Source organism: Onychomys torridus, chromosome 4 (assembly GCF_903995425.1).
Source record: "Onychomys torridus chromosome 4, mOncTor1.1, whole genome shotgun sequence".
NCBI classification, from domain to species: Eukaryota; Metazoa; Chordata; class Mammalia; order Rodentia; family Cricetidae; genus Onychomys; species Onychomys torridus.
Genome location: NC_050446.1, coordinates 10,920,128 through 11,207,337, shown reverse-complemented (window position 1 = coordinate 11,207,337; position 287,210 = coordinate 10,920,128). Strand labels below are relative to the sequence as shown.

Here is a 287,210-nt window from a genome sequence, read left to right as displayed (position 1 = left end):
TCAGGTACTCCATGGAAGCCATGTCCACAGTAGAGGAAAACTTTAAGGGGATTTGGTCTCTGCTGCTATTGCCAAGGCTAGCCCTCCTCCAGGAAGCCCACCCAGGCTGTCCCTGTCAGGCCCAACTTCCTCCTTTGCAGTATTCTGCCGAATTCAGCACATGGGCCCCAGGGTCTGACATCTGTGTCCTGTTAACACAGGTTCTCTGTGTCTGGTACCACCCACTGGATGGAGTTCTGCCCCTCTGTGCACTGTGGGCCTTGAAGTTCTGACCATCACTTTGGGTCTCTGCCAGTGGTTTGGGGCTCACTACTCACCTCATTTTTGAGGACATCCTTCAGAAAGTGGGGCATAGATCAGAATCAAGTCTGAACCCAGAGCTGGAGCCTCATTTTGGCCCTCAGGAGCAAGGGGGCCAGATGTCTGTCCCTCTCTGGCCTCTCTGATCCTATTTGCCCTTCATAAAGGTCCCGAGCTCCATCTCAGAAGCATTAGCTATGCTCCCTGAAGTAGAAGAAGGTGCACACTGAACCTCCCAGGGTTCTGTCTGAGAGACCTGTTGAGTTACACATGAGGTGCAGAGGCCCATGGAAGGGGGGTGCCAGCTGAGGGCCACACAGCTGGTCGGTGGCAGAATCTTTTTTTTTTTTTTTTGAGACAGGGTTTTTCTGTGTAGCTTTGTACCTTTCCTGGATCTCGCTCTGTACCCCAGGCTGGCCTCGAACTCACAGAGATCCACCTGGCTCTGCCTCCCGAGTGCTGTGATTAAAGGCATGCACCACCACCACCCGGCCGGTGGCAGAATCTTGATTCTAACTCAGATGTCCCTCTGGATTCTTAGCCAGGTAGAATAAGTACAAACCATATTTGAGAGAGAGAGAGAGAGAGAGAGAGAGAGAGAGAGAGAGAGAGAGAGAGATTGATTTGTGGTGTGTGTGTGTGTGTGTGTGTAGAAGGAGCCTTCTGGAGCTGAGTCCTTAAAAGCCAGCCTTTTTTGCAGCTTTATGTTCAATATTTCCAGAATGTTCCAGCACTCATCCTATATATGACACCCACACAGTCAGAGTCCCAAAGAGTTCTGATGCTTTATCATATCCCTTTACAGCTGTCCCTATCATACCCTAGGTGTCAGGAGCAGTGTGGTTGGCAGGTGTGCCTGGTTTCGACTTTTCAGAAGGCTGCAGCCAGATGCCACTGCCAGGCCTGCATCATCTGAAGGTAACCAGGATACTTCCAAAATGGTCACTGTGTGGCTGGGAGTCACTTCCTCCTCACACAGATGCATAGAGCAGCTTATGTGTCCCCACAATATGGTGTTATCCTCTCTGGCTCAAGACCACCATTTATCCAAGGCAGATCTACCTGATATTGAGGAGTCAGCCTTGAAAGTCATATACTGTTGTTCCAAAGTGTTCTGATAGTCACCTGACCCCTCAGATTTCCTTCTTGAGCTCAACCAAGCCACAGTAGTGGCATTCTCCAAGGTGGCTTTTATGGATGTGGTCCATGTAATGAGTGCCTGGATTCCCTCTTTGGCAGGAAGAGCCAGGTGTGTTTGAGTTGGCTTGAAGCCCAGGCTTCCCATGTGCCTTCCATCCAGGGCCATACAGCGAGGTGGTCCTGAAGGTCCTTTGCAGGACATGTTGTGGCTGGAGGAGTACCCAAGAAGAGGGATGCATGTCCCAACTCTAGCTGAGTGTCCTCAGCCTCCTCATCTGTAAGCCGAGCAGGGTGATAGAAGCTGCCATGGATACCAGAGCTATGTGGCATCAGAAGGACATCTGGCCAAGAACATCAGCAGTGTGGTCCTTATAGTTCCAGCAGCCAGATGGTGGCACATCTGTGCTCTGGCCTCAGCCTTTGGAGAACCATGTCCTTGTATTGGAGAGAACCATAGGGGAGGGAGCGGGCAGAGGAGCTGATGGCCCCGCTGCCACTTCTGGTTTGTTACTCCTTATACAGTCAAGACACTTTCATGCTGCATCTTTTTTTTTTTTTTCTACCTAAGGAAAAAGAGCTGGGACATCAGTTTTGTTGGAGCAAGGTAATCATAAACCTTTATAACAACTTAGCCATTAAAAAAAACAACAACAACATAGTGTCTGTAGTCAGGAGGCTACAGAGATAGCATGATGAGACAAGGCAGGCTGTGGTCACCCAGGGCCACCTGGTGGCAGGCCACACCTTCCAGAAGGGTCTGTGTTTGTGTAGACTACAAGTCCCTGCTCCTGACCTCTCCATAGCGGGGACTCACACACCCTGTCATTCAAGGCTTCTTTTCAGTAAGATGAAAAGGAAAACAAAACCAAACCAAAAAACTTAAAGAAAGGCAAGAAGGCTCAGCTTGGACTTCAGGACAAAGCCTGTGACCTCTGACAGGGATGTGTGAGACTGCCTGAGACCTCTCATTCCTGTCTGTCCTAAAGATCGCCTCCCCCAAAGTCACTAGGAAGCAGCAGGTATCATGGGTCGCAGCAGTGTCCCTGTGTCCCTTCTGGCCACCCCACCCTTTGTTATCACCCTCCTTCCCAGGCTAGTCTACAGGGACAGGCCACTGCTTAGAGCCCTGAGTGAAGACAAGAATGGCCTCAGCCTGTCCTCAGATTGTGTCATTTCCTGCTCAGATGGGGCCTCCCTCCCTCTATACCAGGGGTTGGGGTTCCCTCCTCTGGCTGGTCAGCCTGACATATTCCTGCTCATCCAAGCCCTTCATCATCACTAACTCATTTTCAGAACATGCTACTGTTTGTGGCTGCCCTGTATTTTGGGTCCTGGACCAGAAAATGAAGTTAATGTTTGATATTCTCATTTATGTATTGGGCAGGTAAGGCTCCAGGGAATAAACCAAGTTGCCCATCAGGATTTGAGACCAGGCTGTCCATGCTTGTCTCGGGCCCCCATCCCCACAGGCTGAGGCTGTGCCTGCTTGCATCTGCCTGCCTGTCTGTTAGTTTCTCGGATTGCTTACAAGGTCCAGCTTGATTGGCCCTGACACCAATGCCATGGAATCCCAGCTCTACCTAGGACTCCCCAAGCCTCAGCTTCTAATCTGTGAAATGAGGTGACATTGCCTTCTCAGCATGGGGTTAACACAAGAGACAAAAGCAGACGTGAATGGGTTCTGGGTGCCAGGCTGCCCCAACCAAGTGTGACCTGCTTGCTGGAGTCGTCATGGTTAGGCTGCCTCCAGCTGGTCACTTCTTGACCCTGGAAAGTTCTCTATGGATTTAATTCTCCCCAGCACGATGAAAACTCTTTACCGACTACTGGACTGGGCCCTCTCCTGACTCACGACATCACTGGAGGATGAAGTCATCAACCTGGATATCTTGTCATGTTTGGGATGATATGATGGTGCTGAGTAGCTGTGGAGGCTCCTAAAGCCACTGGCAGGGGTGACTAGTCTCGCCTGTCTGTCTCTGTGTCCTGTGTCTGGGGGACAGTGAGTCTGGGAGGTAATGAGTGGGTGGCAGTTGGGGGAATGGGCTGGCTAGTAGGTGGGGTGAGGCCCTGGATGCTAGCCAGCCCGCAGGCTGGGGACCAAGACTCTGGGTCAGGCTTGTCTTGTGTCAGGACGGCTTGAGCCATGGAGCAGAGGCAGCCTTGCCAAAACAAGGTTGAAAACATCTCAGAGAATGTGTGGTGCTATTTTCCATGGGATTCAGTCCCAGTTCTGGTTTGTTGTGGGAGGTGAGGGTCTAGGAAGATGAGGAGGGGGAAGAAAAAGAAGAAGGGGCCCCTACCCCTTCTGTCTTCTGCTCCTCTTTACTGGGCCCTACCACCTTTCCAGGACTTGGGAGCACTGGTTTTGTCTCTTCCTAACCCCACCCCACCCCTAGTATCCTGGGAACAGGGCCCCATTCCACTTCCCAGATAGGCAGCTAAGGTTAGAGGCAGGGGAGTGGATAGTTCTCATCTCCAGGGTGGGAGCTGGACCCACTGAAGAATTTGGGGAACCCAGCAAAAAGTTAAGATGCAGGTCCCAAATCCAAGGAAAATTCACCAAGAACACTGAGAAGGCCACTCAGAGCATGGAGCCTGGGCTTCTTGGCACAGGTCTTCTAAACAGCACCTAAGGGTCAGTGAAGCTCCCAGGCTGAGGTTTCAGGCACCCCTGCACTTACTGAGCCCACTGTCCTGCCATGGCCTTGGATGCTGATGGGGCTGTCAGTGAGCCCCCAAGGCCATGACTGTGACCAGCTTTCAGCCTGGGTATATATGTGTGTATTGCATCCAGGGTTCTCTTTTGCCTGACCATCCCTGGGGAAGGAGCTAGGCTAGACCTGAGCCATGGTGAGTCCACTGAGTGTTGTGGAGTCGAGCCTAGAGCTTGTTTGGAGTGAGGGTAAGCCTATTCCAATGTTCCTATGGGTGTTCCATCCACGAACTGCTGCTGCTGCTGTTGAACAGTCATCCACAGCTCAGGGAGGTCCTGTGCCTATAGCTCAGGGACTCAACACAGAATAAAACCACATCCAGCATCTGCAGATGGAGTCTCAGCTGTGGGGACCTGGTCCTTCCCTGTGTGCCCCACATCTTTTTTGGCCTTTCTTATAAGCAGGGGTGGCTGTAGGTCCCTGGACCTCCCTGGTTGAGTGTGTGAACTGTGTCAGGGCCACAGCTGTGATTTTCCAGGTCCATTTCAACAGTGACTGATGCCCACCATGTACTCATAGGCCCCAAGTCTCATGTTTACTCCGTGTTTGTCTTTTATTCCCCTTGGCTGAGATATACCTAACCTCTCTGGGCATGGCCCCTGAAGTCAGGTCCTACCCCCAGTGGCATAAGAAGGGACCATTTGGGTATGGACTCTGGCTTTCATGTTCCTCTTGAGAGGTTGTCTGGGGAACAAGCCGACCATCCCAGCCAGGAGGGAAACAGATCATGGAGGGTCTAAATGGCCATGGTGGAGGGAGCATTAGACCCTCATGGCCTCAGGGTTCTGGCTCCCTGTGTGCCCTGAGTCTCCTCAGTGAACTAAGCTCCTATTGGCTGGTGCAGTCTCATGGACTGCTGCTGCTCATCAATCTCCCTGGTTAGGAGGTCCAACTTCATGTTAGATCTAGAACCGAGTGATGTTTTTACCTGGGAGTACTGTATGTCCTGAGTCCTGATGGCTCTGGTTGCATAACTGTCTCATCTTGGTACTGATTGGTGGGGTCTGTGGGTCTGTGGGAAGCCACTGTAAGTAAGGTGGGCAGCACATGTAAGCTGGCGGGGCAGTGAAGAGGCAGAGTGGACTGGGCAATGTGCCACAGATACACAGAGCAACCAATGTTCCTCCTCTTTATATCCATTTTTCTTTTTCAGCCAGAGGTGCACCTACACCTGTTCCAACAAGCCTGCTCTGGCAGTGGCCACACTGATGCCCTGGCCCCTGCCTACACACTCTGTCCTGTGGGAGATGTGGGTTATGGAGCTGGTGGCTGTGGGGTAGAGCCCCAGGATAGGCCCACTGTGGTCTTCCTCTTGGAGCCACAGGGGCCCATGTGGCTCACTCTGAGTGCAGGGCATAATGGAGGTGTGAGGGTCAGTCATGCTTACACTTGGATAGGAGGGATAGGTAGGGTCCTGAAGGTGAGTATCTATCTCTCTGGAGATGTGACTTTACACTCATAGGATGCTGGATACCTAAGCCTATCCCTCAAATGAAGCCACCATGTTTGTATTTATTTTGGGCAACAAGCAAGCAGGCCAGTGTGACCACTGAGCGTATGGGAGGAAAACCAGGGGCCGAGTGAGAGGCTGCTTTCTTTGCCGTGGCTTGTCCTGGGGTGGCCACAGGCAGAGGGCACCTCCTTTGCAGCTACTGACTCCATGGACTGCCATTGGACCCAGGTCTTTGTTACTTTCCTTGCTGCTGTAATAAAAACAGGAGGAAGGACCAATTCTGGCTCATGATTTTCGAGGGTACAGTAGTCCATCATGGCAGGGCAGACATGGCGGCAGGAGCGTGAGGCAGCTGGTCACATTGCATCTGCCTTCAGAAAGCAGAGAGTAGACAGGAAGTGCAGCCAGGTCATAAATCCTCAAAGCCCAGCTCCAGTGATCCACTTCCCCCAGGGAGAAGTCACAACCTTCCAAACAGAGCCCTCAGCTGAGGGCCAAGTATCCAAACTCACGGTCCTATAGGGAGCATTTCACATTCAAACTACAGCATCCTGCATGCCCAGTCCCCAACTGAGCCTAACCGCCAGCCTTGCATGGAGGCATCTGCAGATACCATGGGGTGGGAGACCCCAGGCAGAGACTTCCGTGTCCCTTGAGGCCTGCCTCCTGGTCTCTGTCGTGCGGCTTCCCACCTCACTCTAGCGTGCAAAAGCAAGAGTGTCAACTGCTGCAGGGGAGCCAGACAGGGCAGAGACACATTCTGTGACATGCAGAGCGGTTTATCGAAGGCCACATTGTCTCATTGATGAGACAAAATACTTGACAAGAGCAATTTAAGGAAAGAGGGGCTTATTTTGATTGACAGTTCGAAGGTACACGATCCATCATGACGGAGAAGTCTTTATGGCAGGGAATGCTTTGGTCGGGTGGCATTGGCCGTCAGGAAGAAAGGGAGACGGATGCTGGTGCTCAGCTCATGTTCTCCTTTTGATTCAGTCCGGGACCCCAGCCCATAGGACGGTACTGCCCATATTCAGTGTGGATCCTCTCTCTTCAGCCAAACTTCTCTGTCCTCTTAGACACATCTGAAGATGTATTTCTGGGGCGATTCTACATGCAACTAAGTTGATGATGAAGGTCAACCATTACATTTGTTATCTTTCACATTCCTGGCAACAAAACTGGGCTGCTGAAGATGTGGCTTTCCTGGGGAGGGCTCCTGAGTCTGCCCTGGAGAGTCTTCAGAAGGACACCTGGTGATCTCTCATCTCTCCCTGCTAGATGCCCTGGAGGAGGCTTTGGCAGGTTTCTTTGTCCCCACTGAGACTGTTAGTCTGCTGAGTCAAGCCTTCCCACTGGTGTACTCAGAGAACACACAACAAAAGGACATTCTACCCTGGCACTTGGCAGTCCTGTATGAGCTCTAGGCTCTCTTGGCCCTCACAGAATAGGAGGCAGGAGGGAGAGCCAGGGGGTCAGGGTCCTGGATGGAGCCTGTATTACTCTGACCTGGTCCCTTGTACTCAGGGAGACTCTCCATTGGAAGTGTACTCCAGACCTCCACCCTTTCCCTCAGGTTCACTTTGGGTAGGCCCTTCTCTGATGGTACCCCCAAAATACCCTTCATTATCATGCCACCAAGTGCCCATCCTCCCCCTTAAAACGTCATATGGGATGAGATGGAACTCACCCTGATTATAGAGATAAAACTGAGTGTGGACTCTCAGGCAGAAGCCTGGAACCCGCTCCATGTCCCAGGCTAGCTTCTAATTCATGATCCTCTTACCTTAGCCTTGAATGAGCTGCAAACCCAACCTAGAATAGGTAATGTCAGGATGATGGCTATCTTTAGGTATCTTTTCTTTATGGTTTTAATAACTTATGGACAAAGACTAGTGCTACATCCTATGGCAGACCAGTTAGTCCCAGGAGACCTCCTGGCCTTATGTTGTGCCTGCTGGGCTTGCCCCTTGTGGTCAGGTGAGGGAGTACAGCCAGACCCATCCATCATGGTTAACGGGGAGAGAGACTCTTGCCTATGAGGAGAAGAGATTTTTGTGGATCAAGCACCTGAGGAGCTGTCCCCTCTTGTCACGAGCACACCTTTTTCTATTTCAGGAGCAGGGTGAAGTCTAGAATGGCAGGAAGGAAAGGCGAGAGGGAGGTTAGATAAAGAAGGTCTTGCCTGGCTGGGTGGCGGTGGTGCACACCTTTAATCCCAGCACTCGAGAGGCAGGCGGATCTCTGTGAGTTCAAGGCCAGCCTGTTCTATAGAGCGAGGCACAAAGCTACACAGAGAAACCCTGTCTCAAAAAACCAAAAAAAAAAAAAAAAAAAAAAAAAACCCAAGAAGAAGAAGAAGAAGTAGAAGAAGAAGAAGAAGAAGATGATGATTTGCCCCTCTACTTAGGATCGCCACTGGGCAGAAGGTGAAGGGCTGTCTGGAAACCACCATATCTGGAAGGCGCCTTCTCCTTTTCCCTACGTGAGTTTCCCTCTTTCTGGGCAGCTGCTGGGGAGGCTGTACCTGTGCAAATAGCCAACACTGGTGGGGAGTCACTTGGCAGAAGGTCTTCCCTGTCTCATCTCCTCCCTGGTCTTCCACTGGACTCCAGCTTTGCCAGGCAGTTTTCTTACTCTGCTCTCCCCCAAACCAGACTGTGTGTGGGTTTGCCAAGGGTTGGAACTGGGGTGCTTTGGGGGAGCATCTGTGGTGCAGAGTACTTGGCCCACCCTGTGCAAGAGCAGGGCTGGGAGGGTGGGTGCTTTGATGGCCTGAATGTCTGTCTGTGGTGACCAAGATGGTCCTGAGATGGCTGACTGGAGGTGAAGGCAGGACACAGGCCTTGGTGGATGACACACAGAGGCCTGGCTCCCAGCCTCAGGCAAGTGACTCTTCACTTGGTGCTTTAGTTTCCCAGCATGAACAGAGGGAGTCTCATGCCTTCCTTGTGTTAGATGTTCAAGGGCTAGTGGCTACTGTCCTGTCCACCCTGGTCCTGTTTAATGTGTACTATCCCTACCCAATAGGCAGAGTATGGTGCCAGGCAGAGGACTTATGCTCATGGGCTCCTTGAAGGTTGGGGATGGATAAGGATGCCTCCTCAAATCCCACTGCCATCCATGCACCTTCTCGGGTGTTGCCCTGAGATAGGGTATGCTTGCTAGCCTGGCCACCAAAGGGCTAGCTGTGGCCTGGATGTCTCTGACTCAGCTGGGGGAAGATGGCTAGGCAGTTTTCTCTACTGGAGCCTGAAGAGCCACCGCACCCAACTCCTGGTGTTGTCTGGGTGTCCTGGAGCCCAGAATCTGGGGCAGGAGCAGCTGATGAAATAGTTTGCGCTTCAGGCTGGCCCCTCCTCTTGGAGGCAGACACATGTTCTTGTTCTGGGTCTCTCTTGTCCCCTCCACCCTCTGGCACTGTTTGACTCACTCCGCCCTGGTAAGTGTGCTCTGGAGCTTACTTAGGAATGGGAAAAAATTCTAGGTCTCTGGGAAGATTTATTTAGGAAACACATAAACCAGGCAGACAAAATTAGCTGCGTGTAGGTTTTATGATGGTTGCTACGTGCATTAAAAATGCTTTGAATGCAGTTCTGTGGGCTCCTTTCCAGGGAAGTGAAACATGGTCCTTGGCGATAGAGCTTAAGGAAAGTGGAAGGTAGGGCCCTAGGACAAGGTCTGGGAGAGTTCTGGGCTCTTCCCCAAGCTTCACTGAAACAAGTTGGGGGAGCAGATGGGACCTAGATCCTCCTCATCTGAAGCTCAGGGTCCAAGGGTTATTGACCACTTTTCTGCAGTGTCAATCAAGGCCTCTCCCATGTACACCCAGAGTGTACTGCTTGCTTTCAACTATGCCTGTAGACAAGCCCAACCACACAGTACCCAGCTTGGAGGGACCTTGTCCATCAGAGATTGGGCCCCCACTGAACCCAGGAGTGGGCTTTAGAAGCGCAGAGGGGTGAGCATCTTCTCATGCAGCTGCCTTGTCCTGTGTCTGTTCACCCGACCTCCATGCAGGAGCTAGGGGGTACCACACACTGTGAGGGATTGTGGTAAGGGTGTCTGACCCTGGCCTTGATGCCTGGAGTCCCTTAGCCAGGCTCTCATTCTGCAGAGCTACTTTGCTCAGCCTACAACCATTGCTGCAGGTGCATACCAGCAAGGCAAAGAGGCCTCATGTGGTTCTCCCAAGGGGCATGGATTCTTCTCTGGACAGGCGTAAGTTCCATGGCCTGAGAAAGTGGACATAAGTCATGCTCAGCCTGTACAATGTTAGGACCAGCCCCCTGGTTCCAGCACACTGCAGCTCCAACCCAGGTGGGCTCCCCATTGCCTACCATCCCTGTCATGTAGGTCCCCCAACTGCTTTGGGGTTCAGCTACCTCTTTCTCACCAGCCATGGTGTGACTTAGCCTTAGTCACAGGTGGGACATGGTAGCAGGTGTCTCTTAGCTAAGGGACTCTGCAGGGTCCCGGGATCTGATGATCTCTCTCAAGGATGGGCTACACTCGGCAGGTTGTGGTGGCACACACCGGTTGGATTTACTGAAGAAGGCAGAGGCAGGAGGATCCCGAGTTTGAGGCTGGCCTAGGAGGCTTACTAAGGAGAAGCTGCAGCCAGACCAGCCACAAACGTTTGCGGTGGGACCATGGAGGCAGCAGCTGCTGCTCCGAGTTGGCGGCTTCTTCTCATTGTGCTGGTGGCTTCTTTTCATTGTGTTGGTAACTGCAGTGATGCTGCTACCTGGGACGAAGTGTTTACTGCTGCTTGTTCAGAGAATTGCCTGGACCATTGTGTTATAAGAAGCCATCGGCAAAGGTCAGTTTGGAAAAGTTTGGCAAGACAAATGGTGGGGAGAAATTTCTGGGAAGATTTTCTCTTCTAGGGAAGAACGTTCAAGGTTCCGAGAGACAGATATTTATCAGAATGTGATTGCTCCAAACCACAGAGGAGGCACACACACAAAAAAAGTCTAAAGGGAACCATGACCACGACCATGCTTAACAGTGACTTTGAAATCTTCAAAAAGAAGACAGGATCCCACAACAATGATTCCACATGGACTATGGTAAAGCCATTAAGCTGATTAACACCACCAAAAGATTGACTTTGGACTACAAACTGCTCAGGACAATTTCGAGATGACTGGCTGAGATGATCCAGCCTGAGAGCCTACTTGAACAAGGATTTGAAAGAAGTCCTGCACTTTCTCATTATGCCGAGAATGGACAAATGATACAGGACTTGACAATTAACCCCAAAATAGAGTTTTTGTTTAAAAAAGAAAAAGGAGAAAAAGGAGATCACTGAATCTGCCCTGAGAAAAAAGATAAAGAAATAATAGGATAAATGGGTAGATCATTGAATCTACACTAAAAAGAAAAAGGGAAAAATAAAAAAATGACAAAAGGTAGATTATTGACACTTTTATGAAAAGAAAAAAGAGAGAATATGAATATGATAAGAAAAAAAGATCAACTTTTGAATCTACTTTTAAAAAGGAAACTACTTGTTTTAAATAGGATAGGTAATGAAAATTTTTTGTCTGAGTTTATCAAATATTACTGGACTGGACATTGTTATATATTACTGGAGTTTTTCACCCGAATCTGTCAAGTGTTAATGGACTAGACATCATTAATGTAATCTTGACTGTGTATATTGTATATACTTACTGGATATGATTTATCTTGTATTAGTTATAAGCTTTTTTTAATTTTAGGCAAAAACAGGGGAAATGTGGTGGTATTGTGTTCCCTGAAATATTGTGTGTTCCCCGAAATAAACTTATCTGGGGTCAGAGAACAGGGCAGCCACAATATTAAACAGGATAGGCAATGGTAGCACACACCTTTAATCCTAGCATTCCAGAGTCAGAAATCCCTGTGGATCTCTGAGTTCAAGGCCACTTTAGAAACAGCCAGGCATGGTGACACATGCCTTTAATCCCAGAAATCCAGCCTTTAATCCCAGGGAGTGACGGCAGAAAGTAGAAAGATATATAAGGCGTGAAGACCAGAAACTAGAAGCATTTGGCTGGTTAGATTGGCTGTTTTAGGCTTTGGAGTAGCACAGTTCAGCTGAGATCCATTCTGGATGAGGACTCAGAGGCATCCAGTCTGAGGAAACAAGATCAGCTGAGGAACTGGCAAGGCGAGGTAGCTGTGGCTTGTTCTGCTTCTCTGATCTTCCAGAGTTCACCCCAATAACTGGCTTCGGGTTTGATTTTATTAATAAGACTCTTTAAGATTCATGCTACATCTTAGGGCCCTGAAGAACAGTCCCTGCTGTGTGAGGGTCCAGGGGCTCCTGACTAGATCTGGATCCTAGATTGTCCCTGGATCTAGCCCATGTGACCTTTAAGTGCTGGGTTTGGTCGTGGAAGCCTCTACCTGCCAGCTCTTTGGTGTCCACTCCTCAAATAGATGCACTGAGGATCAAATAAATCATTTGGAGATTCCAGAGGCCCATTTTTCCTCTGTGGGAGGAAATACTGAGGCCCAGAGAGAGGATGAGGGCAGCAAAGGTCACTTGGCTTGCAGACCTTGGCTGGATGTCACTGGCAGAGTTGAGAAGAGCCTGTGGTTGATGCAGAAGGGGAGGAACAAGGACCATGCTCCTGTGTCCTGCCAGTGAAGGAGGTGGAACTACTGTTCCCACCTGCTTGTTGACCTGGGTGTTTGTTGTTCTTTGTGAGGCTGAGTGGAAAGTTAGACTCTGGGTGTTGGGAGATGTAGGGAAATCTTACAAGATCCTGCCACATTCCCCAGAGAAGCACGAGATTGTGCTGGTCTGGCTTGGTCTGGTGCAACTTCACTTTGGACTGATAGCTAACAGGCCAGATAGAGCTGCCTAGTCTTGTGTGTGTTGATATTGACTGCCAACTGGACTAGATCTACAATCACCTAGAAGACAGTTCCCCCCTACTCCTATGTGTCTGCAAAGAATTATCTAGTTTAGTTGAGATGGGAAGACCCTCCTTACATGTGGATGGCATCATTCAAATCATTCAGTACTGAGGTCCTGGATGGCATGAAAAAGGAGACGGTGAGCTGAGCACCAGTATTCATCCCTCTGCTTCTTGACTGTGAGAAACAAAGACTCGCTTTCTATCATGAGAGTCCTGGAGACTCAGGGCAGTGTAAGTGAGGTGGCTTGTTTCATGGATTTGTAGAGTCTGGTGTCACTCCAGGATGGAAGGCACTGGCTGAGTATAGAGAATAGTTTTGTAACCATGAACGCAGTTCCATCCTCCTCTTCCTCATTAGCTGAGTAATCAGGAGGGCACAACCTTACATATCATCTGGGTTCTCTCTTTCCCTATGTTGCTCATGTTTGTCTGTTTCTTAACAAAGAAAGACCATTTCAGGGTCTGGAGAGATGGCTCAGCAGTTAGGAGCACAGGCTGCTCTTCCAGGGGACCTGGGTTCAATTCCCAGCACTCATATGGCAGGTCACAAGCATCTGTAACTTCAGATTCAGGGGATCCAACACCCTCTTCTGGCCTTTTGGGCATCAAGATCGCAAGTGGTGCATAGACATACACACAGGCAAATCCCATGGACAGAAAGTAAAAATATTAAACAAAACAAAACAAAAACCAAAGACCATGCATGAGTTCCTCTACATCTACATTTTACATACTCGTTATTGTAAAGCTTGTCTGGTGTGTGACCTTGTCGTGTCTTTAGATCCTTAGGCAAGCTTGGTGTCAGTAATTTTATATCTGAACTTTTAGTTTGTGTGTGTGTGGGGAGTAGTCAGACAGCAGACGTTGGATGGAGTGATAGTTATTCTAGCAGGTATTGGCAGTGGTCTAGTGTTTTCTATATATTTGTAGCTGGATTTCAAGACACTTGAAAAATCGCCATTATTTTGTGTGTGTGTGTGTGTGTGTGTGTGTGTGTGTGTGTGTGTGTGTGTGAATGACATATGTGCAGATGTCTACAGAGGTCAGAAGAGGGTGTCAAAGTCTCTGGAACTGAACTCGTGTATAGTTGTGAACCCTCACCCAGTGCAGGTGCTGGGAACCGAACTTGGATCCCCTGGAAGAACAGCAGGTACTCTCAACCTCTGAGCCATTCTTCTATCCCCTGCTTTTTAAATTTCTTATACCATGGTGTGATGTGACTGGCTGTGTCAGGCTCCGACTGCCATGTCTTCCCATCATGATGGACTGTCCCCTCCAGTGGTGAGCCAGAACAAATCCTTCCTTCCTTAAGCTACTTTTATTAGGCATTGTGAGCTCTGGTGTCCCCCTTCCCCCTGTTCCCCCTGACACAAACTGAGTCATCTGGGAAAAGGGAACTTCAGTTGAAAAATGTTCCCATTAGTGTGGCATGTAGACAAGCCTATGAGACATTTTCTTGATTAATGATGGTGGGTCAGCCATGTAGGAGAACCTAGCTCACTGTGGGTGGGGCCGCCATTGGGCACGTGGTCCTGGGTGGAATAAGAAGGCAGACTAGCCTGCCACTGGGAGCAAGCCAAGAAGCAGCATTCCTCCAAGGTCGCTGCTTTAGCTCTTCTCCCCAGTTGGTTTGGTCCCAGCTAGGAAAGGATTTTCATCCCCGAACCTAGAAAAGTAACTAATATAAGTGGGATCCTGGGGTGATGAGCATCAGCTGGGGTGACACTCCAGCCTGCGAGGTGGGGAGAATGCGTACTGCAGTATAAATCAGCTTTGTGCTGACTCTGCGCAGGATGTGAGATGTAGGAGATCCATGGCACACCGAATGATGCTGTTCAGTGTTGGCTGTTGGGTCTGAGTGTGCCGCCTGCTGCCGTCTGGCAGTCTTTGCCCAGGGAAGCACAGTCATGCCATGGGCTGTGCACACATGTGTCCACAGGAGGGTATTCTGTGCACCCACAGGAAGACAGATGTGTTCACTGAGATCAAACAGCACCAAGAGGAGATCTTTATGGACAGACACACATGAATTTAACTAATGGGCAAAATCATGGAGGAACAAGGAAGGATGCTGTCGGTCACATGGACGTCAGATTGGCCACTGTAAGTCCTGAGTTCTCAGGGGAGCATACTCCAGGGCAACCTAGAGAAAGCTGATGCGACACAACCTGATTTCTGGTGAGAAGACAGAATGTCTGTCCTGCCCCTGTGGCCATCCTAGCAGAAATGAGAATGTTCTAAAGAGACACATGTGTGTCTCTCTCCCTTTGCCTATTAGACTATTGAAATAATGTTAAATTGACATTTCCTTGGAATATCATGCTTGGAGAGAAAAAAAAAAAGGTGGAAGCCTGGGCCAGCCAGGGCGATAGCTGTTCTGGAAAGAGATTTGCATCTCTTCAGACCACCATGCTGGAGAGCCTGGAGCTGAGACAAGGATGGGTCAGTGATGGGTGGGACCATACCTCGACTGGGAATATCTAGCTCTGCATAACTCTGGCCCTCTATTTTCACCTAAACTTCACACCAGGACCCTGAAGATGGACTTGGGGTATATGAGTATGTTCCCTGAATTACTTTGTCCCTTTTTCCACTGTGGCGACGCTGAATAAATATCCCTTTTCTGTTTTTCACTGTTAATTTGGCTCTTTTAATTGGTTTATTAAGAATAGGTGGTTGAGTCTGGCTGATCAAAGCTGCCAGAACAACTCAGCAAAAATCCTTGTAGAGGACGGAGGTGCCTGCTCATCAAGTCCCCACAGGGAACCAGCACTGACAGCCTTCCCCAAATTTCCACAGCCGCTGCATGACACAGGGCTCCTCACTCTTACATGGCCACTACCATCCTTTCCTCCCTCTTCCCCGCTGCCTGCTGAGTGGACAGTGATGCCTTGGTGACCTTAGAGGACCCACAGGGAAGACAGTAAGGCCCCAAGCTTGGCCTGGAATCCTGTACCATCCACCTCCAGGATCACTGGTTTTGTCGTGACCCAAGGTAGACTTCCTTTCTTAAGCCATCCAGAGTTTGGTGTATGGGGCAGGAGCAGTAATCTGTACGAGGACCCTATCTGGTCAGTGTCTGTGTGATGTGTGAAATGAAATTAGAATCTCTTTCATATTCTTTCTCTCCTTCTCTTTTCCCCCTTCCCCCTCTCCTGTGCCTTCTCTTTGCTTTTCTCCTTTCCTCTCCTCCTCCTTTTCTCCCCAACCCCTCTCCCATGGGGATCAAACCCAAGTCTTACACACTTCAGGCAAGCCCATCACTAGTGAGCGACATCACTAGCCCCCTTTTTACTTCTCCTCTTGAGACAGTATCTCACCAAGTTGACCAGGCTGGCCCTGAACTCGCTCTGCAGCTCAGACAGGTCTTGAGATGGTTCTTCTCCAGTCTCTCCAGTAGCTAGGGTCACAGGTCTGCGCCACCAGAAGCAGCTGGGGTTCATGGTTTCCAAGAAATGCACTTCTGGTAGCTCTGGGCATGCATTTCCCCCATATTTCTCTGACTGGTCAGGAAGAAGCCGGTAGCAGTGGTATGACCTAATATAGACTAGGTTCCCATCCAGAAGGCTCTGATGGAGTGAAGGCAAGCATGCATAGTTTGGGGGGACAGCTCAGTTATGGAAAGAGGATGGGAGACACCACAGGGCACATCTGGGGACATTATAATGGCAATTCAAATGCTCCCTAGGGTCCCATCCAAGGGCAGAGGAAGCTGGGATATTTACCCTCCATGAGTTTCCCTTGCTGGACCAAGGATGCTTCTGAAGTACTGGCTGCCTGATTCTTCTGGCCTTCTCTGTGGCAGGATCAGTCAAGTCCAGGAAAAAAAAAAATCCATCCTAGGCTTTGGGGACAGCGAGTGATAAGGGGAAAGGCTGCTAAGAACTGAATTCTCCAGGGCTGTTAGGAGGGACCGAGGGCTGCACAGGCGAGAGGCAGACACTGACTCCAGCCCTGTTCAGCTGCAGGTCCATGGTGCTCATCCCTCACACTCCGCTGCCTTGCAGAAGTCCTGCTGGTTCTGGGGTGGTGCAGTCACAAGGAGTGTCTGGTCTCCTAGTGATAGAGATCGCCTCATGGCTGGCCAAAGCTTTGCTCCTCTAAGTTGGGAGACTTATTATCACTTCAGGAACAAACTCCCTGGCTTTGGACTTCATTATACTCTGCCCAGACCCAGGGCCAGAGCCTAATACATCCCAGATGACCAGAGGAGGTATTCAGACGTGGATTTTCCATGTAAGGCCAGGCAGTTACAGCACCATGCCAGGCCTGGCTGGCTGGCGCTGTGGGTGTGTGCATCACGTCTCCATGGGGCTTCTTGGTTTTGGAACTCACTTCTTGGTCCACAGTGTTGGGAGCCACAGAGTTTATCCAGGGATAATGACCATGGCTCATGAAATAATAAGATTCCTGGGGCTGGGCGAGACCTCGGAGAGCTCTCCACTTTATCTTCTTATTGAACCAATATGGAGAGAGCCACAAGGAGGGAACGGCACACTGATAGCCACATCTTCTAGCCACTTCAGGTAGAACAGAGACTCATTCACCACAGTCAGATGCCTTGCCTGGCCTTTTCTGTGAGGCAGGATGGACAGGAAAGGGCTGGTGGCATCTGTGTGCTTGGGTGGCTGGGATGAGTATAAGGGAGAGATGCTGAATCTGAGTGTTCAATACAAAGACCACCTTGGAGGGCTCCCTGCTGGAGTAAGACCAGGTGGCTGGTATCTCTGCCAAATTTCTTCTGTTATCTTGTAGGTGACTCCTTCCATGGTTACCCGCTGCCAGCTCATTAGAATAGAAAGTTGTCTACAGAAGCAGGTGTACTCATTGTAGACAATCTATATAGCTGGAACAGGTTTGCAAAGGATGAAATGTGGCCGTAAATCATGGGCTATTGGTGTGCATGAGCTCTTGGGGTTCTGTGGCCCTGTCTGCCATCCAAGGTGGGGAGATCTCCACCCTATTTCTAGGTTCCCTTTCCAACTGGTTGGCATGATGGTGAGTGTTTTATTGGGGGGGGCAGGTGGTCACAAGTCAGAGTAGGTGAGGTCTCTGGCCCTCTCTCCCACTCTCTAGAGGGAAAGTTGGAAGCTGAACCTGATGTACTTTCCAGACTTGGCCATCTCCCTGTTCTCTGTACCTTGTTGCTCAAGCATGCCAATCAGGATTCTGCTTTATATTCCAGGAGTCCCCGGATGGTAGATCATCTCCAAGGCTAGGATTGGATGGATAAAACTATTACTAGTCAGTCATCTGGGGTCTTCTTGCTCCACCTGGGTAGATGTTTTGGGTAGGCAGGGTGAAGCTCTTCAAGGGTCAGTCTTTGGGAGCTTTCGTAGCTCTGTGTTTGACAGTAGTGAAAGGTGGCAGCTGGCAGGTGGGAGCAGAAGTGGGTGGTGCCCTCTAGTGTTACTGTAGCTCTCATGCAGACCTTGGGTATGCAAACTCTTAGCTTTACAAGCATTAACAGCTCTTATATAGGTCAAGGAAATAGGGATTCTCTAGCCCCAACTCCAGTCAGTGCTGTAGTTCTTGGCCTGGGTGTCAGAGATACTTGGCCCTAAAAACTTGACAGGTCCCTGAGGATCTTTGGAAGATCAGGCGATCTTCTAGGGTGTGAAATTTCTCTTCTCTGGGTCTTCACAGCCTTTTTCTCCTTCTCTTACAACCAACATCTCAACTTTGGCTTCTTTCTTCTTCCTGCCCAGATCTCTCTCAAGCTGTTTAGCTACTTCTTCAGCAGTCACGTAGCTGGCTGCGTTGCTGCTGTTGTGGCTAGGCTGATCTGCTCTCTGCTGCTTCCTTCATAGTACCAGCTCAGCCCCAACTACTAAAGGTAGGCAAGAAGAGACCACTTGAGAGAAGCCTTTTGTAGCATCTAATGTCATAACACAAGAAGAGCCGGCACTCTAAGTGTCTTCCACCTGTTGGAAAATAATGATCTCAGAATAATAATAAAAGAATAATATACACATAGGGAAAGTAACATGGCAGGGCAATTTTATTTTTCAAAAATGTTGTAGAATTCAAACTGGCCTGGCAAACAGAGCCAAAGTGATCTCTGCATTTTATCCCTAATGCAGGTGGAAACTGGGTCTTATCCCATTGGTGGGAGTTTGTCTTCACACTCCGTTGCAATTGGCTAATGATTGTGCAAGGGGAGGGGTGATAGATCTTGGGAATGTCTAGAGGTTGGGTAAACAGGCACATCACAAGATGGGGGAGGTTTAGGGAATATTGGCTTTTGTCTCGTTAGCCCACCTTTGGTAGAAAAAAAATTCTCACACTTCAGACTCACTAATCGAGCCCAAACAACTTGGTTATATAGCTAGAGTAGGGGTGTTTGGATTAGTTAAAGTATACCCACATAAAATTAAAGCCTGTTTGGACCAGTCATAGCAGTTATTTGGTTAGCTGTCGGGAAGTGTTTCCCCTCTGGCTTAGGTGAAAATGGTTGTCCGGCAGGCATGGTGGTGTGAGAGAGAATGTCCCCATAGGCTCAGCTTATTTGAACTCATGGTTTCCACTTGGTGGTGCAGTTTAAGGATGTGGTGTGGCTCATGTGGAGCGGCCTTTGAGAGTTCATAGCCTCACCTTATTTCCTGCTCACTCTCTCAGCTTTGCATTTGCTGAGGACATGAGTTCTCAGCTTTCTACCCCTGCGGCCATGTGAACTGCCCTTTGCCATGCCTCTGCACCAGGGCAGACTCATCCTACTGTAACCATTCGCTGAAATAAACACTCTCTCCCCTAAATTACCTTTGGTCAGGGTGTTTTTATCACAGCAACAGAAAAGTTTTAATACACAAGTCATGCAGAGTTTGCTGAGGTTTGTGTTAGCAAAAATGTCTTGGAAGAGTTGCTTGAAAAAGCCTTGGCTGAGGCTGCACCTTCAGGAACTGCACCCAGGACTGCAACTGCATATTTTTTTTCAAGACACCTGGAAAATTTTCTTCAAGCCAACCAAGGAAGTAAAGGAATCGAAGAGTTACCAACTGTGGAGTCCAGTCATCATAGCCCCCACACCGCTGCTTATCACAGGAGCAGAGGGTGTTTACAGCAAGAATGTAAAGAGTATAGCATCAAAACAAATAGTGATCTTAACAGTGCTATTGAATAGTGTTCAGCATCTTCCCAGTGCTCCCGGGAGATGTGGGGCTGTCCCATGTGCCTCAGAACCAAAGCCAGGCCAGAAATAGGCACACTGGTCCTTGCAGGCTCTTTTTCCCTTGGAGACCTCTTCCTCTGTGAAAAGCAGGACTGGACTTAGGGTAGCTATCTTCTTATTTATTAGTCTGTTTTCTGTTGCTATGATAAATACCCATGACCAGAAGCAGTTTAGAGAGGAAAGGGTTTGTTTGTCTTACACTTCCACATCACAGCCAGTCGTTGAGGTAGAAATGGAGGCAAGGGCATGAAGGATGCTGCTCAATGGCTCGCTCCCCATGGCTTGCTGGGTTTGCTTTTTTACATACTCAGGATTACTTACCCAGTGGTGGTACCATCCACAGTGGGCTAGACCCTCCAAAATCAATTATTAACCGAGAAAATACCCACAGACCTGCCTACAGGACAGTCTAATGGAGGCATTTTCCCAGTTGAGGTTCCCTCTTCTGAAACAACTCTATCCTCACACAGGGCTTTGGGCAGATATCCTTCATAGACAGTCCCCTTCCACCTATTACTTTAGACTGGGCTCCCTTTGTCTTCAGGCTCCACCCTCAGGGCTTCCCCCAAGTTGTTTATGAAAGGAGGGTACAAGGCACTCCTGCCTCACAGAAGCTCTTGGACCTGGAAATGTTCCACAACACTTCCTCTGTCTTCTATCCCCTTACTCCCAGCCACCTACAGGGTCCTGGGAAATCTCCCTGTTAGGATTTCCCTGTGCCCTACAATGGCTACACCATGGACTGAGTACCGCTGCCACAGCTCAGTCCTTGGAATCTCAGTGTGATAGCACTTACTCCAGGAGGTGTGAGCCACCTGCCTCATTTACGTTATGTTGGCTTCCTGGTCAGATGAGAACTCCCACTTCTTTTTTCTCATCCCAGTGCAGGATGAGAGGGGTGTGGGAAACTCTGGAGAGCTGACCTGTCTTCTTGCCTTGATGCTGTAAGTGAGTGGACATCCTACTTCTCCTCTTTAGGTGGCATACAGGACTATGCTCCCTCCAAGCCAAACAGCCACCACCTGTGAGTGTTCAGCTGTGCCCTCTTGAAAAAGATCATCCCAACAGAGCTTGTCGACTCTTTATATTCCCCCTCAGAGGGTCTGGAGGGTCACAGGATCCTCATCTGAGCAACCAGTCATTCCATACCACCTGCTGTATGCAATCCTATCCTAATTGTGCATGGCTCTGGGGAGGGGACAGTGTATATAGGCTGGGGAGGGAGGGAGTCTATCTATGTGGCTGTGGGAAAGCCCTCATCCCTGCTGGGTAAAGGCTCTCCTATAAAGCTTTTTTGGGAAGGAGTACCCACATTAAGTAACCCTTCACCTATGTTCTGTAACTCAGCTCAATAAAATTCACTGGTGCACCAGAGTAAAGTTCGGTGGAATCTATCTCAGTTGGTTGTTGCGACCTTAAAGGTGTTGGGTAGATGTTGCTTATATCTACTTAGGATAGGAATTTTAGTAGGTCATTGAAGGGTGTACCTTAAGGCTATATCTTAAATTTTTTTCATGTGTATATGGGGTATGAGAATGCATATTTGCATATGTGTGTGTGTGTGTGTGTGTGTGTGTGTGTGTGTGTGTGCATGTGGAGGACAGAGTTTGATATCAGTTATCTCCCTTGATTGCTCTCTAATTTATTTATCAAGACAAGCTTTCTCATTGAACTTGGAGCTCACCAATTTGGCTAATGTCTTAGTTTGGATTTCTATTGCTGTAAAGAGACACCATGATCATGGCAACTCTTATAAAGGAAAACATTTAATTGGGGCTGGCTTATAGTTCAAGGATTTAGTCCATTATCATCATAGCAGGAAACATGGCAGCATGTAGGCAGACATGGTGCTGGGGAAGGAGCTGAGAGTTCTACATCTGAATTCTCAAGCAACAGAAAGTAAACTATGTCCCACACTGGACATAGCTTGATCATAGGAGACCTCAAAACCCACCCACACAGTGACACACTCCAAAGGCCACACTCCCTAATAGTGCCATTCCCTATGGGGGCCGTTTTGTTTCAAACCACCAAAGCTAGTCTGGCTAGCCCACTTGCCTCAGGAATCCTTGTCTCTGCTTCCTGAGTCCTGAGATTACATGTGGGCTGAGGCACTGAATGGCTTTTCCCACAGGTTCTGGGAATCTGACATGATTGGGTGTGCGCAGGGTGGTATGGCTGTAGATGGTTCTGGGGATCTGAATCCAGGTCCTCAAGTTTGCGTAGCAAGACCTTTGCCTGTCCTGGGATGTGTCTTAGCCTTCTCTCTTCCTGTGTGCTCTTCTCTTGTTTCCTGTCTGCCAAGAAGTGAGTGTCCTATTCCTCCTCATGCCCCCATCAATATGAGGCTCTGCCCAAGCCCATGGGGCCAAGAAATCATGGACCAAAATCTTTGAAAGTAGGGGCCAAAATAAATTGTCATGGATTTTGGCCACAGTGTCACACACACACACACACACACACACACACACACACACACACACCAAGCACACCACTGCTGTGGGATGTTCTCTATGCTGTGAATGTGTTGCTCTGATTGACTGATAAATAAAACACTGATTGGCCAGTAGCCAGGCAGGAAGTATAGGATAGGTGGGACAAGGAGAGAGGAGAATTCTAGGAAGTAGAAGGCTGAGTCAGGAGACGCTGCCAGCTGCCGCCGCCATGAGAAACAGATGTTAAGATACAGGTAAGCCACAAGCCACATAGCAAGGTATAGATTTATAGAAATGGGTTAATTTAAGATATAAGAACTAGATAGCAAGAAGCTTGCCATGGCCATACAGTTTATAAATAATATAAGTCTCTGTGTGTTTACTTGGCTACAGGACTGGTGAGAGAGATTTGTCTTGACTGTGGACCAGGCAGGAAAACTTCAGCTACACACCACCTCTATGACAATAAAGTCACTTCCCCCACTAATGTGGCCCTCCAGGCTCTCCCACAGTGACTCAATAAGCACAGCAAGGCTGTGGAGGGCTCCAGTTGAGGAAAACTCATGATCAACTTGTATAAACTCTGGAGTTCTGAGTTAGGAGACAGGGCCAAGGCTAAGGATGTTGTAGAAGGTTCTGGCTCACATCTGAGCCGTTTCCTGGTATCCTTGCTGTGAGGGCTTGCTGATGAAGGGGGAAGTGACACCAAGGGAACCCCTGCTCAGTGAGAGGTGAAGGCCCTCAGCTGTGCCTGAGCAGCCAGTGTGCCCAGAGCTGCCTCTGGAGAATTTCCCTTAGCTTTAACTTGCTGTTGGCTGACCTCGGCCTGGCATTTGCCACTGGAGCAGAGTCAACCACAATCTCCCAGCATCCCCAGGGCTCAAGGGCTCTGAGTCAGGATGAAGGCACTTTCCAGGGGTCTGTACTTTCTCTTCTGATAAGTGGAGCACCTGGGATCTGGAGCAGAATCCCTTGTGTTGATGTGGTGTTCCAGAGGCACAAGCCAGAGCAGAGCCGCGCTTCATACTCGGGCTTGCTGCTCACCATACTTGGGCAGGAAGCTGTTGCAGGGACTAGATCAGCAAAGGCTGGATTCTGTTCATGCCTTCATTCATGCCTTCATACCCCAGGCCTTCAGGGATTCACTCTTACTCCCTGCTGGGCAAATCTGTTCTACAGCCAGGCAGTAGTGAGAAAAAAATCAAACAAAACCCAGGCGAAAGGGGCGATTCCTAGAAGGCAGCAGCCCAGGGACCCAGGACTCAACACACACATGCCCACTATGTGAAATGCTCACTGTGGGTGTTCAGGACTGTTTGGCCAGGTCGCAGGGCCAGAACTTACCTGGGTACAAGGAGGAAGGGTTTCTTACACACACACACACACACACACACACACACACACACACACACGCACGCACGCACATGAACACACGTGTGTGCATGCTACCCTGCAACAGTGGCTGTCAGAACTGCACTTGCACCCTTGTTTTCCAATATGCCATTGTGTAGACCAACCCTATCTTTTATAATCATCTTCAGATGCTGGATATTTGATCTCTTCTCACCTTGAGGCTTTGGCAAAGGTCTTAGGGAGCCTTTCAATCAGCCCCCTGGCCTGCAAGCTCTGGGTGATGAGGGCTGAGACAGGAGCTGGGTCATGCAGGCCCCTAGGTCATGGCAGCATTGTGCAGAGCCCTTTGTTTGTAAGTGGGGTACTCAGTGAGGCTTTCTGAATCAAGGGGAACAGATTTGTGACAGTCATGACAAACACAGACTGTAGTACCAACCATCCCCAGAGGTCCTAACTGCCTGCCGGCAGCAAGGATGTAACAGCCTCAACTTTCTAAAGATGTCCTTGGTCTTGTTGAGGGAAGAGACTTCCTGAGAGGCTGCAAATGGCTCTACTATACTGATGGGCTGGCACGGGGTGGGAAGAGCCCTGCGAGCCCTCCCCCTTGCTGTGGGCTTCAAGTTCAGGAAGGTGGGAGAGAGTCAGCTGCTCCTAACCTGCTGAGCACCCTGCTCCTGGACTGTGGTCATGTCAGTACCCAGCTGGAGTCCCTGGGCAAGGACCAGCACCCTGGACCCACCCTCTCAGGTCATTAGCATCTCTCTCCCAAACCTCCCATCTTGTGGCCCAGGTCACTGACCTTCCTTCTAAGCCACTTGACCATATCGATGGTCCATGCAGATCCAAATCTCTGACTTCTCCTCCCACCCAAAGCCATGGTTGACAAATGTTCCTCCAGAAGCTCTGTCTTCCAGGGCCTCTGGGAAGTGCAGCTGAGATGCAGTTGGTGCCATGGCCTTTGGTGCACATGGCATCAGTGGAAAGCTGGTGGTGCAGGGTCTGTGGGATTTATGTAACAGGAAAACACAGAATACATATGGAATTAACACAGAGAATATGTAGGATCGTCTCAGTTGTCTCAATTTCTACTGTGGGCTCTTCATTTGTTGACTAGTATAAACACATAAGTATGCGCTCCTTCAGTAGCATGCCTTTGATTTTGCAGTACAGTAGCAAGCCCATACAGTAGCAAGCAACAAAAAATGTCATGCTTAATAGCAATATGGAATTTCTATTTCTCTCTCTATGTGTTGTATGCATGTGTGTACACTGTATGTGTACAGGTGTATTCACCTGTGCATATGGGGTGTGTGTGTGTGTGTGTGTGTGTGTGTGTGTGTGTGTGTAGGTCAGCAGTCAGACTTTATCAGTCTACACCTTACTTGTCAACATTTATATTACTTTTCTTGATGTGTATATTTGTAATGTTTATGTGTGCATGTGAATGCTGATGCCTGTAGAGGCCAGAAGAGGACATCAAAGCCCCTGAGTCTGGAGTTAGAGCAGTTGTGAGCCACAGGATGAGGCTTCTGGGAACTGAACTCTGGTCCTCTTCAAGGAAAGCAGGGATCACTGCCCAGCCATCTCTCCAGCCTACCACCTCATTTTCTTTGAGACAAGCTCTCTCACTGAATGTGGACTTTGCTCATTTGGTTAGGCTGACTGGCCACCAAACCCTAGGGATCCCCTTGCCTCTGCCTCCCCAGTGCTGGGGTTGCAGAAGCACACCACTGTGCCTTTTCTTTGATATGGGTGCTGGATATCTGGGCCCAGCTCCTGACTCTTGTGTGGCAAACACTTTACTGTCTGAGCCAAGGTCCTTCTTTGTACTCAGAATCTGGAGGGACTGTGGAGGACTGAGCCTCGGGTTGGGGGTAGTCAAAGGGTCTAGTGAATCCAGTCCCTCTGGTCCAGCTGTGTGTCCCACCATGAATATGTGTCTACTCACTCTAGGGCAGACTTCTCTGAGTGGGTCTGAGTAGGCTAGCTGCAGCCTAGGAGATCTTCATGGGCTGCCTCAGAGTAAGACTGGCTCACCTATATAGCCAACTGTCAACTGTTCCATGTGGGTACATCTATGGATAAGCCCTTAGAGGGGATGGACAAAGTGCATGGACAGATGTGGCTGCATGCCCCGGGACTCAGCCTGCCTCTTTCTTGCCTCTCAGGTCCTGGCTTGGCCTCTCAGGAGCTTCCTTGGCTCCTGCTGCTGCTGAGTACTGGCCTCCATGGCGGAGGTCATCTTTGGATGGGGGTGGGGGTCCTCAGGCAGCCTCAGGCTGGAGATGAGGACGTGGCATGTGTACTTGCACTGGCCAGCCGTGGGAGGCCCAGCTGGCTGACTCATCACTAGCCGAGCTCAGAGCAGAGCAGAAGGGCACAGCTGTCTGCAGAGCTTCAGGGAGGTGCTGTGTTACAGTGGAGCGGGAGGGTGGGAGAGAGAGGGCCACAGGTCCCAGCGGCCCCTAGTCAGGCAACCTCTGTCCAGCCTGCACTGTCTATTCTATTCTAGGGTGACCACTGCCCTCTCCAGCCCAGGACTGGGGGGCTTCCCAAGACCGGGGCTTTTTAAATACACATAGAAGAGACTTGGGCAAACCATAACAACTGTTCCCCATGGGGGACCATCACCACCTCGCCTGCTGCGACAGTCTGGAGTGGGGAAACCGAGGATCACAGGAGCACTGGGGATGCCCCATAAGTGCTTCTTTTTGCCAGTAGGATGGAACCACCTCTGGAACATTCTGGTCTGGTCCTAGCAGTCATTTCTATGTGACAGTGACTGGAGGACATCATGATATGACAATTGGGCTAGTTGAGGGCATTCGTACCTTAGAGCTTTGAGACCCAACTGCTTCATGTGAAGGACAGCCTCTCAGCCTCATACCCCGAAAGCCCATTTCTAAATCCAAATCCACCTACCCACATTTCTCCCGCAGAGAGCTTTCCTCCTTCAGACAGGCAGTTCTCTGTTTGGCCAATCCACACCAAGGCATCTTCCACGGTCTTCCCTGCCTCATCTCCTCATCCCTGCGAGTGGCCCAGTCACCCCTGATGCTCTGAACTTGTTTGTCCCCACCTATAGGGAGGCGGTGGGCGGGCTCCCTCCCATACCAATCCATTCTCAGAGGGCCCTTCAGCCACAGTCCCACCTCTACTGGTCTCTCCCTGTTTAAGGCGGTCAACGTTTTCTCTGCTTTTCTTCTGGACAACGATGTTGGGCCTTTCTGTCCCCCCCTGTCAGGAGGAAAGGCTACAGCGTCAGATGGTCCCAGGTTTAAATTCTCACCCTGCTAGTTCCACATCAAATAGCAAGGATGTGGCGGCCCCTGCTGTTCACTTACCTGTGACACACTGAGCATGTCCTGTCTTTACGGAATCACCTGCAGATAGCCCTGCAGAGGCAAATTATTAGTCTTCCCATGTCCAGGAAACTGAGGACCAGAAAAGAGGGGAGAATGCCTGACATCCCCAGCTAGTGGGTCTTAGGACAAGCTCTTGTCTCCATAGCTAATCTATGGGCACACATGTGTCCCCCACCAGGCTCCTGGGCAGTGCCTCAGAACACCTGAGGCTGGCCTTGGGGATTTCTAAGTGTCCTCTCTGCAATGTGGGAAGCCATGCTGCCGGGCCAGCAGACCTAGGATCTACCCCACATCTGCTTTGGGCCAGCCTCTGTAGGGGAGGGCTTGCTAGCTGTAGGCTGGAGACAGTAGCAACCATTGTGGTCTCTGGAGTTCCAATGCTCATGTTTCTCCATTTCCTCAACCCTTATTACTTTTCTCCTTCAAGTAGTCTGGTATTGAACGTCTGGGATTTGAACCGTGAGGGTGAATATTGTTTCCTGCCAGACCCTGGCTGAGCCACTTCCAAATTTAAATCTCCCTGAACTCCTAAACTCCTGACCTGTGAGATAACCTCTCCATGTGTCCAACAGACGCCCCAAGAGCATGTCCCCCACAAATGCTGTGTCTGTCCCATTCTCAGTGGCCGAAGTTACCAAGCAGCTAATTAGCAGCCGAAGGTCTGAGTCACTTTTTACCCTTCCTGAGCTTGCGGGTGACTAGATGTTATTCGATTTCTTACTCACTTCCTGCATCAGTGGGTAGCCACCATCATGAGGGCCAGGCGGAGCAGAGAGCCAGGGATGTAGAGATGGACTCTATTCTGAGCTGTCTCAAATGGCCGATTGGATAGAAGAATTTGGTGAGTGCATGTGTGTGTGTGTGTGTGTGTGTGTGTGTGTGTGTGTTACATGTTCATGTGTGTGTACATCTGTGTTTGTGTTTGCTTGCCTGTGTGTGAGCATGTGTGTAGAAGGCAGAGGTTGATGCTGGGTGCGTTTCTCTATCTCATCTTTGCTCTTCTAGATTTATTTATTATTATTTATGTGTATGTATATATGCTTCTGTGAGTTTATGTATCACATGTGTGTATGTGCTCATAAGATCCCCTGGAGTCAGAGTTGCAGGCAGTGTGAGCTATCTGATGAGGTGCTGGGAACCGAACCTGGGTTTTTTGCAAGAGCAGTAGCATGCTTTACGGAAGAGTCAACTCTCTAGCCCCCTCCACCTTACTTTTTGAGGTAGGTTCTCTCACTGAAGCTGGAGTTCATCGGTTCTTCTAGCTCTAAGGATCTGCTTGTCTCTTCCAACCCCAGAGCTCACTTATAGACATGTGCAACCACTTCTGGCTTTAGGTAAGGGTTCTGGGGGTCCAAACTCAGGTTCATACAGCAAGAACTTCACCCCCTTAGCTGTCATCCCAGACCCAGCTCTCATCTTTTAGAAAAGACATTCAATGGTGACAAATAGATTCTAATTTCAATGCATGTCACCCTCAGTACAGACTGTCAAATACACGTAATTTAAAGTACAGATGACCCCCAACTCATGATGGCTTACCTTGTAGTCCTTCAACTATACTATGGCTCAAACCCCGCTTTCAGTTCCGTAGGAACCCTCCTTTGAAATGGTTTGCAGGGCAACCCCTCTGGCTGCAGCTCCAGGCCACCCCACCATTGCTAGAGGGAATGATCTGTAATCTACAGCACACTCCTCCTAAGCGACAAGGTGTGACAGACTGGGAGTAACAAGCACATTTTCTGCTTACAATACTCTGCACTCACCTGTGGCTCAGCAGTAACGCTTTTGTAAACTGAAGACCATCTGGGCTTGCAAAGAAAAATCACAGCAGTCGACAGACTGTGAAAGATGCTGTGAAAATGCTCTGCTTGTCCCAGAAGCGTACCTGCCTCTTCCAACACACAGTCTTGTCATTGCCCAGAGTGCCTGAAGGCTTGTCCTGAGTGAAGACCGCATTTGGTTCTTCTGTGGGTTTTTATTCACAAACAATTTTACATGACCAGTATTCAGGTACTGGATATACACAATAGGACTCTACAAACTCTTGGTGCATTATTGCTTCTTCTAGAAAATGTGTATAGCATGTGTGGGTACATATGTATGCGTATGTGTGCATGTGTGGTAGATGTGTGTGCACATGTATGTACAGGTCTAATCACCTGTGCATATGGAGCCAGAGTATGGCACTAGGTATCTTCTTCATCATGCTCCACCTTCTTCTTTGAGACAGGGTCTCTCACTGAACCTGGAGTTCATTGTTTGGGCTAAGATTGGCAAACCCCTGGGTCCATCTGTCTCCTCTGCCACAGTGCTAGGGATATAGACACCACAGGACCTGGCTCATGTATGGGTTCTGGGGATCGGAACTCAGGTTTTCATGCTTATGTGTGTGGCAAGAACTTTACTGAATGAGCCATCTTCTAGCTCTTACTGCTTCCTTTGTTTGACTTTTAATTAATTATGTGTGTATGTATGTGTATGTGTGTGTATGTATGTATGTATGTGTGTATATATGTGTGTGTGTGTGTGTGTGCGCGCGCGCGCGTGCGCGCACACGCGTGCATGTGCGCACACTCGCATGCAGAATGTGTGGAGGGAGGCCAGAAGATAACTTTCAGGAGCTGGGTCTCATCTCCTTCCATCATTATAAGTCCTGGAGACCAAACTCCAGTCATCACACTTGGCTGCAAGCTCCTTTATCCATTGAGGCATCTCACCTGAGGCCTTTTGCTGGCTGGGGTTGTCAGACAGTTTTTGGTGTGATTTGGCCATGCAGTCTCATGTTCTCTGGCATGTCACTTTTCTTTGCTGGGTAGAGTTCATTCTATGACTGTCCTTGGTTTCATCTGGCTTCTTTTCTTTTTCCTGTTTTTATCTATCTATCTATCTATCTATCTGTCTGTCTGTCTGTCTGTCTGTCTGTCTGTCTGTCTGTCTGTCTGCCTGTTTGCCTGTCTATCCATCTATCTGACCTTACAATCACCAGTTGTGACTGTAATGACAACTTTACAAAGCCTAAAATCACCTGGGAAGAAAGGCTTAATGAGGGATTGTTTTCATCGTGTTGGCCTTCAGGCATGTCTGTGGGGGAAAGTCTTGATCGCCTTAATTGATGTGGGAAGATCCAGTCCACTGTGGGTGGTACCATTCCCTAGGCAGAGTTTCCTGAACTACATAAGAGTGGCAGAATCCAGCTGAGCATACACAAGCAAGAAAGTGAGTATATACGATTCGTTTATCTGCTCTTAGCTGTGGGTGTGATGTGACTAGGCTGCTGATGTTCCCATCTTGACCTCTCACACTAACAATCATAACTGGAACTGCCAGCTGAAATAAATCCTTTCTGCCCTAAGTTGCTTTCTATCAGCATGTTTTATCACAGCAACAGAAATGAGACCAGTTCCACAGGTGACCATTCTCCCAAGCTATCCACCTCTTTGGGGACGATTTGCATGTTTGCAATATTGAGTCTTCCAAGCCACTCACATGTCTTATACTATATTTACATGTCCTGTGCTACAGCTCAAAGGCTTATCATATTTTTCAAGTTTCTTCCTAAACATGTCTTTGGTCAATGCATTCATGTACTTCATTTTTTGACACTCCTGTGATTTAGCATCTTTTTTTATTTCATTCATAGATATGTATTGCTATTATACAGAAAGTTCATTAAATCATGTTAAATTTGGCTCAGTTGACTACTCTGCTTACTTACTAAACTTCTTGTTTTCCTTTAACAGGCATGAGATCTGTGTGTCATGTTGTCTGTGTGTGGTGACAGTTTGATTTTTCCTTTTCAGGACTGTTTCAAAGTCACATTAGTAAGCAGGTTCTATTAGAAGAGGTTTGATAAGCACCCTATGTCTTGTTGAAGGGCTTTTCTTCTGGTCTTTGTTTTTTTTGAGACAGTGTTTCTCTGTGTTGCCCTGGCCATCCTGGAATTCACTCTGTAGACTAGGCTGGCCTTAAACTCACAGAGATCCACCTGCCTCTGCCTCCTGAGTGCTGGGATTAAAGGCATGTGCCACCACCACCCAGCCTCTTCTGTTTTTGTGTGTGTGTTATTGAAGAGACTTTTCATTTAGAAATATTTAACTTTTATTATAAGTGTGGGGGACGCTCATGTACCGTGGCATGTGTATGGCAGTCGGAGGACAGCTTCATGAAATTTCTTTCCTTCTACCTTTTTGTGGGTTCTGGGGATTGAACTCAAGTCAACTGCTAAGCTACCTCACTGGCTCCTAAAAAAAAAAAAAGATTAATCACATAAAATATATGTTAAATTCAAATAGTTCTCTTCACACAGAGAGAAGAGCACTCTCCTCTGCGTGTGTGAGGGGGTTATGTACAAGTGTGTATGCATGCTGCTGTGCATGCGTACTAGGGGGTCACAGAGGTCATCATCAAATGTTGTTATCACTCTCTATTGATTGATGGTTGATGAGTATGGGTTTCTCACTGAACCCGGTGGTCACCTAGTCAGCTCGTCAGAAGGTTTCTCTGAGGCTAGGCTAACATGTGCTGTCATCCCTGCTTTTTCAGGGGTGCTGGGGAACCCAACTTGGGCTCTCATGTTTGCACAGCAAGCACTTTCCCCAGGACTGGCCCGGGTTTTCATCTCTAGCTGTCAACATATCAGATAGCAGCCTGTCTTTTGGAAGTTAAATCAGCTAGTGTTGCATTCCTTAGTTAATCCCACCTCAGTCCTGGTGCCTTAACCTCATATGTGCTCGGTCTTGGTTGGTTAAATCCCATCTGCAGTTATGTTCCTCGGTAAATCAGATGTAGATGGCCATAGCCATGCTGCTCTTGCTGTGCTCGTTGGATGGTGGGCAGAGGTCTCTCTTTTCTGATTATTTGTGAAAGATGAGTGTGGACCGCGAATTCTTCTCATCTTGAGGTTTCAATTGTGGGAGGATTTTTGACTGATGATTCGTTTTCTCAAGCCATTATAGAACCATCTAGATCTTTCCTTCTTGAGTCAGTCGAGGAACGAGTCCATTTTGTTGAAAATTTAAATTATGAGCACACATTCCATGATGTCACCTCATTTATAATATCTCCTTATCATAATATGCACAGTGGTTTTCTCTGTTCCTATTCATGGTTTAAGTGATTTATAGCCACAATCATTTTTCTTCTCATTAGTCTTGTCAGATGTGTGGAATTTTGACACTTATATCTTCTAACTTTGGTTTTTATTCTCTTTTAAAATATATTTATTTAATTTGTGTGTGTGTGTGTGTGTGTGTGTGTGTGTGTGTGTGTGTGTGTGTGTGTTTACCCTTGAGTATGTAAGTGTGTGTACCATTTGCAGATGCCCTTGGAGGCCAGAAGTGTTGGATGCCTTGGATTATAAGTGACTGTGAACCACTTGATATGGGTACTGGGATGAACTCTGACCCTCTGCAAGAGCAGTACATGCTGCTCTTAACTGCTGAGCCATCTCTCTAGCCTCTGCCCGCCTCCTTTTTTTTTTTTTTTTTTTTTTTTTTTTTGAGACAGGGGCTAAAGTTGAGAAGCTCCTCCTCAGCCTTCTGAGTATCAGAAACACAGCACTGACCCCTTGTCCTGGCTTTTTTCACTTCTTGAGATCTGGGCTCAGCATAGTCACATCCAACCTCTCTCTTATCTGTTGCATTCCCCTGCAGCATTCAAATACTCAGCAGACTGCCTTGCTTGTGATTTGATGGGAAGTGTTTTACGTGCTGATTATCCCTGGTAAGACTTATCCTTGGTAAGACTGTGCCTGAACTTCCATTGTGGTTTCTTGAAAACAAGCTGTGTCACAGTGTTTGAACTCCAAATATAGGGACCTCCTCTCCACCTTGCTTTGTGGTCAGGAAGCACACCCTAGTTATTTCGGCTCTTTGAGATGTGTTGAGCTTGCTTCTGTTTTGGGGCAGAGTTACGCACAAGCTTCAGAAAGCCAAGCAGCCTGCAACCACTAAGGGCCACAACTACTGGAGGCCACAGCCACTGAGCCACAGAGCCACCAAAGTCTGGCTGTTCCCAATTTCCTGCAGATTTCTTGCCTGGAGTCTGCTCCAAGACCCCCCCTGGGAGTGCAGACATAGAAGGCTTGTGTTTTCACATTTGATTTCAAGGCTGCCTGGAGTTAACACAGATTGTATTTGTTTGCTTTTCTTGGTGAATCGGTCTTCTTAGCATGGAGGATGACGTATGTGTGCATTTTGTTTTAAGTGTATTTTGTTTGGTGTTCACATGGTGCTCTTTTCTGTTTGCTTTTAAAGCTAGGCTCTTACTAGCATCATCCCAGGCTGCCCTGAAACTCATCATCTTCCTGCCTCAGCCTCTGGGATGGCCAATCCCAATGTCAATGTGAGGTCTAGCATCACCTGGGAAATGAGTCTATGGCCACTGTGGAGGGGATTGTCTTGATTAGGTTAGCTGAGGTGGGAAGACCTGCTCAGCCCACTGTGGGTGGCAACATTCCCTCAGCTGGGTACCTAGGCTGTGAGCTGAGCGCAAGTACTTATCACTGTCTGCCAACTGTAATGTAACATGATTGGCTGTCTCAGTTCCTGCCGCTGTGCCTTCCCCTCAGTGGTGGGCTGTGAGCCAGAATAAACCATTTTTCCCATAAGTTGCCTTTGTCAGATTATTTTATCACAACAACAACAACAAAATAATCAAGACTGCTTCCCAAGTGCTGGAATTCCAGGCATGTGGCCCAGTGCCCAGCTTTACTTTCTTTTTGCATTTAGAATCTTCAGACACTTCCTGTCTGCAGACCCTTCTGTTTTGGGTGCTTCCTGTAAAAACTGACATTTGAGTCTCTCCTGCCCCAAGTTGGTCAGGCTGAATTTACTCTTTAAATTTAATACAATCACTTAGACATCAGGGTTTATAATCACTACATTTTATTTGCTATTTAGCAGGTCTATGTTTCTTTTTCTTCATTACTTATGTATGATTACATTAAAAAAATTCTGTCTTATTAGTTAATACTCAGTTGTAGCCCAATGCTAGTCATTTTATTTTTTAAACATTTATTTACTTATTTGTTAGTTTATTTATTTACTTATATATTTACTTGCTTATTTGTGTGTGCTCACATGTGCTTGTGCACACATGCAAGCATGCCACAGCATGTATGTAGAAGTCAGGATTACCTTGCTGAGGTTGGTTATCGCTTTCCACCATGTGGATCCCAGGGATTGAACTCAGGTCTTCAGGCTTGGCAGCAGGCATCTTTACCCACTGAGCCATCTCACCAGCCCCGACCTTCAGGGGCTCCTTGAGCAGTAACGATGTGTACCTTTAGCTTTCTGTGTGGGCTTCCCAGGGTTTCTGTGGCAGATGACAGAGAATAAGTGACTTACCAGAGTATTTGCTTCAAGTTCTGGAGAGGTCTAACATCAAGTGAGATCTAACATCAAGTGCCCTAGCTTCCCCCTCATTCTTTCCTCTGAACTCATCAAAGAGTCTCCAGACCAGGGAGGGAACTCCCGTCTTGCCACTCCCCCTTCTGGGGCCCTGGGCATCCCTGGCTTGTAGACCACAGCTCCAAAGGCCCCTTCCATCTTCTCCCGGCTTCAAAGCCTCTGGTCTCCCCTCCTCCTATCAACATTTGTCCCTGGGTCCAGAGCCTATCAGGTCCAGCATGAGCTTACCCTAGCCCTTCACTGCCACATCTGCAAAGCCTCTCTAACCAGGGCCTCGTTCCGAGTTCTAAGTAGACATAAACTCTGGAAAGAGGGTCTTCCAAGACAGCCCAGTGGCCTTTCATTAGGAATTTCTTAAGGACCTAGCAGGCTCTAGGCTTCATGTTGGGGACAGCCATCCTGGTACCTTTGATCACATTGGGTCCACTCCGTGGATGGTGAGTGATCACCGTGGGCTGTTCTTATAAGTTTCCTAGGGTGCCCTGGCCCAGGACAGAGACACATCTGCTTCTACTTAACTGTTTCACAGGCCAGGATGATGTCATCGCAGCTCAGGCCTGGGGGGAGTTGGCGGTTGGCCACCAGTGACAGCTCAACTGGGAGCCCTCAGCTAATGAGGAGGGGGCCCTGGCTGCTCTCGCCTACATGGAAATGCTGTTTCTAAGCCCAGAATGGGGCCTCAGTCATAGAATCTGGGGCTGATGTGCAGGCAGAGAGCAGGATCAGTGGGAGGGTGGGGTTGGCTGCTATCCTGGGTGAGCATTGTTCCTGGAATGAGTAGCCCACTTTGGTACATGGCTATGCTAGGGGCTCTGGCTGCCTCCAGGATGTACTGCTGGGTGTTGCTAAGCAGGAGCTACAGAAGAAAGCTCTTTTCCTGCCATGGAACCACCCTCCTGCTGCCTTCTAGGAGTGGACGGAGCCCTTATCTGGTGTTGGGTGCACACAGCTGAGAAGTTTCAGTCTGGGCCTGGCTATGTCCTACACTAAGGCTAAGGCCCATAAGGACAAACAGCAAAAACCATGATGTGGAGCCTGAGGCCTCAGGAAGAAGTGTGTATGTTTGTCAAAACCCAGAGACACACAGGTGAGCTATGAGGTGGCCTTTAGTGGACTTTAGGAAGCTCACGCGTACAGGCTACTGTATTTCATCTCCACAATGGCCCCATGAGGTAAGAATCTGCTTTACAGATGAGGAAGCTGAGGCACAGAAACCTGAAACACATGTTCAACTGACCCTGGGACCAGGTTTGAGCTCTCTGGCACTTGATTTTGCTTTACAACTCAAGATGATAAGCCAAGTCAGGGATCCTGGGCCTCATCTCTCCTATGCTCTGTAGCTCTGAGGGTTAAATATTCTCCAAGTCAATGTCTCCTCTTCTAAAGAGATTCTGGGAGAATGCGCAGATGTAAGATGAAGTCTCCATTAGTCACACTGTCTCTTTAGTGAGCCCTGGGTCCAGGGAGGCATCTGGGAACATTTCTGGAGTCACAGTCCAGCATGGCATAAAGGTCAGGTCAACCCCATGTCTCCAGAGTCCTCCCTTCCCCAGACAGTTAGCAGCGCCAGCCACCTGTTCCCTGGTTGATGACCAACACTGAGGTAGTCTCTCTGTGATATATCCAGACTCCTGCAGGGTGTTCTGAAGAGCGTATCTCGGTGAGGACTGGACAGCTCTGGTGGGGAGGTGTTACCTTCCAGGTGTTTGGCTTGTCTCTGTGGGCGTCACATCTTGGTTGTTGAAGCTGCTGGACACACCACTGCCTGCCATTCAGTTCACAGTATCTTGTCAGGCAGCCTCTTGGGGATGCAGACAGTTCTGATCCTATCCTTCTCTGTGTCTGTTCTGCCTCGGGCGGATGGCTCATAGACTAGCCATTCTCTCCTGTTGAATGTTTATGTACTTTAAAATTTTTTCTCTCTAAATAGCACAGTGAATCACATCTTTGTATGCTAGGTTTCCTGACCTCACCGTGCAAAGATGTTATTTTCTCCTTACCAGAGTTTGAGGGACACACACCCCTATAGTCCCTTCAGTGCTGACAGCAGAGTGGATCCATTACAATTGTGGCTTAGCTGCCTGGCTCTTGACATGAGCTCTGAATGTATCTCCTTGTTCTATACCATGAGTGTGTCCTAGCTCCCTGATCTGCCTGGCTGTGTTCAAAGTGTCTTCTTTGTGTTTTATTTATCAATAAGAAATAATTTTGATTTATTTCTCCTGAAATGGATAGAATATCTAGTCGTCTTGATTTGGGTGGTCTCTTCTCCTGGGCCATGGATGTGCTGCCCAGTGTGAGGTACTCTTCTTGATGGAGCTGAGATTGTGACCTCAGATACACTTTACCACAGGGCCTCTGGAAGTTCAGGTGTGATGTGTTGCATGAGAAGTGTTCCCAGTAGGCTCACGTATAGTCACCAGTTGGTGGAGCTGTTTGTGGAGGTGTAGGGGGTACAGCTTTGTTGGAGGAAGTGCGTCATGGGCGAGGGCTTTGAGATGTCATAGTCTCACCCCACTCTCATTTGCTCTCTCTACTTCATGTTTGTGGTTGAAGATGTGATCTCTCTGTTTCCTGTTTCCAGCTGCCATGATGGCATGCTTCCCCACCATGATGGACTCTTCTCCTGCTGCAGCCATGAGCCCAGATAAACCCTTCCATAAGGTGCCCTGGCCACGGTGTCTTAGCCCAGCAACAGAAAGGTGACTGAGTCTGGGAGTGGCCACACGCAAAGATGCCCCAGTTCCCTGCTCTCTCCACATGGCATTTACCCCCCTTGGACACTCTGTGCATCTTTTAACAGAAATGTGAGACACAGCTGCTGTCTGTCTTAGGAAGGGTGTCAACGTCCCTTCATTACCTTGCTCCTCCCTCTTGGTTCTCGTTTCTGCAGGCCTGAGGCCATATATCATTGTTCAGTGAGGCCAAGACTGGGCTGAGAAGTGACTGAGAACTGGGCCTCAGCATCTGTGGCATGGGGCAACCAGGGCCTGTATCAGGGTGTGTGTGGGGTGGAGGGGGGATCTCTGCCCAAAGCATGGGCCCTGGCTGCACCTGTCTTTGCATGTGCATGACAGGGCATGGGTACCATGTGTGCAGAGTCTGTTCAGGACTCACTGGGTCTCCTAGCTCTGCTTGGTGCCTTTGGCCGCAGGCCTGGCAGATGCTGCCAGAAGGCCAGTATAAGAGCCTCCCACACCCATGTAATTCCAGATAAAAACAGATCAAAGCCATAAAAACAAGTGGCAATGTGGTTAATATGGCTTGATATTGCCCCAAATGTTTTCTTTTTCTCCCCCACTCTGCCAAATCTCTTTTATTCACATTTTACTTCTGCTGGTCCTGCCTGTGGAGGGCTCCCAAGCTCTGGGCCTGGCCCTCTGGGATCTGTGTGCTTGGCCAGGCCCAACTGAATCACAGACTCTGGAGCTCAGGCAGTGGGGCTCCGAGTCCATTTTCCCCGGACCTGTTCTGCCTTCCTTCTTTCCTCCCTTCCTAAGCTTCCTCCTCATTCCTTCCTCTATCTGTTTATTTATTTTTTTATTTACTTGAGGTACTGGGACTGAGCCCGAGGTCTTGTCATTGTTACTATGTACTCCACCACTGCGTTCTAAATCTCCAGCCCTCTTTCTCCTTGTTTAAATTTTGAAACAAGTCTTTTGAGGTTGTCCAGGCTAGTCAGGCCGAACTCACTCTGTAGCCCAGGATGCCCTTGAACTTGTAATCCTTCTGTCCCAGCTTCCTAACTAGCTGAGATGGTAATCCTAAACCACCAGGTCTGAACCCCATCTTTTTATGAATAAAGCTTTCAAATACCAGACATCCCAAATCAAAATCAAAATCTCAGTGCCTGGTTCTCCTGCATGGCTATGGCCCAGATTCAACAGAAGACACAAGAGTTTCTTAGGGATCCCTTCATGCAGTGGCCAGCACCTGGGCAGCTCCTCTCAGGGAGGAGCTGTTTTGCACATAGCTGTTCTCAGCACCAAGAGGTGGCCTCGCCCCTCCCCGCTTCAGATCTGAACCCGGAGGACTGCTCTGATGGTGCCAGCTCCTTCCTGTAGGTCTTCCTCACCCGTCTATACTAAGTGTAGATGACCCTTTACTTGATGGCTGGATCCTCATCATAGCTGCATGTCCCCATCCTCTTGTGGTGGTATTGTGTTCCCCAAAATATTGTGCACCCTAATAAACTTATCTGGGGTCAAAGAACAGAACAGTCACTAGCATCAATGATGGGTCCAGAGAGCAGGGGTCTGCGTCTGTCTGCTCCTCCTCTGCTTCCTCCTCTGCAGCTACTTTGAGTTCCTGTGGGCTATTGGTCCAGGTTGGGATGATCTGCGTTTCATCCAGGGCTCCTCTCACCACAGAGCTGCTGGGAACAGCAGCCCAAGGCACACAGACAAATGGCAACCTGGATCTGGATCAAGGGTGAAACTGTCATGTTTGAATCTCAGCCTAGAGAGGCAGCCAGAGCTGTTCAGATATTTCCACTCAGCTTCTGGCAGAGACAGCACCGGGAAGGTAAGAGCAGAGGAGACAGGAGACTGCCTGGGAGCAGAGGAAAAAGGGCAGAGCTGCTATCCCCAAAAGGGCTCCACAAAAGGTCCCCTCTGGCCATCCATGGCCTACAATATGCCTATGGAGTCAGTGATCCTTGGGCCTTTGCACAATGCTGGCACACGTTCCTGGCTGGTTCTTCTGGAACTCATCCTTTGTGTTACACAGAGCTGGTCCTCACAGCCAGGAGGACAACACTTCTATGTGTAACCCAGGGAAACGAGGATCCCTCTCCATCGCCACCACAGGGGGCCCTGTGAGGAGGAGCTTAGAAGGTTCACAGCATCTATGGAAAGAGACACTTGAGTGTCAAGATTGAGAGAGAAGGAGGCCTTGAGCCTGCCAAGGGGCCTCCGAGTGCCAGTGTGTGCCAGAGTGTTAAGGATCTGAAACAGCTCAGATTTTATTGTCTAAATTTAGATCAGATCATTTAAACTCAGGTATCCATCACCATCACCCCTGGAGACCAGGGGTGGTTCACAGAAAACAAGTACAGTTGAGTGTGGAAGTGGGGGCCTGATGTTGTGGGAGTAGATGGTGCCGATGATCACGCACATGATGAGTTTGTTAAACACCCTGGAGTCACACACTCTGAAGTGGTTAGGAGGGTGAATTTTGTTATGTGTAGTTTTTAATCACAATAATATAAAGTGTTTTTGTTTGTTTGTTTGTTGTTTGTTTTAAGAAAAGAAATAAAGTAACCAACCCAGGGCCAGAAAGACTACAAACTAGAGTAGGGAATAAAGAGAAGAGAGAAACCAGACTTGGGGGTACAGGTCCATCATTCCAGCACTGGGGAAACTGAGACAGGAGAATCCCAAGTTCAAGGCCAATCTGGGCTACATAATGAAGTCAAGAGCCTGCTGGGAACTTAGTAAGACCCTGTCTGTCTCCAGATAAAAAAACAAAAAGAGGGATGGTGATATATCATAGTGGTCAGGCACTTGCTTAGCACATATGAGACTCCAGATGCAGTCCCCAGCACAACAATCAAACAGGAGAGAGGGGGCAGTGCCTGAGACCCCAAGCTTGTACAGAGACCAGCGGTTGCTTGAATCCGCTGTAGCATCTAAGGGAAGAGAAAACTCATTGTCAGCCTCTTGCTGACAAAGTGGATGGAGCCCCACTGTGTGCCAGCTGACAACATGGATGGAGCCCCACTGTGTGCTAGCTGACAATGTGGATGGAGCCCCACTGTGTGCTAGCCCAACACCACATTCATACCACAGCTATACAATGGTGTGGGGGTTGATACTGGTTGTCAAGGTGACAGGATGCAGAATCACCTAGTAGACAAACCTCTGGGCATGTCTGGGGGAAGTGTTCTAGATTAAGTTGACTGAGGAGGGGAGACTGCCCAACTGTGGGCAGCCTATTGTGCTGGGATCCTGAACGGAGTACAAAGGAGAAAGTGAGCCAAGCACCAGCATTCATATCTCTCTGCTTCCTGACCATGGATACAGTCCCCAAGCTTCTGCTGCCAGGCCTTCCTCAACACAATGAACTGTAGTCTTGACTCACGAGCCAAAGCAAACCCTGTCTCCCTTAAGCTCTTTCTGTCAGGTAATTTATTACAGCAGCAGGAAAAGTAACTAATACAGAAAACTAGTACCCAGGAGAGGGATCATTGCTATGATAAATCCGACCATATGTTTCTGAGGTTGATGGAACTGGTTTGTAGGAACAATGTGGAAAACTTGGAAGCTGCCAAGCAGGGGCAGTGGGTCATTTGCGTGGGATCTCAGAAGAGCAGAATACCAAGATAAGTTTGGACAGTGGAGACCCTGCTTGTGAGGTTTTGAGAGTGAACAAGGAGTTGCCAGGAATTAAGGACTGCAGCTGTTTTTGGTACTTTCTGGAAAAGAATTTGGCTACAGTCTGCTCATGTCCTGAGAACTTGCACTAGGCTGGGTTAAAGAGTAACAGGCTAAGCCTGGTTTAATGGGGCTCCTCTTTAATGCCAGCACTCGGGAAGCAGAGGCAAATGGATCTCTGTGAGTTCAAGGCCAGCCTGGTCTATATAGTGAATTCCAGGCCAGTTAGGGCTACATAGTGAGACTCTGTCTCTAAACAAATAGACAAACAACAAAAAAGTAACAAGTAATTTGGATCTCATGAATACACATCCTCAGGATCTCCTTTGCTGCAAAATGTCACATGTCCAAGGGCTCTCAGAATTAGGACGTCTCTTGTGGCTGTCATGACACTTGCCACACAGATACATGATGAACGTGGTCTGCAGGAGAATTGGGGGAAGGGGACTGAGTGGCTGGCAAGGGCTGCTTCAATCTTACTGCTCTTTCAAAAGAGAGGAGTAGCAGCCTCTGTCTCCAGCTCCCTTCAGTGTCCTGCTTTGAAGACAAACAGAAATATAGGGAACATAAGAATGGCAGTGGAGCCCCTCACCCAGGAATCTGGTTTAAACTTCCTGCCAGCAGATACAAAAAGTCCAGAATAATTAAGAACTGCTTACATAAACCTACAAGTTTCTAGGAATCTCACCAGAAACCCCATTTATAGGCAAAGGACATGTACTAAACCTTGCCGCTCTAGTGGCTTCTGGTTTTATTTTGTCAGATTGTAATTCCATCCAAGGCATCTCCAGGGCCTCCCTATAATGTCACCTATCAAAAGAGACAGGAAAGAAGAAAGGGTTTCAAAGCAACCCTTTGAGATGAAGCCTTGAGAGTCACCAGATAGTATTTAAGGATATGGCCACATCAGAGAATTGGACTCTCATGTGAGCAACACCCACACTCTGGTCTCTTATTCTGTGTGACCCTTTCCTGAGAAGCCCATGTCCATGCTTTTGGGTGTGTCTTACATTCTTCTGAGTGCTTCTCTTTCTCTTAACCCTGGTACATAAGACTGTGTTAAAATATCTTCAAAGATCTAGGTGTGCTGCACTCGGAATGAAGAGGCAGGTGGATCTCTGTGAGTTCAAGGCCAGCCTGGTCTACATAATGAGATCCTAGTTAGAAACAAAAACCAAACAAAAATATATTTACTAAAACCTCCATGTCTGTGTCAACAGATTTGCTGGTCATGAGATTCCTTCCAGTGTCAAAGACACAAGACCTAGTTTGACCTAAGTCAAGGTGTCTACAAGATTAGGGCAAGTCCTCAGGCTGTTGAGGGTGACAGTGTGGAGATCACTGGATTCCTGTCCCCTGCACCTCACTGTCACACCAGGTGTGTCGTGTGGATTAGTTACTCCCTTGTCACTGTGGCACTAGCATCTTAAACGAAGCAAAGCCAAGCTTGCTTTGGCTCATGGCTTCTAGGGGAAGCCTGGCCGCTTTACGGCGGAAGTGAGCAGTTGCTGCTGCTTGCATGATGGACCAGGAAGCAGAGAAGGGAGCTGGAGGCAAGAAGGAGCTATACACCCTTAGAAGTCCAACCTTAGCAACCCTCTTCTGTCATCTAGGCCTCTGCTTCTAACAGAGTTGTGACCTCCCAGGACAGTGCCAACAGCTGCGAAACAGGTGTTCAAACACAATGGTGTGTGTGTGTGTGTGTGTGTGTGTGTGTGTGTGTGTGTGTGTGTGTGATGGACATGACATTACAGAGCCAAACCACCACAGCCTGCAAATATCTCAGCTCCTGGCTCTCCTCTGGGGAGATCTTCTGCCCCTTGCCACTATACCTCCACACCCTTCAGGGTGTCTGCACCCCTGGGGTAACTGTCCCCTGCCTCCCTCATCTTCCCCCTCTTCTCTCCCTCTCTCCCTTTCTTCCTCCATTTTCTGCTCTTCCCTTCCCTTCCCCTACTCTGTAGTTTGAAGTGATCTTCGCATAGCATAATGTTAACTGTTGATCCCACTGGGTGAGAATAAGACCATTACCACAATTTTGAGCCAAATTTGAAGCAAGTTTTAATTAAACACTGGCCAGGATGATGGACTCTGGTCAGGCCCATTCTGGGGTTCCCAGAAAATGGCTACATAGCCTCAGCTACATAGCAAATTCCAAGTCAACCTGGGATTCCTAGAGAAACCTGTTTCAAAGAAACAAACCAACCTTCCCACGACAGTGAACACACCTGCAGTGCTCTGCAGTCCCTGCCACTCTCTGATTCCCATTTTTACCAAGCCAAATAAAACCCCAGGTGCCAGTTAGTTCTAACTGTCAGCTTGGCACAATCACCTGAGAAAAGACTATGAGAGACTGTCTAGATTAAGTTGGCCAGTGGACGTGTCTCTGTGTGTGTGTGTCTCGACTGTGTTAATGGATGTGGTAAGACCCAGCCCACTGTGGGGGGCACTGATTTCCAGAAAGTGGGTCCTGGACTGGTTAAGAGTAGAGTAGGTGATGGGACTGGAGGGGTGGCTCAGTGATTAAGAATACATACCATTCTTTCAGAGGACCTGAGTGTGATTCCCAGAACCCAGGCCAGGTAGCTCACAACCATGTAACTCTAGTTCCAGGGGATTGATTCCCTCTTCTGGCCTCTGGGAGCCACTCACATGCACAATCTTCACCCCTACTTATACACATAATCAAAAACAAAAATTCTAAATAAAAAAAAGAGTAGAGATGGTGAGCCAGTCACTAAGCATGCCTACATTTATTTCTCTCTCTGCTCTCAACTGTGGATATGACCAGCTGCCTCAGGGTCCTGCCTTGACTTCCCTGCAGTGATGGCCTGTTGCCTAGGATTATAAACCCTTTCTCTCCTAAGCTTTTTTTTTTAAGGTTTATTTATTTATTATGTATATGGAAGAGGGCACCAGATCTCATTACAGATGGCTGTGAGCCACCATATGGGTGCTGGGAATTGAACTCAGGACCTCTGGAAGAGCAGTCAGTGCTCTTAACCTCTGAGCCATCTCTCTAGCACCTAAGCTGTTTTTATTAGGGGGTTTTAATCACACCACAGAAATGGAGTGAGAACACCCCACACCTGTTCCCCGCTACTGTCCCTACCAGCTGCAGCCCCGGTCCCTGGCAGCCGCTCAGCTGCTCTGTCTACATTTTCCTGCTTTTGACCCTTTTGTGAAAATGGCATCTAACAGTACTGGCCTTCTGTGGGTGGCACTCCCAATGGACTCTCTTCTTTCTTGGCTGAGCTGTACTTCCCAAGAGTCAGTACTATCTACTAAGCCACTCGGCTGTGGTAAGCATCTGAGGCTTGTTTCCCCTTCTGGCTGCTGAGAATGTGCTCTGTGAGGATTGGTCATATGGAGTTGTTTGGTCTTTGACATCAGTACGTTGGAGATGCACCTGGGCGAGGATGCTCCTTTTCCCCTTAAAAAGGTTTAGTTTTTAAAATTATATGTATGCATATGTTAATGTGGAGGGGTGTGTGTGTGTGTGTGTGTGCGCGCGCACGTGTGGATACACAAAGAGGTCAGAGGCATTGGATTCCCTGGAGCTGGAGTTGCAGGTGATTATGAACTGCCTGATGTCATGGGTGTTGGGAATTGAGTCCATCGTGAGAATAGTGCACAACCTTAACCTCTGGGCATCTCTCTAACCCTCTCCCCTTTTTTGGTGCTGGGGATGGAACCCAAGACCTGATGCACAGCAGGCAGGCTTTCCACACAGAGCTGCCCCTCAGCCCAACACACACACACACACACACACACACACACACACACACACACACACACAGAGAGAGAGAGAGAGAGAGAGAGAGAGAGAGAGAGAGAGAGAGTGCTTGAGCTCAAGCTAACCAGCTACCCTCTACTCCTGCCATCATCCTCTCCATCCACCAGAAACAGGGCTGTCACAAAAGCCTGAGGGATGCTGAGGTCATCAAGTCTGAGCATCGCCCCATGACCTGGTGCTTCACAAGAGGCAGCTCATCCACACCAGCTATTAAATAGACAGGCATTGAGTTAGTTAGGTTGAGCTTCAAGGCAGGTCCCTGGGCAAACTGTCCAGAGCTCCCACATGACCTGTGTCTGTGGAACTGGAGATGGAGGACATAAAAAAATCTCAAGAACATTCTGGAAGGCAGTGGTGCTTCTCTCTATTGTTTTAAGGATTTATTTGTTTTTCTTTATGGGTAAGGGGGTTTGCTGGCATGTATGTATGGATACCATGTGTGTGCAGTGCCGGCAGAGAACAGAAGAGGGCATTGGATCTCCTGGAACTAAAATTAAAATGGTTGTGAATTTCCCTGTATCCAGATGCTGGGAATCTAACCCAGGTCTTCTCCAAGAGCAGCAAGTGCTCTTAATTGCTGAGCTATCTCTCCAGCTCTTCCTATTCACTATTTATGTCTGTAATAGAAACACTTTCTACTAAAAAGAAATGTTTCAAAGAGCCCCAAAACCAATGACAGAAAAACCATACAAGTCTGGATCCCCTGAATAGAACAGGCCAGGCCAGGCCAGGCCAGCTGGCTGGATGTTGGGGGAACTGGCCCAAGGAACAGGTTCAGAGATCCGAAATTGGGGCTCAGCCCCTCAGCCGGGCAGTCTGGGGACGTGGCTCAGGCTGGCCTGGGTGGGGCCATCACACACGCTGCTCTGAGCTTTTTTGGAGTCAAGTCCCGAGACTATCCCGAGAGCTGTACAGAAGTCAGTCCAGCTCTGTGCAGAAGCCTGGGGAACTGGGAAGCAGTGTGGATCTGCTGTGGGAGTCATGCCTTCCTCCTGTTTCTAGGAGAGGGTTTCGTGCTGAGGCCAGGGTACAGCCTTGCATCCCTTCTGCAGAGATGTCTGGTCCAGGCGGGCAACCCAGTGGGTTGGGGAGGCCCCAGGGTCTGGAATTCCTTGTCTATGAAGTCAGTGTGTCCTTCTGGCTCGTGCAGGGCCAGCCCCACCCCTATCCTGCCTCCCTCCTTGAGTGTTTTCTTAACTGAACTAGTGCTTCTGGAGAACCTGTGTCTTGCTTCTGGCTTTAACGCTCACGTGCCAAGTTCTGGCTCTTCAGCACCACATGACAACTCCATGAGAGAACTTATGTGAGGGAACAGATGAGGGAACTGAGGCAGAGGGAGAGAAAATCTTTCCTAAGGCCACATGATCGGGTGGGAGGGCTGTCTAAGAGTCCACAGACTTCCTGTGAGGCACGGTCTGTTTCCCACACTGCTGCCCCTGGTGGATACCTGCCTTTGAGCAGAGGTCTTAAGATGAAGGCCAGCCTGTAGCCCTCACCCTCCCTAGCACCAGGCTCAGTGACCATGATCTGATCAGGTGGGGGCTACCCAGGGCAGCTGGCTTTGTGTCCAGGAGCCCAGCAGTCCAGGCCTCATGACTTCATCCTCTCCACGCCCTGTCCACGCCCTGAGAGTGACCCAACGATCCCATCGTTTATAAGAGTCTTGTGGACGGACACTAGAGGAAAACACAAATCTACTAACACAACGGAACTGCACAAACAGCATGTTCAAGACTCCCTCCCCACAGGCTGCAGCACCCTCACTCCTTGCAATGGATGTTTCAGCCATATCCCAAGACATATTTCTTCTAGAAAGCACTCTGACTTCCACCCTTTCAGGGCCCTTGCTGTCTTTGTAGTGGCAGGGATCCCCCCAAAGGTGGGGCTGTTAGGATTTGGACGGGCACTCCAAGAAAGAAAGCCATGTTCCCACCTGCATCGCCTCGTCCTGTTGTATTGCAGTGTCAGGCTGGAGATGATGAAGTGCAGAGTGTGGGAACCTGCCATCAGTTCAAGGGTGCTGGCGCTCCCGAGGCCCGAATGTGTGGAAACTGGAATACCATCTTCCAGGAAAGTAATGAAAAACGCCTTTATGAGGCAGCTGTTCTTGGGTGTAAACTTTTAAAGAAGCCAGAGGGTCCAGAGAAAAGCCGGACCAGGCCCTGCTGTGGAGTCTGCAGGCCTTGGTTCAAGCAGGCAGAGTAACAGGCCCAAGTCACTTGACCTCTTTTTAGGAGATGACCTCTAAAGGCTCCTCTGCTCTTGACAGACACAGGGAGCACAGGACTGGGAGTAACTCTGCTGTGAGGGCCACAGAGGGTGGACTAAATGTCCAAGCTTCCCTCACTGTAATAGCATCTACTGCATCAGCCTCTGCAGTGGGTGGAGCATTTTATCTTTGGTTGTTGTTTTTTTCCCCCACTTCAGATCTTGCAACCATTTGTGGACAACTTCTCCTATGTTTACATAAAGGGAAACCAGATCAGTGAGGGCAAGAAACTCCTAAGATGGCCCAGTGCTACCATCAACTGACCACAGTGGTTTGGGAGCCTCAGAGGGGTGTTGCCAGTGTAGGGCCAGCCTGGACTGAAATAAAGCCCTGTGTGGACTGCTGCCCTATCAACTGACATCACCCCTCAGTGAAGAACCCCCAGGGGCAGAAGCAGGAGACATGGCCTGGCTTACCAGCACCCAGTGAGGGGAGACTCTGGCTAGCTCGCCCTCAGCGCTCCCCCAGGTATTTCCTGCGTGTGTCAAAGCACCACACATAGAAACATCACATTCATCCTTTTAGACACAAAGTTCCAGATGAGGCAAAATGTCCTCAAAACAGAAGGAAGGGGAAGGGGAGTCTTGAGGTGCTGTGGCCACTACCTGAGGACCTGAACTGCTGGCCAGGAGAGATCCCAATGCCAGGCTTGGGGCACTGTTTTCTGGGGTGGCCAACACTGTGCTTACCTCCTTTTCTACTTTTCAGTTTGTGCTTGTGTATTTGGGTCCTGCTGCACACCCATCCCTTGGATGTTCTTCTAACCTCAGTGACATTCTCCTCCCCCACCCTCTGGGCCCAACCCATCTGCTCTATGGTACCTGCTTCCTCCCTGTGACATGTTGTAGCCTGCGTTACCTTACCATCCCTCTGATGGTCCTGTAGTAAACAGGTATCCTCTGACTCCAGATGCTTTTGAACCCCAGAGATGTCCACAGACACCTGGGAGAGTTCAGAAGGTCTTACTGAATGAATCTTGATTCACCTGACCCCTCAGTTGGAAAACCAAGCAAAAGTGTACTCTCTGGGGTCACTTGTGTTGTGTGTCTGAGCGGGGATGTTTACCCCACCTCTTCTCACTGTCTTGGACTTTGGGTTTTATAAAAGAACGGCAGGATTCATCCACAGATGGTCTGGGCTACATGAGGATGACTCTAAACTCTTATCTCCTTATTGGTGGAGGGGTAGATGGCAGGCTGCTCCCATCTTCTAGACACAGATATTGTGTACTCGCTCTCTTTGTCTTTCTCTCATCTCTTTGTCTCTCTGTCTGTCTCTCTGTCTCTCTGTCTGTCTCTCTCTGTCTCTGTTTCTCTCTGACCAGAGATGGATGAATGCCTCCACAGAAGGAGATTCCTGGTGGGTATCTCTGGTCCTCCAGTGTGGAGGGCCTGGGTATCTGCAGAGTGAGGTCTGTGCAAGTCCAGCCCACAGCTGGCTCTCAATTTGGTGCCTGTTGCTTCAACCCCATTCACTGGCAGTGGTGCCCTGTCTGCCAACTCTATATCGGGTGGCCCCTGCTCACCCTGGAGGTATACTCTGCTGCTTTCTACTGCATGGCGCCCCTGGCTGTTGACCAGTCTCTCAATGACTCTGTTAGGGAGCTGTGAGGGTGAACAGACGTCCCTTAGAGCACGTGGGCAGCTTGTTTGTCAGCACCGTGAGTACCTTTGTGTGCCTTCCACTTTATAGCAATGGGGTGCAGATGCCCCCACCCCCCAAGGATGCAGTGGCCCTTTTGTAGAGGGAAGAAAATTCACCAAAAAAATCCTTGGTGGTGACGCTGGGCATCTGAATGCCTTAAATGGCTATCATTTGTTCAGATTGCCCTTCCAAGGAGGACACCATGCCTGCCACAATGTTGCCTGTGTTTCCCATCACCAACACCAGACATGAAATGCTCTTTAGGAAAAAATTATTACAGTTGTTTATTCTCTGTAGCTAATGTGTGTGTGTGTGTGTGTGTGTGTGTGTGTGTGTGTGTGTGTGTGTGTTTTCCCCTTCCAACATGTGATCACAGGGATTGAATTCAGGTCATAGAATTGGTGCCTTTACCTGCCAAGCCATTTCACCATTCCATGAGAGAGAGAGAGAGAGAGAGAGAGAGAGAGAGAGAGAGAGAGAGAGAGAGAGAGAGAGAGAGTTTATGTTTATATTTATGTTAGTTCTTTGAGAATTTTATACCTGTTCTGATCACATTCATTCTACCTTCCCCAACCATTCCCAGATTTGTTAATATTTTGACACTAGAATACACCAGAAATAATTAGTTGGTTTCTCATCTCTTTATATAGTTGTAGCTATTTGTTTCTTTCTGTACTGGCTGGTTTTATGTCAACTGGAAACAAACTATTTTGGTCAAGGGAACCTTAATTGAGACAATGCCTCCACCAGACTGGCCTGTAGGGTAATCTTTAGGACATTTTCTTGATTGATGATTGATGTGGGAGGGCCTAGCTCACTCTGGGTGGTCCCAGGGGGGCCCTGGTCCTGGATGGTATAAGAGAGCAGGCTAAGCAAGCCATGAGAAGCAAGCCAGTAAGTAGTGTTCCTCCGGGGCTTCTGCACCAGCTCCTGACATCAGGTGTCTGCCTTGGGTTCCTGCCTTGATTTACCTGATGTTGGACTACATCCTCATCAGGAGCCTTTGGAGGCCACAGGTGTTGAATCCCTCAGAGATAGAGTTAAAGCTGCACTAGGCAGAAACTGTCTTGGTTTCATTTCTGTTTCTGTGATGAGACATCCTGACAAAAGACACTTAGAGGAGAAGGTTTTATTTGAGTTCCCAACTCCAGGTTACAGTCGATCACAGCGAGCAAGTTGAGGCGGCACGAACTTAAAACCACTAATTGTGTCACACCCACAGTCAAGAGCAGAGAGAATGACCAATTCAAGCTCAGTGTCAGTCACCTTTTACATTCTCATACCTCTAGGATCCAAACTCAGGCAATAGTGCTACCCATAGTGCCTGGATCTTCTCACATCAGTGCAATCAAGACACTCCCCCACAGACCTGGCCACAAGCCAACTTAATCTAGACCACTCCTTTTTGAGACTCTATTCCTAGATGGTTGTATATTGTGTCAAGATTACAATTAAAAATCACACACACACACACACACACACACACACACACACACACACACACACACACACATTCTTTGTAGAGTTTGTAGATACAAGCTGTTTAGAACCTTCAAGTTTCATGTACTAAATAGACCTGGGAGATAGCTCAGTGTGTAAAGGGTTAGCCACATGGCATGAAGACTCGAGTTTGATCCCCAGAACCCATATAAAATGCTGGTCATAGGACTCACATCTGTAACCCACCCCATCGCTGGAGATGGGACAGAGATAGGCAATCCCTAGGGCTTGTGACCAGCCAGCCTAGATGAATTGGTGAGCTCCCATCCAGTGAGAGACCCCATCTCAAAAGCTAAGACAGAAAGCATTTAAGAAAATGTCCACTTCTCTGACTTCTACATACATGTGTACACACACATACACACACATAGCTGTGTGAGATCAAGTCATTAAATCTTTTCTGACATGACCATTGGTGTGTGGGCATCTAGAATGCTCTGTTTCACTCTAAGACTGCATGAATCCTTGTGTGGTTCTGTCCCATGAGTCTGTGATTTCTTGTCTGAAGGTCTGATCTTCAGGAATCTGTACTGGTATGAGGAAGGAGGCAGAATCCAGTTTTTCCTAGAGTTTTCTCCCTCCAAATCACAAGCCATTTATCCCACAACAGTTTACAAACTATGCCATAATATCCCAGTGTATCAACAGGGAAGCTCCCATGGTTCCTTGGGTTGTATTTATGGAATTCTGCTCAGTTCCACAGAGTGCTACTCAGTCTGGGGATGTGGCTCAGGTGGTAAAGCACTTGCCTAGCATGTATAAAGTCCTGGGTTTGATTCCCAGCAACCCATAAACTGGGTCTGGTAGTGTGTACCTGTAATTCCAGCCCTGGGGAGGTTGAGGCAGAAGAATGAAGAGTTTAAGGTCATTCTTGAATAGATAATGGGTTCTGTGCCAGTCTGGGCTCCACAGGGAAAGGAGAGAAGGGAAGGAGATGGGGAGAGGCTGTTAAACCTAGCCTGCTATGCACCGTGAGGAAGGAGAGAGACACTTATGGGTTCCAAAGATTTTATTAATTCACCAAATAAGAGGATCACTGATCAATCAGGGCTGCAGGACAAGGACTCAGGAGCCTTGTTTCTCCTGACAGCCCTGAGCAGGGACAAAAGTGGGGTTTATGAGCACAAAAATCACAAACATTTATTGCCAAGTTACAGTTACAATTTTCACATATCAGGATTTAGAGATTAGGGGCTTCCTTGAATGTTCAATCATTGTCGATGGATATACAATGTAAGCCTTTCAGTCCAACCAATCAGATTCATTTATTTGTTCCTTCCGTTGTTAGGAACAGCCATATGTTTCTAGAGAACTAAAGATGTATAACGATTATTTCTATGGTTTAGGGAGGAGGTTGATCAGCCATTGGAAAGTTCTCAGCTCCCTTAGGGTTTGGGAACCTGAACTTTATTTCACCCTAAGGTAGAATGGAGTCTGAAGTCAAAATGGCAGTGCTCGGGCCAAGGTGCTTTTGCCTGCTCCCTGCAAGACAATTAAGTAATGCTACTTCTAGAGCACACCAGATCTCTTCTCAGGAACAATGACTTTGTTTTCAGTAAGAATCACCCCCAAAAGGCTGGAGAGATGGCTCGGTTGTTAAAAGCAAATACCACTCTTACAGAGGAGCTCATTTGCCCAAACCCAAGCTAGATGGCCTATAAGTTCCTATAACTCCCATAACTATAACTTCAGCTCCATGGGACCCAACACCTCTGGCCTCCAAAGGCTTCTGGACTCATGCACACACACACACACACACACACACACACACACACACACACACACACACACATACACACACACAGTGTGCTCTCCCTGTGTCCACCACCGTGAAGAACATCAGTGGGATTTTAGTCAGCAGGGCTGAATTTAGACAAGAGAAAGGACAGCTCTATATTCCCCATGAGGAATTTCCTTCTTTTCTGTCCTTGTTTTGTATGACTTAGTAAATCTTAAGGTCTGTTCCATGTAGACCTTACACATTTCTTGTTAATATACTTAGCTATTGCCTTTCAGCATTTCTGTGGGTTCTATGCTGGCTTGCTGCTTCTTTATGAGGTGGCTGATTAGTGTACATTGGTTTGGGGTGGGGCCTTTGGGTGGGGCACACATGACCACCCTTGGGCTCAGCCCCATGTGGTTCTTTCATGCATAATGATATGTTACTAGTTAATTTTAGTTCCTGTGATACACTGTGACCAAAAGCAGCTTTTAGAAGGAAGGATTTATTTTGGCTTATGGTTCCAGAAAGGGAGTCCATAGCGGCAGGGAAATCCAGCAGCAGGTGGCCGGGGCAGGAACTGAGAGATCATGGTCCAACCCCAGGCAGGAAACAGGAGGCTCCCAAAGCCTCCACAGCCCAAAGCCAGTGATCAGACTTCCATCCTCTCCCCAAACAGCCCACCAAATGGAACCAAGTGTTCAAATACAGAAACGCGGGCAGGAATGTATCTCATGCAAACCATCACAACAGCTTCCTCCCCTGTCGGTGGCAGATGGGACTTGGTTGGGAACACCCATGCTGTTAAAAGAAGTTTCTTTCTTTTTTTGATTTTTCCAGACAGGGTTTTTTTTTCTGTGTAGCCCTGGCTGTCCTAGAACTCACAGAGATCTGCTTGCCTCTGTCTCCCAAATGCTAGGATTAAAGGCATGCATCACCACCATCTGTCCTTAAATTTTGCCACTTATGACCATTCTTCTCCCAAGGTCTGTATAAGTATAAAGATAAATATTTACTGATAATAAATCATAAATAAGTTTATTTTAAAACAATCCTTTGATTTAATAGAATTTTACCACTTACTAAAGGCAAAAGCAAATCTGCATACTAATGAGATGAATATACTTCGTATTTTGGTATAAAGATTAAATCTTGGCTGAATAGTTGACAAGTTACAGAACATCTTCAGCACTTTGCAGAGTAGATTGATATTTTGATTTTATAACCACCAATGCTGAGAATGCTGTTTCACATAACACTATAGTTTTTAAAAAATGGCAAAAATGTGTTTACAGCCATTTAGGTTGTTGGCAATTCTGTCCTTATCCCATGCCAAAATTCATTTAATGATTTTCTTTTTTAAAACAAAACTCAAGTTAGCAATTCAGACAGCAGCGTTTGGAATAAAACATTCTAACACATCACAATCCACAGATATACTAATTGGTACTCGCAGTGAGGAACAGAAGAGATGAAAACTCTTTGTATTCCACAATAAAGCCATCACATTCCCATAAGAAGAGAAAACTTTGGCCAACAATTTGAGTTCTATCCCTGGATCCCACATGGTGGAAGGAGAGAACTAATCTGCAAAGACTGTTCACTGACCACATGTACAACATGGTATGTGCAAACACACCACACAATAAATATACAGCTCTCTTTAAAAACTCACTGGAATTCATGCAGGTTTCTTATATGTAGGAGCCTTGAACCTGAGCTGAGATGATAGCGCAAGTGTTTGTGTGGCATGAGAGCACACACAGTGCAAAATGCTCATATTTCACGCTTGGACCAGGGATGCGTTCCGTTCCTCGGCAACACCAGTGTGCACCCACAAGAACACCTTGGACACCAGACACGTCTGACTTGGAATTAATTTTTGTGTATTTAGAACTCTTTTCCTGTTTCCAGATTTTTTTTTATGACCTGTGTGGGGTCGTGACCAGCAGTTTATGAAGCTGTGCTGCAGACGACAGAGTGAAGGGGAGCGGGAGGGAGCTTTTAGATCCTAGACTAGTGGTAGTCAAAACAGAGGGCAGGATGCTGGGTCCTGTGGCCCCACCTTGGCCAGCTGAGGATAATTAGCACAGCTTGTGGAAACTACGATTCCCCCACCCGCATTGGAGTCAGCCTAAAAATACCAAGGGTTGAGTCATACACAGGGACCTTCGTCTCTGGAGGGCTACAAAAGGTGGCCCTTTGTCACATCCCAAGAGCCGTCCTGGCATCTACATCCTCCTGCCTAGAATGCCCTCCCTGGATAGTTTTGTTGGAGGGGTGCCATACCTTCTAGGAGGAGTCGGACTTGATGGAGTCTGAGGTAGTAGTGACCAGATCGCTACTGTGGTGTGTCCTGTTTATGTCTTGTCCCTCAGCAGGCTCTTGTCTGACCCAATCCTAGCTCCCTGAAAGACACCCCAGCCAGCCTCCTACAGCATGTTCTCAATGATGTCTCCCCAAACTCTCCCAGCAGATGACCTCATCTGGTTAAGGCAGGCAGAGTGGCTAATCTCCTTTTCTATTTGTTACTGGCATCTGTGAGATCAGATAGCAAAGGGGTTAAGGAACAAGAGCCACACCCAGCCACATGGGAAAATCTGTTCACCAGGGGAAACAGACACCAAATTCACTGTGTGCAATATTCTGCTGACAGGCCGCAGTGCTAAGACAGGGCAGCAGTCCCCAAAGGGAGGAGATGAAGAAGACCCTGATGGGAACCAGCACGGGGACATGGAGAGAGGCCCTGGGACTTGGCCTGCCCTCACTCATGAGTTTCCACACACTGGCATTCTGTCTAGTTGGATAGCTTTTAAACACATCGTATTAAAGAAAAGGATTTTTAAAATCCCAGTCTGGAGCTAGAGAGATGGCTCAGTGGCTAAGAGCACTTACTGCTTTTACAGAGGACCTGGATTTAGTCCCCAGTATCCATCTCAGGCAACTCACAACTGCCCATAGTTCCAGTTCTAAGAATGAACCCTTCTTTTGGCATCTGTGTGTACCTGTTGATTCATGCAGGCACACACACACACACACACACACACACACACACACACACGCACACACGCACACACACATGCTCATACACACATATAAATAAAAATGAGAAATTAAAAACAATAAAGTTCTAGACTGCATTCTGCTGAGACTCATCTTTCTAAGCTGTGCTGTCCAAACCGGAAGCAGCTGCTTTTCCAGGTCTCAGGAAATTACAGGCTGCATTTGGAATATCAATGACAAGATGGTTGCAGCCATCAAAGGGGCTCAGGGATGGAAACATCGCCTTAGAGCCTGACCCGGCAGAAAATAATTTTTTTTTTCATTTGAAGAGCCCCCACAGATTATTTTTAGCATCTGAAGTTCATCATCCCCCTTCCTAAACTTGAACTTCAAGGAAGCAAATGTGTGTGCCTTTCCCCAGAGCACCAACCAAATGCCTGTGGCCTCATCCAGGGAGGAGACAGACACCCTTCACCATCCAGTCTGGGTTGAAATTTCACTTTGACAAATGAGTGCTGTGGTGGTTTGGTCTGATTACAGATGCCAGACCCACAATGAGGCACAGTTGTGTGGCCTTTGGGTCTCAGGAGATGCTGGGTGGCATCTCAGGGGACCCTTGCTTGGGTAATTATGACCTTCTGGGATGACCCATGCCTCCTTTAGTGATTGGTGGACAGGAGACCCCAGCCATTCTGTTCTGCAGCAGCCCTGAGAAGCTTCAGCTGATGGTTGGGAAAACTGCAGCATACGCTCCTTCTAGTGGGCTCTACATTCTTTCCTAGTAAAGTAACGTGCTGGAAAACCAGACTATATGGTCAGCATTCTTCCTATAAACAGAGCGATTGTACATTGTGAAAGAGTCACTTAGCGATGACTGGAGGGTTGCCATGGTTACCCTCCCCCAGCCATGTGGTCCCAGTGCACTGTGGACGTGGAACTGGGCGGCTCCTGATGGGAATGTGGCTGTGGAGGCATTGGGTGGCTTCTTCACTGCTCTGGTACCCTTCAAGAGCAGAGCTGTCATCAGTGGGAAATCCTGTCCTGTCCTTCCGCAGCTACAAGGTCCTGTTATCATCATGTGTGGGATCCAGGGTGTGAGGTAGACCCAGGTGAGGAGGCATGAGCAGATGCTGGGAGCGCATGGTTCCCTGCCCCTGTGTGTTCCCTACCCCAGGGATTTCCTGAGATCACTCAGTGGACTCATTTGTCCCTGGGAAGCAATGGGAAAGTGGTCAAACCCTTCTGGATCCACTCGAGGGCTGGTTTCTCACTTAGATGAGTTGCTTTTTGAGAAAGTCCACCTGAAGGCCTAGGGAGATGGCTCAGTGTGCAAAACACTTGCCACACAAGTCTAAGGACTGGAGCTTAGAGCAGGGGGAGGGAACTGTGTAAGAGGCTGCATTAGTTGCTGCAGGGTTCCAGAGGCTCCACCAGCACAGCCCCTTCTTCCTTTGGTCTTCTGTATTTGACTTCTCTTTTGCAGGGATCCCCTGAACAGGTGTTGGATGGAGACATTCCCTTTAGAACTAAGTGCCCCAAAGTCTCTCTGCGTACAGTTCTGAGGTCAAGTGAGATATTCTGCCTCAATGTGTAAGGTGGAGAGCAATCCAGGAAGGAAGACACCTGGTCTCTCTCTCTCTCTCTCTCTCTCTCTCTCTCTCTCTCTCTCTCTCTCTCTCTCTCTCTCTCTCTCACACACACACACACACACACACACACACACACACACACTCACTCTTTTGTCTTTGTATTTAAAATTTTCTTTTCACCCTTTTTAAAAAATATTTATTTATTTATTTTTGAGACAATGTATCTCTATGTACCCTGTCCTGGAACTCTTATGTAAACCAGGTTAGCCTTGAACTCACAGAGATCCTCCTGGTTCTGCCTCCCAAAAGCTGGGTTTAAAGGCGTGTGCCACCATGCCCAGCCTAAAGTTTTTTCATACAACTTATTCTGTTCACATTCTTTTCCCTCTCCAACTCCTCCCCACTTCTCAGCCATCCCAAGTCATGGTCTTTGCTCTCTCAAACATAAATAAGACCAAAACTAAAACCAAAAGTCAAAGAAAACAAACGAAACTAGGATGAAAATACCAAAACAAAATAAAATAAAACAACAACAACAACAACAAAAACCATGGAATCCATTTTGTGTTGTCTAACTGTTCCTGGTGGGGCCTGCCCTGGAGTGTGGTTGGTATTCCCAGGGAGACTGCATCGGAAAAAACTGATTTCCCCCTTCCCAGTGGGTATCGATTGCAAATGTCTTCTTGGTTACGGGTGGGACTTTGTGTCCACTGGCCCCTCTCAAGGACCCCATCTGGCTTGAATCTGCACAGGCCCTGTGTGTGCTGTCGTGGTCCTTGAGAGTTCATATGTACATTAGCCCCACTGTGCCTTGAAGACATTTCATTGGAGTCACCAACCCCTGCTTCTAAGATCTTAACACCTCATCTTCCACACGGATCCCTGAGCCTTGAGAAGAGGTGTTTGATGAAGACACCCCATTTGGAGCTGAGTGCTCCAGAGTCTCTTCCTACTCTCTGAACATTGTCTAATTGTGGATCTCTGTGTTAATTCCCATTTCCTGCAAGAAGAAACTTCTTTGATGAGCAATGCACCGATCTGAGTCCCCGTCTGGTATAGTCACTGTGGGTCAAAGAAATAAATACTTTTTAAAAAGAAAATTTACCTCTGGCTGTCCAAACACACTCAGGCCCGACCTTCCATAGGACGCACAACCCAATGGAACACCGACTTACGTACACGAAATTCCTTCTTCACTGGATTTCAACAGGAAAGCACATGTTTTGAAATAAAAGCCTGGCTCTGGGCTGTGCTGAAAATCCCAGGCAAGAATTCTATCCACACTGTGAGAGGCGGTTTTGCCTCTTTGCACAGCTAGTTTACACGCGGCCGATCCTTTCAACCACCCGTTGAGATGGAGTGGCGGAACAAGGCGCAGTCAGTCTCACGTAATCTCAAGTAATTAAAACCACACTCGCCAGTCATCGGGATGGGTCCCTGTAGACAAGCAAGCCCTCTGCCACTGGGAGTCACCAATGGCTGAGGCAATCAGAGAAGCAGCAGCCTCGGGGGTAGGGGACAGTGGGACAGTGGTGATGTCACTGCCTGTGTGCCCTGGGAAGGTGCTAAAAAAGAGGCTGCACCAGGTGCTGCAGGGTGACGAGGGGCCTGCCTGAGTGCCTTGTAGCACAGCCCCTTCCTCAGACAGTCTTCTGTGCTTATCTTCTCTTTCACAGCCTGGTTGTAGTTTTCCTGTCTTGCTGTAGAGGTGTGTGAAGATGGGTTCTCCAGAAACTTTGGAGGTGGCAAATTATGTCCCCCTAGTTTTGGGGGGGCGGGTGCTGCTGGTAATGGTCAAAAGGCAGCAAGGGACTCAGGCCTAGAAAATGGGCAGCTTTCAGCCATTTGAGCTTCCTCTGTTGAGAATTCTCTGTTTAGTTGTATTGCCCATTTCTTAATTGGACTGTTGGGCATTTTGATGTCTAATTTCTTGAGTTTATTTTATATGTTCTGGATATCAGCTCTCTGTCAGATGTGGGGTTGGTGAAGACCTTTTCCCATTCTGTAGGCTGTTGCTTTGTCTTGTTGACTGTGTCCTTTGCTCTACAAAAGCTTCTCAGTTTCAACAGGTCCCATTGATTGATTGTTTCTCTCAGTGTCTGTGCTACTGGTGTTATATTTAGGAAGTGATCTCTGGTGCCAATGCATTCAAGACTACTTCCTACTTTCTCTTCTACCAGGTTCAGAGTAACTGGATTTATGTTGAGGTCTTTGATCCACTTGGACTTAAGTTTTGTGCACGATGACAGATATGGATCTATTTGCAGCCTTCTATATGTTGACATCCAGTTATGCCAGCATCATTTGTTGAAGATGCTTTCTTTTTTCCATTGTACATTTTTGGCTTCTTTGTCAAAATGTATATGTTCATAGGTGTGCAGATTAATGTCAGAGTCTTCAGTTCAATTCCACTGGTCCACATGTTGGTTTTTATAACAGTACCAAGCTATTGTTAGTACTATTGCTCTATAGTAGAGTTTGAGGTCATTTAAGGAATTGCTCAACATCCCTAATCATCAGGGAAATGCAAATCAAAACGACTCTGAAATACCACCTTACACCTGTCAGAATGACTAAGATCAAAAACACAGAAGACAGCTTATGCTGGAGAGGATGTGGAGCAAGGGGAACTCTCCTCCACTGTTGGTGGGAATGCAAGCTTGTACAGCCACTTTGTAAATCAATATGACACTTTCTTAGAAAATTGGGAGTCAATCTCCCCCAACACCCAGCTATACCACTCTTGGGCATATTCCCAAGGAATGCTCAATCATACCACAAGGGCACATGCTCAGCTAGGTTCATAGCAGCATTATTTGTAATAGCCAGAACCTGGAAACAACCTAGATGCCCTTCAACTGAAGAATGGATAAATAAAATGTGGTACATATACACAATGGAGTACTACTCAGCAGAGAAAAACATTGACATCATGAGGTTTGCAGGCAAATGGATGGATCTAGAAAAAAAAAATCATCCTGAGTGAGGTAACCCAGACTCAGAAACACAAACATGGTATGTACTCAGTCATAGGTGGATACTAGATGTAAAACAAAGGATGACTAGACTGCTACTCACAATTCCAGGGTGGCTACCTAGTAAAGAGGACCCTAAGAAAGACACAGGGATCGCCCAACAACAGAGAAATGGATGCAATCTACATGAGCAAACTGGACGTGGCAGGGGTAATGAAGGGCAAGGGTCAAGGGAAGGAGAGCTTGGGGGATCGGGAGATCCCAGCTGGATCAAGAACAGAGATGGGGGGTTGGGGATTTAGCTCAGTGGTAGAGAGCTTGCCTAGCAAGCCCAAAGCCCTGGGTTTGATCCTCACCTTAAAAAAAAAAGAAAAGAAAGAAAAAAAAAGAACAGAGAGGGAGAACAAGGAAAGAGAGAGACCATGATAAATGAAGACCCCATGGGAATAGGAAGAAGCAAAGTACTCGAGAGGTCCCCAGAAATCCACAAAAATACCTTCACAATAGTCTACTGGCAATGGTCAGAGAAGGCCTAAACTGACCTACTCTGGTGATCGGTTGGTCAAACACCCTAAATGTCATGGTAGAACTCTCATCCAATGACTGATGGCCAGGCCCCAGGTGGAGCTCTGGGAGTCCAATCGGCGAGAATGAGGAGGGATTGTATGACTGAGAATTGTTGAGACCAAGACTGGAAAAAACACAGAGATAAATAGCCAAACTAGTGGGAACACATGAACTATGAACCAATAGCTGAGGAGCCCCCAACTGGATCAGGCCCTCTGGATAAGTGAGACAGTGGATTAGCTTGAACTGTTTGGGAGGCCCTCAGGCAGTGGGACTGGGACCTGTCCTTAGTGCATGAGCTGGCTTTTTGGAGCCTGGGGCCTATGCTGAGACACTTTGCTCAGCCTGGGAGAAGGGAGGAGGGGACTGGACCTGCCTCAACTGAATCTACCAGGCTGAGCTGAATCCCCAGGAGGGTCCTTGCCCTGGAGGAGATGGGAATGGGAGGCAGGCTGGAGGGGGTGGGGGGGCGGGAGGAGAGAGGACAGGGGAATCCATGGCTGATATGTAAAATTAAATTAAATTATAAAATTAAAAAAAGAAAGAAAATGAGTAGCTAGGGTGTGATGCAGCCACTATGAGGCTCCATTGTCTCTGGGTGGCTACTGGATTGGTAGGTCCCTTTGCTGTAGTTCTATGTCAGGTAAGTGGTTGGACCTGTTAGCGCTGGGAAGGGCATGGCCAGGGGCTCCAGCTGGGTGTCATTGGCTGCAGAGGTCCAGGCAGTGCTGAGTGAGAAGCCTCAGTTTTGAAGGGCGTGTTGGGTAACCGGAGCATCACCACAGCTGTCTCTAATTTTGCTCATACCTATTGTGTGATATTTTGTTTGTGTTCTGACAAATAAAGCTTGCCTGGAAATCAGAGGGTGGAGCTAGCCATTAGTTAACCATAGAGGCTAGGCGGTGGTGGTACACACCTTTAATCCCAGCACAACTGGGAAGTGGAAACTGGAATATAAATAAGGTGGGTGGAGACAGGATCTCAGGCCCATTTGGTCTGAGGATCCGTAGAGGTAAAAAGTCTTTAGTGGATGCTGCTTTGCATCCACTGATATCTGACTACTGGTTTTAATTGATAAGACTAATTAGGATTGCACTTCACATACCAGTCACCAAGCACAGCAGAGCCACCCATCTGGAAGAACAAGGCCCTGGCTTAGGATTGACCTTCCCCCCGACAGCCCCCCACCCTTGTCCCACTGCAGTTGGTGTCGGAGAGGAAACTGACAGACCCTATTCCCTCTTCGATGCCATCCTGTTTACCTTACCCCAGGCTGCAGCTTTCACAGGCCCAGGCTTTCCTTCTGTTGGAGATCCTCACTGCTGTCTCCTCAGGTCGGTGTCCAGGTTGCCAGACACTTCTCAGGCTGCCCATGTACTGTCACATGTGGTCAGGGAAGGATGGCTATGATAACTACCCCCTCTGTCTGTCCCCCAATGAGGGCTAATTATTTGAAGTCCATAGGCCAATTTCCCACTAGTGAGACCTATGAATTTCAAGGTGAGGAGTTCCACATTGCCAGGAGCCATCATGGAGGTTTGGAGGGTAGTACTTCCTATCTCTCATCAAAGCATCCTTTCTCTTTGAGAACCTGGACGTCTAGGCTCAGACAAGGGGTGGGAAGCTGATTGTAGGAAGTGTGTACGGAAGGGCATGGTGGTGGTGGTGGTGTGTGTTCTCCCTTCTTTGTTTCTTAGACCTATGAATTGTTCTCCAGGAGACACAGTACCATCCAGTAGTCACTGGCTTGGGATGTGCCATGTCTCTTCCTGTCTTAGTCTGCTCCTGCTGCTGTAACAAAGTGTCTGAGGTTGGCTGGCTTAAGAACAACATGTACATATTGCTCACAGACTAGAAAGTTCAAGGCCCATACACTGACAGGTTCGGTATAAACAAAGGGCTCAGTCTCTGTCCACAATGTGGTGTCTCTGGTGGGAACAAGTGTGATGTCCTCGCTTTGGAGAGCAGGAGGACAAACAAGGTTTAGCAAGGTCCCTTATGAGGGCACTATTCCCGCTAGAAGAGCAGTAACATGCTGACCTAACCACAGCCCACAGCCCTTTATTACTGCCGTGTTGGCCTTAGGGCCACCAGAAGAGTTTTTGGGCTGCAGAGATGGCTCCATGGATAAAAGGCTCTCCACCTAAGCAGGAGGACCAGAGTTCAGATGTCTAGAGCCTGCATTACTGCTGGGCAGGGGCAATCTCAGCACCCAGGAAGCAAAGGTAGGGGATTCCTGGGGCAAGATGGTGGAAATGGTGAGTCTGGGTTTATCAAGAGATCTTGCCTCAATAAATAAAGCACAAACTGGTTGAGGAAGACACCTTGACTCAATTTTGGGCCTCTACACACATACACACATGTACATGCACCCACATAGCTACAACCAGACACATGTAAACATGCATATACAAATACATGAACACACACACACACACACACACACACACACACACACACACACACATGAACATCACATATGTACATACACACACACACCATAGCAAACAAAAAGAATTGAGGGGGCACACATTCAAAGCCCAGCACTGACTTTTATAAAGCATGCCTCCAATGGCCACCCGAGCTCCAAGACTGGAGGCCCTCCCCTGGTCCTGCCTAGCCAGCAGCAGTGTGCTTATGGGAACCCATTGACTTTGAGAACCCATTGACTTATGGGAATCCATTGACTGACTTCTGGGAACCCATTGTGCCTGTCACTTTCCAGCTCCATGCTGAGTAGGAGCTTTCACATGTGGCAGCTGATACGCTACACAGGGAAAAGCAGTGTGCCACTGAGGATTAATTTAAAGAATAAAAAGACTCAGGCAATTCATACAAGCTAGGGATGAAACCCACCTTTTGCTCCACTGCTGAGGGACACCCCTGTTCAGGGGAAAGTAAAGATTTCCCGGGTTTCCTGCCACACCTCTGGCAGGCACACACGTACATGTTCTGTTTGGAACTGTGTACTGAGTGGTGGAGGAGGCACCTACTCCTGGCACTTGCGCTTCTGAAGGCCTTTCCCGGATGACTTGGCCTGGGATCAGGACCTAGGCTGAACTGCCATGGAGAACTGCCTGAACTGCCTTCCCAGGAAGTCTTCTGCAGGATTTCTGGCTCAGTCTCTTTATTGTGCTTCAGATGTTTGGAGCATTCATTTAAAGGGCTTAAGCCAATTTTGTATTTTTTTTCCCTCACCATTAAAAATGAAGAAGGAGGAGGAGGAAGAGGAGGAGGAAGAGGAGGAGGAGGAGGAGGAGAAGAAGAGGAAGAAGAAGAAGAAGAAGAAGAAGAAGAAGAAGAAGAAGAAGAAGAAGAAGAAGAAGAAGAAGAAGGAAAAACCACAGCAGAAAATGAGGAACTTCTGTTTAAGCCACTGGCCTTCACCTCTGGTTCATTCCAAAACCCTGGTGGAAGCATCAGATCACACCCCCGATTCTTGCACTGCGTTGGCCTCTTGTGTTTGTTATTCATCCACGAAGCCAGCACCAGAGCATGGTCATCCCTCCCCTGGGGGCTCCTTCTCTCTGTAACCCTCAAGTGTCTCCAAGCCTGCTGCCTCCACCTTCCAGAACCTGACTTTCTGTGCCCGCCCCCTTCTTGGTGTTCTGGACATGTGTGGTCTGTGTCTCCTCTGCTTACACCTCTGAATGGTCGCAGGAGATCATGTCCTTCTCTGAGCTTCAGTTTCATTGATAACATGGAAAGACAGCAAAGAGAATTTGTCTTGTTGTCTTCATCAGTTTACAAGAGGTGTTGAGGACGGTTCTGAGCCTCAGCCTGGATCTGCAGGAAGGACAATTATGATTGATTGACAATATCAGCAATGGGAAGGAGAGAGGAGCAGGGTGAGCAGGCACCTATAATAATACATAATAGTACATAACTTCATTCCCAGCCTCCCTCAGCACCTCCTCACTCACCCCATGCTGTTCGAAGATGAAGATATACCGTGACCTTGGATTAGAGCACAGGAGACTGAACTTGGGCAAGCTGTGTTTCTCAGGGCGCCCACTGGACTGGTAGTCAGGCTGGTGTGGAGGCAGAGCTGGTGTCTCCTTTCGGGGAAAACCCTTCTTCATCTTGGAGGAATGAAGTCTGAGGGAGTCATTGAGTTTGGGCTCCTAGGGTTCTGGACTCCCACCTCCAAGTGGAGAACATAGTGGTGCTGGAGCTGGCCTGCAGAAGCCATTGTGACCAGGGATAGTGTCTTCCTCACTTGTGGACCTGCCTCTAGCTTGAATAGAGATAAAGGATGCAGGCTACCTGGCTCCCCTGCAGCTCAAGCAGCAGCCCATCTCTGTGGCATCAGCCTCCCAGGCCGGCTACCCTAGCTGAAGGAGTATGTGTGCATGGTGTGTGTGTGTCCAAGAAACCTAAACATATGCATAGTGTGGTCAGATAGGACACTGTCCACCAAGATTCTTCTCTGTGGGTACAGTTGAATCATGGTATGTCTCCAGAATCCAGAACTTTCCTTATTTCATACACTGTTCTTCCCTTGCAAAGGTGTGTCTAATTTATCCTTGATACCCCTGGGGATTGATATAGACTAGAACACACAAAGACCAATGATGGATGGATTTTTGTCTTATGCTAGGAGTTGATGTGATAGCTATATGGTATGCAGCATCAAAGCTGACAGAGGAGGTCCCCACATGCTGTCCAGCTTCGTGATGGGATAGCCAGTTCCATCTGGTTTTGTCTTAGGAAACCCCCCTCCCCTTATGGAAAATGGATTAAGACATATAGCCCTCCTGTCCTAACTCACCACCCTCTGGTGGCTGGTCTGGAGGTGGGGGTTGTCCCACCCCTCTCTAGGTCACCAGACAGCCTACTTCAGAGTAATCTTCCTTCACTCACCCTTCACGGAAGAGCTATTGGTCAGGCTTGCTCACTCTGTTAACTGTTGACTCACAGTCTGAAAATGTGCTCAGGGCCCAGTTGTGGCCAGTGAGCCCCAGCGGACTTCTGTGGGAGGACTCCCTTTTCAAGCACGTGCCGTCGTCAGCACCTTCCTGCCAGCTGCACAGCAACCTTCCTAACGGGACCCTCGTGTTCCGGCTTAGCCGTTAGCCACAGGCTTTGGCTCAGGACCTGGTGGAGGGGGACGGAGGGAGAAAGCCATCTGGAGAGGAATCGGCGTTCAGACGAGAAAGGAAATTGCGTTGGGATGATTGAGACAGCAAAAGGGAGGGGAGCTTGCTCGGCCAAGTTCAACAAAGGGGGACCAAGAGAGCAGGCTGCGGCCCGAGATTTGGCCACAAAGGGCCCTGCTCTGCTGATGCTGGGGTTTTGCCCAATCTGGGCAACAAGGGGAGAGCATCAGGAGTTTAGGCAGACCCAGACTGTCACTCCAGAGATGTTCTGCATCCCCAAAATCATAGCAGAGAAGGCCAAGGTGGATATATCTAGGGTTTTCCCTGTAACCTCTACGGCTAAGAGTTGCCCAGACTGGCCCTCAGCCCCACCCACAGTAGGCATCCTTGGGTACTTCACAGGGTCATCCTTCAAGTCTTTGGGTCATTGGTGCAATTTACCCTTTCAGCACTTGGTGGAGGGTTGGCCTGGCCCTTTGCTCCTGTGACCCTGGGGCTGGCTCAGAGCAGCTGGCCATACATGAAGGCCATGCCCATGTCTAGAAGATGAGGTTCTGGCCATAAGAAGTACTCAACCGGCTTAAGCCAGACAGATTTTGCCCTTTCTGTAGAGTGGAAGAAAATAGGCAGAGCTAGGCAAGGTGATAGAGAAGCAGCCAGGGCTAAAACAAGCCTAGTAGTTGTCGTGGGCCTCTAGCTCAGCTGTGGGCCAGAGGTATCTGGAGACTGGACTGCCTTGGTCCAGTGAATACAGTCCTCACAGCACCCCCTGCTGGTTCCTACCCGGCTTTGCCACAGCTCCGTGGCTTAAGCAGTGGCTGTGACAGGGGCCTCTTCTCTGAGGCCTGTCAGAACAGCTTATTGCTCAACAATGACACTTGTCCCCAGATCTGCTTGCAGCAGGTACTACTTGAGTACCTACTGTGTGTCCATTCTGGGTGCCTGCTAGGCAGAAGGAGTCTGAGTGTGGACCAATCTCCTTGTTGAGTCAGGAAAGCTTGGAAGGAAAGTTGGGCCAGGAAGCCATTCTGTACTTTTCTTCTGTTTCCCCTGGGTGCCTGCTGCCCTGTGATGCCTAGAGGGAAGGACAGGGCACCTTCTGCTCTTTGTTCTCTCAGGATCTTAATGGGTATCTCAGAGTGATGGCTAATACTGACTCTCCACTTGGCAGGATCTAGAGTCAGCTAGGAGACAAACCTCTGGGCATGTCCGGGGAGAGGATTTGTAAATTGTGTTAAGTAAAGACCCACCATAATATGGTGGCACCGTCATGCGGGATGGAGTCCTGGATTGAATGAAAAGGAGACAGTGGGCTGGGCACCAACAGTCGTCTCCCCCTGCTTCCTGACTGGGGGTGTCATGTGAGCAGCTTGCCTCAAACTCCTGCCACCATGCCTTCCCCGTCCTGATGGATTGATGGAACCTGTGAACTGTGACCCCAAATGAACCCTTTTGTGTTAGTTTTCTCTCAACACCAGCTAGAATCATCTGGGAAGAAGGAACCTCAACTGAGAAAATGTCTCCATCAGACTGTTCTGTAGGCAAATCTGTGGGACATTTTCTGGATTGACGATTGATGTGGGAGGGTAGTGACATCCCTGGGCACGTGGTCCTGGGTGCTATAGGAAAGCAGGCTGAGCAAGCCAGTAAGCAGCACTCCTCCATGGCCTCTGCTTCAGCTCCTGCTTCCAGATTCCTGCCTTGAGTTCCTGCCCTGATTTCCCTCCGATGGACTATGAACTGTCAGCCAAATCAAGCCCTTTCTCCCCAGGATGCTTGTGGCCGTGGCGTTTATTACAGCAACAGAAACTGCAGAGCCCTAAGCACACCCTTCTTCATGTCCCTTGTTCTACACCAGCAGTGAGAAAGGTAATAATACAGGGTGTGTTGTCGCACACGGTCCTCTGCCCTGCCATCTTCGTCAGGTCAGCTGTGCCTGCTAGTGGAATCTGTGGACTGGTGACCCTTCCTCTGAAGGAAGGAGTGTGCAGGCAGGGTCATTGGACCCTCTCCTGGGTAGCCAGCTACTCTTCCCAGTCATTTGTATGCAAATTCCACACTAATTGCATGTGACCTGGGGAGGTCTTAGGGAAGGGCTGGAGTATATAGGCTGGGGAGTGTTAATTGTGGGGCTTCCATCTAAGTGCTGTGGGAGCACTATCATCCATGCAGGGTCAGACCTTTCGGTGTGGCTGCTTTAGGATCACACATGCTCTAGCCCCCAACCCTTTACCCATGTTCTGTAAGGCCAATAAATGCATCGCTTCTCCAGGGTAAACTTTGGTTAGTCATTGAGACTTCAGTAGACCAGGTGGACATTGCTTCGTGTCTACAGTAGGATACAACTGGCCTTTCCAACAAAGCCAGTCCCTAAATAACAAGGCCAGTCCAGAAGGGCTTGCTCTTATGACTGACATCTCTGAAAGGACCTGCTGTTTATAATTGCTCCAATGGCTTGAGATGCACTGGGACCAGGCTGTCCTTGCAGGGCTGAGGATATGATGCTGGCTGGATTGCTAATCTTCCTCTGTTAACTGCATGCACTAACAGAACACTGCTGGGCATAGCTCTGGACTCCCCAGCTCCATCTGGATCAGTAAGCAGACCCTCCAGGCAGAGGTCCAGCGTGGTCTACAGACAGGCCTGGAGATATCACATTGCCATGGCAGATGCCACCAACCCATTGCCAAGCTTGTTCCCACTGATTGGAGCTGGTTTTGAGTTCTCTTGACCCTGAGTCTTCATACTCAGCTCTGGAGTCAGCCATGGCTGTATCTCAGGTGAGACAGATTCCCCTGGTTGTCCTGGCTGAGGGTCCACACATTTCTGACTGTGCGTGACCAGCAGAGAAGGCAGCTGAGCTGCCTGTGCTGGCCTTTGTCTCCTGAGGACAAGCTATGGAATGTGAGCCCTGGGCAGGGTCCAGAGGATCGCCTGTGAAGGAGAAGAGGTCCTGGCTGGGCATCTGGACACCAGACGTGAGAGGCTTAGCTCATCCAGGGCCAGGCCAAGCTCTCCCTAGGATACTGGAGCCAGCTTGGACCTGGGGGCTGGGGGAAGGTCAGGCTGAGGTTTGAACTATTCAGAGAAGCTCAGAGGATCAGTGGTCCACAGATGCAATGTCCTACTGGGCAGAATGTCCTCCTGCCCTGGCTGGTCCTGGTCCTGGGTTCTTGGCTGCTCTGGGCACAAGATGATTAGGGATCTCTGGGCATTACTGTACTGGTGGATTCTGACTTTTCAAAGACCAACAGTTGTTAAAACTGCACAGATGGAGGGTTAGCCAGGGGAATGTGACACGGTGGCGCGGACATGCATGAAAAGGTACAGAAAGGAACAAAAGAAGAGTGCAGGCATGTCTCGCTTAGCTTCAGAATGTTTGCAGACTACCATGGTCGGGAAGGAGCCCCTTGGACTTCAGACAGAAGTGCTCCTGTGCTTCTGACGGGAGTGAGACCTAAGCAGAGGCTGTTCAAGGCCCCAGAGCTGGCTTTGCTGGGGGCCTGTGACGTAAGCAAGTGGTTCTCAACCTCCCTGCTGCAGTAGCCCTTTAATACAGTTCCTCATGCTGTGGTGACCCCCAACCATAAAATTATTTTTATTGCTACTTCATAACTGTAATTTTGCTACTGTTATGAATCATCATGTAAATATCTGTTTCCCCCCATGGTCTTAGGTGACCCCTGTGAAAGGGTCACTAGATCTCCAAAGGGTCGTGACCCACAGGCTGAGAACTGCTGTTCTAAGCACTTCTCACGGAACCTTCCCCCTCCTATCAGTGACCTCTCTAGGACATGATCCTCCCTCAAGGGGCTTCCAGTCTCATGAGGTCAAGTCCAAGTCATGTGAGCCCATTCGGGGGCCACTGAGAACCTTTTGTGGACTTCATGCTCTTTTTAGGAGCAAGCTGGCTGAGCCCAGCTCTGCAGGGGTCCTACCCACCCATCTGGAAGGTGGTGACTTCACCTGGTCAGCACTGGGGTAGGGGTGGGGTGCAGGTTCCAGGACCTGTGGAAGCCTAGGTAGGTGGGAGAAAGCGTGGCTGACCCAGAGCCTGATCTCAGGCAGCCGCCGTCACTCTTCCATACAGCTGGGAAGATGAGACCGCAGTCATTCCCAACGGGACTGCAGGTTCTACTGTGCCCCTGGACTGGGTGTTCCACAGAGAAGATGATCCCACCAGACATGAGGGCATCTCAGAGCTAGAGCTGGGGAGGGGGTTCTCACAGATGCTGCTGGACTGTGAAAGGCCAGGAGAGCTTGCCAGCGCAGTTGGGTGTGGAGCCAATAGCCTGTCCAACTCTCAGACCACGTCAGCCCAGGCTGTGGACTCCAGCCCAGATGGCCTGGCCATCTCTATATGTTATCCGTCTGTGAAGATAGGTTTCTGCAAGAAAACAGATTTATACAAGAATGCTGGGCTCCGAGATCCCCCTGGGGGTGGAATGTTCTAGCAGAACAGGAAGTAGGTGGGGGGCTGGGCTGCGTTCCTCAGGCACCACACCAAGATTAGGAGGTCCCCGCCCCACCAATGGATGGCTGGAAGAGCCACTTGGCTGACAGATGTGTACTGAGGCCTGAGAGGGGCTGTGTGTGGTAGCAGTAAGTGTGTCAAAGGATGGTCTCATTTTTTCCTGTCCCCGAGCTTAGTCACCCTTGGGCTGTCACACTGGAAGTATCTGGCACATGCTGCCATATGCAATTGATTCTGTTACCTGTTTTCTGTCTTCCCCAGGATTTAGTTTCTTTCTATAAACAGGTCGATTTGCTGGGTGAGGAAAATGGGGATCTTTTCATAGGCTCTTTTTGTTGTTTTGAGACAGGGTTTCTTGAATCTCAGGCTGGTGGAAGATAACCTTGAACTGGTCCTCCTGCCTCTAACTCTCTCTCTGAGAGCTGGGATCACAGGTGTGCCTCACCATGCCTGGCTACTTATTTATTTATTTGCTCACAGACTTTATCGTTACTTTTCAATTTAAATATTTTATCACAGGAAGGGTTTGTGTATGTATGTATGTATGTATGTATGTATGTATGTATGTATGTATGTACGTACATGTGTGTTGTATATATTGTGTGTATATGCATGTGTCCATGTGTGTTATGTGAATGTGGGTATGCAAATGTATGTATGCACAAGTATGTGTGGTGCACTGGCCTCTGTGCACAAAGGTTGTACAGGCTAAATGTTGATGTCAGGGCATTTCTCTATGGTATTCCATCTTAATTTTTGAGACTTGGCCTCTCACTGAATCTGAAGCACCGTTTTAACTACATTGGCTGGCCAGAAATATACTTATCTCCACTACCTGTTTCTTGACTGAAGCCACATCTGGATTTTAGGTGGGTGCTGGGGATCCAAACTCAGTCTCTCATACTTACACTGTAAGCACTTTACATGCTGAGCCATCACCTTTGCTGGCTTTTTAGATAAAAAATTATTGTATTTACTTATTTGTATGCCCCATCTTACATGTGGGGATCAGAGGACGGTTTGTTCCCCACATGGGTCCAGGAATCTAACTCTGGCCATCAGACTTGTTAACGAGCATCCTTACCCATTGAGTCTCTTCTGCTTTTTTATTTGTACATACCTATGGGATATGATGTGACTTTTGGGGGGAATGGGTCTTCAATAGGTAGTCTGAACTGGCCTTACAAAGATCTTCTTGCCACTACTTCCTAAGTGGTAGAATTATAAGTGCATCCCACCCTGCCTGGCCACAGTGTGACGTTTTAATAGTGTATAGAATCTATCAAGGTAGCTAATATACTCAATCATTTCTTAGATTTATTTTATCTTTAATTATGCACATGGATGTGAGGGTTGATCATGGCTGCCAACACCTCTGGGAACAGGAAACCTCAGCTGAGGAACTGCCTCCATTAGATTGGCTTGTGTAGAACTCCGTGGGGCATTTTCTTGATTGCAAGTTGATAGAGAAGGGCTGAACCAGCTGTGGGCAGTGCTATCCCTAGGCAGGTGGACCTAGACTGTTTTAGAAGTGTAGAAGCAAGCCAGAAGGAGCAAGCCGGGAAGCCTGGTTCCTTTGTTGGTTTCTGGTTCAAGTTCCTGCCTTGAGTTTTAGCTGACTTCCTCAGTGACAGGCTAATGTGGAAGCTACGTTGAAATAAACGCTTCCCTCCCTGTGTGGGTTTAGTCATGGTGGTTGTTGAATCGACAGAGACCTTACTAGAACAGAAATTGATGTAGAGTTGGGGTGCTGCTACGGCATGGTTTTTTATTAATTGGGTTTTTTTGTTTTTGTTTTTGTTTTTTTGTTTTTTGTTTTTGTTTTTTTCAGGATTTGGAAAACGAGCTGGAAAAACTGTTGAGTGCTCAGAGCTTAGTGGGCTGTTCTGTGGGAGTTTGGAAGAAAAGGCAGGGGAAAATGCAGCTGATGTAGGCTTGAGTTATGAAGTTTCAGGAGGAAGTTTGAGTGTCTCTCGGAGCGGCTCTGGGGCTGTTCCTGTGGTATATTTGAATTAAGAATCTGCAGCTGTGGGTGAGGTGGGGCTGCATCTGGGATTACCTTGCCTTCTTGGGACAGTTGATTAAAGTCGGCCGGGCATGTAAACTCAACCATAATTAACCAGAGACCAGTATCACTGAGGCAAAATCTGGGAAGTCTTTGGTCTGGGTCAGTGCACAGAGGCTGTGGTCAGGGGGGAGCCACACCACACGTCAAGGTGGCAGCTGAGTTTTGCAGCATGGAAGGACGTCCCACATGGTGCTTGCTGGTTTGAAGGTATAAAAGGGTCATGAGAGAAGATAAGGCTCGGCCTCCTGTGTCAGGGTCTCCTGTGTGTGTCAGGGTCTCCTGTGTGTGTCAGGGCCTCCTGTGTGTGTCAGGGTCTCCTGTGTGTGTCAGGGTCTCCTGTGTGTGTCAGGGTCTCCTGTGTGTGTCAGGGTCTCCTGTGTGTGTCAGGGCCTCCTGTGTGTGTCAGGGTCTCCTGTGTGTGTCAGGACCTCCTGTGTGTGTCAGGACCTCCTGTGTGTGCCAGGGCCTCCTGTGTGTGTCAGGGTCTCCTGTGTGTGTCAGGACTTCCTGTGTGTGTCAGGGTCTCCTGTGTGTGTCAGGGTCTCTCCTGTGTGTGTCAGGACCTCCTGTGTGTGCCAGGGCCTCCTGTGTGTGTCAGGGTCTCCTGTGTGTGTCAGGACTTCCTGTGTGTGTCAGGGTCTCCTGTGTGTGTCAGGGTCTCCTGTGTGTGTCAGGACTTCCTGTGTGTGTCAGGACTTCCTGTGTGTGTCAGGGTCTCCTGTGTGTGTCAGGGTCTCCTGTGTGTGTCAGGACTTCCTGTGTGTGTCAGGGTCTCCTGTGTGTGTCAGGACCTCCTGTGTGTGTCAGGGTCTCCTGTGTGTGTCAGGTCCTCCTGTGTGTGTCAGGACTTCCTGTGTGTGTGAGGGTCTCCTGTGTGTGTCAGGACTTCCTGTGTGTGTCAGGGTCTCCTGTGTGTGTCAGGGTCTCCTGTGTGTGTAAGGACCTTCTGTGTGTGTCAGGGTCTCCTGTGTGTGTCAGGACTTCCTGTGTGTGTCAGGGTCTCCTGTGTGTGTCAGGGTCTCCTGTGTGTGTCAGGTCCTCCTGTGTGTGTCAGGGTCTCCTGTGTGTGTCAGGACCTCCTGTGTGTGTCAGGGTCTCCTGTGTGTGTCAGGACTTCCTGTGTGTGTCAGGGTCTCCTGTGTGTGTCAGGTCCTCCTGTGTGTGTCAGGACTTCCTGTGTGTGTCAGGGTCTCCTGTGTGTGTCAGGGTCTCCTGTGTGTGTAAGGACCTTCTGTGTGTGTCAGGGTCTCCTGTGTGTGTCAGGACTTCCTGTGTGTGTCAGGGTCTCCTGTGTGTGTCAGGGTCTCCTGTGTGTGTCAGGTCCTCCTGTGTGTGTCAGGGTCTCCTGTGTGTGTCAGGACCTCCTGTGTGTGTCAGGGTCTCCTGTGTGTGTCAGGACTTCCTGTGTGTGTCAGGGTCTCCTGTGTGTGTCAGGTCCTCCTGTGTGTGTCAGGACTTCCTGTGTGTGTCAGGGTCTCCTGTGTGTGTCAGGGTCTCCTGTGTGTGTCAGGGTCTCCTGTGTGTGTCAGGGTCTCCTGTGTGTGTCAGGGACTCTGGTGTGTGTCAGGACCTCCTGTGTGTGTCAGGACTTCCTGTGTGTGTCAGGGTCTCCTGTGTGTGTCAGGGTCTCCTGTGTGTGTCAGGACTTCCTGTGTGTGTCAGGGTCTCCTGTGTGTGTCAGGACCTCCTGTGTGTGTCAGGGTCTCCTGTGTGTGTCAGGTCCTCCTGTGTGTGTCAGGACTTCCTGTGTGTGTGAGGGTCTCCTGTGTGTGTCAGGACTTCCTGTGTGTGTCAGGGTCTCCTGTGTGTGTCAGGGTCTCCTGTGTGTGTAAGGACCTTCTGTGTGTGTCAGGGTCTCCTGTGTGTGTCAGGACTTCCTGTGTGTGTCAGGGTCTCCTGTGTGTGTCAGGGTCTCCTGTGTGTGTCAGGGCCTCCTGTGTGTGTCAGGGTCTCCTGTGTGTGTCAGGACCTCCTGTGTGTGTCAGGGTCTCCTGTGTGTGTCAGGACTTCCTGTGTGTGTCAGGGTCTCCTGTGTGTGTCAGGTCCTCCTGTGTGTGTCAGGACTTCCTGTGTGTGTCAGGGTCTCCTGTGTGTGTCAGGTCCTCCTGTGTGTGTCAGGACTTCCTGTGTGGTCAGGGTTCTCCTGTGTGTGTCAGGGTCCTCCTGTGTGTGTCAGGGTCTCCTGTGTGTGTCAGGGTCTCCTGTGTGTGTCAGGGACTCTGGTGTGTGTCAGGACCTCCTGTGTGTGTCAGGACTTCCTGTGTGTGTCAGGGTCTCCTGTGTGTGTCAGGGTCTCCCGTGTGTGTCAGGGTCTCCTGTGTGTGTCAGGACTTCCTGTGTGTGTCAGGACCTCCTGTGTGTGTCAGGGTCTCCTGTGTGTGTCAGGACTTCCTGTGTGTGTCAGGGTCTCCTGTGTGTGTCAGGGTCTCCCGTGTGTGTCAGGGTCAGTCTACCTGCGGGGAGACGATTGGTGAAAGGTGAAGCCTCAGCTGCAGTGGAGACAACAGGGTTGAAAGGACCATGGAGAGACGCTGAAGCTCAGCGCTGTGTCTCTGTGCAGGTACATGACCAGCGACGTGTGTCTGTGTGGGAATGTGACTGGGGCTGTGTCTCTGTGTGGGTACAATGACCAGCGCTGTGTCTCTGTGCAGGTACGTGACCAGCACCATGTCTCTGTGTGGGAACATGACCAGGGCTATGTCTGTGTGCGGGTACATGACCAGGGCCGTGTCTCTGTGTGTGGATACATGACCAGTGCTGTGTCTCTGTGCGGGTATATGACCATGGGTGCAAGTACATGAGGAGGCCAGAAACATCCGGTTGGATCCCTCTGGAGGCAGAGTCACAGGTGGCTGTGAGTCCCACAACGTGGGTGCTGGGAGAGGAATTCAGGTCCTTCACAAGAGCAGTGCATGCTCTTTATGGCTGAACTCTCTTTCCAATTGCAGCAGTATTCAATGTACTGAGGTACTGTATTCATCATCTTAATATCATAACCAATGTATCAAGGTAGTGAATTTCATTGTACTGAGTCATTCAAAAACTTCTGGAGTCTACTTTGGCATATGCAGCTGGTTGAGGCCAGGGATGGTTAGTCTGCCAGAACACTGACAGATGTTTATCCTGCCACCTATACCCCTTAACCAAATTTGTCCTATGCCCCCTTATTTCCAGATTCTTGGTCACCCTGTGATCATTAGAAGTAACAGAAATAGTCTGGGTGTGGTATCCCACACCTATAATCTCAGCACTTGGCAGGTTGAGGCAGAAGATCAGGAGTTCAAAGTTATCCTTGTCTATACAGCAACTTCAAGACCAGCCTGAGCTATGTGGGATCCCGTTTCAAAAATAATTTAAAAAGTAAACAAATAAGCAATAATAAGTAAACAAATAAGGTAGTAGTAGTGGTACACGCCTTTAACCCCAGTACTCAGGAGGCAGAGGCAGGCAGATCTCTGTGAGTTCAAGGCCAGCCTGGTCTACAGAGTGAGTTCCAGGACAGCCAGAGCTACACAGAGAAACCTTGTCTTGAAAAAAAGCAAAACAGCTGGGTGGCAGTGGCGCGCGCCTTTAATCCCAGCATTCAGGAGGCAAAGGCAGGCAGATCTTTGTGAGTTCGAGGCCAGCCTGGTTTACAGAGTGAGATCCAGGACAGGCACCAAAACTACACAGAGAAACCCTGTCTCGAAAAACCAAAAAAGGAAAAGAAAGAAAAGAAAAAAAAAGAAAAGAAAAACAAACAACAAAATACATGTATGTATGTATGTATGTATGTATGTATGTATGTATGTATGTATGTATAAAGACAGAGCAGGAGGAGGAGGAGCAGGAGGAGGAGGAAATCAGAAGAGGAAGGAGAAGAAGCCTGATGACCCTAAGATGCTCCTTGGTTCCAAGAGGAGTCCTGCTTGGGATCATTGACCCACTATCTATGCCCTTGGAATTGGCCTGGAACTGTGAGGAAGGTTAACATCACACTGAAACAGCTTGAACGTCCACTGGGCTGGTGACAATGAACACACCTGACAAGAAGCAGTGATTTGGAAGATGCCCTTCCCCATCAAGAGGAATGGACTGGGAGAGCCTTGCTCACCCACCCTGGAGTCAGCACTTGGCTCCTCTGGAGATGATGCTCACAGGCACCAGGAGATGAGGGCCGAGGCTCCCAGCAGTTTGGCCAGTGCCTGGTGCCCATTAGACCTACAACAGAACAAACCCACAAAGCCACACACATCCAAACAGGAGTAAACTGAGCTCAGGAGACAACACACACACAAACCTTAACACAAACTTTACAAAGGAGAGTAGGCATCAAAGCAGCCTGACCTCATGAGTTCATTTATACACCATTCAAACACAGACAAAACCCAACTGTGTGGTTAGGGCTGTGTAATTAGACAGAGCAACTCAAAGGAGAAGAAAGAGGCAATTACCAGGGCACCCGCACCCAGCCAGTGCTCAGAGGCCACGCTGGGCTGCCGGGCCAGGGACCTGGTGAGTATGTCTATTTGTATGCGCACATATGTGTAAGTGTGTGTGTGTGTGTGTGTGTGTGTGTGTGTGTGTGTGTGTGTGTGTGTTTGTGTGAGTGCATGCACACACACATACTCAGAGTCCAGAGAATAACTTCCAGGAGTCAGTGTTCCCCTTCCACCTGTGGCTCCTAGATAGGGAACTCAGGCTGTCAGTCTCAGCAGGAAGTGAGCTATCTCACTGGCCTGACTGTGTCTGTTGACCCAAGAGTTGGGCCCATGAATAGTTGCTGTAGAATAATGCACATATATTTGTATGTATGTATGTATGTGTGTGGATGTGTGTGTACACATATGCATGTGTACATGTGTGTATGGAGACCAGAGGACAATATTCAGTATAATTTCTCAAACATTTCTCCTGTTTATTATTTGTTTATTTATTTAATGACACAGAGTCTCTTACTGACCTGGAGCTCCCTCGTTAGCCAGGCTGGCTGCTCTGGGACTCCCTTTCTCTAACACCTCCCCGCCTCTGCCCCAGGCACTGAGATTACAGGTGAGTACCGCCATGCCTGCCTTTACGTGGGTGCTAGGGGTTAAACTCGGGTCCTCATGCTTGCATGGCAAGTGCTTAAGGGACTGAGCCATTCCCTTTGGGGCTGTCACCCTCACAGACAATAGGATCAGGGAAGCTAGGGGATGAATAAGCTTCTCCTTGATTCTACCTGGACCTGCAGATGGACAGGGGCCACAGGCAGCCCCAGCCCATCATCAGTTCTGCCTGAGCATGGTACAGACACGGAGTTGTGGCCCTGCGTCTTTACCTCTGATCTGGGAGGCCAGCATCTTCCTCTGTCTCCTGGCTCAGCAACTTCCACTGTGGTGATGCCGTCTGTTCAGTCAGCATGGGTTAAGTGCTCAGAGTGTTCAGGTCCCAACTGAGTGTCAGAGGTACCTGTGGGTACCTACTGAGTGTAGGCCTTCAGCAAGATATCAGAGGTCACCATGGAGTCACAGGCATCAAGGCAGAGAGATGGTGCTCCAGTTCGCCACAGCTGGGGAAGTACATCTGGCTCAGAGAAGGGATGGGCAAGCCAGGGGAGGTGACATTGTTGCTGTGAGGTGACTCAGCTTTTCCTCCCCCAGTGGACACTAGACCAGGCCTGGGCCTTATGCAAGCTGGGCCTTCCCAGACTCAGTTTCCTCATGGCAGTAGGTACAAAGCACTTGCTCTTGTGATATTGGATGGGGCAAGGTACTCTGGGAGGCTCTGCTGACCCCAAGGCCTCACCTGTGGGGATCCACCTGAGCTCCCCCTCTCTCAGAGGGCATCTCTAACTCTCTGGTGAGACTTTACTTTTATTTCTTCTCTCTCCCTGATGGTTTCCACACAGGAGGTCTTCTAAGGGAGTCTGGGACATGCAAGGCAGACGTATGAGAAGAGCTGCCTCTCTTGTTGGAAGCCTTCAGCTGCTGATACTGTTGGTATCTCTGCCAACACACATATGCCCTGGCCTCAGCAATTCCACTCACAGCCTGCTCACACCCACTCATCGAGTGGGACATGGTACTCTTTTGGAACTTGGCCAAGACTGATCCATTCTGGTCTTCCCACCTACCTTCTGTAGCAGGCTTTCCTGGACCACCAGCCTCAAAATCATGACACAGAGACTGATTATTAATTATGAATGCTTGACCTTAGCTTAGGCTTGTTTCTAACTAGCTTTTTTTAAACTTAAATTAAGCCATTTCTATTAATCTATGTGCTGTTCTGAGGCTCATTCACCCCATCTATGTATTATCTATCCTTCTTTCCTGCTTCCTCCGTGTCTGTCTGTCTGGGCACTGGCTGGTTGGCTCCCCTTTTCTCTCTCTCCACCAGCTTCACCTATCCTAGCTATTGGCTGTTCAGCTTTTTATTAGACCAGTCAGGTGCCTTAGGCAGGCAAGATGAAACAGCAATATATCTTTACATAGTTAAACAACTACTTATTCCACAACAACCCTCTAAAGCTGATGAGTGCAATCTGCAGGCAGCCCATGGTGGATGCCCACAACAGTCACATGAATGAACTCTGATCACCAAATCAACCTGGTTAGCAGAGTATGTCTGGGCCAGAGAAGCACAAAGTGAGGCAGCTGGGGGGGCATTGATCTCTGCAGAGATTTCTGGGCAGGAAGACAGACTCAGAGATAATCACAAAATCATGTGACAGTCCCAAGTCAGACAACCAGAGTGATGGCAGAAGGTCTGGTCTGGAGGGAAAGTCAGTGTGGAGGGGAGGTGGAGACTGAGCAGGGACTGGGCTGCAGTGGTATGTGTGTGTGGGGGGGGCGTTAAGGGTGGGCTGGCTTCATGTGGGTGTTGTGAGAAAAGAGGAGGAGGTCCCAACTCCATGTCCCAGTCTCCTTGTGGGTGACACAGACATGCTGGGCTGTACTAACTGGATCCAGTGCACTTGCTCTCAGTGGACATTTGTAAGGAATTGTCACAACTGCTATGAGCCCATGGGCAGAGGACCCTCACTCTAGCCTGCATTCACAGACTATGTTATCTACACATAGCTACATGTGATGCGAAGAGAGACCCAATGTGGTCCAAGTCTTTACACACACACACATACACACACACACATACACACACAGGCTTCTATGAGGTCATGATCTTGATGACATTAGAAGGCCCTTTGCCAGGTCCCTCTCCAGTCAGAGCCTCCTTTCTATTCCATCCCTTTGGGAACAAGATCACAGTTCTAGGGATGGGTTAGCTTTCCTCTGTTCTTTGAGCCATATGCCTTAAACACACTTCTCCTGCAGACCCAGGGCTTCCCTGCATGTGAGAACTCCCACCCCATGCTCTCACGGCCCTAAGATGAGCTCAGCCCTAGTCTGTCCCATGTCCACTGTGATTGCTGTTGTCCCTGATGGCTTCCTCTGGAGATACTGGCTGCTGAGAGCAGGGACAATGTCCTCATGCTCACTGTTGGGACCAGCTCAGGATGAGGCATGGAGCTGAAGCTAAGCACAGGTGTGTTAGGTACAACAGTGATGCCACTGAGGCTCCAGGAAGTGCTAGCTGACAGAATTTACATCTGGAAAGCTTAGAGAGACACACCCTTCATCCTAAGATGTGATGTGGTTTGATGTGGGGGTGATAACTGAACAAGAGGAAATCTTAAAGAGCATCCATACTGGTGGAATCAGACATTGGTGCTTAATGCATACACATTAAAAATACTTGACTGAAGATTTTGGGTAAATTTCAGAAACTACTAAACTACTAAAAAAGCAAATTGAATATTGGAAATGAAACATATGCCTCCTAACCTCCGTGGATGAGCATCACAGTGGCAGGGGGCTCCCCTGCAGAATTAGATAATCAGAAGACAGGACTAAAGAAAACCTTCAGGCTCCAAAGTTGGCAAAAGGATGGAAAATATAAAAAATAACAGGAAGAGACGAGGAGATGGTTCAAGGGTAAGAGTGCTTACTGTGAATGCACAAAGACCCAAGTTCAAATCCCTAGAACCTATTTAAGAAGCTGGATGTGTACACAGCTATAACACTAGAGCTGTGGTGGGTGGAGACAAGCTGGGGCTTGTTAGCTACCTGCCGAGTTTCTGGTTTAGTGGGAGACCTTGTCAAGGAACACAGTGGAGAGTGACAGAGCAGGACACCTGATGTTCTACTCTGTCCTCTGTCTGTGCACCTGCACACACACACAGACACACACACACACACACACACACACACACACACACACACACACACACACACACACACACACACACAAAAAAAAAAAAAAACCTCTCTGTCTCTTTGTCTCTCTCTATCTCTGTCTGTCTGTTTCTGTCTCTCTTCCCCCCACCTCTCTCTCTCTCACACACACACACACATGCCTCTGTCTCTGTCTGTCTGTCTCTGTCTGTCTCTGTCTCTCTCTCTCACACACACACACACCCCAACACCAGTAGCATGTAGACTACATTGAAATACAGCAACACTTGAAACTGCTGTCCCAGGATGTGCAAAGAGATAGAATGGTGGAAATGCTATTTGATGAGAATTTTTCTGACTTCAAAGGCAAGAAGCCATAGATTTAAGAAGTGCTATTGTCCACGGCAAAATAAATTCAAAGGACACTATGGCTTATAAGAGTGAGGTAAATCTACCAAAATCCAAAGACAAAGAGAAATGTCTTTATTTATGATCAGCCAAAGGAAAACAGTGAGCTTTCAACAGGTAGCCAATCTCTCAACAGAGACAGTGAAATCCAGACTCGGTGGAGGAAGAGCCCCATGGGACTAAAAGAAAAGCCTGCTTCAGAGGAGTGTAAACCCAGGACAGGGTCCCAGCAATGAACATGAAATGATGTTTTTAGGCCATTGGAACCCAAGAGAAGGTATAATCAAATTAGCACTATGAAATGCATTGTTGTTAAAACATCTTCTCCAGGGGAGATTTGAACAGCACCTACCCCCTCCTCACAAGGCCCCACAGAAAAACAGAGCCCAAATCCACCAGCATTCACCCCAGGCAGTCAAGAGGGTTTCCTGGGCTTACTCAGAGCACGGGTGAGGGTCGCTGCAGGTTAGTGGGTGACCCCAGAGTAGCACTGGGAAGTCTTCATCTAGCTTTACCCAGCATGGATGGTAACTATGCAAACAAACAATACACTATAACTTATCAAAAGAGATACAAAGAGCAAAGGATATTTAATATAATTTGAAAAGAAATTGAAATTTTAATTTAAAAAGTTTTGGGTCTGGTGGCTTGATCATACATTTCTTCTAAATATTCATTAAAGACCAGTGCTGATCACACATGAGTTCTTTGAGAGAATAGAAAACGTCCCTAACTCTGTTTGCTAAGCCACAATTCCCTTGACATAAAATCTGACAAGAATTTTACACAAAAGGAAAAGCTTAAGTTGGTTTGTCTCATAGACATAAAAATTCCAATCAAAACATTGACAGAATTAATTTGGCAAAATAATAAAAGGCGTGCTACATGGGATTATTTTAGGGTTTAAAATAGCCAAGCAATGGCATGTACTTCATTACCAAGATGAGCAAACCAAAGAAATCAAAGGGAACCTTGTTAGTCTATAAAGGGAATTTGCAAAACAAACAATAAAAAAACTCTGGTGGTAGCAGATATCCACCACCATTGTGAAATACTAGAACCTACAATCATTATGAAATACTAGAATTGCCTTATGAGAATGGAGCAAGGCGTGTTACTGTGGTAACTTCTGGAGAGCGCAAACAGGTGCCAGCATCCAAAGGAAAAAAGGAGAGCATCTCACTCACTTCCCACAGTACAGTGTGCAGCCAGGAGCCAAAGGACGCCCCCGTGAAACTGTCGGCAATAGAAGTGAAGCTGCCAGTTGTGCAGATGAATGCCAGTAGGAGACACTAAGGAGGTGGATCCTGGAGGTTCACAAGCTCGAGGCTAGCCTGAGCTACACATTTTAGGCTTCAGAAGTTAAGAGCACTGTTGCTTTTGCAGAGGACCTGGGTTCTGTTCCTAGGTCACAACCTTCTGTAACTGCAGTTCCAGGGGATCCAATATCCTCTTCTGGACTCTACGGCACTGCACATTTGTGGTGCTCATGCCATAATGCAGGTAAAGCACTCATATACATGAAGTAAAATGGATAAATCTAATTAAAAATAATTGAATCTGTTTAGGACATGACTATAATGTCAAGGTAAGAACGAAACAATTGCATGATGCTGGAGAGATGGCTCAGTGGTTACTCGATGGCTGTTCTTCCCAAGGACCCCATTTCATTTCCAGCATCCACATAGCAGCTCACAACTCTCAGTAAGTCCAGTTCCGGGAGGATCTGATGTCTGCTTCTGGCCTCCATGGATCCTGCACACACATGGTACATGTATATGCATCCAGGCCAAACAGACATACACATAAAATAAGACAAGGAAATCTATCAAAAAGAAAGAGAGAAAAGAAGGAAAGAGAAAGGAAGAGATGAGGGAGGGAAGGTGGGAGGGGGGATGCTCAGATGATAGGACACACCGATACATCACGTGAATGATGAAGACTCAATTAGAGAAAACCATGGCTCATTGCTTGCTTTATCTTCTCAGAGAACTGAAGCCAGATGCCAGCAGAACCGCAAGTGCAAAGGGGCAAGAATAGTCTAAAAACTACCAAAGAAGAGACAAGCAGTAAGACTTGCTCTTCTGGAGAACACTGGAGAGCAGCAAGAGAGTGCCATGTTTCCTCAGAGCTGGCCGAGGGGACGGGGCACAGGGACACAGGCACATGTGGCCCCAGGCTTGTGACAAGCAGGCTCTGGTGAGTTTAGTGTATAAATGGGGTCTGGTCCCTTGGGTGTTCACATGCGAAGAGACGGTGAGAAAGAAGAAAGTCTTGACACACGCATCACACCTGAGAATGGCTAAGTGCAACACAAGGACATACACCTTCTAGAAGGCAGTGTGACCATGCTGATGAAGTTGGAGGGGCTTGTGTGTCCTCCCCAGGTCACAGATAGCATGGTCAGAAAGTGAAAGTCTGACGTTGCATTGTACCTGGAAAATACGGTTCATCCAAAGGCCCACTGAGAACAAACCCGAGACTCCCGAGTGGAAGGGGACGTCAACAGCAGGTGTATACCAGACAGGACTTGAATCCAGAGCACTGACAAACCTCTGGCAAAGCTGCAAATCACTCACACCTTCGCTGGAAAGAACAGCTGCATGTGACATTTAACACTGAATGTCAACTTGGCAGTATCTGGAATCACTGAGAAGACAAGGCTCTGAGCCTGTGTGGGGAGGTGTTTTCTAGATTAAATTAATTGAAATGGGAGATTAGTTAAATTAAACGTGGGCAGCACCAGTCTACAGATGGGGCCCTGAACTCAGGAAGAAAGGAAGTTTTTATCTCTGTGCTTCCTGCGTGTGGATGAAATGTGAGCAGCCAGCTTCCTGCTCCTGGCGCCATGATGGGCTCTATCCCTCTGGAGCTGTTAGGCAAAACATACCCCTTCTTTTATGATTTGCTTTTGGTTATGGTATTTCAGAACAATAGAAAAAGTAACTAAAGGGTGGGGGCTGTACAGACTGTGACTGTACTAAGTGCCGTGGGACACTTCACTTTAAGCAGATCATTTATGAGATCGAACTTCACCTCAATAAACATTTTAAACCAAATGAAATAAGCCACAATGGCACAATGAGCCAACATGGTTCGAATTAGAAATGGCTAGCAAACCAGAAGATGAAGGGAGTGAGGGCGACTGAACTCCCTCCCCGTGGGGATGGCAGCAAGACAATGTCTGCCACTCCTTTGACTCCAAGCTGAGAGCACACAAACTGTCATGTTGCAACTCGGCTCCTTGAGAGCTCGGGAGGGGAGAGGATAGAGGGTCTTTTCACAGACTGGGACAGCAGAGGAAAGATACGGGGAATGCGCATTTAGAGCTAGTGAGCGATGTGGCAGCTGAGTCCTTGGGAAGCGTGCCGAAGAATGAGTCTGCTGAGGCCAGGAACCCCATCACCTGTATTGGCACCAGGAGATTACCAGGGAAGGTGTCAGCGGGAGCAGGGGACAGCCCAGAGGAGAGGCATTGCCAAGCCATCGGGAGAGAATCCTAAGGAGGATGAAGGGTCTCCAGAAGAGGAGGAGCCCTCAGAGACTACTAGGGACCCCAAGAGCTGCATGACAAGGCTGAGGGGGCCAGACTTGTGCAGAGCAAAATGTCACCTGCCTGACAGTCACATTTGCCATGTTCTGTTGTCTGTAATGGTTCGATGTTCCAAGGGTACTGACAGCCCAAGAGGCTGAATCCTGAAGACATCAACAGTTTGCCTGTGAACACCTTCCAAAATGCATGCCAACCACCAAGGTTCCACAGCCCCACCTACCTTTCCTGTAGAACAACCACACTCCAGGCTGATATTTTCTGGGACACCGCTCCTATAGCCCAGCATCCTCTACATCTGTCAGCCACAGGGAAGCTTGGTCAAACTCGCCTGCCTCCACTGCCTCCCATGGCCCTTCCTGCAGAAACCACAATGAAGGTCCTGCGCCTTGCATGCCTCCCATCCCCCCTGCGGCATCCTGAGGGTCCCAGCACCTTCCAGAGTGTGGTCTTATGCAGCTCTTCCTCTGGGAACTGTGAGCAATACATTCTTCTGTGGAAGGCATTGTCTTCTGAGTCACTGGTCACCTCCATGAATCAAATCTCAGTACCATGATATTCTGCCCAGGACTCCCCTACTTAACACCTGCCCCTGCCTCCATTGGTTCTCACTGAGGCAGAGTCCACAGATCCCAGCAAAGCAAGGACCTTTACGGATAGACATTCTGTTCATATCCATAGTGAGCAGCCTGCCTTGGACCTGTCCAGCACTGGGCAGGAGGACCTCAGGCCTAGCACCAACAGACTCCTTTTTGGACAAGGAATAAAGGAATCTATGGAGAGTAGCAATGTCCAATCTGGTATGAAATAGCCACAGAAAATGGATGAGGAGTCATTTTTGCCACAATACCAGTGTAGTTCCTGAGGTATCAAGCTAGAAGGGGCATTTGTGAGTTTTCTGGCATCCCAGAGCCCTCCATCACCCCACCCTACCCCCATCGGAGCGTAGCAATGACAGTATAGCCCCGGGCGATCACTGGCTTAGCAAGCGGCAAGGCAATGCGGTGCCATGACCCCCTTGGTCGTAGGCTGCCCTCTCCTGCAGAACAATCCACAGTCTGAAGCAGGCTATTTTTATCTGCTCCTCAGGGCAGACCCAGCAAGATGCCTCGCTGGCAGGAAGCCTCTGCAGCTCCGCTGTTGCTGGCAGCTCCAACGGAGCTGGGTTCTTAGAACAACACAGAACTTTCTTCCTCTCCTGTGTCCTCTGACTCAAAAAGGCCTCTGCCTTTGTGACAGGCCCTGCCTGCCTTCTCTGGCCTCCCTTCTAGTAGGGGAGGGACCTGAGCCTCCTCCCCTGCCGCTGCTGTGGCCATGTGTGCAATGACAGCCCCCCATCTGCTCTGACTCACCCTGCAAGCATCCTAGGGGAGCTTCTACCCTCCCAGCCTGGGCCCCAGTTTCCCAGGCTTAGACCTTGCTTGTGCAATGCCTGGGCCTGGGCTCAGGGCTCTGGTGTGGGGGCCAGACACCCCAAGGAGACAATGCTGTGACAGACCTAGAGGGACCACACCGAGCCAACTGACCAGAGGGGCCCTGCACGTCCTCCTGAAGCCCACTCTGGTCACCACTGCAGCCAGCTGCAGGCCAGGACCCTTCTGAAAGTAGCAGTGGTTACTCTGTAACTGCCCTTAGGCTGGGGACAGAGGCCTGGTTGGCTGGGGAAGCCATGTCCAGCCCTCCTCTGTCCTCCTAAGACACCTCCTAAAGTTTATGAGCAGCCAGATGGAGGGATGGAAACCTCCCACAGGAGGGGTAGGGGAGGAGGAGGAGGAGGGCAGGAAATCCTGCTGCCATCACTTCCTGTAGCCTCATAGCAGCACACTCCCCCATCCTTCTTTCTCCTTCCAAGGCCACCCCTCTTCCTCTCTGAGTTCATTCTCAACCCTCTAGACAATGCGTGGCCATCTTGGTGCTCAGCTGAAATTAGTCTGAGCTCTGCCTAGTCAGAATTAGAGCCTTGTGTGCATCATGCCCCGTGCCTGCCTCAGTTTCTCCATCTACAGGCAAGGGAGGGGCTAGGCCCTCACTTGGGGGTCTCCGCTGGAACCGAGCTCATGTTGCAATCTTGGGGAGTCCAAGAGTTGATGATGGCCATGGAACCTGCCACCCTCTCTTCCCCCAGAAGGGACCAGCTTCTCTGGTACCAGCCGGTGAACCTGGAGTGTAGGTCCAGCCTGTCCTCCCCCATCTCCTCCCTGAGAGGCCTGCTCTGCTGGTGTCTTCCATTTCTCTCCACTGTCCCAATGCAGGGGGAGAGAACTTAAACTCTTTTTCCCCCAAACCTGCTCTTACCCAATGAAATCACAGGAACAAATGCCCCTTCAATTCTTCCTGGACTGTTGCCCACCTCTTGCTCTGCCTTCTGGTGGACAAGCAGAGCAGTCTTGTCCATGGCTTTGAGATGGAGGGCAGCTGTGCAGGTGAGATGTGTGGCTAGCTCAGGGAAACTGTACTTGGGGCAAAGCCAGTCACCGGCCCTCACACTACACCAGCACCATGCATACATATACTCTGCGTTTTCCTTTCTACAGGATCGGAAGGACAGCATGCTGGCACAGTGGACTCTGCTCTGGCAGGTTCTCACAGGGCCGGCACTGAAGGAAAGTTCAGAGAACATGAGCCCCTGGAAGTGGTGAGGCTACTCTGTCTGTGGCTCCCAGCCTGGCCATTCCACAGAGTCTGTGATTGTCATTAGCCTGCAGGTTTCCAGCCAAGGGACACAGCCAGCCTGTTTACTGAATGGAGCAGACCGAAGCCTCCCTCTGTGACACACATTTCCCATGAGCAGGGGGTCTCCAGCCTCCAGGGGTGTCAGTTCACAGGTCTGGGTGACACCCTCCAGCCTAGGGTGAGTCCCAAGTGTCAAACCTTTTGATGTTTCCAGAGAGATGGAGGAGTCTGTTCTAGGACATCCACAACACAGGCTTCTCTGGATGCTGCTGGGCTGCAAGTCAGCTTGTGATGTTGCCTGGGGAGAGAGAGGGAGGGAGGCAGACACAAGATGCGCACACAGACTCAGGGGTGGTGGTGGAGGACACCATGTCCATCCCAGGGGCTCAGCACTGGAAATCGCATTCTCCCACCAGCCTCAACTCCGTCTTTTCACAAACACATTGGGCGTGGGGTGGGGAGATTTGGGAATAAGATGAACCTGCCTTTGCCAGGCTACCGCCTTGTTGCCTTCTTCCTTTGTGAAGTGTGTCTATTGGCTGTGCCCCAAGCATCAGATAGATCCCAGCTAATACTTAGTGAGGGGCAGGAAGGACAGGCCCACAGATCATGGAGGACCAAGCAGGAGGAAGGTTCCTGTTCTTCTCCACACAGATAGGTTGTGGACCCACCATCTTACCATTCAGCTTCTCCTCAGATATAGACACTGTCCCTGAGCTACCTGCAGGAACCATCATGTCATGATATCCTTGAGGTCCCAGAGTAGACTAAGACTTGTCACCCATGCTCTGGACCTGACTAGACTTTCATCAGGTTCATGGTCAAGGATGAATGGATCCCCATAGAGAGTGAGCCTGGCCTCCCCTGACTCTAAGGCCTACATAGGGCACCCCAGCCCTACACCCTCTCTGCAAGTTATGTATTCAACCATCTGTTGAGGGTATAGATCCAAATGCCCTCGAAGTCACAATGGCCTTGAGAATATGTGGGCAAATGTAGTGCTTTCTCCTCTGGTCAGAACCATTCCCATGCCCCTGCCATAGTAAAAGCCACCTCTACCCTGGGGATAGAGCCTCCAGAAGAAGGGTCTGTAGGTGTCAGAAGGACCATTAAGACATCTCCAGCCATGAGGCACATTGAGATGGGAAATGCTTGGTACCCAGCATGGCCACCCTGTGCTAATGTATTCAGCAAGGATGTGAGCTCCTAGAAGAAAGGATGTGGCTATTTAAAGTCAGGACATGACCAAGTCTGAGTGTAACATTTCCAACCTCTTAGGAGCGGGGAGCTTGGAGGACCTTGGTGGAATGGCTGTCTGTCCCCTAAAAGACATGTAAAAGCCTTTTCCTTCCACCCTCATGGGATGGAGGGTCAGGATCATTGATAAAGGAACAGAAATCAGCCAATCTTAAGGTTTCTACCAAATGCTCAAGACAGTGGGCTCTGATGTGATTTCAATGCCGGTGGACATCTGCCTTCTGGAAGCACATTTCTGAAAAGAGTGTTCTGGTGCATGGAGGCCAGATGTAAGACAGGAGTCTGAGGTCTGGATGTCTCCAGATGAGAGGAGGTAGCCACGAGTCAGTCCCTGTGAGCTCTTGCAAGTGAAGACTCAGAGCAAGCCTAGAGTAGATTTAGGGTGAGTGCGTTGTCCTTTACTAAACTCTATAGGCCAATAGAGGAATTTGCTTTTTTCTGTTTGTGACTCAGTTTCCCTGTTGCAGAGTAGGCATTGGTCTCTGAGGCTTTCTCATTCTGCTACTAAAAGATGTGACGCAAGACTCCTCTGTCATTCCCAATCCTGGACATTCTCTGTGTCTCGCATAATAACCCCCTGCAGGGTTTGCATGTGCAGTTTCATTTTGTGGGTATAGGGCACCCCTGGAAGTTGTCTGAGGTCCTCGAGTAGCTACACTCCTGGCAAGGGGTTGTGTACATGTTTCAGGTTCCTGGGACTGCTGAAGCACTGACTCCAGTCTCCTGGCAGCACCCTGACAGCAGGGCATGGACAGGGAAGTGCAGCAGCTTCTGGAACTCACCATCCTGGACCAGAGCCCATGTCCCTGCTGGGTGGGCCCCAAGCCTCCATTGGCATTGATTCTGCAACTTTTTCCAAACCCAGGGCATGATTCACTGCCCAGATCCCAGCCCGACTTAGTGGAATTTCTGAAACCGGAGAGCTGAGGTACTGTCTCGCTTCCGAGAGGTCCTACCCCTACCTTGGGGGGCAGCTTGCAGCAGAAGTGGGTGAACCCGCACACATTCTTCTCACATGAAGCACTGTCCTCATCTGGGGGAGCAGTGATGACAGAGAGAGAAGCCATGCTTGCCGGGTGCGCTCATTAAGCAACTCAGATTTACCTAGTTTGACAAGCCTGTGATAGGCCGGCTATTAGGACAACTCCAGGCTGTGCTACCACCAGCACTAACTGAGGAACACCGACGGCTCTCCTTGTCCCTGCCATCCATCTGCTGCTGCCCCTGCCAAGTCTCCCAAACAAGGCATCCCCTTGTGAACAGGCTAGTGCTATGTTCTTGTGGTAGTAGTAAAGAGATCAACATCTCTTGTCTGGCTAATTACCGTCTGAGTTCTCATAGTCATTTTTTTCCTGGGGCCTTTCATCTAGGGTACAGGATGGTCCTGGACCAAGCAGGAGTGGACATGACCCTGGTTGAGCATAGCCTGATGGGAGATAAGGTCCAAAGAAAGGCGGCCGTTCCCTTGGCCTCTGAGTGACCAGAAAGCAACAAGGCCGCCATTGTGAAGGCCACAATGGGCCAGCTTTCTTTTCCAAACATGGAGGGCCCAATGGGCACTATCACCACAAGGGATATGATGGGGAGGGGGGGGGTCTTCAAAGGAACAAGAGCAAGGCTGCTGTGTGTGCAGAAGACCAGTGAATCAGCCAAGTTTGGGTGAGTGAACAGCCTGGGTGATGAAGTTAGATGCTGAACCATGTTCATTGTGTGTTAGAGAGTATGTATGCACGGTATATGTGCATGTGTGTGTGCATGTGTGCAGAGTACACATGTGGAAGCCAGAGGTATATGCAAGATGTCTTCTTCTATTGCTGTCCACTTTATAATTATTTTTAAATTTTAATTAATTAACATGTGTGTGTGAGAGAGAGAGACAGAGAGAGACAGAGACAGAGACAGAGAGAAATGGGGAAGCACATGTGTGAGGTGAGAGGACAATTTGGGGGAGTTGTCTCTCTTTCCATTTTGGGCAGGTACTGGAAGTCAAGCTGAGGTCACCAAGCTTGTGAGGCCCTCTCATCCACTGAGCCATCTTGCTGGCCCCAATCTCCAGCTTAGTTTTTTGAGGTAGGGTCTCTCACTGAACTTGGAGTTCCCTAATACTGTTAGGCGAGCTGGCTGGTCAGCCTCAGGGACCCTGCTGTCTCTGCCTCCTCGGCATTGTGATTGTAGACGTACACCATCATGCCTGGCTTTTTATGTGAGTTCTGGGGATCAAACTCAGGTCTTCTTGTTTGTATAGTAATGAGTTTACATTCTGAGCCACCTCCCCAGCCCTAGTCATGGCCACTTTTAAAAGACGTGTGTGTGTGTGTGTGTGTGTGTGTGTGTGTGTGTGTGTGTTTGCCTTAGCGTGCATGTGGGAATCTGAAGATAATTTTGTAATGTTTGTTTTTTTTCTTCCACCATATGAGTTCTGGGGATTGAACTCAGGCCATCAGGCTTGGCAGTAAGTGTCTTCAGCTGCTGAGCCATCTCTTCTTTCCCATGTTCACTTTCATTTATTTATTCATTTATTTTTAATTAATTTTTTGGTGTATGATGTTTTGCTTGCATGTATGTCTGTGTACTATGTGAGTGCAGTGTTCAGAGGAGGATGTTGGATTTCCCTAGGACTGGAGGTACAGACTCTTGTGAGCCACCATGTAGGTGCTAAGAGTCAAACCACAATCCTCCGGAAGAGCAGCCAGTGCTCTTAGCCATTGAGTCATCTCTCTAGCTCCTGCCATGTTCGTTTTTATAGGACAGAGACCTGGGACTTAGGAGATGCTAAAGGTGACTGAAAGGAGAGAGAGCACAAGAGGAAGGGAAACACCGTGGCACTCTGAGGCTTGAGGAACCTCCCTGCAGAACGCCGGGACCTTTCCTGCTCCTCATTCAGGAGGAAGACCATCCTGGTTCCCCAGCCAGGCTGTCTCCGGGAGCTGTAATGTGAGTTGTTTCCAAGCTGAAATCCCATTGGTGCCAGTTCAGCTCCAGCTGAGTTTTCCTCTCAAGCCTGCCCCCCCCCACGCCCTCTCTCTTCCTTTTCTCCCTTCCCTGCCTCTCTTCTCCCCTTTCCTCTCCCCCATGTAAAGTCTGGGTCCCGCATGAGTTTGGACACGCTGTAACGCTGACCCAGTAATCCCACACATCACCCTGAAGTTTGAGCTCAGCTTTGTCACACAGACGGATGACAGCTTGGGCATCTTCCCTGTCTGCAGCCTCTCGGTTCTCAACCGACTTTATTTTTTTCTTCTTTTTATTAAATCAGATGTGGCTGCAACTCCAGGCATGATTCATCCCCAGGCAACTTTCCCTCCAGCTGTAAACCTGGGAAATCAAACATGTTCTCGGCTTCCAAAATAACAAGAGTTGGACAGGCACGGGCAGACGCCCCCATTGCCAACAGGACAGAGGGACAGGAGGAGTCACTGGTCCCCAGAAAACCTAAAACCTGGCAGGGCAAAGTGACATTTCATCTCACAGCTCTGGGGAAAGCATTCTCGGCCCCACACCTGTCTTCTTGAGGTGAGAAGGAGAGGCACTGACTAGCCTCCAGCTTCAAAGATGAAGTAGCCTGCAGGTCACAGCCCATGGCTGAAACCCATGGAGGTGTCAGGCTGGTGACACAGCTCTACCAGACCTCACCCCAGTGAGGGACTCATTGTTAAGTCTGTCTTTGGGGTAATACTGCACCTCACCAGTCACCTGACACTCCAGGTGTCTGCCAGCTTGGAATTCCACGTGGAAGCAGTTATACACCCCCCACAGCCCTGGCTTAAGATGTGAGAGATGGTCCAGAATACAATCTAACCAAGGCTATGGCCAGCCAGAGCCCTCTGAAGGGGTGGCCAACATGAATGGAACTCACTGTGGCTCACTGGATCCTAATGTGGTGTTATGAAAAGGGATTGCTCTGGAGGAGGGGAGAAGAGCTTGGGGTGGCAGTGGGCAGTGAGCAGTCCTGTGTTTAATTCACTTTTCCTCCCGGCTCTGTGGGCCTGTGCTGGGAGGGGTGAACTGATAGCCTCTGAAAGGCCTTTGGGAGTCACTCCATTTTCTTATTCAAGAGCCCCTGCTTTAGATGGACAAATCCACCCTTCCCCCCCTTTAGGTGTGTGTGTGGGGGGGGGTATTTGAGAAAGAGTCATGCCATCTTAATCTCTGAGTTTTAGGACTATAGGTACAGGCCCCACACAAGGTCAAATTTCCCATATTTTTAGGTTTTACTTCCATTTTGCTTTACAATCTGACCTTTGAACCACTTGCTGTTTTCAATTTTCACTATGAGCATTTGAGAGGTACCAAGCTGCACCTTTAAAACTTTCCTGAGAAACTCCCCCAGGATCCCCTTTCATCCTCACAGTCTGCTTTCTACACACCCGACCCCTCAAAGGTCTGTACAGCCCAGCCCCCACCTCGGCTGCTTTGCGACCAGGCTGCCCTCTCTCTGGCTCTCCAGTAATGTGCTCTGGGTTTCCACTTGAGGCTCCTGACTGTCTTCCTGCCGACATTCTGTCCTGGCTGTGGCTCTCTCCTCACTTGCCTGTCAGCAGTCACCTTTAACACCCCCGACCCCCCTCACTGAAATGCAAGCTTTCCCGGGTCCAGTCCCTGGAAACCCTTGGAGACAGTATGTGCCGTCCACTCCCATAACTCCGTCCATTTCGCAGGTGTTGGCTCTAGTAGCTCTCCCACTTCTTACTGTAGATTCTTGTCTCCCTCTGTTTGGGATGCTTTAACAAATACCAGATACTAAACAGCTCCTGAGCAACAGAAACACGGCTCTCACTGTCCTGGAAGGAGGAAGCCCACAGTCCAGATGCCAGCAGGTCCAACATTTGGGAGGGCCTGATTCCTCACTCAGTGAGAGTGCCTTCCCTCTGTGTCCTAGTTCTGAGGAAGGGCCAGGCAGCTCTATGGTTTTGTCCTTGAAAACTACTCAGCCTCCAATGGCCTCACTTCCCCCCACAATCCTGCTGGGAGTCAGGCCTTGTCAAGGAACGTGAGAGAGAAAGAATCATCCAGACCACAACACTGATTTTACTTCAGTCAATAGATGTTATGGGCCAGCAAGATGGCTCATCAGGTAAGGGTGCCTGCTGCTAAGCCTGAACCAAAGTTCAATCTCTAGGACCCACATGACAGGAGAGAACCAGTTCCCTCAAGTTGCCTCTGATTGCCACATGCCCACTGTGACATGTGCCTGCCCCACACATACACATGAAATAAACAACTGAATAATTTCTTTTTTGGATAAGAGCAAAAATGAGCAACCCATAAAGCTATTTCCCATGGACCATCTGTATCCCTGCATGCCACAGCCCTCTGCCATGGTAAGGCTTTGCTGCAAAGGGCAAACCACAGTCATATTTACCCCAGGTCTAGTCTCCATGAGGGCCTACACTCCCTTTTTAAATGTATTTAATTATTATTATTTATTATTATTATCATTATTATGTTTTTTGAGACCGAGTTTCCTTAGCTGTAACTCACTCTGTAGACCAGGCTGGCCTTGAACTCACAGAGATCCACCTACCTCTGCTTCCTGAGTGCTGGGATTAAAGGTGTGTGCCACCACTGCCCGGCCCCTTTTATTTCTTTAAGACTTATTTTTTATTAATGTATATGTGTGTCTCTGTCAATGTGTTTGTGTGTATATATGCGTGCAGTGTCATCAGAGGCCAGAGGAGGGTATTGGATCCCCTGGAGCTGGAGTTACATGCTAATGTGGGTGCTGGGAATTGAACTCTCGTCCTGGGTGTACACCAGTGGAGGTCAGAAGACAACGTGTCAGAGGAGGCAGTTGGCTCCTTCCACCATATGGGTCCCAGGTGTTCGTGCTCCCACACTTCAAGGTATCACACGGACAATTGCCGCCCTCATTCTTTCTACGAGTTTCTTGAATTTCTAGCTCTTTAAGGTCTACTGTTTGCCTGGAACTGCCACTTACCTGGCCATGCCTCTTTTTTTCATTGGCTGCTTGGACTTGGAGTGCCCCCTATTCTAAGAGTCTGGTGGACTTGGCCCTGGTGACCCAGCCTAAGGAGGCGTGTAGGCTGTGCTGTATTCTGAAGTGCAGTTTATGGCACAGGCCTGAGTCTCAGGAGTCCTGGAAGTGTTCAGGAGATAGACTTGGGGGACTCCTTCCCAGTCCTGGATCAGACTTGGGGGACTCCTTCCCAGTCCTGGATTAGTCGTGCTGGGTGTATTGTATGAAGGGGTACTCTCCTGGTACTGTTGGCCCAAGTGTTTTCAGCATAAGGTGCTAACCTTTCAACTTGTCCTCTGCCTCTGAAGTATCTGGGCCTCAGCTTGCCCAGGGCACCCTGCAGGGGGTGAGTGGCCTGTGCACAGGGCAGGGCAGGGTCAAGCGGGTCCAGTGAAGTTGACCACTGTCCACGGAGAAGTGAGCCCTCTGCAGGTGTGAGGGACCCGAGCATCACAGGGCAGCCTTATCCCTGTACATGACAATTCTTGTTTGCTTTCCAGCCAGTCTCAGCAGCTGTTATTCCTACGAGGTAGGAGAAGGAAGTAAACTGCTTCTTCAAACAAGGTCAGAAAGACCAGAGCCCTCTGCCTTAGGACAGAGACTGCAGACTGCCCCTGCATGGTAGCTCAGAGCCACAACCCGCCAACCTGGCCCTTCTGGTGCTGCTAAGTCTGAGCTGGCCCCATAGACACCTCCCTATGCATCCAGCTCTCTGAGACCTCAGCTTACCTTCTCTGGGCAGCTCAGTCAGCCCCCTGTGGCTGTAGACAGGCCTAGACTGATATCCCCCATAGGATCCTCCACTCCTTTGTCTGGAGGGTGAAACCCCAGCTCTGCACTTCAGGCCTGCTTGTCCACTCTGCTCTCCCCTACAGAGCTCATCTCTGGTGCCTGTCCTTGGATCCAGACGCACAGATAAGGTGCTTTTGGAAGGCTCCAAAAGCCTTCTCCCCTTGTCCACACAGCTGGGGCTACCTCTTATTCCACTTTCTTATTCTATCTTGGTCTTCATGAGCTTGCTGTGGACCTGCACATGTGGATTCTCATGCAGGAGCATGCCAGGTGCTGGCTCCTCTGCCTCACACACCAGCCATCTGCTCTGGAGCATGGTGGCCAGCACCGGAACCCTCCTTGGCTGCCTTTGTCTCAGCTCTTTCTGCCAAAGAGAGGCTTTGCTATTTTCCACTTCCTTCAGCCCATCTGCATTTCTTTGTCCTTAAGCCTCTTCCCCATCCTTTTCTAGACTCTCAGACACTCCCGGTCTGCCAGCCTGGGAGTCTCTGGTGGCCAGGTGAATGATGGGCCCAGTGAGCAAGGCCCATCTTCTTCAGAAGGATGGCTGGGGCAATTCTGCAGGGTGTCCCAGGGTCTGTGGCAGGTACTGAGTCTAAGAAGGATGGAGTGTCCTAGCGAAGCTGAAGGAAAGGAGAGGTGCTCACAGGCCACGTGCAGAACAGTCCAGATGTCATGTACTTCTGGCTGTGACCCATTCTAGAGTTCTCCACCCAGGTTTTTCGGTTTGTTTGTTTGTGGTTTTTTTGGTGTTTGTGTGTTGTTTGTTTGTTTGTTTTGAGACAGGGTCTCACTATATAACTCTGGCTGGCCAGTAACTCACTATGTAGACCAAGCTAACTCCAAACCTACAGAGAGTTCAGGGATTAAAAGGCATGAGCCACAACACCTGCCTCCTCTCCCCCAACTGGCTAGCTTCAAGTGTCTCTCCCTCCAGCCACGGTTTAGCTCTGGCCTGGACAATAGATTCTCTTTCTGTTGTGTTCTCTGCTCTGTGTTGTTGGGCATGTGGGACTCAAACCAACTCTGCAATCAAAGCCCATGTTCCCATGCTTTTCTCTCTATGACTACCCATGCCACACAGCAGGTGTGTCTCATGGAAGGGGGGCTGTGCAGTGTCACACTGGTATTCCCAGTATGCCTAAGGATACCTGAAAAACTGCAGGAGTTCAATAGATATCAAGAAGACCAAGGGAAAGTGAGCCACATGCTCCATCAGGAACAGGTAAAAGAGAGCCGTGAGATAGGGCCTACAGGGTGTGCAAGGTTGTGGAAGGACAAAGAAAGATGTGGAGAGAAGTGGAGGTGTATGGAGGGATACAGAAAGATGCAGAGATGTGGGGGCATGTGGAGGAGTGGGGGAGGATGGCTTGTGCTGAGCCCCACAACCGTGTGGTGATGCTTTCCATTAGCGGCAGAGCCATCCACTTGGCATCCAGACTCCCCACCTGTCAGGCCCACAATTTCCCTTGGCTATCTCTCAGATGAAGGGGCACCAAGGTGCTTCTTGTAACACTTGTGGTGTGTGTGGGGGCAGCGACGGGGGGGGGGGGGGGCAGGGGAGTAGGGGCAGGGTAACATATCATCTGGAGAGATAGGCTATCTAATCTGGCTTTCCGCCTCTGAGCTTGACAGGATTAGGAAAAGCTGCTCCGTGAACAGACTTGGATCTGGTCATTGTTGGGGCTGGACAGAGGGCCCAGATGATGTGTCTCAGCCTCACAGATTCCCATGCCAACTCAGCAAGGGATAGGGTGGTACTGCTGGGCACTTTCTTGGTAAACCTGTCAGTGCACTCCCCACTGGGGCCTGAACTGTTCCTTCTGAGGACCAGAGTCACTTCCTCTGACAGACAAAGGAAAGGATGTTGGGAGACAGGACTAGATGGGAGCCCTTGTGAAAATATTCTCCCTGGGGAGATGTAAACAATGTCCACCCCTTCTTCATAAGGTCCCAGTGACAAACCAAAGTACAGTTCCACTGAAATTCACCTTATGGGAAACAATGAGTTTGTTGGGCTTATTTACAGATTGCAGGTGAGGCATTACTGCCTGGAGTGTGGAAACCCCCAAACAGCTGCGTTGGGAAGTCTTTGCCCAGCATGGATCATGGCTTCCTCCCAGCCACACAGATGGACTCCACCTCAGTTAAGTTCCCCAGCCTATGTACATATCAGCATCCCCCCGCCAGTCAACCAAGGCCATGTGCATTTAGGGCAGAGTTCCATACAAAAGGCTGAGAGCAACCTCTGGAATCTCAGGGGAGGGCCAAATGACACCCCCCCCCGCCCCCGCCATGCTCTCCCTCTCTGAGGGAATGTCAGTAGTCCACAGGCCCAACAGTGATGGATCCTTGCAAGCAGGCACAAGTGATCTGATGGAGATGGTGACTGTTTTGCTCAGGGTATTATGCCATACAACAGGAGCTGATTGAGGCCAGAATCTCTCTTCCTGCCTCACTGGGTGAGAGAATCCTGAGGGTTGACTCTCCCAGCTCTAAGAGAGGACTTGAGTAGGGTTGGTGTTGTGAAACGGCCCCATAGACTCATGTGTTTGAATGGCAAATAGAGAGCAGCACTTTTAGGAGGTGTGGCCTTGTTGGAGGAAGTGTGTCACTGTGGAGGTGGGCTTTGAGGTCTCATAAATGCTCAAGCCATGCCCAGGGTGGGTCTCAGTTTCCCTCTGTGGCCTGTGGATCAAGATGTAGAACTCTCAACTTCTTCTCCAGCCCCATATCTGCCTGCCATGCTGCCATGACAATAATAGACTAAACCTCTGAAAGTGTAAGCCAGCCCCAATTAAATGTTTTCCTTTATAAGAGTTGCTGTGGTTATGGTGTCTCTTTTCAGCAATAGAAACCCTAACTAAGACAGTTGGGTGGGCACATTACATTTGAAATGAGAATCATCTAGTACAATTCTCCATTATGGCACTGTTTGATGGCCTTAGGGTCTTCCAGCTGGTAGGTGCAGGAAGGTTCCAATTGACCTGATACCTGGTGCCTAGACTGGGTCTCTAAATCATATCATTCCCAAGGCTTTCTGTATAACCCACATGGGAGGGGCTGTGGTGTGTCACAGCACATCCAACTTTGTAGATAGATGGGGGAACCCTTGGCAAGGAACCCCTGTCCTCTTCGGTATGGCCATAGCAGATGAGAGGATCTAGAACAGGGCTCTGGGACCTTTGAGTTTGGGGTATGTATCTATATTGTGCTTCCTGTAAACCTGGCATTAGGGGAAAGAACTTGTACCTTCTCCAGCAAGGTGTATGGTGGGGTTTGGTCAGAACATTTGACTGTAGTGCTGGACCCTGGGATGGGATGGCCTGGCTTTTCCCAAGCTGAGCTCTATGAAGGCCACCTTCACACACTTGGCTGGCTGTGCACCATTTGCACAAATGGCTTTATAGACTACACCCTTGCCTGCAGCCAACGTGTCATGCCTTCAGACAAAGTGAGGCTGTTGCCGAACTGGTACCCTAATTGTGTCTCGGCTTCAGCACCCTAGATGGAGTCCGGCAATTTTGGTTATGGCTCTCCCTGCCCTAACTACAAGTACCAGTTAGGAAGGGGAGATGTGTGGACGGACTGAGCTATAAATAGGATGTCTGGTCCCTGGAGGCCAGGCTTCTTGGGGTGAGGCATCTGAGAAGGGTTTGTGCAATAGTGAAGAACGGCATAGCTGTGGAGATGGGTTGGGAACTCCCACTTCCCTTCCCAGTCACCCACCTAAGCCTGCAACGGAATTATCTTTCCTGCTGCCTGACATGTGGAATGACCAGATACTGATAAGCCAGGCTCAGAGGTGGCCCTGCTGTTGAAAAGGAATGGTGTTTCTCACAGAGCGGGTTTAACCTTGGTCACTAATTAACCCAGCTGTTTCCTGTCAGGGCAGTCCTTCCTTCCCACACATTCCCGTCCTAGTTGGGAGAAAGATGGAGCTTCCACTGTACCAACATGGGTGACCCCCTGGGTGACCCCAGGGTCACAGTGCACAGCCCTGCTTGTGGGTGAGGGCTGCAGGCCACAGCTGCAGGCCAGGCTTGAAGCAGCTCCCAAGGAGGCCACATGTGGCTTCTTCCTCTGGACTAACATACTTGGCTTGTCTATACAAGGGGGGGATGTAGGCTAAAACTGGGGCCAATAAACTATGGTCCCTGTGGCCTGAGTTGATGGGGCTTTCAAGCTTACAGTGGGTTTCTGTCTTCAAATGGCTGGGGGTGGGGAGACCAAAGAATATGACATAGATACAACATGAAATCCAGAGGTCTCTCATAGCCACCCCTGCCTATTACACTGTTATTGCTTCCCCTACTTACCGTCTCCCCCCCCCCCAGCCCCCGCTTCCTTCCTTCCTCATTTCTTGTTTCTTCTTCATTTATTTACTGTGTGTGTTGGCAAGCAAGTGGAGGTCAGAGAACAACTTGTAAGAATTGGTTCTCTCCTTCCACCATGTGGGGTCCAGGGATCAAACTCCGATTCCCAAGCTTGGCTATAAGGCTCCTTACCTGCTGGGCTCAGTTATTGTGACTTTTGTACCCCACACCACAAAGCCAGGTAGTGGCCAAAGAGATCCTGCTCTCCTCCCCCAGCCGTCAAGACAAAACTGTGCATCTCCTGATCCTCTAAAACTTCTGAGGTCACCAGACCAAGGCTTAGACTCTTTAAGAGTGTGGGCCTCAGGAACAATGCCATGATGGTCACTGTCGCCCTAAATCAAGGCATACTGTATAGATTGTGTTCCCTGACCAGGTCTACATTCTATGTAGAACAGTTGTTTCGACAGAGGTTAGTTTTGCTTAGGGGTATGTGTGTGGAAACATCTGGGGGTGCTGCCCCTGGTAGAATGAAGTGGGGATGATGCCAGCATTGTCTGGGCAGAGGCCAGGGAGGTTGCCACTCATCTTGTGTGGCCCAAGATGCCTCATGCCAGACAGCCCCGAGTGTTCATGGTGCCGAAGCCAGGAAGCCCACTGTAAAGAAACACAGGGCTTTCCTTTGGTCATATTCCACCAGATAGGGTGGATGTGACAGGGCAGGGCTGGAGGTAGCGGGGAGGTCTGGAGGCAGGCATGCTGCAGTCTCCGCAGCAGAGGGTGGAATACACTGCCTGCGTTGGCACATGGTTCTGCCTGAGCCTGTGAATCCAGGGCCCTTGTGCTTCTGCCCTCAGGACTCCATTAGTCAGGCCTGGCACTTAGTCCTGAGGAGCCAGGGGCGCACAAGGAGGCTAACTCTTGCTTTTAATGCCTCATAAAGACAGCAGGGGAAGGAGCTCATACCAGTGATGGCAGACAAGACCCTCTGACTGACAGACTGCCTCCTGCCCTCTGATGGTCCACATGCGGTTCTGAGGAGGTCCTTCCTCACTTTGCTCACAATTTGAACGTCTATCTTTCAATCCCCGCGTCCAGGCGTCCACTCAGTACAGTCTGTTCTCCTTGAACCATTTCCCCCTCTCTCCTCTCTCCTTTTTCTTTCTCTTCTTTCCCGTCTCCATACCGGGTCCCTCTGCAGCTCCACAGTTGCCCTCTCCCTATCCCGCCATCACATTGCTGAAGATGGTCATTGCCACCAACCTGAACTACCCACAGTGTCCACAGCTGGTGCATCTTGCTGAACTAGTGACTTCACGGAGCTCTGAATAATCCACCAGCATCTGCCACCCATATATGGTCACTTGGAAGAGGATGGCCTCAGACTAGAGTCCACTGGGACTCTATAGTTAATTAGGAAGGTCCACCGATAGAAGCACACGACTGTGCAAGTAGCGTCTCCAATCAAGATCAGTGGGGGAAACCAGAGTTTGACAGATAGGCCTCCTTGGGCCTCCTCTGGGTTACACTGATGAATTTTCCAGAGCTGGAATGAACCAGAGCAGACAGAAGTCATGTACTAGCTAAGAGCCTGCCCCAGCCTACTACCTACCCTATGTGATTCATTTCCAAGGACCTGGCTCCTTCCTCTCCTAGCAGTGCTCTCTCTCTCCCTCCCTCCCTCCCTCCCTCCCTCCCACCCTCCCTCCCTCCCTCCCTCCCTCTCTCCCTCTCTCTCTCTCTGAAAGTGTTTTCCATTAGAACTGTCTGTGGGACTGAGTGTATTTTTCAGTCACACCTCATCTCACAGGACGGTCACAGAGCCATCAAGTAGGTTCACCTTGCAGTCTCGGGTAGCAGTAAAGGACCTGCCCACACTTTCCAGCTAAGATTACAGAATGCACACTCTGCCCAGCTCAGAGAGTTTCATAGCACATGCTTGTTCTTTGTCCTGCCAGAATCCAGTATTGAAGAAGCTGAGGTTAGAGAGGAAAAAGAGATTGTCCAAGGTGACCTAACAGGCCTGCATGGCCCTGCAGGCCCTGGTTCATCTGTCTTCCAGAGGGTTGAAATGTGCCTTCCCACAATCAGTGGTGGAGGAATGGGTTATATGTTTGCCCATTTAAACTCCCCGAGTTTCTTTCAGCAGAACTTGAGGTGTGGTGTCTTCAAACCCTATAGAAAGAATGAGTTCAGAAACTCCATTGACTATACGGTTTCCCCTCAGAACTTCTATTGTGGGGTCTGCCACAGAAGCCACTGTGTAGCTACCATGCTGGCTTAAACATGCTGAACATTGGAGCTTGGCGTTGGCACTGAGTCAACCACTGCCCTGCATGGCTGTGTCCTGTGCCATTCTGAACTAACCTCCCCCACTTGTGGCCCACCTACCTCAGAATCTCTGTACCTCCATACCCTTCAGTCACTACTGCCTCTGTCCATGGGCTAGGGTGAGGCCTGCCTGGGGACTTGCCCTCTGCACAGGAAGATGCTGTCTTCATGCCTCCCAACCCCCTCTGTCCAGCAATTGCTCATGGCCAGTGAGGTGACAGAGACTTTCCTGTGTGTAGGCTCACTCAGCCTGGCAGCCAGGGGAACGTGGGCTTTCTGGAACAGTAAGCTTGGCTAAGGAGGGGAAAGCAGGTCAGCTGTCCAGATTAGGCAATCCCTGACCCTCCTTACCCCAGGCCTCCCTGGGCAACCTGTCTCTCAGAAAAGGCATTCTTCCAAATCCATATCCACCATCTACCCCAAAAGGGAGCCTGGGATTCCCTTTACAAGAAACTATAGAACAGTGAATCCCAAATCCAGCTGATGAGTCATCCAAGTTAGGGGTGAAGACATCCAAAGGCCAGATGTGCAGACCGAGTCCAAACTCCAGTCTGACACTCCCTATCCTCCTCCAGATTCTGATTCTACTTCAGAACTGCACAGAAGGGAAGGCATTGACAGCTTCAGAGGTGCAGGCCCATTGCAAGGATGAAGTGTGGTGTTGGTCTGCATTGGGTCTGCACAACGCCCAACATAGGCCACATGCTCCATCTACAGGATCTGTTCTTGGCATCATACTGTCATTGAATTTTTTTTTTTTTAGAAACTTGCCTGTCTATTTGGGAACAGGAATGGGGGAGCCAGGAGCCAGGAACCTTGAGCTCTCAGTTAGCCACACACACAGCCATGATGTGGGCAACTCTTGACTTCTGCAAGTCTTTCATGTTCTACTTGCTGGTTTGTTCTGAGGTATAGAAGACAAACTGTGTCTGAAAAAGTTATATAACCACAGCCTTTTCCAGTGATGCTCGATATTCATCTTCAGACAAAGGGGATCCCTGCTCTCTCCAAACATCATCAGTTGACCCAACTTTCAACCTAGCATTGATAATTGCTTTAATTTGTTCAAAAAGTAAACAAAATCGTGTGTTTTGTATCCAGGATGTCCGGTGGTGGCTGATCTGAAGGAAGGCCAACAGTGCAGTCCTTTGTGAGTACAGCTCCAGTCCCTGCTGGGGTCAGGAGAGAGGGTGTCTAGCCTAGTGAGCCTCAGATAGAGGTTGTGATGCCAGCAGCAGCCTCCTTGGCCTGACTGAAAGCTGGCCTCAGGCATTGGCTTTGAACTATCCATCCTCGAGTGCCAGCTTTACCATCCCCAATTTGACACAAATGTGACCATGCTCTGAGAGCTGGTTTCTGGTTCCCAAGAGGGCATCTCGAGGCCTGGATGGGAAAGTGAAGTGTGGCCAAGCCAACAGGGGGCTTTATTCACAGTAAAGGTGACTCCTTACTTCTGAGGTGAGAAGAGATTTGGGGGTGCCCTCAGATGAACAAGTCTGGGGGTAGCTTTGTAGGGTCCGACACGTGTGGGGTAAAGGAAAATAATCTCCCACTCCACAGCATCACTCCATCTTCTTTCCTCCTGGCCAATACAGAGCAATTTTTCTTCCATGTGTCAACCCTCCAGATATCTATCTGCAGGCAGCTGGTGAGGAAGACGGCGTCTGAGGAGAACAGATGGCCACCTCTCAGGAAATCCCAGCTTTGAAGAAGATAGGAGGAAATTTTTCCTTGCCACCTGGCGGGGAAAATGGCATCCCTCCCCAGCAGCCAGGGGGAGAGCAAGGTCAGAAACCAGGACCATACTGGGGAAGATTTAACAATTCAGGACAAAGGCCTCAACCATTTGCTCATGGCCAACTGCACACAGTCCTGCCATGCCTGATTTTAAGCCATCAAATGATACCATGGGCACAGCTGGTAACAGCATTGGCCATCTATGGCTAATACCACTGCCTCCTCATGGCCAGAAAGCGGGGAGGATTAGACTGACAGGAGGGGTTAAGATTAGGGCTGTTGGGATCTGCAGGAGCAAAGGAGAGTGTCAGTCCAGAGGTCCTGGACTAGGGGCTTCCACCAGATTTCTTTCCTAGTGTCGCTCTGGGCAGGTACAGACCTGTGAACCCACGGAGTCCCTGTGGCAATCAATCCTATTGGTTCTCACGTCACAAACCAGGAAATTGAGTCTTTGACCACAGTGCCTGGACCTGAGGTTTGCAGGGAAAGGAGCCCCTGGGGGACAAGAATGCCAGCCTGGGAGTCAGCCAGCCAGCCACGGGAAAGGCTGGAGGCTGGCTGCTGAGTGTCTTTCCTCTGTTCCTTCTCTTTGCTTTTTGAGGTCCACAAACTCCACAGCTTCCCACCTGGGGTGGGAAGTCAGGCTGCTGCTGTTGGGACCTGCAAGAGTGGAAAGTCTGCAGCCCGGATCTGCTGCTTCTCATTAAAACCAACCTCCTTGTTGACAAAAATAAAGAGAAGCAAATCAATGCCAGCACGCACCAGCTGCGGGTTGCTTTAATTTTCCTGAGAGGAGCTAGAGCCCAGGGTTCCAAGCTGGCCCAAGCCCATAGGCTTCAAAGAGTATGGGGACGATCCTGAATGGGAAGGGGCTTTGGCTGGGTGCCCTAGTAAATGAGAACATCTCCTTAGGGGGCAGGAGTCAGAGATGCCCAAACCCAGGGTCTCATTAACACTTGTTACCCAACATTCTGGTACATTTTCCTTGGCACACGGCTTGGTTTTTCCTAACCCAGAGGTGGGACAGGAATGCAGAATGGATGTCATGGTGAGCTTGGACTGCAGTGCCAGCAGTTTTGAGCCTAAGAGGCCACCGATAGGTGGTCAGCCCATAGCGCCAGGTACCCGAGAGGACAGTGTCTGGGAGACAAACGGGACAAATCAGCAGAGCAGGGGTGAGCAGCAGGCAGGGTGGCCCCCCCATCACACCCTCTGCCAAGCTGAGAATCCAGCTGTCCGCTCACAGCTCTGAGTTTCCCGTCTTCAGAGCCGAGTGGCTAAGGAGGAAAAGGTATACCGTGCAGAGATTCTGCGTCTTGACGCTGTTGTGACAAAACTGCACCACCTGGGGACTGAGACAATACCCATGTATTTTCCCATGGTCTTGGAGGCCAAAGGTCAGAAAGGCAGGCGTGGAAGGCTCAGCTCTGTGGGGAATTTTATGGGCTCAGCATCTCCTGCTCATCTCATCTTTACATGGCTTCTCCTTTCCTCTCTGTGACTCTTCTCTGTGTTTTTCATGTAAGGACATCTGTTACTGGATTCAGTGCCACCTGAGTTATCCACGCCAATGTCATCTCATGTGTTTTCATTGATGTCTGTAACCACCCTTCTTCCAAATTAGGTCAAGGCCACAGACGAATGTTTGCCCACCTAAGCTCATTATGCTGAATAATCACAACACCATTCCCTGCTTATTCCCTGTCCAGTGTCCCTGGGGACTGCGTTCTGCTCTATTTTCTTTTTCTGCACGTCCTCCTAACCACCTCTCCTAGCCATTTGGAAATGACCAGAAGACACTTTTCATGTCCAATGTCTCCCAGAAACTCACCAAACACTGGCCCAAGCCTAATCTTCTCTGATGTGAAGGTGGGTGGGTAGAGGGTCTCACATGATATTTGGAAGAGGACTAGAACCAGACAGGCCTACACAGACTTCTCATCTGTTCCCAACCTCACCCTGGGAGTCTCCCCAAGGCCCACTCCTTTTCCTGTATCCATGCTACCTGGAGCATCCCACACTTCCTGTTGCAGATTGCCCAGGCCCTCGTGGAACTGCTCTTGCAGCTGGGACCTTCAGTGTTTCTGGTTGTGTTTTTATTCTGTGGATCCTCCCGGATCCACATGCTGGCTAATTTTATGTCGACTTTGACACAATCTGGGGTCATTTTGGAAGAGGAAACCCCATCTGAAAAAATGTTCCCACTAACTGGTCTAGGGGAAGCCTGTGGTGTATCTTCTTGATTGATGACTGATGTAGGGGGCCTGGCTCACTATGAGTGGTGTATCCCTGGGCTATATAAGAAAGCAGGCTGAACATGGGGATCAAGCCAGGAAGCAGCATTCCTCTGCGTTAGTTCCTACCTTCAGCTTCCTATTTGAGTTCCTGCCCTGACTTCCCTTCATGTTGGACTACAAGCTAGCTTAAATAAACTGTCCCTCCCAAGTGCTTTTGGTGATGGTGTCAGGGAAGTGGCACTCAGGGTTGGCAAGTTCCTCATTAGGACCAGAGGGAGACGTGCCTGTTCTGTGTCCTCTATGTCCTCTCCCTCCTGAGTCCAGCTGGGATGGTGGCAGCAGGCATGCAGGCTTTCCTGGCTGTGTGCCCCCCCCCCTGTTTAGGAGTGACCTAGGTCTTGTTCCTCTTCCTCCATCCAACTCAGGAGAGATACCTGGAGGATATATGACCAGGTCACCGGCCACCTGAACCCGGGCCTGCCACTGGTTCTTCTTACACACCCAACTCCTCCCAGCTGACACCAACTCATTTACTCTGAGATACCCTATATTCTAGGCTATCCCCTTGGCCAGGAGGCCTCAGAAGGGTTGTGTCCAAGCATTCTGGGGCTTCCATTACAAAATGCCACAGACTGGGTAGCTTAAAAAGCAGGCTCATTTTCTTCCAGGTCTGGAGCCTACCAGGCTAATATCAGGGTGTAGACAGGACCATGGTCCCTCTAGAGTAGTGGTTCTTAACCTGTGGGTTGTGACACCATCAACAACCCTCTAGCTCCAAAAAATTTATGTTATGATTCATAACAGTAGCAAAATTATAGTTATGAAGTAACAATGAAAATAGTTTACGGTTGGGGGCCACCAGGACCAGGCAGGCAGGCAGGACTGGCCACTGGAGCGCCAGGAGCAGTTCTGAACTTCTCCAGTGGCCAGTCCTGCCTGCCTGCCTGGTCCTGGTGGCTCCAGGTATCCCATGGCTTGTGTGAACATCACTCCAGCTGCTTTTCTGTCACCAAAGTTTGTCAATTGTCTTCTGCCTCCCTCTTGGGAGGATACTCTTGAGGGCATCTGGGCCCCACCAAACTCAAGATGGGCTAACTCAGCTACATCTTTCTAGAAAGTTTCTCCTAGATATGACAGCAGTAACAGACCGTCGACATGCCTGTGGCCCTCTCCACTGTCAGCCACCCGGGGCACCCTACCCCTTGTCAGCACCTCATCGCCTTCACACCTGTCCTGTTGTGTATCAAGCTGAGCAGCACCTTTAGCGAATCTTCCTGGAGGCGGGCAGCAAGGGCATACATCCTAGGGAACATGTTGGCAGTGGGTGTAGCACAAATTGTTAGAAGGTCTTATTAATAAGACAAACCTGGGGTCAGTATTGGGGTGAACGCTGGAAGACCAGAGAAGCAGAACAAGCCACAGCTACCTCACCTCGACAGTGCCTCAGCTGATCCTGTTTGCTCAGACTGGAAGCTTCTGAGTCCTCATCCAAATGGATCTCAGCTGAACTGCTGCTAACAGCCTAAAAGCTTAACCAACCTAGTTCCTGGTTTTCACGCCTTATATACCTTCCTGCTTTCCGCCATCACTTCTTGGGATTAAAGGCTTTTACCACACCTGGCTATTTCCAGTGTGGCCTTGAACTCACAGAGATCCAAGCAGATCTCTGCCTCTGGAATGCCAGGATTAAAGGCGTGTGTGCCACCATTCTCTGGCCTCTATATCTAGTGGCTGTCCTGTTTTCTGACCCCCAGATAAGTTTATTAGGGTGCACAATATTTTGGGGAACATAATATCACCCCAAGTGGGACCCTGTATCTCCACCTAGAAATCCTGTTGCTCTGTGTGACACCTGAGAGTCCTGTATCTCTTTCACTATGACTCAAGTGAGGACCAAAGGGGGTAACTGGAGCTGAGGAGATACTTGCCTGTAAGTCTGAGGCCACGAGTTTTATCTCTAGAACCCACCCAAAGTAGATGGACATGGAGCTGGAAGGATTGTTCAGTGGTTGAGAGCACATATTACCCTCACAGAGGATATGAGTTCCGCTTCCAGCACTCATATTGGATGGCTCACAGTGTACTGTAACTTCAGCTCCAGGGGACCTGATGCCCTCTTTTGATCTCCACAGACACCTGTATATTGTGTATATACTAACAGTCTCTCTCACGCACATAAACACATACATAAGAATACTAAGTCTTTTTTTGAAGAGATATGGATATGGTGGTGTGAGCTTGTATTATCAGTGCTGGGGGAGTGGAGACAGAATCCCCAGGGTTCAATGGCCAGCCAGGCTAGAAAACCCTAGTCAGCACCAGGTCTCAGTCAAAGACTATCTAAAAAGAAAAAAGCAAAATGATTGTCTCCTAAAGAATAACATGAAGGCTGACTTCTGGCCTCCACATATACACCCATCACTCACAAGTGTGTGCACCTGTACACATGTACTTTTACACACACACACACACACACATACACACTCACACACACACACTCACACACTCACATGCACTATATTAAGGGGTCAGATAGGTGGCTTGTTCTGGAGTCTCACCAATATCACCCTCCTCCTCTTCTTCATCCTGCCCCTCCCTGACTGCCTCCCACCCTCCCCTAATTACATACATCATCCTCTCAGGCCAAACTCTCCCTATGAACCAAGCTCAGTGACTTTGAGGAACAAGTGAATTCAGCTTCTGGGTGAGACTCCAGTTAAAGGCTAGATCCCTTTTTTAAATTTCCTCTTATGGAAGAAAGTCTAAGAGGGCTGATATTTCCATCAAAAACATTGGTTTAATGCTCAAAATGAAAACAAATAAAGTTAGAGCCTTCTGGAAAAACCAACAGTCCCAGTTGGAGTTTGGCAGGCACCACCATCTCACACTGCTCACAGCCCAGTGGCCAGTCCATTTGCCAGCTGAGCCCTCCTGCTGGGAACAGGCTCTGGGAGCACAGGAAGCTGGGTGGTGTCTACACTGGCACCCAACTGCACTGCAGCCCCTATTTGCCCTTTGTTCCAGGCCACAGCTGTGGAGCTCAGCATCTTCTTGGCTCAAGGAGAAGGAGGGGCTAGAGGGCTTGGGGCACAGATGCCTGTCTTCTTGTATTTGGAGCTGTAGTGGGTTGACCAGCGGCACAAAGTTCCATGTTTGTGTCCTAATCCTTGGTGCTATAAGTGTGACTTAATTTGCAAATGGATTATGTAGATGCAATTCAGTTAAAGACCTTGAGATGAACTGTACATGTCTGTCACAAATGTTCTTGCTAGAGAGGCCTAGGATAATTACAAAGCAGACAAGGTGGTGTGGAGACCAAGATGGACTTTGGTAGCCTGTCAGAGAAACCTGTCCCCAGCAGGAGCAGAAGAGGTATGAGGGATCCTCCAAGTAACTCTGGAAGGCAGGTGACCTGACACACAGTGACTTGCAGTCTCCAGGCTGGAGAGGGGGCTTTTGTTACTTTTAGTTCCGGGTTTGTTCAGGTGGCAGCACAAGATGCTTTGGTGTGGTCACTGTACTAGAACTTAGAGCAAAGCTAGCTGCTTCTGCCAGAGAGCGGGGTGCATCCTCACTATCAGGATGCTTGCCTGGCCATGGTGTCCCAATGCCCAGAGTGAAAAATGGACTGGGATTAAATCAGATCACCACAGGCTCTGGTACTAAGCATCAACTGCTTCTTCTTCAGTTGACCTCAGACTAAGAACCATGTAAGATGGCATCCCCAGCTTTGGGAGGTCTCAGGGTGTGCTCACTGTACTTGGGAGACCCAGTTCCAAATCCCAGCCTCACCAGGTCCTTATGAGGTGACATCAGCCACTAATGTTCTCAGGCCAGATGGTGGGCAGATGAGTGGGACCAGAAATCCACAGTGCCTCTTGGTTCCTTGCTCAGGGAGTTCCAGGGCTTGGGGAGGCTTGCCTACAGCTGAACTTTGAGGCATCCTTAGGATGTGTGCACATAGTAGTAGTGGTTGCTGGAGGGGAAGGACACAGCTTGGCTGTTAGCAATAACAAGTGTTATCACAGACCTGGACGGATACAAAGCTCTGCTGTCCAAGATCAGCTGGGTCCCCAAGGCCCCAGTTTGGTCATTTTTGAAATAGTTGCCTTTGAATTCCTCACAGGGATGCTCAATTGACAGGGCTAGCCAGGTGACTGAGAGCCAGTGGTAGCTGTGAAGAGGAAGGTGTGTGTGTGTGTGTAGGTGCTATCGGAGAGAGTTAAATTTCTGTGGCAGAACTGGTAGAATACTGTTCTTCTCCTGTGATGGTCATCTTGGGCTCTGGTTCCTATATCTGTGGTCTGTGCAGAGCAGAGGAGGGTGGGTCTCACACAGGAGTGAAGATCATGAAGGGCTACATGATCCTTGGTTGAAGGCACACGGTGGTGGACAGTGTCTGGGGAGACATTTGTGCATTATCTGTGGGGCCCTGCAGCCCTTGCTTCCTAGAGTTCCAGGACACTGCTGCCAATCCTTGACCCTGCCTTCCCACCCCTAGTCCAGGTAGCCTCTATTTCTGTTCTACTTTGTTTCTCTATTGCTGTGATAAACACATGACCAAAAGCAACTTAGGGAAGAAAGGGCTTATTTGGCTTACAAGCCCCAACCACAGTCCATCAGTGAGGAACTCAAGGGGTAACTGAAGGTGGGGACTGAAGCAGAGACCGGGGAGGAACGCTGATGATTGGCTTGCTCCCAGTCTCCCATTCAGCTACCCTTTTTATTTCTCCCAGGACCACCTGTCCAGGGATGGCACCACCCACAGTGGGCTGAGCCCTCCTATATCAATCAATGACTGGGGAAATGACACACAGATACACCCCCAGGGCAATCTGAGGGAGGAAATTCCTCAGCTGAGGTCCCTTTCTCCTAAATGATTGTTGCTTGTGTCAAAGTGACAAAAGCTGATCAGTACACCTTCCTAAAAGTGACTGTTCAAAGGAGCCAGGGATATTTTCTGAGTGCCGGTGTGGCAAGGCCTCTCCCTCCTAGGACTGGATCTCATCTCTAAACTCCCCACATAACTGGCCTGGCTGGCTCTGCACGAGCTGCCTATAATCTTGGCCATCATGCACATGCAGCCCTGTGGGGCAGCTCTGATGAGATCAGATCCCTGTGTGGGAGGGCCATCACAGACAAGCAGGAATTTCGGTGATTTTAGGTGACTTTACTGACCCTGGGAACAGTCCTCTGTGGTAGGGGCACTGTCTCCACCTCTGCAGATGGTTCTTAAAGAGATGAAACAGGAATTTCTCCCATGGACATTTTCTTTGGCCTGAAGTCTCAAGCCTGCTCTGTAAAACAGTCTACAGGAGACGATCTGTGTGCCAGCTGCCACCGTCTGGAAAACGCATCTCAGGATGCTGTCGTCTGATTCCCTGCAAACCTGCTTTTCATGCCAAAAGTCAGCCTACTGTCTCCTGGGCTGTTTTGCCTGGAAATCCCATTATTTTTAAAGGCTTGTTTGGCACCAGAGGGGAAAGGCTAGCCAGACTAGGTTAAAGAAGCCAGTCTTGGTGGACAGGACATGGAAACAGCTTGGTGCAGGGAGTGGCTGGATACACAGAGGGAGAATCCAGGGCTACCCTGTCCCTCTGTCCCAAACCTGCCACCTACCTTCTCATCTGAGTCTTTGGGAATCCCAGAGTCAGTTTCACCATGTCGGTTCACAGGTGACAAATATCTCAGACAGGGAACACTTATGACCAGGTCCTGCAGCTAGTAGCATGAGCAACTATAGCATTGGCCTGACCTCTGAAGACCAGCTGAAGGATGGATGGATAGAGCTCTCCCCTGGGCACAACACAAAGGCATCCCTGCTGGTGTGAATGTCCCCAGCCATAACTCAGAGCCACAGCTCATCCACAACTTTCTGCACCTACTGTGGAGCCACAGAGGCCTGTGACTTGTTGGAGGGACATCAGAGCCATGCCTGTAATGTGTGTGAGGACAGCTGTCTGGGATACTCCATATGCTCTGAGAAGGAGGGAACCACCTCTCCTTCCCCTGGAGTCTCAGGTCTGATGACCTTTCCCACCCCCTCCTTCCATGAGAGCATAGCAATAGTCCACAAGCCTGATCATGATGGACTCCTGCAAGCAGGCACAGCTGACCTGATGATAATGGCAGCTGTTTTGCTTGGAGGACCGTATTGGACAATAGAGAGTATTGGCATGTATGGTTGGCTGGGACATGCAGGGGCCACTGGATGGAGGTCAACTCTTTTGGCATGCCACTAGCAGATGCATATGGCCAGTTAAGATTGAAAGAGAAAGGTGCAAGTATAGAATCACTCCCATGATCATGGAGTCCTGGTGCAACATCACAGACTGGTGTAGATGGGGTCCCTGGGCAGCTTGCTTCTTGCAGACTCCCTGGAGCCTAGAGTCCTGCTGGCAAACAGACTGAACAGTACGTAGAATCCCAAGGACTCTCCATTACAAGGAGATGCCAATGGGCACAGGAGGATGCTGGGTATGGGGCTGCCTGGGCCTGAGCAGGATGGCTTGGATGCTCCTGCTGGGAGGCAGGTGTTTGACATCTGTATACCACGAGAGGGTAAGAATCCTGTGCCTAGTGAGCAGCTGCGGGGACTGGGTACTCGTCTTGGTTCCGCCATGGCGAGTTGAGTTGTAGATTTGTCTCTGGGTAGGCCCTTACGTTCAGCTTCCTCACTTGTAGATGGGAAGAATGATCTCTCTTGTTATGTGGACCTAATGATGAAGGTTGGGGACAGTGTGTGGGTGGGCTGTGTCAGCTGAGCTTGGTGAAAGCCTATGGATGGCTGAGGCTTTCACATCCCATGGAACTCAACAATGGAATGGTAGCCCACTCTCTCTCCTACCACTCTGGGCCTACATCAAGGCGCCCAACTGGGAGATTTTTCTCTGAGTTCCCTGGTGAGATAAGGAACTCATTTCCCCCAAATCCAGAATTGGACCCCATTAGAAGCTTTGTTTGCCAGCTTGGCCCAGTCATTGCATGGCTTACTCCTCAGAGGGTGTAAAATGTGTGTCTTAGGGTTTCTATTGCTTCGACAAAACACCATGACCAAAGCAACTTGGGGATGAGAGGGTTTATTTGGCTTACAGTTCCACTGTTCATCATCAAAGCAGTCAGGAACTCAAGCAGGGCAGGAACCTGGAGGCAGGAGCTGATGCAGCGGCCATGGAGAGGTGCTTCTCACTGGCTTGCTCCTCATGGCTTGTTCAACCAGCCCAGGGATTGACATAAAAACTGTCCAACACAACATGTCTATGTCAAGCCCAAGCTTCCCATGGCTCCCAACAGGGCATTCCATGACCTTGGGATGAACACTTAACTCTGGGCTCCTCAGGGACCAGCCTCCAGAAGAGAAGCTCATGTGTGCCCAGGGAAAAGTGAGGCATTCCCCAAGAAGGAACTGGGAAGGCCACACTGCTTGCAGGCAACCATGTTGCTGACGAGTGTCAGCACTCTTTGTCCACAGGGAGAGGCTGATCTTCTTGAAGGTGGGGGTGGGCCACTGCCGATCAAAGGGGTATGGCAGGGCCTCATGGAGTGCCAGAGGGAAACTTTCACTCAGTGAGGTGCATGGGAAAGAGAGGATCAGAGGTCCCAGATTAATCAACACACATGCATGTACATAGTACATGTAACACACACATGAACACATGCACATAACACACACGCACATATACTTTACATATGTGCATACACACACCTCTTATACATATGCACATGTATGCACACATTCCACACAACATGCACACACAGGCACACAGTATACCCTGCAAAACACACACACACACACACACACACACACACACACACACACACACGTACATGCCCCACATGTGTACATATGCACACATGTACGCATCTCACTGCCATTTATACAACTCATACACATACATAATTATTTCCTAACCATCTATCTGAACTATACAAATGACTTTAACATTTATTGTACCACGCCTGAGTCTGTGTGCTCAATTGTGCCCTCAAGCCTGCCTTTCCCTCTCTTCTCTCTCATCCCCGCCCCTCCTCTCTGTGCACTGTAGGGATGTCCCACACTTAGCAAAGTGTGGCTTAAGTCAGTCCTAGCCACCTATACCCAGATTCAAGAATCAGAGCACAGCCACGCCCGCAACTCCTGACTGCCTGTACCCCCGACTGCCTGTGCCTCCGACTGCCTGTACCCCCGACTGCCTGTACCCCCGACTGCCTGTACCCCCTGACTGCCTGTACCCCCGACTGCCTGTACCCCCGACTGCCTGTACCCCCGACTGCCTGTACCCCCGACTGCCTGTACCCCCGACTGCCTGTACCCCCGACTGCCTCTGCCCTCCTGGTTGGAGAATGAGGAGAAGAAAGGACATTTAGAGAATCTCACAGGGGTCTGAAGATGTCACAAGAGAAAGGAGTCCCAGCCAGATGGAGTCCCATCACTCCCAAATCCTCCCAGGCTGAAATGTGTTCAGAGGCAGCCATGGCTTTGCATCTGAAAGCTTTCTTAATTCACTCTGATTCTTTCTAAACAAACCCTGAAGCCCTTGGAGAAGGGCAGGGCGGTGAGTCAGGCTCCAGCAGGGCCTCCTGGGCCTGGAGAAATCTGGGAGACACTCCTGTCTCTCTTTGCTCTGGATGGGGATCTGTCAGCTCTGGAAGGGGGTTTTTTCTTTTCCTTACAAGTGGTTGGACCACCAGGGTCAGTAGGAAGAGAGTGGGGTGGGATTTGAGGCTACCCTTTATCTGATTAATAACTTGGTTACCCCAAGTCCACTTGAGGCCCCTCTGGGCATCCTTGACAGTCTAGTTGGGGGAGAGGTAGAAGGCGGGTCCCCAACGCTAGGTTATTCTGTCAGTCACAGTCTAGGGAGCCCCTTCTGGCTGAGTTACAAGTTGAGTCTCCGCCCAGAAGAGGAGCTCTCGGAACTCCTCCTTAAAGAGAAAGTCCGGCGTGATAGAGCAATCTCCTTCTCTCTCTCTCCCTCTCTTTTGAACTCAAGTGATCAAACTTCGGGATGGGGGGTGGTGGTGGTGCTCAACGCTAGTTCTCGGAATCTGGCCAGGTCGGGGCACCTGGGGCGGGAAGAATGGAGGACCAGGGTGGGCCATCGGGCTCCGGAGGCCGCCGCCCAGAGCGGGGAGAAAGAACGGGGGCGCCGCCCCCGTCCCACGTCCGCTCCCGCCCCGGGCCAGCCCCTTCCTCGCCGCGACTCGCCCGCTGTCCCCACCCCCTCGCCCGCGGCGCCCAGTGGGAGGCGGGGGCCGGCTTTACTGAGCCGGGCGCCGGGCTCTGATTTGCTGCAGGCGTTGGGGATCGACAGCCTCCGCGGTGTCTGCCAGCAGCGAGGGAGGGAGGGAAAGGGGGAAAAAGTGCTGGGCGCCGAAGGCGAGGTCCGCACTCCTCGTCCCCGCGGCTGGCGCAGGACCTTACTCCAGCTGAGCGCCCACGGGGAGCGGGTCGCGGGGCGGCAGCGGCGAGGAGGCCGAGGGACTAGAAGGAGGAGGACAGGGCGCGCGCGAGCAGCCAGTGAGGGGGTCCCGGCCGTCCCAGGCCATAGTTGATCCCCGCGCCGTGGGCGAGCGCGCCCACCGCCCCTTCCAGGACAGCCACCGCCGCGGGGAAGATCGGGCGGGCGCCGAGCTTCCTATGACTCCCTGAAGTTGTCGCGCTCCCCTCTGCGTCCGCCACCCGGGCCGTGTCCCTGGTCCCCGTGCATCGAGTGCGACCCCGCTCCCCGGCCCGCGCACCCCGCTGGCATGGACGTACACACCCGCTGGAAAGCTGCGCGCCCCGGCGCCCCGCTGCTGTCCCCGCCGCTGCTCCTGTTCCTGCTGCTGCTGTGGGCGCCGCCTCCGAGCCGCGCAGGTAAGGGCGCTCGGGACGCGGGGGACCGGGCCCCGGGGACAGTAGAACGCGCGCGGAACTGCCGGGCCGCTGTCATCCCAGAAGCTTTCGCCACTGGCCTCTTCCGAGCCTGCAGAACTTTCTCTCTTGGCCTGTGGAATGCACCGGGCAAGACAACGAATACCATTCGTTGGGGGCCCGGGAGAGGGAGCCGGGCCAACTCCAACCCCGCGGGCGTACCGCCCCCTCCTCAAACGGGCCAGTCGGGTGGGGCTGTCGCGCGAGTCCAAGGAAGAGTCTGCCTCGTGTTAGATCTGAGCAGGGATGGTCACACTTTTGTCCCCAAACCTCACATTGCCTGTCTCACAACACAGGCGACCCGCTGCATCCCACGCAGCGCTTAAGCAGAAACTTCCCTTTTGAAAGCTAGGAAGGGCCGCCCCCTAGAGTCAAAGCCATTCAATTCCTCAGGGACTCCTGGGGGTGAAGAGGATCCCAGAAGTTTGAATCCCCAGCTTTGGACTTCCCTCGGTACACACCCTCCCGCTTGTCTGGGCTGACTCTCAGCTTTCCCAGGAGACGGGGTTCCCTGTAGTCCCCGCCAAGCGATCAGGGGGCACTCTAGAGCCCTGTTAGGAGGCAGGCCAACTCTACTCCTAAACTGACCACAAACCTCCTAACCCTTTAGAGGTAGTTTGCTTGGGCTCTCTGCCCAAAGATGGGATGAACGGAGAGCCAGGCCAGGAGAGAGCCTTGGAGTCTGGACTGGGAGCTGCTCAGATGATCTGCAGATGTGAGGCTCCTCCTGCCAGGATGGGCCCTTCGAAGGAGCCCTGATCTCTTGGGAAGAATCAGGGAGGCACTGATTGTCCCTGTCTGGATCCCAGCACTTCCAGGCTCACGTCTGGGCAGCAATGTTATTCTCAGCATCACTTTTGTTGGTTAGCTGTGGGATAAATCTTCCCAGACCCCTGAACACCACAGGCCAGGGCAGGAAGGCATCCAGGCATGCAGCGATAGGAGGTGAAGGCGGTTAGGAGTTCGGAACAGTGGGTGGCTGCAGTGGACTGGTCAGCCCTTGTTCTCAGCTGGAGCTTCCAGGACTGGTGGGAGAATCACTTTCCATGCTGCATGGCCAATTACAATATTCTTCTCCTGCTTCCTGGCACCATTAGTGCCCAGTGGGTACATGATATAAGCAAGAGTAGGAAGGAGCGCCAGGGCCTTGGGGGGCAGAGGGAGAGCACGGCAGATGCCCACTTCACTGGGACTTGGACCAACTGACCTGGATTTTGCAGGGTTCAGTTAGAAGTAGGGGATGATGGAGACTCTCAGAAAACTGGAAGATGGACAGGATGGGGTCAGCCTCCTGTCTCCCCCCCACCCCCAAAATGCTACCCTGGTACTTAGCCCTGCCCAGCTCCTTTAGTGGGTTTTCCCTAGAACCTCAGGAGGGAATCCTCACCCGGGCAGCTGGAGTTACCATGGGCATAAGTAGGGCATTCCTGGCACCAACTGTCTGCTCCAGCCCTGCCCTGCCCATGTCTCTGCTTCATTCCATCACTGCCCTGTGTCACTCCCACCCTACTTTGCTTTGCTATTGAGGGTGCGGCCACTTGGAAGGGGCGGCCTGGGTCCTGGCTGTGGTGGTAGACATTTTGCTTTTGGACAAAAGACTTTTCGAAGCATGCAAAGACACTGCATTTCTGGGTGGGCTCCAGGAGGCTTTCTCCTGCTCCTGGGGTGGTACCCACTTGGAAAGCATCCTCCGTGTGTGGCCGGAGAGGCAGCAGTCCACTTTCCATGCTGGCAAGTCAGGAGAAAGTGCAGGCGGACTCTACCCTGATCCTCTTCCTTCCAGGCTCTGCCAGATGTTTTCTGAGTTTGCTGTGAGCACAGTCCTTCTGCCTCCTTCTTGGCCAAGTGTGTGCAGGAGTGAGAAGTCAGATTGCACTGGGAGCTGCTAAAAGTCTTAACGGGGGGGGGGGGGTGGGGGTGATGGGAAATGAAACGTGACCCCAATATTTGGAAATTGAGGTCATCTCCTCCATGTGCTATTGGTGGGCTCGAGTCACGTGACTGCTTTTTGCAACCATTTGCAGGGCAAGGCAGCCAAGTTTTGTGAGACTTGACAGATACTGAATGGTTAAATTTCCTGTGACTCAATGAGTTGGCTACAGGGACACCCTTGGGCCCTCCCTCCGTCCCTCCTTCACGTTTCCCACAAAGTCCAGTTGGTGGAGGAACTCAGCCCCCTGGAGAAGCCCTCTGTGTCTGTCAGGGTGTATTACTCTGGCCGCAGGGTTGGAACTCTGGGTCCTCTTCAGCTATTGGTACCCAGTTGCGGTAGCAGAGCCTCTCCTGGGGTTAGCTCACAGCCTCTTCTCTGATGATGTTGTCCTGGGGGCTGGCCCTGCAGTGCTGGCTAGAGACTGCCTCTCCACCCCACCCTGTAGATATTTCTGGATGCTCCTCATAGCCACACCCTTAGTGGAGGCCATCTGATGTCCGCTGCCTGCCCCTGCCTCTGGCTGGACACCTCTTTCTCCATTCTTTATTACCTCGCTGAATCAGCCTGTACCCTCTTGCGGAGGTACAGTTGTTGAGTAGGGTAGGGAGGCGCTAACCTGGCCTCCTCCTGGCATAGCACGGATGGTGAGTGGTGCCTAGTGTACCAGGAAAGCATTATCTCCCCCACCCTAGGACACTGTAGTGTGTGGTTGTCCAACCTGCTCAACGATGGCTCTGGGCACAGTTAATGCTGGTGGCTAGTTTGCTGGTACCTGTCTGGGCAGAGCTCAGTAGAGGGTGAGCAGAGCCTCTGACTACCTGGCCAGAGCCCTGAGTGAAAGACTGCCCTCCTGCCTGGCCCAGGTCCAGGCATTCTGTTCTTTGATTTCACATACATTTCTTTGCTTTCCCCTGGGAGAGCCAGTACCCTGGGCTATAGTCCCAGCTCGGGGTCCCAGTCCAGGCAGGACCCGGGGGGCAGATGCAGAGTTTACGCTCTTTCCTTTTGCTGCCTCTACCTGATCTCTCCTCCTTCTCTCTCCCTGCGCCCTCTCTCCCTCTTTGCTCCATCCTCCCTGCCCTCAGTCCTCATTTCGATCTCCTTTTGGGGGGGGTCTGTGGCTTTCTGAAGTGGGTGTCAGTCTCCCGTCTCCTTTTGGACACCAGGTACTTCCCTGTCAGCTACTTGACTTCAAGAACCACAGGCTTTTAGCTTGCACTTGGCCTGGAGGTGCTGGGGCGGTGGAGAAGGGGTTCCTGATTCCCTCTTGGCACCAGACACCTTTCTTCTTGTTCTTGGGCCACCTCGGGCATGCTGGACCCTGTGGAAGCATCTTGGAGGATCTCTCCCTGGGGGTCCCTGGTGGCCTGACCCCCTTTGCTTTTCATTACCCTCCCCCACTCTGTCCTCTCCTCCTGACTTTAATCTTGCTCCTGTCCCTCCTTCCTCATTGGATATTCCAAACTTATTCAGTGGGGTCACCCTGGGCCCTCTCCCTGGGCTGGAAAGCCCCTCGTTAGTGGGTTGGCAGGCCCCCAGTTCCTGCCTGCCTTGGTGACCCTGCACCAGGGGAACAAAAGTGCCAGTGAGAGAATGAGTAGGGGTCCCCAGAGCTCTGCTAACTTTCCCTGGTACCCCCATCCTTTCGGGATGGGAGGCAGGACCTGGCACCGTGCTAGCGGCATATGATATAGACCAGATAGGCTTTGGCCCTGCCTGTGGAACTCTGGGGATGATTTGTGGGGGACATTCCTCGGTGGTGAGGTTGCGGCGGCTCCAGGGGATGTGCACAGCTGAGAAGCCGGCCTGTGCTCTCTCTGCCTCCAAGGTTGAGGGGTTTGCCAGGCCAGACTCAGTCTCTGTGCCTCAGTTTCCATTCCTGAAAAGTGGGAAGATTAGCACGTGTCTCTTTGAGGGGGCCTGAGACTGACTGGGTGGCTCTGCCCTTTAGGCAGTGACGTAGGCTCGGGCACTCAGGGCTGTCTTACAAGCTGTGCTCTGTAGCAATCTGCAACAAGAAAAGGTTCCCCAAGTCCTCTCAGAACATCAAGAGTCTAGAAGCTTGAGGAGGGGTGCATATGGGAAAGGAGGTGCCACGCAGCTCCTGTCCTCCTTCCCTGGCTCTCATCTGCGTGTGGCATGCTGCCCAGCCCCCTCAGGGTGGTGTTGTATCACCTGAGGAGTGTGTGTGAAGGCACTAGACAGGTCAATTCCAGGGTTGTTTCATGGGTGTTATGTGTGTGTCAGACTGTGTGTATGTGTAATGTGCTTGCCCATGTGGATCCCATGTCCCTGTATGTGCTGTATGCCTGCATGTGTGAAACAACTGTGTGTGTAACTGCACATATGTGTGGGAGTATGAAAGCACACACATGAGCATGTGTGTTTCCACAGCTCTCCTGAGACTCTGTACTCTGTGTACAATGGAAATGAAGAGGTGCTCATGGCCCTGGAGCCCTGGAGCTCCTGGTGACCACAGGCCCTGGGTTCTGCCACCAAGTGCACTGGTCCACAGGTTCCCCCAGTTTGATGCGAGCCATGTCATGTGACACCTGGGCTCCCCATCTAGTTATTTTCAATGTAATCAGCTCATCTGCTGGTCAGCACTTTGACAGATGCTTGTGGCAATTCTGGCCAAGCTCTTGGATGTGCCCGGATACAGTGGGTGGAGGCTGCCTGGGTCCTTCTCGCAGGCCACACTGCAGTTGCTGTGGGACACAGCCTGCCTGTAGACCAGGTGGCAGGTGGAAAGAACAAGTGGCTTGGGTGAGGCAGCCTGCATGCCCTTCCTGGCTCCGATTCTTCCCAGCTCTGTACCCAATGGTCTGCGCCTCAGTTTCCCCATTCACGAGCAGATGAATGCTTGCACCCACAGCAGATTCTTGGGGGAGCAGTACACAGTCATGTGAAGAGCAGATAAGCGCTACGGTTTTTGTTATGCTCGTTGGGGTTCTCGATGTTGCTAGAAGCTGCTGTCATGTGCTGTTGGCGTCACCCGCCCTGTTCCCTGGAGGGCCACATTGGGTCTTCAGGATGGGGTAAGCATGGGAAGCAGTGTCCATTTGTTACTGTCTCACCTCTCCTGAGGCCCCAAATGCAGCCATTGGAGGTGTGTCCTGTGCAATGTGGCCTAGGTACTTCCATGTCCTTCCTCTGTAGAGACTTCTCTATGAGGAGGCTCTGGGGTCAGGAAGTACCAGTGGACCCAGCCATTCATGGCTCCTGGCCACCTCTTCCCACTCCGGGGAGGGAGGGGTGGAATGAAAGAACAGGAGATGAGACACATTCCTGGGTGCATACTGCATGCCACAGGTTCACTTTCTGTCACCACGTCATGTGGTCCCAGCCGTCAGCCTCTCAGCTCCTTATGAACAGTCATTTTTCTGGAATATTCCCAGCTTCAGTAATGACCCCACACCAGCGGTAAATGTTACTATTATTTGGTGACTCAGACCCAAGACACGAACCACAGATTGACCCACTTTCCTCAAAATGTAATAACTTGGAGTTCCAGGGGCAGACTCTGAGATGCTTCTGGTCATGACATGGGCACACCTTTGCTTCCTTTTTATAGAGCTCTTTCTTAACATTTTTTTTTTTTTTGGTATTGCATTTGTGTGTGTATGTGTGTGTGTGCGTGCGTGTGCGTGTGTGTGCGTGCGTGTGCGTGTGTGTGTGTGTGTGTGTGTGCGCGTGTGTGTGCATGCGTGTGTGTGTGTGTGTGTGTGTGTGCGTGTGCGTGCGTGTGTGTGCGTGTGCGTGCGTGTGTGTGTGTGTGTGTGTGTGTGTGTGTGTGTGTGTGTGTGTTCAGAGGACAACTTGCAAAGGTCGGTTCTCTTCTATCATCGGGGTTCTAGGAATTGAGTTTAGGCTGCAAGGCTTGGCAGCAGGCATCTGTAGAACAATCTTTATGGTCCTAGAGCTGGGTTCTTGTGAGAAAATTCAGTTTCCACCCTTTTCTTTTTTACGAGTGCCTTGGCGATGGGGAGTCTAATATCACCCTTAAGAAAAGAGAAATAAATGGCACAAAATGACATCAAAATGTGTGTGTGTGGGGGGGGGGCACTGGAGACAGCTTGGAAAAACTGCCTCACCAATGAGCCTGGTGAGCGTCTTAGCCTAAGTGGACATTGTAGTGTGGTGAGAGTCAGAACAGCGGGCCGTCCTCCTGCATTGTGCAGAGGGGAAGCCTAAGGCTACAGTGAGGAAACTGGTCTCCATGGCATTTAGATCTCATAGCCTCTGTGGGTGCCAGGGCATTGATGAGCAACTGGTGAGCCATCCCTGGCTGACAGGAACTTCTGAAGTAGGATGTGTAGAGGGGACAGACATGTGCACAGGTGAATTTGTCAAGCGAAGTGCGGTTACTATGGGAAGCAGAAAAATACTCATCCACCGTTGGGTTTTGTGCCAGTCATTGGTGGTACCTGCCAAGATAAGGTAGTTCCTGCCAACCCCAAAGAGGCTTTGGAGAACCAAAAGAAGGCACTTGCCAGCCCCTAAGGAGCACTGGCCAATCAGAGACCAGCTTGTGTCTCCAGGCCTGCCTCAGAAGCACTGTGCTAAGCACCCTGGGGTCCACCCCTTGCACAGTTGAAGGTAGGTGTCCCTTGATGGATGCAGAGGGCACTCTCCCCTGCTCTTCTTTTCTGGCTCCTGTTCATCTTCACTTTTAATCTTGCTCTCCAAGCATGGCCTGCTCAGAACTTGTGCTCCTTTGTGTTCCCCAGGCATGACCTGTGGAGTGCTCCTCAGGCATGACCTGTGGAGTGCTCCCCAGGCATGACCTTTACAGTGTTTGTGCTCTCAGACATCTTTGGGTGGAACTGATCCTTCCAGGTGTGTACATGGAGGCTCTGCCAGGCCAGGTCACAAGAAACCATGCAAGTTTCACTTTGCCCCTGGCTCTTACCACAGTCATATGTACTGCTGGCTCTTGACCCATGCTCAAAGCCAGTGAGGTGGACATGGCCTGGCTTCCCTGTTTCCATTAGCCAGAGGTGAGTGATTCAGGACGACAGAAATGTCCCCACCCAGGTACTCAGTGGCAATTCTCCTCCCTTTCTGATACAGGACCAGGTACCCCCGAGGCTTCCTCCTTTGGGAGGGCAGTGGCCCAGGCATATGCCCAGCCGACATGCTAAGCCCAGCTAATTTTCCTTCGTTGTCAGAGCTCACAGAGACGACAGTGGCAGACCACGCAGGTGTGGGAAAAGCTGGTCTCTGCTCCAGTGTGGGACAGCCTGCAATTGCCATGGTGGGCACAGGGAGAGCCCTTGAATTTAGTCTGGCTCTTGGGTCCTGAAGACATGGGAAGGATCTTTAGGGGAGGTGTTCTCTCAGGTCCTCCTGATAGGGCTTGAATTTCAACATGGGAGGGCCTGGCTGGGGAAATAGTGTAAGGAAAATCTGTGTGAAGGCTGGCATGCCCCCACCATCCCCTGTCTTTACATAGCCTCTCCTGCTGAAGGACAGAACACTGCCTCCTTCCAGGCTGTGGGTTACAGCCATTCTTCTCCAAAGGCAAAACTCTGGTGTTCAGCAAACGCCTGTCTACTTCCCAGCAGATCTTAGGGATCAGGGCTGGACTGGTGTGTATGGGAGTGTGAGGTTCTGGAACATGACATGGCTGTCAGTCTGTTAGCACTGAGGGTAGTGGGGGAAATGTCAGACTTAGTACAAGGCCCCACTTTCTGCAATGCCCCAGGTCTGCCCACTGCCAGCCTTGCCTCATCCACCTCACCCCAGATTTATTAAGTGGATTTCTGACACCACCTGCTTTTATTAGTGACTCTCTGGGCATATGTCTCTAAAAGCCAACCTCCTGGGTAGAACTCCTCCACCTCTCTGGGCTCTGCCGGTTATCCTCCAGGGATTCTCTCCCTCTAGGTGAGTCTGCTTTGCTGAAGGTACACTAGTGTGGTCTTGAGACTGCCCTTGCTTTTTTTGTGACCCTTCTGCGTGGGAAGGACACAGAGAGTCACCAAGATGGAGCTTAGAGAGGGTCATTGCCCTGCAGGCCCCAGGCCAGAGGGGCAGAGGACAGCTGTTTCCCACACCCCCGGACATCCAGCTCACAATCAGGGATTGGGAAGGAAGGTCCCTGCATCTTGCCCTTTCCTGTGTACTGGGACTTAGCACAACAGAGGCATCTACCATGCCTTGGTTTCCCCATCTGCAGGGTGCCGCCTCGTCTCTGAGGTGAGCTCAATGGGGATTGCATTGTCTGCTGTAGCTGCTGTCATTGTATGGCGGCACATATGATGTCAGTATGTTCCTGTGTGGGGCACACATGGAACCTGCAGGACTCATACATGGAACTGACTCCCCGGGGCTTATTAAGGAGCTGCAGGGAAGCCTGGGACTGCTCTACTTCCAGCCACCAGTGGCTAGGCTGATAGGGCAGGCTCCAGCCCCTTCTCCCAGCTCGGCTATCCCCTAAGTCGATGATTCTGAAGCAGGAGGGCTTGTCCTGGCTGTGCGGTTCTGAGGCCTCAGGCTGCTGCTGGCTGGTGCACTGAGTGACAGCCTGGGGCTGAGGACCTGCAGTGACCGCCTGGTGTGTGACAGGAGACTGGTGCATCCCACATGTTCTTGTACTGTCGCTGCAGCTGCACCAGGGCCTCTCCCGCTCTCTAGTAATGCCCTGGCACAGAGGGCTGGTCCCCAGAGAGCTGAACGCTAGCCTTTTGCAAAGGGCCTGTGACCCTGCCCAGACATGCCCATGTTGTAGGACAGTGGGCTGATCCACTTTCTTCAAAAAGGAACTTCAGGGGCTCGGCAGGGGACCCAGAGTGAAACCAGTAGGTGGAACCCAGGCACACACATAACTCTCAGCTTCAGTGGCCCCAGGACCTTGCCTCGTAGATGTGGATTCACAGGACCAGTTCTAAGAAGCTCCCTGGAACCCCTTTCCCCAAATTCTGGTGCTAGTGACCAGTCGAGGGAACTCTGGGGCAACTCTGGGCACAGCAGGCAGTCCCTGGGGAGGCACTCAGTTGCATCTCAGACACTGGAAGAGGAAGTTCTGCAGATACTTAGAGAACAGGATAACGAAGGGTCCTGTGAATCAGGAGAATGTGTGTGTGCTCCTGGGTGAGGGCTCCTGAGCATGCTTCTTAACCTCTCTACTTGGAAGCAGAGCTGACTGTAGGAGGTAGGGGGTTCCTGGGGACATTGAACCTGTGGTAGTGAGTTGCCTCCAGTCCGTGTGGGTAGCAGATGGCCACAGAATCGAGGATGGCCTGTCATGTAACGTAGCTTGTCTTTGTGACTGATTGGGATTGAGGAGCACCCCTTAATTTCCGAGAAGTTGGTGTGTGTGGGTACAGTGCCATACCACCTCAGCACATCCGTAGAGCCAGGGGTCCCATTGATGATGAGGGTGAATCTCTGGGACACGCCATCCCACCTTCCCTGCATCTAACACTTGGGAATTAGTTCAGAAGGTGTTTTTCTGCCCAGGAGTGGGAGGGCTGGTTGGCCACTTTGGAAGGAACAGATAGATTGCAGGAGGGCTTGCAGAATCTGGGGTCTGGCCTCCAGTTTCAGGCCACTTGCAGGTAATGATGCTCAGATGAGTTGGGCATTTCTGAAATCACAGGTGGTGATGAGAGGGGACTGGACCCTTGGTGATACCTGGCAGAGAGAGTCCATTTGCCATGATCCTGGTGCTGAGAAAAGGAACCTGACTGTCCTGAATCCAACCAGCCCAGGTACTAGTCCATCTCTTTGCCTCTGAAGGCTGGGAGGTCAATGCAGGCTGTCTCATCCGGGGCCTTCCTGTCTAAGCAGGCACTGACTATCAGTGTTTCCAAACATCTCTGCTCCGGACAGTGTGCAGGCAGGAGAGCCCACGCTATCCCTGGCAGGTGCTGTAAACTACCTCCAACCCATGGTGTTAATGTAATCAAACTCTGGCTTGAGGCTGGCTAGAGGTTCCCTGTTCTTTGGCAGTGTCTGAAAATGGGCTTTATGTAGAGGACTCTTGTCTTTTCTGCCTTTTTAGGCACGCCCCATTTCTTCGCCGTTGCTGGCTCTGTCCATGGGGAGGGGCAGCCCCGGGTCTCCTAGTCTTGGAGCGGCATGCCTGTCCTCGAATGCCCCGTGACTCCCTGGGTCCAGCCTGTGGACACACTCCTCCTCCTCTGCTTGGGGCCAGGGCTGGGCCGATTGCAAACAGCTGCTTGGCCCCTGAGGACGGTTTGCAGGCTCCTGGAGGGACTCTGCTGTACAAGGGCTTGGACAGTGTGGCAGAAAGGCCACATGGGTGTCTTAGGAGAAAGCCAAGGCCCTTCTTGCTTGCCTTTGTACCCCAGAAAGGGTGGAGAATGGGGGGCAGACAGCTGATGTGCTGCCCATTGTGGTCCTTCAGGTACCCTGCCATCAAGTCAGGACAGCTGAGCGGGTCAGCCTCGGGACTGGAGGGTGATGGGCACTGGGCTCCAAGCAGGCTCCGGTGTCTAGTTTCTCCCCAAAGCTCCCCTGGTCTGGTAACTTGCGTGTGGGTTAAGATAGAAGGAAGGAAGCTCCCACACTTGAAGAGGCAAGTTTGTCCAATGGTCACTGAAGGTGAAGGGGAAGACTCATGGGTTGCTGCCTCCCCTCTTCCCCTTCTTACTTCTCCTCTATTTTCTCCCCCTTCTCACCCCTTCCTGTTCCTCCTCACTCCTCCTCCTCACCCCTCTTACCCAAGTTTTTTCTGCTTCTAAACCAAGCTTGCTATGTGCTCTGCTTGAGATGTCCCTTCTTTTAACGTGGCCCTGGGTATATAGATATATAAAGCAGGCACACAAATCTAACATTTGTGGATAAGCGTGAGGAAGGTTATTTTAAAACAATTCTTTGCTATACACATTTCACTATCTATTAAAGATGAAATCAAGTTTGCATGCTAATGAGAAGGACACATTACTTATCTTTATGTAAAGATGAAATCTGGCCTGAATAGTGCCATCGCCAGATGTATAGTGGTTTCAGTGTTTCCAGAGCAGCTCAATATCTTGATTTTATGATTGTCGGCTGAGACCACCACTCCATGCAAGTGCATCGTACCATTTGGCAGAGGTGTGTGCGAGGCCATTTGAGAAATTGTTGGAAATTTTGCCCTAATCCCAGAATTCACTTAATGATTTTTGTTTTCATGAACAAAATTGATTTTCTTTTTTCTTCTTCTTCTTCTTTTTTTTTTTTTTTTTTGCTCAAATAACAGCTTAAATGGCAACTTTTGAGAAATCAAACCTTATAGCATAATACAATCCAAAGATATGCTAACTTGATACTTGCGCATGAGGGATGGTTGTAGGAAAATATGAAAAGACCCCAGCCCACAGAAGCCCTGCAGCTGGCAAGGGACAGAGCTTGAGCCCTTAAGACAACATTTGTGCTCTGGGAATTCTGGGAATAATTCTGTCCAGCCTGAGGGGTGGCATCCAGGCTCAGTGTCAGGGCCAGAAGGTTTGTGGCAGGTGACATTTCAGTCTTCACTGAGATCACTTTCCCCCTTTTCTTTGGGGGTCTCCATCCTTGTAGTAGGAGCACGGGGGGGTGGGTCTGGGGATGGTGGCAGGGTAAAGGGCCCTGTGTCCTTCATGCCACCCCTCCACTGTGCCTCTGGCTGTGTGTGTTGTCGGGGCTGGGGCTCAGGTCCCTGTCCCTCGGCACTGCTTCCTGTAGCCCCCCAGCCCTGGGTTCCCTGTCTTCTGCTTGGTCTGGTCTGTCTTTGGAGAGTGCTGCGGATCTGAGTCATGTTTTCCATTTTAGTGGGAAGAAGGTCTGATAGTGGGGGATTACGGCCAGGTAGGGGCTATCTGCTCTGTCTCAGCTGACAGCTGATGAAAGGGATGTGGTGGCTGCTCCAGCAAAGCCAAATACTGATGGGGAGAGTGGGTGGGGTTGCCGGGTGGGAGTTGAGTCATCAGTCAGAGGGGCCAAGAGTTAAGCTGGTCCAGCTCAGCCATAAGCTCAGTGAGGCCAGAGAAGTCAAGCAGGGTGTGACCCACATCTTTAAATCATGAACTTTTCAGAAAAGAAAATTAAAAACTCAGAAAACAATGTGACCTGGCTGTCTTGGTGTGCCCTGTGGGACTCTGATCCTATAGCTGGTGCTTGCTGCCCAGGCCACCCACCTGGCCCCGCGGTGTGCCTTGGACACTACCAAAGAAAGTGAGGGGGTTCTACCTTGCACTTGTGATCTTAGACATTTTGAGCTTCAGGTCACCCAGTGGACCAGAATTCCCAGCAGACAGTAGCAGAACATAGTCCTAGCTCTGTGGAGTGCCCCTGAGGCTTGGGATTCAGGTCTCTGACTGTAGGGGGAAGAGAGGAAGGCATCACCTAGAGGCCAAGTGTGGCATTACACCTCAGCCCTTTAAAATAGGGTGTGGTTTGGGTAGGCAGTGTGACTTCAAACATGACATGTCTGTGCCTCAATTTCTTCATGTACAGAAGGTAGAATGGATGATGTCCACATCTCATAGGCTTGTGGAACCTAAGGAGGCAGAGTTGAGGCCATACAGAACTAGACAGGTCTGGAGTTTACTGTATCTCACAGTGGGCCAGCATGAGCCATGCCCAGTGAATACTTTCTGGACAGAGCTGATAGTAATTTGCAAACTCTAGGGTATTCACTGAACAAGAGTGCAGCCATGGTGGAGTAGCACTTGGTGTTGAGAAGCCAGGGAAGCCCTGGCCCATCTACTCAGGCCATTCTAGGGCAGGGCACAAGAGTCCTGGAAAGGCAATTTGAGTGCTGTAGAGTCGAATACTAGGATGAATGCCCTGATATCTGTGGGGAGAGAATGCCCAGTGTTTGCCCAGGGACACCTAGGGACTGTGAGTTGGCCAAGGAACCTGCTCTTCAGTATGTGATGGATCAGAATAGTTGGTTTGTGGTCCTACAGCGCTGTCCCCTCTCAGACACAGGTCTAGACCCAGAGTTGTGCATCAGGGTTCCAATGGCAATTTAAATCACCCTGGATCTTTCAGTGATGCCCAGGAAAATAGTAGATTTATGTCTTAACATGGTGATGGGCATCTAGGTTTTTACCCAATCTATCCGATGTCTCCAGAGAGTCCTGTGGGCACAAAGTGAAGCATGTCTTGCCTCCTCATGGAGGTGAGGTCCTTTTAACTTTATAACCTCAGGTCATCGTCAAACTCACTATGTAGCCAAAATGACCTTGAACTTTTGATCTTCCTGCTTCCACCTCCTGAGTGTTGTGATTATAGCTGTGCGCCGCCACATTCAGTTTTATACAGTGCTGGGAATCGAACTCAGGGCTTTGTGCATTCAAGGCAAGCACTCCACCAGCTGAGCCACATCCCCAGCTCTCAGCTTAAGTTCTTCTCACCCTTTACCCCATTCAGCAGTCCCAGGGGGTTGCTACCCTGCCCCTGCAAGGACTTCTCAGATGGCTAGGCTCACGGGGAGCCAGCCTGAGGTTGGGTTGGCACTCTTCTGGGATCTAGACTCTTCTCTGCAGCTCTCTGCTGGCCAGCTAATCCTGCCATCTTTCGGAACTCATTCCCCAGCTGCTGCTTTCAGCCCCAGCTCATCCAATTCCAGGATCAAGCATTTCACCCCATAAAACCTTCCAGCCTTGTTTTGCAATGATTTAAACAGTGCCTGCTCCTACCCACTTTCTCCAACCACTTCTTTATGTCTCAGCCCCTCCCTGTACAGCTCTGTCATCTTGGACTTTAGGGGTGGGAAGTGAGACTGTAAAGGACTCCTCGCTCTGGACACAGGCATGCTCCCAGCCCGCCCCCTCACCTCCCCCCAGGCTAAGACTAAGCCCAGTGGAAGACACCAGGCCCTTGCCATGTTCTTTCTCCCTCAGTGCTCACGCCTGGCTGATATCTGGCCAACAGATAAATTCCTCGGCAGAGCAGCAGTCTGATCTCTTTCCAGTTCCTTATAAAACTGTTTCCTGGTCTGGTTCCTCTGGTGATGTTGCAGCCAGGACAGAGCCACACCCACTCAGCCCTGGCATTCCACTGTTGCTGGGTTCTGTGCAGCCCTACCCCTGGGCTCTGTCAGATTGAGTGACTGGTGTAATGCTCCCATGACTTGCTTCTCTCTTGCCTGTCCAGCTTACCACCTTCCTTCCCATTTTGACATCCCTACTGGCCCAGGGCCTCACTCCATCTGTAGGTACCCGAAAATCTGGCTTCGGTTTTCCCTATCACTTTCTGACTCTCAGCTGGGCACATGGAGTTCTCTATCCAGTGACTCTCAAATTTGAATCTCACTGGTAGGGCCCTTCTTATGTACCTCAGGGGGTCATGGGTGGCCCCTTCTATATCCCTGGGGAAACCTCACTGTTGGGGTCCCTTCTGCAGACCTCAGGGATCACAGGTGGGCATGGAGGCTGATGTCAGGGTAGCTCAGGAGGCAGGGATTCTTGCTAGGACTCTCCACCCTCATCCTCACAGCTCTGTGGCTTTACCTCGCCTCTGATCTCATTCCTGGCCTGTTCAAGGGATGGGTTCACATAGCTGCCTGCTTGAGGGGAAACCAGCTGATGAGCTCTGAAACTGTTATTGTGTCTCTGTGGGGCCACAAATTCAAACTAGAGTCTGTACTGTGGCCCTCAAGTCCAGAGCTGGTAGACATAGAAGAGCCTTGTTTGCCTCATTCCTGGGGCTACTATACACCTATCCTGCCTGCTGTGCTAAACCCAGAAATTCAACTCAGCAACACCTCTGTGGGTACCACCAATGTCCAAGGCACTGTGTGGGATCTTGCCAAGGATTGGTTAAGGAAATCTCATCCCTGAAGTGTAACACAGTGAGCTCTACACACCTGTAATTGGCACAGACTTGGCACAGCCCTAGGAGAAGTGTGACGTCCTGGCTGGGCCATGGGGTCTTTGAAATCTGGGCCGCATCCTGGAGCCAGGTACGGCGGCACTGTGGCTTTACCCAGTGTGAGGCCTGAACTACCCCCACACCTCCAGTTTTCATGCCAGCCCAGACAGGGAGGAAGAACAGACCCCAATTGGGTCGGGTCCCCAGGGGTCATAGGTCAGTCTGGTTAGGACAGCAGGAGCAGTCAGGGTTTAGCTGGCTCCGCCCCCCACTGAAGGTGGCCGCACTGTGCGTCTCTCTCTCCCCTCCTCCTCCTCCTTTCATAATATGCATGTTCTGTGGTGAAAGATGACTCTCATTAGTGACCGTAGAAGATGGGAAAATGGATGAAAATGGGGCTAAAATCACCCGTAACCCTCCAAGTCAGAGCTCATGAATGCAGAGAATAAACAAAGGAAGGGACATTTGTCACCGTGGCTACCTGGGGGAGTACCTGGGCACCGTACCAGCTCCTGTGGCCACTCTGCCCACTGGGCACCCCTCCCTGAAGGTGACGGCCTTGAGTCCTGAAGGCAGTGAGGAGGACTCACTGTCCTTGTGTCTCCTGCGCTGCAGGATTTGCTCCATCCGTCCTGGCCTCTGTGAGTGTTTGACTTGTTACAGCGTCTCCCTTACTGATGGACACGGGTGGTTCCTATGCCTCACATTCCAAGCCAGAGAAAGCGTGCTGCAGGGTGGGTGGCAAGGAAGCTCTGGCCTCCTTGGGCTGCATTTGGGGAGAAGAACGTATTGGGGGGCTGGTGAGCAGCGGATCCCCATTCTATGCGATTCAATCAGGTGCAGGTGGATAATGTATGACCGTGGTCCTTAAAAGCCAGGACACTGGCAGGAATTTAGGGTCCAGTAAAAGCTGCAATTTCCCATGGGCCTTGAAAGAAAGGATTAATCACGGAACTGGGCTGGGATGATGCAGAAGCCATCTGGGGCAAAGATGCTGCTGTCTCCCCCCCCCCCCCCCGCCCCGCTTTGTACTAGATTCATTCCAAATGGATCAAAGATGTGAACTTTAAAAAATGAAACCACAGAACCACTAGAAGAAAGCATGGGAGGTAGGTGTTTATGGTTATGAGGCGGTGGGGGTGGGGTGGGAATATGACATTGTTAGCATGACATAAACCTCAGAAATTGTAAAAGTAGATTATTGGAGTTTTTCTGTCTAGCTGAAGGGTGAAAACAACCACCAATCCCAAGAAAAAGAATATGAACCTATGTGGCAGGAAAGGGGTCAATATGGTATAATATGCAAAGAGTCCCCACAAATTAATAAAAAAGGTCAAAGGTGTAACTAGTTCTCAGGAAGGAAAATGTTTGGAACTTTTATACATGTGAAAATTGTGTAACTTCAACAAGGACAGCATGAAGGTGAAGCCTCAGGACCACAGATACACCATGGACTGTCAGCTGGGGAAGGAAACCTCTTCTTCAGTAGGCAGCCAGCGGTAGCTGTTGAGATGTTAAAATGCATGTGTTCTTTGACCAGCAGCGCTGCCCCTTGGGGTGTGTTGTATTCGCCACTCGTGTGTGTGTGTGTGTGTGTGTGTGTGTGTGTGTGTGTGTCACTGCTGGGAAGTGCAGAGGCTCAAAACACCTGCAGGTTCACCAAGAGGAGTCATTTGTCCAGACAGACTCTCCTGAAGTAGCTGGCCTCGGTCGGGGTAATAATAGGCATGCACCACTATGCCTGGTCACAGGGGAGGTATTTAAATACGTTATGGTGCATCCTTGGGAAAGGACACAGCCTAGAAAGTGATGAAGCTTACTTTCTCGCTATGGCTTCAGATTCACAGAGCAGTGCCAGTCTTGGAGAAACTTGAAGTGAATCCCAGAAAAGAAAGAGGGCTCCTCCTTGCACGAACCCTTCCCTTCCAGAGGGAAAACCCAGATCCATGCTTACACATGTGTCTATCATGGGAAAGGATGTTCAAATATCCAGACTCAGGTTTTTTCCTAGAATGGGTAGCAGGTCCCCAGGCCACACTTCTTACTTGCTTCTGAGAGATGAATGTAGAGTCTCAGAAGGTGTGCTGCTGGGAAGCAGACTGCCGTGAAGCTACAGAAAATAGGCCGTGGAGTGTGAACCGGCTGCTCTAGGCTGCATGCCTTTCCCGCTGTCAGGTGGCTGCCTTTGACTGAAATAACAGTAAAAACTATTTGTGGTCTTAAAAGTTCATAAAGCAAGGGCTGGGAAGATGGCTCAGTGGTCAAGAGCCTAGACTGTTCTTGCAGAGGACCTGAGTTTGGTTCCAGTACCAACATCAGAAGCCTCACAACCACCTGTAACTCCAGGTCCAGGGGGATCCAATGCCCTTTTCTGGACTCTGTGGGCATCTGCACACATGTGCTCATACTCCCATACACAGAATGAAAAGGAATTTTTTTAAAGTCCATGAAGCTGTTGAGTGGTGGTGCACACCTTTAATCCCAGCACTAGAGAGGCAGAGGCAGGAGGATCTTCGTGTTTGAGACCAGCCTGGTGAGTTCTAGGACAGCCAGGGCTACACAGAGAAACCTTGTTTCCAAAGACAAAAGCAAAACAAAACAAACAAACAAGTTCATGGAGCAAACCTAGGCTAAGTCTGGAAGCAGCTCGTCAATAGTGCACTTCCCCTTCCTGATGTCCTGGAAGTGAAACTGGCCACTGAACCGCCCTGGCCCTAGCGGTCTCCATCTACTCATTTAACGGGAAGAGAAACTGAGGCTGCCACATGCTTCATCTGGAGTCACTTGGAAAATTGGGGTGTCTGGGTTCAGTGTAGGCTCCCTGGACTCTTCTGCTCAGGTACTGGAGCCTCTTTTCTGCAGAGTGGATTTTGGCTTCTGATGAGTCTCTCCAGGAATAAGCACCCTCCCCTGTGTCTTTCAGAACTCATTTTAAGTACAGCCACCCAGACTTATCCAGGGCTACACATTCCAGGACCCCAGGGGATGCTTGAAACCACAGTTGTAGAGAAGCCCGGGTATGCTGCATTTATTCCTGTGTATACACACCTGTGGCAAGCTTTCATTTGTAGATTGGGCGCAGTTCCAGACTAGCAACTGCTAAGACGGGGCAATTGTAACAGGATGCTATAATGAAAGTTACTTAAAATGTCTGGATTATTTTTTTCTGGACCTTTGGGTGTCATATTTGGGGACTGAGATGTGTACTGTAGCTGAGTACACTGCTGTACCAATAGCTGCTGCTCTGGCGTTGGATCTGGGCTGCTTCCAGCTGTGGGCTATTGTAAATACAGCTTGGATGAACATCTTCCCAGAAGAGCCTTTCTTCCCCTCTGATTGTTTCCTTAGGGTGAATTCTGAGACACTGACTCACATGCCAAGCATAGGAATAGTAGAGCCCTGTAGTCGCTGAATTCCATTCCTGCCGCAGTGGGCAATTACCAAGTAGCTACCACATCCTGGGTGGTGTGCTTCTCAGGTGTCAAGCCCAAGCAGACCTCACCCTGTGGAATGAGGGAGGTGGTTCAATATACTGTGAAGAAGGAATCCCCTGTTTTTGGTTCTGGAGAAGCAGCAGGGGGCTTTTGCTTAACGTTGGGACCCAGCTTGGACCTTGTTTGGGTGCCCTGGGCTTTAGGTGAATGTGTTACTCATTCTGGAGAATGGGGCAGTACTTCCAAGTCACAGGGTCAACATGAGTAGCTGAACTGTTAGGAATAAGAACAGCACACATGCTAGATGTGGTGCTTTAATCCCAGCACTCAGGAGGCAAAAAGCAGTGTATCTCTGAGTTCGAGGCCAGACTGGTCTACAGAGCTAGCTCTAGGGAACCAACAAAACAAAACAAATGAACAAACAAAAACCAACACACATACCTCTGTGCTTCATAGCTCTCCTTCCATTAGTCAGAAATCATGATGGAACCTTCTAGAACCCAGTAGATACCTAACAGATACTAGTTATACCCCTATTCCCCCCCATTCCCTTTCTGGCCATCTGTATTTGCCAATTTCTACTTGGGGCCCACTGAGCAAGCATACTGCATTCTGCTGGTGTCAGGGTCTTCTCCTCTGGTGTCCCGCTGATTGGCTGTGCTTGAGAATTACATCACAGTTTAAAATATCTGTAAGATAGTGGAGTGGGCTGTGTGCTGCTGAGTGGGGTGGGAGAGGGGCCAGCCTGAGCTGGAGAAAGATGGGTGTCTCGAGCAGTCTCTCTGCAGCCTGTTCTTAGGAAGGCATTGTCCAAAATGCTAATTATTTCTGTGCAGCCCCATGCACTATACTCATTCACACCCAGGAGGGCTAGATGCAGCTTCTGAGCCTGCAGAGTGACATGGAGAGTCCCTTCATATCCACTCTTGGGAAGAGCTTGCGAGTCAGTGTCATTTACTCATGAGAGGGGGCAGTGTTCAGCTGTGGCATGGGCTGATTGGAGGAAGGAGTCTGAGTCCTGCTCCTCAGCCTTGGGAAATCATTTCCCTCCTTCACAGAACTGACTCTGAGCTTTGGGAATGGAATTTTGCATCATGTAATTGAAATAGATCATTTTGGAGCTGTGCAGAAATCAAATAGAAGGACAGAAAGGCCTGTCAGAAAGGTGTCCATCTCCTCGCTATTGTAAACAGCAAGAGAACAGCTGGAAATGGCCTGTACACAGAACCAGCAAGATGCCTCCTGAAAGGGTGCAGTCTCTGATCCAACACTGGCACCATTCAGACCTGGAGATTTGTGTGAATGGATGGTGTGCTCAGGGTGTAGGGCTGTTGGTGGCTGGCGTCCACAATCTGAAATGTACCCCATTAATTTCCTCCCCATGTTGCTGTCTTTGCAGCAGTTAATAGGTGCTAAACCATCTTCAGGGGCCAATTTCCTTCTCTCTCTAAAGCCATCTCTTCTAACGAGAATTGAAAGGCATGCCAGTTTATTGCCACTGCCGGGAGGAGTGAGTGGCCAACAGACACATTTGCCTTTTGTTCACATTTCAATCTGAAAGGGCAAGGGTGAGGCAGATCCAAGGCTTGCCAAGGGGCCCTGGGCAGACTCATGATGTGGGGTGGCCTCCTTCAAATGTCACTCTCCTGTGAAGTGTACACAGTCCCGAGAATTGAAAATGGTTTTGTTTTAGAAAGGCCAGCTGAAAATTGCCCATTATCAAGGCAAAGACCATGGGCACTGGAACCATCTTGCAGTTTGGAGTAGACATAAAGAGTGAATGGGCATTTATTTATGTAATGCTGTTTCCAGCTGGGCATTAACTGGCACTCATTCTCTGTATAATATGCTGTAAAATGAACATATGTTCATATGGGAACATTAAAAGTTACCAAGAAGCAGAGAAGAAACAAAAGTATCATAATCCCTTACTTAAGTTATGGTGATGGCAGCAATGATGATAGTGGTGACTATGATAATGACTGTGATTATGGTGGTGGTGGTGGTGGTGGTGGTGGTGGTGGTGGTGGTGATGATGGAGATAGTGGAGATAGTAGTGATGGAGATGGTGGTGGTGATGGTGGTGGTGGTGGCTGCAATGGTGATGATGGTGATGGTGGTGTTAATGATGATGATGTTGGTGATGGTAGTGAAGAGGATGATGGTGATGCTGTTGGTTTCTATTAGTTGAAGTCAAACACATTACTAAATAAACACCTTGATGTATTTACTTTTTTCTATTTGTTCTGTGCCCTTAGACACAAGCTTGGGATTACATGTACTTTGTACACGTCTTTTAAACTTAAACTTGAATGGGAAGCAAGGAATAAAAGGCATATCTTCAATATGATAAAAGTCCTGGATGTAAAATCTGTGCCCAACCCAGATCAAGGAGCAGGGTGAGGCCCCATGCTTTCACTCAGCCTCAGTGGAAATCCTCGCCAATGCAATAAGGCAGGAAAAGGAAAACAAAGGGCTTGAGTTGAAAAGAAAGAAGAAAATTGTATTTGTAGATGATGGTTGTCTAAGGAATCTACAAACAGCTTCAAGAACTAATAAGATTGTTTAGGAAGGTAACAGAGTATGAAGCCTACATACAAAAGTCAGTTGTATTTCTAGACAGAAGCAATAAACAGTCAGAAACAGGAAACTTAAAAGCCATTATAATATCATCAAACGTAATTCTTGAATTTGATAGACTATAGCAAAACATGTGGGATCTGTATAGCAAGTATTACAGAATATCACTTATCAAAATTAAAAATCTAAGCACACAGAGCTCTGTCTATGGATCAGAAGGCTCAAATTGTTAAGGTATCATTTCTTCTAAATTGACCTGTAGATTGAATGGGATGCTGGTTAACATCTTGGGCAATAGAGAATGGGAAGGTGATCATTAATTTTTTGTGTATATGTATATATATAAAATGTGTGTGTGTGTGTGTGTGTGTGTGTGTGTGTGTGCAACTGTGCGTGCATGTATGTGGAGGCTAGAGGCTAATGGGTGTCTTCTTCAATTGCTGTTTTATTTTTGAGACAGACTCTGTCATTGAACTTGGAGCTCATCCATTCAGGAGGCCACAGAGCTCCAGGAACCTGCCTGTCAACTCCCCCACCAGGTCCCCCTTGCCCACCGCCAGCACTGTAGTTACAGACATGCACCACTGGGCATGCCGGGCTTTTCATGGGTTTGGAGGAATAAGTCCTCATACTCGTGTGACAGAAACTTTACTAACTGAGACTTTACTAAGTCAGATTCTGAAATTTTTAGGAAAATGAAAAAAACTGTAAAATAACTAAAATCACTTTGTTCTTCAAGTGTTAGAAGATTCAGCTCATACATTGTCAGTTTAAGTCAATGGTTCTCCACCTTCCTAAGGCTGCAACCTCTTAACACAGTTCCTCATGTTGTGCTGGCCCCAACCATAAAATTATTTTCATTGCTACTTCATGACTGTAATTTTGCTACTGTTATGTGTTGTGATGTAAATATCTGCTATGCAGGATATCTGATAGGTGACCCCCAAAGGGAGAACCGCTGGTTTAAGGCTTGGCGCCTGTAGTGATCAAGGCAGTGCAATGTTGACATATGGGCAGACCCATGGGTAGGCCAAAGTGCAGAGGGGAACACCTGCATTGGAGGTGTTGAGTTCCTGCCAGCAGACTGACCCCACTCCCAGTGAAAAAAATCCCATCCATACTGGTTGTGCCATTTCTAATGGTCACAGAGGGGTCTTCATTTAATTTGAATGTATTTATCCACCAGTGACATTGAACTTCAGTTGGTTGTTTGCATATCCTCCTTTGTAATTGCAAGATGTCTCCTGGGAATTTCTGTCATAAATATACCTCCTTGTTTTTCATCAGCCCCCCTGTAATGTTTATCTTTGCTGCTTGATGGCCACTAGAAACCCGGTATTCTGAAACAGCCCTTATTCGGCATGTGGATCTGCTTTTAGGGTGGAACATGCTGGGATGGCTCATTCTCTCAGGGTTAGTGGTATGATGCCACAGGGTTCAGTCTTCAAGCTAGCTTTCCAGAATGCACAGAAAGGCCTGGCTGGTGGTCAGGGTCCTGAGGGGACTCCTCATCCGGGACCGTCTTGACAGGATACTCTGGGTTTCTGAAGCCTGCTGACATGTGTGCTCCAGGAGTTGTAGAGGTAGGGCCCATGGTTTTTAAAGTCAGGCTGCAGAGCTAGCACTGTGTCCACTTGGTCCCACGCCCTTCTCACCTTCTATAGAACCCACATCTGTCAGAGACAGCACCACTTGACAGACGCTTGAATCAAAGAGTTATGGCTGATTTTAAATGCTCACACTTAAAATATTTTTGAGCTTTTCTTTTTTAATAAAGTAAACTGTGCAAGTTTTGTATTGGCACATACACAGCTCTTCAGAAGTAGATGCCAGTGGGTGGCAAGCACACATTCTCCCTCACCCGTCTGTCCAATCTTGGATCCATCCCAGGGCCATCGACCCTTGAGCCATTTGTTCTGGATCCTGTATGTTTGGGGTGGGTTTTTAGAATCCATCAATTTCTGTTACTTAGTTTAACTCAGGGTGCTGCATGCTATCAGTGTCTCTGAACACGGTTCTGTCCACTGAGCAGTGTGTCTTGGCCATCTTCCCATGTTAGGCTGTAAAAGTTGACCCCTTCCACTCGTTTTTAGCAGTGAGCTAGACAGGGACAGCTTTTATCTCACAAGCAATCTTACACACCCTGGTACAATATAAACCTTTCTATACAATCTACCCAAAGGGGAGATGCCAGGTTCATGTGGCCTGGCATCAGTATCTTCACCAAGACACTGCAGGGCACCCTTCCGCATCAAGGCGTCTTCCATCAGTGGCTATCTTTAGCTCCCAGGACATAAACTTCTTTTATTTGTTGCCTGGTTCATTTGTTGTTTAGTTGGTTCATTGGCTAGTTGGTTTGTTTGTTCATTGATTGATAGGTTGTTTCATTTGTTCATTGATTAGCTGGTTGGTGAGTTTATTCAACAGTTACTTGGTGTGTTTGCTTGTTCATTGGTTGGTTAATTTTACTCACTGATGTGTTAGTTGATTAATTTGCTCATTGGTTAGTTGGTTCGTTTTTTTAAATTGGTTGGTTGGTGAGTGACTCATTTATTCATTGGTTACTCGGTGGGTGGATTTGTTCATCAGTATTTGGTGGATGGCTCATTTGTTTATTGGTTAGTTAGTGGGTGGCTCATTTGTTCATTGGTAGTTGGTGGGTGATTTATTGGTTAGTTTCTGGTTCCATGGAGCATATCAGCACTAAGGAAGGTGACTTTCATTGCCTGTGGCCTTGAAAACCCTTCTAGAGCATCCCATCCAGAAAAGCTTTGTGTCTCTGGTGGTGACAGGCCATCCATCTGGAAATGCTTGGGACAGGGCAGCTTTGGCCTTGTCTGGCCCTGGAATGAATCAGAGGAGCCATGATCCTTCAGCACGCTATGACACAGCAGGTGCTCACGGAATACTGCTGAGGAAAGGCAGCCCAGAGCTGCCTAGCAGGTCTCAGTGACCCTATGGTCAGTGGGACCCTGAGAGGGTCTGACTTGCAACTAGCACAGTTATGTAATCATCTCTGTCACCTCATCCTTAACACAGCTTGATGACCATTGAGGTGCTGAGCCTGGACTAGCCTACCCCCTAAGTCTTCCCAGGAGTTGGTGGGACCCTATGAGCCACACTCACATAAGCTCAACCAACCCTACAGGGCAGAAACAGTCTGCTGGCACCATCCCCCACTTCCTTCAGAACAGTGAGGTAAAACTATCTTTGCAGAAACAAGATGAACTGCCAGATTCCTTGCTCAGCTCACAATGAGCAGAGTCTGATGGCAAAGCCCATATGCAAGGAGCCTGACACTCAGCTTGTCTCTCTGGGACACACCTTATTTGGCAGTTGACTGTCGGCATAATGTCCTTGACACAGGTTGTATTCTGTTGTACTTGTAATTATTTGAGAAGGGACAGGGTGAGAGAAACCTAATTATTTATAACCATAGATGAAAAGCAACAATGATCATCCAGAAGGAGAAACAAGATGTTGAGCAGATTTGGGAGAAGCTCCCATCCCACTCTTAGAGTATCTTGTCCCTTGGCTGGTGACATTTCTTCCCAGCCCCTGATGGAATGGAACACAGTACCCACAGCCACTAGGACAGGCCTTATCCAGGACTCTCCTGCTGTTCTCTGGTGTGAGGTACTTCACTCCTGTGCCTGGCACAATACTTGTGTGGCCTCAGACTCTGCATGGTGGCATCTGCTGATTCCCATATGGCACTGCATCTTCCTCTCTATCCTCCAAGGTTTGGCTCGGGCCTCCTTGCAGGAGTCCTTTGTATATGTTGTCTCTCCTCCCCTCTTCCTATTCCCCCACCCTCCATGGAGTCTGTACTTGGCTCTTTTTTTTTTTTTTTTGAGTAACAGTATGTGTGTATTATAGGTGATCTTTTATCTCAGGTATCACACTTGTACTGTAGGCAACTACATTAGGGAGAATTGCAGGTGCATGTGTCTGAGCCTTGGCCAGTGTCTGGCTTCTATTACAAAGTAATGCAAAGGTGCTAGGTGTCTAGACTTCAGGTCAGCCTTCAGGAGAGGTATGGGCAGTCACAGACTAAGGGAGAAGCTCTGGGCACTGACTCCTTCCATAATAATTTGTTCCCAAGCTCCCCCTTTTTCCTTATTTAGATTTTTCCATAAAACTGTCTATCTGGGAACAGTGGTCCGTAGCTTCTTGGAGCTCTTGGCTTCTGGCTAGGAAGGAAGAAGTGCCTTTGAGCTGGAAGAGAAAAAGCCAAGTGGTCAGAGATGCTTGCCCTGCCCAGCCATGAAGCCAGGCAGGGCACTGAGCAACTTATGGCTGGTCTTTGCTGGGTGTCGAAGCTGGGCAATGATGACTTACGTGGCTCACTTGAGCTACTTCACTTCCTGGGAAAGTAATTTAGTTTTAGTCTTTTCATTCATGGTTTATCCTTTTGTATCTATTCCTCTATTCCTTCTTCTATCCATGCCATTATCCATGATTTGTCTATCCATTCATCTGTCCATCTATTCATTCATCCACCCAGCCATCATTTGCCTATCTATTCAACCATCATCTATCCACCCATCCATCTATCCAACCATCCACATATCCAGCAACCCATTCCTAAACTACCTATCAAACCATTCATACTTCATTCAATCATCCATTCATTTACCAACCGTTTATTTTTCCATTCATCCAACATCCATTCAGTCTTCACCCTCCATCTACTCAGCAACACACCTATTCATCCCTCTGTTCATCTAATCATCCACCCATCCATCCAGTCATCTTATCCATCCATCCATCATCCATCTATCCATCCATTTGTCCTTCATCCATCCATCTGCCCACACCACAATTTATCTATTCATCCAATTATACATCCATCCAACCATTCATCCACTGCTTATCCATCTAACTACCTATCATCTAACCATTCATCTTTATCCATCCATCCATCTATCCATCCATCCATCCATCCATCCATCCATCCATCCATCTATCTATCCATCCATCCATCCATCTATCCATCTATCCATCATCTATCCATCTATCTGTCTATCTATCTATCTATCTATCTATCTATCTATCTATCTATCTATCTATCTATACCACCATCCATCCATCCATCCATCCATCCATCCATCCATCCATCCATCCATTTGCCTCACTTTTGAGACAGGGTGTCTCTACATAGCCCTGGATGTCCTGGAACTCACTCTGTAGACCAAGATGACCACAAAGTCATAGAAATCTACCTACCTCTGTCTCCCAAGTGCAGAAACTAAAGACATGAGCCACTACACTTGGCTTATCTATCTATTCTTTATATTCATCTTCCCATCTACTCACAAAATCATTCTTCAACCACTCTTTTTTTTCTATTTCCACTAGTCATCCATCATTCTGTATCTGTTCTTTCATCCTAAGGCTTGATGGAACTTGCAGCTGTGGATTTTGTAAACAAATGACCTGCCTTTCAGGGGGCTTTCTCCATGATCAGGATTGGTGTTTTGATGCTGTGGAAAGTAAGATAAGGGTGGTATTTCTGCTCACAGCATGACCTCCCTAGACCCTGACATCTTCTGGAGAACAGCTCTACCTATTCTCCCTGGAGTGACCTCACCCTGTCCTTGGCCCTGTCCAGCAGTCTCCTGTATGTGAGGAGTTAGAAATCGGCTCTGGAAGCATCCTACCAGCTTCCTGTCCCATGACATAGAGGAAAGAATCAAGACTTTAGATCCCAATATGTAATTGGTTGACATTTGACCAGACCCTTGGAATCTTCCCTAATCTTTTGGTGGGGTTCCTCATTTACTCTTGAAAGGCAGGCTCTGAAGACTGGGAGAGTGAGGGAGGTTGGGCTGGGCAGAGTGCAGAGCCCCTGCTGTCCCTTCCCAAGAGAAGACCATTACACATGCCTTGGGGGAATCTCTGCGTGCAGAGATGTCAGCCTGCTGGGCCTAATGCAGCTGCTCCACCCCTGGAGGCACTTACTTCCCCCGCACCTGCTGCTCCCCTCTGTCTTTCAGAGAATGTTCACACACTAGCTTCTGCCATTCCCCAACAGGAGCTCCCTCTTGCAGTCAGTGGCAGAGACCCCATTTCCTGCTATGTTGCAGATTTCTGGACTGCCCACCACCACAGCCCATGTGGGTCCATAGGGCTCATCCTTTCAGACAAAGTTCAGGGCAGTAAAATGAATTTGGCAGTTATTGGGAAGGAAGGAAATACTGGGGCATCCCAGGGGGAGGAGCAGAGCTGTGCACATTAGAACCGCATGCAACACAAACACACACCCAACCCTCCACATGTGCTCTTTTGAGGCAGAACCCTGCTGTCTAGGGAATGCTGCCTGGGCTCTCATAGAAAGGATCAGGGATATGGCTTGTGGGTGGGTGGCCTGTGAATCTGTGTAGAGAGAAGCCCTGAGTTCTGCTTCCTAGAGGCAGACCGACTTCCAGCTACCACTCTGTGAAGAGACCCCTCTGTCTTTGGTTGCTCAAGATATCCTCTAGTTCTAACTAATCCTCATGTCTCATCTTCCACCCAACACCACAATGTCACGTCTGCTGACAGTGCCTTTCTTTTTGTTCCATTCCTGGTCTCCATGTCTTGTCGATGGGACTGTCACCTGTACCTTACAGTTCCTCCTTGTCTCCTGCACTATGGGGCTAGTGGGAAGTGTCCAGTAGGTGAGGCCACGGTAGAGAGGGCTGGGCGGGGCAGGAAAAGCAAGCCCTTCCAGGTGCAGGTTCCTACCAGGCTGGTACTTTACTGCCATTGACAGTCTAGGTTCCAAAGCTGGGGACATAGCCTTAGGCTCTTGTGGAGGGGACAAGACAAGTTCCCAGGAGTTTGGCCCCACCCAGCCCCACACTGCTGATTCTGCTATGCCTTGGTGTCTGTCATGGGTGTGCAAATGGTCTTGTTGCACTCTGGGGCTAAATGGGGAAGGTGGTCATGCTGTGCACCACACAAACCCAGGCAGGCTTTGGATGGACCATGGGGGGTGGTCCCTGCAAGGCTGTGGCTGTGATGTGGAGATAGGCCAGCCAGCTCAGGGCTCCTGGGGTATGCAGTGGAGTGAGAAAGATGCTGTGACAGACTGAGATCCCCTTGCCTGGAGCAAAGCTAAAAGTTACTGAAGTGTTTGCAGGTGGGTAAAGGGACCCATGTCTATGGTGGCATCAAGCCTGGCAAAAGGTCTGAGATCAGGGCACCAACAATCAGAGGCCTGGGGAGAGGAGGAGAGGGAAGAGGGCCTGCCTAGCTCCAAGTGGCCAGCACTGTCTGCCTGCAGCCCTGGCCACACCCTCTGTTGTCCCCAGTTTTAGTCACAGGAGAAGAATTTTACCAGGGCCTCCAAGATACCCCATTTGTTTTCCAACCTCCTGGTTGACCTTGGATGAGGCCACTATCCTCAGGGAGAGCTGGTGGGAGGGACCTGGGCAGTCTCTCCGATCTGCCATTCCTTCTAGCTTGGCTCTCTGGCCTTTACTAAAACAGGCCCTTTGCTCTAGGAAGCCACAGGGAAAGAGAGACATGGAAGGGAGTGAGGGGACTGGCCGCCCCAGCTTGTGAAGGTTGCTGTCCTGTGCATATGTGCAGGTCAGGAGCTGAGTAGGCTGGGCAGCAGCATGCTGGGTAGCATTGGTAGACTAACTATACCTCTCTGAACTTCTTTTGCTTTTTTAGGACAGAAGCTGTGAGTTCAGGTCTTGTTACTGAGCCCTCTGACGCTTACTCTTTTGTCTGTGAACCTAAAGAACCGAACCTGGGTGCTTCACTAGAAGGCTCACACATATTCCTCTCAAAGATAATGATGTTGACTATTGGTGAAATTGTTAAGACCACTCCATGTAGTTAAAAGGGAGGTTTATTTTGTGGGGTAACTTACAAGTGGAGGGATAGTTTACAGGGTCTGGGAAAGGCATGGCGCAGTCCAGCAGTGTTCTCTGGAGAACTCTGGAGAACCTCCAGTGTCCGGGGTCCAGGAACTAAGAGAGCCCGCCCATCTGGATCCCAGGTCTTCAGTGTCATCTCTCAGCCCTGCCTTGTAGGCGTGACCGTTACCGAAGTCTCAATGGGGGTTGGAGCTTCCAAGTCAAAGCTGGAATGGCTACCCATTATGTCTCCCCCTTTTGTCTAAATAAGAAGGTTCTAACCTAATATAAGATTATATACAAAGGGATGGTTATCAAATATTGTCCAGGACTAATGAGGGATAATGACCTAGATAAGCTGGAACTACAATCAATGCAAACAATATCAAGCAAGAAACACATACTAAAATCCAGGGAAGTCTGGAGTGTGGGTAAATGGCATGTTACAAAGATCATTCCAAAAGGTGTCCTATCTTAAAGAACCTGAATCTAATACTTAATATATTTTTATCTAAGATATTATATATATACTAAGTCGTAACTATAACTGCTAGTCTTCAATCTCATCAAAGACCTGAGAAGGAATATAATGGTACCTGAGAAATGGAAGATGGATGCAAGTAACTTTCAGAAATCTTGCAAGAGTAGACAGAGACAGCTGGCAGCCTGGACAGTCACCTAATGTTTTTTAGAATTGTTGGTGTATTCAAATTGGCTACAGGACTAGAGTTTCTGACAGACGATTTTTAGAAGCAGGAATTCTGAAAGACCATCTTACCCTATCTTGGCAGAGTTCAGAAGTCACTTTTCTTTGTGTTCCGCTTGTCCAGAAGGACAACACTTGTATTGTCAGCAGTTGAGGCAAGGGCAGTTCTTTGCCCAATAGGCCATTTTGTGTCAAGAAGACAAACTTCCAAATGGAAATGTCTTAGAAGCTCAGTGTTCTCTCAGGATCTAATTGGTGCTGCCAGGAGCAATTGTGTCTCACGTCAACAGAATTCTAAGTTATTTAAATGCCATGTTCTCTAGGTCTATGAAGTGTTTGAAGATTACCTGTCCATCTGACCTATGTATCTGTAAATCTGGATAACCTAACTAGCATAACTATAGAGATGAAAAGCATAGGTGACTATAAATCTATAAGTCTTATCTACCTAAATAACCTAAGGACTAAGGCTTCATATAAACAAAGTAAACAGTCTATAAGCGAATGCATGGTAAAGGATGATGACTTTAAAATTGTGACAATACACAAGATATTTATAACAGAGGTAGGAATGTATAGTGCAATATGCAATATCACAATAATCTTAAATATATATCAGTATACAGAATATCTTAAACAGAAGTAGAACGTACATACAGTATGACAGATATAAATTTACATTTGCATCAATATACAAATATTACAAATAAGAGTAAAAATATGTGTACATTATAACAAATATAGTTCTGTATTTGTATCAATATACAAATTATCTTAAACAGGAATATAAAAATAGTTTATATTTGTATCAACATATAAGAATTCATAACAACGTAAATTACAGTGCAAATTATCTAAGGCTGCTATTTTACTAAACTTGTTTACTAGTGTATACAATAATCTGCCATAATATCTTATACCTATCCATTCCATCAGTAGAGCATGAGATTCTTAATCTCAGGGTCATGGGTTTGTGCCCCACGTTGGGCGCCAGATGTTGGTGAAATTATTAAGGCTACTCCACGTAGTTAAAAGGGAGGTTTATTTTGTGGGGTAACTTACAAATGAAGGGATAGGTTGCAGGGTCTGGGAAAGGCATGGCACAGTCCGACGGTGTTCTCTGGAGAACTCTGCTTGGTATACCTCCAGTGTCCAGGGTCCAGGAACTAAGAGAGCCCACACATCTGGATCCCGGGTCTTCAGTGTCCTCTCTCAGCCCCACCTTGTAGACATGACTGTTACCGAAGTCTCATTGGGGGTTGGAGCTTCCAGATCAAAGCTGAAATGGCTACCCACTACAGTTGACTTCCAAGCTTGCAGCACAAAACACCTCATTGCTTCTCTGTTCCCGTCTCTTCTGTCTGTCTTTCTGTCACCAACCCTGTCTTTCTCAGCCCATCTCTTCTTTTATGTCTCTCAGTGTCTGTATATGCCTCACTCTCTTTCATTCTGGCTGTCAGAAAAATGTGGTAATTGTGACCCACAATTTCTTTCAGCAGATGTGACATGAGGGAGGCTTGGTGGCTGAGGCAGGCTGTGGATTATGGGAAGAGGCCTACTTGACCATAAAGTGGTAAAAAACCAGCCATAACTCAGGCTCAGATGGGTCATAATACCCACTTGCCTTTGTTGAGATACTAGTCGACTCAGTGGGGCCGAGGATTCTGGGCCAATGACCTCCCTGTGAATGTCATAGAGGGCACATGAATCCCTGTGGAACTTGTGGGGGAGGGAGCTATGCCAAGCACCTGTCAGGAGGAGATAGGTAGCTGGGCTGGAGGCCTCCTGCTCCTGGCAAGTGCTTAAACATATTTAGTTTATTAAGGGTGTGTGCACACTGAAATGGAGCAAAGGGCAGTTATCACCCAAGTCTGTTGGGTCAGTAGTGCAGCTTCTGAGGACCTCTGACTGCTTCCCTGCTACAGCTCTCTAAGGCTCATAGCTCATCTTCTCAGCTCACAGCTGCTCTGAGAACAGAGCCTGGTGGGAGATGGAATATGGCAGCCAAGGTGAAGTGAGTTTCATTCATGGAAGCAGAACAGGAGAGCTGGTCTTATTCGCTTCCTTTGGCCTCCCATGTATAAAAGCCATTGGCTGACCACTCAGTCATTCAACAAACACATCTCAGTGTTGGCTGTGCTCTGCCCCTGCCCAGCACAGGACAGAAGGCTTCTGCCCTTCTCGTTTCTTTTGGTGCCCACCCCCAGCGAACCCTGTAAGCTGTCTCATGTAGCCCTCCTCTCAGGACCTCACTGCTCTGCGGTGTTCCCTGTGAATCTCTGTTATCTCCAAGCTTCCTGCTGAGCTGGGCAGCTGATGTGCTGAGGTCAGGGCTTGGCCAAGGTCCCCTCTGAGTGTTTCCACTCCCTGGGGTAGGCAGGACTGTGGTGGCAGAAAGCATGGAGGGTGGGACTTTAGATTCTGTTCTGAGGGCACATCGTGAGTGGCTCCAGATGGTGACCCAGCCATCTCTGGTCTTCCTGAGAGCAGGCTGCGTTTGCAGTGCTGGCACGGTGGGATCCAGTCCAAGGCTGCTGAACACAGGACTGGCCCTTCCGTGGAGCAGGCTGCTGTCCTCACAGACGTCACCCTTTCTGTTTCTGAGCATAAGCTATGCCATCTATAACCAGGCACCAATTCTGTTCTTCCTAAAAACAGACACCTCATTCCCTCTGCTCCTAAAGCCTGGGACCTCCTGGTGTTGGGCTGTGGAGTGATGCTTCAGGGCCTGGCCATGAGCCGTCTGCCTCATTTGGTCCTTCTGAGTGGAGCGTGGCCAGAGCCTTGGGCCACATCTTCATATGTCAATGGCTCAGTTTTAGTTGTCTGTCTCTGGGCAGCAGGTCAGGAGAGCCCATGTGCTGTGGCCATTCCAATGATGCTTCAGTGTCCTATGTGAAGTGAGTAGATGCGAGGCATCAGGGTGACATGCGCTTGGTCACTCCAGGGCTCAGCTCTGGAGGAACACAGAGCAGCCGAGTGCTTAGTGGTGATGAAAGAAGCATCTCTCGGGGAAGGGCAAGGCTACCCTGTGGTTAGAAGTGACACTGTCCCTGGGGTGTGAAACATGAGAGTGATTATCCATTTGTAATATCTGTCTTTGGCATCTGCCTCCTGGTTTTCTCCATTTCTCTTTTCATTTGCTGAGTGAGTGATTGATTAATTCTTCCTTTCATCCATCTACTCACCCACTACTCACTTATCTTTTTGTCCACTATCCACCCACCTGCCATTAATATCCACCCACCCACCCTCTCATCCATCCATCCATCCATCCATCCATCCATCCATCCATCCATCCGTTCATCCATCCATCCATTTATCCATTCATCAATCCACCTACACATCCATTAATAAACTTAATACTAATATCCATTCATCTGTCCATCCATGAAGTTTTCATCATCCATATATCTATCTATACATGATCTATATCTATCAATCTACCCACCTACCCCACTTACCATGCATATTTATTCATCATCCATCCACTGGTCTGTTCACTCATCCTATCCATTTATTATCCATCTAACCACCCACTGTTCATCATCCATCAGAACAGTGGTCTGTTCATTCACCTAACCATTGAGGAATGCTGTCCTCCAAGCATGACATGGCTATTGCTGTCTTGAAATCAGAGCAACTATAATTATCCACATGAGATTCTCACAAAGATCGAGTCTACTAACATCTCTTCTAGAGGGGAAAAAGGACTCACAAGGTGTCCTAGATGTTCACAAATGGCTCACATGGCTGCACATGAGGCAACGTACAAAGCCTAGCTTCTCCCTGAGGATACAAGTGATTAACTATCGCTGGGTGGGGACATGTCTCTTCCTTGTCAGCATAATCCCACCTAGCTTGTCTGTGTTCCTGTAAGACCTGAGTTAAACTCATTGGTTCACCAAGCTAGACTTGGGAGGAAGCCTTTCTTTGGTCTGTCACTGTTGCTTTGTCTACAATGAATTGATGTTTGTTCATGTCTTCCCAAGAAACCTTAATCCACCACCAATCCACCCACCCACCCATCCATCCATCCATCCATCCATCCATCCATCCATCCATTCACCCATCCATCCATCCATCCACCCATCCACCCATCCATCCATCCATCCATCCATCCATCCATTCACCCACCCACCCATCCATCCATCCATCCATCCATCCATCCATCCATCCATCCACCCACCCATCTGTCCATCCACCCACCCACCCATCCATCCCCCCATCCATCTATCCACCCATCCATCCATCCACCCTGACACCCATCCATTCACCTACCCACCCTGCCATCCATCCATCCAGTCACCCACCCTGCCATCCATCCATCCATCCATTCATCTACCCACACATCGATCAATCCATCCATTCATCTACTTACCCATCTATCTACTCATCTGCCCACCCATCTTTCTCTTTCTCCATCTATTCACTCATCCATTCATTCACACACTCTTCTACCCACCAGCCAGTCATCTGCTCATCCATCCATCCATCCATCCATCCATCCATCCATCCATCCATCTTTTTGTCTATTCTGGCCCCTTTACTTGAGCCCCTTGGTGGCATGGCTCCATTTGTGTGTTGAATATCCAGAACTCAGCTACATGCTTCCAACTGCTTCCTTAGTTACCTCTCTTTTATCTTAGAACTAATCTCACCTGCATCTACTTTCCTGTTTAGAAATATCACACCTGGTTTCATTAGTATTAAAATGGCCTGGGGATGCTGGAGTGTTAGTAGCAAGTGTTTGGACTGACCATGAACACACATGAAAGGCCGAGTCCAGCCTCTTGGGTCTCTGTCCACTGAGGGATGGGTCAACATCTCCTTTCTGTGTCTAAAAGGGACAGCAGGGCTCCTGTGTCCTAGGGGCTGGGTCCTTGTGTGCTGTGATGCAGACTGAGGCCAGTGGCCTGGTACTGCCCCTCCCCTCCTAGATGTTCCTCAAAGGCAAGGGTAGGCATATACACAGCCCAGTAGCAGGCTGTCTGGAGGAAGGCAAGCTGTCTGGAGAGTAGATCCTTCTGGAGTTAGAAGTCTGAGGTAACATTCTGGGTCATGCTATCATGGTGAGGCTGTTACTCACATGATCCGGCGACTGCTGCAGTAGAATGGAATCCTCTGAGGCTGGGCAGCAGGCCCAAACACAGGGGTCTTAGTGCTCTGCCTGCCTCACTGACATGGCTCCCAGCAGGTTGGGGAGACTACTACTACTCATGTTCCATTCTAGGATAATCTTTGATTGGTAGGTTCTGGCTTGCCACAATAATACTTACTGAGAAGGCATCTGGGAAATGTAGTTTTAGTCTCCCAGGCTGTGGAGCAGGACTCTCAGGGAGGAGATTGTGTCTAGCTGGTGGGAATGGGAATTGGAGTCTGATCTGATCATAGGTGGAACATTATTGAAAGAGCAATGGAGTTCTTACATGCAAAGCATTGGGAGGTGGTCTCATTTGCAGAGGGTAATGGGTCTCAGGATTTTTGAGGCTCACTCAAGGGACTCTTACTTGGAAGCATAGGCTTCTTGTTGGCAGCAAAGGCCATAGATGCAATACCATGTGTTTCCCCCAGAATTTTTGGGATTCAGATAAGTCCTAAAGCACCAAGAATACCAATTTTCCCCCAGGGGGCCCTGTACTTGAGCTGTGGCGTTCCAGGAACTGTCCCTGGCAGGTTCCAAATGGCTTCTGTGGCTTCTTTAACTGGCTTCAGTTGGCATGATCCTCCCATTGGGGAGGGGTGACCCTGCATTCTTAGCACATTCACCTGTTCCAACATCCCCTGCCACTGCAGAGTGGAGGTGCTCAACCTGGGTGCAGCACTGGTTTGAAGAGCAGATAAGCATCCTATGTGGGAAGGAGAGTTTTCCAGAAGCCTGTGTTCTGGACACTACTCTGGTGCTCTCCACACCTTGTTCAAGACTAAATATATCTTGCTCTCTGGCCCAGAAATGTCTTGGCTAGCAGGAAGGGTGGCACTGGGCCTAGGCAAGGTCTGGTGGCCTTTTAAACTTGTTGAAGTTGAGGTCTGCAAACATCCCCAGGCAGGCTCCTGCAAAACCATTCTCTGCTTTGACAATGGGGAAACCAGGCTCCAGCCTGGTCTGGGAAGAGCATCATAGTATAGATGCTGTGATGTAGGTCCAGGAAACCCTGATGGGATCCCCATCTCTCCCCTTGGCCACTGCCAGCCTTGGAGCTGAGTTTCTGAGATGACCCAAGGTTCGGTGCTGTGTCATTCTGGCTAGGTGTGTAGGCAGTTGGCACAGCCATCTTCCCACGGCTGTGTCCAGGCCTGGGACTGTGCCACACAATCTTGCCAGCACACTCAGCATTGCCTCTGAGGTACACTGAACTAGGGCCCAGTGAGGGCTTTATCACCACATAGAGTACCTGGGAAGTGCCACAGAAATGCAAGTAGCTGACACCTTATGTGGGACTGGGCACTTGGTAGTGGCTAAAAGCTATCTAGGATTCTGAAATGGGTGGAGGCTATCCTGGATCAATACTGGGCTGGCTGTCCACACTGTGCCCTGCTGTCCTTCATAATGATTTCCTGTAGAGGTGGGGAAACCCTCTCTGGAGTAAATGTTGGATGATGCCAAAAAGTTGGCTGCAGACCTGACCCCTTAGGCAGCCTTGGGGCACAGGGTAACATGTGTCAGGCTCTAGACTTGGTGGCGGCTGCTGCTGGAGGATCAATCAGAAACTTGCATGATCATCTTTTGTTACTACATTCTTAAAAACAGCCTGACTGTCCTCCTGGGGAGGCCCACAGAAACACTCACTTAGGGAGGAAAGAGGGAAGTTGGTGAATTGAGTTTGAAGGGGACAATCAAGGGACAAGCTAATTTCAGTCTCCTACAGCCTTCAGATATGCATGCTGAGTTTTTAGCATGGCATGTGGTATTCTTAGACAGATGGGTATACACAGAATGAGCACATGGGCATGTATAGATGCCCTTCAGGCATAGCTGCATCCAGGTGCTTACTTAGCACTGCAGGAGTCTGCCTCTGCACACACTGGAGATAGCTGCTCTCTCTGTGTATGCAGCCCACATACAGACAAATAGCCAAGTCCTTTTCCAAGAGGAAACCACAATATGAACAACACTGGTCCAGCCTGGTCATGTGACATGTTTCACACCCTTGTGGTACCACTTTGGACTTTATTCTCCTCTGGATAGCCAAGAGCTTCCTATTTGTTGTAACTCAAGCTGAACATAGGTAAACAGGAAACCAAGTAGTCTGGGGCAGGCACGTGTAGACTCAAAGGCCTCTTGATATGAGGAAAGGGGGCTTAAGGGGGCTCTGAAAGAGGGGCATGTTTTGTGTTTGGGGATGTTCCAGCTTGATTTCCGTCGTTGTGACAAGATACCCTGACAAAAAGAAACTTAGAGTGGAAAGGAATTGATTTCAGTATACAATTCCAGGTCACAGTTCATCATTGTGAGGAAGTCAAGGCAGGGTCTTTAACAGTTGGTCACAGCATATCCACAGTCAAGAGCATAGAGAAACAGATGCACACACACTCACCTGCTTGTTTGTGTTCAGCTTCAGGACCTCATGCCTAGGGAATGGTGCCATCCACAGTGGGCTGGGCCTTCCCACATCAGTTAACTTTAAATTCACTCCCCATGGACATGCCCACAGGCAAACCCAATATAAACAATTCCTCATTGAAACACTCTTACAAGGTCAAGTAGACAATGAAAGCAACTGATGAGCTCTTGAGCAAGTACCTGTATTTCAGAGGTCAGCAGGTCAAGCTTCTGCCTTTCTCTGAGTGGCTCCCAAAGGACGGAGAGTCAGAAGCCTTCCTAAAAGGATCTGAGGTCCCTGTAAGCATTCTCCTGTCCTGGGTATTCAGGCCTAGGTATTCAGGTCTTTTGAGGGCAGACAGAAATTGGGTATTTTCTGTGACCTGTTGTCGGAACACGAAGGACAAAATGACACCAGTGTCAGTGGAGACAAGTGGAGCTTGTGTGACTCAGGCCAGTTGAGGCTTTAGAGTGAGAAGTCCCTGCAGGTTGTAAAGCAAGAAAGGTCAGGGCTGTCAGAGGGTGTAGGCGAGGCCTGGCAGCTGATTTGCAGGAACAACCACGGGCAGTTGATTACAGGAATGGAGATAGGGCTGCTTCTAAGAGGTATCCCTTCTGGTCCCGAGCAGGCCCCCAGCCTCTTCTGAACACCAGGTGTTTGTTGGCGGAGGTGGGGGAGGGAGTGTGAGGGGAGGGGTGAGGGCTGGCTTCAGTTGTCTAAGACCATCCTTCTCTTGGGGGTCCCCCTCAGCTGTATCCACCCTAGGGCTGACCCAGCTTCTCTGTCTTTGCAGCTCAGCCAACAGATCTTCTGGAAATGCTAGATTTTCACAATTTGCCCTCAGGGGTAACGAAAACCACAGGTTTCTGTGCCACTCGACGATCTTCCCAAGGGCCGGATGTTGCCTACCGAGTCTCTAAAGATGCGCAACTCAGCATGCCCACCAAGCAGCTGTACCCTGGTAAGTGACACTCCATTCCTCTTCTGGGTGGTGGAGGGAATGCTGGGGACTTCAGGGGGCAATGAGGAAGCTGGAGTGGGTGGTTGCAGCAGAGGCATGGGTGTGCTTTCTGGGAGTCTTCATTATAGTGAAACCTACCACCCACCTATTACTTGTATGCACAAGGCCTCGTCTGTGCTTTGAGAGGTCCAAGCAGGCATGTTTCTACCAGTGACAGACCACAATGACAAAGGGCAGAAAGAAGGTGGATGCCCCCCTGGGGTGAGGTGAAGAGAGGTCTCAGGTCATGGGAAAGGAAGTGCTTGCTGTGGGGAACATGAGCCTGATTGGGGCCAGTGACATTAAGAGACACAAAGCCAACATTCTGGCTAGCAGCTAGCATGAGAGATTCTTAATGAGAATCTGCTGCCAGGTGCCAGACCTCTGCTTTTAATTATGTATCCAGAGGGAGCCATTTTGGATGGAGGTATACATCACCCACTTGGGTAGTTAGCTCCTGTCCTCCACACCCATTGGCACTGATTAAATGCTCTGGAAATATTCTGTGATGGGCAGGGGATGGATTCCTCTTTCCCTGCCTCAGGAGGACCTGCTGGCTCAGTCTGAGGTACCCTGACCCTGCTGAGCTGAGTAAGAGGCGAGCCAGGCAAAAGATACCCCCTTTCTGCAATTAGAAGTCTGCTCAATCTTTTGGTGGTCTGGACATGACCCCCCAACACTGGACCAGAGTCAGGCAGTTTTAGCAAGCTGTGCTGTCCTGGTGAACCTCACATTTCCGCTGTATCCCTGAAGGATGCTCTTGCTGGTTGTATTCACTTCCTCTGGCCTTCTGCTGTCTGGGTTTGTCCCTCACCTCCCAGTGTCTCTCTGAAGTTACTGTGATTTTAAAAGTTTGTGTCTGCAGGAGAGGCTGGGTGCTTTGGTCCAAGGTGTCATTTTTGGATGGATGGGTATCATGCACCATGCACATCCCTTGCAACGACAGGGGAAGCAGCCTGGGGTTTCCAAGGAACATGCCTTTGGTGCAAAACCACTCTAGGTCACAGATGCTCAGTTTAGAGAATGCATAAATCATCTGTAAACATTGATGTCCCACAATGACCCTTTCTGGGTAGGAACTTCACCTTCCTCAAGGGGGGTTGTAGGGATACTGTGCCTTATTTTTGGAGAGAGCATATATTTTGGAGGAAGATCACCTTGAGAATCCCCATCTCATCTTTTTCCAGAGAGTTGTACTTTTTCTGCCTTGTGGCCCAAGAGATAGAATTCCTGAATTAGAGACATCGAGGCCTAGGCCCATGGAAGGGCTGGAAGAGGCTGGCCAGGGACAGCAGGGTATTCTGCTGCTGTGAGTTTGGCTGTGGAAAGAAGGCCCCAGCCAGGGGACCTTTAGACAGCCTGCGGATAATCGTTTCTCTTAGCACTGTAACTCAAGGCAAGAGTGCTAGCAGAACAGGCTACCACAGTTCCTGTCACCCTCTCCCCACGGGCTAGCTTACGGTAGAACTCTCTCGCAGTATCAGGTCACCGAGCCTAAGAAATGGAGGGGATTCGCGAACCATAGGAGAGGGGGTATTTTTGTGGTTGTTGATTAGTTTGTTGTTATTTTGTTTTTGAGGCAGAGTCTCACAGAGGCTGGCCTTGAACTTGCCAAGCAGCTAAGGAGACCATGAACTCCTGGTCTTCTGCCTCCACCTTCCAAGTGCTGGGATTACAGGCATGTGCCTGGCTTCAGCCTGTCCTGAGCAATTAGCCTCTTGCCTTAGACTCCACCATGTGGGGAATCACAGACCTTTGCCACCAGACCCCCAGGGATTTCTTTCTTTCTTTATTGATAGGGTGTCAGGTATTCTAGGCTAGTCTCAAATTTTGCTTTCCAGCCAAGGTTGACCTTGAACTTATGATCCTCTTGCACCCACTTTTCTTGCCCCAAGATTGCAGGCATGCACCAGTGTGAGGTTTATGTGGTGCTGGCGACCGAGCCTGGGACTCCATGTGAGCTAGGAGAGCACTCTGCCACCCGAGTCCCAGCCCCGGTCCTGGAAAGAGTTTGTTTTTCTTTACTCGTACTCTCAAATTAGTAACATGACTAGACACTCAGAGTCTCTTTAACTAGGCACTCAGAGTCGCTTTAACTAGGCAGGGTGAGGCTGTGGGGGGGCGGCACTGGGCCGTGCAGTGAGTGTCAATAGTCAGTAGAGCCAAGGTGGCTTCTGAGTCTCTGCAGATGAATTTCTGTGGCATCATCTCAAGTCCCACAGGTCAGTCTGGGAAAGCTGTTCAGGGGACAGCATTATATGTCAACTGGTGTAGGAGGCTGTATACCTTAGAGCAGGTGGTTAATCCTGGGAAATCCTGGAAGGTACTGCAGGCTTTCTGATTGACAAGTGCTCAGGAAACAGGTCAGACCTTGTGGGATGGCTTCCATAGGACTCCTGTGGTCACATGCCAGCCGTTGCAGCAGCCCAGGTGAGGATGAGAGTGGCTGGATGTGTGCTTCCTTCCAGAGTGCCGGGCTGCATCAGGGTGGGGAGGCTGGCTGCGCCAGGAGACCCGAGGGCCCCAGGCGGCTGCAGCGAGGCTGGGTTGTTGGTAATTGTATCACTAGTCTTACTCTAGTGGCCTGCTTGATTTTCTATCCATAACCTGTGCACATCTGGGTCTCTAGATGGCTGGGCATGCTTGTCCATGGAGTAGGATCTCCCACAGGGTGGGTACTGTACCAAAAAGAAACTACTGGGCCCTGCATGAAGGTGGCCATGGATTCTCCCTGTATACAGCCAAACTTTGCAGTCCCTGTATCTACCCAGCCAGCACCAGCTTCTTGTAAGTCCACCTAAGTCCCACTATGGCAGGACCCCTGGACTCACCTGGGTGTAGAGGCTCAATGCCCACCTTTCTTGAGCTAGGCACTGAGGTCTTCCCTTTGCTATTCGGCACCTACTGTGAGGAGGTGTCCAAGATGACTGGCTAACTCAGGACTCTAGGCAGGGTGGGTTGGCCTAGAGGCCTTCTCCTCATCGCTCCTTGTCAGGGCTCCATCTTTACTCCAGGATCCTAAGTCTTCAGCAGACCCTAGGCTCTAGAAGTAGCCCCAGCCCAGCAGAGCAGCCTGCGGCTCCAATTGCCCCCTCCCACCCTCACTGGCAGAGGCCATGGGTCCAGCCACCCCCCTGGTGACCACAGGATGAACTACTTCTTAGAATGCAGGCCCTGGACCATGGTCATGGGTGGAGGGAAGGGTACTGGCTGCCTGAGCAGGCCCCATATGACAGAAAGACCTAGGACAGTGTGAGAATACAGTACCGGGCCAGAGGCACTGTATTCCTTCAGTGAGCAGAACTGTGTATTCCCTGAGAGGCCATGCCCATCCCACCCATATAGTAGTGTGTGGGATTCCCTGGTTGAGGGCTGCCTCAGCCCATTCCCTACACAGTAAGGTGCAGAATCTCTTAGTTTGGCAGTGTCTTACTCTCCCTCCCTCATACAGTGGGATTTCTCTTCCTTCCTCCCTCATACAGTGGGATTACCCTTCCTCCCTCATACAGTGGGATTACCCTTCCTCCCTCATACAGTGGGATTACCCTTCCTTCCTCCCTCATACGGGATGGCCTTTGCCTTATAGCCCCGTCAATATGTGAAATCCTTTGGTTGAGGGATGGCTTGACTCTTCTCCTCACATAGAGTGGTTGCTATGAAATCCCCCAGTTTAGGGATGTCTTGTCTCTTGCACCCCCATACAGTAGGATGTAGGGTCCCTTGTTGAAAGATGCCCCATCTCTTACACATCCCATACTGGGGCATGTGAGGGAGGGTTCCTTTGGGTAGACGGACCTTTGGCCTCTGCTTGGTGTTGGAAGTTCTCTCCCCTCACTCTGTGTTGGGTAATAGGTCAGCTGCAGGTGCCCTGTCCTCACTTGAGGGCCTGGGGGTCAGAATGGGTGGCCCCAGAATAACCTCACTCTGCAGGAAGTGACAGATGACAGCTGTTCTTCAGGCCCGTCATCTTCCCAGGGCCAATGAACAGTCTCGTGGGGAGGTGGAGGTGGAGGGAAGTAGATGAGAATCCCTCTGGCCCACCAGGGGCCACTAAAATGCCTTGCTGCCCCCCATCTGTCTAAAGTTCTCCACACCATGCAGTGATGTCCCACCCCTTGTCCCTCTTGTCACCCCCACAAAGCCACGGCACATTGGCTAGTATCCGAATAACTTACTTATTGTTTCTATCCCTTATGGAAATGTCACTTCCTGGGAGCGAGGGACCAGTTTGTCCCTTGCCTTCTCCCTGGAGCCTGGCCCATGTTAGAAGAATTGTCATGACTATTGATTACCTCACCAAGGCAAGTGATCCCATAGCCATTGCCTTAGAATGGGTCAGTTCCATGGCAGCTGCTCTCTCTAGCCTCCTACTGTATTCCTGATATGGTCGGTGTCTTTGGGCATCCGTGGAAGGAGGGAGGCTGCCCCATGAGGGAATCGGCTGGCCCTCTGCCGTGCTCACTTCTCAGTGGTGACTTTTCTGAGTGAGATGAATTAGGAAGCACCAGACGCAGATGCACTCTTCTCCCAGACTGCCCAGAAGCTTGGAGTACAGTGTCAGCGGCTGGCTCCTGTCATAGCTGAGAAGGGACCTTCTTAGAGTGACTATAAATCCGTTGTTATTTTGCCAGGAGAGAGATTAATGTTCAGCATAATTTATCTTTTTCAACTTTTGTCTTAGCTGAGAAAATTTGTTACCATAGTGATTTTAAACATTGGGAAAGAGCATTTTAATGAGCTGGGAGAGACGGGCCGGCTATCCCAGCAGTAGATCATGATGGAGAAAGAGGACTCCCCATGTCCCACTCTTCTTTATCTCCCAGTCAATGACCGCAAGGGACAGAGTCAGGGTGGATGCAGAGGTGGGCAAATGACTGCATGGTCCACCCTGAGTGCAGACAGTGACCTCCAGACTGCTGTAGGGACCTCTCTGGTGTCCACTTCCTGTGGGCACAAGGCCCCGCCTCTGGCATGGCTAACTGTTCTTCAGCTGTAGGGATTGCCTCTGGTATGCATGTCAGTCCTCACTGTCCAGCAGCACCGGCTAATGCTGAGACCTCCATCTTCCTTCACATCCCCAAATAGTGGAGGCTACAGTGTGATGCCCAGAGCAGCAAGGCAGTGGTGAGGTCTCACTTGTCTCCTTCCAAGCAGCTCCCTGAACACCCAGCCTCTTTACATAGGTACCTGACTTGGGCTAGGACATATGGCTGTTCCATGTCAGAGTCTGAGGGCTCCTTAATGAGAGAGGTCATGACCCCATGGAGTGGTTCTTCCATTGGCTTCCTAACCTACCATGCCCTGTGCCACCCCTGGGAACTGAATAGTTTCACTGCCAAGAGACCCCACAGCCTTTGCAAGCTCCCTCTGCCTGTGTCCTACATCGGAGTGGGAAGGAACCGCAGCCAAGTGCCCCTCTCTGTACTCCAGGTCCTAAGACATCTTACTTTGCCTGCAGCATGGTACCTGCAGCATTCAGATCTGTCAGCAGAGGGCACCCTTGGATAGCGTTGCATGGGAAGTGTGTAACCTAGGCTGGCTGCAGCCGTGACTAGTGGTCTTCTGGGCCAAAAGGTTGACCTTGTTCCAACACTAAAGGAGAAGTGGGGATAGCCAGACACTCCTGCCCTGTCCCAGCCCATAACTCCCAGACCTCTACAAAGAGGGCAGAACACCTATCTCCTTCATCAACCTGTTCCTGCTGACACCTTGCTGGGTGTCGCCCTCTGAGGGATCTGAGAGGTCTACTGTCCATGGGTGGGAGAGGAAAAGAATGTTTCTAGATCACTGTTCCTCGCATTAATTAGCTGTGTTGCTCACACCCCATCGCTGCCAGGCCGTTGGTGGCACAACGTCAATCATCAAGACGATAAAGATCCATGGAGTGGTGGCAGCCAAGGTCTCACCTAGCTTCAGCCAAGGGTGGTATCAAGAGTGAGCTCAGGTACCCTCAGGGCCAGTCTAGAGACTTACTGTATTGAAGGGGACAGTCCCTTCTCTTCAACATACTAGATATTTGTTTTTCTTAAAATTTTAAATTTGGAGTATTTTGAAATTTATTTGTACGTTTTCTTTGATTTGCCTATTGACAAGGGAATCTCAGAAAGTGTGAGTCTAGGATTGCACCAAGCCCATAGTCTCCCACTCCCCTCTCCTCTACTCCTCTGATCCCCTGTGACTGACACTGAATGAGACACACTGCCCAGGCTTTCATGCAGTGGGAGACACAAGATGCTTCAGAAGCTGTCCCTGGCGAGGGTAGCTCTCAGTCTAGTGGGTCCTGAGCAGAACTCAAGCAGATGTGTGGAGGTGTAGGATGGAGCTAAGGAGAGGGCGGAGTGGACTCCTCACTCGAAGGGCCACTGGGGTTTGTTGGAGACACTGGCTCCTCACTCAAAGGGCTCCTTGCTTGAAGGGCCACTGGGGTTTGCTGGAGATGCCTGTGTTTGAAGAATGCCTTGAATTGACAGCTTGACCCCTGGTGGTAGAGGCTGCAGAAGCTTGATCCTAGGGCAGATGAGCTGCAGAGCAGTACGGCACACAGCTGAGTTTGCCCGATCTCTAAGCTGGCCTATTTGCTGCTCTCCATGGCTTGGCAGGATTGGGGTTCTCTTATGGCCTTCTCACCCTTTCCTCTGTTCCAGAGTCCGATTTTCCTGAAGACTTCTCCATCCTGACGACCGTGAAAGCCAAGAAAGGCAGCCAGGCCTTCCTGGTCTCCGTTTACAATGAGCAGGGCATCCAGCAGGTGGGGCTGGAGCTGGGCCGCTCCCCGGTCTTCCTCTATGAGGACCACACAGGGAAGCCCGGGCCTGAAGAGTATCCACTCTTCCCTGGAATCAACTTGTCAGATGGCAAGTAAGTATCCTGTTGAGGGAGCGAGTGGAGCTGCTGGCCAGACAGCATGGGACAGCAGCTATCCAGGTAGTAGATGGCATTTAACACCCACCTACAGGGTACCAGGAGGACAGAGCACTCGACCTGGAGTCCCAAGGCCTGTGTTCCCCAGAGTCGGTTTCTTCTTGTCTCTAAAGCTCCAGGGAACCTTTGCAGTTCCATAGCCCTGTTTCCCTGTAGAATACACTGAGTGCATCCTCTGCTGGCCCTAGATCAAAAGGGACAGAGGCGATCATGTGACCATGCCTACCTGTTCCTAAAGGCACTTACCCTTATCAGACTGGATCTGACACAGTCTCTGTATGAGTGAATTGAAAACAAAGGCTTATGCCCAGTATTCTGCTGGGAGCACCCTAAATGCTAGTGATCACCCCAAAAGGTAACCTTGGGGACTTTAGGCCGCGGTTTCTGTGTTCTTGGACAACACTCTGCATCAATCTAGCACATCCACCCCACAGTTGCCGCGGGGGTTCACCTCCTGCATAAAGACTAGGGCTCTCGTGATAATAACGGTTCTGTGACTGCAGCCTCCCTATGACTCCTTCCTGTGACTGATCCCACCCTGAGCCCTCTAGCTCATACCTTCCATGGGCACCCCAGGTGCTCACAGGTTTGCATCTTAGAGATGAGAAGTCTGGTTGGAAGGGTCAGAGTGGACTAGAGAGAACTATGAGTCTCCTATATTTTACATCAAGAAGGTCCTGCGTGACAAGCGCTCTTCCCTGAGACCCGCCCCCTTTACTGTAAGTCACGGGGCCTACGTCAGGACTTCACAAAGCAGGACTCTCAGAAGCCCAGAACCTTCCCAGTCGCACTCAGAGAGGTGGCTAAGAGGGATGACTAGGACAAATGCTCTGTGGTTTATAAGCTTTTGTTTCTTGTTGCCTATGGATGCTGTAGTCACAATGGGAAAAGAAGCCTTTGGAAAAATAGCTCTGAAGCCAGTGGGTGTGATCCCTTCTTGACTCTTGGAGATTCTCTAAGTGATAGTAAGATTCTCGTGTGGTCTTGCCCAGACTTGTGCCCAAATTTGTCACTCAGAGGTTCTGCAACACATGGCCCTGGGTGCACTTACGTGAACGGCCACGAAGTCACATGTTGGCCTTCTGCAGTATGTACCCCTTTCCCTGCCTGAATACCTGTGTCTTTGCAGGTGGCACCGGATTGCCATCAGTGTCCACAGGAAAAATGTCACCTTGATCCTGGACTGTAAAAAGAAGATTATGAAGTTCCTCAACCGCAGTGACCACCCTATCATAGATGTCAATGGTATCATCATGTTTGGCTCTCGGATTCTGGATGATGAAATATTTGAGGTAGGCATGAGATAGGCATCCCCCATGCCGCTTGGGACACTTGTGGCTCCTCATGTAGCTAGTCTGGGAGACCCATCTCCTCAGTTAGGGACCACTAGTTCGATTCGATTGCTTCCTACAGGACACTGTGGCCTGTGAGTGGAGAGGCCAGACTAGCTGCCATATGAGAACCATGCAGGGATGGTAGTGACTACCCTTTTCCAAGCCATGCAGTGCATATCTCTTGGGTGCTGGGTTGGGATGGATACCAGGTTGGGATGGACACCAGACACAGCAAGCTTGCTCTGACAGACACCTTTTGATGGGCAACAGTTCTGCTGACAATTCCTGAGTGGACTTGCAGGACAGCGCTGGACCACATAGTGGGACTGTCAGGAGGGGACCTGTTGACTCAGTATGTGTGTGCTAAGTCAGTGGTGTTCCAGCCTGGTCCAGCAGAGCCTGCTTCCCTGGGAAACACCCTAGAGACAGATGCAGGAAGCCCAGCAGAGCAGGCTTGCACGTTAGTTCACAGAGTCCTCTGGATTCGTGTTGGGCATGGAAGGATGTTGGGAATTTTCTTGATTCAGGAAGAAGACTAAGTTGAGAGCTTGTGCAGGTGTCTGGTGGTCCCAGAGACCACCTGAAACCAGAGGAATTGAGGCAGCACCTGTTGCATCTCTGAGGTCTGTGTCCCAGGTGCATCTGGAGCCTGAGCCCTTGGGACATTTGGCCCAGTTCCTTTTCTTTGACATACTCTGAACTTTGTAGAAAGTTTGGGGGTACAGGACTCCCTGGCTGGAGAAGTTTGGTAATCACCTGGAAAATGGTGTCTGAGGGCTAGCTTGGCTCTCAGGTTTCCCCCTCCAGGCATTGGACAGGACAAAATAGGGCAGTGCCCGCCTAGATCCCTAAATACTATGTGAATGCCGTTTACTGTGTTGGTTACCACTAGGTGCATTTGCAACTTGTGTGTGATTGAGGCTTGCTGATGACCTCACAGCCACAGTGGGGTCCCAGGGCTGTGACCTCTCAGTGGCTCGGGGCCCAGCAAACCAGCTGCAGTGTCGAGCTGACCCTAAGTGTTCTGCCAGTAGCGTGTGGCCTGATGTGGAATTGCAATGTGACTACTACATAGATCGGTGACAACAAAGGACACGTGGTTGAGTGTGATAAGAAGTGAGTGCTGGATGAGTGTGAACTACACTCATTGTGGAGGCGAGGCCAGAGTCAGCTCGGGTGAAGACGATGGGATGGAGCCTGTGGGAGATTCTAGAACAGCCAGCTGCCCTCTGTGGAAATGGGGTGGCCCTCCAGGAGAAGAAGGGAGCAGGATGGGGATGTGTCTGCTGGACTCCGTTGCCTTCCCGAGGCTGACTTCTTGGACACCATAGCCTGGGGCTTCTGTCAGGTGGGATGGGCACATGGGTTGTGCAGACAGCGCCACGTCCTGTAAACCACGGACGTGCTATCATTGCAGGCTTCTGGCCAGACTTGCCCAGGAATCTGGGATGGACTGGAGGGTGGCTGAGTGTCCTCAGCTAGACAGGCTGCTCGCCTCTGCTGGGGAGCTGGTGCTGACGGCTGGCCTAGGGGTCAAGGACTGCTTTTACCTACAACCCCATGGGGGGGGGGGGTCTGGGCGAAACCTGAGATGCTGGCAAGCACCAGGGCTGTCCTGGAGGGTGTGAATAACAGGGCACCCGAAGAGTTGGAGAGAGAACTCTTAGCCAGTGGGGCCAGGCTGGCTCCTGCTGTCAAGTGTCTGGTGACCAAATTCTTGAAGGCAGGCATGCAAGGGCACCCATGGCTGAGCAGAGTATCAGCTCCGACCGAGTCCACTGTGTACTAGTGATGTTAGGCTGTCCCAAACACGTCATTCCGGCAGGGTGTGCCAACGTGCCTTCTATCACCGAGTTTCTGGAAAAAGCTTTGCATCTTAATAAAAGTGTGTGTGTGTGTGTGTGTGTGTGTGTGTGTGTGTGTGTGTGTGTGATTCATGCATATGCATGTGCTCACATTCACGTTTGTGTGCATTTGCACATGTACATGTGTGCACATGAAGGCCAGCAGGCGATGGCAAATGTCCTCCTCAGTCACTTTCCACTTGTTTTTGAGCAGGGTCTCTCTCTCACTGAACCTGGAGCTCACCGACTTGGCAGGACCAGCTGGTCACTAAGCTCCACTAGTTCTACTGTTTCCACTTCCCAAGACCCAGTATGACAGGTGTGCACCATCATGCTCTGTTCTGGCGCTCCAGCCTCAGGTTCTCACACTGTGTGTCGACCACTTCATTGACCGAGCTACCTCCTCAACCTTGCACCATCTTAAATCCTAGGATCCCTAAGAAATCCTGTAACGGAGCAGCCAGTTCTGTTTCTCCAGAATGCATGGGAAGGTGCCACTGAAGCTCAGGGAACTACACCTAGCTCAGAGGTCTTGGCTGGGTTTTCTCCATAGCTGAGGCTCAATTTTCCCATCTGCAAAATGGGGACAATAATAGTGTGTGTGTGTGTGTGTGTGTGTGTGTGTGTGTGTGTGTGTGTGTGTGCAGGAATCAATCCACAGAAGGCATACACACGTGTGATCCACAGCAAGCACTCTGTAACGGTTACCAATTTGTGTTGAGAATGAAGACAGGTCCCAATTTTCAAACCCATTTGAATACAGGCTGCAGAGTCCAGTATTGCTCTTGTCTCTCTTGCTGTGTACAGGGTGGGCCTCACCCTGCACCAGATGAATGGCAACTTGGATGGAACAGCAGGTTGCAATGCATTCACAATCCCATATTTCTGGTGAGCTGTTTTCTCCTGCCGTGGAATTTGACTGAGGGAGAGCGGCTGCCAGAAGCCAGGGATTTTTGTTGACCACAAGTTGTTAATGGTCTGAGGGCTGTGTTTTCCCAGCCCCAGGGTTTCCTGGCTGTTAGCTGTGCTCACGGCGGGAAATTGGACCTGTCTTCCTTAATGAAGACCAGCTAGGGCAGCAAGGCGGAGGGTGGCCAAGGGGGACTTCCCTCCTCTGCCTCTTATGGGCCTAAAGACAGAGGTGGGGGGTGGGGGGCTGGCCTCAGCTTCTCTGTGTCTCCTTGCAAGTGAAACAGGATTTTTATCCCTTTAGAAATAGAAGTGATTTAACTCTTTCTTTTCCGGGTTTCAGAAAATAGTGCTTGCTGTTTTCTCATTTTCACTGCCTGACTTCTCTAGAAGGTTCTTGAGGGAAACTTCTCCAAGATTCCCACAAGAATCTTATGCTTGTTAAAGGCCAGTTTGTTCCATAGCTCTTTGGATTTGAGAGTGGGTGGGTGCTGGCACTGAGGCAGGGGCCAGGCTACGCCTGGCACAGGCTTGCAGAGCTCCCTCTCGGTATCCCTTCTAGGAAGATTTGCCCAACTCCACATGGCTTCTAAGAGGCCTCAGGGAAGCTTGGGGTGTCCACAGCCCCCCAGAGATCCTTGGACAGAGTGAAGACACTCTGAGGGAAGAAGACTCCCAGGGTCGAGGTAGAGGTTTCTGCGATACAGCGTCTTGTTTAGCTTCATGGCATATACATGTTGAGCCCAGCTGTAGTGCCCTTGGCAGGCAGTCTCTGGAAGCTGCTGGCTCCCTCAGGCACAGCCCCTTTGCCTCACTAGCTTGATTCTGAGTCTTGAGGTTTCCCTAATGTTCAAGCGAGGCTGTGCAAAGCTACATAGAGAGGAAGTGGAGGCATATAGAACACAGGCTTTCAGCTCCCCCTGGGTGGCCTTCAAGTGGTCTTCCTGGTTGAGGACTTGGGGCTCAGCAGTCACATCTGTAAAATGGGTGCAATGGGGCCACCACCCTGGGGCTGAGCATTGAGGGCTGTGTGAAAGGCCTGCTCAAGGATTCCAGGGAACCGTGCTGAACCCAGGCCCTCTGGTGGCAGTAACTGCTTTCTCCATGGAGGAAAAGGTGGAAGCTGTCCCACCTCTGGGCTGTCCAGACTCATCTAGGGAGTCAGTGCTTTGACTCCTCTCAGAGATGAGGAGGGAGCAAAGCTTCCTGACCACCTCCCTGCCTCCATCTGAGCTGAGAGACTGGAGAGAGTAGATGGACACAAAGTTGTTGGAAGCCTGGCCATAGTTACTGCTCCTGGGAACCTGGGCCCCAGCTTTCCCCCGCCATCTCAGAAGCCCACTATGAAACACGGGCTATTGTTCTCACCACTGGGCCTCACACTGTCTGGGTCTTGGGGGCTTAGTAGGATCCCACTGCATGATCTCCCTTGCTCACTTGGTCAACTCTAACCCCAGGCTGCTGTTTTCCTGAGTGATATGCTGACGTTACCCTGCCCAACTTGAGTCTTGTTCATTTCCTTACAGTGTGCCTGAGATCTGAGGTGCAGGGCAGGCCAAGGCCCCACAATTCAGAAAGTGTGTATGTGGGGGGTGCCTCGACCTCCCTATATGGGCAAACATTCCCTTTTCATCCAGGAGTGAGCTTTGGGCTTTGGAAGCAGGGACACAGCTGTCGGGGATGGGTGTTGTCTGGATGGGTGGAATCGAGCTGTTCTTTGCTGGAGTGTCCTTGCAGCCAGTCTGTCGGAAATAGCGGCCCTATGCTCTGCTAGTCTACCTCAAGGTGCGGGGAGCTGGGGGCTCTGTTCCCATCTGAGAGCTTGGGAAGCTGGTACCAAGATATAGAAGCTTTATCAAAGGTCACCTGCAACATGGCAGAGGGGGACTTCTGAAGCCAGGAAAGGCCTTCTTCAGCCACTGGCTCCTGTGATCCTACATTAGCCAAAGCATCAGAATCCCTGGTTCTGTGAGATCTGTGTAGCTCGGAACCTCATAGAAAGAACCAGAACAAACATCTTTCCAGGATGGAAACTCATTGCACTGTCTTGCATGACAGTTAACCACCTGCCAAGCACTCTTGACTCCTCCCTCCTCCATCATCCTGTTTCCCACTTCAACCTGGAACTTGGGGCTGTTCTTGTTCTGTTGTCTGCAGGTTTGGGCCTGACCAGTATTCTCAAGGGAAGGGCAGAGGCTGGTACCCCCTGCTCACTCTAGGGCCCTGAGGTGGAAAGGCCTTCTTGCAGAAGTATGCCATGAAGGAGGGCCATGGAAGAGACTGAGGCTTCGGGGGAATGGCTGGCTGAAGATTCTGGGCTAGGAGCCAAATGCACTTTTAAGCTGTTGAATGTTTCAAGGGGCAACAAGACCAAACAGACTGTAAACTCAGCTTTCACTGTGCACCCCCAGTTGCTAGCGGGTGCCCCCTCCCAGCCACACCTCAGCATTTGAAGAAGGCCAAATGTTTACCTAATCCTAGCTTCCCTGTTTCCAGGAGCCCAGCTTTTCCACTGACGTGTTTTTTCCTGGAATCTGCTCTGAGACAGGAATGGGCTGTGCTGAGGAGACGCTTTCCTTGTTGGCCAGCCTGAGGAGATCTGGGTCTGGCCTTCTCAAAGAAGTATGGTCTAAGAGGCAGCCATCTTCTGTGTGAGTGGGGAGCAGAGCCCCGGTCTCGCGGGGAGGTATTGCCGGTGTGGCCCCAGATCCAGGCCCAGCTTTAGCTCCGACTCTAAGCCTCTCCCACTTTTCCTGCCCCTCACTCATCCACCAAGGGCCTCCCTGGTGAGCTTTAATGGTCCCAGGGATTCAGTTCAGGCCTAGTGTTGAGTGGGATGCAGAACCAATGAACAAGGACTTGTGTCACTGGGGAGTGGAGTGACAAGAGAAACCACGCCAGAGAAGCTGGTCCCAGCTGGTGGGAGTCTGCTAGTGACTGGTGGACAAGCTATGGAGTCCCAGAGAGCAGCTGCCCCGGTCCAGCTATCAGCATTGCCCTCTGCTACATCTCTGTCATCCTCCCTTGTTGGCTTGAATGACATACATGTCTCAAAAGGTGCCACAGTGAGGCACAGGGTGCTCCACCCACCCTGAGGGCAGCCAAGCAAGGCCCGTTCTGACTGCTTGCAGATAGTTAGGAGGTTGCTATTCAGAAGCCCCTCTGATGTTATCTCTGTACCCTCAGTCCCCATCCATTATCATGTTTACAGTCCAGAGGGGACAGCTCTTCCTGAGGTCTGGCCTGAGTCCATTCTGCTACCCAGGCCAGTGTGGCTGTGGCTGTGGCCATGCTGGCTAATGCTGCGAGAGATTCAATGTGCACAGCACCAAGACCCACATTCACATAGGCCTCTTGTACCACTCTAGGGCCCTGCATCCTGACCTACAGATGGGAATATGGAAGCTTCTAGAGCTAAATGGTAGGATCTGGGTTCAGGTATGAGAAGGGAAACCTCAAACCCAGGCTCTCAGCTGCCCATCCTGGTTGGGGACAATGCACGGTGGCCCTGCAACAGATGTGAGGAGTACGCCTCAGTGGGTGAGCAGGGTGTGTCTGGGGTCTTGTCCATCTGGCTGTGGGCCATGACCCACACTTAGCCGGTCCTGTTCTTTTGGCTTCCACACAGGCTTAGTGAAGGTGCTGCCTCTGGCCATCTCAGGCCACCATGCTTATGCTCTAGCAGATGGTGTGGGCCTCAGCATGTGCCCCTTTATGTGTGTGTATGTGTGAGTGTGAGTGTGAATGTGTGTGTGTGTGTGTGTGTGTGTCCATGTGTGCATGCCATGGTGCACACGTGGAGGTCAGAGGACAACCCCAGTTCTTTACCCTCTCCTTCTACCTTGTAGAGATGGGATCTCTATTGTTCACTGTTTCCTACACTTGGTCTCTGACCCATGAGATCTCAGGGATTCTGTCTCTGCCTCTCATCTTGCTGCAGAAACAGTGGGATTACAGATGTGCACTACTGTGCCTGGCTTTACATGAGTTCTGGAGATTTGAACTCAGGTTTGTGTGCCAAGGGAGCCATTTACCTAGCCATGCCACGTGTTCTTCAAGAGACACTAGCAAGTGTGGACTTCATCTGGCTGTGTCTTCACTCTGCCTGTTCTCTGGTAGCTTGCACTTCCTGGGAAGGGCAGAGTTGTTGTTCTGATGGTTCTCCTGGTGCTGACCCACACATGGTCACAGGTGGTGGCAAAGTGGAGAATCTGTTTCCTTCTAATCTACAAGACTCTGAATCCAAGGTCCAGGTGTGGGCAGGTCACATTTCCTCCCAAGGCTCAGCCTAAACCTAGTGGTCTCACTTGAAAACCCTCAATTGAACTCTATCCACATAAGGCCTGTTTTTGGTCAGGTCACCCACCAGAGCATACACACCTCAGTGAAAGGCACTGGGCACTCCTGAGTGGCTTCCAATTCCCCAGTGATCAGGTTTAGGAAGAGTTGGGGTTGGGAGCAGGAGCTGGCACCAGCCTGTGTGTGGCTGGCAGCTGGCCACATAGGGTTATTCATCAAGTTAAATTGTTGGCTGGCAGGTAACCAGATGGGCGGTCTCTGCTTCTGGAGACCCAGTAAGGCACAGTACTGAGGCCCTTAGCAGCAGAATTGAGATTTACTCCTTGAGGCTTGCCTGGCCCATGAGGGTGTCAGGTTTATTTCATGGAAACTGTGAGCAGTGGCCATCTCCCAGGAGACAGGGTTGACCTTATGTTGGAAGTCAGGCCTTGTCCAATGACATCATGCTGAGCTGGCATGCAGTGGACATTCTGATCTGGTCCCCTGAGAGCATTATGGCCAAGGAGCTCTAGGAAGTTAGTCCTCATTTCACAGAGGTACACAGTGCCAAGCCACTGAGGGAGGGGACCAGGGCAGACAGGGACACATGTAAGGGGAGCAGAGGAGCAGTATGTCACCTGCAGAAGGAACATGTGGCTGAGGAACCTGTGAGAGCCTAGAAACTGCTATCAAGCTGTTGATGGGTGAGTGTGTCTGAGCACTGATTCAGGGGCTCCACGGGGAGCTTTGCCAAGTCCTGTCCTTCAGTTCCCATGGCTGACTGTGTGGGTGTTGGGAACATGCTCTCAGAAACACGGATGGACACCTTTGAAGCTCCTCAATGCCAGAGTTTTTGAGTAACAGGAAGCCCACAGGCTATGTCCATTTGATTGGCTGTAATCCACCAGGTGCTCCTAATTGGGTTGATAGACACTGCTGTTGGCAATCACAAGTTCTTTCATTCAGCTCTTAATGATGAATATTAGCTGTATTATACATTTGTTCTGGTTAGGTTTTTTTTTTTTTTGTCAGCTTGACACAAGCTAGGGTCAGCTGGGAAGAGAGATCTTCAAATGAAAAATGCTTCTATCAGATGGGCCTTTGGGACATTTTCTTGAATAATGATTGGTGTGAAATGGCCCAGCCCATTGTGGGTGTTGCCACCCCTAGAAAGCAGGCTGAGCAAGCCATGAGGAACAAGCCAGTAAGCAGTGTTCCTCCATGGTCTCTGCTTCAGTTTCAGCCTCTGGTTTCCTGCCTTGAGTTCCCACCTGGATTTCCCTTGATGATGGACTGTGATTGGGACATGTAAGCCAAAACAACAACAGCAACAATAACCAACCATCCAACAAAACAAAAACAAAACAAAACCCTTTCCTTCCCAAATTGCTTTTGGTCAGAATGTTTTGTCCAAGCGATAGGAAGCTAACCAGGACAACATTACCCCCCACACACACACACACATGCAAACACACACACACACACACATAGGAGGCTGCAGGGCTCGTATGGGTATCCTGTGGAGTCTGGGTTTGGCCATACCCATAGCCCTGGCTCAAGTCAGTATGTAGCCTTCTTCACGTAGCCTCACTCACATCATTGGGCTCAACACATCCCATGCTGATGAGTCAAGAAACCAAATCTAGTATCTGATCTTTGTCCTCCATTGTGCCTTCCTGGATCTCTCAGAAGGAACCCCCTTTTCCAATTGTGCAAATTGTCCAAAGGAAGCCTAAGGGTTGTTTTTTTTCTCCCTGGAGACTAACAGTTATGACATAGAGTTATTCACCTGTGTCCCTAGACTTAGTAGAGAGTGCGAAACACTGAACATGAAGGAGGAATTAAAGCTATGTATGCTCCTGCAGGCTTTCATGCTGTAGAAGAAGGGTGTTCAGATGATGGTGAGCCTTCACCAGGGATTGACGGCCATATGGGATAGTTATGGTCATGACTGGAAGAGTGGTGGTGGTGTGTTGGTAGGTGTGGTGATGCTGGTGATGATGGTTGTAATGGTGGTGATGGTAGTCTTGGTGGTGGTAGTAATAATTGTGGTGATGACCTTGGTGATTATGGTAGTGGTAATAGTAATCTAGATGGTGATAATGGTGGTGATGGTAATAATAGTGGTAGTGATAGTATCGATAGTGGTCTTTGTGATGATGGTCTTGGTGATGGTAGTGATGGTGATGACAATATGAAGGTGCTAGTGGCAATGGTGGAGGTGATGGTGAAGTTGGTGGTGGTAATGATGGCAATGGTAGTGGTGATGGTGGTCTTGGTGGTGATGATAATGGTGGTGATGGTGGTCTTGGTGGTAGTGGTGGTGGTTATGGTGGTCTTGGTGATGGTGGTGATGGTGATGACAATTATGATGGTGAAGGTGCTGGTGGTAATGGTGGTAGAGATAGTGGTGATGATGGTAGTCTTGATGGTGGTGATGAGGATGGTGATCATCCATCTCTTTCTCCAGGCCTAGCTCTTAGATGTTTCCTGCATGATGCCTTTATACCATGCACCCTTAATAGCATCTAGGGAAAGACAGCAAGAGGACATTTTTGACCACTTGAAGCTGTTTCCTTAACTCTCCTATAAACACAGCCCAGCCCATCTCCACAGGCATACTGAAAACCACAGAGCAGTGTATTCTTGCTAAGTCCACTGGCTTAGACATTTTTTGTTTCCATCCTGTGTAGCTCATAAGCAATAATACCAAAATAAGGTTTTAAATGTGGCTTGTGTGGGCCCCAGAAAGCCCAGATGGGTGATCTGTCAACAAGAAACTTCTGAGGACATCGTAGAGTGACAGAAAGGGCCCCATGGAACCCAGTTGCTCTGCACTGGGCCTGTGGAAGAATCCCCTGGCTTGTTGACAGGGTGTGTCCTGTACTTATGGGTACCTGGCATGTGCCTATGTGGCCTGGCTCTGTGATCCTTCACTGCTGTTGGAAACATGGTCATGCTCTGCTCCAGTTGAGGAAGTTGGGCTGAGGCTCCCCTGGCGACTGCCAAGGCCAGTCCTCTTTCCATCCCCGTAGATGGGGAAGTGTGGCCTGATGTGGTTTGGGAACGTGCCTAAGACCACTGAGCATGATTCAGATGGGAACCCAGCGGAGCTTGGCAGTGTTACCTTCCAGTTCCACCTTCCTCCACCTGCGACAACAATCAAGGCACCCTGGGAACTTGTCCAGGCCACAGGTGCCTAGGTGTGCTTTGAATGGGTGATGGAGAGGTCTACGGCATGTTTCTGAGGATGGCTTATGGCCAGGGAGTATGAGTGGGGATTCAAGACTTGTTTGGCTAGTACACTTGTGGGCTGCCTCTCTTGAATCCTGGAACAAGAAGGGCTTGTTTTCTCAACTCATTTGCACCTGTCTGTTTGTAGGTGTGATGTAGTATTGGTAAAATTTGATGATGGAATCTGTAAGTTAAGCAGTGATCTGTGGGGATCCCTGCAGAACCCTCTTTGGATTGGGTGAGGGTCGGGTATGGCAGTCATGGTGTCGGGGATGCCTCAGGGAGAGGGAAGAATGCAAAGGAAGGGGAGCGGAGAGAGACCTCTGTTATCAGAGGGCATATTGCAAAACTCTCTGCTGCATGTGAGTTCACTGCATAGCCCCCAGGGTTGCAGACTCTCCAACAAAAGCTTTGCAATTTCCTCGGCCCAACGCAGCTTGGCTAAAATCTCATTATCGGCAGAGACACAACTGACTCGCTCAGCAAAATGCTTCGGGCTCCGTGAGCGCCAAGGACAGCATGATCTCCACTGTGTCCAAATAGGGATGGACCTGTCCTCTGCAGAAAAATGGACCGCTCACTTGATGCTGCCAACATGGGCGCACGGTCAGCACAGCACACGGGAACAACAGTAATGCCCAACGGGCATGGGGTGGAAGCTTCTAGAAGCTCGGTAGGGGCTCAGAAAGCAAGCCTGTGAACAGAAGGGGGAGGGGCAGGCAAAGGCTGTTACACGAGAGTGACAGCGGCATTCAGACACTGACACTCTCTTCTCCTCAGGTGATTTAGGGTTGCCATAGACAGGCTGTGTGGACCGCCAGTTCTGGGCTGCGGCATTTGAAATTAAATGAAGTAATGGTAGGGCTTGGCCCTGGCCCTTGGGTTTAGAAGCATGGGTTGGGCTGCTACCCACCCTGTATAAGCCTGCTGGGTAACTGAGCAGTTTGAAGGTGTCCTGAGTGTGGTGTGCATAGCTTGACACTGGCCTTGGCCCCCAAGGGAGCAGCTCTAGGGAGCTGGGAAGGGTGTGGGCAGCCTCCTTGCTAGGTGGCCCATGACAGTGGTCTCATCTCTCCATGTTCACACATCTGTGGTCATGTAGAAGAGAAACATAAAAGAAGCCATCCATCCCCTCACTTGGAAGTGTGAGAATAGGGTAGGATCAGGCCTGGGGAAAAGGTCACCTTTGCTGAGACACAGAGTGGGCCAGAGAAGGTTGGTGGACAACACAAGACCTTGTCTGAGGCAGGCTCAGTCAAGGTTCCCTTTTCCTGATGTGAGCTCAGGACATCATGTGGGGGAGGGACAGAGGGACTCAGTATAGTTTTTGAGGACCTATGACCTGCAGTTGAGGGAGGAAACAGTGTCCTGGACACTCAGGTACTCACCTCGGTGCTCCTTGAGGGTCAGCCGCTTACTGTCCAGCCCTTCTATGACACGCACATGCATACAGACAAAGCAGTGCACACACAGGTATATACTAACACAGTCTCCATACCCATATGTGAACACAAAATCTGTACTCATATCTACAAACATGCCAGACAACCTCAGCTTTTGATACAAGGCCTGCAGTGTGTGTGTGTGTGTGTGTGTGTGTGTGTGTGTGTGTGTGTGTGTGTGTGTCTTTATGGTCGTGTTGGGAAAGTAGACTCTGGAGAAAATCCCCAGAAGGCAGAGGACAGCAGATGAGACTCCTGCACTGAGACCCCTTCCTGGCAGGCTAGAGGGCAGGGCTGGAGTGTTCCATGGCACCACGCCAATAGTGCGTGACTTCTGCCTCTCTGGGCAAAGTCATGCTCATGGAGAAGGGGGTATGTGGAATGGTTTGCATCAGAATATAAGTAGGAAAGGATCAAGTCTGAAGGATCTGGGGGTTGTGTCTGCCATCCTTGCATCTCTGGGGGTGTGTGTGCTGGGAACAGTTAGCAATAAGACATGGCATTAAGGGAGCCTCAGCGAGACTGGAGAGCCAGTGGCTCCATGCAGGGACATAGAGTCTAGCTCTCTGGAGAGAGCCTATGGCCCAATCCCGAAATTCAGCCAGTTGTTCATGAGTACCTGCGGCCAGAGCCCACCTCTGGAAGGACAGCTGATGCTGACTTCCTTGCAGCACCCCAGTTCCTTCAGAGTGCTACCCATGAGCAACTACAACTTCCTGCCTACATTGAGAAGCCAGGAGTGTCCTTCTGGACTGCGGGCCTGAGACCTTTCTAGGTGGTGTCAAGCTGTGGGTGAGGTTATGAGCCCTGTGAGTCCAGGTTCTAGCCTCCTGCCTCTACCCCTGCTGGCTACTTCTAGGTCCTGAGAAGGCCTGGGGTGGGGGGCAAGCCCTGCATGTTTAGGGCCTGTATTTCTCCTTCGCCCATGCCATAAAGAGGCCATTGTGAGATTCAGGGCTGTTGCATGGAGCCTGGATCTCTCTGGTAAAGCTTTGCTAATTTGTTCTCAATGTGAGACTCTGGCCATTGGTTTTTGTTTTTAAGATTTATTTATTTTATTTCATATGTATGAATGTTTTGCTTGCATGTACGTATGAGTACTTTGTGCCCATGGCGGTTAGAAGAAGGTGTTGGAGTTATGGTGGTTATGAGCCACCACGTGGATGCTGGGAGTTGAACCCAGGTTCTCGGTGAAAGTAACAAGTTCTCTTAATGACTGAGCCCTCTCTCCAGCCCTAGGCTTGACTTTAAAAAGTAGTTTATCTACCTGGGGCTTCCAGGCTTCTGCCACTTAGGCCACAGGCAGTGACTTCTTGAAAGCTTGCTGAGGCTGCATTCAATGTGACAGGGGAATCCAGAGAGGCTGAGCCTCCAATAAAGCCCTCTGAGCTTCCTGCAGGGCTTGCTGGTCCACAGGGCAGTGAGGCTATTGAGGACATCCTTCAAGGTCTCAAAATGGGTTAGTACAGCTACACCCTGCTGGGGCTCCCTGCAGTGGGTACCTGCCCCCACCCAATGTTCCTAGCCCAAAGAGAGGCAGGATGTATCAGATCCACCCAGAAGCATTCTTGAGCTCCCAGGGGATGAAGAGGAGCACTCTTGCCTTCTGGGATGCCGTTGAAGTTGCAGGGACAGGGCCTGTCCTTTACACCTCTACCTCCCAACTCCACCAAGCCCAGCCTCTCCAGACCCACCACCATCAGAGACTTCTAGAGGACCTGGATTTCTGAGCAGGACATGTTCTTGTGTACAAGACTGCTGTCTGCCTTCCATCCATTGTGATGAATTTATCTATCTATCTATCTATCTATCTATCTATCTATCTATCTATCTATCTATCTATTTGAGACAGGTTCTCATGTATCCCAGGCTGGCCTCTAATTTGCTGTGTGGCCAAGGATGATCTTGGACTTCTAATCCTCTTGCCATCTATTACCTCTTTAGTGCTCAGATGGAAGTGTGGTGCTGCCATGCCGCAGTTACATAGTGCTAGGGATTGGACCCAGGGCTTTTGTGCATGCTAGACAGGCACTCTGCTAACCAGTCATCATTGCGGTTTTTACCAGGTTGGCAATGGCTTAGCACAGTCCCTGCATCTCTCATGACACCTCCACTCCCAGCACGCTCTTTGGTCTGATTTTTATCTGATAGCTGCCTGAAGAAGTTGGCTGAGAGATTGGACACCAGGCCCTAGCTCAGTCTGAGGCCATGTGGTAGCCCCAGGTCAGAGGCAGCCCATGATGGCGGTAGGGTCTTCTCAGAGCCCAGGTTGGGTTTTCACTTTTCTCCTGTTCCTGCTCTTCTTCTCCCAGTTCTCACAAGGTCTGGGAGGGACCCTAATGGAATAACAGCACCCTCACCCTGTCCTCTCAGCCCCAATCTGAGGCTTGCACAGCTGGGGAGCAGAAACGGGTGTGAAGTAGAGCCCCTGTCCTAGAACCCTGTCCTCCTGCCCTACAGAGAGCTCTTTGTCCCTTGGTAGTCTTGCTGGGCACTGGGCATTTGAGGTTCTTCTCCCCTCTCCTCACACACAGTAAAAAAAAAGCTAGATGGGCCAGAGGCACCCGGGACCAGCATCAGGTATAGAGTGAAGCTGGCTCCCTGTAGGGCTTGGAGATGGACAAGGTTTGGAAGGCAGGCATTCCTTGCCCAGCCTGGGTTGATTGCATTCCACATCCAGGCTGGACACCTGACTGGGCTGAAGCCAGCTTAGCTTGGGTTCCAGAGTAGGCGCACAGGAACACGGGGCTTTGTGTCAGTTGCTGGAGCCCTTTCTCCAGTCTTAGAACAAGTTGTCATGGAGTATGTAGGTGATGGTGTGTCCCCACACTCCGTGACAGTGAGCCACCTTCCTCTGGGCCTGCTCTCTTGACCACTAAGCTGGATTGCAGAGGTGTGTCCTGCACATCTCTGCCTGAAGAGCTTGAGGTTCCTGGGGAGGCACAGCCTGTGAGAGACAGTGTCCTCACAATGTGTCAGCTGCCAGGCCCCAAAGACTCCTAGTGTACACTGCCCCACAAAGGCATCTCCTCCTCCCACCAAGTGTGTTTGGAGAACACTTATTTACATACCAAGCTGTCAACTGAAAGAGAAACTATTTTATTTGAATTGGGTGAAATTTGAGCTAGAGGTGGTGTTGCTTAATGGAAAGGTGTGGTTTTCCTGCACCATCCTGCCACGAGGCTCTCATCTGTGGGAGTTGAAAACGTGGGCCTCCAATGTCCTAGGAGGGACAAGTGTGGGAGGGGGGAGAAGGTCAGTGCGCACCTCTGCTGGGGAGGAGTGATGGGCATTAGAGAGAAGCATCTAGACTGGATGTCAGTAGGGGAAGAAGGTACTATGTAAATACCGAGACCCCTCTATGCCCTGCCCCATTTGCTGCAGCAGAGGCTGCAGAAGGTCAAGCAGAAGTAGGCAGTTTTGTGCGTCTGTTCTCTGACTCCCACATCCCCCCATGGCCTGAAGTCCACGCTGCTCTAAGGGAAGAAGAAGCCCCTGTCCTTGCCTCTTAACCCCCAGGGGTCAAGTGTGAGCTAGGCCACCTTACCCCCAGCTGCCTTTTGCGCAGCTGTCCTGCCTCTGCTTCTGGTAGAAGCCTGGGCTCCAGGGCACAGCAGTACTGTGGTGATGTGGAGTGGCGGCGTGCAGTTCTTTGCAGGTACAGACAAGGCAGTGGCTGTCCTGCTTGCTGCAGGGAAGACTGCTTTTCTGTCTGCAGTCTGAATAGGAGTTTGCCTGCCGAGATGGGGACAGGTCTTGGGGGGTCAGCTAGTAGTCATGGGCATGGGCTTATGGGCTACCTCTGGAGCTCAATGTCCTAGTTAGTTTCGATTGTCAACTTGACACAGCCTCAAGTCACTTGAGGAGGGAGTCTCAATTAAGATACTCACATCAGCTTGGCCTACCGGCCATGTCTATAGTGCATATTCTTAATTGTTAATTGATATAATAGCGTCAGTCTGGCCCAGGTTGGATCACTCTGTTCTGTAGGTACGTTGTCCTGGGCTGTCTAAGAAAGCTGGCTGAGCCAGGTAATGGTGGCTCACAGCTTTAATTCCAGCACTCAGTTGGCAGAGGCAGGCAGATCTCTGAGTTCAAGGCCAGGCTGGTCTACAGAGTGAGTTCCAGGATAGCCAAGACTACACAGAGAAACTCATAAAAAACAAAAACAAGCAAACAAAGAACTGTCTGAGCATGTACTTGTGTGTGAGCCGGCCAGCATCCTCCTCCTTGGGTTCTGCTGTTCTTCCAGCTGTGAGTGAGATCTCTGTTTAGAGATAACGCCTCGTGGAATGGTGAGTAAGTCTGCCTTCAGGTTCCTGTCCTGAACTCACTCAATCCTGGGCTGTGACCTGGAACTGTAAGCCAAGTAAGTCTGTCCCTCCCTACTTTGTTTTTGTCAGAGTGCTTTATCAGAAAGGGAGAGGAAGCTAGACTACTCTGAGATCAGGTCCAGTGACCTGTCCTGAGCGACAGTCACATGAGTGAATGGAACTCTGTGCCCTAGGGCACAAGGCAGACCACAGGAAGAAATGTCTTTCCCCCCTTTTCTAAAGAGGTCAGGGTTTGGGGTCTAGTCACTGTGATGGCACCTGGAGGGAAGGACCATTTGCAGGTCACACTAGAGGCCACCCGACATAGCCATCCAAACAGACTCGGGCCTGGTTGAGGGTACTCTGAATCCCTTGCTCATTACTTGGGGTTTTCAGACTAAGCCTCCAGGGTTCAGAGAGGCTGGCCTTTGATTCTGAGACTGGTTTTTGGTTCTGTCAGTAAGCACTCCCACTTCAGCCCAGTTCTAGGCCAGCTTCCTCTCAGAGACAGAAACTGGAGGTGAAGGACCTTGTCCTAGATCACAAGATGTCCACACCTTCCTTCTCAGGATGGGGGAATCCCAGGAAGCCTTCCCTGGGCCCACACTCAGTGACTTCCGCTGACACACCCGTCCCGTCCTGCCATGGCCCAGTAGATAGGAGGGCCACATCTGGGACCTTCCTGAGGGCCACATCTCTTGGCTCTGGGACCTCCAGGTTCAGCCTGGGGTCCAGCTCAGAGAAAGGTTCGTACTCCACCTAATGAAAAGCAGGGATTGGGCAAGAAGGCCACTTTCCCCAATAGCACAGTGTAACTGTGGGTGCAGGACCAGAGGAGTCCTGAGATTCTAGCCAGACATAGGGTGCCAATAGACTCTCAGTGATCACGTGGTCTTGAGGGGATGTGATAGTATCAGGAAAGCACAAGGGCAGTCTGTGGTGCTGACAGAATGTGGGCACCACCGTGTCGCTGTTTGGTATCAGAGCAGCACCTGCAGTGTGTGACAGTGGCTGGAATTCAGCAGGTGCTTGATGGTCACTGCATAAGCAGGTTAATGGATGGATGCATGGATGGGTACATGGATGGACGGACGGGTAGATGGATGACATTGGTGGGTGGATAGATATGATCTGCAAGAATGATAGATGGATGGATAGATGGCATTAATAAATGGATGAATGAAAGGATGGATGGACATAGGAATAATGTGCACCAATGGATGGAGGGCATTCATGGTTGCATGGATGATTGGATAAACAGATGAAGTGCATGGATGGATGGGTGGATAGGTGAGGAGATCAGTGAGAAAGAACTGGGTATGTCATTCACTGTAGCCACAGACATGTGTCTAGCATTTCCTTCCCTTCTTGGATGCTCACTATTTACTGTTGAGTCCCTCTGAGCCCCTCCTTCTGGCCTTCACTATTGACTCCTGTGGTCTGATCCTGGCTCGTATGTCAAAAGTGTCCGATGGCTGTGCCTTCTCACTGCCACTCATGTTTGTTGTCCTAACTGAGTCCTCTGCTGGCCCCTGCCCCCTGGAACTCTCTATCCTACTGTCCCATTAGGGCTTTTCTCTTGCAGTCCCCTTTCAGTGATCCCAAGATTTGTTGTTGAGCACCTTGGTTATACCGGTTTGCCTGGAGGACGACAGCTCCATAGTGTCACGTGAAGTGGATGGTGTTTATTTCATGCCCAATTTTCACTGAGAGACAGCAAATCTCAGGCAGGCTCCAGGCCACACAGCCGAAGAGTGGCAGAGTGGGATGGTTTTCCAGACCTCACTGTCTGTGTGGAGAGCACTCGGCCCCGTGCTGCTGAAAGCTGGTGTTCCTGCACCATTCCCTGCCTCCCCTCAAACTCTGAACTGGTGGCAGAGGTGGGCACTGAAACCTGCTCTGCTTTGTCAGAACTCCTCAATGCCCTTATCAGGGTCTTCAGAGAGGAGGGCAGTCATGGAGGTGAGCTTGGAGGTCCCCTCCTTCCACACCATGGGTGACTTGTCAAGCCTCAGGGACTTAGCACTGGTCCATTAGGGCTGCAGAGCACAGCTGGAAAGGCAGAGATGCCATTGAGCACACAGCTCATGCAGGGGCTTTGGAAACCAGGCAGGTAACTCTTCTGCCTGGAATGGAGAGAGAACCCAAAATAAACCCAAGAGACTAATGTTTCCCATATGGTACCCAGGCCTTGTTCCTGCAGCCCACTGATGGAAATTCTGAAGATCAGCCCTGTCTTTAACTGGAATATATTACACATTATATTCCAGTATAGTGTAATACATTCAACTATAGTACTTGGTGATAGCATTGTATGACAGGATGGGCTCCAGGTACAGAGAACTTGACTCCTGGCACAGCACTGGGTCACCTCTGCTTATTGTACTATCTCCAGTATGGCCTTCAAAATGCTAAAATGTTCTCATACCTTCTCCCCCATCCCTGAGCCCAGAAGGAGGAAGTCACTGGAACTTCCTGAGACACCTTAACAGGCCCTGCCTCACCTGTTTTTGGACCCTGAGCCTTACTCTCTTGGGCCACCGAATGGGGGCTGATAGACAGACTGTGATGCCACAGTGGGAGGCCATGAGCAGCTTCTTCACCCTGTGCTCAGTGAGTGGAAACACTCACTCCTGGTCACTGTCACTAGTAAATTCTGATTGGCTGGGAGGACCCAGCCCCTGCCTCAAGCTGGCCCTTGCTGTTGCCAGGAGGACGTCTGCACATCATGCTGCAGCCTCTTCAGACTCTTCATTTCTTCTCTGCATGATCGTAGTAAGAGAGAAGTGGGGTACAAGATTCTGTGCGCTCAGCTGCTCTGTGAGCAGTGTCTTCTGACCAGCTGCAAAGTTCCAGCCTCAGCTCTGCGGGGTCATCTGGGCTGTGACTTGTGCTTGTGACAGTCATCATTGCCTTCCATTTGTTTTCTGTTTTGGGTTGGACACGTGGTGCTCGCATGTCCAGGGCCATTGACAATACTGCTATGAGAGTGTATGTATGTGTGTTGGCCTGAGTGAGTCCCTCTTTACTTTTAGGGGTGAACTGATTTGGAGAAGTTTGTTTAAGTGTTTGTCCTAGTTTCCCGGGTTGGAACTGCTAGGTCATATAATTCTGCGTTTAACTCAATGACCAAACAGTGTATCTTAAAGAAATACCCATTGGTACTGGAGACTGATGGAGACAGGGACATGCCCTCCCAAATCTAGGGCAGATGCATTTATGCTTTGTAAATGCAGTAGTTGTAAGCACCAACCTGACAAGTGTGCAAGAGGTATTTGGTAGATAAATGGATGCATTGTGGGGTAGATGAATAAATGCATGGATGTATGGATGGGTGGATGGATGGATGGATAGATTGGATGAATGGATGGACAATTGAGTGGATTGTTAGATGGAAGGATGGATGAATAGATGGGTTGGTGATTAGTGGATGGATGGATGGATGGAAGGATGGATGGATGGATGGATGCATGGATGGGTAAGTAGATGGGTGGGTGGGTGAATGTGGGATAGGTAGAGGGATAATTAATGGAAAAGTAGATGAATAGATAGGTGGGTGAATAAGTAGATGGATGATGAGTGGATGGGTAGGTGAAATGATGGATAGGTAGATAGATGGATGAACAGAAAGATAGATGAATGGATGGGTGAGTTGGATGGATGGATGAATGGATGGATAAAAATGTAAGTGAGCAGATGAGTAGGTAAGAGAATAAATGTATGCTTAGTGAATGGATGGAAAGGTGGGTGCATGGGTGGCTGGGTAGATGGATGTGTGGGTGAACAGATGGATGGGGAGATGAATGGGTTAATCCCTACATGGGCCATCCCAGCTTAAGTAGCTCTTCAGAGCAGTATCTGCTGAGAGGAAGTGTTTCCCTAAGGATATCATCTCTTCTCAAGGTCTTTCCTGGGCTGCTCTCTGGCCCAAAGCATCAGGCTGGGTCTCCTGGTCCCCCAGATTCCTATGAGTACCTGTGCTGCTTACTCATGAGCTTTTGTCCTTTTGTAGGGTGACATCCAACAGTTGCTCTTTGTTTCTGACCACCGGGCTGCCTATGATTACTGTGAGCACTACAGCCCCGACTGTGACACTGCGGTTCCCGACACACCTCAGTCACAGGACCCTAACCCAGATGAATACGTGAGTCACCCCTGGCTGGGCTCATGGTGGGCATACAGGCAAACCCCAGGATGGTACAAAGCCAGCAGGATTGGGGTTCTAAAGGACTGGGGAAGCTGCAGGACCGAGTTTTAAACAAACCATAGGAGAAGCAGTGTGTGATATGTCTGATCCACTTGACCACGGAGTAGCTACACCGCCCCTGCCATGATGGAGTCTCTCAAGGGAGTGTCATCAACAGCTACGTCCTTCAATCTTCCACACACATCCCTAGATGGATGCAGACAGGTGCCCTTTACCCTCAGGCTGGGCCTCATGTTCTTCAGAGCTCAGTCCATTCTCTCATGGGCACCTGAAGTTTTATAATAGGGCATGCTCAGCCCTGTGGTATAGTGGCCGGTGCCCTGAGTCCCACAGCAGCAGCAACTCCGAAGGACAGCCATGTCTGTCCCCTTTGCCCTTCTCCCCATTTTCCACTCTGGTTGCTGGGTCACTCTCCTCCCCTTCTTATGCCTTCCTGTAGCAACACCTTATTCATTTTATTTGGAGTTCTCTGGTTGGGCTGGTCTTTTGCTTCTCTGAGCATCTTTGCATCTCAATCTGTACCTCTCCATTTCTCCTCTTTCACTGCTGGTCAGAGTAGGTGGGGGCTTTCATGGGCTGTCGGGTTCCCTGGCCTAGGCCACACCCCACATAGCCTGAGATTGTGTTGGTTAGAGGTCTGAGGCCAGCCCCAACCAGGTCCCTGATTTGTATTTGAGGACAGAATGCCTGCTTGTGACTATGAATCCCTCCCCTTGGGTACTCATGCTTTGGGGTTGAAGGTCAAGTTTGGTGGCTAATGGCTGTGGCCCACAGAAATCACACTTGGTCCTGACACTGATTCCTAGGGGTCAGATGTAATCACTTTTAGTACTCAGCTTTTGCTGACCTCTCAGGAGTGTGTGGGGTTGTCCATCCTCGTGTTGGGCTTCTGGGTATTGTTCAGCTTCTCAGGGAGCAGCTGAGGGCATAGCCCTGTCCAGGGACCCTTGGGACTGGGCAGTGCCTTCTGACATCTGATTTCCCACCTGAGCCAGGGCAAGGAGTTTGACAGGCTTCCCTGTAATATGTCCATTTCCTTCTTCATATGGGCACCATTGACTTCAGTACCCAGAAGGAGATGGTGAGACCTATTACTATGAGTACCCATATTATGAAGACCCTGAAGACCCGGGGAAGGAGCCTGCCCCCACACAGAAGCCAGTGGAAGCCGCCAGAGAAACCACGGAGGTTCCTGAGGTCTGAGCTGGACTGGAGCTGGGCTGGGGAGGTTCATGGTCCCTCAGGCCATGGAGCAGGGGAGGGTAGACAGCCAGAGGCTGTGAACATGATGACACATACCCATAATCCTAGCTCTTGGGAAGCTGAGACAGGACAATCATGAGTTCTAGGCCAGCCTTGGCTACAGGGTGAGACACGCTCCCCGCCCCGCCCCCCCCCACCACATCTGCCACCTCCCCCACCCCTGCCACCCACGCACATATGGAAACTTAAGCTGTGGTTTGTACCTTTCCTGATGTATCACTGGGTGGGCCTCCATCTCCTCAGGCCAATTCTTGGTACCTGGTACTCACGCACTGGCTGCCTCCTTTCTCATTTTTTCTGCCTTCCAGAGATTGAGGGCCCTGAACCCAAGTCCACAGGCCTTGGATGAACTTCACATCCACACTCTGCTGATCACTACTACTAAAGGGATGCTAGGATGGATGCTTAGACAATCCTGGATCCAGGTACCCTGACTGCCCCTTTCTATCCTCTGCCCTCAGGAACAGACCCAGCCTCCACCAGAAGCCCCTACAGTGCCTGACACTGCCGGCAAGGAGGAGGATCCAGGAATTGGCGACTATGACTACTTTCCCACTGACGACTACTACACTCCCTCCCCTTACGAAGACCTTGGCTATGGAGAGGGTGTAGAGAACCCTGACCAGCCCACCAACCCCGACTCAGGGGCCGAGATCCCCACCAGCACCAGCGTTACCTCCAACAGTTCCAATGTAATTACCTCCCTATCTTTATGTCTTGAACTAGGGGCCGGGGTGGGAAAGGGGCAGAGGCCACGGCTCTGGTCACTGAGGAGCACCTACTTCCTTGGGTGGCCTTCATCATCCACACCCCCATACCCTGGCTCCCAAGTCCTCTGGAGTGGGATTGAGTATGGTTTGGAAGCCACTGGCTTTTCTGAGTTTATTTCAGTTTCCCCCAAAAAATGGTAGATTAGCTTTGTTGGGCTCTGAATTCTCATTCTCAAGGTGGCTCAGATAACACTGTAGTTTTTGGCTACAGGAGTACCATCCGTGAACATCACAGAGTAACCCTCATGGGGCATTGTGTTCTTCACTATTAGGAAGACCCTCAGTTTCCAGTGTGCAAGCTGTAATTGCCAGCGGAGTGCACACCTCCCCGGGGATGGAGTGCAGTTCTGAGGAGCACCTGCTGCTTCTCTCTGCCTGAGCTTGTGATGGTGTCATGGGCAGTTTGGGGACCCATCCCCATGGTGGCTGGGAGGTGTGCAGCAGAAAGGCTGTGGAGTCCCTCATGGCCTTTAGCTCTAACTCTTCTGTTTTGGGGCCACTGGTTGTTTTATGTCCAGCAGAAATAGCTGGACTCAGTGCCTGCCAGGCAAAGTCTGCATGCCAGCTGGTCAGCCTCCCTGAGTGACCCTGCCACTTCTGTCTCTTCATCTGCAGCCAGCTCCATCTCCAGGGGAAGGGAAGGATGACCTGGGCGGTGAGTTCACCGAGGAAACCATCAAGAATCTAGATGAAAACTACTATGACCCATACTTTGACCCTGACTCCGACTCTAATGGTTCCCCATCAGAGATAGGGCCAGGCATGCCGGCTAACCAGGATACCATCTATGAGGGGGTAAGAGACTCAGGCTCCTCTGCTCAGGGGCATCTGGGTGGTGGGGAAGGGGCAGCACTTCCAGAGGTCTGAGGGTGGTAAGAGTGACCATGGTTGCCATGTGGCTTCATTCCTCTCTTTTAATTAATTAGAGACAGGATCTCACTGTGTAGCCTTGGCTAGCCTGAAATTCATTATGTAGACCAGACTGGCCTGATGTTCATATAGATCCATCTGCCTCTGTTTCCCAAGCACTGGGGTTAAAGGCGTGGGCTACCATGCCTGACTGAGCCTCATTCTCTGAAGTGGCACCTCTGACTTCCATAATGGTCATTGGTGCCTGACTATGTTGATAAATGCATGGCTAGGTGTGGGGATGGGTGGTCCACTTCAGCTTGTGACCCTGCTTTTGGACATAAGGGGAGTGCCTAGGTGCAGGCGGCACCCCGGTTTTGCACCAGTTTTGTGTCACATGGGCTTTTTGTTCCCTTTCTCTCCCCTGTTCTTCCTCTCTGGAATATCACATTCCACCCCCCCCCCCACCCAGATTGGAGGACCTCGAGGTGAGAAAGGGCAAAAGGGAGAGCCAGCCATCATTGAGCCGGTAAGGACATATATGTGTATGTATAAATTGTGTCTGTGAGCTGTGGTGTCCTCTGCTAAGCTCATGATGATTTTGTAAGGTGTGATCAGACTGTGGGTCTTCACTCTCTGCCCACCAGGCCACTTAAGAAGCCACCCCCATGTCCTCTACATCCTCTGTATCACAGATAATTGGGAATGAAGGAGTATTCTGGAGCTTGGTCAAGGTGCTGGGCAATGTGTAGATCGCGTGTCTGTACCTGTAGAGAAGGCAGAGGGTCGGCACACCTCTGCTAAGAGCTCTTTGGACGAGGAGACACAGACCTTGAGAGAAAGACTGGACCAAGGCTGGGTGGGGAACTCCTAGTGTAAGTAGCAGGGTGGTAGTTAGTTAAGGACTTCCGCTCTCCATGCCCTTATGCCTCCATTGGAGTCCATTTGCTGCAACCATTGAAACAGGAAAGATCTGAAGCCATGTCAAGGGAGTGTAAGTGGCTTTGAGGAAGCCCCCCCCCCCCATGTCAAATCCCCATGTCATTAGGCAATGGAATCCTGGGTAGGTTAGTACAAGGACCTGTAGAGAATGTGTGGCTGTGTGCAGTCCATGCCCCCTCCTGGCCATGGTGAGGGCATCCTTGTCCTGCTAGGTGCTATGGCCCGTTTGGGTCCTGAGAACAGAAAGCTGTGCAATTGGCTGAACTGGGCTCGGTAGACATGGGAGTGTGGGCTCAGAATTGGCTTTGCCCAGAGGAGCTAGCCACTGAGGTCATCCATACTAGCATATCCTGTGAGTACCCAAGGGAGGAAGCCCTTGTCCTACACCCTGGCCATTACAAGGCTGGAAAGTTGTCAGTTCTACTGCCAGGACTCAACTCCCTGGGGCTGAGTTCATGACATGACCTTGGGGCTCCCTAGGACAGAGAACCAGCCTCATAGGACCTCCACCTTCATGCAGGGGAAGAGCCTTGCTTGGCAGCACTTAGTAGGCCAGTGGACCAGGGCAAGCTCCCTGGCTTGGCCTCTTTCCTGGTCAAGGGAAGCTCTGGAAGAAAGCCTCCTGCTGGTTCCAAGGACTCTGCCTGCTGCCCATGGCCCTGTCTCCCCCTGGCTCTGAGCCCAAGGACATGTATCCTCTTCCCAGACTTCCCTGTGGATCCAAAGAAGACAACTCTTATCTGAGGCTATAGGCTCAGGGAACAAAGGGAAAGGGTGCAGAGCATAAGGGTAGCTCAACTCAGGGACCCCTTGCTCAACTCCATGGGAAATCTCAACCCAAGTTCATGTTCATAGGAGGCTAGTCCTGAAGAGGAGCATCTCAAGGGACCAGGGCAGACTTGCCTCCTGGCACACGCCTGAGGTTTGCTCTACTCTGTGCCTGGGGGAGGCTTAGCACAGATGGCCTCTCTGCTCTGCGGGACCTCCTTAGGGCACTCCCTCAACTGGACTTGGACCCAGGTGGACATGGTCAGCCATTGTAGTCCCTTGACAGGGTCCCTGATGCTTCACTAAAAGGGGCACCTTCCTGAGTAGGGCAGTGAGGTCCCAGAGAAGGCAGGTACCCAAGGCTCTGTGGGCCTCAAGGCTGGTCTCCAACTTCAGAAGTGGTTGGGTGGTACCTTTAAATAGGCCTACTTAAGCTTATTGTGTGTGGAGTTGGCACCCAAGTTCCAAAAGCAGAAGAGGCACTGAGAGAGCCCCATTAGAGGCTATGGGCGAGGGTGGTTCAGAGACAGCACTGAGGATGCAGAGGCGGTCCAAAGGACACTCATCTCTAGACGATCCAGTTCCTCTTCTCTGGGAACAGCACAAGCCATCTGGAGGCAGTTACAGAAGGACCCCCACCCCCGCCTGATGCTCGCTTCTTCCCAGCTTCCTCAGAGTGTCCACAGGGCCTTTGGCAAGTCCCCACGGAGAGATGGTGTAAACATTTGGAATTGTCAACCTGGAGCGCTGCCAGATGTCCTCAGAGTCTTAGCTATACATAAACAGATGGAGGCCTTGGGGACTGGCGGTGCATACCCTGCCGCGTGTGGGGGCGGCTGCTATCCCCTCTCCCCAACACCTGTCCCACAGAATGGGTTTACAACAGAATGGGGTTGCAGTCCATCCCCTGCATCCAGGAGGACAGGGCTGGCCTTCCCTGCTCAGGTTTAGCTCCTCCAATTTATCCCCAAGACAAGGGGCTCCGTAAAAGGACAGATCTAACTTGGTGGATACAAGGCAGGCCCAGTAGTATCCTTGGCACCAGCCTACAATGGCCTCAAGGACCAGTAAGTGCTGAGTTGATGTCTCTCACCTGGTAGGGCGATGACGCCACCCACTCGACTCTGCCTTCCTGGTTTATCATTGCTCTTTATTTATTTATTTTGAGACTATGTCTCAAGTAGCCCAGGCTGGCCTTACTTGCTAAGTAGTTGAGGATGACCTTGAACTCCTAATCCTTGGATTATGAACCATACCCAGTTCCTACACTGCTGGAGTTCAAGCCTGGGCCTTTGTGCATGCTAGGCTTTACCAAGTGAGCTCCAGCTCCAGTCTGTCATTGCTTCTAGCTTGTTCTGCTTAGCAGAAGGTGGATCTCCATTAAGGATGGGCTTGAGAGCTGGGAGTGATAGCACATACTTATGATGCCAGCACCTGGGAGGTTGAGGCAGGAGGATCTGAGCTCTGAGCTAGCCTAGGCTACGGAGCAAGATATTTTCTCACTGCAAAGTAAACAACTGTCTTCAGTTTGGCCAAGTCTGAGATCTTTTATTTCTGACTTTTGTTTAGTTATATATATTTAAGATAACAAAACAGTATGACTTCTTCTTCTTCTTCTTCTTCTTCTTATTATTATTATTATTATTATTATTATTATTATTATTATGTGTAGGTACACTTTGGTATATATGTGTGCAGTGTATGCCTGTGTGTACCTACATGCAGAGGCCAAAGGTAGATGTCAATTGTTTCCCTCAATTGATCTCCAACTTATTCTTTTTTAAGATTAATTTTATTTTTAACTATGTCTCAAGTGTCTGCCATGTATGTGCAGGTGCCCTCAGTATCCTGAAGAGGGTTCTCCTGGAGGTAAGATGGTGGAGAGCTCAGTAAAGGTCTAGACTGTCGGGATAGTGAGCTCCAGGGATCCACCTGTCTCCAGTTACGGGTGCACACCACCAAGCCTAGCTTTTATATGGACACTGGGATCCAGACTCAGGTTTTCATGGTTGCACACTTTATTGACTGAGCCATCTCTCCGGCACTCAAGTATGATGCTTTGACATACGTGACGTATGTAGACACAGCAAAGAGCTCAATCTACCATCCTGCATCACAGCCTTTCTTTGTGTGAGCCTGGGTCAGTGTGTGTGTGGCTGTGGTGGGGGTTAGTGAGGGTAGCTGAGTTTATTTCTGATAGACTACTAGTGTTAAATAAGCCCTGTCAGCTACAGAGACCTTCTCCTGTAGTTCTGAGCCCCAGTGCATTAGGAGATGGGTAGGGGGTGGTGAGGTGCGGGGTAGGGCTAGCATGGCTTGCAAGGCCATGGGGCCAGGGACTGGTTCCTCTAACCACATGCCTTCCTTTTCATTCTGACCTGGGGTGATCTGGGGCTCGCCTCCTGTGAGATCCTGTGATGCTGCCCCCCCCACACTCCTTGCTCCACAGAACAACAGTGTGTGTGTCTGGAAAGACAGCTGCTGTCTCCTGGGCCCTGGCAGGGCCAGTGGCTCCCTTAATCCCTTCTCCACTTCTGAGTTCTCCCAGCTGCCTGTCAGGGGAAATGGGAAGTGGGAAGATGAGCCGCTTGGATGAGTTCTCTGTGTACATCGCACGCACAAATATTTCTCCTAGCGCATCTGTGTAAACATGGCGTATAGCTTCCCAGAGACCAGGAACCCCCAGAGGCAGGGTGGATGAGGCTTGTGTGGCAGGGCACTTTGCAGCCCCCGGTCAGCTGTGCCTTACCCCCACCTCCTTGGCCATGGTGACCAGCCTTCCTGGTCTCACACCCCCACTTGAGTAGGTCTTTTCGCTTGTCAGAGCGAAGTCCAGGTTTGAGAAGAGAGTCGCGTACTTCCAAAGACATAGCGGAGGCATGGCAGCACCCATTATCTCAGCAGAATAGCCCTTCCTATTTCCTTTGGCTGGGAGACTGGAAAGGGACCTGGCTCAAGGCCAAGGCCTCCAGCCACTCCCTCCATTATTCCTGCAGTCTTGAGAGCCAACGGGGAGACATATCTATCTATGCATGTCTCACATATGCCTAGCCTGTACAGCATGCAAGTGTCATGACAGGGTCCTGCGGCTACCCTCCCAAAGCCTGCCCCAGACTCTGGGTACCAGCTGCAGGCCTTGTGTGCAGATCCCCACCCCACCCTCCCAGTACAGATTCTCCTAAAGTGTGCATGAGACTCAGATCGTTCTGGGTGGATGGGTGGTAATAGGGAGACCAAGAGAAGTCTGAGTGGTGCTTTGTGAAGGGGGGCACCCAGAAATGCAGATCCCAGAGCAGAAAAGCCCTCCTTTCAAGACTGGGCCAATAGGCAGCAGGAGGCCTTATCCCCTTTGGGGTTGGACACAGTGAGAGCAGGAGATAGGATGGACCCTGTGTTCAGGAATGATGGGAAGAAGGCAGTTGTGGGTCAGGTGACTTCAGCAGGGTGCTGGGCTCTTGGGAGGAGGGGCTGGGTGTGTCCTGACTACCCACAGCCCATATAGTTCCTTGTCCTCAGCCTTCGTCAGTCCACCTGGGTGCCTGGTCCTGGGGTCTGTTCTATCCATTGGGTTGCTGGATCCTCTGCAGGTCGAGGCAGAAGGCAGGAGCAGTATTTGGGGCCATTTCTCTCATCCTGGCAAACTGTGGTGCTTTTGTCAAGGTTGTGTTTGAGGAGAACCTGTAGAGGTCGAAGGTGGGAAGAGTGTGTCCCCCACCACAGGCCTCTGCCCATGAGCCCTCTAAGGACTAACTGACCCCTCGGTTGACTGTTGTAGATCTAGACTGTTCCACCAGCTCGGCAGCTGGGCTGGGCTGGGCCCTTGATCTCAGATGTCCTCTTCTCCCCCTCTCTGCAGGGCATGCTGATAGAGGGGCCCCCAGGCCCTGAAGGCCCTGCTGTGAGTATCTGGTTCTATTGCCCTCTGACCTGTGGGAGGTACTGTGGGGGGATCACCCCACTTCTGCAGATACCGGAGCCTGGGATTTCCCTGGCTCCTCTTCTGTTCTCAGTTAACTGGAAGGGAAGGTCTTTGCCCTGAGGCCATATCTGAAGCCCTGTCTTGACTTTATTTTTAATTTCAGGGTCTTCCAGGACCACCAGGAACTACAGGTCCTACTGGCCAAGTGGGCGACCCTGGAGAAAGGGTAAGAGGCTGGTTCAGGTCCAAGACCATATGCTCTGTGGGGTTGTCTGCACATTCTTCTTCCTCTTGCTTTGGTTCTTTCTTTCTCCTTCCTGCTCTGCCTCCTGCGTTGTTTTTCAGTGTAGAAACGACACTAAGAACATCTACTACTTCCTCAAATTGCCCCTCTCCCCAGGGCCATCCAGTGTCACACCCTCAGATCCTTATGGAGTTGACTCTCACCTAGCCTTGTGCCAGGAGTGTAAGAACCAACCTGGGTCCAGAGGCAGCCAGCAGGCAGTCCTCAGCAGTGGCCCTACAAGAGCGTGACAAGCTTGAAGGACCCTGGTGCCTCTGTGTCTCACAGGCAGCTACTGACCTGGAGCCTCCATTAGTTCTCACATTAGCCCCTCTTATTAGAAATCAAGCCACTGGCTGGGAAGTTTGTTTTGGGTGGAATGTGAGCCATGCCCTGGGCCCTGAGCGCCTGCCGACACCTGGTGGTGAGTTGGAGTAGTACAGTCTGTGAGTTTCCCTCCCTCCCTCCCTCCCTCCCTCCCTCCCTCCCTCCCTCCCTCCCTCCTTCCCTCCCTCCCTCCCTCCTTCCCTCCCTCCCTCCCCCCTTCCTTTCTCCTTTCCCTCCCTCCCTCTATCCTTCCCTCCCTTCCTCCCTCCCTCCCTCCCTCCCTCCCTCCCTCCCTCCCTCCCTCCTTTCTCTCCTTTTTTTGCCTGCTCATCTAATGAATGTCACCACTAATAATCAGACAGCCGAGTTGCAGACGAGGATGTCTATGTGTTAAGGGCAGGCATTTGTCCCTAGAGCTGATTCTTGGCCCAGCACAGTCAGGTGTTTAAGCAGAAGGTAGAAAGGCAGATGATGGTGTGGTCTCATGGAAGGGTGTCATGTCGCATGTTCGGCTGGCTATGGCCTCTTCAAGGCAGTGGTTGAGGATATCATGGTGGTTTAGGCAACTCTGGATAAATAGTAAAGTTAGGTACCTGTCGATACAGTGAGACTGGGAGGGGTCCTGGGTTGTAAGGGTGGGTGTCTCTGTTAGCTGGGTTCAGTTTGGGGGTCTGATCTCTGTCACATCCTCTGCCCCTGTAAGCCAGGTCTTGAAGAAGGTTCCTGAACATACTTCAAGTTGCTTGAGATGGCTTTGTGCTCCCATGGGTGGTCCTTCTTCTGTTCACACCTTACTCTGGGTCTGTCCAAATGAGTAGGTGCTCTATCTGTCCTCCAGTTGCTGATCACATGCAGAGCTGAGGACTGGAGCAAGGAAGGTTCCTCATGCATAGCCAGGAGAGCTTGGGACTGCTGCTCTCAGGCCCCGTTCTGTGTGGAGACAGTGGGTGCTATTTGCTGATGGGAGCTGGCCTCTGCGTTTCTCCAAGCCCCAGCCTTCAGCCTCCATCCAGACTCAATCACCTCTCTTTCCTCTGAATTTCTTACCCCTAACTCGGCTCCCTCACTCCCCCTCCCCATAGCCCCCTGTCATGTTGCTTCCTTCTCTGGGTTTCTAGAACATTTCCTATTACGGAGTCTTGCTCTGCCCTGTGCTTGCTTGCTGTTTTCTGAGCTCTCGTTCTCACTGCTGCTCATCAGCTCTGTCCTCTTGTCTCTCTGACCAGTTTTCTTCCCTGTCTGTCTGTAGGGGCCCCCTGGGCGCCCAGGTCTTCCTGGGGCTGATGGCTTGCCCGGTCCCCCAGGCACCATGCTCATGCTGCCGGTGAGTGCTGTTAACTGGGGCTGAGGGGGGTGCAGCGGGCAGGTCCTGGAAGGGGTGGGTGTGCAGTGATCTGTGCAGCCCAGGAATGGGGTTTGGGTGGGTGGTCTTTGCAGCTGCCGCAAGTCCACATAGCTCAGCCTGTCGTTGGTACCAGGAGGAGAAAGGAAGGTCCCACTCTCTGGGTGAGGCTCCTGGGGAAGCCTCCTGCAAGGCTCCCTGTCACTGGATAGACTCCAGGCTCCCTAAAGAGTCAACCAGTGACTGGAAGAAAAACAAGGGCTTCATTGGAAGCTACTTCTGTGGTTAGGTATCATCTTCTGTAGCTGTGGTGGTTTATTCTAGAACCTTCTGGAACCCACTGGAGTTGCTATTGAATCCTATGTAATAAGGATGAAGCCCGGGCTCATATTCTCTGTGTTTATAACAAGTGGAGGATGGTCCCTCAGGCAAATTGTTCATAGATGAAAGACTCCAGGCTCAGAGAGTAGCTGAAGGCCAACCTGGCCTCAGGTTCCAAACCCAGACGTTTCCCAGACATCTATGTCTTGGTAGCCAGCACCCAACCACTGCTGCTGGCATTGGGGTCTCTGCAGTCACAGGAGGCCATGAATGGAGGGGCACATGCTCTGGACTCCTGTCCACCCTCTGGAGAACAACTGGTCCCTTGCAGAAGTGCCCTCAAGATGGAGGGCTCTAAGCAGGTCAGGCCTAACAGACTTGGGAAAGTGAAGGCATTAGAACCTTCCCCTCATCTCCTTCACTGTGCCTGAGCACTGTGTCTTTAGGACTCTATTCACTACTGTGTCCTCAGGACTGTGTTCAGCACTTTGTCCTCAGGACTGTGTTCAGCACTGGGTCTTCATCACTGTGTCCCAGTAGTGTGCCCTCAGCACTGTGCTCTCAGGACTATGTTCCCAGCACCAGTTAAGTCCAGTGCTCCTAGGATGGCTGGTAATGAAGGAGGACGGGAAGTTGGCAGGTTCCCCTCCCAAGGGCAGATGTTAAAGAAAGTGCCATCTGGTGCCCATGTTCTCTTCCTAAGGCCTCAGAACAATAGCACCAACTGCATTTTACTCCCATGTCGCACTGAGGGAGACCCCACGTGGAACCATGGTGTCCCTTGCAGGTCCCTTGGACCTATCCCTGTTTCTTTGACCCCTGGCTATTCTTTGCAGTGATGAGGGTCTGTGATTCCTCAGGCTGCAAAGCAATGAAGGCCCAAAGTCCTCTGTGGGCACAGGCCAGGTTTCAGGTGTCCAGGCTTTCAGGAGGGCTGTGATAGCTGTGGACCAGGGCCGTGTGCATAAAGGTTCTGGGATTGGGAGTCTCTGCTTTACTTAAGGCCCATGAGACCCACCTCATGCTGGGATCAGAGTGGGTACCATGTTCCATCCCTAGTGACCCTTCACCTTGCTCTCGCAGTTCCGGTTTGGAGGTGGTGGTGATGCTGGTTCTAAGGGCCCCATGGTCTCTGCCCAGGAGTCCCAGGCCCAGGCTATCCTCCAGCAAGCCAGGGTAAGTAATGTGGATATCTGGATTCTGTGTGGTAGAGCCTGGCCCCAGTGGCTGCATGATTGACTCACAGTTTGCCTAGTCAGGAGCATAGGGAGGGTTGGGTCCTCCCTGTACAGCTGGAGAATATAGGAAGCTTAAGGAAAGTTTTCAGGGGTGCCCTGTCCAAAGAGAGGGGTGAGAGGCGTCTGGACCTCTATAGCTTGTCTCACCCAGTGAACCCCTCTTCTGCGGTGTAAAGACATTCACCTCTGTGCCAGGCCTTGCACTTGGGGCTACCCATTGGAAAGGAACTCTCAGGGCTCCAGGTGGGGGTGCTAGGTGGTTGACTCAGTCTCCCAGGGCTGGGGCTGGGGTTGAGTGCTGGAACACACCCTAGGAAAGAGCTTGTGGACCTGGGGTCCCTCACTTTGGGCTCAGAATTTTTAATGGATCCCCAAGGCTCTTGCATTGGGTCCAGGGTCTCTCACACTGAGCCCAGGGTCTCTAGGTCTGAGTTCAGGGTCCCCTTCCGTCCCGAGTGAGCACATCAGTAGATGGCATCACTAAATAATGTGGCTCCAGATTTCTGATTACCAGTGACTGGCCTGATCTGCCACTGCCCAGTGGGGTGGCCAGGTGGGTGGTCCTCTAGTGAAGTGTGGATAAGGCCAGCATAGAACTCCTTGTTTGGGAAATAGTGATACCACTCTGTGCAGTGCAGAGGAGACATTAATGGCCAGAGTGCACTGGGGTACCTGAAGGACAGTTTCAGTATTGTGTGGTTGCCATGGAACAGTGATAAACTCAAATCGGATGAGGCTCTCCCTGGGATTAGGTTTGTTGACATGTGCCTGCCTGACTGGCCTCTTCATCTGTGTGCATTTTATCAAAGCCAACTGAGAGAGGGCTTGTATGATTTTTTTTAAGATTTATTTTTATTTTATGTGAGTGTTTTGCATGCATGTGCATGCCTGGTGCCCATTGAGGCCAGAAGAGGCATCAGGTCCTCTGGAACTGGAGTGACAGATGGTTGTGAGCCATCAGATGGGTGATGAAAACTGAACTTTGGACCTCTGAAAGAAATGCTTTTTAACCCCTGAGCCATCTCTCTAGCCCTAATTTTTAAAAATATTTTTAGTATTGTATATTTTTATTTGTAAATTTAAAAACATTTTGTATTTTTTATTATTGTATGTATGGGTATATTTGCACATGTGTGTGGAGGCCCGAGATGAATGTCAGTTATTTTCCTCTATTGGTTTCTATCTTTATTTTGAGACAAGGTCTCTCACTGAACCTGGAGCTCACTGATTTGTGTAGGCTGGCTAGCCAGGAGCTCCAGGAATCCAGCTGTTTTGCCTTCCAGCACTGGGAATAGAGACAGGTCCTGGCACATCTGGCCTTTCACATGTGTGCTGGGAATCCTAAATCAGATTCTCATGTTTGCATAACAAGGAGTTTGCCATCTTCCTAGCCTCCAGGTAGTTTTAAAATGCAAAATAATCTTCCAAAATTAAGCTGGCACTGTGGTGGGGGTTGTAATCCTGCAACAGAGCTGTTCTTTGGGCGGACAAGTTGAGCCTGTGTGGCGGTTTGCAGGAGTCACACCAAGTTGAGGGTTAGTGTGTGAGCAGGAGCCCCGGGCCCGCAGGCTCTCCTTCTTTGCTGGAGAGTACCTAGTGTCTCTCTCAAGAAATGAAGCAGTCCAAATCCACAGGGAAAATATACATCTCAGCCCAGCCCAGGAAAGGAGACTACATTTCAGATTTGGTACAAGGGTGGTTCACAGGCTGGGCCTCTCCAAACAGGGCTGGAAGAGAGGAAGGCACTGGGGACCCTGCCCACAGTGGGGCAGCGGGTTGCACTGACCTCTACCTCTGTGCCCTGATTGCCAGAACTGAGTGGATGAGACCTCTGTGAACCTCCAGTCTTTCCTGTCCTAGGCCCCATTTCTCCTGGCCACATGTCACAGGCAGGAGCCAGAAAACCAGGCCAGGTCCACCCACTGCCCTTTTCTCATCTCCCTCCCTTTCCTTTGCAGTTGGCACTGAGGGGACCAGCTGGTCCAATGGGTCTTACCGGGAGACCGGGCCCCATGGTGAGTGATTGGCAGTTCTGGGGCCAGTTGGTAGAGAACATTGGATGGCCCTCTGCCTAGCACCTTTGTTCCCAGTTGGGAGCCAGCTCAGACAGGTGGCCTCTTGGAACTATTCCATCCTGTTGTGGGAGCACATGTCAGGGGGATGGCTATGTTCAAGGTCACTTGAAGTGTTGGGGGATTCCTGGGAAATAGCCCTCAGTTTAAGCGTGATGGGAGGATGGGGGTACTCCCTCCCCACCTCTAGGTCTGAGCTCCAAATTCTCCCTGTAAAGCACACACTCTAGGCTGCTTTCACTTTTCTCTGTCACAGGATACACAGCTGGTGGGGGAGGGGCTGCTGTGCTAGAGGCCTGGAGGTGTTCTCAGAGGCCGAGTCCGTACAGCTATGCTGGCTGCACCTTTGGCTCATGAGGAATCTGCTTTTCTGGCTTTCTGGGGTCTTCTTCCTTACAGTTCTGTCCCAGGGTCAAAAGTAACCCTAGTGGGGGTGGGGGTGGGGCAAACCACAGAGCTTGAAGCTTTTCCCTGCCTGGTGTAGGTAATTCAGTTTGGCTCTCCTCTGGAGCATCACATTATAGCATGGATGTCATGTATCAGCTGTCGTCCAGGTGTCAAATACATGCTCTGGGGACTGGGAGTAGAACCTTACCAGGACACAGCCACCTCCCTGCCCTCCAGAGCCGAGGACTGAACCCAGAGCCTTGCACTTGGTAGGCAAGTGCTCTACCATTGAACTAAATGCCCAAAGCAAAGACATGGAATTCTTATACCATTGGACCCCTGGCTGACTTTGCCATATGCTGCCTCCCACCCTAGGTCTGGGCTCAGTACCCTGCACCCAGGAGTGAGGCCAATTTCCCAGGAGGTCGTATCTTGAGCTGGACCATACGCTATGCAGTGTGCTGCAAGCTGGGGGCTGTCACAAACCTCAGGCCAACTTGTCCTCTCTGGACTTCATGGGCTCTGTGAGCTCCATCTCCTGGGGCTCTGTGAAGAACCAGGAGGAGACTCTGGCAGCTAAAGGTCCCCCTGCCTCCCAGACATCATGCTTTTCCCTATGTCACAGTAGGCAGGCCAGCCTCATGATGAGGGGCTCCCTGCCTGCTCCACACAGTTTCCACCCTGGGCAGCCTTGCTGTGTCCTGTGTCACTTGTCTGAGGATACACTAATCCAATACTGTCTCCTTAGGGTCCCCCTGGGAGCGGAGGCTTGAAGGGTGAGCCAGGAGACATGGGACCTCAGGTACGTGTAAACCTACCTCTGCTTTGCTCTCAGGAGGGTGGCTCCTGGTTGCTGGTGGTGACCCAATTCTTCAACAAAATCAGGAAGAATGGTCCTTTGATACCATAGTATAAGCTCTCTGTGCTATCTGTTAATAGCCCTCACTTAATGCAGGACCTCTGTGTCTTGTCCCCGAGATGCCCACATGGGGGCAACTGGAACAGCAAAGCTTTAGGCTAGGTTGACAGGCATGGGGATAAATGTTCTCTTTCCTTAGAAGAAGGACATGCCCTGATGCTTTGTCCTCTGATTTCTGGCAGGGTCCAAGAGGTGTACAAGGTCCACCTGGACCAACAGGGAAGCCTGGAAGACGGGTAAGTGATAGGGGCTATGAGCATGTGGTATGGGGACAGCATCTGTGCCCAGACCTGAGGTAGATTGTCCCCTCAGCGCCTCATTGTTCCATGTCTACATCCAAAGCTGTGTCTAAGCTGCTGCTTCAAAACGAATGCTGTGTCCAGGGCTGAGATGGTTCACCTGTCCCTACAGCCATCTCCCAGGCAGCTCCCAGCAGTTGGATCCACATTGTTGATGGTAGAGAGTAGGCCTTGTCTTTGGGGACACCTTGTGACTCCTCTCTAGAAATGGCTTCCTCGGCTCCACTCAGGCCTTCCTTCAGCCCTCTAGCCTCCTGGGATTTCCTGTTGAGAATGGTGTCCTCTTGGATGGATCCAGCTGGTTTCCTCAGGAACACAGCTGCTACAAGATGCCACACTATTTAAAAGTGATGACCACACTCCAGGAAGGCTCGAAAAGTCTTAATTAACTTGTCCTGTTCCTACAAACAGACCTTCTCATGTGTTTCATATAGAGACCAAAGCTACCACTGTCCGCATGGCCTCTGTGCCTGACCATGAGCCCAGAGGCCACACCACCAACCATGGTCAGCCATTTACAGGATACAGGAAAGAAGAGGCTGGTGTGCCTCCTAAGTGAGCAGGGGCTTGGCAGGGAGTCCCTGTTCCCTTGTGCCTCTCTCTGTGGTGACTGTAGCATTTATAGCAGACTCTGAAGGTCCAGGCTTGGCTTTCAGTCCCATGGCAATCAACTAGGCACCCTGGGGCTTGCTTTTGACTATTTTTCATGGCTGGGAAGCAAGTGTGAGAGATGACAAGATGGGTGACCAGTCACTGTGCAGACCCTGTCTCTAGGTCGATGTGTTATCTGAGTGGGACACACGTCCTCTGGACCCCTCTCATACTCAGATGGACCTAGAGAGGCCTTCATTGTTCCCACAAATCTTTGGTCTTTAATTTTCTTCCCAGAAGTAGCAAAGAGCTGAGCTTCCTATGGTTGTCATTAGCGTGTCACTGGAGCCACAAAAGCGAGCTCCCTGTACTGGACCTCCCAAATTCCATCACCCTCCTCGGGCCTAGAAGGACAGGCAGCATCAGGCTCCTGGGCAAGTCCTAATGAGACAAGCACTATATTCTTATTTGTTGGCCAGTGGTTATGGTATGGCATGGCCTCGGGCTGTTGGATCTGGGTCCCCTGTCCAGTCGGATGACACCAGACAACTGCCCTTGGCGGGAGTGCTTTCCATGATCTCCTCCCTCAGCGTGGCTTGCTGGGAAGCTGCTCCCAGAGGATGTGGTGGGATGCTTCTTCTTCCATATGGACGGCTTGTCTCCTCTGTTCTAGGGCCGTGCTGGGAGTGATGGAGCTAGAGGCATGCCCGGACAAACAGGCCCCAAGGTAGGCTGTCGCCCACACCTCCTCATGTCAGGGGACCACATTCACCGTCGTCCCCGACGTCATGTTGATGACATAACCATCATGTTTGATGAGTGTGACTATGGGGAGTGCTGACTCACTTGGATGAGTCTTTCTGGTGTGTGTTGTGGGGACAGATTGACAAATGAAGTAGGTAGGCGAGAGTCAATCTCTTTAAAGGGGCAGGTGTCCTCTTCATAAGGGCAGTGAGTGAGGTGGGGTGGCTCCAGTTGTAAGAGAGCCCCTTGGGAGTGTGCAGGTAGGCAGGCCACACCCTTGGGAGCATGAGTGGCCCGATGATCTCAAGTCTATGAGATGTGAGTCTTCCTGCACTGCCTTGGGAAGTCAGGACCTGGGCCTTGTGGGGGTGAGTAGACACGCCTGTGGGTGAGCAGGGGCTCCTGTGCATGCATAGGACTTGTATAGACATGCGACAGCTGTTTTTCCTCCTGATGCTGTGGATCCTGGGTTCACACCTCTTCCCATGATCCTGTATGGACTCTCTCCCCATGCCTGGGTCACCAGGAGCTGTCTCTGTTCAGTACATCTGTGTGGGGTCCCCTGGTTCCAAAGTCCTGGATGCTCCTGTGAGCCCTGAGTTAATGAACACTGACTGCCCCATGGATGACAGAAGGAGAATCTTCCTGTTCTGTCAAGTAGTTGACCTTTTAACTACAAAGTCACGAAAAGCCTCAAATACCCTACTCTCGGTTTCATCCTACCTGACTTATACACCCACCAGATGGGATGCTGATCCTGGGCTTCGTGAGGCCAGGGGTCAGGAGCCAGGGTCCCTGCAGGTGAAGATGCTGGTGCCTTCAGAAGTGAGTGTGAGCATCAGTGTGTGACACAAGGCTGCAGCCATGAGGACACATGGGGCCGCTCCAGCAGCAGGCGACTCAGAGCAAACGAACACGTGCTGACTTGGCAGTAGCCATTAATGAATCACATGCCTACATTCCCAAGGATGCCCTGGCCTTTGGCATGGGGACGGCAGTGCCCCTTCCTTCCCAACCTCTGCCTCACTGGGAGAGAGGAGGTGGCGTGTGCAGACTCCACAGTGGCCTGAGGCAGGAGCCCTGTGCAGGGGCCATGAGAGGATGCTGGGTCCAGGGTGCCGAGTTAAGGGTGCCACTGCTAGGTCCTGCTGTCTGTGGGTGTTTGATGTAGCTGTCTTGTCCTTGCAGGGTGACCGTGGCTTTGATGGCCTGGCTGGGTTACCGGGAGAGAAGGGCCACAGGGTGAGTATTTGCTGTGGGATTTGGGAGGGTCTTTTCCTTCCAACAGGCTCAGGTTCCTTACGTGGGGCCAGGTTCCCCCATTTCACAGTGTCCCCATGTAAAGCACTGTGGCTGCTCATGGAACTGACCCCCAAATGAAATCCCTGTTGATGTAGATCTAGCCCAGAGAAGTTGGATTTCCTACTGCAGTTTATAAGCAAGCCTAACAGATGCCTCACCCCAGGGCATCATGGGGGACAGGGGAGTGAGGGAATACGTGTCTTAGAAATAGTTTTAGAGCCTTCTGGAGCCCACTTTCTACCTAAGGGAGGCTTCACGTGCATGGGAAATGCAAGCAGCTACCGTATGCAAGCTGCAGAGTCTGAACACTAAGGCTGTGGACCTGGGATGGTAGGGCACTATCAAGAGCCTGATGCTAAGGAGGGCTGGAGTTGGCCATCATGGTGCCTGCCCACCTTTCTCCCCCAAGCTGGGAGTGGATTCTATCTGACCTGCTTTATCTTGAAGTGGGTTTATTGGTCAGTTTAAGTATAGTTTGGGAATCCAGTCACATGTGTGTGTATTACACACATGTACACAGATACCTTTATAGACATACACACAAAGCACAGGGCCATATATTCATCCACACACATATGCATATACACACATTCTTAGCTACACACATTCATACACATATACACATATTCACAGGCACACACACATGTATGCACATATATAAACATGGGGACATATGTAAACATAATCAGATAGGACCCAGATATGTATGCACACAAGCACATACACATACAGGTACACAGACACAGGCATATAGACACCCATGTGCATGTACATGTATATACATAGGTGCACACAAGTATGTAAACAGTAAACAGGTACACATGGGCACAGACATTCATACTTAAACAGTCACACACATACATACAGGCATACATGGATATATATATATATATATATATATATATATATATATATATACACATACACATACATACATACATACATACATACATACATACATACACACACACGGGGATGAAACAATACAGTCATGCATATACGTGGGCAAATTCACAGCCACCAGTGGCGGTCTTTGGGGGTTGGAGGTGGGTGTGCAGTCCTTTGACCTACTGATGAGAGCACACGTTGAACGCCTGCTACAGGCGAGACTTGGAACTGCAGGTTTTCATGAGGTAAATTAGCCCTGACCCTCAGGGATGGTCAGGGTGGTACCTTCCCTCACACTGAGGGCACCATGTGCCTGGATGTCTGTGTCTCCCGCTAACCCTGCTAGGTGTTCAGTCTGGTGATTCTGCTGCCAGAAAGCTTAGGGGCTTGGGTGCAAGGTTCTGTAGCCAGCCTCTGGACTGACCACATATGTCCTCCTCCCAAGGGAACTAGCCTGCAAAACTGGGGGTATTCAGGGTCAGACTTCAGGGGACAGAGAAAGGGGCTTGGGACAGCTGTGGACAACCTGCTCTACAATGGTTAACACTGACCCTGGTTGACTTACTAGGGTGATCCTGGTCCTTCTGGCCCGCCTGGACTCCCAGGAGATGATGGAGAAAGGGTATGTACCTCAGCATCCTTCTTTCTATAAGTGTGGGCCCGGCAGGGTTGGCGGGGGTGCTGGGGAAAGGAAGCATGCGTGTTGGCCCAGGGAGGTGGCTGTGTGCTCCCGAGACTGAAGCAAGGCACAAGCATTCATTTTACCTTATCCTTCTTGCCAATGAGGGTCAAACTGTCATGGGTCTCAGAAGCAGAGCTTCTAACTATAGGAGGCAGGTGTCCTGGATCCCGTGGAGGGGAGATGCCAGGGGCTTAATGAGCTCTGCATCTCTGCTGATCTCATCTAAATGAGGTGTCAGATGGAGAAGCAAGGGCTTGAGGAGAGCGGGGGGTGGGGGGACAGGGAAGTCATTATCTCTGGCCCCAGAGGTAGGGAAGGGCAAAGCAACTGAATATAGCAACAGAGGAGGGAGGGAAGGGCTGGAGTCAGGCTTCTGTACCCAGAGGGCTCCTCAGTGTCCGTCTTTGAGGGGCTGGAGGCTAAGCTCATACTCAGGCCACAGCGCAGAGGCACATGTGTGACAGGATCTATGGGCTCCTCCCACTATTGTTGGGAAGCTCAAGAACCCCAGGAAAGTGGGAGAGGAACACTGTCCTCTACATACTTCAGACTCCAGGGAGTTTCCCCTATCTGGGCCTTGGCCTAATCAGCTGTAAGCTGAGGAAGGGGAGGGGTACTTTTGGATGCCCACCCTTTTGATTTAGGAAATGCCGGTGTGGGTTCATAGCATGCATTTATATGCTCATCTATGTTTTGTGTGCACATGTGCACTGTGTTTTGTTTGTGCAAAAGTGTACTCCTAGGTGTGTGCAAATATATATAGACAGATATAGGTATAGATATGTATGTATGTTATGTGTGTGGCTGCACCGTTACGTCTCTATAAGTAGATGTATTGAATGTAGGCACACATGAGCATGTGTGCAGGCAAGCTGTATGTGAGCATGTATATCTTTGTGTGTGAGGAAGGCAGGAGAGCTAAGCTGTGTGATAGGGAGACATGTCCTAACTATGCAGCCATGGGTGTGACCCAGTGGAACCAGGGCAAACATCCCATCTGGAATCAGGAGGAAAAGGCTCTTCTGAGTTTGCAAGTGGTTGCTTTGGACCCTGGTAGACCCAGAGCTCAGGGCAGTCTGTCCAGGGCTCCTCTGTCCCTCCTCTGGTGCTCATGTTCCTCAGTTTCTATTACTCATGAGGGTGGCCAAGGCCTCGAATTCCCGTAAGCGTTCTGTCTAACTGTCTTTGCTGCAGCTATGAATGTAGCTGGCAAGCAGGGCCTGCTTCCAAGCCTCACTGTTCCCCTGCAGTGCCTGGACCCTTGCAGCTCCAGAGTGAGGACAGGAGCCTCTCCTAGGGGAGCAGCATTAGCAAATCAGCATATCCTGAGCAGAGCAGGCAGAATCCTGCTGTGCGGTACTAGGGGATGGCCTCTGGGTATCCAGGCCAAAGTGTGTCCCTAAACATCCTCTTCTTTCTTCTCCATAGGGTGACGATGGAGAAGTTGGGCCCAGGGGGCTGCCAGGGGAGCCTGTAAGTCACTGATGGGTGGGATTCTGGGCCCCAGCTGCACAGTCAGGAATTGATGGGTGTGAAGTAGATTAGAGAGCTTGCTCTGAGGAAGGAGGCAAGTAACATTTGCCCAGGAAAGAAATGAAGGAGGACACTAGGGGCCGGGCAACTCTAGGGAATGTACACTGACCCTTTTTACAGCAGGAAGCTGGGTCCTGGAGAGCTATAGAAAATGCCCAGGATATCATAGTTCAGGGGGTATTATGCCAGGCACCCAAGTGCAGCACGGAGGACATTCAGAGGTTCTGTGGTGGGCATCCGTGTGTGCCAGAGTAGACAGGAAGGCACAATATGGTGGATGTTCTGCAAGAATCATGGCAGGCAGCTAAGTAACATGACGGGCATCTAGCACATCATGATAGGTGTCCAGGGTGCCATGGCAGGTGTCCAGTCAGCAAGGGAACTGAATAGGCCTAAGCTTGCCCCAGGTCTGGCGACTGCACCCTCCAGGGTGGTGCCTGACCCACCGCAGGAAAAGCTCCCTTCAGTCAGCCAGCTTGTATTTAGGCTTGAAGCAGATTTCCACAAGGGTGAAAGGACATTAATTACCTTTCATTTACTGATGCTCAGAAACCTACCTTCATTATCCAAGTCAGGTGGCCGTTTGCATCTGGTGAAGCTAATTGATGAGCTCTGCCATAAACGCCACACGGGGCAGAGCGCGGGATCGGCATGCTCAGGTTCATTTGGGATGGAATGATACCCTAGCTGTCTGCTTGGCCACTGAGGAAGATTCATCAGCGCTGCTCTCCTTAACACACATCTAAGCAGTGCCTTCTGGGTTATTAGCATCTCAAAAACATTTATAAGACTTAAGTATTAAAATAATGAAGGAAGCATTTAGGACGCAGGGAATGTGAGGAAAGGCTGTTGTGCTTTTCCATCTAAAAAGATTCTGTCAAAATCAAGGGCACTTGAGATCCAAGTGCCTTGGGTGAAGCCTATAATTCCCAAGGTGGACACTTCTCCTACAGCTCCGTATCCACCCCAGACATCAGTGGTACCTCAGACCAGGCCCTCTGTGTAGGATGCAGGCATGATACACAACCCATCCGTGCTCAGGGGCGGGAGGATAGCTTGTGACTCTCCCAAGCAGCTGTCCCCAACAAGGCCCTGAAGTTCCTCTCAGGCCTTTTGTCTTCTGACCCTGTTGCCTGATCCCTTGGCCTCCATCATCCCAGAGATGACAGCGTTGTGTCCCTGGGGAGAGACTGAAGAAACACATAGTGGTAAAACAATGACTCCGGCAGAGCAATGGGATTTCATGAGTTTTCGGTGGAGAGATTTTGTGCTCACCTCCCTGAGGTCAGGGGCAGGTGGGTGAGAAAGACCCCCTTCACGGAGGACATTCCTGATGCCCAGCTGAGCCCCTCTATTTCAGGAAGCCCCTGATTTTGATTCCCAGTGTCCAGGCAGAGAGGAGGATGGGATAAGTGGGGCACAATGGCGTCTCTTTCAGGCTTCTGGATTCACCAGCTAAGCTCGGGGTGCACAGTACTGGACATGGTCTGTGCAGGGAGACAAACAGAGCAGACAGGCAGGGCAGTCCTCCAGCTGGGGTTCACTTTTCCTTATCCTTTCTTCTTGCAGGGACCGCGTGGTCTGCTTGGGCCAAAAGGGCCACCTGGCCCTCCAGGACCTCCGGTAAGTAATGTCACCTCTTGGTGTATGTGTCCACATTGTGACGCCAGAAACCCTCTGACCTAGCTTGTGGCACTGGGGCCATGAGGCCATGCTGACCATGGTGTGAGGCTGTAGGTATGAGGGGCTGGGGGTCATTCATACATGAAGAAGCAGAAAATGGGTAGGTAGGGTTGAGGTAGCCAGCCTTGCAGCTCTTCTAGACTTTCCTACCTCCCTTTCTGGCACACAGCACCTGCTGGCGTGTGTGTGTGTGTGTGTGTGTGTGTGTGTGTGTGTGTGTGTGTGTGTGTGTCTCTGTGTGTGTGTCTGTGTGTGTCTCTGTGTGTGTGTGTGTGTGTGTGTGTGTGTGTGTGTGTGTGTGTGTGTGTGTGTCTATGTGTGTCTGTGTGTGGTCATAAGCAATGCCTCGGGATGCCTCATTGTCCCTCTGCTTCAGAGATCTTCCAGAAGCTCTGTTGGGAGTTCTGGAAGGAGGCAGAGGCTCTTGGTTCTGACTGGGGCTGTGTTTTGGTGCGTCAGACTGGCCCTACCTCTTTAGCCACTCTGAAAGATTTTTCTAGAGTTCAGGATCTGCTCATATGAGGGTGCTGGGGCCCGACGGCTCAGCTAACCTATGGGGAAGGGTCTGTAGTCTTGGCTGTGAGAGATGGAGAGCCAAATCTGTCCTTTGCCCAGAAATGTCTCTCCGGTGGTCACCTCAGGCCCATGTCCAAGCATGTGGAGTGGGGTTGCTCATTCTGACCTGAAACATCTCTTTTCTTTGTCACTCTTCTGCAGGGTGTAACTGGTATGGATGGCCAGCCCGGCCCGAAAGGAAATGTGGTGAGTCCCAGGGGTCACATGACCTGGCTTTTGGTGACGGCCTGTGGGCACAGTCCATGCTTGGCTGTGGAGGTCTGTATCAGCTGGGAATTGGGGCAGGAGAGTGGGCACCTTAGCCTCTGGCCCACGGCTCGGTGCTGCCCTCTGGTGGCAGAATTTCAAGTTGGGATTTGTTATCCAAAGCCTAGGCTAGGAGTCAGTTCCACCAGGAAGTGGATCTATTAGCTCTCTATATATCTCAAGGGCACCCTTTTCTACTAATAGAATATTTCCTGCTCAGCTCCTGTCACACTTTCTATCTGGAAGGGTGTTGGGGTGTGAGTGTGAGTCCACACCCCCCTTTCAGAGGCAAGTATTAATTCTAAGGGTGTGTCAGGATCTGCCTACTTTTAGTGACGAGTCTGTTTTTCCTGAAAGCTGTTGCCACACACTGGCTTCTGGGGGGGCCACTGTTGCACAGTTCAGAGCGGGAGGAGAAGTGATAATAAAGTTCGTCAAAGGAGGGTGTGGTTCCTGGACCCTCTTCTCAGGGCCTTTACCTCTGTTCTCCTCTAGGGCCCCCAGGGAGAGCCTGGGCCCCCCGGACAGCAGGGTAATCCTGGTGCTCAGGTGAGTGTCCTGGGAAAGGTAACTTGGAGCGTCGGGGTGGGGCACAGATTCTGGTGTCTGGGAAGTACAGACTTCAGCTCTGCCACCAACATGATTGGTGCTCGGATGAGGGGCGATCAGTGGGAAGATGGTAGAGGATGAGGAGGGATCCTCTGGTCAGTCTCCTCATCCCCCTGTTGCTTCTTCCCCCTAGGGTCTTCCAGGCCCCCAGGGTGCCATTGGCCCTCCAGGAGAAAAGGTAGGTGGGCCGGCCAGCTGGGTGTGTGCAGAGGGACTTCCTTGCCCATGGGCCATACGTCCAGGCCTGGGGGATCTGCTGGCCTTCATTAGCAGGCATGTACACTTTGCTCTGCAGAAAAGGCCCCCAAGCTTAGCCCTCTGAGAACTAAGCATGTCAGTCTCAGAGAGCCTCTTAAATCTTTCTTGTTAATTGATTCATACATCCACTTACTCTCCATCTATGTGTGGAGGTGCCAGTTTTAGCAAAGGGTGAGAGAGGGGAAATCCCCAAACCAGCACACGCTGTTGAGTATGAACCATGAACCATTTATTGGAAATTCAGATTGAATTGGACATCTTATTTAGTTGAGTTTTGGTAAATTTGGCAAATAGGCTTCTAGCACTTACCATGTCCTGGGACATTAGCCCTTCCAATGGCATCATAGAAACCAGGCGTGGGTTATTTCAGGAAATGCAAAATGTCTTGGTCTTGATCAGCAAGAAGCACTTCAGATTGGTTCTGAGGGCACCTGACTCCTGGGAGCATTTGTTGAAATGCAGACTGCCAGGCTGGGCTAGACCTGGACCTTGTTGAGAATGTCATGGGATAGTGGGTGGTCCAGTGGCCCTGTGACTGCCTTGCCATGGGAGGGATTCCACCGGTGCCACTGGAGGGGACCTGAGGAAGGCACTGTGGCAGGAGCAGCTTCAGAAAGCTCCCAGGAAACCAGCATCTATCTGCTCAGGAGATGAGGGGAAGAGGAAGGACTGGGGGTGGGGTGCTCCCATAGCAGAACTGAAGGTTCTGGCGAAGGAGGCGCCTCTTTGAGTGCAGAGAGAACTGGATGCTGGGAGCAAGGACCACAGCAGGCATCCTGAGTGACAATGTCTGAATTATTTGGGTTGAGGGGACTATAGAGAAGGGCTGGGCATCCCAGGGAAGGAGTAAACATCAAAGGCATTTCCTCACATACTGTCTGGTTTGTACTAGGGTCCTTTGGGGAAACCAGGTCTCCCAGGAATGCCCGGTGCTGATGGACCCCCGGTGAGTAGTGCCCCCCCCATCCCTCTCCAGGAAACCCCTGTCCTCCCCAGAGGGGAACTGGGAGCTTCAGTGGTCCTGAGCCACTGTGGGTGAAGCTCGTGTGCTCTGGTGCGCTGTGCTGAGGGATGACTAGATTGTGGACAAGCTTTCATACCACATTCCTGTCACAGAGGGGATGTGACGACACAGTGGGAGCGTTACTTACTTGTTAGGGTGTGCAAATTAGTCCCCCGAACTCAGCATCGTGTTTGAAACCATGAGGAATACCGGGCTGGGCTCCAAGCCATCACACGTGTCGCCGGTGTGGGAAGTGAGGGGCTGGGTGTGCAGCCAGAGGTATTTTTAGTGTTCACACACTGAGTTTGGGAGGAAGCTGTTGGGAGGGGGGTATGTCTGCAGTGAGCACAGCTGGGAGCCAGATTAGACCAGGCCTAGAAATAGCAAGTGAGTGATAGGTCTAATCTGGGGGGCGAGCTGTGCAGAAAGGGAGGTGCCCAGAAGAGAAAGCAGTTAGGTGTGTGTGTGTGTCTGTGTGTGTCTATGTGTGTGTCTATCCACAGCTGCCATGCTGCCTGGAGATGTTGCTGGTTTGAGGGAATTTTAATTTTAAATTTAATTTAAATATTTTTAAAGGAAATTATTAAATCCACCCCTCCAATTTCTCTCCCTCCCCCAACTATTTCCTCCCGGCTCCATGTGCTCTTCAGTGTTTGGCGAAACTGAAAGGATGTATCTTAGAAAGCAAGATGAGATACATTAATTATTTATGACAGTTCCATTTATTGTTTTAATAACACCATTAAAAACTAAATACGGGGGATGGGTGGGGGGCTAGGGGAATACCTCCGTGATAAGAGTGACTGGCGCACAAACGTGAGGACATAGTTCAGATCCACAGAACCCATGCAAATGCTGGGTGGTCATGGTGTCCACATATAAATCCAGCTTTGGGAAGCAGAGGTGAGGCGAGGGAGGGGGATTCACCCCAGCGAGATGAGTCCTATCAGCAAGCTCTGGGTCTGAGGTGACCTTGCCTCAGTGATCAAGGAGGACTCCTGACACCAACCTCAAGCCTCCGCGTGCTCACACACATACATATGCTCACCTACACACAGCTACACCACATACTCACATGCAAAAGTAGAAAAAGAAAAAAAAAACTGAATGGGGATGTTGATCGCGCTAATGGGAAGGGAATGTGGTCCACCATGATCTGTCGACTCCTCTCCACCCTGAGGATCATGTGGGCCAGTCAGTCTTAGACAAGTGTGGTCACTGCCACCTCCATGTGGACACGTGGGGAGTTCGGGAGCGAAGTGACGGGTATCTCATCATGTGGCAGTCTGTCCTTGAACTGTCATTTCTTTTGTGTTTCAAAAAGAAAAAAAATAATGATGCAAATGACAGATTTTCTAGTAGACAGTGGGAGAGAGGAGCGGCAGATAGATGGCGTTATCCCATTCCCACCGGCCAGCACAGGTCACAGTTTCCTGTGGTGGGTGATCCCCACAGGTGGAAGTCTGATGCCATGTGTCACACATCTCCTGCAGGGAAGAGATGGTCTGGGTGTGAGTGGCTGTGTCCTTCCCACAACCAGACACGTCTCTGGCCTCAGTAGATTTGGCTGGTTCTATCCTGGGATTCCTCTCCCCACACTGAAAGCTCTCGAGAGTCAGGTCCCTGAGCAAAGCCTCCTGTTACATTCTGTGGGTGGAACCAAGAGCCCTGGCCTATAGACTCTCTGTTTCTGTTCCTGGCTATATTAATTTCTGCTCTGGTTGTTGTGACAAAATGCTTGGCAATAGCAACTTGAGGAAGGAGGTATTCACAGTTGGAGGCGGGTGCGGTCCATCATGGCGGGAAGTCACAGCAGGAGGAGCCTGAAGCAGCTGGTCATATTGTGCCCCTATTCAGGAAGCAGAGAGAGATGGATGCCGATGCTCAGCTCACTTGCTTCTTTTTATCCAGTCCAGAACCCCAGCCCATGGGATGGGGTCACCCATAGGTGGGGGAGTCTTTACCTCAGTTAACCTAATCTAGAAACTCCCTCACAGACAGGCTTGGGGGTTTGTCTCCCAAGGAATTCTACATCCTGTCAATTGCAACACTGAAGCTTTAAAACGTGCTGTGGGAGAGGACTGCTTTCTCCTCGGGAAGGGCCCAAAGCTGGCAGATGGACCAGAAAGACATGGGGGATCCTAACCAGATCCAGCTGTCCATGTGTTTGGAAGGGAGGGAAGATGGATGGCTCGCCTTACAAAAGCAGCTTACTGTTGATAAACCTTGAAGAGGCCAGCTTGTGCTGAGCCTGTTTTTCTCTAGTATCTGTATAGTTTGGTTGTGAAGAAAGAGTGATTGACAGGCCAGGGAGATGGCCCAGTCAGTAGTGTTTATCCCAGGATGCATAGAGGCTGGGCATAGCAGTGCATGTCTGTAATTTGGGGGCTGAGAAAAAGGAGACAAGAAGGTCCCCAGGCCTTCCCAGCCAGCCAGTTTAGTGAATCAGAGTTCTAGGTTCAATGAGAAACCCCTTTTTAAAAGTTAGAGTGGGGAACCAATGGAAGAAGAACCAGCTATCAACCTCTGGACTCTACACACAGTCACACACATGTACATACACTCCCACAGACATGCACACAAATGGGGGGAGAGAGGGAGAAAGGGAGAGGAGAGGGGGAGAGAGGGAAGGAGGAGGAGAGAGGGGGAGTTTCAAGTCATACCTAGTGCCCTGAAATGTGATTAATTCTCCACAGCACACAGCAAAATGATGGGTAAATGGAGCCAGTAAAAATAAAATGTGAATGAATATCCGAGATTTGGAGAAAGTGCTCATGATCCAGTATTAAATTCGGATCATATTATACCGGCCCACTTTATATGCACACATGCAGAGAAAATGGATGGGAAACCTGTGCCCCCCGACCAGCCTCGTGGCTCTGCATGGTGGGCTGTGGAGGAGTTTAATTTCCTTTTCCTCTCTCCTAATTGTCTTCAATGAACATATATTACTTTTTTAATCAGAAAAATATCAAATACAAATAATTTAAGCTTTATTATTTTTCCATTATGAAAGTAACATTCACTGTAAGATATTGGGAAAATGAACACTGGCAGAGAGAACACAGCCTTGCCTTGCACAGCAGGACGATTTGTCAGTGTTAAAGTTTCCTCTATTCTCCTCAGCCTCCTGGTTAGAAACATGAACCCTGGGCCTCCCCACTGCGGTACTTCCCTCTAGAACCCAGCCGATACCCATCTAAGGCATCTGGTCAGCCATAGCAATGATGCCCACCAGCTCCTATTGGGCACACTCTGCTTGGCGCTTGCTGAGCGCCTAGGACTCTCTCCCTGGTGTCTCTGAGGCCCTCTGTGGTGTAAGCATGTGCACTCTCCCACACGTCCCTGAAGAAGTTGCACACAGAGAGGGCATCTGGTTCACTGCGTGTGTCACAGAGATCCTGGCATATGACCTCCCGTAGTGCCCGCGCGCCCACCCTGGTTCTGGAGCAAATCCATGTCTGTGGCTGGTGGTCATAGAGATGAAGACCACAGTTACCCTTCTGGCTGCCCTGAGGGGTGACACCCTCTCCTTGTTGTCAACCAAGAGCCTCTGGTGCCTTAAACATGTTTGTCATTTCTGTAAGGCAGGGGCTGGTCCAGCTTGTCCCTGGGGCCAGAGCACCTAGGGGTGCCTCCGTTTTTCTCAAAGCTCACTGGGCTCCCACAGGGGAACTTTGTGTCCTAACCCACTTGCTAAGCTCTTTGCAAAAATCTATTAAGAGAAGCAAAGGAGCACATGGTCAGCTGTTCCCCAGGAGATGAGCCTGTGTCTAGGGCCCCAGATCTTTAACCCACTCAAGCTAGAACATGTGTCTGTCATGTCATTGTTCACAAGAGGGAGCGTGGGCCTAGAGAGGGCAAGCACGCACAATAGTTTCAGTGTATCCAGAGGTAGAAGTGAGCCCCTCCTCCGTTGCCTGGCCTCTGTTTTCTGGAAAATGGTGGTGGTGGTATTTCATGTCTATAGGCAATCTTTTCACTTCCCTCTCTACCTGTGGCTTGCAGCTTGTGAACTTAGGGCTCTAACCCCAGCGTCAGCCTGGTGAGACAGAGCCTATGCTGCATTCTGGGTGCCTCTGAAGGGCCACCTCTCACCTTGGCTTAGTTTCCCAGGCCCCAGGGACCCACTGGAATGTGACTGAGAAAAACTGGGGTGCTAATGCACTCAGTCAGGTGACAAGATGGCCCTCTTTCTAGCCTATCTGCCCTCAGTTTCCCCAAATAGCCAGTTGCTGTTGCTTGACAAACAATGTGGCCCTTGCTGGTCGTGGGGACTCGGGATTCTGATCCTGAAGGTTCTTTTGGCTGGTGTGACCTTGAGTGGTGGCATAATCTCCTCTGTGGTCTGTGAAGTCTGCCCTGGAGGGTAGGCTGGTCTCAGGCTGGGTGGCAGCTATATACCTCCTCAGCTCACATTCATGACCCTTCCATAATCAGCCAACTGGAGGGCCACACTGCTTCTCCCCACTTTTCAGACGAAGCAGCCGAGGTCCAGGGACTGGAGTAACTTGACTGCCTGTCCAGACATCTTTGATCTCTTTTATTTTCCTGGGCAGAGCTAGAGGACTGCGACATAAATACTGCACAGGTAGGTGGCCTCCTTCTGAGCAAGTGGCTAACTAATGAAGACCTTCTCTCTTGTGACAGGGGCACCCTGGCAAAGAAGGTCCTCCAGGAGAGAAAGGAGGCCAGGTAGGTACCCACTGCCTCCTGCCCCCACAGCCAGTCTCTGACTAGGTCTCCCGGGCAGGGTGGAGGACAGTGCCTGCATTGTAAGCTCTGGTCAGTTATTGAGAAGGTCTTTTGACTGTTGAAGGATGTCATTTCCCTGAACAGGATACCCCTGTTTCCCTCAGCTGAAAATTGCTTCGCCACAAGGTGCCTAGAATGGGGACATGTTTCTTTGTCTTTTCTCAACCCAGCGCTGGGTTTATGTTACATGGCTATCTCTTTTCCAAACCCTCCTGGTCTCCTGGAACTGGACACAGCATCTGATTGTCCTCAGACAATTTTGCTCTTTGAAAGGCACCACCAGCTTCCTCCATCATAAGCATCAGTATCAGTGTGGACCTCGGGCAGGGCTTCCTACATATGCCACAAAGCTGCTTTGCAGGGTCTCATGGAGGATGCCCAGGTGCTCACACTTGAAAGTAGCTAATGTTCCTTCCCTTTGGTTTTAGGGTCCTCCTGGCCCCCAGGGTCCCATTGGCTACCCAGGTCCCCGAGGAGTCAAGGTAAGAGGGACTGCACAGCTCTAGGTCTTCCTGGGAGTCAGGGTGGGATGGGTGCACGGCCCTGGCTGGTTCCTGGAAGTTCCTCTATGGTTAAGCCCCACACCAGTCACTCTAGCGAGGCCTGGCTCCCCAGTTCAGTACAGATGCTGGGACCCTGGACATCAGATCTGAGCAGGTGAAAATACAGCCTGCCAGCAAGGGGACAGACTGATACAGAGCAAGGGACTAGCTCCTAGTCAGCCTGTGAAGAAGCAGGCGGCACTGGACCATCCTCTAGTGTTTACCTTTTGTCCTACCAGGCTGATCTCAGGAGCCTCTCCCAGGGGGTAGAGCTCATGGAGCAGGGGCATGGCCAGCCGGGGGAAACCCAGAAACAGTCCTTTGAGCCACTGGCATGTTGGAAAAGGGAAAAGAGCAGCATGCCCTCTCAAATCCCGGGAGCCAGGGTTTATGGGAGATGTCCATTTGTTCACAATCATGTTTCTGCTGGTAGAAATTCCCGGAACCTTGTTAAGGGACACAGAATGCCAGAGCAATATTGAGAGCAACGTCCCTTTTGTCCCCTCAGCACTAACTGTGTTTGCTCTGAGCTGCAAGATTTAATCTTGAGTTCCGAGGTTCCCAGGGCGAAGGCACACTCCTCTGTAGAAGATGAGTGTGGACAGGGCCTTTTCTTCCCCCATAACAGGGACTTAGCAGCATCTCAAAGCTCCAGGTTTCCCACTGGCAAAAAAAGATAACAATCCCTTCCTTCAAACCCGACATAAAAAGAAACACAGGTGCGCCCCTGTGAGTGTGCACATGTACACAAGCGCAGGCACAAAAATGACTTCTTAGGTTTGAAGACTTTATAGAAATATGATCAAGGCTGCTGCAATCACCCTTCTACTTTGTGGCACTTTCTCTCTGTCCAGCACTGCTGAAGACCCAAACTACACAGCTGCCCTGGGGAGGGGGGAGGGTTGAGAACTCAGGACCTCAGTGTTCAGAGACTATGCAGGATCTCACCAAGCATGGTACCCCAGTCTAGACTTGAACCCAAATGGCCCTGCTTCCATGTCTCAGAAACAGGGACATCTCTCAAGAGCGACCTCTTAAGGACAGCAGCTGTAGGTTGGTCAGGTTCCTCTGTCAGCATGCTTTTCCCAGCAGAATGCCTAGTAAATCCTGTAAGGGGGATAATTGAGCAGCACTGCTGATTATGGGAGCTCCATGCGTGTTTATCTTACAAATTCCTGTTGCCTACCCTGAGCCTTTGGCAGCTCCTATACATGCTAATTGCATAAGGCTTCCTGTGCAAGCTGAAAGGTGTTTACTTTAAAATGTTTATGGGGAATGCTCTTATCTATCTATCTGATTAAAATTCACTCATGACATGAGCATTCCAGTCAGACTTGGAAGCACAGGGAAAAGCAAGATTTAAGACAATTTTCAAGAGAGGAATAGATGCTCCTGCTCCTGGCCACCTAGTGAGTTCCAGGCCCATGGACACAGCAGAGGTGAGGTGCTAGCTGTCACTATTAGGGTAGTTCCTTGGCTAGGGAGATCTGGTCGTTTCCCACCTTAACTTCTCCCTGAGAAAGGGTTCTGCTGTGGATTATCTGTCTGCTGCAAGAGAAATTCCGTGATTAGGGGTTTTGAAGTAGAGGCTGGAGGTCCAAGGTCAAGGAGCAAGTAGGTTCATCATTTGGTCAGAGCCGCTTCCTGCTTCACAGCCTGGATCTTCTCACTGCAGCCTCTGAAGGCAGGTGGAGCTAGCGGACTCCGCCCACCTCCTCCCCTTCTAAGAGATGAACTCAGGGCCTCTGATGAGCACTCCACCACCGAGCTAAGTCCCCAGGCTCCCCCCCCCCCACTTTCACTTTTGGTTTTGAGGCAGACTCTCACTAAGCTGCCTAGGTGGCTGGTCTTAAACTCAGGATCCTGCTTAAGCCTTGGGAGCAGTTTGGATTACAAGTCTGTGCCAGCAGGGCTGGGCCTGAGAGTTCATCTCTGACAGGATCTTGTGATTCTGTTTCTCCCCTCCATGGATGTGCCTGGAAGAGTGAGAGGGTGGGTGGGGCTTGAACAGCCACCTGAACAGCCCAGCAACTGTCTTCTTCTTTGGGGACTTCGAGATACCCAGAAGGTATCTCAGGAAAAGAAAAGTGTTCAGAGACCATGAGCTCCAAGGCAGCTGGCCAGACAGGGCACATTGTGCCTTTCTGGGTTCTTTGGACCACAGATGTTTTAAACTCCTGTTGCTTGGGTGTTTAGGTCAAGGCTGCTCACAGACTGTGTGTGGACAGGTGTATGTCAGATGTCTCCATGTCTACTCTGGGCCCCCTGCATTTTTCAGTTCTGTCCACCATTAATTCACGTTTGAGCAAGCACAGAACAGACTCCCTAGAGTCAGCATCCATGCTCCAGGACCATCTATAGTAGCCACCAAGGGCCAGGGCCTGCTGTCCTAACAGATTGGGAACCTCCACGTCAACCCTCATCTATTTGTCCAGTGTCAGGATGAGTGATCTATGAACAAGAATTGCTCTGACCCAGCTGCCACCCAGATTCTCCCTGCTCCATGGCTGTCCATTAATTCTACATCCCAAGTCAAGCATCATGGGATACTGAGTAGGGATGTTGCCAACAATGGACTTGTCTCCTGATGCTCCAAGCACTCCCTCCCTCCAGTGGTTAAGCTTTCATGACACCTGTGCTCCTGGTTTATAGCTCTTAGGTTCCCCTGTCAAGGCACAGGCCACAGCCCAGGCTCCTGAGTTTGTGTGTCTCTACCCTTTATTCTAAAGCTCTTCCCAGCCCCAACAGAAGGCGTAGAACTACCAAGCTCTGTGTAGATCTAGTCAGCAGAGGGCAGCTGGTGGCCCCTGGGTCCAGAAGGTAGTTCAGGCCCAGGCTGCAGCCTCAACCAGAAGAACTGGGCCATGTGGCTCCTCTGGGGTCCTATGCAAAGGTGACTTGAGGCAGATACTGGAGTCAATAGTGAGTCCATGTAGGTAAATGTCACCCCTTTCAGAGGTCTAAGCGCAAAGTCATGGACTGTGAGGATGTGGCTGCATCTGTCACTAGGTCTCACAGTTTCACTTCCATCAGCAGAGGCACTGGGTCCATTGAGAATGGGAGAAAAGGGGCGTGGTCCGTGTCCTTAGAGCTGTGTCCACCCTGGGCGGAGGACAGCCACAGTCCTTGTAACATTAGTTGATGTAATACCGTGTCGCCTTTCAATGATAAAGCAGAATTAACACAGACAGATGGGGCACAACTGCTGTCTACTGGATGCCCAGTATGCACTGGTCACAAAGCTAGGGTCCTCATCAGTCCACTTCCAGGTAAGGAAACCGAGGCACACAGAAGACTGGGACATCCTCAGAGGCCATAGAACAGAGTCAGGATCTTAACCTGCTTGCCTGCATTGAGTTCTTCCTAGCTGCAGGGTTGAGGGACTGTTTCTAGAACAGACAGGCATGTTAGCATAGGAAAGTGTAGAGGGGTTTGGGTCCTTGGAAAGGCAAAACCAGACCTTTGAGCAATTGGCCAGGGAGAGGTTTGGATGTTTGCATAGAAAGAGGATTCAAAGGCCACTGTAGGAATGAAGGACACTGGGGGCCTCACGTGAGCCCCTGCCAATCAATGTGAGCACAGGAAAGGCCTTTCCCTCCGGAGATGGGGGATGTGTTGGATAAGGGCTCATCTGAGGCTGGTACATACCACCTGTGGGAGCTGTTCCCTTGACCCCTGCCCCCGGGCCTTGTGTGTTGGTAATCATTCTCTCTTCTTGCCTGCACAGGGGGCAGATGGCATCCGAGGTCTGAAGGGTACCAAAGGCGAGAAGGTAAGGGTCTGTCCCCTTGAGGGTGGGCTGGCTCAGTGTGATACGAGACCCATTGGGGTTTTCCCTAAATGTGGAGGGGAATTGATGTTTCCCTGAAGGAAGCTCACTTGTCTGTAAAAGTAGAAAGGAGCTGCCGAGGACCATGGTACTGTCAGTATCTCCTGCTCTGGCCCAGAGCATGAGGCCCTAAGATGGCCACAGTGCTGTCTTCACATCCCTCCCTCCCCCAAGTCTCTCCCTGTGAGTCCATCACAGGTGCAGTCCTCATGGTGTCAGTTGTCAGTGTTATTACCTGAGAAGCCCAGCGTTCCATCCAGAGTCCATCCAGGCCAGGTTTACAGTCCAATCTCAGGGCTCAGAGCAGGGACCTGTGAAGACATGTCCAGCCCAGTGACTATTCACACTCTCTTATAAGCCACATTTCAGAGTGTGGTACTGCCATGGTCAAGGCTGCCTATCAGGCCTCTGTGGATCATCATTGGTTAATGCAAAGCTAACTAATGACTCTGAATGCCATCGAGTCAGCGTGCCCAGTGCCCCTGGCAGATGAGACATCCTGAGCCTCACGAAACTGTGCAGCCAGCCACTTCTGTCTGTTCCATTTGGTGGTAGGAGGCCTGGCACTTGGATGACCTGCCCATCTTGAGCTCCATCCTATTGGGCACTCCCTTGCCATTCTGCTGTCGTTAGCGGGTGTGTTGCCCTTTGTGGCAGGCTGTGGAGCTCCCTGGGATACTGGGGTCTGAAGGCTGTGAGAGCAGGGCCTGCCAAGCCTCAGCTCAAGTGCCTGTGCTTACCGGTGTGCATGCTACTGCTTCTCACAGGACACCCGTGGATATTTTTGCCTTCTTTCCTGAGTGATCTGCTAACCTGAAATCTGTTCTCTAGAGAGTACTACTACAAGGGCTGTGGTGGGAACAGCACAATATCTGTGTCATCTACCTCATGTCTGGGTGTTAACTAACCAGCCAGATACCCTTTGGGCAGGCCAGGAGGCCTTTCATTCCCTACCCCTTCCAAAGCACCTCCATAGGGTAGAACCCTAGGCCTCTTTGAGGAATGGCTGTATCTTCTGAACAATTCAGCCAAGAACACCTCTATGTGTATCTTCTAGGGCTTTAGTGAAAGGCAAATTCCCTTAGGAGCAGATCCCCCTGCCCTTGTCAAGGACTTTCCAAGCCCTGTGTCCCAGAATTCCCATCCTGTTGGGAGGCTCTATGACTGGAGGGCCTCTACCTTTTTGAGGAGTGTTCCTAGAGTCCTAGCTTCACTGCTTTACTTTGTCTTGTCCTCGTGAGACAGAACTGCATGGGAAGATGTGACTGGGTTCCATGGGACACTGCCTTGCCAGGAAAGTTCCTGGGATGTACCAAGGGGCCCAGGAAAGCAGACTGGGATGGTTCTAGGGAGAAAGGATGTCTGAGAACCTATGGCCCTGGTATGTCATGCATACTGTGGCAGGGGCCTTGGGGCTGGGTAAGAGGCCAGGTGTCCACATGCCTCATTCTGTGCAGGTACGAAGCTTCCTCCCTGTATAGCACTCTCCTGCTTCTAGCCTGGGCTTGGGGCACTGCGTTGTGCAGTGGACAGTGATGCTGTGGAGTGGAGTTCTTCTCTGAAGGCTGATGTATTTTCTTGTCTATGCTCAGGGTGAAGACGGCTTCCCTGGCTTTAAAGGCGACATGGGAATAAAGGGTGACCGGGTGAGTGTTGTGGGCCTAGAATTTGGGCCAGGGACAAGTAGAGTGGGTCTGGGGACCTGTATGAAAGCTATGGGTTTAGGGGAGCACAGAGCAGCTTATCAGAAAGAAGATAACACTTCTGCAAGACCTTGGTCGGAGGACAGAGTATCTGGAGCTGGGGGGTGGCAGGGCATGTGCTCTTTAGACTGCTCCTCAGTTCCCACTCCAAAGCCAGAGCTGTGTTAACCCCAAGGACAACTGTGGTCACAGGTATTCTACCCTGGGTGTAGCTTAGTAAGGACAGAGGTCCCTGGATTACAGAAAAATTTGACTCCAGAGGATGGTGAGCAACCCCAGAAAGAGGAAATATGAGGGGGAAATGGAAACCATCCAGACAAGCCCGAAAGCAAGCCACTGCCCAAGATAAGGCAGATGGTCAGCAGGACCATACCCTATTGAGGGTCTGCAGTCTCTGCTGAGCTCCTGGACGTCCCATCCTGGTCCCCAGGGGGCACCCAGGTCTCTCTTGAAGCCCATGCAACCCCAGTCCCCTGCAGTTTTGTGCTGGGCAGTGGATGAAGTCCCCACAGCCTGACCGCCTTCTGATGAGTTGCTCACCCCAGTTCCCGAGAAAGCTGTCGGTGCAGAAGAGGGCATGGTTTGCTCAGGTGGGGGTGCCTAGCACAGCGAGCACAATGAACCAGGTTTTAACAGTGGCACTGAGGCGGTTTCTAGGCGGTGACCTTTAGATCCACCTGCTAGCTCCTGCTGAGAAGTTCCCCCACAACTTCAGAATGAGCCAGAGCCTGGCAGCAGGTGACGCACTGTGCTCCGGGTAGCCCAGCTGTTGTACACACACAAGTATTGTCTATTGGCTAATCCAGGCCTGTTGTCCACTTCTGTAATTATCCCCGAATGGGCCCCAAAGTTGCCTTTGGCTAACATTCTGGAACAAGAGAGCCTATACACTTGACACGTGTCGCCGCAACCTGACAGAGAATGGCAGAAACCACCTGCAAATCTGTCAGAGGAGGAGAATAGAATAAGGATTTGGTGTCCCATTATGCTGCTACTGAAGGTGGCTGCCCCAGGCCTCCTCCAGATGAAGGTTCTTCATGCCTCAGCTGAGGGGCCACCCTAAGTCAACAGCAGGAACCCCTTTGACTCCTCCTCTGGGATGTCTTGGCACACACAATTAGAGTCCACTGACTGAGGCACAGGTGTGGTGGTGTGTGACAAGGCAGGAGGACAGGCATGAGTTTGAGAGACCTTGGAGATGAGATAGAGGTAGGAGATAAATGGTGGATAGATAAATGATAGATAGATAGATAGATAGATAGATAGATAGATAGATAGATAGGCAGACAGACAGACAGACAGACAGACAGATAGATAGATAGATAGACAGACAGACAGACAGACAATGAGTCACACAAAAGATACTTCCTGGGAGCACAGTTCAGATTTCAGCAGACAAGGGTGAGTTGAGGGAGCGAGTGCTATGGCTTTGTTTCCCTCGAGCCTTGCGCTGGGCTTTCTGTAGGTGCTCAGGTGGGGATACCTTAAGGATTGGTAGGTTGAATGAGCACCCTGCAGTTGTCTGTCTCTGAGCAGTCTGTGCTTTGATGTGTGTGGGTCGTCCATCTGTCTGCAGCTGCTCTTGGAAGCAGCGAGTCAGAGGACTCATGCACAGGCCACTAAGAGCTCCAGGGTACCTATTTGGAGATGGCCACAGTGCTTCTGCAGCCTGAGTGGGTATTCTTTGTCTGGATGTAGACTTCATACCAGCAACTAGGATCACTGGATGAAGTCTCTGGTGTGCACCCTGGGTCTCCTGGGGGTGGGTTATAGCCAGATCACTGTCCAGTTGGGGAGAGGTCCACCTTGATGCCTCCTGAGGCTTCAGAAGAAGGTGAATTTGAAGACTGTGTTGGTTTGGTTGGGATCAACTAGGAGACACACCTCTGGGTGGGCCTTTAAGGGCATGGCCTGGAAAGATTACTGTTCCTCTAGAGAACCCCAACTAATGCAGGGACAGAGCGAGTTGCAGCTACTATTGCTAACCAGTTATTTTCGCCAGGAGTCACTGAACTAGACAGGGGAGTCAGGGAGCAGAGATGGAAGCCAGAGTGGCACTCGGTGCAGAGGGGTGACAGCGGTTCAGCTGTACCTTGGATTTACCACTAGTTTGCAGAGAAAGGCCAGGCAAGCCCAGTTCTCACACAGCATGCCTGCTTGGCAGCCCTACCCCAGGACGGTGGGAGGCATCAGTTGGGAGTGGAGACTGGGAAGAGTCTCCTTCACCTCATCTTTTTTGATTGCAGGGGGAGATCGGCCCACCTGGTCCTCGAGGAGAAGATGGTCCTGAAGGTCCAAAGGGTCGTGGTGGTCCCAATGGTGATCCTGGTCCTCTGGGACCCACTGGGGAGAAGGTTCGTGTTCACAGCGCTTAACTATGCCTCGAGGGCTCTGAGTACCAGATAGGTAGTGGGACTCCTGAATAGCCCATGCCCATCATCCCAGCCTTTGTCACCTCTCTCTCTCTCTCTCTCTGTGTGTGTGTGTGTGTGTGTGTGTGTATCCACTGGTCCTTTTCCTGTTCCAAGTTCCCCTTCTGAGCCCCCCACCACACCTTGGAGGCAAAGCTTGGGGACCTGACCAGCCACACATGAGCACACATCCCTATCAAGTCTTGTCTCCACTTTGGGAGTGACAGAATGTCCTAACTGCAGTATGACAGCCTGGCATGTGCATGAGGCTCCAGTAGGCACCTGTCTCTAGTCTGCCCTGTACCAGCAGTACCCTCCTACACCTTGTCCCCAGTAACCTGAGGAGGAGGGGACACAGGAGGACTCAAGCCTCCCACTCCATCTGGCCCTGGGCTAGAACTCTTACAGAGGGTTCAGAACCCCCACAGATAAGACCATTCTTCCTCCTGGCCATGTTATCCATCCCTTTGCTTGGTGTTTGGCTTTCCAGGCATGCTGGTAGGGTAGGGCTTAGAGACCCACTCAGTTCCAGGCGGAGATCCAGTTGCCTCTGTATGCCGACCATACCCTTCCAACCTGCCCTAGCCCCTCTCAGAATACGCCAGTGTTCTCTGCTCAGAGAACAAGGTTGAGTAGAAAGTCATGTTTGTGATTTATGAGTCTTTTTTTCTGCTCCTAGGGAAAGCTCGGAGTACCAGGATTACCAGGGTACCCAGGAAGACAAGGGCCAAAGGTAATTTAAGTCCTGCTAAGTATGTCCTGGCAGGCACCATCCCATGTGGCACCCCACACACTCTAAACCCCCTCATCCATTTTCCACTTCTGCATGGCCATAGTAGAACAATATGTTCACCATGATCTTGTAGTCCCCAGGCAGCCTTTGATCAGGCTCACAGAAAGCACTTGGACAATGAGTTGAGCCTTTCAGGGAAGGGGACAGAAACTATCCCAGCCTTGGGGCCAGTTCTGGGGCCTGGTGGCCTGTTGGGGGTGCCTAGCCCCCTGACTTATCCACATCACTTTATTTGGAAGTTTGGAGACTGTTTGTATTGGAGCAGAGACAACCACTGTCTTATCTGCAGTAATGTTCAGGCTTAAGTGGAACAGGTCCTAAAGGCTTTGGAAATCAGTGTGAACATTATTTTCCTCTCATCCCACATTTGATTATTCATGGTTCCTCCTTAAACAATAACTGCTGGCTACCCTGGAGACCTGGTTAGCAGCCCTCAGCCAGCCCGCCCCAGATTAGCATCCCTGCCCTTCTGCTGCCTGCTAGCTCACTGTCTGACTCACAAGAGCCAGGGCCTGTCAACCAAAGGAGGGCGGGCTGCATGGGCAACTAGTGTCCTGTCCTTCCGTCCACTCCGTGTGAACACACATCCAGCCTGCAGGAGTGTGTCCCTTAGATGTGACTACAGTGTATCTGCCACCTGGAGCTATCCACCCCAGTGTTGGGGGATGGGCTCCTGGGCACATTTTCCTTCCTCTTTTCAGGTACTTGTCTCAGGAGGAGAGATAAGGAGTGGAGACATTTGAGAGAGGGGAGGGTGGGATGTGACTCGGCGCTGGCAGCTCTGGGGGCACGAGAAAGCAGGATCTGAAACTCTGTCCTTGGGTTGTGTGACTTGATGTAGCAATGGGCTGCACAGTGGCCTGGGAGTTCTATGTCATCCACCCCAGGTCCCCCTGTTTCAACCTCCTGCCTGGGTGGCCAGGTGGACATAGAGGACTGCAAAGCATAGAAACAAGCAGACTTCCTGGAATAGGAATGTGCTCAAGTCAGGATGTCAGGCCACCCAGAGGGCAGAGACTCACAAAGGGCTGTAGACAACACCTGCATTGGTGCACAGTGGGCTGCCCTGGGTATGTCCTGGGGAACCCCTGTGTCATCTTTTTGTATATAGAGGGGGTTTGGATGCTTGGCACACTGAAGTCTTGAGAGCCATATTTGGCCTGTTCTTACATCTATGCCTGGATTTGTGTCCATTTCTGACCTTGCAAACCATCATGCTTTAGTTAAGGTATTATGGACAGATTACAAAGTATGACAACAGGACCAGTGAACAGAGCTGAAAGATGCAACCCCCATTTCCAGGGTACCTCAGCCACACATGTTCTCCTATTCCCCAAAACATCAGCTCACAATGCACAGTCTCTATGTGGGGAGCAAGATGGAATATACTAGGACTTAACTTTGGGTTTTAGATTTGGAGTCTAGAGAATGCTCAGGAAATATTGAGTGGTAGATGGGTGTTGAATGGGGGGCAGGCAGGTGGCTAGACAAATGGATGATAGGAGAGTAAAACAATGGGTGAATGGGTATTCCATGGGTGGATGGGTAGGGTGGCTATCTGGGTGGGTATTCCATGAGTGGATGGGTAGGGTGGCTAGCTGGGTGGGTATTCCATGGGTGGATGGGTAGGGTGGCTAGCTGGGTGGGTATTCCATGAGTGGATGAGTAGGGTGGCTAGCTGGGTGGGTATTCCATGGGTGGATGGGTAGGGTGGTTATCTGGGTGGGTATTCCATGGTGGGGGGGCCTGGGTGGTATTCATGGGTGGATGGGTAGGGTGGTTATCTGGGTGGGTATTCCATGAGTGGATGGGTAGGGTAGCTACCTAGGTCATTTGGGTACAAAGCAGATTCGATCAGTGGGTAAGGAAGGGGTGTGACCAGTAACAGGAACTTGTCCTGGTGGGCATGATAGTGCGGTCCTTGCTCCTGACTTGGTGGTCTTGTTTCATCCCCCCTTAACTGTCTTGCAGGGCTCTATTGGATTCCCTGGCTTCCCGGGTGCCAACGGAGAGAAGGGCGGCAGGGTAAGGATGGCAGTTGCTTGGCTGTCTTGGTGTGCAGGTGTTGGCTCTCCAGTCGACGCTCTGTTGGTTTTTCCCCATTTGTTATCAAAACCACTTTTTCAGAGGTAGCTGACCTTGAGCTCTAGGCCTTTCTTTAACTTTCAGTTATGGAGGCACCATGATTGGAAGGGGCAATGGTAAGAAGAAAGAGCGTGCTGGGAAATGGGGCTTTCTGATGGACAGGAGTCGGGAAGCTCTTGGGGCACCTCCAGATTCTCTTCCTCCTGAGAGACTTTCCTGTCTCCCTGAGTGCAGTGTCACCCAGACCTACAGTCCCTGTTGGAAGTTACCCTGGTTCTAAGTACAGGACAGGGCATGATACCATTGGGTTCCCTCTGTTGTCCTCCTCACAGAGGTATCTTGAGGGCTGACCTAGGGGAGCCACACCCCCACACCTTCTGTGATGTCCTTGTTGGCTCAAGCCTTCCCTGTAGAAGCCCTCCTGGACGTCACTGGGTGACGTCTCAGACCCTGAGCATTGCCAGTTGGGAGGTAGAGTTTGATGGTCAACTTGGGCCTTGGGCATCCAGGGGACAGAGAGGCCATTGTGGTTGGGGACACAGAATAGAGTGCTCCTGACTGGCTTCTTTCAGCAGGACATTGCTTCATCAGCATGTCATGTGTAAAGCAGAGTTGATGTGCTCTTGAAAACCAGGAGAATGACTTCAGGATATGAGACCATGTGAACAAGCCAGTGGTCACCAGCCTCACAATTCAGAAAGCAGGGCTGTCCTGAGAGCGAGCTCACAGGGTGGAGGCTATCTACTGCCACCATCGCCTCTTTCTCATGTGGTCCCTTTATCATCTTTCTATTTTTCTACATATCTTCTATGTTCTTTCTGCCCATCTATCTGTCTGCTTGTCTATCATCTATCATCTATCCTTCTCTTCTCAGTCATACCCTCTATCTAGAATCACCTGACTAGTGTTTGTGGGAAGGGTTGTCCCCTGGCATATTTGGACATATTCCCTGTGAGGCTAGGGTCTCACAGGTGTGGAAGATGCTGCTGTCATAGGATGGAAAGCCCAAGGGCTGTTGCTTTGCCTAAGTGTCCTTGGACCACTAGATGTGACTGACTTTCCCAGCTGTCCATGGAGGCTAGAGGCTGGGCTGGTCTTGCAACCAGCTTCTGGTGCAGACTTGTATCCTGAATTAACGCCAACCCCAGGGTTCAGGTTGTGTTGTCCTGTTACTGTGGACCCCTGAGTCACATGGGCTTCACAGAAGGCAGTTCATTTGCTTGCACTGCACGTCTCCTAAGCCCTTGCTAAGCTTAGAGCTTACCAGGCAGGGGATGCTCCAGTGACTGAGCAAGATAAGGAGCAGCCAGTAACCAGTGCTCAAGGGTAATGAGCATGCAAGGAAGGATAAACCGAGCCCCTAGACCCGGGTACTACCAGGAGGCAGAGATGTTCCTGCTAAGACCAGAAAGGGGTGGGGGCAGAACCGCTTAGAGAAGCTGGTGTAGCTGAGCCCAGGGCTATGCCTGGGGCTGGTGGAGGCTGTGGAAGCCTTGCCTCTGCAGTGCCTCGGGGTGGGTCTTTATCCCAAGGTAGCCAGAGTTTAGTCATGGGGTAGTAACTCTGGGGAGATTTTTGAAGTAGTTCTGGTCCCATGTGGGAGATGATCAAGAAGGGGCTGAGTACTGTGAAGGGGGTGGGTCTGGGCTGTACCCTGGAGTCCTGCTCTGCTTGCAGATGATCAGGTCAGCAGGCCACCTCTAGCGTGGGATGCCAGGCTGCGTTTACAGCATGTGTATGTGTTTGCCACTCACCCAAGCGCTACCCATACACCCCAGTCCTTGGTTACTAGAGATGGCTTCAGCAAAGCTAGTGGCTGGTGTCTGCCTGTCAGTGGGAGGAAAAGTGGGAAACCATCAGAAGTAACACTGCATCAACCAGCCAGCTGCAGACCAAGGCAGAGCCACGCCACAAGCAAAGCCGTGTCTTAGGATGAGACTGTACACCGCTCCTTGGAGGCATCCCAGGAGAGGAAGGCCCCGCTGAGCAAATTCAAGACTTTTCATACTTCAGCTTGTCCTTGTGCTCCAGAAAAGGCCATTTGCTGTAGGCAAAGTCATTTCAGGGACCTCCTATTCTTTCCTAGCAGGGTCTAGAGGCCAGGTACACCCAAACAATTAATTTTTGAGGGAGTCTTGGATGTATGCTTCGATCAGCACCTCCAGTCACCAGGCCAAGCTCTACTGAGGGTTAGATTACCACACACCCTGCTGAGCACCTTGCTACCCCAGGGCCCAGATGGAAGCTGCGTAGAGACTTCTTTGCCTCCTGCCAATGCTTGTGTGCCTAGATGCTCAGGTACCATCAGGGCAGGCTGCACCCGGGAGCCAGGAATGCTGCAAGGTCAGATGGGATGGAGTGTGATTTCAGGAAGTGGGAGAGGGACATCGGTGCTGGCAGTCCAGCCTGGATGACATACCCAGATGAGTCAGAGCTGGTTACACTGTCAATACGGGCACACACATCAGAAGACAGCCGATGTCTTACTTAATTTTCATATGCAAATATTTACCTGCAGCCAAAGAATGTTGGCACAGAGCTGAAGCATTGTAACAGGAATGCATGTGTTGTTAAGGGAAAAAAACCATAATTCATTTGCTATGATTTGTTTCATTAAATGCCTTTCAAAACGGGAGACTCTTTTGCTTCTGATAGTGAGCAAGTGGAAAATGCTAAGGAGAGACTCATTCTATGGCTTCAGCTTATAGATCGAATTGGCTCTGTTGGTAGAGACCGGGATAAACCCAGGATGAACCTCAGAGTGCCAGAGCCTCTGTGCTCAATCCATTACCTCTGTGTGCTGTGGGTAAACTGCGCTTGTGGGCCATTATATCCTCGCTATGGTAGAAAACAGAAAACAAATGCCATGCATTTGCTTTCCGGGGTTTGGAAAATGCAGATCAGCAACAGCAAAAGGACTGAACTCCGAGAGAAGCCGGGGACTCTTGGATATATGATTTATATGTTAAATTGCAGCTTCCCTTCGCGCCCGCGGAGCCTGATGAAAATTTAATGCCTAATATTCTTAACAGTAGCGGAAGAAAATTACGTGTGATAGGAGTTGACTTTCTTCTCTCTTCGTGTAATGATTTCTGTGCCTACTAAGAGGAGAGGAGAGGAGAGGAGGGGAGGGAGGAGGGGGGACGTGGGAGGGAGCAGGTGAACCACCTAAGTAACAGACACTACCCATCAATGTTTCTGCCTTGTACTTTCCCATTCATCCCAGCTAGGCCCTTCCTGGCCTCATTCTGGGTTCTTGACATCTCTTGTTAACTCAGGGAGGACAGCCTGCCAAGCAGGGCCGTCTATGCCCAGTGTCACTGACATCCTGTTCTCTGTTTGTAGGGGACCCCTGGAAAGCCAGGACCTCGGGGACAGCGAGGCCCAACGGTAATGCTCCTGTGGCCTAGGGCCACTCTGTACAAACTGAGCATCTGGGGTGTGGGTGGGCAGGCTCTGTGAATCTGGGGCCTCTGAGCTAACTGGCTTTTCTTCTCTCTGTTCATCGGTTCAGGGTCCAAGGGGCGAAAGAGGCCCGCGGGGCATCACAGGGAAGCCTGGCCCTAAGGTATGTACATGGTCCTTCTGGGGCATAAGAACTGTAGCTTCGTATTACGGAGATCATCCGTGGGTGGTCTGTGGTCTTTTCATGAAACAACAAAAAGAACAGTTTTCTTGAATAGCATTAAAGGGAGGCATGGCCTCCAGCAGCCTTCGGCACGCTTTGTGAGTTGGACCACATGACTAACAGTGACCCTAAGGAGATCCACGACAGACATAGTTAAGACAGCTCTCACACATAGGAACTTCAGACCCCCAGAAGCCAGGCTAGCAGAGCCCCGCCCAGTTCTGGTGGGGAAGCCTTATTTCTTTTCTGGTAAAGGTGCAGGGAACTGTAGAGATCTTTACTAGAAGGTTCTTTCTGGTGCAGGCACAAGCTGGAGCGACCACTGCCAGGACTCATTATTCTGAGGTGGTGAAAGCCATGCATGGCATGCTGCCCAGTTCTAACCAGTGAAAATCCAGAAATAAAGGGACCAAGCGACAGGCACCGCAGTGTTTGAGAGCATCTGTTGCTCTCACAGAGGGCCAAGGCTTGGTTCCCAGCATCCACATGGTGGCACAAAATTATCTGGAACTCAACTTCCAGGGTATCTGATACTGTCTTTGCAGACACCAGGCATGCATCTGACACACAGACTTGCATGCAGGCAAAACAACATTGATACACATAAAAATAAGTTTTAAAAAATCCCTAAGGGTATCTTGCTGAGAGGAGGTTCCAGTTAGCTGAGAGTCAGAACTGACCCATCCCTGACCTGTCCCCTCTTCTGTGCTAAGTTCCAGGTACATTACACATTACACACACACACACACACACACACACACACACACACACACACAGCTAAGCTCTTCATGAGAACCAGAATAGTCCTGAAGCTGAGCCTTGTGCTCTATCAAGTCATTTTGGTGTGTTCTTGGTTGAGCACAGCCCGTGTCTGACTAGTCTTGGGGACCTGTTCTGATATCACCACCCTGCTCATGCTAGCTCCCTATTGGCTGTGCATAGAGACAGCCTAGCGTGGAGCTGAAGCTCAATGCCACTACACACTACCCTGCACTGGGGTCAGGATGACCTTGAGCAACTTTGGCCTCAGACATTAGAGGGGCCCTGGAGGAGCCCTTGGCATGGCAGTCATGGTGCGCTTTTCTCTCCTCTCTCAGGGCAACTCCGGAGGCGATGGCCCAGCTGGCCCTCCTGGTGAGCGGGTAAGAGTCTTCCAGGCCTGGGCTATGAGAAGATTTCCAGGGAGGAAGTTGTCCCCAAACACTCTCCAGGCACTTAACCTTGGGTGAGCCAGTACAGGAGGCCAAGAGTGCCCTGCAGAGGAGCAGGGCTTGCTGAGGCCCAAGGGTAGCTCATATCCGGAAGATATGTGTTCCTTGGGGAAAGACCTCATCACATCCTCTGGACCCAGTCTTGGAATGCTGGAGTTGACTAAGACCACAAAAATTATGTCTTGACCTCATACAGCAAAGAGGTCTCTGGGGTATTGCCAGTGTCCCTAGCTTGGATATCTATCTATCTATCTATCTGTCTATCTATCTATCTATCTATCTATCCATCCATCCATCTACTTACCTACCTACTTACCTTCCCTATCTTCTATTACCCATCTATCATCTATCTATCTATCTATCTATCTATCTATCTATCTATCTATCTATCTAATCTCTGTCTGACTGTCTGTCATCTATTTTACCAGTCTATCTTCTATTACCCATCTATCTACCTTCTATATAGCATCTCTCTCTCTCTCCTCAGGTCCTCTAGAGTAAATGGGGAAATGGGGTCAGGTTAAACAGAGAGAAGGTTTTAGGTGCAGCCAGTGCCACAGTGAGGAAAGATTGGGGCTGCTAACAGGAAGAACAATTGTCCTTAAACTGCCCGTTCTCTGTCCCCAGGGACCCAATGGACCCCAAGGACCCACAGGCTTCCCCGGACCCAAGGGTCCCCCGGTAAGTACTGCTTTCTCCCATGGAGGTGGCAGGTCAGGTTTCCTTGACAACCATTCTCCTCATCTCCCTAGGATAGGAGAGGAAGATAAGGGCACACTGGACCCCTGCCAGGTGGGCAGTAGAGACAACCTCCCAAGCCTGGCTGCTAAGGCTGCCTGTGGCTGTGCCCCATCCATATAGGCCTCCTGTTCTGGAAAGCATGTAGTTATGGACAGAATTTCCTATTCATGAACCTCTCTGCTGAGGCCCTTCCCCTGTGTGGACCTCCTATGGCAGGTTCTGCTCTCATTGAGACCATCATGACATTCTGGTTGGGCTTGCATTAGTGTCTTGGGTGACCACACAAATGTAACAAACAAGGTTTCTTAAAACAACTGAAAGGGGTTGGGGATTTAGCTCAGTGGTAGAGTGCTTGCCTAGCAAGCACAAGGCCCTGGGTTCGATCCCCAGCTTAAAAAAAAACAAAAACAAAAACAAAAAACAAACAAACAAACAAAAAAAAAAACCCTGAAAGGTCTTTTGTCAATTCTGGGGCCATGTCTGAAGCCAAAGCTGGTTCCTCTCCAGGATTCAGGATCCAGGATCCAGGCAGGGTCCACAGCAGAAGTCCACAGTAAGGGAGGCATACTCAGGGCCACCTCCTGCACGGGAGGAAGGTACATGGTGGGAGGCATCCCACACACAACCAGTGAGAATTCATAGTAGAGGAGGCTTGAGTCAGGATAAGGCCCAGAGAAGGTGAAGATCCGTGCTAGGGGACTTTTGTGCAGGGAAGGTTGTAGGGGGAAGGGACAAGGCATGGAAGGTCCATGCCTGGGAAATTCCATGTTAGAGAAGGGACCATAGCCAGGGTCACTGTAGGGGAAGGCCCATAACATAGAAGGTTCATGGCAGGGAAGGGTCTGTGGCATGGGGGATCCACAGCAGGGGAAGGGCCTCAGTAAGAGATGCTCATGCCAGACAAAGTTCTGTCCAGACCCCTCTCTGGGTTCTGGAGTGACTATCCCTCCTCAGAGTTCATCAAGCTAGACAGATGAGGATCCCATTGCCTCCAGGCCACCCACCTACGCAAGCTTGGGAAGCTGGTTGACCTCCCCTACCTTTGTTAACCCCTTGGGCAGCTGTGAGATTGTGGGACAGGCTCTTCCTCGGCATCTAGTTCCATGATTACTGTCCCTGTACCTGCGGGTGATTTCTTTTCTCAAGAGCCACTAAAATGACAGTAATTTTTGTCACCTGCTTCTCTGAGCTGCTGAACAAGCCTTCCCTGCTGTGATTCTTTCCTCAGGGCCCACCAGGCAAGGATGGACTCCCGGGGCATCCTGGGCAGAGAGGCGAGACCGTGAGTATTACAAATGCTGGGGACATGGCTGTGCCTGGCCTCTCTGGCTGGGTCTCCCACAGCACTACATATAACATGCTGCTGGCTGCCCGGCGTAGTGTGTGTGTGTGTGTGTGGGGGGGGTCCTTCCCATCTGGGAAAGACCAAAGGCCTTGGCAAGGCGTCCTGCAGGTCAGCCATCTGCTGTTGTCTTGGGGTCCGGCTGTGGGGTGGGCAGGAGCCCCAGGATGTCGCAGTGGAAACTGGACAATGGCTCTTTGCTTGTTTTAGTAGTTTTGGCCCAAGGCCATGTTAAAAGCCATCAGGACACAGTACTGTTGGCGTCACAAGACCTGTGTCTCCAACCTTTATTTCCCCAGGGTCACTGTGAGTGCAGCCTTGCTGGGACACCACAGGCCTTATGTGGAAGAGTTCTTGGGGAGGCTCTGTACCTGTGGATAGCTGATTGTTTAAGCTACAGAACCCCATGACAAGGGCCATGTCACATAGATCCTAGTGTTGTCCATCTGGGCGAGTCCCGCTTGGAGAGCTGGTGGGAGGGAGCAAAAAGATGCCTTTAGCCTCCTCTGTCCTGGTAAACAAGAGTTTGTTCTGGTGAGATGAGACAGCTCGGTGTGTAGGTGCCTGATGGGGCAAGCATGAGGTCTGAGTTCCGATCCTCAGCGCTGATATGAAAGCTAAGCATGGAGTCTGTAACTCCGGTTGAGGAGAAGTGAAGACAGGAGGCTCCCTAGGAGTGACTGGCCAGCTAGTCTAGACAAGGAGTGGACTCCAGCTTCAGTAAGAGACCCTATCTCAGAAAGGGCATGGGCATGCCTGTGACCTTGGTTGCACTTGGGACCCTGGGATTTCAGCCTTTGAACAACTGAGCCCTCCAAGTGACACCCTTCCTGCCATGCTGGTTTCTCTCTGTGGTCCTGCCTCATCCACATTAAGGCCAGTTTGCACAGGTGTAAGTGGCTCTCACCAGCAGAGTGGGGCCCACAGGGCTGACCGGCTCCTGTGTCATTGCGTCCAGTCCATTGTGCCTGAAGGTTTCCAGGGGGCTCTCCTGGCTCAAACTGGCCCTCCTGATGTGGACCTTTGAACACCTCGTCAGATAGCGTCCTGGCACCTGCTTTAATATGTTGTCCCCACTGTCTTTCAGCGCACAGGGATGAGAAGCCTTTTAATTATGCCTTTGCCAATGTTTGAGCAGCCCGTACCGGCTGATAAATGGAGATTACCTTGCTCTTTTGTTTAGAGAGAAAAATTAAAACATTTCTTCAGAGCTTTGCACATTTTCCTCTAATGCCTTTCCAAGGAGACAAGAGAGAAGAATTTTGCATACTGTGTGCTTTTCTCTCTCAGACTCATTCTGCAGATCATTAAGCCGCCTGTCTTTGCTTGGAAAAGTATAGTTTCCAGCAACTGCTATCATGTCCCGTCACCTCTGTAGGCACAGGGGCACTTCTGTGATGCTGCTGACCCTCTGGGACTCATCTGGAGTCCTGTAAAGTGTGGACTTTCTTCCTTCTCCTCTCCTCCTCCTTTTGTTTCTCTCTCATCCTCCTCAGCTAATGAATACAAGTAGCCACTACTTCTCCTTAACAGGAGCCAAAAAAACCCGTTTCTCAGGAAGGAGCAGAAGACCAGTCTCCTTCTCAGACATGGCTGGCCCTGGAGTGACTGTGGACCTGGTGGGAGGCCTTGCTTGCCCTCCTCACGAACACAGCCATGAGCAGAGCTTTACTTTGGCTCCTGTGTCCTGTCAGCACTCCCCCACCCCCCGACCTGCCCATCACCCTTGTCTTTGACTGTCAGATAAATGTGTCTTAGAAATGGTTTCTTCTGCCCACTGTGTGAGCTGAGCTGGGCTGAGAGAGAAGAGCCCTCCAGGGACTACCGGGCAGAGTCGCATGTGGTTCATGTGGCCAGTGAATTGTGTGAGATATTAGACTGTCGCCTGCTGGCCCTGAGCCATCTGCTCACCCTCTTGCCATAGTGGTGACCTCTGCACAGCTAGAGTGCCCTTTGCAGGCCTTGGATAGATCCATCCATCCTTGGACACCCGGCAGCTGCGGGTGTATCTCACTGTGCGTACTTTGCTCTGCTATATGCCTCAGATCAAGCTTGGCTTGCTGTAGCTTCCTGCTCAATAGGAGAGTTTGGGCAGCAGAGCCCAAGTGGGGGACGAGCACTCAGATCCTCAAGGAGATAGCATCTATGAAGTGACTTTAAACTAACATATTTGCGCTGACGGCTTCAGAGAACAGCCAGGCCTGGCTCCCGCCTGTCCTAAACATGAAGAGAAGCAGGCTGGCGAGTCACCTGCCGTGCGTCAGAGGCGTGGAGAACAAAGGCTAAAAAGCCCCACAAAGTTGCTAATGAGCACCAGCCCAGAGATGGCTCTCCTGTGTCCTCAGAAAATGAACACGCAGTGACAAGAGAGAGAATAACAGACTTAAAATCCATTTCTCAGCACAAAGACATGGTGTGGAGCTAACCCACCTGGCTTCAGGACTCTCATGAAATTAATATGGGAAAGGAGCATAAGGCCTGACTCTAAATGAGAGTTTGGAGCACAGCCAGTGGGGATAGATGCGGGATGGGCTTCTGGGGAGACCACAGCAGGGTGATGGGTGCTGCTGTGGCCCTCAGCTTGCTGACTCTCTCCACAGGGTTTCCAAGGCAAGACTGGCCCTCCAGGCCCCCCCGGAGTGGTTGGCCCTCAGGTGAGTCCTTGTGCAGCATCATGGGGCTGGGGGTCAGGGCTGTGGTCAATTTTTCCCAGTTCTGGGGTGGTGGTGGTAGATCCCACTAATAAAGAGGCTTAAATCCCATGGCAGGTATATGCTAACTGTAGGAGATGAGCCCCTTGAAGGGGGCTGTGCTGAGAGAAAGCAGGTCACTCATGGAGCATGTGGCCTGCGTTCAGCAGCAGAGCTCAGGTGACTCCAGGCTAGACAGGGCCAGGCTCTGGAGTCTGACTACCCCCAAGGGCACAGGGGCCAGTGGTGTCTTCTTGTCCTGTGATGGACAGCAGAGGCACCTGATTCTTCTACACTGGACAGTGTCAGGGGCTCTGATCCTAACCAACACAGATCAGTGAAGGTTCTGGCTAGGGCTGATGGCTTTAGATCAAGGGCGGTATTGTATCTGCTACCTTGCTGCTTAGAAAGTCACGCCTGTCATATTGAGAAGAGACTGACGCCCAGTGCCACCCCAGAACTGTAGCCCATGAGGCCTTCTCCCCGATAGCAAACCTGGCGGCCCTCAGCACCTTTCTGATCACATCCCAGAAAAGGCCTCTAGAGAGGGCCAGGGGGACACCAGCCATGGCTACCTCTGTCCACTGACTTCATCTTTTCCCTCTGGCGTTTGGACGACGTGAGGAGCCTTGTGAGAGAAGAGTGATAGGTCCACTGTAGATGCTTCATCATCGTAGTTGGGGCTGTGCCTAGGCTCAGGAAGATTATCCTCTTGCAAGTCACTCAAAACCAGCATGTCACTCAAAAACAACACTGTCTCTCCCCATAGGGTCCCACAGGAGAAACGGGGCCGATGGGCGAGCGTGGCCACCCTGGCCCTCCAGGCCCCCCTGGGGAACAGGGCCTCCCAGGTGTTACTGGGAAAAGAAGGTACAAAGGTGAGTTTCTGGAAGCTTCCATGTCAGGGTAATCTTTTTTTTCTAGGGAATCAGTTAAAACTTTGCGTTTTCTCTTGATCCTCTTGGACAAATGGGTAATTTCTCAAATAATGCTGCTCTGAAACACACACGTTCAGATCTATTTTGCTTGAACTGAGACAGGGCTGTGACCTGCTGTAGACAGTGCACAGAGGGAATGTGGGATCAAACCATCCCCGCCCCTGTGGAGAGCGCCTTCCCCTGCTGCCCACTTCTCCCAGAAATGGACCAAAGGCTCCTAGTCTTCAGCCGCCAATACAGATCCGGTAGAGAACGGTCCTTTGAAAACCCCTCCCTTGAACACACTGAAAATAGATTCTGAAAGTGAAAAAGAATGTGTTTCCAACCTTGTGCCCAGTGTCAGCTCTTGCCATATCTGGTTTTTGTTTTTGTTTTTGTTTTTGTTTTTTGTAGTCTGTCCAGTAGGCTCAGGTGCCTCAAATTTGTGGTTGTAATGTTTGTGTGTTAGCACAAAAAAATGTCAAATTTCTGTAAGGGTAACTATAACCACAAACTCTCAGCCTATTTTTCATTATTGTTGTTGTTTTGAGACAGGGATTCACATTGTAGCCCTGGCTAGCCTGAAACTTGCCATGTAGACCAGGCTGTCTTTGAACTCACAGAGATCCACCTACCTCTGCCTCCTGAGTGTTGGTATTAAAGGCATGTACCCCCATGCCTGGCCCATCCCACCTGGTAAATATAAATTTAATGACATACAGTAAATAAATACTGAAGAAAATCATACTTTATGTGTGTTGAGTAAGTAAATACATACATCCTCAGATACATATGAATACATATGTGTGTATGTGAATACACATATATAACCCTAACACACATAGCACTTGGTCTATAAATCTACTCTAGATAGAGAGCTCATTGAGTTCAGAAAAACCTGTGTATTCCCATGTGAAGCCCAGGGAAAATTCTGGAAGATATTCTAGCTTTTACAGTTTCAGGAAAGGCAAGTCCAATAGTATCTGTTTTTAGAAGTGGACATTGGGCTGACAGCAAGTTCCTTGAGTGGCATGTTTTTAACCACAATCACTGATGTGCCCTTAGCTTGGCACAGTCCCATTGAGGACCCCTTGTGGCCCTGCTGGACTTTGTAGGCCTGGGCCCTGAATAAGCACGGGGACAGCATGTCACAGCTAGAGTCCCTTCCCCAGATCTACATACAGAGCCAGCCTGGAGAACATGGTTCCCAGGTGTGTGCAGGGGCTGAGCTCAAGTCCATGGAGGAATAGAGGAGACATGCCAGGTCCTGGCTTCCATCCCCAACCTCCAAATCGAAACAAAACCAGAGAGTTTCTTTAAAGCCAAGGGGCTAAAGGAAGCCTGGGTCAACCCAGATCCTACTGGATCCTGATAATTGCCTCACCCTAGATGTGAAGGAGATTGGTGGGAGGTCAACAGCTGGAGCTGATCCAGGTCGGGTTAACTCTGGCTCTCATTCCAGGGGGACCCAGGCCCTGCTGGCCTCCCTGGAAAGGATGGCCCTCCAGGATTGCGTGGATTCCCTGGGGACCGAGGGCTCCCCGGCCCTGTGGTGAGTGAGGGACTGGGTGGGTGTATCGGTATGGTTCACAGCCCTGGCGCTCCCTCTCAGTGCCCTCAACCCATATTTTTACTACTTTGCAGGGAGCCCTTGGACTGAAAGGCAGCGAAGGCCCCCCTGGCCCCCCAGGCCCTGCGGTGAGTCAAAGTCCTCCATCCTGTCCTATCCTTTAAACCCGTGTTCCACAGGCAAGGTGGGATGCCCTCAGAGCTGGGAGGGCATGCCTAGCTGCCTGGGTCCCCAATCAAGTATGTCAGGAGGACAGGGCAGAGCATAGGGATAGTATTCCTGAGGCAGCAGCTGGGTTGATAGAGTCACAGGGGCACCTTGTATGAAGAAGAGTAGAGGAGTGGGCGCTTGGAGACCTACAAGTGACCTGTCTTGGCATGGAGGCAAGGAGGGGGACTCACACTTGGTGTGGACCCATCTTCAGTCAGCACAGAGAGGAGGTACTCTTCTTATGAACCTCAAGGACACGTTCTAGAGCAGGGTGGGCCATCTGGAACAGGTAGGGAAGGGGTCTAACTCCAGCCTGTAGTCCAGGAGCTATCACATGTTGTCTTGTGGATTAGCCAGTCTCCCACAAATCAGTACTCCAACTGTGAGAGGCTTTATTTAGGACCCTGCATTCCCAGGCCCTTAGCTGTGGCTCCCGGTCTGAGGCTGCTCCTCCCCCTCATGGATGACTGTCAGCTTTGCTTCATTTACCATTTAAGCCAGCCCGATGACTGTGCTCACTGTGCTCATCTGTGTGAAGCCCAGATGAGTTTGGGAGTGACCTTCCCTAGCTGGGTTCCAGACCAGGGAAGTCAGATGGGATGAGAAAAGTCTTCCCTTTTGATAGGTCATATGGAGGGTTTGCAGGCTGTGTTGACCTCTTGATGTGACCTTAAGCTTAGCCTGAATCTGTTATCATCAATATCTGCACTCAGATCAAGACCTCTTCTTCTAAATCTGTGAGCACTTTGTGGACAGGCAGACCCTACAGGGATGGGTAGGTGCCAGGCCTATGGAAAATGTCATCAGACTCAAAATAACACTTGTTCCCAGACACATGGGGAGAGAGGGCATGTGTAAGATGGAGTTATTTGAGGAGAAGAGCTAAGAAGAGGCCTAATGACCAGATAGTCCCTGCTTGCAGAAGTCAGACAGGGAACCCCCAGGGCTCTAAAGTGAGCGTAAGAGTGGTGTGACCAATCGGTGTGTGAGGAAGTCTCACCTCACAGTTCAAGAGCCTCAAGTGAGTCATTCTCTTGCTATACTTTTAGGGTTCTCCAGGAGAGAGAGGACCAGCTGGTGCAGCAGGGCCCATCGGAATTCCAGGGAGACCTGGGCCTCAGGGACCTCCGGGGCCAGCTGGAGAGAAAGGGGTTCCTGTAAGTACCACCTGAGGTTGGGGTCCTCTCCCAGGTTTGGCCATGTCCCTCCTGTTGTGTTATCTCCATGGACACTCCCCTAGGGTGGGAAGAGGCAGAGGCTATGGAGTCTGACTACCTTATAGGGAAAGACCTCTGAGGAGTTCCAGGCAGCTCAGTTTGGCCTACCCCGAATGCTGATAGCACATTGGCTAGACACAGTCTGTCCCCTTACAGACCTGTGTTCTGTCTAGCCTCTGTGCCTCCTAGGTAGTTGGGCGATACTGTCTGCTGGGTGAACATCACCTCCCCGCTGGCCTCGCCCCATGGCTGGGCCTTTTAGGAAAGAGGCAAGTGTTTGGGATGGGTGGTCCCTTTGTTGATGAGAGCACAGGAGGGAGACAGTGTCTGGCAATGGATGGCAGGTAGGTCCCCAGAAGGCAGAACAGCTCCTCTGTGAGTCCTGAGTTCATGGGGCTTTGAAAGCCCTCTCAAGCCTGGACATTGGGCAGGCCTGGGTTTCCACACAGCCTTCTTTGATCACCTCATGCACAGTGGCACCCAAACCCCACTTCATGTCTATAGTTCATATGCAGCTTCATTACCCCCGATTTCCCACAGCTGTTGGTGTAGATTTCATAGATTTCAGTCCACCTTCCCAATCTCCGTGAACAGTGCCGTAAAGAGCATCCGTGTAGGATAGGCATGGAGCACTGAGCTAGACACATATGCCCACTGACTTAAGCGAGTGGAGCTCTGTGTTCTGTGTGTCCTGCCCTCCTGGGTTCACACGGAGGAAGAACATGTAGGCCACATTGGGACATCAGTACCATGGAGAATCTTGCAATGTATTGTTGCCAATTGATAGTATTGTGCCATTTTTAGTCAGGTACCCAGAATGCAGGTCCAGCTGGATTCTGGGTGCAGCACCGAAGCCCTTGGAGGTTCAGGACATGTGGCACTCACAGTCTTAACCAGAGGAAGCTTGCTGTTTCCAGAGACTTGATATTTAAGCAGGAACCTTGCAAGAGCTGCCCTTGCAAGAGCAGGGAAAAGCTCACTGTCTCCCAGAATAGCTCCAGCTAGAGGAAAGGACTGAGAGAGGGCCGGGGGTCTCTGTGACTCCCAAGCAGACAGGGAGAGATGCTGCCCAAACCCTGGACCTGCCAGAGCACTCTCCAGCTTGGGGAGGATGGGTTGACTTCACTGAGTGGGGAGTGGGCTGTAGGAAGGACAGGATGGGCTAGCCAAGCATCTGTGTCCCTCTCCTCTTGCACACAATTTCTTTCTTTGTGTCATTGGAAGAAAAACTCCTAGCTGAGGTGAGAAAATGCTTGTTGCACTTGGGTGACGGGATTTTGTCAAAACTGAGCATAGCAAGAACTAGTGAGGTCGCTGGAGATTATGAAGGAGCACTTGTAAGAAAAGCATGTCAGAGTTATGAAGGCAGATAAGGGTTTGTATGTGTATATGTCTGTGTGCATGCTTGAATGCATGTGCATGCATGGCATGCTGTGTGAATGCCATGCGTGTGTATATGTGAGTATGCATGTCTGCATGCTTTTGTGTGTGTGTGTGTGTGTGTGTGTGTGCGTGCACATGCACAAGTAGTATGCATGTGCATATCCTGTGTGTGAGCATGCCCATGGACATCTGTGTCTGTTTGTACTTGTGTGTGAACACATCATGTGTATGTGTGTATGCACATGTCTGTGTTTGTGCTGTGTGGACACATGTGCGTGCATATATGTCATGTGTATGTGTATAGGTATGTCTGTGTGTGCACAGGCAGGGTGCTCACAAAGAATTGACAGAGTAACAGTTTGCATAAGCAGCTGCTGAGGCCATCCTGTAGCTCAGTATGGTCCCTGCTCGCCAGCTCAGAGGAACCCAAGCAGGCTCAGGGACTTAATTCATAAGCTCTGCTAATAAGCTTTGACAAATATATGGGAGAAGCCACTTAAATCAAAGGATTTGTTTGGACCTGTGGTTCCAGAGGTTTTGGTTTGTAGTTGGTTCCATTGCTGTGGGTTTGGAGTGAGACAGAGCTTCATGGTAGAGGGATGCTCTCCTTATGGCAGCCAAGGAGGTGGTGGTGTCCCTAACAAGATCCAGCCTCCTTGGACTTTCACAGCAACCCCAGATAGAATGAAGCCTTCACCATTATGTGTTCAAACCATAGCACTAACTGTGCCTCAGTCTCCTCATCTCTAAGGAGTGGCCTCTAAATTGCCTCCTGCTCCCCTCTGAACCATTTCATACTGTTTTACTCTGTGTAGTGTTCTGAGTGTGACTCTGGTACAGCAATGTGCTGGCCATGCAGAGTTGAGAGCCAAGCAAAATCACCTCCATGCCCCTCCTGGCATGTTAGGATCATGATGGTCCTAACCACTACCTCACACCCCCAGCTTCCTGCCCCAGAGCCCCTCTCTGGGGTGAGAAGTGGTGGCATGATGTACCCAATATGAAGCTGTATTGAGTCTGAATTGCTTGTTCTCTCTAGGGTGAGAAAGGTCCACAAGGCCCAGCTGGCCGAGATGGCCTCCAAGGTCCTGTGGGGCTCCCTGGTCCAGCGGGCCCCGTGGGTCCTCCTGGAGAAGATGGAGATAAGGTATGGAGCAGCAGCAGTGCATGTGGCCAGGCAGGCAGTGAGTGTGGGCAGTGTTTTAAACAGCGTTGTATTCAATATAGAGGGCTCAGCTGGCAGAGCAATGCTGTGCCCCTTCAGACCTGGCGTGAGGGGATGATTTTGAAGTAGCACATAAACAAATGACAACAGATAAGACCTGTCACATGTGTGGGGAGCCTGGAAAGCACATGGCTCCTTGGCAGCGTTTCTGTTGCCTGAGACTTGGGGCAGGCCGCAGCCAGAGCTGAAGAAATTGTTCCCTGCTCCCTTCTGAACCCTTTCAGACTGGGACTGTGTGGGGCTGGATTCCATGAGGTTTTACTCTGTGTCTATTTTTAAGCATCTTCCTTTGAATGATCGAAGTTCTGTTTTTATTACTATTTCTGATGCCATTACTGTGGAGCCTGGATTTCATACTTCATTAAGGAAAGACTGTGCGGCTTATCTCTTCAGCTCCACTCTCCGTTTGTCATAGCTCTCTGGTGATATTTCTGACTTTGTCACCTCTGCATAGAGGAAGTCTTAGTCTTATGTCTCCATGTGGCAGGCAGTCCAATAGAAACACTGGAGAGGACGGTAGATTGCCACATCACCATGTCTACTAAAACCTTTGCAATAATCTGAGAGCCATAAAGGAAATTGAGGAGCTGGGGAGATGGTTCATCATAAACCGCTTGCTTTGCAAGCATTAGGACATGAGTTTGATTCCCCAGACCCATGTTTTAAGAAGCCAAATGTGGTTGTGTGTCTATAATCTCAGAACCTGGGAGGTGGAGGTGGGAAGACCCCTGGGGCTCTCTGGCTGGCCAGCCTAGTCTATGGCCACTGAGAAACCTGTCTCCAAAAGGAACAGATAAGGAATCAGGAACTGCAGAGATGTCTTGCATTGGCTGCTCTTGTAGAGGACCAGGGTTCAGTTCCCAGAACCCATATGGCAGCTCACACCTGCTTGTCACTGCAGTTCCAAGGCATCCAACACCCTTGTCTGGCCTCCTTAGAGAGTCCCATATGCAGTGCACAGATGTACATTCAGGCCATGTGCACCTGCACACACACACACACACACACACACACACACACACACACACACACGCACGCGCGTGCACACACACAGAGACATCAAAATCAAAAAGAAAATCAAGTTCACATAAGGACATGCTTTCTGTTGGAAAATCTTGGGACCATCTGGAGAGCAACTGTTGTTAGTCTCCAAGAAAGATTGCCCACGGGACCGGGGAAATGCACATACAGCCACTGATAGCATCCTTCCTGTCCCTCCCCAGGGAGAGATCGGGGAGCCAGGCCAGAAAGGAAGCAAGGGGGACAAAGGCGAGCAGGTAAGAGTGTGAGTATGCTGGGGTGACTGCTGAAGCAGAATGACCCTGTGTTCATACTCCATGATCCCGGCACTGCAGACTCCTGGTCACACCGGAATATTCCACGTGTATGTGTGTTAAGGCGTGTGAGGAAATCTCTTGGTGTGAGAACATTACCAGTCATGTGTCTGCCTGGGGGCCCATCCCTGAGGACCACAGGGCTCTGCAGAGGCAAAGCGTCCATTGTCCCGTGGTCTTTCATACATTCAGGGATGCGGGGTTGTGGGTGCTGCAGCCCTGTCACCCTCACCAGCCCCCTCAAACTAAGGACTCACCTGAGCCTCAGACTAGTGTTGGGGCTTTACTCCTGAAGTGACATCAGCAGCTTCAGTGTGGGCCTCTGGCTCTCTGTTTCTGCACCCACAGTGACAGGCAACTGAGGAGAGTGTGTGAGTGAGGCGCTTTGAGACCCCTGACCTTGTTGTCTGAGGGGGCGTGTGGTTGTTGCTGAGAGGGCATAGAGTGACGTGCCCTGCCTCTGTTACCCGTAGCAACTCAATCGTGGTTGAAGTGAGAGCCTTGCTGCCTTCTCAGAGCCTAAATCATGAGCTTGTGCCATGATGTTAATAGTGTTCCTCTGATGACTGGCACATCTGAGGACTAACTCTGATAAGCCACATCCTGCACAAGCCAGCCACTTCCAGAGACAGAATTGACCTACTCCTGGGCTTGTCTGCAATTCCAAAATAATTATGTCTCTGTTTGACCCTTACAGGGTCCTCCTGGACCTACAGGTCCTCAAGGCCCCATTGGACAGCCAGGCCCCTCGGTGAGTATGTTGAATGGTGTAGCAAGGCCCACCTCTCAAGCTGCTGCCAGTCCTCACCCATGCTCACTTCCATACTCCAGGGAGCAGATGGTGAGCCTGGCCCTCGTGGACAACAAGGCCTGTTTGGGCAGAAGGGAGACGAAGGCTCAAGAGGTTTCCCAGGACCACCAGGGCCAGTGGGATTACAGGTAACCATGGATCTTCCCAGGACCCCGCCCCCAGCCGAGGTGTCAGTATCTTGCTGAGCCCACTCTTCCTGTCTTGTAGGAATGAGGAAATTGACACACACACACACACACACACACACACACACACACACACACACACGTGTGCGCGCACTTGCATGATGCTCTTGCTTTGGCATTTACCATGGAATCCTGGGAAATGATGACCTATAAGAAAGGGATACAAAGTCCACATCTGAACACACCACCTAGAAGTGACAGCCATCAAGCCAGCCCAACTCATTCTGTCCTCCCGGTTACCTGTTCCCACCCACGTGACTCTACTGGATGTCAGTAAAACCCCACACTCACTGTGCACCGTAAAGCATACACCAGCCTTTTGTTCTTTGTTATGAGGCATGTTGAATGCCATTAAATATTCTTTGAACACAGACTTTATTTTGGAAAACACAATTTTTAGTTACTGGTGGTATTTGGCATATGGTGGGCACTTGATTTATCCGGAAGCTTCCCTGCTGCCGGCTCATTAGGTTTATTGTTTTATGGGAAGCCTCCATAAGTGCTGGTCCCCATAAATCTCTGCCTTCTCCTCTGATTATGTCCTCGGCTGTTTGAGCCCTGGAAGCAGGAAAAATCCTTCCATGGAGCAGACTCATGGAAACACATTTCAGGGCCTTTGGGAAGCATCACAGGAGTGGCAATCATGGTGGGAACTATGTGCGTCTCTCACAGAGTAGCACCTCACCAGTGTTCTGTCCACAGGGTTTGCCAGGACCTCCAGGAGAGAAGGGTGAGACCGGAGATGTGGGCCAGATGGTAAGTGACTGGGCCGTCAAGACCCAGTGTGGCTCCCCTGGCTTATGTTCTGGGGAAGGGTATTTACATCTTGTCTTGCTCAATGGCCTGTCTTCCTCCCAGGGACCCCCTGGTCCCCCAGGCCCCCGAGGACCCTCTGGAGCTCCAGGTGCTGATGGGCCACAGGGTCCCCCTGGAGGAATCGGCAACCCTGGTGCAGTGGGAGAAAAGGTAATGTCTGTCTACACATCACAGTGCCTGTGCCATAGCTACATGAGAAGTAGTGTGTTTATGTGTACACACAGTCCTGTGTGTGCCTGTGTATGTGTGTACCTGTGTACCTGTGTATGTGCACACACATGCATGTATGCGTGCGTGTTTGTGCAGAGACACTTCCATCACACCCGTCTTGAAACCTAAAAGTAAATACATGTCCCTAAGTTCAGAGCCCTGACACTGTTCATTTGTAACAGCTGTTTACAAAATTCAAAGCAATAACACGTCTGTTCCTCCAAGCCCCACTCCCTCCCGTCCCTCTGTCTCAGATCTGGTGAAAGTCCTTTACATTGAGCTTGCTGCGACCTCCTCTTCCCAGCTCCACTTTCTCACAGCCAGGGCCTTGTTACTCCTTCTGGTTGGTGTTAGGGCTGGGCCCTTGAGATTGACTGAGCATGGTGAGCCCAAATGTGTGGGCACGAGTATGTGTGGATATGTGCACGTACGCTTGTGAATACACATGTGTGAACATGAATATGTGTGTGGGCACCATGACAGTTTCACTGTGAGACTGAGCTTCACAGGGTTCTGGGAACACAGCCTTAGGAGGCCATCTTGGGCCTTGGGAGGGCTGGAAGCTTGCTGCTTGCCCTTCCTGGGACTTGCTTCTGATGCAGGGCATTATGCCTAGAGCATTTATTTGTTCTTTTTGATAAGAAAGAGGGAGAGGAATGGGTGTGGGTTAGAGGCACTGCTGCCCCCTCCCCACTACCTCACCCCTGCACTGCCTTTGCTTGCCAGCATGTCACAGGCCTTTCTCTCTGTCTCAACACTGCAGGGAAATACCTGTGCTTCTGCCCTGATTGCCTGTGTTAATTACTCTTCCCATTTCTGTGACGACAACAAAATCAACTTAAAGGCTGATGGGCTTGTCTGGCTTATCACATTGGGAAAGGCATGGTGGCTGGTGTGTAAGGAGGCTGATCACACCACATGTGTCAGGACACAGAGCACCTGCTTGGGACAGCCTTGCCCCTTATGACCTGTACAGTGCCCTGACACCGCCTCCCTACACATCTCTGTCATACCTCTGACATTCCTCATTGGCTTCCTGCTGCATTCCTATGAGCTATCTGACAACCCTGACCCCACAGAGTCCTGGACACCAGATGGCCAGGGATAGGCAGGCGGATAGTCAGGTGCTTGTGGATGGTCTGTCCGTTGTCACCATCAGTGAGGGAACATTCTAACACTGACTTATCTCCTCAGGGAGATCCTGGTGAACCTGGAGAGCCTGGTCTTCCAGGAGAAGGAGGTCCTCTGGTGAGTGTGGCCCTGGAGGAGCAGTGGGGTGTGCCTAGTGGGAATATTGACAAGGCACTGGACCAGAAGCATCACCCTTGCCTCAGTTTCCCCTCCCATGAAATGAGTCATGACCTTGCTATGTCGAACAACATAGAATATGATAGGAAAGTGTGGTGTCTTGTGGGGGTTGAGCTTGTGTGCCTTCATGTGTACATATGTGGGGCTGAGCACACACATGCAGACCTCAGCAATGACCTCACAACTCATGGTCACCAGTAACTACCATCTGTGGTATGTAGGCCCTTTCACAGGCTGCTGTAAGTGTGAGCATTGCTAGCCTGAGACTATCCAGGCCTCTGAAGGTTGGATATGTTCACTGAGAGGACATCCTCCAGAGTATCTTTGGGCCTAGGAAGCATCTTGGGGGATTGAGGCATCTCAGTTTCCTGCTGTTTTCTGTGCCTGAGAACTATGGGGCTCCCTACCTGCCTTTCTTCTGTCCAGGAGCCAGCCCTTACTAAGAGCTGAGCTAGGCCTTTGAGGTTTTAGAAGGCCATGACTCTTTGCCTGTCTGGTGGAACATGGAGTTGCTATAGAGAATGGGAAGCAAGAACAGTACCATCCCCATCCTGGGGCCCAGGGGATGCTGGGAAGGGGCTGCTGGTGAGATGCAGCAATGAGTCTATGGATGGCCCATCTGAGAACTGAACCATCTTCCTCTCCAGGGACCTAAAGGAGAAAGAGGGGAGAAGGGAGAGGCTGGCCCCTCTGGTGCTGCTGGACCCCCTGGACCCAAAGGCCCTCCTGGAGATGATGGTCCCAAAGGCAGCCCTGTGAGTAATGCTAGATGCCTTGGAGTCCAGAACAGGGTCCATTCTGAGTCTTTGTAGTGCCTGCATTATGTGTTCCCTGGCCTAGGAACAGCTGTGTGAATGCTGTGTGTCTCAAGGGTAATTCTGTCTACTCTAGAAGTTTCCACAGCAGCTACTAATGAAGCTGCGAGAGGGGATGTGGGGAGGCATGGGATAGAAGCAGCACCCCGTGGGGGCCCCTGAGGAAAGATCTGCAGGCTCAGGGCACTGCTTTTCCCTGCCGGCCCCCATTTTGCATCAGAAGTCGAAGGGGCCACCAGAGTGGATGTGTGGGTAGGACGCCTGTCCTCACTAGTCTCAAAAGAGCAGAAGGCTGCTGCTCCATGCCTGCCTCCTAGGTTGGGTTTGCTCTTCTGTGAACTCTTCAGGATAGGGGCCTCCTGATCAAAAGTGCTGGAGGTGTTGGGACTGTCCCTTGTCCTGTGACCTGGGTTGTGGTGGGCCAGGCAGGGTGTGTCAGGCTGCTGATAGCTTGCTTCTCTCTTTTCAGGGTCCTGTGGGCTTTCCCGGAGACCCTGGTCCCCCTGGAGAGCCAGGCCCCACAGTAAGTGTCCATTCATTCCTGCTCCCGCTTGCCATTCCCAATATGCTTCTACCCCTCCTGGAGGGGTTCTACCCAACCTGGAGGGGTTCTTTAGGTCGCTTTATCTCTCCAGGTTGTCCCTGTTCCAATACCCAGAGTTTGTGTACACTGAGATACACTGAGGCTGGAGGGGCAACTTGAGCTATCCTGTGAAAGCAACTTTCTTATTCCCACAGGGTCAAGATGGTCCACCTGGAGATAAAGGGGATGATGGCGAACCTGGACAGACGGTGAGTGTATGCTCTGATGGCTTCCTGGTAGGAGCATCCCTGCATTCTTGGGTCTTTATGAGAAGCCCAAACTTAGGTCTCTCTTGACAATGGCCAGAGCTTAGGAGCCCAAGGACCAAATGATGGCTGAGACCATTCCTCCAAAGGGAAGATGCATATGCAGTCCCACCAGGGGACCTGTACAAAACTCTAAGGGCTCTGCAAAGTGTCCCAGAGCTCACTACCCAACAGGTATGCACCTTCTCTCACAGGCCCAACATCCCTGTGACTGCGGCCACTTGGCCTTGCGCAGCTGTTTTAATGCAAGGTGGTCTCTTTGGGGTGGGACCAGGTGAGCCCCTCAGGTCCCTTGACTGGACTGTGCCTTTCTCAGAGGTCTCTCCAGCTCACCCCCAAGGTGGGTCCAGCTTCTAGGGATGACTGACTATCTAGATCTTTTTGCTGCTGATGTGATGATGTTACAGGTTGGTGCATTAAAACAAAATAATAAATGTGTTTGTCTCAGGGTGCTAGAGGCTAGGAAGTCAAGATAGAGGGGCCTGATCACATGGGGTGTCCTGCTGTGGCTTAACAAAGCAAGAACGGATGTGGTGGCTCATGCTTCTGATTCCAGCACTCGAGAAACTGAGACAGAGGGCTTGCTATAAGTTTGAGACTTTCTGGTCTACATAATGAGTTCAGTGTGTCAGCAGCCTTGGTTTCAGAGTAACACCTGTCTTAAATAATGATAATATGGTGGATATCATCATAAAGTGATGAGGAAGGGGAAGTGGGCCTAAAATCACCCTTTTATAATCAGGTCATTTCTGTGACAGGGGTGTGGTCTATCTATGGATACTCACATGACGATAACCAGCCCCCTCCTCTCAACACCAGCACAAGGGCAATTTGATATGAGCCTGGGTTTCATAGGCCATTCAGACCGTGTCACTGAGCCGAGGGCAAAGACTTGTATCACTGATCTGAGACAGGCAGCAATGAACATGAAAAGCTGGGGACATAGGCTGTGAGCCAGATATGTCCTGTGCATGCTCCTGTGACCCTACCCCCTGCCTTAGACTCCCAGCTTGGTCCTTCTGAAAAGGAGATGTAGGCGATGGTGGAGACCAGACTGCCTGAGTGTTAGACTCAAGCATACCCCAGGGGGATACCTTTGCTCAAGATGCAGCAAGTGTGGGATGTGAGTTGGATTCTCTGAGTGCCACCAACAGGGTACAGGACTTGCTATGCTCACACCACAGAGGAGACCATGCAAGGCTAGCCATAGAAAGGACTGAATCTCCATGTGTTTCCTTGGCTGTGGGCCACATAGCCCTGTGTCCTGATAAGACAAATTTCTAATGTTCTGTGTTCTTTTCCCCAACCAGGGATCCCCAGGTCCTACTGGTGAACCTGGTCCATCTGGACCTCCAGGAAAGAGGGTAAGCCCTTCTTCCCACCCCTCCCCACTTACTGGCTGTTTCCTGTACAAAGCCCTCTACCACTTGTGGAGCCCCTGATGCCCCACATGGCCCTGAGGAGAGTACATGGATACCTGAATTGTGGGACACACTCATCAGGTCACAGATCTGTGGGGTGATACATGGGGGGACTCTGAGGAAGCAGAGTCTAGGCCAGGCGTGTTTAGGATGGCTGATGACTGACATGTCTGTTATACCATCACAGGAGAGAAAAATTTCAAAAGCTGGACTCTCCTTGTCTCTAGACCAGCCTATCTGAACAAAGGAGGTCCAAGACAAGGAACAGATGTCCATATTGCAAGCTCTAGTGGGTGCTGGACTGTGGTGTTTGGGCCTAGGAGTGCACAGGTGGGAGAGGACCTTCGATACACAAGGCATCTAGGGCATCCCTAGATCCACCAGAAGCTTTGCAGGCTCCTGGAGTCGTGGGACCCTGGATGGGGCCTACATTTTCACTGGAGAGTGGTCCAGGGTGGCCTCACACCTTGCAGCCCTCCTGGAGTCTGGGCCTGGTCTCCAAACTCAGAGCTCAAGTCTTAGTTGTTATATTGTTTTTCTAGGGTCCCCCAGGCCCTGCAGGCCCTGAAGGCAGGCAAGGGGAGAAAGGAGCCAAGGTAAGTTACCATGGTGGCTATGACTTCTGTGGACCTGAGGGAGGCTGGGGCAGTGGCAGGGAGCAGTCTGAGGACAGAGGAGCTGAGCCGTGGAGCCAAAGGGAGGATGAAGAAGGCAGAGAAGGCAGAAGCCAGGGTGAGGTCACACCCAGTCTTTGACCTATGACAGAGGGGAAGACAGTACACACAGGAAGTGGGGCCTTAGTAGACTGGCATGGCCATTACCTGAGTGGTATATGTGGTACCCAGCACTGGAACACCCAGCCACTCCTGCAGTGAGGTGACCAGCAGGCCTGGATGAGAACATTTGCCATCTTTCCCTGAGACTTAGTGAGCTCTGCATCTGAGGCTGTGTGTCTCAGCACCCGGTGGGTGACCTGCTGTGGTAGTTACCACGATCAGCAGGAGTCAGGGAGTTGCTGTGTTTGGATATTAACAGGATGGAGCTCAGGCCAAGTCAGCCTTCATGGAAAGATGGGAAGTAACACCATCTAGGACACATGGGGGCATCTCTGCAGTACCCCAGGGGTCTTGGTCTGGGAGCCTCTGAACACCCATAATCTCCTCTGCAGGGAGAAGCCGGCTTAGAAGGCCCTCCTGGGAAGACTGGCCCTATTGGCCCCCAAGGGGCCCCTGGGAAGCCTGGCCCTGATGGTCTTCGAGGGATCCCTGGTCCTGTGGTAAGTGGCCTAGCAGGCCTAGGATGAGGGAGAGGTGCTGATGGGGGCACATTTCACATCCAGGAACTCTGTTTCAGGGTGAGCAAGGCCTCCCAGGATCCCCAGGCCCTGATGGTCCACCTGGCCCCCTGGTGAGTTGCATGACATGTCAGTGTGTCTCTGTAGGCAGGGCACTGGGAACCTCTGTGACAAGGACACTGACTCCTCTCCCTTCTCCTACAGGGTCCTCCAGGACTCCCTGGACTCAAAGGAGACTCTGGACCCAAAGGAGAAAAGGTGAGATAATCTGAAGGGACTCCAATATTGCATCAATAACACCATTGACTCGTCCACAGGCGTTATTGACCCACCACCAAATACCTGCTGTGACTGTCATGGGACCTGGAGGTAGATCGACAAAGGAGAAATACACCCAGGGCTTTGAGACTCATGTCTGTATCAAGGTGTCCTAGGAGACCCAGAATTGACAAGAACCTTCTAGAGGCCCTGGTAGCTTCATTAACTGATGGTGACTTTTCTCCTCCTTACACTGATTTATTTGTAAATAAATGAGCTTGCAACACAAACGGCTATTCACGGAGAAGGCAGAAGAGACACTCTTTTCCACTTTGATATCCTTCACCAGCATAATGGAAGCTGGAAGCCCTTCCAGAACATTCTAGAAACTCACGTGAAACCAAAAGATGTATAAGGCAGATAGGGTGGGTTTTTCTCCTCAAAGGTGTTCAAATGAATACAAATCCTTAGCACTCTGCAGTTACCATTTGGTGTCAGCCGCAGGCCTTGGGGGAAAGGGGTACATGCTTATCAAAAGTCAGAAAGTTCATGAAGTAAAAAGATAAACACAAACTGTCCCTCAGGGAAATCCAGTGGCCTCTGGGTCTGGAACCCCTGTACGTTTCTTTTTTGGCTGTCATCAGGGTCCAGGATGATGGTAGTGCTGTGGAATTGAGCCCAGGGCCTCACACATGCTAGTCCAGGGCGTTACTGTTCAGCCACACCCTGGCTCTCCCTGCGTGTTTCTTCAAGTATGTCCCTTACTGGCTAGGGGACATGAGACCCGTCTTGTCGTGTGGCCTCTTATTTCCAATCCTCGACATGTTGACTGCGGCACATTGCCCTGCGTTATGACTGTGTGCCGGGTCACCTGGCCCGCTGTGCTGTGGACTCGGGGCACTGGCGGCATGGATACCTCACACCTTCATTTTGTCACAGGGCCATCCAGGACTCATTGGACTCATTGGACCTCCTGGTGAGCAGGGTGAAAAGGGTGACCGAGGACTCCCAGGCCCTCAGGGCTCATCTGGTCCTAAAGGAGAACAGGTATCTATAGTAACCAACATTATGTCCCTGGAGCAGCTTCTGGTTTCTCTGGAGCCTAGAAGGATACCCTCACTGTCATGGAGTGCTGAATCTTGCTTTGCTGATGGGGCCAGTGGGGGCTCAGGACTTAACTAGGTCCCCAAGGCACAAGTTAGAACATAGGCAACCCCAGGTCCTGGGTGGAGGCAGGAGCTCACTGCTGTGGTGACTCTCAGAATCAGAAGGCTTTAGCAGTCGGACCTTTCCCCGCACTTTACCTCCATGCAAGAGCCTCTGACCCGACTAGCTGGGCAGGAGGCTATGGTGGGCCATCAGCCATGTTCACTTGTGGAGAGAGGTAGAGCAGTGATCACAAACATCCCTGCCCCCACCTTGCCACAGATGCCCACATCTGACCCCAGACTTCCCCTGGGATACCCTGTAGTTGGTTAGCTTGCAGTCCTGGTGAGTCATGGTGGAGGAAACCCTGGCTGCATGTTGGTTTGGCTGTGGAAGGTAAAATGGAGGAGACTCCCAAGCTGAAAGAAGAGTCGTCTGTGTATGGCATATGAGAAAAGACACATGTGTCTTTGCATGGGAACCCCCATTCATGATAGTAGGGTTCCCCACTTCTTACTCCCAGTATGAGAGCACTCATATCTGGGGATCTTTGCTTACCCACACCTAGGTCTATCCCTAAAGACAGCAGGATGTGGGGATGACAGTAGCCTCTGGAGACTGAGCAAACAGTAGACACCACTCTTTAGGTCATATTGGAAGTAGATAGCATCAAAGAATGTGGCCCCGTGGGGCCCTGTCCCAGCCACTGTGGGCAGTTTTCTGACTGCCACGTGTCGCCAGGCTTCAGTGGCACTCTTAGACCTGTGTGGCTCTGCATGGGGTTCACTCACTTCTCCACACACATTGTGTTCTTGGCCATGTGCAGGCTTGAGAAGTATGGGACACACTAGGGACCCAAAGGCCCAGGCCCTGTGAGCTAACAATGGAGGGAGACACTTTCTTCACTATGAGGCTGGGCTGCCAACTGTGGCTGGACAGACTAGATTTTGGGATACTCACTGCTTTCCCTATGCCCACTGTGGTGAGACCTAACACCATGTAGCCAAGCTGGGCAGGAGGTTGGAACAGACTTGTCTGAGTTCCACAGAGTATGGTGGGGGTAGTATCTTAATTCCCAGTTCCATCCAGCCTGGGCACAGGGCTGGGCCTGTGGATTTCAACGTGTGGCTGGTGTTCTGGTGAATCAGTCTAATCCAGTGAGGAAACATGTTGGCTGTCACCGTGAAGTAAATTCTAGAGTGGATGACTACAGCTGCCTGCCAAGATTCAATGTCCCTGAAGAGGAGACTGTGAGGGAGCCTGGAATCATGGCAGGGTCACAGGGGTCACCTTCCACAAAAAAAGCTGGTAACCTGCATTTTCTGGTCCTTTCTAGGGAATCACTGGTCCTTCTGGCCCACTCGGGCCTCCTGGGCCCCCTGGCTTGCCGGTATGTATTTAGGATGGGCACGGGGGATGGAGGACCCAGTGGATACAAGGAGGGGGGAGGTGGACGAGCTGGAAGTCAGGAGAGATGATGGTTGAACCAGGGATTATTTGTATATAATGCAACATTGGGGTTCCAAGGCACAGGAGCAGGAGAGGGGTGGCTGGTGCGCTGGCTGCCTTGCCAAAAGGGAGGGGAGGGACAAACTTTAATGCCTAAACCTCCTTCCAAGGAAAGGAGATCCTTCTGTAAGCATCAGGGGAGGTGGAGGGGGCATCTTGGCTCTCCTCTTCCTGGTGGACATGAGTGGGCCCAGCCTAGTCCAGGCTTGAAAATGTCCTTTTGACATCCTGGCTTGAGCCTCCCTTGTGTTTTGAGGGTCCAGTACCCCAATGTCATTCCTATATCCCTAGCTCTGCCCACTCTGACCCGTCGCGTCAGCTGGGCTTTGGGCCACATGGTCATGGATGTCTAGCAGCCGACTCCTTCCACGCCCCTCAGTAGACCAGGCACTCCCTTGACTTTGATGTTCAAATGTCATTCCCAAGCTGAGCATTGTGGGCTCATCAGACACCCTCTGCCTCCCGGGCTGGGGGAGACGTGAGTGGCAGCCACAACCAACCCTCCTCCTGCCAACCTGCAGAGAGGACACGTAGGGAGTTGGGGACAGGCTGAGCAAAATAGGACCTGTTTGGCCCCTCCGTCTACTGACATTCTGACCTCTGCTCTCTGCAGGGCCCTCCAGGTCCCAAAGGTGCTAAAGGCTCTTCGGTAAGTGACTCTGCCTTGACGGGGCCCATGATACCTGAGACTACCTTGGGGGTGGGAGAGGAGTCCCCTGAGAAGTGGGTCACTTGGACGCCCACCCCAACCTGTGGAGGTCCCCTCCACCTCTCTTCTCTTCTTCGTCATACTATGTGTTGTTGGTATTCTTTGTTTTGATTCTGTTGCTCTACTGCTGGCTGCTTTTAAGTATTATTTTAATTGTTGCTGTTCATGGGGTGCAGTGGGAGAAAATCAAGTGAGATGAGCTAGCTCTGCCAGACCCTGCAACCTCTTCACACTCCGACTAACATAACAAACATACAGAATGGGTCTCGCTGTGGCTTTTCTCTACGTGCATAGGACATGTCCTGATCAAGTTGGGGTCATTAGTGTTTCTGTGTCTTTACTGTTACAATGTGTTTGGAGCCCTCCAGCCTCTCTAGATATTCATGAAACCTAGCAGGCTAGTACGTGTGTCAGTCCCCAATGTGCTATAGAACACCATGATTCATTCCTCCTGTGTGACTATGTTTGGTACCCATCACCCATCCTCCATCCTTCCAATGTCCCAGTCCCCGACCCCCAGCCTCGGAAATCACTATTCTGTCATCTACTTTCTATGAACTATTAATGTTCAAATTATTCTACATTGTATTTCTGGTAATGTTCACTTCAGAGTGCCTCTAGTCATCCCCTCCCCTGTGTCCCCCTGCACAAGACAAGATAGCCTTCTTTATGCCTGAGCAGTGTGTGTGTGTGTGTGTGTGTGTGTGTGTGTGTGTGTGTGAGAGAGAGAGAGAGAGAGAGAGAGAGAGAGAGAGAGAGAGGGAGAGAGGGAGAGAGGAAGAGAGATTCCTTATCCACTGGCTGGAGCATCCAGGCTGATCCCATGTCTTAGTTATCCATCAGTGCAGTAACCGCATGGGTGGTGAGTGTCACACAGACACAGTGACTTTGTGTCCTCGGATGCACACTCAGAGGTCCACAGCGAGATCATGTAGCATGTCCATCTCTCTTTAGTTTCCACATTGTGGATCTCTTCTGTGTTCCCACCACAGTGTCGCGCCCTCTCTGGCACTTCCTTTCCTCTCTGACAATGGCCCTGCTGGCTGAGGTGGGATGGAGTCCCACCAGGGCTGGGTTTACATTTCCCACCATGGCCCATGCAGCCGCGTACTTCCACAAACCTGTTTGTTGGCATTTTCCCTTCCTTTTGACACCCGTCTCCTGTGTTCTGAATGAGCCCAGCCCATCTCAGGCCAACACGCCTGGGCGGCTTGCTCCCTGCCGAGGAGGGTGCTGGCCTCGGGAGCAGAGATGTCCTACCTGCCTTGTCCCCTGGTCCTGGCTTTCTGGAGGGAGTGGGTCCATCAGGTCACAGCACCTGACCGAGGACCGGTTTGTCACTTTCTCCCCAGGGTCCCACCGGCCCGAAGGGTGAGGCAGGCCACCCAGGACTCCCTGGCCCACCTGTGAGTATCTGAAAAGTGTGGAGGGAGATGACAGAGCGTCTGTCTGTCTGTGGAGCTTGCTGTCTGAGATGCAGTGAGACTGAGGGCATTCCCAGGGCCTGGTCCCCAGGGATGCAGAGAGACTATGAGTCTCACAGTCCTGTCATGGAACTCAGGGACTGACTTGCCCTAAGGAGGATTACTGGCTAGAGAGAGAGAGGGAATGTGCATATGCATGTATGTGGGTATATGTGACTATGTAAGTGTGTCATATGGCTATACATACATATGTGTGCTTAGTTATGTGTGTATATGTTCATATGTGTAATATTTGTTTCTGTGTTCATGCTTATAAGTATAGAATTGTGCATTTGTCTGTACCATATACATATATTATATCTATGTGTGAACATGCATGCATGCATGTGAGTATATTTATTTGTGTATATTGTGCATGTGTGTGTTTGTCAACATACCTATGTAAATTTGCAGGCATGTTTCTCTATGTATATGTGCGTGAATATGCATGTGTGTTTCTGTATATGTGTATTATGCATGTATGTGTATGTACATGAATATGCATGTATAAATGTGTAGGCATTTCTATATGTATATGTGTATGCATATGTGTGAACATGAATGTTTCTATATGTGTATTATGCATATGTATGAGTGTGAACAGGCATGTATAAGCATTCAGGCATGTTTCTGTATGAGTATTATGTGTGTGTGTTGTTGTATGACAGAACAGTAGACAAAGCTAAGGCCTTTAGCTGCTGCATTCTGGAGAGGAGGCGGGGCCTTGGGCTCAGGGAGGAAAGGCACTTGGGGGGCGGGAGGAAATACCTGGTAGGTGGATGGTAACGGAATGTTCAGGATATAGGAAGGAGGTGAGAAAACAGTGAGCTGGCAGCTGTCCTCCAACCAGGAGAGAGCCCAAAAGACCCAGACTTCTGCTTCAGGGTCACAGGGCCATCCTTGTCCCCTCTGACCCATGGCTGCTCTCTTCTGCACACCAGGGCCCTCCAGGTGAGGTCATCCAGCCCCTGCCAATCCAGGCATCCAGGACTCGGCGGAACATCGATGCCAGCCAGCTCCTGGACGATGGGGCTGGGGAGAGCTATGTAGACTATGCAGACGGCATGGAGGAGATCTTTGGCTCCCTCAACTCCCTGAAGCAGGAGATTGAGCAGATGAAGCGGCCACTGGGCACGCAGCAGAACCCCGCTCGTACCTGCAAGGACCTTCAGCTCTGCCATCCTGATTTCCCAGACGGTGAGGGCGGGCCATGGTCAGAGCCTCCTCACTCACTCACCACCCATGGGAGGATGACTAGGCTGGACCCCTTATTAATCTGCAGAAACATCAGAGAGGCGGTTGCATGGTCAGGAGAGGCTAGACAGGGAGCTGAGCACTAAGGCTGATCAGGCATTTTCCTGCCTTACCCTCAGCCTCATTGCCCCTGATCTGTAAAATGGGGCCAGAAACACTCCCTATGAGTGGTAAATGGACCATGTATAAAACACATTTGGACTGGCGCCCTTAGCTGGCCCTGTAGGCAGCTTGCTGTCAGGATGTGCAGTGCTCGGGAAGGTAGGTTTTAAACACTGGCAGAACGGTGGAGCCTCACCCTCTTCAAGCTGTGTGTAAACCAAAACTAGCTTGTCTTCCCCCAGGAAGTAGGGATACTCCTCCTTCAGGATGTGAGGGGTGTCTGATTCCAGTTCGTTCCGACTCCACCCTTGTGAATTTCCAGGTTCATTTCAGAGAATTCTTTGTCTTTCTGTCGTCCACCCGTCAAGGTCAGCAGACACTTACACAGTGTGCTGTACGCCCCGGCTGTGTTCTTGTGAACAGGGCTGTCTGCTACACTCTATGCTTCCCACAGGAACAGGAAAGAGCTGTGAGATGAGGAACACAGGCTGGGCCCACGGCTTTATGGCCCTGGCTGTGCATTTAACAGCTAGACTGAAATGTGGCGGTGGCTTCTGCTACTGTCCGGGCAGCCATTCTCATGAATCTGCCTCCCTGTCTCTAAAATCCAGGTGAATACTGGGTCGATCCCAACCAAGGGTGCTCCAGGGACTCCTTCAAAGTCTACTGCAATTTCACAGCCGGAGGGTCCACATGTGTCTTCCCCGACAAGAAGTCTGAGGGGGTGAGTACCCGTGTCAACCGCCCACTTCCACTTGGGCCAGGGTTTCAATATTTCTTGTGTGTATGCAGCTTTAAGGCTAAAAGCCAGAGGCCAGTAAGTTTCGGAACCAAGAGCATTCTTCTGGAAGTCGCTCTTAAGTGGTCCTAAGATGAGATATTTCAGGTATGTGCAACCTCAGTTGCAGCACGTGGAAGAATGGCTGGTTGCCCTGAGTGGTTCCCCAGCCACCCACAGTAGGATTATATTCTCTGGGTCTCAGCAGCATCACAGCCCAGACCAACCTACAACTTCAAGTGTGATGAAGAGCCCAAGACGTCTGGAGGCTGCTGTGTGCCTAACCTGGGGACGCCAGCTAATTTCGGTAGAATTTGTCTCAGGCCTTTCAAGTGCCCAGCAGGGGTATGTGTGAGGAATCTGCAGGCAGAAAGCTAGGTTCTGACTAAAGAGATTTTGTGGGGTACCAGTTAGTCACCCCTGTGGGCCTTCAGGAGTTCAGTCCTGTAGGTAGGAATTTGTGTGCACATGATGGGTGTGTAAATTATGTGCTGAGGAGTCTGTGGAAAGGGCTACCCTGGCCTAGGACAGGCAGGAAGAGGATGAGCCTTTTCTGTATCTGACCCCAGCCTCTATCTGGCCTGGGATGGCTCAGAGTTTTCCCATGCCATTTTCTGGAGGCCACAGCAGTGTGTGTGTGTGTGTGTGTGTGTGTGTGTGTGTGTGTGTGTGTTCCACACCACAACTTCCTTGTGACCCTAGCACCTGGGAAGTGAGTTCCTGCTGGAGGGAACATAAGGGCTCCCCGGGGTTGCCCTTCTCTCTCTAAACCACACCATAAAAGTGGTAAGTGCCAGCTAGCCCTTGGGTCACACTCTGCTGGTGGCTGCAGGAACAGAGCAGGGGTGAGAGATTCAGAGGCTCTGTCATCCATCCATCCCTCCTGCATCCTGATTTCCTAGACTCTCAGAGACAAGCCAGAGCTTCACCGAGGTCAGAGACATGAGACCTACTCTATGGGTCCTGTATCCCTCCATCTGGTCAGAGCTGGGGATGGAATTGAACTAAGACCTTTCTCACCCATCTTGGTGCTCGGCCCTCTGTTCACAGCCTCTGATGGCCAAGCTGTCTCTAGGACTGTGTCAGCTGGAGTCTTTACAGACCCTGCACTTTGCCTCTTTGCTTCTTCTACATGTATGGACTGCAGGCTGAGTCAGGGCTGCCTAGACCCTCTCTTAGTGGCACTGGGATACAGGGATACAGGGCCTGGAGCATGTTTGAACAGAAGTCTTAGTTGAAGCCTGTGCTCTCTGTCCCTGACTTGGGGGGAACTGCTCCCACACAATTTGAGTGTGCCCTTGACTGAGAGATCTGAAAACCACCATGGAGAAAGGTGGAAGATTCTGGGGGGTCAGGCAGACAGGACACCTAATTTCCCCAGCAGTCTGTTCTGTCCTAGAACCCAGCCAGCTCAAGGGAGGCAATCAATAGTGACTCATACCTCTGTTTTTCCCCAACTTAACATCTGGACCCTGGTCCCAAACATGAGCTAAAGGACCAGCTCAGCCCAATCTTGGCCAGGCTTTATGGAGGACTTTTTCCACACCTACAGTGAATCAGTCCAGAAACACCATCTCCTACCCTCACCCTACAGAGACTCAGCCACCCACTAGACCCAAGTGAGACTCCCCTAGGGAGGCACAGAAACAAGCCCATTATGAAGGGTGTCAACTTAGCCCTGAAATTGCAAGAGGCTTTGGGGAAGCCTTTGTTCCCTTGTCATGGCATGTTATGTAAGGGCTACAAGAACCCCAAAGACCACAAGTCCCCAGTGAAGACCTTAACACACACACACACACACACACACACACACACACACCTCTGTTGTTTGACTTTTTCTGGGGAGACAATGACAAACACCTTTTCACTTCAGATAAGTGGGGGCATCAACAACAGAGCAAAGAACAAAAAGTGATTTCACACAGGTCTAGCTGAGTGAAGCTGTGAGTTTATTGGGGTTACTTACAGGGGCTTGAGTAACTCAAAGGCAGCTGTCTCACTGAAAAGACCACTGCACGAGGCCTACAACTCACAAAAACTGCATCATTGGAGTTTTGTGACTGGCAGACAGCTTGGCTGGTCAGAGAACCTCTCCTTCTCATTGCTTTTATAGCCTTTTAAGGGTTGCCTTGTGTATCCTGTAAGTCTGAGGAGGTTACTGAGGCTTGTGAGTTGTGTTTACTTTCTGAGCCTTAGTAAACTTAGCTCCAGGAAAAGATGTTTCCATTTGAAGGACATAGCTACACAACAAACACTTCAGTCCTTCTTCTGGCTCTAGCATTATTTCCACACCTTCTTCTATATTTCTTTTCATGAGCCCTAGAGAGTATGATGAAGATGTTTGATGATTTTCCTTCATAAAGAGCCACCATACCATAGCAACAGTCCTGTAGTCTCTATGACTAGTTATGAGCCTCTTCAATTCACCTCCTGTTGCAAAAAAAGCTTCTTTTCATGACCAACTGAGACAGCAATAGTACTGGGTAGGCATAAACACCAGTGATTAGAAGGCAACTGGATAGGAACATCACATCCATTTACAAGGCAACTGTATAGGAACATCACATCCATTCACAAGGCAACTTTATAGGAACATCACATCCATTCACAAGGCAACTGGATAGGAACATCACATCCATTCACAAGGCAACTGGATAGGAACATCACATCCATTCACAAGGCAACTGGATAGGAACATCACATCCATTCACAAGGCAACTGGATAGGAACATCACATCCATTCACAAGGCAAGAGCAGTGGCCTCCCCATTAGAGCCTGTCATCTCCTCGGCCATGGGCTTTATCCCTGGCTTACAGTTCCGGATGTGAGTTCCCTTCTGTGAAGTGGGCCTTAAACCTATTGAACATCAGCTGGTTACACCATAAAAGTTGTATCGCTCATGGCACCAATGTGTACATCTTGTCTGGCTTGTTGGTTGCGTAGCACACAGGACCCATAGCATCCCTCCAGCAACCTACCTAGTATCTCCTAGCACTGAGGAAGTCAACCAGAAGGGAGGAAGCTTCTGGCTCAGTCTCAGCCTGTTTTTCCCATGGCTTGCAGCCAGCCAGCATAAAGGGAGCTTCCCATATGGCTATGTACTCGACTCATACCATACCCATGTACCTTAGGCAAACACACATATCATGCATACACATTTATGCACATATACACACATACTGTGTGTGTGTATATATATATGTGTGTGTATACACGTATATGTATATACATATATATACACGCACATATCTATATGTGTGTATGTGTGTGTGTATATATATGTATGTATATATACATACACACATGTATATACATACATACACACACATGTATATATATATATCCATGCACCACATACACAGAGGGGCTGTCCATGTTGTTTCGGAAACAGGTGGCAGTTGAAGAGCCTGAGCCATTTCGTCTCAAAATTGAGAGTGGGATGAGATGCCCACACATTGCTAGCCCAGCAGTCATGCTGGCTGCAACTTTCCCATCACTGGCATGAGTCTCTTGCATTTATCGACACTTGATGCCCTGGTGCACACAGGCTGATAGGTGCAGTCTGTAGCCCTGCTGTGACTATGGTGACATGTGCTTGGCCACTGTAGAGCTCCAGAGCTGCTGTCACCCCACATCGCTGTGGTAAGGCCTCAGCTCTTAGGGAGGCATAGGCACCTTGGCAGGACATGGGGCTGGGAAAGCTGGGAAGGTCTGTCTGCAGAGGCAGAAGTAACCCTTTCGTTTTCTGTTTCTCTCCCTGCTCCCCACCACCATCCTTGCCGGATATGTAGGCCAGAATCACTTCTTGGCCCAAAGAGAACCCAGGTTCCTGGTTCAGTGAATTCAAGCGTGGGAAACTGGTAAGGTGTCCCCACGTCCTTTGCCGTTGTCTCTTTAAACCCGCCATCTCCTATCTTGCAGAGTAAAATGGCCCGCTGGCCCAAAGAGCAGCCTTCCACCTGGTATAGTCAGTACAAACGGGGTTCCCTGGTAAGTGGCCGCCTCACGCTGCCTGCTTGCGGCTCGGCCTGGCTCGGGGCCTGCATGGAAATGGTTGCAGCTGGACCACACCTGCTATTGCCCTTTAGGCCAAATTGCTCCACATGCCTGACAGCAAGGCCCAATGGGTGTGATGTCCTTTCCTCTTGCCTCTTCTTTCACCCAGGTCAGAGTTCCTTCCACCCTGGAAGTAGGTGGGTAGCTTCCCACTGAGATTTGGGGCATCCACAGCTGGAGATGGCACTCTCGTAAAGCCATATGCCGCTTACAGGTGGCTCAACCTGGCTGACACGCCACAGGGCAGAGATGTGCATGGGTCCACAGGCAAGGTGGCACATTGAGGGGTCCTCCAGGCTGCTGCCATTCATACCCTCTTCCTGGGATATGCAGGGCCTACAGGCTTTGGCTGCTAGTGACCTTTCAGTCCCCAGTTGCACCCCACATACATTAGTCTGTATTTAACTTATAGGAGGTGTATCTCAGAACCCAATCACCTCAGAGGTGAAAAGACCTTAAAACATCAACCAGAAGGCTCTGTGGCCAGCATGGAGGCCAGGAACTTCTTCGATTCACTGCTGTGAGACCAGTGCTCTCCCACTCAAAACAGGATATGTTCTAAGCATTCTGAGCCTTTCCTGGAGTCAGCTCAAAGGTGCCAGACACCCTGCCAGACTCCAGGTTCCAGTCCCAAGTAGAGCCCACACTTTCCTTTGACTCTCCTCTTGAATCTAGGGGGCCTCACCCTATGGGTCCTTGCTCACACAAACCCCCTTTTGGGCTTCCACTGCCTTTCAGCACTGCACCAGCCTCAGCCTTTCGTGAGCACACCGCCATGTATTTCCAAGCATTCCGTGGCTTCCGGGATCATCGTGCCCCTACCCACCTCTCTGTTATCCCTTGGCCTGGAGGCATCTTGGGCTCTCTGTCAGGGTCCTGAGGAGCTCAGCCTGTACATGGAAGCTGCAGGCCTGTGCTCTTCTGACTTCAGCCCCCCACAGCCTTCCCTTCCCTTGTTGGGAGCTGGGCATCCTCATCTGTTGTTTCCTCTGCTTCCTTTGCTTTCTTTGGAGGAGGACCACTGGCACACAGAAGGACCTGTGGGGAGGGAAGCCCGGTGAGCAGTGACAGGAGACCTGAGACAAGAAGAGCCGTGAGAGTGAAACTGCCCTGGGCTGGGATCCACTGGGTCCTGTCTGCCTGACCTTGGCCTGGCTTCTCCCTTTCCCAAATGGCTTCCACCTGGTGTAGTCCAGGTCCCCCAGGGAGTGCCCACCCCTGTCGCTATCCTTGCTAAAGGAGCAAATGATCATAGAATACCGATGTCTAGGCAGCCCCCTCTCACCTTTATCCTGAGTTGGCTGCGGGGGACAGAGGTGCAGGGACCATCCACAGCAAACCAGCCTGCCTCCAGGCTCCACTGCCTCATTCCTAGCTCCCAGTAACAACCACAGTAACTGGGGGGACGGGCAATCTCTGAGCTCACACTGAGACTACAGGGAATCCCCTAGGGCAGGGCCACCTGAAGACTCCAACCTGGGATAGTACTCGAGCTTTGGGTCCTTTTGTGTCTGGTGCCAACCCTGCCTCTGCTGTGGCATATGTCCTTTCTCGAGTCAGTCATGTGACCTTCCAGGAGCGCCAGATGCCCAGACCGCCGGTTGGTATGCATTTTCCTCTACAGAGTCTGACTGGGTTTTCTCCAAGTTTGCTGAAAGCTTGGGAACCCTCAGAGTGTCCTACCACCATGGTGGGAAGGAGCAGGGTCATGGGCCTGACTCCACCACCCCATTCTTTCCTCCTATTACTACTGAAAACGTGGGTTCTAAAGTTGTCACTTTTCTTGGTCACCATGGCCTGTGCCAGACCCAGTATTGCCCCAGCATTCCTTCAGTGCCCACATGCCCTTTGAAGTGGCTAACACAGAACAGTGTCAGAGCAGTGGCTGGCTGGAGATGGGATTATCAGAGTGAGACATGGACCTCTGGCAGCCTCTTCCTTGATGAAAATGTCATTACAGGAACTGCCCGGATGAGCCCTGCTAGTCCGCCTGGAGAGAGGCCTCCAGTCACACCCAGGCTGGGGAAGCAGTGCTTTGCCCATAGCTAAGAGTTTGGCAACCCCTGAAATACTAATGTCTCGGAAAACTCTCTGCAAAAGAGATGTAGAAAATGAGACTCTCCTCTTGGGATGCCCACACCAGCCTGCACCTAGCAGAGCAGAGTGGCTTTCTCTTTCCCTGATGCTGGCCCTAGTTTGCTGTGGAGAGTGGTGCCTTCCAGTGAGGGGTCCTCTCTCCAGAGACTTGTTTCTTGTTTGCTATGGCCAGCGGTCAGTGGGATCTGTTTGCTATCTCAGAATCCTGTCTCCTGACAGAAAAGGACCCGCTTGTACATCTGGTCACTCAAATTCCCACACAGCTCAGAACCTACTCAGGCTGGTCCATCATCCATCCAGGCTGTGCTGTTCTTCAAGGTCTCTTGGCCATTCTAGCTCTTGAGTCTAGCACATTTCCAAGGTGGGGCCTTGTGCATCCTGAACACCCCAAGGCTGCCTCCCATCTGTCCACAAGAGCCCGTCTTTTGCTCAACACAGTGGCAGGGCCAGCATGCTGAGCTCCTGTGCTTGTGATATACATGGGCCAAGGAAGGTGACAGATAGGCACCAGAACTCGGGACCTGAGCTGGTGGAGAGGGAGGCTGGTGCACACAGCGTCAGGGGACAGTGAAGAGCAGTGACAGGGCTGTGACCAAATGTGACAGTTGTAACATTTCCTGCCTGTGGGCCATGTGCCCAGCCGAGAGAAGAACCTCTGCCAAGGCTCAGGGTCAGATAAGACACTCAAGACCTGCCAGGGCGGCAAAGGGCAGGGTCACCAGAGCCCTAAGGAGCCTCTTCTACTCCCAGGCCTTATTCCCATGTGTCTTGTGCGAGGAAGTGAGACCTTGTGTCTTGCTCCCAACATCCTGACTCATTGATGGGAGTGGAGAGCCTTCTGTGTCCCATAGATGAGAGGACAGGTCTTAATGGAATGTTCATTCAGTGCAGTCAAGCTCACAGACCCTGCCAAGTTGGGAGGAGATGGTTAGCTCCTCAGAAGTGGCCTGGAAGCTGAGACAGAAAAGAGGGTCATATGCAGGAAAACATAACCCAGGCAGGCTTACTGAAGGAAGTAGTGCAGCCACTGAACCTGGAGAGGCAGGGCTGCTGGATGAAGGATAAGAAGCAGACTGTCAGTCCCTGGAGAACACAGGTGTGTTTTCACTTGGCTCCTGTTCCTGGAACTCCCAGGAGATCCTGTGTGCTGGCCTCAGGGGCAAAGAATATGGAAGCTTCCAGGCAGCAGCCTCAGAGAGATGGGCTTTGGTGAAGCCCTGTGGATGTGGGCAACTCTGTGGCCTTTACTGTGTCTCCAATCTGCTGATCCTCTTGCTATACCCACCCCACCCCCCAGCTCTCCTATGTGGATGCTGAAGGCAACCCTGTGGGCGTGGTACAAATGACCTTCCTGCGGCTGCTGAGTGCCTCTGCCCACCAGAACATCACCTATAACTGCTACCAGTCAGTGGCCTGGCAGGATGCCGCCACAGGCAGCTACGACAAGGCCATCCGCTTCTTGGGCTCCAACGATGAGGAGATGTCTTACGATAACAACCCCTACATCCGTGCCCTGGTGGATGGCTGTGCTGTGAGTATTACATGTGCCCGTGATATCACCTTGCGTGCGCTGCTCACTTAGTGCAAATTTGTGGGGTACCTTCTGTGTGCTATTCCCTGAACTGTGTGTTGGGGATGTATGGAGGGCCAAATATGCCCCAGCCTGGCCATATCAGAGTGTAGCTGACTTGTTCATGTCCGCCTTGGAGTTTAGAGACAATTTCCACTTAAGTAGCTCTTTTCTAGGCAGGGTGAGAACATGGACTGGGCACCTTTGTGTGTATGGAAACCTGTGTCTATATTTGTGTGTGTGCACTTGTATGTATTAGTGTTGGGGGGGGTGCATGTGGATGGCACAAATGATTGTTACTCCTGTAGAGTAACAAGGTCTCTCACTAGCTTTAACTTGCCAAGGAAGTTAAGCTGGCTGGCTAGTGAACTCCAGGAATCTGGCAGCCTCCTCCCAAATATACCCCCAGCACTAAGACTGCCAGCATGTGCCACCATACCCAGCTTTTATTTGAAGGATTTATTTGATTTTTATTTTATGTGTATGATTTTTATTTTATTTTTGCTCACACGTATGTCTTTTACCACCTGCATGCCTGGTGCCTGTGGGGGCCAGAAGAGAGCATTGAATCCCCCGGAACCAGAGCCGTGGATGGTTGTGAGCAACCATGTGGGTGCTTGAGATTGAACCCAGGTCCTCTGCCAGAGTGACAGGTGCTCTCAGCCACTAAGCCATCTCTCCAGCCCTCATACCCAGCTTTTGAAATGTGTGTTCTGGGGATCAGATTCTGGCCTTCATACTTGCGAGGCAAGCACTTCACTGACTGAAACGTTTCTGTAGTCCAGGACTGAGCTTCTGAGTGGGGGCAGCCAAGCATACTGGGGAGCTCTCTGCACACCTCCAGGGTCGGGCGACCACCTCCTCTGGGGAGGACCGTTCTAGTCCCAGCACCGAACATCATTCTGAGCTGGGGCATCCATAGCATCTCTGGATGCAGAGGCAAGTAGAGGACAGAAGTGCACCATGCTGGAGAGGGAGAAGCTGCCTCCTCCTGTTTTTATTCCTGAAAAGACAAGATCCTGCCTTGGAAACAGTGAGGGAAATAATGACTCAGAACAGAACAACCCGCTGATGGGGAAAATTGGCTCTGTGTACTGGGAGGGAACTCAGGGAGAGGGAACAGACTGGCAGGGCGGTGGAGACACAAGGCAACCCGAGGGGAACAGCATGCAAGGCTGACTAGAGTGGCCAACATGCTCTCTGCCTCCAAACCCCCAAGAAGTTCAGCCACGATTTGAAAGGTCACAATCCTCTCGTTCAATTGCAGGGCTCCTTCAGGAGGTTTTTGTCGTCCACATGCAGGCCAGTGGTGCCAAGGCCTGCCCAGCCTTGGGAGGCCGGCTTGATTCATTTTGTAATCACAGCCACTGAAATTGGAATTCCAACACTGGTATTGTGTGGTTGGGTAGCCTGATTGACGGGGCTGCCAAGCGACCGGCCCTGTGGAGGGGCTGGGAGTCACTCTACATCAATCCCGCTGTTTGTGCGGCTTTGTGTGCCCCTGGGGGGCCGTTGCTAGCTGGCAATGGTTATTTATGTATCTTCTTTAAATACGTCCCTCTCTAAGCGCTCTGATAATTGGAGCAACGGGGCCCCACAAATCCATGTTGAAATCGCCTGCCAGCTCCATACATGGTGGCTCCTGGGGTGGGAGAGGGAGACCCACTCCATGCTGATGCTGTAAAGGCAGGAAGTGGGGCCTGCTGTAAGCTTGTAGCATGACTCACTGGTATACAAAAATGGAGACCCCATCACTGACCTCACATGGCTCTCCAAGACTATACCACCTTCCAGAGCCCAGGAAAGGCCAGGCTGATGACCTCATGTAAGTCTGGGTCTGTGAGCAGAGCCCAGGGTAACAGCCTAGATGGTAGGGCAGCTCCCAGACTGGCCAGGAGGTGAGAGTCTCACCTATCCCACAGCTAGCTTCATGGGTATATAAATCCAGCCCCTGAAGATACCCAGATTTCCCCCCCCCCCTTTTTTTTTTAGGCAGGGTTTCTTTGTGTAGCCTTGGCTGTCCTGGAACTCTGTAGACTAGGCTGTCCTGGAACTCACAGAAATTCACCTGCCTCTGCCTCCTGAGTGTTGGGATTAAAGGCATGGGCCACTGTCCCTGTTATTTTTTTTCCTTTTATAGTGTGTGTGTGTGTGTGTGTGTGTGTGTGTGTGTGTGTGTGTGTTTGTGTGTTGTACATATTTGTGTATATGCATGTTTTTTAATGTATAAACACATATGGGTGCACATGCACTTGTACATATATGTACATGTGTGTGTTGTACATATTTGTGTATATGCATGGGTTTTTTATGTATAAACACATATGGGTACACATTAACTTGTATATGTGTGTGTGTGTGTGTGTGTGTGTGTGTGTGTGTGTGTGTAGAGGCCCAGCATTGGATTCTGTTGGGAATCATGGACCTTATTCATTGGGACAGTATCTCTCAGTCAAATGCAGAGTTCACTGATAGGGCTTGTCTTGCTAGCTAGCTTGCTGTGGGATCCCATCTGTCTTCCAAAGCTGGAATTTCATGTGGACTGCCGCATTCATGTGTATTTCTGAGGGTTCAAACTCCTCTTCGTATTTGCATAGCAAACACTTTAACCACTGAGCCATCTCTCTAGCGCCCAGACATATCACATGATAAGTTCCAGGCATGACCATGGAAGTGGAAATCCCTGGCCAGTCAGCCCTCAAACTGGACTATGTCCTAAGCAACCAGTATCTGTGTTGGGCTCCTGGTGGCAAGTTCTTTCAATGTTTCTCAAGGGACAGCCAGAAAACTATAAATGACAAAATCATCCAAGACTCCTATTTAAGACAATTTTGCAGATTCTGAATCTACCCCAAGTCAATCTGGATGGGCGGAGCCTGCAGTGTGTACATGCTCCTGGGCCACAGTGTGTCCCTAGCTTGGCTTTGAGCACAAGACAGAGGTGTCTTATCAGGACAGCTGTGGGTGGGTGGAGTCTGGTGAGTGGAAGTTGAGAGCAGTGAAGACAGGACTTCCATGCCAGGTAGAAAAGGTGCTTCCCACCTTCCCACTCATCCCTGCACTCTCAGGGAGCCTTCTACATTCCAGCTGGAGACATCAAGCAGCAGAGTGTGTTATTTGTTGTATGTAACAACTTAGCCTGCAAAGCTTCCCAGTCTTAAACTAAGAATTTACCAGTGCACTCAGCCCTAAGATTGGAAGCCCATGAGTGGCTTAGTCTGCAGCTGTGGCTCAGGGTGGCTTGAGTTGGTTTGGTCGTGGTCACCAATGACCATCGCCTAAGTGGCTTATAAACAGCAGGAACTGCCCACAGTTCTTCAGGCAGGAAGTCCAAGGTTGAGACCATCACCCTGGGTTGTGCACCAGTCACCTTGGAATGTTATCACATGGCAAAGATGGAGAAGGGTCTTTCTGGGATCCCTTCATAAGGGAACAAATCTCACTCATGAGGGATCCATCCTCATGGTCCAATCATCTTTCCAAAGCCCAGCCCCCCCACCATCACCTCAAGCAATAGTGCTCCTGTTTGGACTTGGGGTACCCACTCAGTTTATACCCAGGGAGAATAAGGCCCTGCAGCTGGGTACCAAACATGGGAGATTCAGGACTGACACAGAGTTAGTAGAAGACCCTCTGTGGGGCTGTACCCTGGCATGTTGCACCCACAAAGGAGACGCTTGCTGTCCATCTTCTTTATCCTCATGATTTCTCCAGGGGTTAGGCAGCAGAGGGAAATCCTTCCTAGGTCAGACACAGTTTCATGTAAATGCAATCTACATCCAATGTAGTGGGAGCCCTGGCTCAAGACAGGTGGCTAGTGAGTAACCCAAGATTCATAATGGAAAGGCAAATATTGGGGACCATTGAAGGAAGCTGACAGGATGACAGGACCAGTTTGTCCTCCGTGATAAATGTTCTCAACACCTGAAGTGAAGCTTGCTTGGTATCGAGGACAGAAGTACTCATGTCTTCCTCCCTATATTCTGGGCTGAGAGGGATGTCTCTGATGTCCACCTGGCTGAGGCTCAGTCTGCTTTTCCTAAGAGAGCTGTGTCTCCCTTTCCCCAAGAGTGCTGGTCTGAACACAAGAGGGGCACTGGCCTCTCTAACAGGCTGCTCAGGAACTGCACCATCATGGCCCTTCTGTGCCTCAGTTTACCCAGTTCACTCTAGAACAGGTAGTATGGAAGGATCCTTTGCCTGCCCACACCTGTGGAGGGGCCTGGAATGGCAGCAGAGCGCCTCCTGCCTCTTTTGTGTGAAGTCTTATGAGAAGACCCATCGCCTCTTTGCTCAGCCATGTTTCCCCCAACTTGCTGCTCTTGGTGGCTTAGGAGCTGGTACGGCCTTGGGGCAGAGGGGAACCTGGGTCAGAGATGGTAGGTGACCTAAACACCTTAACTACCCCAAGAGGTCCCAGGCTTTAACTGCCTCTGCCTTCTTCCCCGTTCCTAGACCAAGAAAGGCTACCAGAAAACGGTGCTGGAGATTGACACACCCAAAGTGGAGCAAGTCCCCATTGTGGACATCATGTTCAACGACTTTGGTGAAGCCTCACAGAAATTTGGATTTGAAGTGGGGCCAGCTTGCTTCCTGGGTTAGGAGCTGCTGAGCCCATTGGTCTCCAGAGCAACCTCGTGACCTCAGCACCCCACTTGTGGGTGTCCTGTGCACGGCCCATCCTGGACAGTGAACATTTCTCACCCCTGCCTGCCTGACTCATCTGTGCCTCGGACCCTCCGTGGCATTGGACCCCACACCCAGAGAGAACAAAGAGAAAGCCGTGTCCCCACGGAGCCGAATCACATGACCTAGCCACACCACAGCCTCTTGCCACACTGCAGGCCCTGGTTCCCAGCTCTCCTGACAGGTTCATCAAAGGTGTTCATGGACTGTTAGCCGGGAGTCAGGGTGGGGCAGTATTTGGAAATCACTTTTTTAAAAAAAATTCGACTTGAAGATATGTATTTCTCTTGACCTTCAAAAGATGTTCTGAGGTGGTCTTGTAAAGGTCGCCAAAGCCTTCTTCTTCTTCTTCTTCTTTTTAAATAACCCTCAACACATCCACTCAGAGGCCAAATGTCATTCCACACGTGCCTTTCCGATGGATTAAAGGTGCTTATGTTTTTGTGAGAGTTTTAAGTAAATATTTGTATTGTATTGTTATAAATGTTAAATGTTCCTGGCTTTCAATCTTGCATGGAAACTCAGCCTCAGGCCCATGGGGAGAGTGGGCAGCTGGGACGGGGCACCAGCTCGGGTTTGTAATCTGGCTCTCCATAGAGGGCGTTTCCTCACTCCCCCACCACCCCAGCTAAGAACGTGCAATAAATTGGAAATTTGCTCAGTCAGCAAGAAGCTATGTTACCACTGCAGGTGCCTGGGCCCCTTTCCAGACTTTTAATTATTTTTCTCTTTTTGATTAGCTCTGAATAATTTTTTTATGGGGAGGGGAAAAAGGCATTTGAGATCCTGCCTTTTCTACATGCACTCAGATTAAAACACAGGTTTAAATTGATCCTGATTGCTTCCTTTTTCCATGTTCCTTCCTGCAGAGGCTGATGGGACAGTGTCCAGGGCTGGAGAACCATGTGTTCTGTAAATGATAAATAACTATGAACATTGGTGCTGATTTTTTTACACTTGTCTCCTGTGGTGCTATGTGTCCTAGAGGCAGCATTAGGGTGCCTGCCGTGCCTCCTCCCCACCTTCCTTTATCCAGGCCATTTCTCCACATTCTGAGATTTTGCCAAGGACCTAAAGATCGGATTGGTGCCAGAGATCTTTCTTCCCTGCAGGCACCCCATGCTCATGATAGTGGGGAGTCCTTCCTGAAGCCCAACCCCCATCTGGGCTCAGCTTACTTCATTTGAAAACGCGTGCTCAAAACAAAGACTTCCTACATGGTACATTGCGTATCCATGATCATGTTCAGTTGCTGAATGTTTGTGGTGCTAATTTCTGTGTGTGTGCCAAGGATGGGATGGAAGCCACTGGGTGCTCACACTGAGAGCCAGAGTGCCTTGTGAGCAGCGGGTGGACAGAGATGTGCAATGGACTTGGTGGCTCCAGGGCTGCTGTTTGGGTTTCCACCAGAGGGGTGTCCTGGGTGCCGGTGTCTGTTCTGGGGTCAGTATGGATTCCTCTGCATGCTGCCCTCTCCCTCCTCCTCCAAGGTCTGAGTGATGGAGGGGCTGCCTTCCAGGTGCAGGGGTGTCCAGGACCAGCAAGGAAAAAGAATGGCTCACTGTGCATCGCATGGAGTCCACCATGAGGAAGCTGTGGTGTCCCAGGAGCCAGCCATCACAGTCTGGTGCTCCTGTCCCCACCCTACCCCTAAAGTGAAGGAAACCACAGCGAAGCACCCAGGAGTGACCAGGATTGATGAATGCCATTAACATGCATCCCCAAAGTTTCCTGAAGAACAAGTTTTACTCTTGCCAAAGAAAAGCCTGGCCTGGAGATTCCTCGTGAAAGCCAGGATGCCATGTGAGCCAGGGACTGCTGTGCATGACTCTGCGTGAGAAAAGCCATATTGGAAGATGGCCATGTGATGCCCTGTGGATTCTGTGTAGGTCATGTGATTCGGTTTCTGCCTCTCGCCCCATCTGATTTATCCTTTCCCACTGTCCTGTTCTGTCAGTCCCTTCCAAGTTGCAATTTGTATTGAAGTCCAAAATGTGTCCTGTTCTCCTCAGTCCACTTCGGTTTCAATATTTTACAATAAAATACTTCTTATATTTGCAGAAATGCTCCTGGCATCATTTTATGTTTCCATTTTCTCTGGTGTGTGCTCTCCCTCCATATACGTATAATTGGGCAAATGCTGGCGAAAATATATACAAAAACGTAAATAGAATGCTGTGATAAAAACTATAGGACCTTGGGTCCTTTAAAATTCCAGGCCAAAGGATACATTGTATATTTCCCAGCAGTCCAACCGGAAACCTCAAATTATAACTTCTCCCCAGGAAGAGTGTTCTAAAATATTTTAAAACTGTGTAACAAAGGAACCATTGTAACAGTGTCTCAATAAAGGAGTTTACTGTTTACACCCCAGAGACTTGACTGGCTGTCTTCTTTGCCTGGCCAGGCCCTCCACCTGATTCCTCTGTTGACACACAGTTCCTGACTTTAGGGACTATGAACTTGAAGGTGATGGTCTAGGAGGGATGGAGAATGGTTTCCTGACTGTGACCTCACATTGCTGTGGGCCCAGCTGTGGGCTGCTTTGTATCCATGAATGGCTATTAGGATGTAGCTGGTGCTGGCTTCAGAGGCCTTACTTTTCACTGTGGGCTTTTGACACCCTGAGGGAAAGTGTCACCAAATCCATCAGGTGACAATTTGCAGCTAGATAATCAGATCACACTCCTTTGCTCCTTGTGGCTGGAGGAGGGAGCAGGTGGTTCACCTTCAGCAAATGGGACACGTGTACCTCCTGCCTCTGAAGGGGGGGCTCCCTTTTGTATGTCACCAGTCAGGGCAACATCCCAGAAGGTTCTGGTGTCATATCTGCTAGACTGTCATGAACTTGTACCATCACTCCGCGAAGCACGTTTTGCTGCTTTGAGCCATCTCACATGGTGTTTGTTATCACAGAGCTCCAGGCCACAGGATCTCAGTATGGTTCACAGCCCCAAGGCAGTGTACCTCTCTGCTCTACAGATGCTCTGCAAGGAAGGTTAGGCATCTGTCTCAGCCAAGGTGATTCACAGGCTGGGTCATCTGGGAGCGCTGCCCTGATGACCCCTGAACTGTAAAGGGCTTGGTTAGTGGGGGCGGGGCTCCCTTCTGTGTGAACGTAAAGCCGACAGTTATACAGGCAGGACATTGGGGCTCACAGCTGTTTGAGAACTTGATAGCTTCAAGGCTTGAAAGCGAATGATGAGGTAATAACCCACAGCCCTGGGTAGGAAAACGCTGGCCTTGAAGGCAAGTTGCTCCTGCCTGCTTTGAAAAGCACAGGAGAAAAACAGCCCTGACTGTGGAAAGCCTTTAAGCCTCCAGAGTTGAGGATTTTTAGGGCTGGACCACGTTTCTAAGCATCCACTACTGAAATATCCAATTGAGCAAAGATCTGGGGGACACGCCAATGAGAACTTGGCCAATGTGGCTGAGCCCCTGGAATTCAGGCTTGGAGTGGGAGCAGGTGATAGCAAATACATCTTGTGGGTTGCAGTGAGTGGCTCAGGAAAGGGACACCAATAGTGTGACACTATCACAGGTTGGGAGAATAGGAGTTCCAGGGACTCTTGGTGGGAGGTGCTCCTGGTAGGGCCTCAGGAACTGCTCAGGTGGAAAGCTGGCCATCTCTAAGAGATGGGATGCACAGAAAGGGCCTCCAGCAGGGTCTGCAGGAGTCGGTGATGAAGTTTTGTAGTATCCCTTGACCTGGACCCATATGGAGTGCACCTGGCAGGAAGATGGCCCAGCTCACCTCCGTGGGAACTGCACCTACAGGCTATAGACTTTCTTGAGTGAGTGCAGAGCCTCTTCCAGACCACAGTGGGCTGTTTCCTGGCTGAGAATGGAAGGTCCAGGTACCAACTGGGGCATATTCTAGGGCAACCATAAACCTGTGCTGGGTCCCAGACCTTGATAGAGTGAGTGGCTTCTAACAGTGGATTTAGCATTATATTCCCACCACCCAGGTGGAGGCCTCACTCCTCCTGAGTTAAGTTCTAGAACAATCTAATGGACTGGGAAGTTGTGTAAACAATGACACTCCTGACTTCTCCAAGTAACCCTTGGTTGTGGTGAACACAGAGGCGTGGGCCATGAGCTCATTCTCTAAGCCAAATCCACTAAGGCTAGGGAAGAGCGTACGGGTCCCCCTGAAGCCACAGTTTCCTCTACTCCAATGTGGGCCAAGTTTCAGAGGATCTTCTTTCCATCTCTTCCTCCTCATCTTACTCAAAGAACAGGTTGAGCAAGCTCTGACCAGGCATGCCTCTGTAATGGGTCCTTCCTTCACGCCACTTGGAACAAAGCCTCTGTGAGACACTTGGATTGGAATGGTCAGCTGACTCTCTCTGAATGGCTGGACAGCTGGACACTGTTTTGGGTATTGGAACCTCCCTGCCCTGCTGCAATGTGGTGGATGAGGATAGCCCACCTCCAGCAGGAACCCAGGCTAAATCCCTAGCTTGACTTAAGTGAGTTCTATCTTGGAAGGTCCCAGCTCAGCTCTTTGACCCATCCTTCCCTCAGCCCGTGGAAGCCAACACTTTGGAATGCAAGGCCCGGATTTCCATCTGTTCTCTGCTCCCCTAACTTCCCGAACATGAGCCATAAGCATCTGTCGCTGCCTGCACTCCACTCACATGGGACTTCTGTCAGGTACCAGGCCTGCTCTGTGCCCTAGGCAGGAAGACATCCCTCCCCAGCCACATCCCAGGAGTAAACACATAACAGAAGCCACCCATATGTCCTCCCAAAGGCATGCCGCACCCCTTCTTTCCATATTGACGAATGGAAATCACATCAGTTTGGGAGACATCTAGTCCCCAGGCACATGCTGTGAGCCAACATGTTCAACTGTGCCCTCTGGGACTTCCTCAAGTTCATTGTAAACTGGAAGCCAATGCACAGAGAACCTTTCCAGGGTCGAAGCTACTAAAAAGACTCTTCCCCAAGATGGGAGCTCATGTAACTTGAATTCTAAAATGGTCTTTTAATAAAAATCCTGGAGCCAGATTTGAGGGTAAATGCTAAAAGATCAGAGAGACAAAGGAACAAACCACTGCCACACCTCACCTCTTGGACTGCTCAGCCTGCAAAGGCCTTTAGCCAAAAGGGCTTCTGCAGCTGAAAAGCTTTTAGTTCCTGTCTCCTCACACCGTATATACCTTCCTCTACCCAGCCCTCACTTCCTTCTTAGTGCTGGGATTAACGGTGTGTGCCATCAATGCCTGGCTATGTTTCTCTCCTAGACTGAGTCAATCTCATGTAGTCCATGGTGGCTTTGAACTCACAGAGATCCAGACAGATCTCTGCCTCCCAAGTGCTAGGATTAAAGGTATGTGCCACCACTGCCTGGCCTCTATGTTTAATCTAGTGGCTTGCTCTGTTCTCTGACCTTCAGGTAAATTTTATTAGGGTACACAATATATCACCACAAGCCCACCCCCTCTGAGTCTGGATTCACTGTGGAGTAACCTGAGACCCCAAGACATAGAAGCTTGAGACAGCTCACAGTCATCCCACAGCTTCTGGAGCTAGCTTCAGCAGACCCTGAGGTGCAGGGTCTCTCCTGACATTGCAACCAGGTGCCTGTGAGGATCCAGGTCTTATTCATAGCATTGACCAGAGAAGGCCCCACTTCCAAGTGCCCTTGGTGGTGACAGGGTTCAGGTCCTTGGATGCTGTTGATTGGCAGCCATTGCATGTAGTTGGCATAGCTCCCATAGTATGGGTGTGTCACAGAAGGCCACACAGGACACTAGGCACAGCTAGAGCATGGCAGTGGCTTGCGCCACTTCTGGGTATTTACATTGTTCATCAGCTTTCCGGTTTTCACAAAATATCTGAGAAGATCAGTGTAGGAAGAGGTAAGTTTCATTTGTCTCCATCTTTAGAGATTCCATGTCACAGCAAAGGGACAAAGGGGTCATTTGATGGGGAACATGGCTATGAGTGTGGACTTGGCATAGAGGATGGGCCTGGGGTGGGGCACAGAGGCCTTTTGGAAGGTCATTCCAAAGGCCAGTGAAATATAGAGGTTTTAAATCGAGACATGGACACCACATGCCTTTGTGTCAACGTCTGGCCAGGCCAAAGGTGGGTGTCACTCACCTACCTGCATGTTGATGTTGGTGAGGTCCAGGAGCGGATGTCACACACCTGTGCAGTCAAACACCCCTATACCTAGTCTTTCCATGGTCTCTATTCGCTGTCCTCTGGTGTCCTGGCCTTCTTATCATGTCTGGAATCTTCGAAGGTTTTTGCCTCTTTCTGTAGACTTTATCCCTAATACTGCAGTTCTGAGCGCCAACTCAACTATCACTTTACAGACCTGGGGATGTGAAGACTCACTCTGTCTATCTTTCCTATGTGATGGACAGCAACTTTGCTTCTTAGGAGAACATACTGAGTACTCAGAGAGGCAAATACAAAGTAGGTTACGCTTCCACTTTGTGACATCAAATGTCAGTCTAGAGAAAAAGCAAAATGGCCAATACACCAATCTGGTGCAGAAGAGTTGTATTTATAGTCCGTGATTGTGACAAATTCCTGTGCTGTCTTTCCCATAGGTTGATACTCCACTTCTACCTCCTGGGGACCAGGTTGACACCCCACCCCCCCCCCCGTCCCACCCACCGACCCCTCCCACTCCCCACCCCCCCACCCCCCCACCCCCCGCCAATCCTTTTCCTGGTACATGGGTTCTGAGGGTCTGATTACAGAGCAGACACTGTTCCTTTTCAACCCTGTGAAAAACTAAAATGCCTCTAGACAGCTAGGGGAGACAGGGGCCCTGTGCCTCCTTCTGCTTGTCTGTGATTCCCTGATGAACTCTAAATTCAACTCACACTGAAAATGGACCATAAAGATTTCTTTCTAACATCATCAACACAAATAATTCAGGGCATGACTTCTTAAGCTTTTTCTGGTTTTGACCCTTTTTCTCCCAAGAAATGTTATATAACTCCGGTATAAAGATACATAAAACAGATATACATACCAAGCATTTATTGATAATAAGTTATAAAAGAAATTATTTTAAATTAATGATTTTAAAGAAATTATTTTAAGATAATCCTTTGCTAGACATATTAATTTTATCATTCATTAAAGACAAAAACCAAATTTGACTGTCAATGCATGGCTGTGCTGTGTGGCTGTGCTTATTTTTACATAAAGATCCAATCTCACCTGAGTATTTGACACTGTGAGACCTAGAGACTCTTCAATCTTTTTCAGAGTCGATTGATATTTTGATTTTACAACCATCAATGCCACTTTGCATATAAACATAATACAAGATGGCAGGAAAAATATTTAAAACACTTTCAGAAACTGTTGGAAATTCTGTCCTAATCCCAACCCAAAATTCACTGAGCATTTTTTAAAATAAAGCTCAAGTTGGCAATTCAAACAACGATTTTTTAAAAATCAAATATTCTCTTCTATTTTGGGTTGTGAGCCTAGCATTTAACAGCTGAGCCATCTCTCCAGCCCCCAAAGCTGATATTCTCAATCCAAAGACATACTAACATGCTGAAGAACAATGAGGGGGGAATATTTGAAGTACATTCTCCCCCTGTCGTTAAGTCATTATGTTTTTCTAAAAGCTGAAAACTCTGTATGTACAGTATAGACATCGCAGTTCACAGCAGTTAGGAGTTTCATATCCGAGCAGCAGTCCTTCAGATAGCTTGACAATGCACAGTGCTCGTGCCCATGGTCCAGCACAGGCCAGCACTGCCAGGAACACATGGACTCTGGAAGAGGTTGATCTTGAATTCATTGAGTATGCGGAAACCTTCCACTATGGACAAATTTTTCACCACCCCACATTCAGTTATGAGATCCCGTGGGCATCATGACTCACAGTGTGGGTTAGGAAACTGGGCTTTGGGGCCACTACGGACCACACCCTTTCAAGGCACAGCAGAAACGCGGCTGGGGTCTGATGTGGATGTGGCAGTGGAGATGAGGATGGTCCTTTGGGCTCCTATATTTGAATGCTTCATCCCCATTTGGTGGAACTGTTTGGGGAGGATTAGGAGGCAGCCTCGTTGGAGGAGGTGTGTCCCTAGGAGTGGGGCTGGGGCTTTCTAAAGACTGTGCCATTTCCAGTGTCTCAAGCTCCCAGCTGCCCCTGCTGCCATGCCTTTGCTCCACCATCATGGATTCTAACCCCCTGGTTAGAACTCAATTAAACCTTTTCTCTCTTTTTTAATAAGCTTTCTTAGACATGGTGTTTTAATCACAGCAATAGAGAAGAAATGGTGGACGCTGCAGAAGGTCGCTGCAAAGAAGACCTACAGGAGCCTGGCTCTCTCTTGCTTGCTCTCCTCTACTATGAACTCTGAGAGGCAAACAGGAGTCCCGTAGAGGATTGAAAGTGAATCAATTTATTCTACAACCTTGCACCGGGCGGCATGAGTCTAGAGAAGGGGTCAAAACATTGTCGTGCCAATTTGGCACATGGTAGTGGGCTTTGTTTTGTTTGTTGTTGTTATTGTTGTTTATTCCTAATGGCATTTCTCTGTCCCCTGAATTCTTCATTGGCTGGGTTCTCCCTGGAAGAGATATAGTCTTTCCCTCTTGTCTACCATAGTCCTCTCCCCAAATGCCCCATTCTTCTGGGGCCCATGATCTCCCTGCTCTTTCTTGACTGTATGTGACTGTTCAACCCATAGACAGATGACAAAGCACCCAGCTGAGTAGGCACCAGTGGCTAGGTGGGGAAGCAGGAGGCTCTAGGCTCCTGCTTATCTACGATTCATTAACACGTTATAATGCACTTCTTCTTAAAAGATGGACCATAATGACTTATTTCCAAAATGACAGCTGTCTTGTCAGACAGAGGACTTGGGAACAAGGTTACCATCATGGCTGGGCATATGTCCTGGTTTTATTTCTGTCGCTGTGATAAAATGTTTTGGCTGAGAGCAATTTAGGAGAGAAAGGGTTTTAGTTCACAAGTCCAGATTATAGTCCATCACTGCAGAAAGTCAAGGCAGGAGCTTGAAGCAGCCAGTCATATTGCATCCCTAGTGAACACTTGCTGCTGCTTACCGCCCAGCTCATCACTGGAAGCACTGGAAACTCCATCCCCAACTAAAGGGACCAAACAGAGGCACCCTGTGAAAGCCTAGAAGCCAGCCCTCAGGAAGGACTGCAAGTGCTTAACAGTGACCAGCCTGTCTGCAGCACCCTGCCAGGCCTCTTCTGAGAAGGGGCAGCTCATACTCACACAGTGTCCATGGCATTTTCAGACCCCACAGTAGAGTGCTCATGATGCGTGGCATAGAATCAAGACCCACATGTAGCCTGTTGTCAAGAAGAAATAAAAACATGTGGATGCCTCAGATGTCACAATTTTCAGCCAACGCTTTAACCATGTATATGCCAGGAAAGAAGATCACAGGTGAGGACATGAGGGGTTCAGAAGAGGTGAGGGAAAGCAAACACAAACTAAATGTAAATGCGGAAGATGGAAATCTAGAGAACCAGCAGAAACAGGGAGCTTTTGGCAGCATGGCTTCAGCTGGGGTTTAGAAGACATGCTTTTGAAGATTTATTTAATTTTTAAATTATGGTGTGGAATGGTGTATGTGTGTGTGTACATTTGCTCTTGGGGACCAGAAGAGAAAGTCAAACTTCTCAGAGCTTGAGCCACCGCATGGATCCTGGGAACCCAACCTGGTTCCTCTGGGAGAGCAACCAGCACACTCAACCACCCCAAAGAAGATATGGTTTATCAAGTAAGAACAGTCAGCCTCCATTCCCAGGAGAGAAGGGGCAAGCAGGCAGAGTGGGCCTCCAGCCGAGGTGTGGGGGAGGTGGAGTTGGAGGAATACGGGCTGAAGATGTCCAACTTTGATGAGCAGCAGCTGGCATGACCCATCTGAGGCCTTGGGGAGATGAAATTCCGGCCTGAACACAGAGAAACTGGAGAAACCTCTTCTAAGAGCAGAGAGTGAAGGAGGCATTCCCTGGAAGACAGCAGAGGGGTGCGACAGGAAAAGTGGGCAGAAAGATGAGGACATCTTGACATTAATGAGGGAGACAATGAACGGTAGCCGTAACCTTGAAGTCACATCTTGTGAAACAGCAGGAAGAGAATAGTTCGGACTGTGGGCAGACCTATGTCCCAGCTATGCTGTGGGGTCCTCCAGCTGAGGCGGCACAGGAGAGGAGGGAAGCAACGGTTCTTAGTGGGAAGAGAAGTGAGTGGCATTGGTGAGCACTCTCTAAAATGCCTTTCTCACCATTAAAATGGCACAAAACCAGGCCTGGTGGCTCCCGCCTACTACAGAGCCAGGGGCAGCAGGCCAGCCGAGGCTACATCCTGGGACATGATTTCAAGTAATCAGAGAGACAGATGGACAGAGAGAAAGCCTCCTAGATATAAACCTTGACTTATAAGATAAAATGAGAGTGTAGTCAGAGCTCACAATATATGTAAAAATGAAATCCACGGCCACAACAAGTATATACATTGTGTTTCTCCTCGATATAACAGAATGCCGACAGAGATGACCTAGGCCAGGAAGAGTTCCTTTTGGCTCCCAGTGTGATGATGCACACAGTTCATTGTGGCAGGAAGCCACGTGGCAGGAGCTGGAGGCATCCAGGCAGGTCACATCCACAGTGAGGAAGCAGAGAGACAAATACTGCTTCTCAGCCCATTTTCTCCTCTTTACTTTTTAATTTTTAAGTCTGGGTCTCCAGCTCCACTGGTGCCTCCCATATTCAGGGTGGGTCTTTCTATCCCAGTTAAACCATTCTGGTGACATTCTCACAGACACACCAGTGATGTGTTTCCATGATGATTCCAAAGCTGATGAAGTTGATTGACAATGAAGATTGATTGTTTTGTGAGTAGGCGCAGGAGCCAAGCGGGCTCCAAACCCATCACCTGGGGGGAGATGTAGCTGGATTCCCGGGTTAGGTGTGGATGAGGTTGCCCAGGAGGCAGCTGTGTTCAGCAAGCAAATGGCCCCGAGGTAGCCTCTCTTCTGATCCTCAGTTTCCCCATCCATAGAGAGGCAGCTGACCTGGGCCTGATATAAATGGCGAGGCTTCTCCTCTACTGTTTTATCAGCTGGTAAATCTTATTTTTTACACAGAGGCGACTGAGTCTTACCTTCAGCTTTAAAAAAGTCCGTTTAAGTGTAATTTGTTCAATGTCTTAAAATGACATTCCCAAACCCAGTGCCTTCTTAAGCTTTGAATTTGACTTATAAACCTGACTTCCCATATAACATACAACTTTAATAACCTCCTTTAAGGAGACCATAAATGATTCTCGGCCTCTTCGCTAGCTTATCCGATTTAACAGCCTTAAACATTTTAATTGCATTTTACAAAATTAATCTATTCAAATTCATGTCTTTGAGGCCTGCTCCAACAAAGCTGGAGGTATTTGTGGGTATGAGCTCATTTTTAGAAATCTGGCCATTGAAACATGAATATGATGAACTTGGGGGTGGCTTAGCTGTTCTCCTGTGACGCATAAACATGTCTAAATTGAAATCACTGGCTCATTCCTTCGCTCGGTGTCACCTTTCCAGATGGCCCACCACGTCATCACTGAAAGGCAAACTGTCCCCAGACTTTGTCAGTACTCAAGATGCTGATGACAAACGTTCCAGGGTGCTAACAAACTGCTGCTGGGAATGGCATGCCATTTGGTCCCGATTCAGGAAGAAACACACCAGCATGGTCTGTCCCCATGCTGGAGGCCAAATGATCGGGGTCAGGCTGCTGTGAGCCTCTGGTCAACATCTCCAAGGGAGGATGCCATGCAGAGATGAGGTCCCAGGTCCTGGCTTCTCTTTTCTAAGTCCCTCTAGGGGAGCTTGCCCCTCCTAGCTGGGTGAGCCCCAAACGATGCAGCACCTCCTCAGTCCTGAGAGGTCTGGGTATTTAAGGAAAGGTCACTGTGGCAGGGAGATGACTCAATGTGTAGGGCACCTGCCTTGTAAGCATAAGGATCTAGGCTCAGATCCCCAGTACTCAGCTAAAAAGCTGGGTGAGGCAGTTTGTGTCTGTGCCCCATGTGGAGACAGGTAGATCCTGGGAGCTCACTGGCCAGTCTAACCCAAACCAGCAAGACCCAGACTCAGTGAGAGACCCTGTGTCAGAAAATAAGGCTGAGAGCAACAGAGGAGGACACCCAGTGTCAGCCTCTGGCCTTCACACCCTACTGCACAAGCAAGCGTACCCGAATACACACACATGCACCACAGGAACACACACACACACACACACACACACACACACACACACACACACACACACAACCACAGGAGCATACATACACAAGGGGATATGTATCATTTCTGGTATCTAGTGAAACTGATGTTTTAAAATTTGTGTCTCATCTTTCGAGAGCTGTCTGTGGAAATCAGTATGTTGGGGGGGATGCTGTAAGAACCAAGAAGTGCTCTCTTCTACGACCAGCTACACCATTTCTGGTAATCTACCTGAAAGACTCCAAGTCAACACACCACAGAGATACCAACACACCTGTCCTTAACCACAACTCACAATGACTAAGCTATGGGCCAACCTAGACGTCTACAGCAGGGGAATGGATAAAGAAACATAGCGTACTCACAGTGGATTTATTTTTCAGCCTTAAGGAAAGCAGAAGTGGTCTCATTTGCACAAAAACGGTTGATGAATTAAACCCTTCTCAGAAAGACAAATACGTTTTCTCTCATTTGAGGTTCCTAGATTTCACACAGCCACATGAAATCACAGATGTACATCTAAGTAGAAATAAAACTGTATAGAGGAACAAAGAAGGGTGAACAGGATGGGGGTGGGGGGAGTAAGAGGGAGAGAAGCTCAACACACAACTTGTACCTAAGCGAATTATTCCTTTTGAATTTAAAAAGAAGAAAGGAAAGTTAACTATAATAGAAAAAAAATACCAGGCTCCACGCTCTCAACTTGCGTGGGTTTTCCCTGACCTGGGGTCCTGGAGCCAATCTTTCCAACACCCAGAGCTACTCTGGATGTCCCTGCCTCCCTGTTCTTGTTGCTGGTTCTGATCCAGTCTACCAGGGGCACCAGGACCTTGCAGGAGGCTGCACAAACACCGGTCAGCTTTTTAACAAAAAATCACTACTCTCTGGTCGTAATGCTTCCTACCTTTAACCTCAGCACTCAGGAGGCTGAGGCAGGAGGATTGCCAGAAATTAGGGATTATCCTTGTGAGTTTGGGGTCAGCCTGGGCTAACAGACTTAGCTTATGTCTTAAGACAAAAACCAGAACAAATACCAGTGTCGCCAATCAAACATGGAAGCCTCTGCCTCACTCTGCCCTCCAACCCTAACGCCTTATGTCATGGTAAATTCCTATGAAATTTCTTTCAGATTGCATTGCTGTGCCTTTTTGTGATTTTAATCTTGAATGGAGCGAGCTAAGCTGGTCACACTGAGGGCTGCTGGGACAGTGGTGAGGATTGCCAGGAGCTGCTAGCTCTGGCTGCCAGGATAGCTTGGGGAGCCATGGCATAAGCTCTCTGGCTGTGAAGAGCTGCCTGGAGAGCAGTTAGCAGCAGCTGCAAGAGCTGCTGAGCCACAGTGCTAGGGGAGTAGCCAGCCTTCTCCTATTTGGGAATTGGAGCTGAACGAAGGAGCCTCCGCCCATTGACAACAGTCAGGACCACTGGAAGCCTGTGCTCTGGGCCATGTACCATTTATGTTTGTCAGAGCTCAGAGAGATGGACTTGACTCATGATAAACAGCATGTAATTAAAGTGTACAGATGAGTAATCTTGACATACAATCAGTTTATGAAATCATCACCCTGGTCAAGATGATGAACATACCTGTCGGTCATCTCCCCAAGCTTCCCTCAGGAAAATTTGATATCCAGCATCTCAGTGCCTTGTGCTCCAGGTGACATCTGTTCTGTCACCGTGTATTAGCCTGCTCTCTCTGTCTCTCTGTCTGTCTGTCTGTCTGTCTGTCTGTCTCTCTCTCTCTCTCCCTGTGTGTGTGTGTGTGTGTGTGTGTGTGTGTGTGTGTGTGTGTGCATGTGTGCACAGATGCACTCACATGCACTCATGTATGGGGACATGCATGCATCTGTGTAAGTGCATGCATGTGGAATCCAGAGGACAACTTCAAGAGTCTTCAAGAACCATCTACCTTCATTTTTCAAGACAGGGTCTCTCACTGGCCTCTCCCTGATGTGGAACTTGCCAACTGAATTCCAGGGATCCAGCTGTGTCTGCCTCCTCAGTATTAGGGTTGCAAGTGGGTCCCATCACACCGGCTTCTTTCCATAGACCTGGGGACTGAACTCAGGGCCTCATGCTCGAATGCCGCTTTCTGGACAGCGCTATCCCTCCAGCCCTCCCAGTGGTTTCTGTCAGTGACAGTGCAAGCTGTTCTGCCTTCTGTGTACTTATCAAGTCTTGGTGGGTAGAGAATCTGCAGTTCATCCCTCTTTATGCCCAGTAGCACCAGTGGCATCCTGTCTGTTTTCTATACCGACATATTCCACCAGGCCCAGACTGAAATTATTTGGAGGGAAATTTGCATATTACGGAACATCTGTATACTTTTGTTTTCTTTTCAAATTATTCCCTGAACTATGTAATACAACAACTGTTTACATAGCAATTACACTGTGCTGGGCGTTGTAGGTCACCCAGAAAGGCTTAAAGCACCCAGAAGGATGTACACATTTTCTATGCAAATATCAGATTACGTTAAATAAGGTACTTGGGCACCAAGAGATTTTGGTAGCTGCATTTTGTCATATATTTGTTCATTGGTTCTGGGGCTGTTATTCAGGCCACTACATAAGATTCAGAAATGTTTCCTCTGAGTCTCTTTATTTTTAAATTCCTGTTGTTTCAATGTGAAAATGTCAGCAGGGCATGGCTGCATATGCCTTTAATACCAGCACTTCGGAAGCTGAGGCAGGAGAATCTCCATGAGTTCCAGGCTGGCCTGGTCTAAATAACAAGTTCAAGGCTACACAGTGAGAGGATGTCTCAAATATATGCACACACACACACACACACACACACACACACACACACACAATGTGACATGTTTCAACACTTAGTCTCTAGCGTTGGTATGGTTTAAGGAAGTTACAGAACCTTTGGGCCATGTGACTTAGCTAGCAGAAAGCAGGAGCTTGAAGATAATATCCACTTTTACTGACAGCCCATGCTTTTTGAGTCCTGATTGGCCAAGAGGTGAAAGGTCTCCATCATGCCCTCCCAACCCTGTGGACACCACCACATCTTCTCCCCACAATGAGCGGACACTGTAATTCAGAATAAATCCTTCCTCCCCTGAGCTGCTTCTGGCGATTGTTCCCAGCAATGAAGACATGAACCAGTACAGCATCCCTAAACTAGCTTTTTAAAGGGCGGAGGGTGTGGCTTCGGCGGCTTGTGTCTGTCAGTATTTTCCCATTGGAGATGCCACTTCAGGAAACTGACTCAAGACAAATTTTTTGTTGTTGTTCTAGATGTTTCCTACTTTTTATTTAACATTTAGGTCTGTGGTCCATTTCAGGTTGATTTTGCACATAGTGTGAGATAGGGTTGACATCTTTTGTTGCTGTTATAAGCTGGTTTTCCCAGCATCCCCTTCTGAACAGCTTATTCTCTACACTTCCTCCATGCTTTGGCCTAACATCCATCTCTTTATCTGAGTGAAGAGTCTCCATTTTGGTTCATTGTTCCATTGTCCACCTTTAAATAAATACCCCATTGCTGAGTTAATAAATCTGAGATAGTGTCATATAATTGTATCAACAATTCCTGGACCATTATTTCAGAGCCCATCAAGTTACATTGTAGTGTTAGCACAATAACAAATGAAATCATGTCACATCTTTCCACTTGATTCTTTTTTTCCTTGGATCTTTGGTCAGTTCTACATCTTGTGTTTTTCCATGTGAACTCTAGGATCAATCTCAGTGGCTTAGAAGATACAGGCTGCTGGGGTTCTGATCTGAACCAAGTTGCATCGTTAGATTCATTTCAGACAGAGCCAGTCCTAACCTTCTGCCCTATGAACCAGCTATGCCTTTAATTTCAGCAGGAAGTATTTGTGTGCCTGCGTGTGTGCATGCATGTGTGTGTGTGCATGCATGTGCACATGCATGCTCACCTCAGGATGGTGTGTACATGTGCATATGGAGGCCACAGGACAGCCTCAAGTATCAGTGTCATTTGCCAGCCCTTGTCCCCTTGCTTTCTCACTGGCCTGGAGCTCCTCCCACCATTTCAGGTAGACGAGCTGGCAGGAAGCTCCAGGAATCCTCCTGCCTCTTCCTCCCCAGCACTGGGACTACACGCATGTACGACCATACCCAGTTTTTTAAATGGTTGCTGGGGATCAAACTCTGATTGTCTTGCTTTCAAGACAAGCAGTTTGTCAAGCGAGCCACCTCCCCAGCCCTGCTTTTCATTATTTTCAGTGCATCATGCAGTTTTGGACCACCAATGCCATGTGAACTGGGGACATCTTTTGATAGTTTGTTCAGCAGGTTTCCCTCCATGATGACAGACCCTCAAGTGTCTCCAGATTCCCTGTGCCTTGCTAGCCCACTTTGCCAGGTTTCTTCTCCCTGAGTGTAGACAGACCTGTGGGTTGCTTCTGTCTGGTAGAGTGCAATAGAGATGATGAGGTGTGTGTGTGTGTGTGTGTGTGTGTGTGTGTGTGTGTGTGTGTGTGTGTGTGAGAGAGAGAGAGAGAGAGAGAGAGAGAGAGACAGAGACAGAGACAGAGACAGAGACAGAGACAGAGACAGACAGACAGACTGTGATCATATGAAATGGCAGCTCCTGCTAGGCAAGGCTTGCTGTTCTCACTTCTTGCTGACTCTGAGACAGGAGGTAGTCCATGTTAGTGAAGCCATGGCAGGCAGCCTTTAGGTACAATGGCATCTTCCAGCCAACACCCTTTGGGAGCTGCACCCGCCGCTTCTACAACCACGGGGGCTGGACCCTGGAGAAGCAACTCCGGGAGCTCAGACACAGCCTGCTCCCCAGCTGGTCTCCAAGATGACAGAACTTTGTCACCTTTGACCCTCAGCAGAGGACCCAGTGAAGCCATGTGTGGGCTTTAGCCCACATGTGAACCACAGGAGGAGGAAAATGTGTTCCTTCGTGCTGGAACTTTCTAGGACTTTCTACTCCTTGCTTCCTGAGAGCTTTTGAGATGGGGAATGGATCACAACTGCTAATACGTTTCCCTTTCTCTTGAGATGACCATGTAGTTTTCCATTTCAGCCCAGAAAGATGAAGGATGGCATTGATTTCCAAGTGGTAAACACACCTCCCACCCCCTGGCTAAACCTCAGCTGCTCATGATGTGTTCTTTTTATACATTATATTGTTGGGCTCAATTTGCTGAAGTCTTGCTTAGAATTGTTGCATCCGTGTTCACAAAGGTTATTGATCCGTCATTATTCTTTTCTTGTGGTAATTTTTGTCCGGTGTTAGTATTAGGGAAGGCTGGCTTTGAAGAATAAGTTAGGAAATATATGTAACTTTTTGATTTTCAGAAAATAGTGGGGGATGAATTGCTATTATTATGTCTGGATTACTTCATCCTTAAAACCACCTAGGTCTGGGTTTCCTCTGTGGACTCTGTTCTGTTTATTGATCAAGAAATTACCTTAAGAGCATTGCTGTATTACAGGGTGTGTGTGTGTGTCTTGACTATCATTTCAATTCATTTTATCCAGAGTTTTTTAGGCTCTGTATTTCTTTAAAACTTTTTTCTTAACATTCTACTTATTTTGTGTGTGTGCGATGGGGTGGGTGGGGTTGTGTGTGAGTTCATTCACACATATGCAATGCTGTGCACATGGAGATCAGAGGTCAACTTTTGGGAACTGGTTCTTTTCTTCCATTGTGAGGGTTCCAGGGATTAAACTCAGGTGTCAGGCATGGTAGTGACACCTGACAGCTCATGGACTCTAGGCTGTGTATTTCTTGAGTGACTTGGGTGCTCAAAGACATTGTTGTTGAATTTCTTGGCACAGATTTTTAAGAATATCTCAATAAATTCATTTAATATTTGCAGAATCTGTATTAATGATACCTATTTCTGAGTGGTTTTAATATCCTGTTCTCTCTCTCTCTCTCTCTCTCTCTCTCTCTCTCTCTCTCTCTCTCTCTCTTAATAAGCCTGGCTACAGGTTTATAAATTTTATTGACTTTCTCAAAGAACCAGCAGCTTTGGTTATATTGATTTCTCCCGCCATTCCTGGCTCTTTCTCATTACTATTCACTGTCTCCTACTTTGGGTTTCATTTGCTCTTTGTTCCAGTGTCTGAGGTGGAAGGTGCTCAGCCTCCTCCCCTCCCCCTCCTCTCCCCCTCCTCTTCCATTCCCCCTCCTCTTCCCCTCCTCCTTCCATTCCCCCCCCTCCCCCTCCTCCCCCCCCTCCTCCTTCCTCTCCCCCTCCTCCTCCTCCTTCCCCTCCTCTCCCTCTCCTCTCCCCCTCCCCTCTCCCCCTCCTCCTCCTTCCCCTCCTCTCCCCCTCCTCTCCCCCTCCTCTCCCCTCCTCCTCCTCCCCCTTCTCTTCCCCTCCCCCTCCTCTCCCCCTCCTCCTCCCCTCCTCTTCCCCCTCCTCTTCCCGTCCCCCTCCTCCTCCCCCTCCTCTCCCCCTCCTCTCCTCTCCTCTTCTCCCTCCCCCTCCTCTCCCCCTCCTCTCCTCTCCTCTTCTCCCTCCCCCTCCTCTCCCCCTCCTCTCCTCTCCTCTTCTCCCTCCCCCTCCTCTCCCCCTCCTCTTCCCCTCCCCCTCCTCTCCCCCTCCTCTCCCCCTCCTCCTCCCCCTCCTCTTCCCCCCTCCTCTTCCCCTCCCCCTCCTCTCCCCCTCCTCCTCCCCCTCCTCTCCCCTCCTCCTCCCCTCCTCTTCTCCCTCCCCCTCCTCTTCCCCTCCCCCTCCTCTTCCCCCTCCTCTTCCCCTCCCCCTCCCCTCCTCTTCTCCCTCCCCTCCTCTTCCCCTCCCCTCCTCTTCCCCCCTCCTCTTCCCCTCCCCCTCCTCTCCCCCTCCTCTTCCCTCCCCTCCTCTTCCCCCTCCTCTTCCCCTCCCCTCCTCTCCCCTCCTCTCCCCCTCCTCTCCCCCTCCTCTCCCCCTCCTCTCCCCCTCCTCCTCCCCCTCCTCTCCCCCTCCTCTCCCCCCTCCTCTCCCCTCCTCCTCCCCCTCCTCTCCCCCCTCTCCCCTCCTCTCCCCCTCCTCTCCCCCTCCTCTCCCCTCCTCTCCCCCTCCTCTCCCCTCCTCTCCCTCCTCTCCCCTCCTTCTCCCCCTCCTCTCCCCCTCCTCTCCCCTCCTCTCCCCTCCTCCTCCTCTCCCCCTCCTCCTCCTCTCCCCCTCCTCCTCCCCCTCCTCTCCCCCTCCTCTCCCTCTCCTCTTCCTCCTCC

At 50.3% G+C, this 287,210-nt stretch overlaps 1 protein-coding gene across 1 annotated transcript; it reads left to right on the top strand.

Moving 5' to 3' along the window:
- Nucleotides 1-114,129: 114,129 nt before the first annotated feature.
- Col5a1 (collagen type V alpha 1 chain) lies at nucleotides 114,130-268,289 on the top strand. The gene is given in 67 exon segments (XM_036184070.1): nucleotides 114,130-114,661; nucleotides 152,372-152,539; nucleotides 159,223-159,436; nucleotides 160,629-160,791; nucleotides 180,866-180,997; nucleotides 182,126-182,257; nucleotides 182,785-183,015; nucleotides 183,709-183,888; nucleotides 184,415-184,471; nucleotides 189,509-189,550; nucleotides 189,735-189,797; nucleotides 191,431-191,505; nucleotides 192,928-193,020; nucleotides 195,041-195,097; nucleotides 196,290-196,343; nucleotides 196,643-196,696; nucleotides 198,024-198,077; nucleotides 199,283-199,336; nucleotides 200,853-200,906; nucleotides 202,395-202,439; nucleotides 204,069-204,122; nucleotides 204,900-204,944; nucleotides 205,500-205,553; nucleotides 205,747-205,791; nucleotides 206,764-206,817; nucleotides 211,525-211,569; nucleotides 212,058-212,111; nucleotides 215,899-215,943; nucleotides 217,593-217,646; nucleotides 219,950-220,057; nucleotides 220,794-220,847; nucleotides 222,879-222,932; nucleotides 226,338-226,382; nucleotides 226,507-226,560; nucleotides 227,718-227,762; nucleotides 228,459-228,512; nucleotides 229,801-229,854; nucleotides 232,515-232,568; nucleotides 233,374-233,457; nucleotides 233,459-233,482; nucleotides 234,984-235,073; nucleotides 235,166-235,219; nucleotides 236,351-236,458; nucleotides 238,941-239,048; nucleotides 240,350-240,403; nucleotides 241,158-241,211; nucleotides 241,292-241,399; nucleotides 242,159-242,212; nucleotides 242,315-242,422; nucleotides 243,677-243,730; nucleotides 244,438-244,545; nucleotides 245,075-245,128; nucleotides 245,344-245,397; nucleotides 246,765-246,818; nucleotides 247,418-247,471; nucleotides 248,044-248,151; nucleotides 248,229-248,282; nucleotides 248,374-248,427; nucleotides 249,367-249,474; nucleotides 250,910-250,963; nucleotides 251,696-251,731; nucleotides 253,144-253,197; nucleotides 254,196-254,451; nucleotides 255,222-255,334; nucleotides 259,311-259,379; nucleotides 262,840-263,073; nucleotides 267,568-268,289. Coding segments are annotated over 67 exon segments (5,514 nt in total). The 5' UTR covers nucleotides 114,130-114,552; the 3' UTR covers nucleotides 267,715-268,289.
- The last annotated feature ends 18,921 nt before the right edge of the window (nucleotides 268,290-287,210 follow it).